The following is a 231,685-nucleotide window of genomic DNA, read 5'->3' on the forward strand; positions in this document are numbered from 1 at the left end:
TGTTAGAGGCTGAGGCAAAAAGACAAACTAGTAATACTGGGTTTCTCAGATCCGCTTCTATAGGCCGGTAGTTGCCTGAGAAAGTACTGGAGGATGTAGATACTGTAAATTTAGAAATGTTTTAGAGACAATGTCTAATTAACTCATCTGTAGTAGCCTGTGTTAATTGTACATGTGTATGGGATGATATCTGGATTCACAGGCTATAAAACAATAGGGTTGGCATTTGGGTTTACATATCTCCAGCCCTAACCAAAGGTGGGAAAACCACTATTTTGGGGAAAATGTTAACTAGCTCAAAAGATACCCTGATCAAAGAAGAGAGAATTAAAATCTCTCTCAAACATCCAAACCTCTAGCTCTCTAGTCTGCCCAGTTAATAAAGCCCAAAAAGCAACATATTTCTGTTTAACACAAGGCTGTGTGAAATGGAACAAGTTGACTCCATTCTCTGAAACTTCCTTTTTTTTTTTTTTAAGTTTATTTATTTTTGAGAGAGGGCATGTGCATGTGCGTGTGCGTGTACATTAGCAGTGGAGGTGAGAGAAAGGAAGAGAATCCCAGACAGGCTTCTTGCTCTCAGGGCAGAGAGAGGCCCGAAGGGGGTGCAAAACTTGACCTCACAAACCAGGAGATCCTGACCTGAGCTGAAATCAAGAGACGTTTAACTGACTGAGCCACCCAGGCACCCCAATTCTCTAAACCTCCTTAATTCCCTTTTCAATAAATCTTTTCCTTCCTTCAAATGTCTGTTGGATGTCTGCCCTCTGCCAGACACGGTGCTAGGTGCTGACCACAGAATGATGAACAAGCCTGGGAAGGGACAGATGATGAATTAATCAATAAATGAATGCAACATGACCTAAAATACTTATTCAAGTTATAAAAGGATCTCCTGGGCTTCCAGAGATAGGCTCCTAGAATTGCAGCCATTCAGGCCAGGAAAATACTGGATTGGGGAGGGCCAGTAGCAGTGGAGACAATGGGCTCTGGGGCTCCGTAGGAGCCTGGCAAAAGGTGCGTTTCCCCTTTAAGAATCGCGGCCGTAGGGGCGGGGCAGAGGGCTGCTGTGGCCAGGCCTAGGCTGGAGGCCTGACGCGGGAAGAGCCGCCCCTAGGATTGCGCGCGCGCCGCGCGTGGGCGGGACTTGAGTGAGCCCGCATGGCTGGCTCGGGCCCCGGATGAGGAAGTGCGGGGTGGGGGGGCGAGGAGGAAGAAGACCATAGAGACGAAGAGGCGGCGGTGGCTGGAGCGGCCCCGGGCTCTCTCTGCTCGGTAGGCTCAGGTAGCTTTGGCGGCGACCGGGCTGCAGCTGCAAAGGCCGGGCTGGCGGGGCGAGCGCGGGCCGCGGAGCAGGCCTCAGGGTAAGAGGCCGGGGGCGGGAAGGCTTCGGGCGTAGCCGCCCCGCCCCACACCACCCTGAGGGGACCCTCCGCCGGGTGTTGCAGGCTGAGGGGGAGCCCGGGCCCCCCTCCCTCTTGGGGCGCCGGAGGGAACGGAGGCTGCTCTGCGGGCGGCGGAACGACCCGGGGAGAGGGAGGAGACCAGGCCCCGCGTCGCGAGGGGGAAACGGCTTCTCCGAGTCATGGCTCCGACGGGGGAAAGATACTCCTCTTCAACCTCGATACGGCGGGGGACCCCCAACTTCTCGAGGAGGGCGACGCCCCTTGTCGTGGGCGTACGCTCTTCCCCAGCTCCTGTGCGTTTGTCAGCGGTGCGAGACCCGCTCCTGGGGTGCGAGAGGGCGATTCTAAACTTATTTTAATAAGGAGGGGTAGTACGTAACCCCGAACAAGACCTTTCCCTCGATTTTGTCAGCGCTCCCCAGGTGAAGAAGGAGACTCAAGTTGCCTAAAAGTGTTAGAGGGAGGGGGGTCTTCCTTTCCTGTAAAAGAGAGACTTACCTTCCTTTTATTTTTCACCTCTACCCCTAGATATAAAGATGAAGACCCTGAGTTTATTTATGGTATTAGAAATCAGTCTTTCTCCCCTCCCCCAGTAATGTCCACAAGACTCTTCCCTGAAGTCTCTTGGTGTGCAATGAGCTTTCCCTTGCACAGTTAAGAGCATGGCGTCTGGAATGTGGTAGTTGTTAGTCTGTCTCCCACTTCCCATCCTTGTGACCTTGACTAATTGCTTAACCTTTCGGAGTCTCAGTTAGCCTATCTCTAATTTGGGTCCTCTTTGTAAAGCATTGTCTTGAAGGCTAAGGGAGAATTTGTATAAGCGCTTAGTACATAGTAAGCTTTTGGTAAATTGTTGCTATTTACTCTTACTAAAGAAAACTAGTATCTTTTATAGAGACCCAGATTTTTCCATGCATGCCTCCTCCCGTTCCCACCCCCACATCACAGGTGTTAACTCATCCTTTCTCACTGGAAAGGAGACTTTTCCCCACCCTGGGGTGGAGAAAGAGGCACTTCTCCCTTTAAATCCTTCCATGCTCCCCAAATTAACAAAGAGGGTCTCAGAATAATCAGGAGAAAAGACTTTTTGGAAACAGGTCTGTACTGAAAGAAGGAGAGAGAATTGATACCAAAAGCCAGCCTTCCCTTTGTCCACAGAAGCTATCACTTCTTCCTGACTGGTTAGCGATGTCGTCTCCCACTCCCCCTACCTGCTGTAGTGATTAAAATGCTTCCTGCTATATGCACACCTCCCCCTCCTCAAAGAGGGAGCGTCCAACTTCTTTTCTCTTGCTCTCCCAAGAAAAATAAGACTACCTTTGAGAGGAGGACTCTTTCCTGCAGTGTATTTAGAATGGCACAGATGGTTTCCTTCTCCTCTTCCTTTGAAAAAGAAATGAAAATTTTTTATGCAGAAAGTCTTTGTCAGAAATCAGGAGCATTTTCGCTGTTTCACTCCCCATGTGGAGACAGAGGGATCCTTTTTGTGCATGCTAATAAAGGAAGGAAAAAGGAAACAGTGCTTGATGCTTTTGAGATTTCCTGCACACTCCATGTTGTAGAGCTGGGCCCTGTTTAGTATATAGACTTCCCTACCCCACTTTCTGTTTGTCTAGAGATCTCGTTAAAAGATTCTTCTTTCTCTGTCCCTCAAGAAGAGGCCCCTTCTCCGAATGCCCTCATGGAGGCATTGGCTACAGTGTCCGAATCTTGGAAAAGAAAGCCCCTTTCTCAAGGTGAAAGGAGTGTTGTGAACTTCTGAGGGACTGATCGATATTGTGAGTATTGTCCCTTGACACGAGTGTGGCAGCGCCCAGTGTTACTAACTGTTCTTCATTTTGAGCAGCCCTTTTACATTGGAATTAAAGGGAGGGGAGACCTTCAGACTCGGGATTATTGGGCACACGGTTTTCTGTTCTGTTGTTTTCTTTGTTTGATTCTTTTTTCTATGTTTCACTTATTGCTGTAAACTTTGTGCTCCCAGAACTTTTGTATTAGGGAGTGTTTGAACTACTAAAGTGGAAGGGCCACTTTGTCAGGTTTTTAGTGTTATGAAATGTATTCTAATGAGATTGAGAGCCGCGGGGTTAATTTTTCACTGGTAGTTTCTTTTTTTTCATGTTTTTGTTGTTTGGTGGGATAGGAATTAACACTACTGCTGCCACTAAAGAAGAAAAAGTGTTCCATCTTTTTGTGTGTGTAAAGTGTTTTTAAATTACCTCTTATGCCCTGAGTACGTGCAGTGGGGCTTAGTCAGAACTCTACCACCATTGTTGGTATCTGTAGATCTGTGAAACAGAAAAGTTATTTAGACTCATGGGATTTTTATGGGCTGCAGGACCCTTTGAGGTTATTTTGTTTGACTTGTTCATTTTACGTGTGAAAAACAAGCCCAGGAGAGTTAAGTGATACATTCAAGGTCGTGCAGCTAGCAGGATAGAGACCCAGGTCTCCCAATGTGGAGACCAACAACTAGACTGCTTCCGGGCTTCACTATTGCATTTGACATTGAAAGGTTTTGAGAGGATTGTTCTCAATTCAAAAACAAAAGAATTTCTAATTTTATTAGGATAACGTTACTGCATACTCCTTATAATTATTGGTCTTTTTTCAGGGATAAATCCATTCCTTAAACAATCGAATTCTCATTTGTGTCACAGTAAAGATGACAAGCCAGTAGCAGCTGGCATGAGTTGTTTGTGAATCTGTGGTTTGTTTTTTGCTTCTGCCTCAAACTAGATAATTACCTAGTGTCCTCACCCAGTAGGTTGGTTATAAGTTGTTAGTAAGGATTAAGCTATAAATCCCTGCCTTCATTTTACAAGTCTGTGTTAGTGTTTCCTCTTACTTCAAGTTTACTTAACACTTTAATGTGAAAACTTTTATAGTTGAGGCAGAGAGCTGACGTTTGGAAAGATAAAGGGATAATACATTTACCAGTTATTTTTTATTCCTATTTGGATCTTGGGAAATAATGTTTAAAATTAAAAAAAAAAATTTTAATGTTTATATTTATTTAGTTAGTTTTTGAGAGAGTGGGAGAGACAGAGCATGAGCAGGGGAGGGGCAGAGAAAGCGGGAGACAAAGAATCTGAAGCAGGCTCCAGGTTCTGAGCTGTCAGCATAGAGCCCCACTAAGGAACGGTGAGATCATGACCTGGACCGAAATCGGACGCTTAACTGACTGAGCCACCTAGGCACCCCTAAAAATTTTTTTTAACTTACCGTTAAAAAAAAAAAGTACATTTAAGTCAGTTTGATCTCGTCACCCAGGGTAATACTGTTAACATTTGGATTATATTCTTTCAGTTTTCCTATGTGCATATTTTATCAAAATAAGAGAATTCTAATGTTTAGTTTGATAAACTGTCCCAGGCAACTTTCTGTGTAATTTTCTACGCCATCATTTTTAATTGTTTCAATGTATTTAGAAATTTAATTTTAAAAAACATGAATGTCTTCTTAAAATATGTCCTTCTGTTTCTGCAGTCTTGTGACATTACCAGTATTTTGATAAATGGCTAGAATGAGAGTTTGATGATGCAAGCTAGTGAGCTGAGAATAATTTTAATCTGCTACTCTAGGCTTGCATCAAAATATTACTTCAACTTTGAGAGTTCCAGCCAAGGCACTCACCTCTTCTGGGTGTCTCAATTGCAGATACTGCTCAGAAACTCAAGGACCCAGGATGGGCCTAGGAGAAAAAGAAAGAAAGTCTGTAAATGCCTGTAAAACAGCCAATGTGTTTAGTTGTTTTACAGGTTGAAAATTTTTAGAATAATATCTCTACCAAACAGAAGTTTCAAGTGATGATGGCATTGTGGTGTTTGGCTTTTGTAAATTGGAAGGTTTTTTGGAGGGGGGTGGGGGGGAACCAAAGCTTTAAAATACTGTTTTGGCCAAAGCCAGTTTACAGTATAGATGCATGCATAGGAAACATAATAGCATTGTTTTCCTTGAAGAATATCTTGGAGCATTCTGTGTGATTATCAATATTGCCTCTTCATGATACACTGTGTTTATTAGTAAGTGTGTATTTGTGCGTCTTTAATTAGGACCATGGGTATGGAAAGGAGTGGTTATTTGTTGGAGACACTGCAGGAGTGGAGTCTGTGGGCTCCAAGTGCTAATTGAACAAAAGTGGAAGGTCAGATATAGTTGTGTCTGGTGGTTCAAGTGTGAGCTCTAGGATAGTGGGGGTGTTATTACTGAGAAAGGCAACAGTGTAAAAAATAAGCATGTAAGTTTACTGAGAACATTTTATTCATCTTTGTTTCTCGTAGCTGTTTGTGTGTAGTAAGACTCGATTATTCACTGGGTTGAATGGGTTCTATCTTGGACATGTTAAGTTTGGGAGGGTTGCCATCCCTTTTTTTTTTTTTTAATTCTTTTAAAATGTTTATTTTTAAGAGAGAGAGAGAGAGAGAGAGAGAGAGAGCATGAGCAGGGGAGGAGCAGAAAGAGAGGGAGACACAGAATCTGAAGCAGGCTCCAGGCCCTGTCAGCACAGAGCCTTATGCAGGGCTCGAACTCACAAACTGAAATCATGAGCCAAAGTTGGACATTTAACCCAGTGAGCCACTCTGGTACCCCTAGAGGGGTGCCATCCTTATAAATGAAACATAGGTTAGGAATTTGAGAGATGATGGGGTTGGGGACAGGTATTTTTATTTATTTTTTGTTTAAATTAGCTTTTAGATGTAATTTGCATATCATATAATTCACTAACTTAAATTGTACAGTTTAGTGGTTTTTAGCATAGTCACAGAGGTGTGTAACTATCACTACAATCAATTTCAGAATATTTTTATTGCCCCTGAAAGAAATTTTATTAGCAGTCACTCCCAGTTTTTCCAACTCTCACTAAGCAATTTACTTTCCAACTCCATAGATTTGCCTACTTTGGACATTTCATATATATGGGATCTTGTAATATACGGTCCTTTGTGGCTGGATTCTTTTACTTATAATGTTTTCAAGGTTCATCCATGTTGTATCACAAATCAGTACTTCCATTTCTTTTTATGGCCGAGTAATACCCAGGTGTACAGATTTACCACATTTTGTTTATCCATTCATCAGTTGATGGACGTGAAAGCTATTTCCACTTTTTGGCTATTGTGAATAGTGCTGCTGTGAACATTTGTGTGCTAGTTTTTGTGTGGACTTTTTTTTGCATGTATACCTAGGAGTGGAATTGTTGGGTCATGTGGTCACCTATACTTAAAGTGACAGTTTTGAGTCATCGGCATAGCAGAAGGGCTGCAAGAAAAGGTGAGGTCATCAAAAAAGTGAAGCCTGGAATGGGAGGCATGTCAAGGATTAAACTTTTGAGAACACTCACACCTCAGTGGCAGGCAAGGGCAAGGAGCTCTTGAGCACATGGTAGCAGAGAGATCTATGGAGCTGATCTCCACCAACAAACCTGCTCTTTTACAGTATCCTTTCCTACACTTATTTTTCCAGTCTGTATGTGTTGTGACAGTCAAAACTCGGAGTGTTTGTTGTTGGGAAAGAGAAACTGAACCAAATGAAAATTGAACACCTCCTCTCTTTTTTTAGCATCAAATAGCAATTCTGCTTTAGCTGTTAACCCCCAATACATACACCAGAATCTAAAGTGCCCCTAGAGGGGTGCCTGGGTGACTCAGTCGGTTGAACATCCGACTTTGGCTCAGGTCATGATCTCGTGGTCTGTGAGTTCGAGCCCTGCGTCAGGCTCTATGCTGACAGCTCAGAGCCTGGAGCCTGCTTTGGATTCTGTGACTCCCTCTCTGCCCCTCCCCTGCTCATGCTCTGGTCTCTCTCTGTCTCTCAAAAAAAAAAAAAAAAAAAGTAAATGTTGAAAAAAAAATTTTTTTAAGTGCCCCTAGAAATATCCAGGAGCTAGAGGAGAAAGGGGAAGGTTGGAGGTCCAAAAATGATTTGTTTTTGTCAGTACCATTTATGAAAGAGTCTCATTTGATTCTCACCATACTCTGGACACAACTGTTTATCTCTCTTTGCTGCCTTTTTGGATTCAAGTTTTTTCATCAGCCCTCCTGTGTTATCTAAACTTGATGGACCAGCAGTCTGATTTCCTGTAATTTCTAGTATTTAAATTAGTAGTATAATGTTGTCTACTTTGATTTGTGGAGAGGATTCCTTCAAAACATTAAGGACACCCAGTGCATGAAAGTGTAGGAATGTAAGTAAACTATCGAACATAGATTGGAAAACCAGGAAAGACAAAATGGTCCAAAATGAAAGGACCTATCATCTGTCCTACCTAAGCCCCCAGCTTCAGTCTTCATAGCACGGGTCAGTGGGCAGGAGGGACCTTCTGTGCAAGGAGGGAGGGTTATATATACCTAGGAATATTCAAGGACCACCAGGTGGGTGCTTCTTGACCTGGAGGCAGAGCAAGTGCCTTTTGTGTAAGCGACATGTGTGGGCTCCCCTGGAAAATCAGGACAGGAATAGAGACAGGGTAAGGAAACTGAGTTGTAAAGATTTACATGGTGTATAGGAGAGTTCCTCCTGCTCAGAAATCTGAATGTGGTCCGTAGAGAGAAGGTGAGACAGTTCGATATTCAAAACAGTCTGGTAGCCTGCAGTGAGTTTTGCTTGTATGTAATATGTGTATTTTGGGAAAAGATGGATGTTAGAAAGTGGTAGGAGTAGAAATCTGTTGTCTTTCTGAAATATCATTTCTTATGGGCCTTTTAGCCAAAGGGATTTGCCACCAATACCTCAGATAAATCCTTGTTCTGAGCTCTTGCTAGAGATTTCTCACCTTTTGTTAGGATTAAGGAGAGCATCAAAAATGAGAGCATGTGGTATCTTACTTGGTTAACCAGTTTCCACCTTGGTTGGGTCAAAGTGGGTTTTGTTGTGGAAACTGCACACATTTGGTAAACTAAAATGGAAAAGTTACTAGCCAGGAAACCCTGGTTCCAAGTGTACTGTTCCTTAGCTCTCTCTGTGTGTGTGTGTGTGTGTGTGTGTGTGTGTGTACACCTGCATGCACGTGTGTGTCGACAACTTTAATGATGTACTACACAAATATACATATTTTAGCAAATAACCCATGTTTCGACTACCCAGTGCAAGAAGTGAAACATTCCCAACACCATGGAAGTCCCTTGAGCATCCCCCACTTTCCTCAGATAATCCTGTAATATTTTAGGCAGGTCACTTTTACCTTATAAGTGTGATGTTAGGCTCTGTAACAGGATGGTGATAGCTGCTCGACTTTGCTCATAGGGTTGGGAGAATCTAAGTGGTGTTTGTGAAAGCACATGGAAAATCTCAAGATGCTGAATAAAAGTCAGGATTCTTCTAAAGAGCTGGTTTAGTGGTATCTTGTGCCAGTCTGGGTAGATCAGCTCAAGTTTGGTAAGCAGTAAAGGAATGGAATTCTGTTGTCTCTATATCTTCTTTCATACACAATTCTTTTGAGGAAAAGTCAGTATACCAAATTGCTCAGAATCCTGCAGTATATATTCATTCAGCAAATATTTACTGAGTACCTTCTGTGTGCCAAGCACCTCTTCCAGGCAGTGGGGATATAGCAATGAACAAAACAGGCAAGGTTCATACCCTGAAAACAAGTAGAAAATCGTCTTTATCTTCTTTACATGAGGTCTGTCCTTGGATGCTTAGACATGTCTTATTCTCATCTACATTCACTGGTCCTCCAGATTTACACTGAGAATTGTTTATAAGGCAGTATTTGAATTGAGGCTAGGTAGATGTCTATTAAAGATTTAAGACATTTATTTTTCTACTAATTCACAGCCTTTAAGGAGGATGTTTTGGTGTCAGATGTCGCCAGCATTTGAGGTAGAATTTTTTTTGTCCTTATTTTAGCCAGTTTTAGCTGAAACAACTTTCTTCTACCCTGCAAGGTTTTAAACTTTTATCCCTTCCTTTGATTTGTGTCAGGGTGAACCGTTTGATGTAAAAGACTTGACTCCATAATCTTCCATCTGCCCTAATGCTGTCATCCGGAGTAGAGACTCAGCCAGTTCCACTTGATTCCTCCATGTCTGCCGTGGTACAGGAATTATACTCTGAACTCCCAGTGAGTGTCTCCAAAGAGCTTCATGCTGACCCTGAGCCAAGTGTGATTCCAGATGTAAAACCCGCAGCCTCAAGCTCTCTTATAAGTCAGAGTAGGGCAGTGCCCTTGGAGCTGCAGAGGACTTGTGCAGAAAGTTGTTGTGAAGAAACTTCTGGCACCTTGGATCATGGGGGTGAGCCTGGGCGGTGTGGGCTGGTGGACACCACAGCAGGAGGTTCTGTGGCTTCTGGGATCTTGGATAGGGAAGAGAAAACCAAGAGCATGGAGCTAAAGGTCTTCAGAAATCAAGGGGACCAGGCGGAAATTATAAGAGACCCCTGTGAGGGAGCAAAGGAAGACCCACATCAACATTCCACAGCTGCTGAAGAAAAGATCAGCCCAAGTCAGGTAAGACATGACATCTAAATTCAGAAGAGTTGAGTTTTAATGACAGCTTTCCAGAATAATACTTCACATAATAAAGGACAGATGCTGACAGGTAGCTTATGATTTGTTCTGGAAACACTTCCAAAATGTTGATTTTGATGTTAACTTTCTTTCGATAATTTTTAAAAACATTTGTGTCACAGCAGACACTTGAAGAGAGGAGGAAGTGCTTACCTAAAGAAAAAATGTCACTTCTCTGAAGCAGCCATCATATGTGGAATGTTGAGTCTCTGTGATAGTCATGTGATATTTCTGCATTTGATTTTAAGAAATGATGGATACTCATTCCTTAAGTTTTGGTCGTATCATGAATAGGGTGGAGTGACATGTCACAGAGAGATCTCTGAGGGAGTCTGCTTCATAGGATGGATACCCTAGAGGAATCTCCGTATTTCAGGAGCTGGTGCTTAGCTTTGAAGGTCTAGAAACTTGACTTTTGTTTTTTGGTATATTAGAGGTGATGGTCTCCAAAGGACTGACCCATGTCAATCTACTTCATGAGAGACTAAAGTATAAATCACAAAGTCAGTTGTTTAATTCACAGTGAAAAGGGGAATCATTACTTGGTAGGAATGGTCACACTGGCTGGTCAGTATGTCTTCTCCCTGTAGGCAAGATCAAATTTCTTTCTGTAAGTGTGAAATTAGAGTAACAGGGGTTAGGTAGGTAAGACTAATGATTAGCAAGCTGTGATAGTCTGAGGAACCCAGGTTCCTGTAAGACTATACCTGTCAAGTACACTAGAAAGTTTACTTTCTCTTCTGGATGGTGCCTTAGACCAGGGTTCAGACAACTTTTTTTCTGTACGGGGCCGTATAGTAAATATTTTAGACTTTGCAGGTCATAAGGGCTCTGTCAAAACTACTCAACTCTGCCCTTGTGGCATGAAAGCAGACATAGACAATATAAAAATGAATGAGTATCTGTATTTCAGTAAACCTTTTTTATGAGCACAGAATCTGGCCCATGAGCTGTAGTTTGCCAGCCCTTGCTGTAGACCCACAAGTAAATTCATATTCTTTGGGTTTTCTGGGCTAGGCTCCATTTCCCACCTTATAAATACGTCATTTCTTTACACAGGTTACAGAGCAATTGATTGTTGTTAGTAGGCTTCATATATTGACCAAAGTTAGGAACAGATTAATCTTTTCAGGTAGCAATAATTAAGTACATCGGATTTTATGCTATGATGTCCTAACCTTAAAAATAGAAGTGAGGTAACAGATTGAGGATCTAAAAGTTTCTTGATCTGGTGGGCTCAGTCTAACAAGGTAAAAATTTTTTGTAATTTACTGAAAATTTCATGTAATATTTGGTGTAAAATAAAAATAGGTATACATATGTGCCTTCCAATCTAAGAAAATTACTGTCCTTTCTCCTTCCCAGCTCCACCAGAGATAAATACAATTTTGATTTACATAAACCAAAATGAAACTTAATAGATATAAATGTAAGATTTTCTACTTTGTTCCAAAAAGTGAGCTTCACAAGTCGGGGGAAAAAAGCAGAAGTGTCTTTGGAGAAACAAAAGACCTTTAGGTTTTAGCTAGTTCATTACAATTGACTTTGTGGAATGGCCATCCAGAAAAGCCAGTTTGCTCTTAATTTAGCACATTAACAGAAATGTGTTACCTGGACTTGAGAGGTAGCAGTTGTATGCTGTTGTGTGCTAGCTAGCCTGTAGCTAGAGTATCATACTTAGAGTCCCCTCTCCTCCCAGCACTCAGATGACCTCAAGATGCCTCTGGGGTTAGGGAGGCCAGAGGGGAAGGAAGGAATTATCAGTATTGGCATCACTGGCTGAAGTGGGGTCCTATCTCCTCATCCCCATGCTGAGCCTGGTGTCATATGTCTCATGTGTAGGAGTATAGAAAACCAGGAATGCATTCCTGATAAAGAATTCACACTAATGACAAAACCTGAAAATACAACATTGGAAGCCAGTTGCTTGGGTATGTCCTATGAAAAAAGAATCAAGAGAAGCCTTCAAGAATTTGGAGAACTGTTGGGGCGCCTGGGTGGCCCAGTTGGTTAAGCATCCGACTTCGGCTCAGGTCATGATCTTGCGGTTTGTGGGTTTGAGCACCATGTTGGGCTCTGTGCTGACAGCTTAGAGCCTGGAGCCTGCTTCAGATTCTGTGTCTCCCTCTCTCTTTGCTCCTCTCCTGCTCGCTCGCTCTCTCTCTCTCTCTCTCTCTCACACACAAAAATAAACATTAAAAAAAAAATTTTTTTTTTTAAAAGAAAGTCTGAATGAATGCTGTGGACCTCTCAGGAAAGCAGACTACTGTTTGAGAAAGTTTGCAGAGAACAGACATCCTTGGACCTCAAGAATTCTTGGTAGATTGGCAAAACACCACAAACAGAACACAACTGGTGAATTGGGAGAACATATTTGCAACATGTATCACAGATAAAGGGCTTATCTAATATATAAAGAATTCCTTTTTCCTTTTTAAGATTTTTTTATTCTTTTTTTAAAATTCATTTATTTATTTTGAGAGAGAGCACAAGTGGGGAAGGGGAAGGAACGGGGGTGGTGGTAGAGAGTCCCAAGCAGGCTCTGCACCACCAACACAGTCTAGTGTGGGGCAAACCCACAAACCGCGAGATCATGACCTGAGCCGAAGTCAGATGCATACCCGAGTAAGCCACCCAGGTGCCTCTTAAGATTAAAAAAATTTTTTTTAAATGTTTATTTATATTTGAGAGAGAGAGAGCGCGCGTGTGCTCATGCGAGCAGGGGAGGGGCAGAGAGAGAGGGAGACAATCTGAAGCAGGCTCCAGACTCTGAGCTGTCAGCACAGAGCCCGACATGGGGCTCGAACTCACAAGCTCTGAGATCATGATCATGACCTGAGCCAAAGTCGACGCTTAAATGACTGAGCCACTCAGGCGCCCCAAGATTTTATTTTTAATTAATCTCTACACCCACGTGGGATTCAAACTTAGAACCCCAAGATCAAGAGTCCTGTACTCTGCTCACTGAGCCAGCTAGGTACCCTACTAATGTATAAAGAACTTGGTAGATTGAGGAATGGAAAACCCAATAGAAAAATGAAGGAAAGACTTGAATAGATGATTCATTGTGTGTGTGCATGCATGTATGTGTTCTGAAACACATGAAGAGTTGGTCAACCTCACTTATAATTAGAGAAATGCAAATTTAAGCAATCAAAATACCACTTTTTACCTATCAGAGAAGATGAAAAATTGTGGAAACATATCTGGTTGGCAAGGTTGTGAGGGAATAGTGTTCTCACATATTTGCTGGTGGGAATGCATACTGATTACAACCTTTCAGAAGAGGAATTTGGCTGCACCTAACCAGAATGTATATGCTCTGACCTGTTGACCCAGCACTCTTATTTCTAGGAATCTACCCCAAATATACACCTCCAAAACTGCAGAAATATATATACCAAAAGTTATTTTTTACAGTATTGTTTATTACTGCAAAATGTTTGAAGCAACTTAAATGTCCACATAGAGGAGAGACGTTGAATAAACTGTAGCATGTGTATTTTATGTCCATATATGCAGTACATGCACCTGTGATAAGGAGTTGAGGAGGATCTCCATGTACTGATATGGAGTGCTTTCCAGGTGTGTCAGGGCTCCCTAAAACCACCTCCAGGTTTGGTGATTCTCTGGAACTTGCAGGATTCAGCACATGGTCATATTTGTAGCTAAGATTAATTGCAACGAAAGGATATAAAGCGATCAGCAAAGGGGAAGCATGGCGCAAAGTCCAGAAGATACCAGGTGCTAGTTTCCAAGAATCCTCTCCCAGTGTAGTCACATACACACAGCCTCCTCCAGGAACAAATTGTAACAACACATGTGAAATGTGGTCTACCATGGAAGCTTGTTAGAGCCCAGGGTTTTTACTGGAGGCTGGTCACATGGGCATCCTCCCCTGGCACAAACCAAAATTCCAGACTTACAGAAGGAAAGCAGGTGTTTCAACATAAACCCCATTGTTGTATGGGTGCTCTGAGCCACTCTTATCATTAAGGAATGTTGGAAACTCTCCCAAAATCTAAGTTCCCAGATGAGCCAAGGCCACCCTTGCAAGCAGGCCTTTCTAAGGATAACAGCACTGCTCTGTTAATTCTTTTCTGCAAAGTAGGATATACTGTTAAGTAAAAAAAAGCAGAGGGCAAGTAAATATCTATTGTATCCTCCCTGCCATTCAAGAAAGAAGGTGAGATAAGTATACAAGTATCTGCTCATTTGTATAAAACACACGTACACCCAGGAAGGATAAACCAGAAACGAATGGGTTTACTTACCTATAGGAAGCCATTGGGAGCAGGGGAGAAAGAGTGGGAATGAGATAGAAGGAACAGGAGGAAGTAGACTTCCCTGAGTAGATCTTTTTGTAGAGTTCTGAGGCCATACTTGAAAAATAACTAATTAGAGAGCCAGGATGGGAGGGGAACCCAAAATTGAATAAAACCTGGCAAATGACTCTTAACTATATTACAAATGAATAATGAAACTACACTGAGGGAGGAAGGGGATGAAGAAATAAAGTAACCCAAGTATCTTTGGGAAATAGTGTTTTGACTATACCTTCCTAAGTGTAAATCCAAAAAAACGCAAAACATTTTAATAAAATTATTTTTCACAGGTGTGTGGCCTAGCAATTCCTAAACTTCATGTGTGTTCTATGATTGAGTGAATGAGTAAATATTGTGGATGAGAGCCAGGCTTCTCACTAACAGAACAGAACTACAGATAGGGGGATAAGGGCTAGAATGAACCCTGGGTGGTATGGAACTAGAATTGGAATTAGCAGTATGAACTTAGGGTTTTTAATATACACAGGTAGTTAACAGAAATACTCTATGTGTATGGGTATTTGAGGTGGGGTCTAGAAGCAGCAACACATAGCAGTGAGCACACCTAGCATTCAGTTCTTGGTTTCTAAATAAGATCTTCCAATTAAAGGAACCAAGACTTTTTGGAGAAATGTTTTGGGGGCTGGCCCAGGAAAAAATACAAGATGATCCTGGAACAGTTTGTGGTGAATTGCTCAGAAAATTATGGAGACATATCAAAAGGACTCAAAAGGAGCCAACTTGAAAGGACTCCCAGTGGCTAAGATTGGGACAATTTGAGCTTAAATAATGGTAGTAATGAATTATAACCTATAGAATAAAACGTATCGTGAACCCATGCTGATATGAAATAAATAACTTGAAAAAAGAAAGCTCTTGAAGAATTCGAATTAATAAATGTAAAAGGAATTGTGGAAATAAATTGCCATTTGGCAGTCATCATGGTAATAATCATCTCAGGCAAGAATCCTCAGTGCATGTTAAAACTAGTGGCTAAGGGGCAGCTGGGTGGCTCAGTTGTTTAAGCATCTGACTTGGTGTCAGCTAAGGTCATGATCTCGTGAGATCGAGCCCTGAGTCAGACTCTGTGATGACAGTATGGAGACTGCTTGGGATTCTCTCTCTCCCTCTCTGCTTGCACTATCTGTATCTCTCTCAAAATAAATAAACATTAAAAAAAAAAAACAAAAACTAGTGGCTAAAAGTGTAGATGAGAAACACATATTTACACTGTCTCCAAATATCTCCCCCATAAGATTACAGAGTAACAGATTCATTACAAGGTATACAAAGAGGAAAATAGTAACTCCACAGTAGGGAAACCTGGCAGACCCACTTGAACCAAATGATGGAAGTTCACCCCCACAGCAATGAGACACTCCATTCAAAGCCATGTGCCTCCTGGGAGGGTGCACCAAGAACCAGCATCACTTCTGTGAGATTCCTGCCCCCAGAATGCATAATCAGAATCTAATCTTGAAGAAACATCAAACCTGAGTCAAGGGACTTTCATTTCAAAAGTGTCAAAGTCACAAAAGATGAATACTTGAGGAACTATCTCTCCATTTAAGGGAGAACATAAGGAGACATGACAGCTAACACATGGACTAACTAAGACATGGGAGCCTGGATCGGATCCAGGTCCTGAAAAAGGACTTAAGGAAGCCATTAAGATTTGAATAAATTCTAGAGTTAATAGTATTATATTAATTTTTGGCCTTAATAACTATACTGTGGTTATATGTAAGATGTTAACACTAAGGAAAGCTGGATAAAGATGACAGGAAATTTTTTGAACCATATTTGCAAACTTTTGTACATCAAACATCTCTAAATTGTTTAAAAAACTTTTAAAGTTTCAAAATATAATGATAAAAAAAAAACCCTCTTGGTTGAGGGAGACAAAATTTAAGTCCATTGGAAAGGTACATTTTATTTTAACATCTAGACTAGTCTAGATCAGCCTAGAAATGGATTAGGTTGTGCGGGAAAGTCATGTTTATGAAGAGGCTGAGTGACTGTCAGAAATATAGCAGAGGAGATTCTAGTTTAGACAAGCAACCTCAGAACTGTTCTTTTCCCATCCCAAGATTCTGTGATTTTTCTTTGATTTGCCTTTAGCAACATTCCATAAAGTTCTTTTCCTTCAAAGTTTTATTCCTTCAGCTGTTCCTCATGTCAAACCAGCAGGGGGCCCACAGTTGGGCACTGACTCGGGTTTGGGAAAGAGTACTCAAAGATTACAACTTACCCACTCCTCTCTGTTCCCTATGGACCAAAATCTGTCACAACGGAAAAGGTAGTGACTTCAACAGAGCCCGACTCCAGCAATAAGAACTTGGCTGTAATTTTGAAAGACAGCCACCTAGGCTTCTAGGGCATTTGTTGTATGAACCAAATGAATTTGACTAAGTTCAGTCAGCTTGGTGAATTTCCCAGTTCAAGGAGGACTACATTGGTTTTTAGGAATAAAAGCGCTTTTCTACATCGTGGTTTCTGATGAACTATAATATTAAATATCCATTCACTTGTCTAATGTCTTTAATATATTTTTTAAGTTTATTTGAGAGAGGGAGAGTGAGCACACAAGTTGGCGGAAGGGCAGAGAGAGAGGGGGACAGAGAATACAGAGCAGGCTTTGTGCTGACAGCAGAGAGGCTGATGCAGGGCTCGAACTCCTGAACCGTGAGATCATGACCTGAGCTGAAGTCAGACATTTAACCAACTGAGCCACCCAGGCACCCTTCATCTAATCTCTTAAACTCATCATTGTGGCACCTGGGTGGCTCAGTCGGTTGAGCTTCTGACTTCAGCTCAGGTCATGATTTCATGGTTCGTGAGTTTGAGCCCTGCATCAATCAGGCTCTCTGCTGTCAGAGCAGAGCCTGCTTTGTTTGGATCTTCGTTCCTATTTCTCTCTGCTCCTCCCCTGCTCACCCTCTCTCTCTCAAAAATAAATAAACTTTAAAAAAAAAATCGTTTTTTGTTGTTAAAAGAAAAATCAACAAAATATGTGTTATTTTATGAAGCAACTTATTTTAATGTTTAAACAATTTTTAAAAATATTTTTGAGAGTTTTTAAAAATATTTTTGAGAAAGAAATCACATTTCTTACTTTATGCAATTAATAACGTGTTATAAACTATAGTGGTTATTTCACTTGATATTGAAAGAAGGATCCATGAAAACTTTAGGAAATAAATATTTTTGAGAGAGAAAGAGAGAGCACAATTGGAGGAGGGGCAGAGAGAGAAAGGGAGACACAGAAGCAAAGCAGGCTCCAGGCTCTGAGCTGTTAGCACAGAGCCTGATGCGGGGCTCGAACTCACAAACCATGAGATCATGACCTGAGCTGAAGTCAGATGTTTAACTGACTGAGCCACACAGGCACTCCGGAAAATTCCTTTTTTAAGCTCTGTGAAGATGTTTTAAAATTACTGTTCCACAGCTGTTCCTTTCTAAATATGCAAGGGTAGGAAAGGGAAAGATCTATCTAGAGATATAAAAGTTTCTTTTATTTTCAGAGTGTTCTTCAGTATGAACTTAATCATGGCTGTTTCCACAAATGCCAGGTGGTAGGGAGTATCTCCTTTGCTCTATACTGTTGCCCCCATCATTGCACACTTCAGTGTATGGGCAGTCCCATCTGAAGATGGGGCAGTCACTGCCCTTCCTTATTCATCTGCTTCTGCCTCCAGCTTAGGAAGCTCAAGTTTAGAGAAGCTCAGCAGAGTTCGGTTACAAGCAGGGCTCACAGCTCAGAGATGAATCAGGCCCTGAGGAGCTTGTAACTACCCTGTTTAGAAAAGCTGAAGAATCTGATGTATATTTGTTTTCTTCCTTTAGACATTTGTGTTTCCTACACTAAGTAAACGAGTCTTACAGGAATGAATCAGAGAATTGCATCTTTTCTAGGACATAAAACTTTTAATGGGAAATAAGATTACAGATGAATAGTAAGAATGGTTTTTCAAGACCTTTCTAAAATCTGCCAAAACTTGGAAGTATCAGAAGTTGGTTTTGATTCCAAGCAGTGGGTAGAAGGATGACCTGTTGGATGTGCAAGGCAGAGAATTTGTTTGCTGGCAGTTTGGAAAATGACTTTGTACTGTCCTGTGGCATTTCTTATTTTATACAGTTAATAACGTGTTATAAACTATAGTGGTTATTTCACTTGATGTTGAAAGAAGGATCCATGTAAACTTTCATCTTGGAAGTTGATTCATTCAAAATAGATTTTGCAGAATTTAGGTGGAAGAGAAAATGTTTAGGACTCTACATCTAGAAATCCTGAAAGTTCAAATATTTAGCAGGTAAAATATTATAGGAAAAAAATTGATAAATTTCTACAAGTGTTTATTATATTATTAGCTGACCTTGAGGGCACGGGGGAGTCACAGGATCATTATGTCCACTGCTTGCAGGTGGGCTGCTCTGTTCCTCTTATCCACACTTGAGGCCCAGACTTGGTAGAGTTCCCACCTAATATGGAGATCACCCACCATTGTGTTGGTGGTGGTTAGGAGGCGTCTCTCACTTCTGACCTCAGCTTCACACTCTGTTTTCTTTGTCAACCTAGTCAATCTCTGATCATATTTGAGACTTTAAACTTTATAGGGTCTCCAACCATCTGAGGGTTCTTAACTCAGAATTTTTTAAAAGAAGTCAGCAAGGCAGAGGAAAAAGGAAATTACCTACTCTTAGCTTCCGCTTCTCTCCTTCCCTATTATAAGTTGTAACTAACCAAGAAGAAAGGGACATGGCTGAAGCAATTGGCTTGGCACTCCACCAGGGTATTTTGGGTCCTCCAGCTAAGAACCTTAGAGCAGCAGGTGGAGCAAAACTAAAATCCCAGCAGCCGCTCCAGGAGCTGGATTAGCTGATAGGGTTAGTTATACAAACTCATCACAGTTCAATCTGAGGGAACTGTATGGAACCTGTACATTGCTGACCTGAGCTCAGCTCTCACTTTGCAGAGGTCCTTTTAGGCCCAGAAAAGCTTAGTCACTCCACATGACATATACTAGGATCTACTGGTGATAGTCCTATTTGGCTTTTCCCACAGAAAGGGATAACAAGTGTCTAAGGTCTAACAGATGATCAGTGCTTCTGTTCTTGGAGCATCCAGTCCTGACGGGATGTCTTACTAGGTGTTATATGGCCCCCATTTATTCTTAAAGCCACCTTTGCTTGTACTTAGTACTATATAGCTAGTCTGTAGGAGTCCTGAAGTTGGAACAGAGCCTTGTCTGATTCCTCATCCCGTAATATTTTACTCCAGCACTCTGTCTTTTCCATAAGGTATTAGCCTGAAAAAATATTCTAAATACATCTAATGTCACACCAAAACATTCAGCCTGAGAACTGGAAGAGCCAGGAGAAGTGTCATTTTGGAAAAAGGATCAAATGTAACTACAAATAAAGATATTTCCTTAACCTCTTATTGTGAAATAATTTGAGACTTACAGAAAAGTTGCAGATAATACACAGAATTCCCATATACCCTTCATGCAGATTCCTCACATGTTAACATTTTACCACATTTGCTTTTTTTATTCTGAGCAATTTGATAGCATAGTTGCAGATATGATGCCTAAATACTTCAGTGTGTATTTCCTTAGCAAACAAAGACATTCTGTTATGTGACCACAGTATGGTGATCAAAATCAAGCAGTTAACACTGATCCAAGTACTTTTATTTAATCTACAAACCATATTCAGATTTGACCAATTGTTGCACTGATATAGCAAAAGAAAAGAAAATGGTTTTTTTGGTCTAGGAAAAATCCTTAGAACTTGTTACATTCAATTGTCATGTCTCAAATCTCCTATAATATGTAACAGTTTTTCAAACTAACCTTGACACTTTTGAAGAGTACGGGCCATTTATTTTGTAGAATTTCCCTTAATTTAGGCTTGTGTGGTGTTTCCTCATGATTAGATTCTGATTTTGCATTTTGGCAGCAGGATTCCCACAGAAGTGATGCTGGTTCTTCTTGGTATATCCTCTCAGGAGGCACATGGCTTTGGGGTGCTTCATTCCTGGGTAGATGAAGTCCATCACTTTGTTCAAGTGGGGTCTGCCAGCTTTCTCCACTGTGAATTTACTATTTTCCCCAATGGAATTATTAACTATCTTGTGGGGAGGTATTTTGAAACTGTATAAATATTTGTTTCTCATTCAAACTTTTAGCCACTAGTTTTAACAGCCATTGATGATTCTTGGTTGAGGTAATTATTACTATGATGGTCGCCCAGTGGTGATTTTCTAATTCCATCATTCCTTCTGTGGTAAGTAATTGCTTTCCGTTCTCTTTTACAAATAAGTTGGGTCTGACATCATGCTAGAACTCATACTTCTTTGTCAAACATGGTAGTGTTACCATAAGTTATCCGGGAGATACTTGTTTTTAAGTTCATGCTTTGCAAAAGTATTCCACACTAAGGAAATGAAAGAATAGTCCAGCTTCACATTATAATAGTCTATGCTCTCAGTTGCAATGATAATGTTTTATTTCTTCCTGTATCTACCTGTGCTTACCATTGCTTTTATCTTTCCTCTCAGTCCTGGGTTCTGTTTCCACCATGGAACTTTGCTCAGGCTCCAAATGGCTTTTGCTTGCTTTGGGTTGGTTTGAAGTGCTGTAAAAATGATGAGAAGTTGGGGCGCCTGGGTGGCGCAGTCGGTTAAGCGTCCGACTTCAGCCAGGTCACGATCTCGCGGTCCGTGAGTTCGAGCCCCGCGTCAGGCTCTGGGCTGATGGCTCAGAGCCTGGAGCCTGCTTCCGATTCTGTGTCTCCCTCTCTCTCTGCCCCTCCCGCATTCATGCTCTGTCTCTCTCTGTCCCAAAGATAAATAAACGTTGAAAAAAAAAAAATGATGAGAAGTAGTAATAATACCAGTGTCTGTAGATTTAGATACATAGCATGTCAGTATCTTGTACTTACCAATTAAATCAGCGTGAAAAAAATTTAATCTTAAGGCAGGGGAAAAGAGGTGACTCAGGAGAGCTTAGTGTAACAGCCATCTTAGGTCTGTCAGTGTCTCCTAGCTGGTCAACCCTTACCTCATAGGCCTTGAGGCCATTTGCTGTCGCAACCTGCACTTTCTGCCACTACCCCCTCCCGTTTTCCTGAATTCCTTCTGTAAGAGAAAACTGGTTATCAGTGATGGTGTCCTCTTTTGGATGTTCTCCCTTAAATGAAGGGGGATGAAAAGAAAAAATAGCCCTTTTAAGAAGTTTGGAAAGAAAATGAGTACATGATCTTTAGAATGGTTAAGGACTGACATACATCCAATTTGTTGCTATTTTCCTTTCAGATGAAATTAAAATTATGTTGCAGCAATTTGTTTCTTGATTCAGAAGGTATTAATGGGGTTTTGTTTGGACCTGCAGGTCAACATATTAATAAGCCTCTATTATTGTCCAGACCTTAGGAAACTTGCTGTTTCGAGCTCAAATTCTAGAGAAGTGGAAGGTTTCTGTTGTTGTTGTTGTTGATTATTTATTTATTTATTTATTTATTATTTTAGTGTGTGAATGGGGGAGAGGGGCAGATGGGTAGCAAGCTCCACACTCAGAGTGGAGCACGATGCGGGGTTCAATCTCACCATGGTGAGATCATGACCTGAGCCATAATCAAGAGTCAGACGCTTAACTGACTGAACCTCACAGGTGCTCCCAAAAGTGGAAGTTTTTATTGATTTTATTTCTTTAAATCTTGCTCTTTTTTTTTTTTTAACGTTTATTTATTTTTGAGACAGGGAGGGACAGCATGAACGGGGGAGAGTCAGAGAGAGAGGGAGACACAGAATCTGAAACAGGCTCCAGGCTCTGAGCTGTCAGCACAGAGCCTGACGTGGGGCTCAAACTCACGGAGTGTGAGATCATGACCTGAGCTGAAGTCGGCCACCTAACCGACTGAGCCACCCAGACGCCCCTTGATTTTATTTCTTTAAACTTGAGGTTTCTTTTAGTTGCCAATCTTTGTGACTGCTAGCAGATTTCCAGGAATCATAAAGAAATTTCTCAGATGGTAATTTGCATTCATGAGTTCAGGCATCTCTGAATCCTCCCTGACCACTGGATTTTCTTCCTGCAGGAAGACCTCCTGATGCAGTCAAGCAAAGAACATTTATGCACAGGGCTCCCTGAAGACTGTTTGAGGAACAAAGGTATTTATCTCTCTCCACTCTTTTCCTTTTTCCACTTATTACACACACTGTTTTAGTTCACATTTTCTGTTGTGCATTGGGAATGCAAGTCCCTGGCTTGCAAGATGGACCTAACTGTAGAAATTCTTGATACTACCCATGGACATACTTGAAGACACCTAGCAATGTCTTAGGTTTTGGGGGGTTTGTTTGTTTTTAATGTTTGTTTATTTTGAGAGAAACATGCGTGAATGGGGGAGGGTGAAAGAGAGAATCCCAAGCAGGTTTGATGAAGCGGGGCTCGATCCCACAAACCATGAGATCATGACTTGAGCCGAGATCATGACTTGATCCGAAATCAAGAGTTGGACACTTAACCAGCTGAGCCACCCAGGTGCCCCTGTTTGTTTGTTTAAGTAAACTCTGCCCCCAGTGTGGGACTTGCAACAGAGACAGAGTCACATGCTCTACGTATGAGCCAGCCAGCCACCCAAAGCGGTGCCTTCGTTTTGACAGCAGTTTGCCTCGCACTTTTTTTTATGAGTCCTTATTGATGGGGGGTTGAACCTTAATTGCTGATGTGAAATCTTTTATTTGATTTTATAAAACTGAACTGCCTCCTCGGAAGGGTTAACATGGATGGGGAGGAATTGACCCTGCCCAGTTCAGCGCTGTGGAGTGCATTCTGTTCTTCCCCTAGGCAGGGATGGGAGAAAGGGTTCACTCCAGGCCACCTTGAGAATTGTCAAAGCAACTTATTTCCAATATTGTTTTGCTCCTCAAAACAATGAATAGATATAGGCATCTGAGATACCACTTTTAGTTTGATTGATTGATTGATTGATTGATTAAAAGTGATTAGATTGACTAATTGAGGAGGAAGCCGAGACACAGAGTACTGAGCCAAAATTCTTCTCCCCAGTCCCCAGCTGAAAGTAATCTTGGGTAACTTTAGAGAGGACTATGTGTATATATTATGCAATTAAGGTTAAAAATGTAATCAAAACCACCGAAAAAAAGAGAAAATATATTAAGTATGTTTGATTATATGAACATGTTGTTACTGTGATAAAACATCAGATTTGACTACTCTGCTTCTTGGCAGCCCAGACAGAAAAGGAAGCACAAATCGTCCTTATGAGAAAGGGCACTTGTCCCAGTTTATTACCCTGCTTCCTGCTGCTGGACATTTCCTTTGTGGCTTAAAGGCTTGGCTGTCCAATATAGGTTAAAATTCTGAAGATGAGAAATGTTCTTTTTACATGTCTCCCCCAGTTCTTAGGGCTTTATTTGGGACCGTTTTTAGCACTACGACCCCCAAATATCTTTTCAATGGGGCTTCAGTATTGCTATATTGAGTCTTCAGTATATTGGTATATTTTCACTCACATCTTAGCACAAAATTTAGTGTCTGTTGAACTACACTTTCATTTAACAACTGAACTGGCCTTTAAACAGGAGAATCAGGGGGCACCTGGCTGGCTCAGTTGGTAGAGCACGCAACTCTTGATCTCGGGGCTGTGAGTTCACGTCCCATGTTGGGCACATAGATTACTTAATTAAAAAAAAAAGAAACTGGAGTGCCTGGGTGGCTCAGTCGGTTAAGTGTCTGACTTTGGCTCAGGTCATTACCTCATAGTTTGTGGGTTTGGGCCCTATGTTGGGCTCTGTGCTGACAGCTCGGAGCCTAGAGCCTGCAGCCTGCTTTGGATTCTGGGTCTCCCTCTCTCTCTGCATTTCCCTCACGTACACTTTGTCTCTTTTTCCCTCAAAAATGAATAAATGCTTAAAAAAAGGTGGAGAGGAGACAGAAGAATCAGTTATTTTCTGAGGAATACTTTTCTGAGGAAATCTGCCTTCCCAGACTTACCTGGTTTCTGTCCACCTAAAAGTCTGGTCCACAATGGATGTGGGTAAGATGAGCTCATCTGAAAAGTATCCTCAGATAAACTACTTTGTGGCACTTTTCTTCCTGTCCTGATAACTATTCTTCTTTAATGACTTAAATTGGGAAAATGAATTGTTTTTCCCCCCAAAGTCATGTGCAGTATTCTCAGTTTGATATGGAGGAACTTGAAAACAGCACCTCTACTAGAGTTTTCAGCAGCAGTGACCCAGTGCCTGACTATGATATATTCTTCCATTCAATCCCCAAAGAGCCTTCCAAGGTGTCCCTTTGTTACACATGAGGAAACAAGGTCTGCTGTGCAGAGACCTAGCCAGTCATAGCAAGGCAGAAAGGAAGGTTCTATGAAGGTAGGCTTCTGAAACAATTGAACACACAGGCTGCCACTGTGGATTTCAGTCAAACAGACGCACGTACTTTGCTGTAGTGTGGCCAGCATCTCAGCTCACTTTGCCAGGGTTAAGGTCAAGCATCTGTCAACCTATCATTGACTACAGACTTGAGAAATAAATGATGTTTCTTGGAAACTTGGTTGTACATTCCCTCTGGGGACCCCAGCTGCCAGAATTTTCACTTTGCCCACACATATCCTGGTCCTGCACATATTAGATATAAGTTTTCCTGATGAAAACTGGTATATCCTTGATACCTTTATTTTAAGTGCCTGCTCTGTGGTACACTGTAAATTGTTTACGTAGTTTTATTTATATTTGGTTTTGCTTTCTCTGAGTGGGGGGGTACCTCAAAGGTCAGCACTATGCAGTAATTTATAAATTTGCTGAGGTATGAATTTGGGTCCCCTGCACTGAGGTGTTCAGCAGGTGAACCTAAGGCTACCACATTCTCCCTATGCTGTGTTGTTTTTTCTTCTCTAAATAAATGTCCCATTCACGATACTTCCAAGTTAGCATGGTATTCAGAATTTTGAGGTTCTTTACAGTCATGTCTGCTGTGGCTCAATTAGGTGAAATTAGAACAAATTTAACCCTTTAAAAGAACATTTGTGTTAACCAAAAGTCATCTTTAATTGGTAGGATGCTATTTCACAGATTGTTGCTCCTTTCTTCCTTCCATCGTTCCTTCCTTTCTTTTTTTTTAAGTTTTACTTATTTAATTAAGTAATCTCTATACCCAGCATGGGGCTTGAACTCACAGCCCTGAGATCTAGAGTCTCGTGCTCTTCTGATGGAGCCAGCCGGGCACCCCAATTGTTCCTTATTATTTGATTGCTGTAGGGCAGACTTGTGAGAAGAGGGAATGGGGGAGTAGTGATGGGTGTTGGTAGTTGAGGGGCCATTTCACAAAGGGAGAGTGTCCTCCTGTCAGACACTGACTGGTGCCTCTCCTTTCCACTGTTCCGAGTTTTAGTATGACTGTTTCCTCGTAATTCTGTGTAATATTTTATAGAACTGACATTATCAGGGGTTTTTTGTTGTGTTTTCTTTCTAAGAGTTCCTTGGAAGTGGGTTGATATGGGACTTACTTCCCACAGTAGCAATCTCTGTGAAAGCCTATTTGGAAATTCTTTGAAATCAGGAGGGTCACAAGAAATTGGAAGAGCATTTGAGGGAATAGATACATTTTTTAATGTTTTTCTTTATTTTGAGAGAGAGAGAGAGAGAGAGAGAGAGGGAGAGCAAGCAGGGGATGGGCAGAGAGAAAGGGAGAGAGAGAATCCCAAGATTCAGTGCAGGGGACCCAAATTCATTCCCAAGAGAATTCTCTCTCTCCCTCTCTCTCTGCCCCTCCCCTGCTGGAGTGCACACTCGCTTCTCTCTCTCTCTCTCTCTCTCCCCCTTTTCTCTCTCAAAGTAAATAAATAAATTTTAAAAGGAAAAAAAGAGGGGTGCCTGGGTGGCTCCGTTGGTTAAGTGTCCAACTTCAGCTCAGGTCATGATCTCACTGCTTGTGAGTTCGAGCCCTGCATCAGGCTCTGTGCTGACAGCTCAGAGTCTGGAGTCTGCTTCAGATTCTATCTCCATATCTCTGCCCCTCCCCTGCTTGTGCTTGCTCTCCCTCTCTCTCTCAAATATAAAATAAAACATTAAAACAATTTTTTTAAGAAAAAAGAAACTACCAATCTGTTTTCCAGAGTGGTTATACCATTTGGGATTCCTACCAGCAATATATGAGTTCCAGATAAGCAGTTGGATCCTTTTTCAACTCCTTTATTAATTCATTTGTAATTTAGAAATCACATGTTCAGTGGTCAGAAGAAGCTAAGGAAGTGACAAAAGTTTGTAGGGTTGTCTTCCACTGTCCTCCTACCTACCACTGTGAGCCTCCCCACAGGAGAGCTTAATTTTATAAGATATGACAATATTGCTAACCCTTGGCACATCTTTTTGAGAACAAGATGTAGGATATGCCAAAATGAATGTCATATTTAGTGCCCCAGTCTCACCACTTGATTTTTTGATCCAGGAAAAAGGCTTTGACAGAAATGCTGTTAAATCCTTGTCAACCTCCAGCATGTCTGTCCCTAATTATGGTTATATGGAGATAACACCAAAAAAAGTCTAAGTTTTTTTATGTTACTTGTATTACGATCAGGGAGTAAGTGCTCTTTTAAAAACAGTTGTATTGAGGTATAATTTTTACATACTATAAAGTTCTTTTGTTTGAAATAGACAATTCAGTGGTTTTCTTAAATATAGAGCACAGCCATCACCACAGTTCTTCATCATTCGCTAAAGAAACATGTTTGTACCCCTTAACATTCATTCTTCATTCCCCATTCTTCCTTACCCCCAATCTCTTCCCGCTACTAATTTGCTCTTGTCTCTATAGATTTGCCTGTTCTGGATATTTTATATAAATGAGACCTTACAATGTGCAGTCTTTTGTGACTGCTTTCACTTGGCATAAAGATTTTTTTTTTTTTAATTTTTTTAACATTTATTTATTTTTGAGAGACAGAGACAGAGCACAAGCAGGGGAGGGGCAGAGAGAAAGGGATGCAGAATCAGAAGCAGGCTCCGGGCTCTGAGCCGTAGCACAGACCCTGACGCAAGGCTCAAACCCATGAACCCAGATTACGACCTGAGCCAAAGTCAGATGCTCAACCAACCAAGCCATCCAGCCACCCCTTGGCATAAAGATTTTTAAGGTTCATCCATGATCTAGCATTTTAAAGTACTTCATTAATTTTTATGGCTGAATAATATTTAATCATATCCATTTATTTGATGGATATTTGGGTTGTTTCCACTCTTTGGCTATTATGAATAATGCTGTTGTCAGCATTTATGTACAGGTTTTGTGTGAATATAAGGTGTCAGTTCTCTTGAGTAGATACCTAGGAGTAGAATTGGTGGGTTATTGGAAACTCTGTTCAGCATTTTGAAGAATTGCCAAACTATTTTCCAAAATGGTTGCACTGTTTTCCAATCCCACCAGCAACACATGAAGGTTCTAGTTTTTCTGCATCCTGTCCAACACTTGTTATTTTCTGATTTGTTTTAAATTATATCCATTTCAATGCATGTGGAGTGGTATTGTGGTTTTGATTTTCATTTCTCTGATGACTAATGATGAGCATTTTTCGATGTGCTTATTGACCATTTGTATATTTTTGGGAAAATGTCTAAAGCCTTTGCTTTTTTTTTAACCTTTCAAAAATTAATAATTTATTTTTGGAGGAATTTTGGATTTACAGAGAATCTGAGCAGATAATATAGAGTTTCCATTAACCACACCTCCACCCCTAATATGCACAATTTCCTTTATTGTTAATGTATTAGTAAACACATTTGTTATTGTACAATGTTGATACATTATTATTAACTGAAGTTTAATCAAGTGTCCTTAGTTTTTACCTAATATCCTTTTCCTGTTCTAGAATCCCATCCAGGATACCATATTGCATTCAGTCCTCAGGTCTCCTTTGGCTCTTCTTGACTGTGACAGTTTCTCACACTTTCCTTGTTTTGGGAAGACCTTAAGAGTTTTGAAGGTTACTGGTCAGGTATATTGTAGAATGGCTCACCATTGGGATTATCTTATGTTTTTATCATAAGAGTGGAGTTACAGGTTTGGGGGAGGAAAATTACACAGGTAAAGTGCCATTTTCATCACATCATATAAAGGGCACATACTATAAACATGAAGTAGTGTTTGTGTTGTTCTCCACTGTCAGGTTACTTCCCTCACCCCATTTCCATACTGTTCTGTTTGTAAGGAAGTCACTCTGTACAGCCTGTACCTAAGGAATGGGGAGTTATACTCGCTCTGCCCATTTTTATTATTGAGTTATGAGAATTCTTTATATATTCTAAATATAGATCCTTTATCAGATAGATGATTTACAGATATTTTCCCCCACCAGTGGGTTGCCTGCCTTTTCACTTCTTGGTTTTCCTTTGAAGCACAAAAGATTTTAGTTTTGATGAAGTTCAATTTATCAGTCTTCTTTTTATCACTTGTATTTCAGCATCTTAGCTAAGAACTCTTTACCAATATCATTAAGAAATACTCTTGTGTTTACTTCTAAGAGTTTTATAGTTTCAGCTCTTACATTTACGCCTCTGATCTACATTGAGTTAATTTTTGTGTATGATATAAGACAGGATCCAAATTTATTCATTTGCATGTGGGTATCCAGTTACCCCAGCACCATTCACCATTTGTTGAAAAGCTGCTTTGTCAAAAATCTGTTGACTAACTATATGTGTTAGAGTTTATTTCTGGGCATTCAGTTCTAATTCTCTTGCTCTTTATGTCTGTCCTGTGCCAGGACTGGACTGTTTCCATTACTGCAACTTTGTTTTTGAAATCAGGAAGCATGAGGGGCGCCTGGGTGGCTCAGTTGGTTAAGCGACCAACTGCAGCTCAGGTCATGATCTCGCAGTTTGTGAGTTCGAGCCCCGCTTTGGGCTCTGTGCTGACAGCTCAGAGCCTGGAGCCTGCTTCAGATTCTGTGTCTCCCTCTCTCTCTACCCCTCCCCTGCTCATGCTCTGTGTCTCTCCATCTCTCAATAATAAATAAACGTTAAAAAAATTTAGAAAAAAAAAGGAAGCATGAGTCTCCCATCTTTGTTCTTTTTCAAGATCATTTTGGCTATTATGTGTCCCTTGGCATTTAAAAAAAAAAATTTTTTTTTAATGTTTATTTTTGAGAGAGACAGAGAGACAGAGTGAGAGAGGGGAGGGGCAGAGAGAGAGGGAGACACAATCCGAAGCAGGCTCCAGGCTCCGAGCTGTCAACACAGAGCCCAACATGGTGCTGGAACTCACAAACCGCAAGATAATGACTTGAGCCGAAGTCGGAGGCTTAACTGATTGAGCCATCCAAGTGCCCTTCCCTTGCATTTTTATTTGAGTTTCAGGATTAGTTTGTCAAATTCTGCAAACATAAACACTTTTTCAATGGTTATAAAACTACAAATCTAAGGACCTTCAGCTGAGGTAATGAAATGCCTGTGATTCTAAAATGGGCACATACCTCACAGAATACATGTTTCACCCTCCAATATATATATGTACTTTTTTTTTTTTTTATTAGCATTTTCTTTATCCATTCATTCATCAGTGGATATTTAGGGTTGTTTCCATGTCTCACTCTGTAAATAATGCTGCAGTAAACACGGGGGTACACATATCTTTTTAGAATAGTGATTTCATTTCTTTTCAATATATACCCAGAAGTGAAGTTTCTGGATGGGAGTATACCTAATACTTTCAACAACTTTCCTAACTTCATTCAGACAACATCTATCATTTACCTGATATGTGCCGAGGTCAGTGTTGGGTATTAGGTCCTCAGTGATTATTAAGCTCCTGCTTCTTTGGGAGCCTGGGTGGCTCAGTCAGTTAAGCATCTGACACTGGATTTTAGCTCAGGTCATGATCTCATGGCTTGTGAGATCAAGCCCCACGTCAGGCTCTGCACTGACAACGTGGAACCTGCTTGGGATTCTCTCTCCCTCTCTCTCTGCCCCTCTCCTGCATTCTCTCTCTCTCTGTCAATAAATAAACATGTAAAATAAAATGAAATGAAATTCTTTGAGATTTCAAAGTCAATGTGGTTAATTAAAAAGTAAAAGAGGGTACCTGAGTGGCTCAGTCGGTTAAGTGTCCAACTTCAGCTCAGGTCATGATCGTGCAGTTCATGAGTTCGAGACCTGCATCAGGTTCTGTGGTGACAGCACAGAGCCTGCTTGGGATTCTCTTTCTCCCTTTATCTCTGCCCCTGTCCCACTGTCTGTCTCTCTCCCTCTCCCCCTCTCCCCCTCTCCCTCTCTCCCCCTCTCCCCCTCTCCCCCTCTCCCTCTCCCTCTCTCCCTCTCTCCCTCTCTCCCTCTCTCCCTCTCTCCCTCTCTCCCTCTCTCCCTCTCTCCCTCTCTCAAAATAAATAAACTTAAAAAAAAAGTCTCTACATGAAAAAAAAAACCACAAGTAAAAGAGGGGTACATGGGTGGCTCAGTTGGTTGAGCGTCCGACTTCAGCTCAGGTCATGATCTCACAGTTTGTTAGTTCAAGTCCCACATCCTCTGCCTGGGACTGTCTACTCTCTCTGCCTGCTCCCCCAGTCAGTCAATCAGTCAAGTAAAGGAGTAAGCAGAGTATCATTTTGTTTTCAAGCAGTACACAACCCCTGTTCCCCAACCAGCCTTCAGCATTATACCACCTGGGAAATGAGTGTTCCCCTACCTCCTCCCTAAGATTCTCAACTAAGTTGAGAACAGGTATTCTTCCAGCAGGTAAGGGCTCTGAGGGAGAATCTTGCCTTAAGGGCTTTGCACAGTGAACAGTTTGGAGAGGGGAAGAGTTTTACAGTTTCCCTGAGAAGTTATAATGAAGGATTCAACTAAGATGGTGCTGGAACAGAGTAGAAAAGCCCAGAATTTACACAAATGGTTTAATGAATGCCATAGTGTCTGAAGAAGAGATACACTAAACCATTTGGGGTAAATGCAGTTAGGAATTTATAAATAGGATAGAATCGTCTGCTATGATGTAGAAAGTAGGCTGGTTTCAAAAAGATAAATACCATGTAGGGCATTAGGATTTTGAGGCTACCTTATGTTTTTGGAATCTGTACAAACTTGTGGAATCCAATATGCATTTATCCATCAAGTATTTGCTGACTCCAAACATTTTTAAACATTGTGTCCTATCCTAGCATAGTTATTAAGTTTATCATTTTAACTATTCTCAGGTCCAGTAAGATAAGAAAGAAAGCAGAGCAAAGGAAAAGCAGTTTTTCTTTAAATGGCAGGCACTGTACCAGGTGGTGGTTTACATGTGTTATTTAATTTAATCCTCAAAGTAGCACTGAGGTAAGTGTACTTCTCCTCTTTTTCAAAGGAGGAAACAGACTCAGTGAGGTAAGTAAGATCACAGAGCCCACCTGCCTTCAGAGTTGCTGTTCTTTCTCTCAGAATTGCTGCTGTCAGTATCTGTTGAGAAATGGATAAGGAAGTTCTAGGAAGACACTAGTGATAGCATTTGTTGGTTTGACCTAACTGTATTCATTTATTAATTCCACAGATTTATTGAGTGCTATTATGCTGGGCAATAAGGAAAGGGAGAGACCAAGATAAACATGACCCTTAGCCTTCATGGAGTTTATATTCTAGTGAGAATTAGTTCTTTAGGTTGAAGATTGATTTGCATTTAGCTTTATCTGTTTACTGCAGGTATTTTGTTAACATATGTGTATGCATGCAAATATGTACATAATTTACATGTATATGTATAACTTTGTGCTAGTTTTCTAAAAAGAGCAAGGAAGAAAATTTTTTTTGTAGTTTAACAAGTTCAGGGAACTTCATACTGCATCTTATACCTAGGATTTCAGAGAAATTCTGAACAATAAAACTTCTTTACGAATTGCATTTACATTCTTAGAAAGTTTTTTGTTTGTTTTTTAATGTTTCATAGTAGAAAGTTTTTAATTTATTGAGAAGTGGAGAGTATACTAAACCCACATGTATCTGTCACTCAGCTTCAATAATTACCAGCTCATGACCAGCCTTGTAGGGAAGCAGTTACTGTAAGTAATTTGGTTCAAAACTAATGTTCAACTTATACATTAATCTCTTTAACATAGGTTTTGTGTGTAACTGTTCTTTTTCAAAGAGGTAATTTATTTATGATTAATTTAGTATTATTCAGGTAATAAGATGGTCATTGAATAATATAAGCTATTATTGTGGGTCTTCTTTATTAGTGTTTTAGAATGGAAGCTTCTTAAGACTCTGGATTACGTATAAGTCTCCGTATTGTAGTTAATTATCTAGGTACGTAAGTACGTTTAAATAACTAATACCAAGAGAAGGGTGTTAGTTCAAAATTATCTATTTTCTGCCAAGTACACTTTTAGCCCTCTGTCATATTTTGCATAAAAGAACAAAACCAATGGTACAGTGTACTAACTTTGTAATTTGCTTTTTGAGTTGGATCTTTTTTGTCACTGTTGGTTGCATGATTAAATTCATGAAAGTATAGCACACAGTTTTGTTTTTTTTTATGATTGCATACTTATTTGGATTTATTTCTCTTGGGCAGAAGGAAATGTACAAATTACAACTGGAACTCTGCTTATATCTACTGAAGAAGTACAAGGTATGAAGGTCAATGGGACTAAGACGGATTATAATGAAGGACACAAGAATGGCAATGTGAGTAAAGGTCTCTCAGCTGGGTGCAGCGAATACCCAGAAGTAGACAAAACCATGACCAGTGGTGAGGTTTCAGAAACCAGCACATTAGTTTCCCTAGAGCCTTTAACCTTTGTGGACCCTGGATTAACAGAAGCATCTTCTAAAGAAAAAGAATGTGAAGAATTAAAAACTTGTCCTTCTTGGTTGTCATTATTACCAGGGAACAGTGCCATTTCCAAAGTGGACAGTGAGAAGGAAGAGTTGTCTAAGTTAAACCTTGTCTGTGAAGCAGATGACAATCACCAACAGATTCTTGGCCACCATAATGAAAACCACAGTTTTGCCCCTGGCAGTCCCAGGGCCACAAGAAATGTAGTTTGTGTAGAACCCTTAGAAGAAAATTCTGACATTTCATATTTCTCATCAAGTTTGTCTGGTCCAGAATCCAGAACAACATCCTTAGAAACATGTGGTTTTGATGGCTTGCTGAAGGGATCTGCTAAGAAGACAGACAATTCCTGTTTTGATGGGGGTGATCAAAGCAAGAACTTGGCTACTAGAAGAGAAAATGAACAGTTTTTGAACCTTAGGAGTGAAAGAGGGGAACTCTTTCTTGTTAATGCCAGGCAACCAGAAGAGGATGCTAATGGTCATTGTCCTGGTGAAAAAGAGACTGTTACCTCCCCAAAAGTGAATATTCATGGTAACTGTTGCATTCAAGACAGTATCCATACAGACAGCCCTGTTTCTTTAGTGCCCAATTCTTTCACCGAAGCCACGGAAGTAACGCTAAAAAAAAATGACTTAAAAATCACTTTAGACACTCAAGGTAGCTTGACAAACCATGAGGACCATAGAGGAACTTCTACGGATATGAGCCATCCAGGTAGACACTCTGAAGAGAACAGTTTTTCCTCCTTAATGCAGATTGAAGAGCCAGAACAGACAACCACTATAGAGCCCAATATGGTAACTGAAAAGATTTACAGTAAAGACTCTAACTCCTTAGTCTGCACCCAGAAAAATCTGGAAGGCAACACCCAGTTAAATGAAGCATCATGTAATGAATTTCTGAATGAAAGAAAATCCCTTGTGAGTTTAATGCCAGAGGACCAGATAAGTCCTATGAATGAGGTGTCAAAACCCAAGAAAGATAGTGCTCAGTTACCACTATCCCTAGAATTTGATTACACACCTGAGTCAGAGCAAGCTGTACAGACCTCACTGGACGGTAGTTCACATTTAGATGAGCAGAGCACTGCCTGTGAGATGAATGAACTTCCTCATACCAATGAACTGGTTATAAACAAAATAGAAAGTGAATGTGCTTTAAATCAAGTGCCCCTTAATTCTCAAGACCATGCAAAGTTGTCAGCTAACAAAGAGATGCCTTTAGCAACAAGCGAGGATTCCCAACAGAGCCATCACCCTCCATTAGAGGATGGAGCAGATGTCACTGCTGATACCCAGACCATTCCCATCAAAACAAAAATGAAAGACATCTCTCCATCAGGTGACAAAACCTGTGGTGCCTCTTCAAACAGTCCCACCTTAAACATCAAACCAGGAAGCCTAGAAAGACAAGACAAGATGGCTGATTCAGGAATAGTACATCTACATTCCAGCCTTCTCTCAAGAAAGAAAGAATCGGCAGTCTTGCCTCAAGAGGTCTCTGCTATGGAATGTCACAGTGTTCAATCTCAGGATCTCTCTAGCTGTCATTGTGTAAATAAAAATGCACGAGAAAAGAGCATGTGTTCTGTTTGTGCTGCGTGTGAGTCCAGCAGAATCATCCTAGAAGTTGAAAACTCTTTAATAACCAAGTGTGAAGATGCATTTCAGCACAGCAATGACCACTCCCAAAGAAGAGAAGTCTGCACAGAAAGTAGCACCCATAAAGTGGGTTACACATCAGAAGAAAGTGAACTTGCTAGGGGAGAAACTAAAGGCAGCCTCCCAGGAAATAAGATCAGAAACGATACACCAGTAGGCATGTTAAGTAGTGAAGCTTTAGACAAAACCATTCCCACCACTAGTCACACCCAGCCCCGTGAGGAAGGTCTGAAAGCAAAGGAATGGGATGTACCTAAAGAGACCGTGTTTTGTGAGTATAACATCTCTGACTGTTCCACACCAGAACTAAATTTATCTGCAAACATTCCAAGCCCTGAAAAATTTTTGGACCAGTCTCCTACTATTATGTTCTCCAGTTTCAAAACCATGAGCCAAGCAGTTGAAACTCTTGAGCAAAAAGGAGATAAAGTTCTTGACTGCCAGAATAACCAAAACAGACCAGATGAATGCAGAAGTGAAGATAAACCAACTAAGCAGACACTACATGGTGATGAGAGGGAGACTGTTACAGAACCTAACAGAGAGGTAAGCAACAATCAAAAGGATCTGTTAGTTGGTTCAGGCAGTAACAACCCTTTGTCTGGTGGTAGTTCAAAGAAAGGCAATTTGAAAGGAGACGATGGACATATTTCTGGTTGTGAGGAGTCCACAGATGGCATGGTAGACACTGTCTACACAGACTGTGGTAGTAAGTCTACAGAAAGCATGTTGGACTTACAAACATCTAGTACCCTTGATGGTGGTGCAGGACAAGATGGGCTGACGTTACAGGATACCTCAGTGAGTACTCTGCCTCAGAGAGGAGAACAGAATGCTGCATTTATCAGAATGATTGACCAGGACTCAGATTTTCCAGATGCTACTTCCTCTAAAGTGGAGCCTCTGGAAATGAAAAAATCATGTGAAGAGAAAGTATGCAGATCATTAAAAGATTGTGAAGTGGAAGTGTGTCCATGTCCAGACTCTTGTGCCAGTGAGATAGAGTCTACTGCAGATCATGAATCAAATACAAAAATATTGGATGGTATAAATGTGTCCTTAGATGATACTTATCATGAAGAGCAAGTTAAAGAAGCATCCCTGAGAGAAACACAAGGAATGATTGAAGGATCAAGACTGGAAATAAATTCTGAGTTTGACAAGGAAAATACCTTTGGAATTTCCTCAGAAGAGTTACTGTCTTCTGGATGCCCAGATGAGAGCCCTGTTCCCATAGGGAGACTGAAATCCATTGAGACAATGCCTTTGTATCTGTTTTCTCAAGAAAATTCAGAAAGTAATGTTAATAGTGGAGAAACTGAGCTGAAAAAACCTTTTAAACCAAAAAATGGTAAAATCCTTTGTGAAAACATAGAGCACCGCACAGTCCTGCTTGAGACGAAGGAAGGAGCGCCAGGGGATGGGAGTAATTCTAGTGAAGGACTCAGAATAGACAGCAGTATGCAAAATTTGCCTTTGACAATGGAAACAGAAACTAAGTTGAAAGGAGAAGAAACTGAAGCACATCAGAGGGGACCCCTGGGTTACTTAACTGTCAGTGAAGAGTCTGAGAAGATGATCACCAGAGAAGCTGGTAATAATAAAGGGAGAGAGAGTTCTCAGACCCACTCTAAATCCCAGAGGATGCTTGGTGATACTGAAGAGCTACAAAGCCAGAGGGCTTTGGACTACATGTTGCAGAATGAAGAGGAATATCTACATCAAAAAGACGCACACAGGATATTGGAACAATGTGCATCATCTAATGTGTTGTCAGATGAAGTGCAAGATAAGAACCAAACTAAGGATTGCAAAGGTGAGTCCACCATGATGAAGGAAATCACTCTAGCAAAGCTAGCCAAGGGCGGCACTGCTGCACAGTTTCAGAAGCTGGAAAATCCAAAGGAGGAAAGCTTGTGCCATCCATTAAAAACAGACATGGTGTCATACACAGATCCTTGCCTTCGTGGTGCCCCTCAGAAAGCACAAAACCCCAACTTTGCTGGATGTGATGAAATACACGGTGCCTTTGGGAACACTTCATATCAGAAAAGAGTGCTTCCCTTAAAGAAGCAGCCCCATCGAACATGTAAGAAAGTTTCCTATCAGGAGCAAGTCAACATTGGGAAAAAAATAAGTAAAATCAGAAGTTCTGCCTTTTTAAAGAGTTCCTCTGAAACCATCCCCACAAAAGCACACAGATTTCTCAGTTCATGTGCTATGTCTGCACCCGCACAATTGGAACCTGAAACAGTACCAACCAGGAGCTTAATGAGCCACATACCAAAGCAGAAGGTGACTCCGTGCCATTCCTTGAGGAGCCTGAATGTTAGGAAGCCTACCAAAGAATCAGCCTTACTAAACAAGCTGTCCATTCTTGCCTCCAGACTGGTCCCCGCCACAAAGACCCAGAAACTAAGATATCGGCGATGTTCCTCTGAACTTCTTCCAGTGGCTAAAAGCTACAAGCGGCTCAGATACAAAAGGTTTCTGGATGGATTTTCATACAATACAATGCAGCTGAATCCATATTTGGCAGCTAGTGGATGGGATAAGAGACCTAACAGTAAGCCCTTGACACTTTATTCGCTCGAAGCCATCAAAATGAGCTTCATAGATTTGAGCAACAAGGTGCCATCACTGCTATTTGGTTCCGAAATTTTCCCGATATCTTTTCACATGAAATCGGGCTCTGAGTGCATGACTGAGTCCCCAAGGACTTTTCCTGAGCACTGTGCTCCAGCCAGGCTCGCCTTAGGAGAGGCCCCTAGGTGCCTGTCTCAACCTCCCAAATGGACCTTTTCTTTCTTCTTATCCCACAGTTGCCCTGGGATGGCCACATTCAGGGAAGACACTGGCCCCCATGGTCAGGCATATGCCCAGGCTCCTTCACAGCCTCCAGGTCCTCTCCAAGACTATGGAGGCACCGCCATAGTCCAGACCAGAGCAGGCTGCTCTGTCCTTGGCCTTCACACACTTCTAGCACTTTGTTCTCCTGGATGTTACCGAATCTGGACAAAAAAACGGAGCTTCTCCAGTCACATGCCTACAATGCAGAGGCTCTTCATGACCCAGTTTACACAAGGCTTAAAGGGGTTAAGATCTCCAGCCTCCATAGCAGACAAGGTCTTCTGTTCTCTGCCCTACTCGGTGGGCCGAGTGCTATCCATTTGGAGCCAGCGTGGGCCTTCTACCTGCCCCTTTGAAATCTCTACTTTTCATTCCACTCAAAGCAAGAGGCAGCCAACTCTGAGCACCACAAACAGGTAAAATCCATCTCCTGTTCTTTGCAAATGTCCCATGTTTGCTTTCCAACCTCTGAGGAAAGTTGAGGGCTGGAAATGCAAGGCTATTTAGAGTCTTCGTGCCTATATTTTCTGTTTTCTGTGCCAAATCTATGCTGAGAAAATGTAGCCATAGTTCTTAAGCATAGACCCCTCTAGTTTTCCTGCAGGATCTACCCCTGTATTTTTACCATTCTTTGTTCTGTCCAATTCATTCTGCAAACTATCAAATCTTTTGACTCTCTGCTTTTCTACCCTTGCCCCCACCTTGCAAAAAACAAATACCATTACAAGTTAGAAGACTTGCAAGTAGTGACAAATAATGGCTTATGATACCTTGTTCATAAAATATACAGTCAGCACCTAATTGAGTATTTTGTGTATAAGTAGGGCACAGAATAAGTACTTTTTAAGTAAATAAAGTAATTATGTAGGTATCACCAAATCTAGTTTCTGAACCTCTGAATTTCTCTTTAGAGCAGAAAGGCTTCAAAGATTGGCATTTACATACTATAGTTGTACAATTTGTAGAATTTTAAGTGAACGGGAAAAGAGTGGTTTGACAACTTAGAATAGTTGAAAATGATTTCAATATCATTTTACCTTCTTATTAGAAATAATAGGAAAAAAATTATTGAATTATCCCTAAAAATCTGCTTTAGACATAATAGATAAATCTTCCTGTTTGTAATCCCTCGAATAAACAGAAACTTAATTTTTTTTTTAAATTGGCCCTTATCATTGCTATAGTTTAAAAATTCAACACCCACCAAGCCTCAAAATTCCAAACAGCCTGAGAGAAGCCTTGTTCTTTGTATATCTGTGCAGTCTCTTATGTAGAGTCATTCTGTGTCACTATAAAGCTGTCTGGCACATACTGGAAAGTTCCTTGAGCATCTTAGCAGAAACCTAAATAAATAAAAAGTGTTTCAGAAAAACACCCCAGAACCTCAACATGGCTGATTGAAATTGAAAGACTAATGCTACTATAAGTACTTATCTTATAGTTAATAGAAAAATGTTCTTATAATGCAGCCACAAAAAAATACATTAGAATGAAGCAAATTGTTTTAAATGATGGTATACTGCTTTTATTTTGTCTAGTTTGTCAGTATGCCTCTATACCCTCATAAACACTCTCTGGTCAGTGTGTGACATGCAGCTTTAAATCATGTTACCTTCTTTAAACTATGTTCATGCCAGGGGCGCCTGGGTGGCTCAGTCGGTTGAGCATCCTACTTCGGCTCAGGTCATGATCTCACAGCTTGTGAGTTCAAGCCCCATGTCGGGCTCTGTGCTGACAGCTCAGAGCCTGGAGGCTGCTTCAGATTCTGTGTCTCCCTCTCTCTCTGCCCCTGACCCATTTGCAGCCTGTCTCTGTCTCTCTCAAAAATAAATAAACATTAAAAAAATTTTTTTTAACTATGTTCATGTCTGAGGTTGGAGTACAGACTAGTTCTTCATTTCACCCTGTGAAAATGTGTGGCCCTTTGGCTCTTTCTTCCTTGAGAACTCTTTCCCTCCTGACTTTTGTGTATTCCAGTGTGGAATATATTCTCTCCCCCTTCCTATCTCTAGTATTTTTATTTTTTTATTTTTATTTATTTATTTATTTATTTATTTTAATTTTTATCTTAATTTTTATTTTAATGGAAGCGTTTGTAGGGACTTTTTCTTCTTGTTGGCTCTAGAAGTGCCTTAACATTATATACCTTGGCTTTGAGTTTAGAACTTTGCTGCTTTTAAACACATTTAGAAATGTTACACATGATATGGGCACCTGCGTGTCTCAGTCGGTTAAGCATCCAACTCTTGACTTAAGCTCAGATCATGATCTCACGGTTCATGAGTTCAAGCTCCACATCGGGCTCTGTGCTAATTTATGTTTCCATAGATTTGGAGGGGGGGGGGTGTTGGGGAACAAGTGAACGAGAGAAAGGATCCTAGGAGGGGCAGAGGGAAGAACGGAGGGGGAGAAAGAGAGAGGAATGGAGCTCACCCAAAGCGGGCTCTTTTTTTTTTTAATTTTTTTTTTTCAACATTTATTTTGGGGACAGAGAGAGACAGAGCATGAACAGGGGAGGGGCAGAGAGAGAGGGAGACACAGAATTGGAAACAGGCTCCAGGCTCTGAGCCATCAGCCCAGAGCCTGACGTGGGGCTCGAACTCACGGACCGCTAGATCGTGACCTGGCTGAAGTCGGCCGCTTAACCGACTGCGCCACCCAGGCGCCCCAAAGCGGGCTCTTATTTTACGTGAAGCAGGGCTCGTGCTCACCAAATTGGGGCCTGGATTCACCCAAAGCAGGGCTCAAGCTTACCCGATGTGGGACTCGAACTCACGAACCATGAAATCATGACCTGAGCCGAAATCAGATGCTTAATGGCTGAGCCACCCAGGTGCCCTCCATAGAATTTTTTTTAAGGTTTTATATATTTAAGTAACCTATACCCAACATGGGGCTCCAACTCAAGGACCCTAAGATCAAGAGTCACATGCTCTACCAACAAAGGCAGCCAAGCGCCCCCCCCCCCCCCAATAGAATTTTCTTATTTGGACCTTCAGCACTCTATAATATAGGTTGAACTGGCCTCCTTTTTTGCTGCTTTTATAGATGAGGAGCCTAAGACACGTGGCTTTTTCTAACCCGGATCACTCAACTGGTTAGTATTTCAGCTGAGCTTGATCTAGACCCAGGGTCTCCTGATTGCTGATTTGGTCAGCTGCTTTTTCAGTGTACCATCCTGCCTCTTTCCTTTTATCAGTAGCCCTCAAGGAATCCTGAGTTGGTGCTAAACATCCTAAAAATCTGAATTATTTGTGTTTCCTAGACCTTGAACAAATCTACTTCTAAGAGGAGATGGATTGTATTATGGTCATCATACCAATGCCTCACTGATTAAACCTATACTGAGTTCCAAATTCAATAGAAACTGATGCAGGTTTTACTTTGAGAGGCACAAAAAGCTCTCCAACATCACGTATTGATGTAGCTATGAGTGATGAATACCATTGCTTCAATAATAAAAATAAAAGTTTGATTACAAAGGAGCTAATAACCCTGTTAACAGTTTTCTTCTACATAACCATGTTTTACGTGGAACTTGGCTTTAAAGAAAAGAGTTTTGGGCTCCTGGGTGGCTCAGTCGGCTAAGCGTCTGACTCTTGATTTCAGTTCAGATCATAATCTCACTGTTCATGAGTTTGAATCCCACATCAGCCTCTGCCCTGACAGCACAGATCCTGTTTGGGATTGTCTCCCTCTCTCTCTGCTCCTCCCCCACCCCCGCTTACTCCTGCGCTCTCAAAATAAACTTAAAAAAAAAAAAAAGTTTCTTCCGTAAGGATATAGAAATTAGACTTTATGTTAATGGCATTAACATAGAAATGAATAATATAAGAATTTTTTAGCTGTAAATTATTTTTTTAAATCTCTAATTTATGTATTCAACAACTTCATTAGAAGATACAAGACTCCAAGTCATTCTTATTCCCTCCTGTTACAGTCCTTTCTTTATTTCTCTCTCTACCTTCTTTTCAAGTTAGAAAATAATTAAGGTAAGTTAGAAAATAATCTTCCTGTCAGCCTGCCTCCATTCCAGTGATGGGCATGTAAATGTAATTCTCATCACTGGGATGGGGGTGGGGGGTGGGCTTCTTTCTGAGTGAGTGACATTTCTTATCTTCCTAGGGCCTAATCAAGCATCATGTGCCGTCAATGGCATCAAAACCTTTTGAGTACCCCCAGTGGCATCAAAACTTTCCTGTTGTTCTACTGCCCTAATTGCTTCTGTACTTTTGCTTCACTTCAGCCACACCATGTTACCGTATGTGCCTCTTCCAGGCATGGAAGCTACTTATGACACCAATGGCAGTCAGATGAGGTAAGCCTGCAGCAGTGCCTGGAACATAAGGGCTTGCAGTGTGTGTGTGTGAGAGAGAGAGAGAGAGAGAGAGAGAGGAAAGTGAATGTGCAAGCGAGCACAGCACCTGAGAGAGCACACTAGCTGATGGCATGGGTCTGGTGTAACATGATTCTGATGTCTTATTCTCCTAAACCTGGTCCAGGATTCAGGCATGTTTTATAAGTATTAACTAAGAATATGTAATCAACACTAGCTAGAAAAAAAAAGACAAACTAGTCAGCTCATTGTACTACAAGTTGCCTCTCAAGCTATTGCTTAATCATGCAACCGACTTCATTGTCTGGATGGGATTGATTTCATCTGAGCACAGTTCATTGTTCAGTTCACTAAATGTCTTTTTCTTCCAAAAAGTCTGTCCTTTTATATTTTTCCTTATAAAACTGCTCCATACCAATGAAATTGATTGCATTCTTGGAAGTTTTTACATATGTACACATAGGAGGTGTCCAGAAGGAACTAGAAAACAGGTTGACTGGAAATGTCATTGCTGAAAGAGGGAAGATCTTCAACCTTAGTCTGATGTTAAGAAGTTGAATGTGCCAAGATAGAAAGTGAAACCCATCTCATATTTTCTTCTCTGTTTTTCTGTCCATGGTGCTAGACTAGAGCCTCCGTTCCCTGCCTTGGTACCAAAGCCTTGCTTAGTAACAGACTCAGCTGTCACCAAGCTCCTGCTTTCAGCCTCCGAGTTCCCGGTTCCTGGATTTGATGAGCTAGATGATGTGGCAGCAGCATGCCCCCATCCACAGAGCAGCCCTCCAGAACAGAAGGAGGTAAATGTAAAGTGCTGGTGGAATTGTGACTGCTACTGGGCATGTCCACTGAGGACTACAGATCACATGATTCGTACACAGGCCTCTGAGTGTCTTTCCTTATCACCGTTAGCTTCAGCTGAGTGCTGAAGATTACCAAGGCAGGAGTTTTTCTCCTTAGCCACCAAAGCTACACTGGGTCTCTTAATCTGCATTGTTTTCCAGATCCTTTTTTCTTGATGATAACATTTAACAGGGTTTAGAGAGTGAGTTGGACCAACGAGGTGCTTCATGCATTCAAAGATGAGTGAACAATGATGTTCTTCAATTTTGCAAACTGTCTCTGTCTCCAGCAGTTGATAGACTTTCATATTGCTAATCTCAATATCTGAGCTGAATGGGTGCTTCTCTTCCAATAGTATAAAGGGAGCGGTTGTTGAAAACACTGTTAGCGGGAGTAAGGGGAGCTTTGTCATAAACTACTTACTAGAGCCATCTATAAACTGAGGAAGTAAAATCTTGAGTGTCAAAAGAGACTTCATGTATTTTAAATGTCTTATAACTTGACCGTCTTTCTTCTTAACCCTTAAAAATAGGCTGAGCCAGAGAAGAGGCCAAAGAAAGTCTCACAGATTCGTATCCGGAAAACCATTCCTAAACCAGACCCTAATCTTACCCCCATGGGCCTTCCTCGACCCAAAAGGTGAGTTCCTTCTCTAATACACATAGGTTCACATTTTTGGAAAATTGTTTGGCACAATATAATGAGCTTTTAAATAATTATATACTCTGAGCTATTTATCATACTTCTAGGAAGTTATCCAAAATAATTAATTGGTAATGTGGCCAGAGGTTTATGTGCCAGGGATTTTGTAATGCATTCTTAATCATTTTTATCAAGCTCACTATGCCAGATATTATGCTGTCCCTTTGCATACATAGTCTGGTCATCCCCCAGTGGTGTTGGGAGGTAAGCACTATTGTCACCCCCACGTTTTGATGAGGGTGCTGAGGCTGAGTGGTTATGACACCTGTGTTAGGCCATGTATCAGTCATGGTACAGGTGGTTTCCGTCTCACACAGGTTTTACCTGACCCCACAGCCCAAGCTCACAGCATTCTATATGCAAAGTTGAGGAGGGACCTAAAGGTCATGAGGGAAAGAAGTTAAATTCCTTTCTTTCTTCCTTCCTTCCTTTCTTCCTTCCTTCCTTCCTTCCTTCTCTTTTCTTTTCTTTTCTTTTCTTTTCTTTTCTTTTCTTTTCTTTTCTTTTCTTTTCTTTTCTTTTCTTTTCTTTTCTTTCAGAAAATGCCAAATCCATGCTATGGTCTATATCATGACCTTTAAAAACTTGGCTTCTAAAGATTTTTTTTTTTAATTTTTTTAGTATTTGTTTATTTTTGACAGAGACAGAGCATGAGTGGGGGAGGGGCAGAGAGAGAGGGAGACACAGAATCCGAAGCAGGCTCCGGGCTCCAAGCTGTCAGCACAGAGTCCGACACGAGGCTCTAACTCACAGACCGCGAGATCATGACCTGAGCCGAAGTCGGACGCTCAACCGACTGAGCCACTCAGGCGCCCCAAGATTTATTTTTTATGACAGAGATAATTTGCTAATCCTATAAAGAGAAGTGGAAAGAAAAAATTACCAACTTATGTATTTGTTGTAATATGTACTATTTATAAGTATTTTAAAAAGATCTCCCGAGTTATATTCTCTAGTGGTGGTTTTCACTCCATTTCTCATTGGCAAATGGAAGCCTAACACTGGTTCCTTAGTAACCCCAGGGTAAATTATTGAAATTTCCTGAGTGTCAAGAACACATCTGTAAAATGTGGGTAAGAATTCCCAACACTTAAGATTACTATGCAGTCCAATTGAGTAAAAAATGTGGGGGCACCTGACTGGCTCAGTTGGTAGAGCCTACAGCTCTTCAAGGGTTCAAGTTGAAGCCTCCCCATTGGGCATGGAGCCTACTTTTAAAAAGAAAAAGGAAAAAAATGTGTACTGGTACCTATTGTATTGCTTCACACAACACATGCAATAGTTACTGTTACTATGATCATAATTGACGTTCCACTTTTCCCAAGTGGTCTTGTCTTAATATATTTTTATCTCACACTGCTTTTATTGATCATCCTATCAAGTCTTTATAAGAGAAATGTTTAAAATATTTCAGATATCCTAGGTTGAATAGTACTTACTACTAGTGAATGAAATAGGATTCAGAATCAGATGTATTCTATCTTGCATGTATATGTAGATAGAAGTTCTAAAAAATCTTTTATGTATAAGTAAGTAGTTGGGAGTGGAGAAAGTTTTAATATAGTAATGACATTCAGTCCTTTGAACTTCTTTCAAGTAAGTGCCAAAAAATCACACAGTGATCTATCATCAAATTATATTTAATGATTTATCACCTATTTTTTTGAAAGCGAAGGATTGAAAAGTGCTGATTTACATAGGTTCTGTTACTAGGCATTGAAGGAGCAAGTATCTCATTGTATGGGCAGTACACCAAAAAGATCTGACCAGTTAAGTGTCAAATGCCTAGTAATTTGTATGTTGGTCTTTCACTTAGAGATAACTTTAATCTAATATAGTGAAAGGGGTTGAAAAAATAAGATTTTTAATAAACCTTTGCCTAAGATATCTTTTGATGAGCTATTCAGATACTCTTTTGTCAAAAAATCTTCAAGTTATAGATTTAATGCATTATATTTATCAAAAAACCTTGACATGTAACTTTTTTTCTTTTTCTTTCTTTCTTTTTTTAATATACTTGACAATGAGAGCGCCTGGGTGGCTCTGTTGGTTAAGCATCTGATTCATGATTTCAGCTCAGGTCATGGTCTCATGGTTCATGAGTTTGAGCCCTGAGTCAGGCTTCGCACTAGCAGTGTGGAGCCTGTTTGGGATTCTCTCTCCTCTCTCTGCTCCTGCCCCACTCACACTCTGTCTCTCAAAATAAATAAAAACTTTGGGGCGCCTGGGTGGCTCAGTCGGTTAAGCGGCCGACTTCAGCTCAGGTCATGATCTCGCGGTCCGTGAGTTTGAGCCCCGCGTCGGGCTCTGTGCTGACAGCTCAGAGCCTGGAGCCTGTTTCAGATTCTGTGTCTCCCTCTCTCTCTGACCCTCCCCCGTTCATGCTCTGTCTCAAAAATAAATAAACGTTAAAAATAAATAAATAAATAAATAAATACTTTTAAAATAGATATACTTGACACAATGTTACATTAGTTTCAGGTGTACAACATAGTGATTCAGTAGGTCTATACAATATATGGTGCTACCCACAAGTGTAGCTACCATCTGTCACAGTACAGTACTATTACACTTGATCTCAGCCAAAAGGCCGAGAAGCGATAGTACAGTACTATTATAATGCCATTGACTGTATTCCCTGTGCTCTACCTTTTATCCTTGTGACTTATTCCATAACTGGAGGCCTGTATCTCCCACTCCCCTTCACCCATTTTCCACATCCCCCTACCCCTTGACATATTAACTTAATTGGCAAAAGCAGTTTTTGTTACTCAAGCCCATCTGCCAAATTATTCTTCCTAACTTTTGTTTTCCAACTCAGGTAAATGTGTTGATCTGCACCTTTAAGAAAACCATATAAACCATTGAGAAATAAACTATGGAACACATCTTACTCCTTATTATATGGAACACATCCTTATAACTTATTGTAAGGTAGATTTGTGAAAGCCATAAGTCAAAATTAAAATCATATGCAACAAATATAATTAATTTATTCATTTTAATAATTCATTATTAAAACAACATGATAATGCTATTTCTCATCCTGAATTTGTAACAAACTAATGTGTAGCTAGAATAATAAATTACAAAGTGAGGAATATGGTAGAAAGCATGATGTTGCTTCGGTAAATGTGTATTCATGCATGAAACAAACTCTGTTATTGGACTTCTGGAATAATTGAGTCATAAAAAATCAGAAATAAAGCTATTATTTATGTAAATCTTAGGATTGCTTAGTGTTTAATGTAGGAGAATAGTGTATTATGAAACCAACTGACATGGCAGTATCATAATTTTTGCTGTTAACAGTAGAGGTTATAACATTTTATAAGATGAAATAATGTAAGGATTAAATAATTGGATTAAATATTTCTTTATATAATTTGTTAAAAGTTTATCCCTTAACTGAGTGAAATTACTTAAAATTTTTCATCTGTGGGTTTTACACACTTCATCTTCAAATGTTTGATAGTCCTAGTAAACATTTCAGTTATATGTGTGTTGTTTTTTAAATTTTTTCAAGTGGGGGAGGGGCAGAGAGAGAGGGAGACACAGAATCCAAAGCCGACTTCAGTCTCCGAGCTGTCAGCACAGAGCCCTACATGGGGCGAGGTCATGACCTGAGCCTAAGTCGACGCTTAACCAGCTGAGCCTCCCTGGCACCCTTCAGTTATATGTTTTAAAAAGGAAGGAAAGGATTGGCTGTTGAGTGGAACTTTTCTTTCTAAGTGATAACAGACTGTCAATGAGAATTGAGAATAGTTTGGAAAAAACATAGGGTACAATTAAATACATAAGCAGGCTGTATTGATATTTGAAGCTCTCTTTCATAAGTAGGGCCAGGAGGCATTGTTTGATGATAATCGGGAGATAAATGAGGCAAAGTCACTCTGACAAACCCATTCCACAACATACTTGAAATCTGAATATTCTGACACCACCCAAAGTATCCTATTTCTGAGGCCACTCCTCTCTTGTATGTGATGGGAACTATACCGAATGGGGAAAGACAAGTCTAATACAGGTTTACAGTAATTTCATTACTTACTAAGCGAGCTTAGCAAGATTAGTTATTTGTTTCATATACCAAAGCAGAGTTCAGGGTGTATAGGTGCTGTTCTGAAAGAATTTGTGCAAGGGGCACCTGGGTGGTTCAGTTGATTAGGCATCCGACTCTTGGTCTCAGTTCAGGTTTAATCTCAGGGTCGTGAGTTCAAGCCCTGCTTTGGGCTCCGTGCCGGGTGTGAAGCCTACTTTTAAAATAATACAACATCTCTCCCAAGAATTTGTGGAAATGGAGAAATCTGCATGAATGTTCAAACATATGACTTCTAGGAAATTAAAGATTGGGAGATTGATTCCCCTAAAAGTGGGATTTCATGTATTCTGGCATGTCTTGGTACCCTAGTGTGAATACCACTGGTCTAGGGTATTTAGTAGCAACCTTATTTAGCTCTGGGGAGTTCATGTGTCAGTCAGGGTCCAATCAGGAGACAAACTACACGGTATTTTATTTTATTTGTCAATTTTATCTTAGCTTGAACAAGGGAGAGGGGCAGAGGGAGAAAGAGAGAGAATCTTAATCAAGCAGGCTCCACACTCAGCACAGAGCCTGACATGGGATTCAGTCCCACAACCCTGGGATCATGACCTGAGCCGAAATGAAGAGTTGGATGCTCAACCAATTGAGCCACCCAAGTCCCCCCGCAAACTACATAGTATTTTAAATAGGGGAACTTTTTTTTTTTTAATAATTTAAAAAAAATTTTTTTTAAATGTTTCTTTATTCTCAGAGAGAGAGAGAGAGAACAAGCAGGGGAGAAGCAGAGAGAGGGGAGACAGAGGATCCCAAGTGAGCTCTGTGCTGACAGCAGAGAACCCAGTGTGGGTCTCAAACTCACGAACTGTGAGATCATGACCTGAGCTGGTTAGACACTTAACCAATTGAGCCACTCAGGCACCCCTTACTAATTTTTTTTTAAGTTTGTTTATTTATTTTGAGGGGAGGGAAGGGCAGAGAGAGAAGGAGAGAGAGAGAATCCCAAGTACACTCTGCATTGCCAGCGTGGAGCCTGATGCGGAGCTCAAACCCACAAACCATGAGATCATGACCTAAGCTGAAACCAAGAGTCAGACACTTAACCAGTTGAGCCAACCAGGATCCCCAAATAAGGGAACTTTAATATAATAGAGTAACCGTAAAGATATACAGAGTATTCTGAAGGGCACCCTAAGACTGAGGGAAAGTACTCAAGGTAGGACAAACTTGGAAGGGGGCCACCTTCTCTATGTTGGCATTTTGACTTTGTTCGTGAGGGTATGGGTGCAGCCCATTGGATGGCTGGGTTGCTAAGGCCAGATCTAGGCAAGCAGGAAATAGCAAACAACTTCTAGGGTGCAGATATGCTGAGTCAGGCAAGCATGCAAAGGGACTAGGGGTGCCTCTGTGGATGTAATGCCTGGAGCATGTGGTGTTTCCTTCAGGAGGGCCACAGGAAACAGCCCTCAGGAAGTTGGGGTATAAGCTTATGGCCCAGAGTGCCCCACATGTGTCAGGAAGCATGTGGCATGATCACCAGGCTAGGGTTGCCAGAGCACTGAGGGACTACGTACTCTGGCCACACAGCTAGGGCAGAGCCCCCTCCAAATGACCCCCTCCTGACACGCCAACAAACATACACCAGTGATGGGGGGGAAAAGTTCACCAGAACCAGGAAAAGAAGCTCCTTTCCTCTTAGCAGTGTTCCCCCAATGCCTTCTTTTGCCGGAGCTTTTAACATCACACTTACTGTAAAGAAGAAATGCTTCAAGAGTCCAGGATTCCATTTTCACAGAGCAGGTTCTGGAGGGTACATTTTGAGCTAAGAAGTTATAATATAACTGGCGCATGCCAGTAAACAAAACTTTGAATATATTCACTCGACCAAGAGCTGAAGAGATTTGAATAAATGGAAAGGTTTATGTTTCACACAGTCAGAGTTAACATGGAAAAATAAAGAAGCAAGAATAGCCAGGAAAATTCAGAAAAGGAGTGAAATGAGAGAGGTGTTAATCCTAAGAGACGTTAAAACATATTGTAAACTCGGATGCCTGTGTGGCTCAGTTGGTTAAGCTTCTGACTCCAGCTCAGGTCATAGTCACATGGTTCGTGGGTTCGGATCCCACACTGAGCCCTGCACTGACAGCTCAGAGCCTGGAGCCTGCTTAAGACTCTGTGTCTGTTTGTCTCTCTCTCTCAAAAATAAACAAACATTTAAAAAAAAAAATAAAAAAATATATATATATATATATATGTATATTATAACTAAGTAAATAGAAGTGTGATGCCACAGCAGAAACATACAAATTGGTAAAACAAAATAGAAAGTCCAGAAGTAGACATGACTACATAGAGAAATATAGAATGTGACAAAGGTGTCCCCTCAAATTAGTGGTAAAAAGATGGACTGACTGTTCAGTAAAGTGCTATTGGGGCAACTGGGTAGCCATTTTAAGAGTAATAAAGTTGGATCTGTACCTTAGACCTTTCACCAGAAAAAATCCCAAATGAATCAAATTTAAGTAGAAACAAATCAGAGTGTAAGAATACTTGATGAAACCATAGGAATTTTGTTTTTTTATGTAAACTCCAACTTCAACGTGGGGCTCGAACTCGGCCCTGAGATCAAGAGTTGCATGCTCCAGTGACTAAGCTAGCCAGCCACCCCGCCCACAGGAAATTTCATTGTTTTTGTTTTTGTTTTTTTTAATGCTTATTTATTTATTCTGAGAGAGTGAGAATGCACAAGAGGATGAGGAGCAGAGAGAGAGGGAGAGAAAGTCCCAGGCAGACTCTTGATTTCGGCTCAAGTCATGATCCTAGGGTTGTGGGATTGAGCCCTGTGTTGGGCTCTGCACTGAGTGTGGATCCTGCTTAAGATTCTTTCCTGCTCGCACATGCTCTCTTTCTCTGAAATTAAAAAACACACACAACACACACAAAACAAGATGCACTGCTTTATATATTTGTATAATCAGTATCTTAAGATAATGTTATGCTAGAGCCAAAATTGTCTATGGAGTGCTGTCATTTGTGTAAAATAGTGGAAGTTTCAGGGAAATAGAAATTCCCTAAGACTTCTATTTTATATAGACCACTTCTGTAGCCATAACTTCTATAAACATTTGTAAATGAGAGAGATGGTTGCTCAAAATCAGAATTTGAACCCACCCCCAAATGCCTGATGTTTTCTCTTTGGCCATATTTATAGATTTGTTCTCTCTACCTGAGAGTATAAAAGCCATTGTTACTCAAGAGCAGTTGGTCATCTTAGGTATTAAGTGTCTTCTGGTCATTTTCTAGGCCAGAAAACAGATACCTTCAAAAATTGTTGCTATATTCTGCTTAGGGTATATATCAGCATATCTCTGGCTCAAGACCACACCTTATGCAAAGAGTTTTTGATGTTAGCTCTGAAACTGCCTTTCTTATGATGGAAATCGTAAAAACAGATCAAGTCATGAGGGAGAGAGGACCCAGCAGATGGAAGACACTCAAATGTAGACTTTCTCCAAAACCACCCTGGGCAAGATGGGCTTCCACGGAAAGTGTCTGTACTTTTGAGGCAGCCTGTGCCATTCCAGTGAATGTAGTCTTGCTGAAGAAGCCAGTTTGTTGAGAGGCCAGAAATTCCAGAATCTGAGCTCTGCTCACAGACCTTCACCTCAGTCCAGAAACAATGTGGATACATACTACCCTGATTTGCAAGTCAGAATGACTGGGAGGCTCATCTTTCACTCTCGGACTGCCCATCCAACATCTTTAATGTAGCAGTTGCTACTGCTCAGAAGCAAAGTAGTTGTCCTCTTTTGGAACGCCAGTGCTAAGTCACTATGAAACTTTGTATACATATTATTATTTATGTATATTTTCCACAAGCATGTTCTTTGCTGAATTGGAATTGAACCAAACCGAATCTCAGTTAAGATTCTCATAAAGAAACTAAAACATGACGCCAAAAAGTTAATTAACATGCTCTTCAGACTCTGCTTTTCTTATCTGAATGAAACAGGTTTAAAATACGGAAACTCTGTGGTGATAAGTTAACACTATTAATGGTTAATATAAAAGTTACCACAGTAAGTTTCTACTGATATAAGTGTGGTGACCTGAGGGATGAAGCTATTATCTTCCACATCGTAGCAACGATGAATAATAAATGAATTGAGTATACTCATAAACAAATGAGTAAATAAAAGGGTAAGTTTTATGGTATGTCAACCAAAACTCTTTGAGGACTGATCAAAGGTCTACAGCAGGAAATGTACAAGATGAGTGTAGACTATCTTGTCCTACCAGAAAGTGATGAAGTTCTCAAAGACTACTAAAGTCATGTCAAAGAGACTCAGAAACCAATTTGGAACTCCCACTGGCCACAGATGAAACAGAGCATCAAAAAGAATAATAACTGCAACAGATTGGAGCATAAGAAATATGTTTAAATGGAATAGTTTATAATGACACTTTTTAAAAATTTTTTTTTAATGTTTTTATTTATTTTTGAGACAAAGACAGAGCATGAGCAGGGGAGGGGCAGAGAGAGAGGGAGACACAGAATCTGAAGCAGGCTCCAGGCTCTGAGCTTTCAGCACAGAGCCCAACACGGGGCTCGAACTCACGGACTGTGAGATCATGACCTGGGCTGAAGTTGGATGCTTAACCGACTGAACCACCCAGGCGCCCCTATAATGACACTTTTAAAACAATCCATTGGCCATATTTTGATGAGATTAGAGAACCAAGTAATTGTTTGGAAATCAGTAAATAAAGGGAAAGAACCAAGCATGAGCTGTTTTTCCTGTGCAAAGTGTACTACAGGGTTACTAAGTAATGGATGAAACATGAAGTTTCAATTTAGACAGAAGAATTCTACCAAATGAATTGAGAAGGAGTGCTAGACTATCATTAAGTATGGCCCTAAAGAAGTAATAAATACAGTCAGTGTTCTTCAGTGGCTAGTAATATTTTAAAAAGATCAACAACAGTTATCCTTTCCCTCGGGATGAAAGTATACACCACCATCTAAAAATCTTCCTATCGGGGTGCCTGGGTGGCTCAGTCAATTAAGCATCCAACTTTGTCTCAGGTCATGATCTCATAGTTCATGGGTTAGGGCCCCACATCAGGCTCTGTGCTGACAGCTCAGAGCCTGGAGCTTGTTTTAGATTGTGTCTCCCTCTTTCTCTGCCCCTCCCCTGCCCATGCTCTGTCTCTCTCTCTCAAAAATAAGTAAACATTAAACAAGAAGAAGAAGAAGAAAATAAAAATCTTCCTATCAAAACACCTAAATCTGATTATGCCTCTTATATCTAATTGTCAATCTATAGGAAATACCTGTAATATTTTCCATATGTTTGGTTTAGAGGAACGGGTTAAATAATATTTCGTGGGTGTAATCATAATATAGACTGGGGAAGCCACAGGTCAGACAATCTGGTTTCTTCAAAGACAAAATAGAACACTAGTAATGTATAAATTGAGATGGTATTGATTGGAATTAAAAGTTCCAGGGACTGGTGTTTGGGAGAAGGGTAAAAATATTGATGCACTCCAGTTTCCAAGTTAAGAAAACTTCTTAAAATTCTTGCCAACCACTGAAAGAGAAGTGTATAATTTCCAAGCCAGGAAAGGGGGATAAAAGAGAAGTGAACAGCAGTCAGTTAAGGAGAAGAAAAGAAATATTGAAAAGGTAAAAGAAGCTATAAAATATGAATAGTAGATACAAATACAGCTATATCATTGCCAGTAAGTATAAATGGACTAAATTTCATAAAGCTGAAGATTGGCAGCCTAGAAAAGAAAATCTGGTACATGTTGTGCACGTGAGACACATCCAAAATTCATTGCAGGGGCACCTGGGTGGCTCAATCAGTTAAAGGTCCAGCTTCGGCTCAAGTTACGATCTCGTGGTTTGTGGGTTCTAGCCCCATGTAAGGCTTTCTGCTGTCAGTGCAGAGCCTACTTGGGATCCTCTGTCTGCCTCTCTTTCTGCACCTCTCCTGCTTGTGCATGCTCGCACTGTCTTGCTGTTTCTGAAAAATAAACATTAAAAAAAAAAAAAATCAATCGATCAATCTCAATCCAGAGGGCCTGTAAGAAAATGACTCATCAAGTTGGGAAGCCAATTTTATTTCTCTTAAGAGAACATGAAGAATTTATTTTATTCTCTTTTCAGATTAAAGAAAAAGGAGTTTAGTTTAGAAGAAATATATACCAACAAGAATTATAAGTCTCCTCCTGCAAACAGGTGGGTACATGAGTAGGAGTGAATAGACTGGGAGGGCTTCTGAAATGATCGATGCAAATCTCCAATCCATTCACTTTAGAAAGGAAGTTACTGGAAATAACTAGAATTGGTATTTTTAGTTCCCAGCGCTTGAACTGGGGTTGGTGGTAGGATGGGACAGAAATGTGTGATGAGTTAGGTAGGTACAGAAAACACCACTTCCTTTCAGTTTGTACTTGTGTTTTTAGCAAAAAACTGGCTGTCCTTTTCAGGACTAGTAATCATTGATCTTCAGATATGATTACAAATCCAAACACAGACAGTGTTTCACATGGCTACCTTTGAGTGTGAATTCAGTTCAAGTCAGGGAACATTTATTAAATTCCTGTTGTGTCCAGGTTGTAGCAGGAGAGTTCTAGGATTTTATCCTGTAAAGTGAACATTTGCTCTAAGACCTTTGTACGAGGTTATTCATTGCAGCATTGCTAAATAATAGGAAACAACTTAAAATTGAATTATGATTCAGCCTTATAATGGAATACACTGTAGCCATTAAAAGGAATGAATCAGATACCTGTTTACTGAATTAGAATAATCTTAAAAGTTATTGACAGATCAGAGAGGCACAGTGTATAGGGCAGTGTATGTGGTTTGCTACCATTTGAACACAAGAAGAAAACCAAAGTGGAGGATATATGCTGTGGGTTAGCAGACTATAGGCCACATTCAGCGAGTGGCCCATTTCCTTTCTTTTTTTGTTACCGTCTGTGAGAAAGAAAAAAAAAAGGTTTCTATATTCTTAAAGGGTTGTTTAAAAACAAAAAATATAATCGAGTCCTATGTGCTCATTAATTTAAAAATGTTTCCTACCTGTCCCTTTACACAAAAGGGCTGATCTCTGGTAATATATGCTTATTTATGCATGTCTCTGATTGAATGACTTTGTGAATACATAAAAAAGTGGCTGGTGTTACCTACAGGGTCTGGTCTTTATTCCTTACCCTTTTGCTCAGTGTCAGTTTTTTCACTGGGTGTTCATATATTACATATCCATAAATACATATTTTTTTTTTGTACATAAAAAGATACTGGCCAGAGAAAGCAGTCAAGTAAGTAGTCATTAGTTGTTTTAGCCCCAGTTGACCAGAAGGGTTGGTGACCCAGGAGATGGGCCACGTGAGTCATTGTATTGGTGATTCTTTTTTTGTGCTCCACCCTTAGGTGTTTGGAGACCATCTTTGAGGAACCTAAGGAACGAAATGGTACGCTAATCTCAATCAGCCAACAGAAGAGAAAACGAGTTCTAGAATTTCAGGATTTTACAGTCCCACGAAAGAGGAGAGCTCGTGGTAAAGTCAAGGTGGCAGGCAGCTTTACCAGGGCCCAGAAGGCAGCTCTGCAGAGTCGAGAGCTGGATGCTCTGTTGATACAGAAACTAATGGAATTGGAGACCTTTTTTGCCAAGGAAGAGGAGGAGCAGGAGCGATCATCTGGTTGTTGAGAAGCAGTTTGGTTTAGGGGTCTCAATTTTAGATTTTCCAGGCTCCTTGGAAGAAGTTGCCTAATTTTGCCCTACCGCCCAAAATACTCAAAATGCAGTCCGTGGATTTTACCTATTTTAAGGTGCAACCTTTTTAGGAAACGGTGAAGGAGGGTCCTCTACTTCTCCTGCTGAGTATTGAACCTCAGGAATGTTCCCTTTCTCCTGGAAATGGTCCTGAAAACCATCTGGTCCCCTCCTCCTCACACTCGCCATCCACAGGAGGAGGACTCAGCATACCTTCAGTAACACTAGAATTCCAAGGACTCATAGCATTTGCACGTCCGTGTGAAAGTTCTGCGTTGTTTACGGTGGTGCTAGACCAAGATTATCTAGAGACGTGGCCTAGGGAGGGGGACCTGGCGTCCTGTTCTTTGTGGTCTCACCAGCTCATTTCAGTAGTTGAGGAAAGATGAGCTGTTGTGTTTCCTAATCCTTTTGAGTCTGTCTGCCCAGAATCGTGTGTGTGGGTGTGCGTGTGCGTGTGTGTGGGTGTGGTTGTGTGGGTGTGTGTGTGGCTTTTCCCCATCATTTTCTCCCCTCTGTGACTATGGGTCACTAGTGCCAGAGGAGCCCGTCCAGGCCCCATTCAAAGTAAGTTGCACTTTTTAATGTTGTGGTGTTATTTTCATTTGTTTTTATTTCTTTCTTTTCTTTTCTTTTCTTTTCTTTTCTTTTCTTTTCTTTTCTTTCTTTTTTTTTTTTTTTTTTTTGTATTATTGCTGCATGTTTGGAGCCTTTAAATGTGATTTTAAAACAAAATTTTAAGACATCAAGGAGAAAGACAATAATGTCTTCAGAATATATGACAGGCATTTGACCCAGTGTATCAGTGCATGGTATGGGACAATGGTGAGACATTTTCCCATTATGTGTTTCAAGCAGTCCCTTCCCCATTTCCACCTTCCAGTGTAACTCATTAGAAGGAGTACTTTTTCATCTGTGTTCTCATTCTTGCCCACTAAGTAGATGTGTTTATTTTAATGATAGAAGTAAGAGTAAGTTTTCCTCCCAATCATTTAAAAAAATGTGAAGGTTGGGTGTGGTCTTAATGGGTTTTATCTGAAGTGGTAGTCTATAACAAAATTGGGTACGGCAGCTCAGGTGGTGATAAAAGGCCGACCCAGAGTGTTTGCAGCTGTCAGAGCAACTTGCTCCAAGAGTGGGGAGTGAGATGGCACGTGGTTCAGACCCAGTGATGCATCCTTGCAGGGGGATCATGAAATTCCACGGCCAGCCCTCTCAGAACACCATCGTACTCTGGGCTCCTATGTCAAACCTACTGGAAATTTTGCAGAGTGCCAGAGTTGGCAGTTCCTTCATCTGTGCCTGCTTGAGTCTGTGGGCAGAAGGATGCTGTGTGGGTCGGCCAGGCCCAGAGGTGTCATTTGTTTTCCACTTAACTCCTATGTGCCCTTGCCCTGCTTGCCTCCCCCCGCCCCCCCGCCACCACCATCCCCTGTGTTTTATCTTTCTTTCTCTCTTGCTTTCATTACAAAAGTTCAGAGAATTAACATTCCTTGGCTGGTGAGTGGGATGCTACACCCAGCCTCAGGACACTGGTCACCTCTTCCCATGCTCCTAGGAGCCACTGCTAGGAAGCAGCCACCCAAGGAGACTGTCAGAGCTCCAGAGATATTTTCAAAGTCAGTCTGTTAGAGAAGAGTGAGTGGTGCCGTCCTGGTGTGTCTCCTAGGGTTCCTTTGTCTCCCCATTTGTGAGTGGGTGGGAAGATGGGGTGGGGGTAGGGGGTCTCTATGTGCCTTTCCTTTGCAGGTTGACAGTCTGCGCCACACTGGAGCAGAAGAACTGACATGAGCAAGAAAATAAAAGTGCCACATCTGTCTTCTAGGCCCACTGCCTCAGACATAGCATTTAGTAAGTGAAATACACATCTGGTAACCCATAGAGGCTTCTAAGGCCATGGCCAAATAGCATTGAAGAGAGCCGCATTTCCACACTGGCTTGGAATGTGAACCAGATTCTGCTGTTCTACATCTGCTTTGCCCAGACTGTATAGACACAACCTGTGTTTCACCTCAGTACCTCTCCCATCCTGGGACAGGGTCCTTAGACACTAAATGCTTTTCTCTGTCTTTTTGCCTAAGGGAGTGGGGATTAGTATTCCATTTTACCCTCTGACAAACATTTTTAGGGAGTGCTGCTGGACAGCTTGCAAACTCCCAGCAACTCAGCAGAGCCCTGTTTGCCAGGTCCGTTGCTGGTGTAGACGAGTCAGCAATGTGGCAACAACCCATGTCATCCAGCAGACTGAAGTTGAACGGGCACAGCTGTGGCATCACCACCATTACAGAGATATAATTTCAAGTTTGCCCTTATACATAGGCACGGTATTTGCAAGAGCCAGGAAGAATGCTTTGGAACATTGGAGGCATGGAGTAAGTGGAGGCTTGGGCTCCCTCCTTGTCCTGGCAATGTGGAAGAGAAGCAGCTCTGAGGCATCTCTGCCTATCGTTGAAATTCTTGGCCTGCCCTCTGGCTCGGGGCCTTCCCCTGCTCCAAAGTTAAAAAGGGGCCCCCATTGCAAACTTGAAATTGCTTTCCTAAAACCGATACATCAAGTTCTAGTTGTGCTCAGCCACACCTGTCTTTGCATCTGTTTTCACCATTGGCCTGGCCAGCTGCAAGGCTAGATCTGTGGTCCTCGGAGCCTGTGGAACCTGCCCACGATTGGGGGTGGGGGGGGGTCGTTAGTCGGCTGCTGGCACACCAGTTGCCCAGAGCTACAGGAGGTCTCTTTCTGGGGTGGGGGTTGGTAGTTTCTGAGTATGGGGACTTCCCACCCCAAATGGTGCGAAGTTACAGTTAACTATGATTTACTCAACTATAATTCAACTCCAGAGGCTTAGCGCTTTTAATATGGGAAAGAGAGGAGAAATCTCAGGTCCAATCAGGGTTCTGCCTATCAGCTTTTCACTGAAACTTCAACTATGTTTTTTTTTTTTCCATCTTTCAGTTATAGCTATATTTGCCCCCATCTGCTTCCTGCCCCCTTTCTCCTCTTTTGGTCACCTTTCCAGTTTCATTTCTTCATTAGTTTAAATGTACCTCATCACACCTATTAAAACAGATTATGTCCACTTTTTCTTACTGACCTTACTCTAAGAGCTACAGCTGAGGGAGGTACAGTGGAAAGACATGTAGCATTTGCCTTACGTGGAGCCTGAAGAGCTTAGAAACTCATGCTGTGAATCCCAAAACTCAGCGCTCCTTTAAGAGCTGTGAAAATCATGACATTTTGTCACAGTTTTGCCTGAAAGGGTCTTTTGCGCGGGTGCCAGAGCCAACCTGAGGTAAATTCCAGATCCTACCATCTGGGCACGATCCCTCCCCCAGCAGGGCTCACTCCCTGCCCACCAGACCAAGAGCAGCATAGGGTGTGCAGTACTGGGGCGGCAGCACCAAGGCTCTGGTGCAGCCTGATGGAAAGCACAGTCGGCACTTGGTACCCAGGCTGGGATTCCATCTCCTAATACCACGTACATGGAGATCCGTGAAAGACCAACTTTTAGTCAGTGATGCTTTTCTCCCATTACCTGAGGGAGAAGTATGCAGTTGGTGCTTTCTTTTAATTCCCTTGTTTTGTTTTTGTTTTGTTTTGGAAGCTTTTCCCCTGGTATCATGGAAAGGACCTCTTAAGCACCACATTGTTGGGTGGCTGTATCCAAAGTCTAGATAATTGGCCAGAGGTAGGAAGTAGCCTTTCCTGGATTGATGCAAAAGAAGGGCTCCTTACCACAACTGCACTTCTTGATACAAAAAGCTGGCTGCAGAGGAAGAGTTAATTTTACAAAAATCAAAGTTTGATATCATCTAGCCACAAATTGAGCAGCAGACGCTAATTTGATTATAAAGTAAGGGTCCCCATATAGTCCACCATCTAGCACAGCATATTCTCAGATTTGATGCTTATTCATTGTGTGTCTTCACGAGCCCCTCCCTGGTGCTGAGTTGGATTTGAATTCTTGGTGAGCGGCCTCAGCATCTCCTTGGGCTGGTCTGGGCCAGTAAATAGCTGCCTGAAGTGTTTATATATTATCATGGTCAATATAGTTCAGTGAAATTTGTACATTTTTGGTAACATTGGCATACATGATGCCCCTGCAGTTCTTTTTCTGTTTGGTAGTTTGTGACTCTAAATTCCCACTGTTATGTGTGTTAATTTATGAAAATAAATTTTTTTTGGGAAAACCTTTCAAATAACTGTCAAGGCTGTTACTTTATTCTCTTTTTTTTATGATTTTATTTTTAAGTAAGCTCTACACCCAACATAGAGCTTGAACTTACAACCCCAAGATCAAGAGTAGCAGGCCCTTCCAACTGAGCCAGCTAGGTGCCCCTGTTATTTTACGTTAAAAGTTTACCTATAACGTTATGAGGTTTCACCATTTTCTGAGGACTGTCCTGTGCTCAAAACATGTATAGGCCTCCACCTTTGGGTGACCTTCTGAGCTTTCGATGAATCTTTTTAAATTTACTCAGTGGCAGCAAATCATCTCTTTGAGGGAATTTGGTATTTGGAAACAGTCAATACTCATTCAGATCTGAGTCCTACCCACTTAAGTGCAGTAGGTTTTTTTAAATAGTGCAACTTTCTCATTTGGCGAAGGGGGAAGAAGCAGTTATAAATTCAAGTCATAAGATGTTTCAAATATTAGCAACCTATTTGGAGTAAGAGCTTCACTTGCTAATGAGACTACTAAGGAGAGTGTAAATGTGGTGGAGTACATTCATTTGCTGTAAAAAAAAAAAAAAAAAGTCTTGCCTTTTATCACATATCCTCCCAGCTGTACACAAGGTTAGGCTATGAGTCTTCTATTCTCAGTTCTCTAGTGAGATGATGGCAACTAGTGAAAGAATGACTGAAAACGTAGCTCTCAAACACCATACTGACATGTCCCAGGAAGAAGCATGATTTCTGAGGATGTTTTTCCTTTGTCCAGAGGAAAAGCAGTGTACAGTATCCCTGCTTGGCCTTTTCCAATTCATGGCTTCTACAACAGAATTTGGGGAGCATTCTGCCTCGCAGCTATGTTTCTGCTTTTTAGATTTCACAGTTCTTTGAGAAGAGCACATTTTCTTTGTTTAGAAGGGAAAGCGCTAATCATCTATTACGTGTTATTTCTCTAGCATCTCCCATTATAGAGTCTCAGCGTTGGTAAGGCTTCCTGAGAATAAGAGGACTGATCCAAGCTGATTTAAGAGTCCTCTGTTGTGGGACACCTGGGTGGCTCAGTCCATTAAGTATCTGACTTTGGCTCAGGCCACAGTCTCACGATTTGTGCGTTCAAGCCCCTCATCAGGCTCTGCTGACAGCTCAGACCCTGGAGCGTGCTTGCAACTGTCTTTCTCTTTCTCTCTGCCCCTCCGCTGCTTGTGTGCTCTCTCTATATATATCAAAAATAAAAATTTTTTTTAATGTTTATTTATTTTTGAGACAGAGCATGAACGGGGGAGGGTCAGAGAGAGAGGAGACACAGAATCCGAAGCAGGCTCCAGGCTCTGAGCTGTCAGCACAGACCGGGGCTCGAGTCACGAGCCGTGAGATCACGACCTGAGCTGGAGTCGGACACCCAACCGACTGAGCCACCCAGGCACCCCCTGTTTTGCATTTTTAATGTCAGACTCTTGAAGGTGGTGAAATGGTCCCTGAAATAGTGCGAACATACCCCAAAGAATGGGATGAGTCTGGCTGCCCCTCATGTCCTTCCCCTACTGCTGCCTGCCTAAGTTATCCTGGTAAAACACAATTTCACACTTCTCAGAACCACCTCTTAAAATCTCCCTGTTGCTTTCTCCTCGCCCCCAAATAAAGATAGTAACTACCATTTATTGAGCCCTGACCAAGGGCCAAGCATTTTGTGCTTATTACCTCCATGAATTCTCACAGCAACCTAAAGTAGGTTTTGGGGTTTTTTTTTAATGTTTATTTATTTTTGAGACAGAGAGTACAAGTGGGGAAGGGGCAGACGGAGACACAGAATCCAAAGCAGGTTCCAGGCTCTGAGCTGTCAGCGCAGAGCCTGATGTGGGGCTCAAACTCACAGCGAGATCATGTCCTGAGCCAAAGTCAGGTGCTTAACAGACTAAGCCACCCAGGCACCTCTGAAGTAGGTATTTTTAATCCCCACTTTGTAGATGAGGAAACAGGCTTAAAGCTCACATCTACTCCTGACCGTGGTACTACCAAACCCAACGTTTCTGCCCACACCTTTCTTTCTATTTCATTTCCCTTTGATGCTCCACCACCCTGAATTTTTTCTAGTTTCTCAGATCCTCCATGCTGTCGCTTGCCTTGAAGATTTTACACAAAAGCTGTGACCTTGGCCAGGAGTGTTCTTTCTCCCACCCCTTCATTGGACTGCCTCTACTTCAGATTTCTGGGGGCTTTCCCCTAGCCCCTTCCCACTCTGCCCCCCGCCACTGCCCTGATAGTCACCCCTCTTAGATGTTTCCTCAGCCCATGCACTCTCCACCCTCTGAATTGTCTGCTCACTCCTCAGGTTCCCCCTTTTGCCAGTGAGCTTCAAAAGAGTGAAGTCTTGTTTGCCATCCCTAGCCCCTTGCACATCCCTGGCACACAGGTGCTCAGTCACTGCTTATTGAACAGATCAATGTATCATGGGCACAAAACTATCAAGCCAGTCCTCTGGAAGGGCATGGACAGGTAGGGGAGACAGACACGGGTCAGGAACTGAGAGGAGCCCAACTGGAGAGTTTTAGAATACAGAGAGAAGTGCTGTGGGGATAGATTTTTTTAAATGCTTATCTAGTTTGAGAGAGAAAGTAGGGGGCAGAGAAAGAGGAGAGAGTCCCAAGCAGGCTCTGCTCTGTTGGCACAGACTCAGATGTGGGGCTTGATCCCCGGAATCATGAGATCATGACCCAAGCCAAAATCAAGAGTCGGACGCTTAACTGAGCCACCCAGGTGCCCCCAAGCATCCGGGTTATGATCTCACAATTGATGAGTTCATGCCCCATGTTGGGCTTGGCGCTGGCAGTGCAGAGCCTGCTTAGGATTCTCTCTCTCCCTCTCTCTCTCTCTCTCTCTCTCTCTGCCCCTCCCCCACTTTCTCTCTCTAAAATAAATAAGTTAAAAAAAAAAAAAGACAACCAACTGAGCTACTCAGGCACCCCAAGACAGATTTTTTTAATTAAGAAATGTAAAACTTGCAGAAAAGAGAAAAGAACAACATAACAAGCACCCATATTTCTGTCATTCAGAATTAACAAGGGTTAATATTTTCCAAATTGCTTCCAGTCATGCTTAAAAGAAATAAAACATTACATGGGGCACCTGAGTGGCTCGGTCAGTTAGGCATCTGACTTCAGCTCAGGTCAAATTCACAATTTGTGAATTTGAGCCCCACATCAGGCTCTGTGCTGACAGGCCAGAGCCTGGAGACTGCTTCAGATTCTGTGTCTCTCTCTCTGCCCCTCCCTTGCTCACGTTCTGTCTCAAAAATAAATAACCATTAAAATTTTTTTTAAAGAAATAAAACATTACAGATCACTGAAGTCCCAAAACTATCAGTCCCTCTTATATCCCCTCTCCACTCCCTAGAGACAGCCACTATCAAAAGGTTAGTATTTGTCCCTCAGTGCCCTACCTCCTCTCTGTCTCTGTCTCTGTCTCTCTCCATCAGCAACTTAACAATATTTTTACATTGTTTATTTGTTTTGTGTTTTGTTTTGTTTTGTTTTGTAAACTCTACTCCCAATGTGGAGCTTGAACTCACGGCCCAAGATCAGTATTTGCATGCTTTACCAACTGATCCATCTAGGCACCCCTATATTGGTTTTTGGGGTTTTTTAAAGACACATTTATTTAACATCATTACCAGACTATTAACATTTAGCAATCAACAGTATGGGTGCAAGAAAACAAAACAAAGCATCCGTATTAAGACCCTTTGTTGGAATACTTCAACTCTATACAGAACAGAAACCAAAATAATCTATTATACAGTTAGTAACAAATACAATCCTTGTGTTTTTTGCCCATACACATGAATGTTATCTAAAACGTATCTTCTTTGTAGCAGCTAGGCTCTGCCACAGTGGTGCTTAGCTGAGTTCACAAATCTATTGTATCTTCCCTGTTACTTCTCTGACTCTCCTCTCCTGCTAAGCTTTATTTACTGACAGAAATTGAAACCTTCTGTCACTGCCATAGCTACTGCCAGAACCGCCACAGCCACCTTGGTTTTGTGGTTTGGCAGAGTATGGTCCTCCACCACCAAAGGGCCCAAAGCTTCTGCCTCCAAAGTGGTTTTCTTTCATGGGTCCAGAATTTGAAGATTGATTATTGTAATTGCCAAAATCATTATAACTTCTGCCACCTCCAAAGTGACTACCATCTTTACCAAATCCAATGCAGCCATCCCCACTGCCACCATATCCAACCACCACCATGGCTGCCACCAAAGTCACCCCATGACCAAAGTTGTCATTCCCACCAAAACCACTTCCATGATCACCACCAAAGTTTCCAGAATCATTTCAACCTCTTTGGCTTGACAAAGCACTAGCCATCTCTTGCTTATATAGGGCTTTCCTCACTTCACAGTTGTAGCCATTCATAGTATGGTATTTCTAAATGACAGTCTAGTCAGTCACAATCATGAAAGGTCACAAAAGCAAAGCCTCTCTTCCTGCCACTGTCTCAGTCAGCCATGATTTCAATCACTCCAGTTTTCCCATATTGTTCAAAATAATCTCTTAGGTGATATTCTTCAGCATCTTCTTTAATGCCACCGACAAAAAAATCCTTTTCACAGTTAAGTGAGCACAAGTCTTTGACAATCTTCTCTTTAGTTCCACAACTCTTAAATCCACCTCCCCCTGAAGCACTTGGTGTTTGGATCTCTCATTACCATTACCACACAGTCTATGAGCATTCTCCGTTGCTCAAAATGGCTCCTCAGACCCATTGGTTGTTTCAAAGTTTCCATGAAGAGCTTCTGCAGCTGCTCAGAATCTTTGGAAGACTGACTTAGACATGAGCACAGGAGGAGGAGAAACTTGAACAATGCCTACTTGCTGGCATCCAAGGGCAGAAAGGATAGGTATTTTGTTTTTAAAGTACACCAATCATGGGTGCCCGGGTGGCTGAGTTCGTTAAGTGTCTGACTCTTGATTTCGGCTCTGGTCATGGGCTCAGGTCATGATCTCATGGTACATGGGATTGAGCCCCAGGTCAGGCTCTGTGCAGATAGCTCCCAGCCATCTTGGGATTCTCTCCCTCTATGTCCCTCCCCCACTCATACACATTCATTCTCTCTCTCTCTCTCTCTCTCTCTCTCTCTCTCTCACCACCTCTCTCTCTCTCAAAATAAATAAAAATAAACAGGGGGGGAGAGAGAGAGAGAGAGAGAGAGTCCCAAGCAGGCTCCATCCACCTTGTTAGCACAGAGCATGACATGGAGCTCCATTCCACAAACCAGGAAGTTGGTTGCTTAACCAACTGAGCCAACCCAGGTGCCCCTAAATAAAAATAAACTTAAAAAATAAAATGCACCAATCATATACTTAGTATGTGTCAATTAGCATCTTGGTTATTTTCAACTGACATTTCATTTTTGAGACCTACTCAGGTTGGTAACATAGATCTAGGTCATTGGTTTCCATTGCTGTAGAGTAGAGCATCATAGAAATGTAATTGGGGAATTCCTGCACCAATAGGGATTCAGAGAGATGGTGCAGTCTACTGAAGGAGAGCAGGAATTGTCTGGGGACTTCTGCTTTAGAAAGGCAATGGGTTTTCCAATTAAGGATTATGAATATATGCACATAGAGGTCAAAGTCTTGATACCTCTTCTTGGCCTTGGAAGAAAAAGAACTTTCAAAGTAAGAGAATACCTCCTCATTTAGCAAATTGACTCATTTCTCTGTGACGCTCCAGGTGGGTGTGATGAAATGTAATACATCTGTCATCTCCAAAACTCAGAGGAAACTTTCTTTTAAAGAACTGGCCCAGGTGGCTCAACTGGTTAAGCATCTAACCCTCGATTTTGGCTCAGGTCACAATCTCACAGTTTGTGACATTGAGCATTGAGGCCCGCTTTGGGCTCTGCGCTGACATTACTGAGACTGCTTGGGAGTCTCTGTCTCCCTCTCCCTGCCCCTCCCTCACCACGTGCATGCACACTTTCTGTATCTCTCTCAAAAATAAATCCCCATCAAAACTCAAAACAAAACAAACCGGCCATTCCAGAATGTTAAGATTTTTGGCAAGATTAAGGCTGAAATAAAAATGAGCAAGATAAAAAGTTACAGGTTTTGAAAGAACTTCTTTGGAAAGAAAAATCGTAAAAATACTATATAAACTTGAATACATTGTACGAAATCTAAATTAGACATGCATTCCTAGGGTGTATTAGTGAACCATTGTTGCGATATTGCTGCATAACAAACCACCCTAAATTTAGTGGATAGCAACAGTGAGCATTTACTATCATGCTCATGGGGCTGTTGATTAACTGTGGTTTGGCTGATCTAGAATGGGCTCAGTTCAGTGGTTCTGCTTCAAACTTCAGGTCAGGTGGGCTTCGCCATAGTTTAGGTTCTAGTTTAGTTTCGTTTAGGATCTCTCACACTCCTTGCACCAATAGCTCCCCAAAGCAAGAAAGCCTAGCCAGACCACACAAACACATTTAAGGCCTCTGCTCTCCTCATGTCATTCCTTGCTCTGTGGAGCAACCGCAACATCATATGGCCAACCTCAACATCAGCAGAACAGAAGAAAATATTCTACCCATAATAGGAAGAATCACAAAGCCATATAGGAAAGAACATGAATATTTTAATACAGGGAGGTGTGAAGAACTGGGACAAATGGTCAACAATTCAATCTACCAGAGTGTAAATAAGAAAACAAAATTGATAGCAATTATGGACAGAAGTAGCCAAACACTTGCTCTACCTGAGATACAATCTTATGAACAGCAAAAATGTCTGCTTTGCCAAACAAGTTTCTGCCAGGTTTTTTTGTTTGTTTGTTTGTTTTGGGGGGGGGGGTGGTTTGCCCCAACTTCAAAGTCACAGAAATGAAAATCTTAGCAGGGAGGGACCCTTGGAATTTCTTCCTGGGACTGTGTGCTGCAAATGACTCAGATGTTAAAACTCTCACAACAATGTAACAAAACTTGTGTTTGATGAATGGGGTTAAATGCCTTTGGCATTCCTCACACACTACCCCTCCTCCACCTTAGCTCTGGATTTGGTTACCAGCAACAGTTCCTTTGTTACCCTTCGGAACCCACACTGTCCCAGTGTTCTTTGGAAGGCAGAAATCGTAAAAAGTCATCCCGAAAAATTGCTGGATAATCTGGGTGTAATAGCCCAGCCATTTCACTTACTGACCCTATGAATCTTAGAAAGTCACATGACCTCTTTAAAATGAAAGACTTGATCAACCACTCTTGCTCTCCCTCAGTCCAACTGTACAAAGCAGTCAGAATGAGATTTTTTTTAATGCATCAAAGAAAGGGTTTATTCCAGAGGCAGCTGAATGAAAGCACAGAAGGTTGACTCAAATCTGTCCAGAATGATAAATTTTTTTAATCTTTACTTTTATTATTTATTTAAAAATGTTTTTAAATATTTATTTTTGAGAGAGAGAGAGAGAATGTGCACAAGCAGGAAGGGGCAGAGAGAGAGGGAGACACAGAAGTGAAGCAGGGTCCAGACTCCGAGCTATAAGCACAGAGCCCCATGCAGGGCTTCAACTGACAAACCTCGAGATCACGACCTGAGTGGAAATCAGACGCTTAACTGACTGAGCCACCCAGGCACCCCTTTATTATTTGTTTTTTAAGTTAAGTCCATGCCCAACATGCGGCTCAAATTCATTACCCCTAGATCAAGAGTTGCACACTCTACAGACTGAGCCAACCAGGTGCCTATGGAATGAGATATTTATTTATTTATTTATTTATTTATTTATTTATTATTTGTTTGTTTGTTTAAAGTAGGCTTCACAACCAGCGCAGAGCCCAACACAGTGCATGAACTCACAACTCTGAGATCAAGACCTGAGCTAAGATCAAGAGTTGGTCACTTAAAAATTTTTTTGAAGAGAAAATTTATTTTTGAGAGAGAGAGACACAGAGCACAAGTGGGGGAAGGGCAGAGAGAGAAGGAGACACAGAATTCGAAGCAGGCTCCAGGCTCTGCACTGTCAGCACAGAGCCTGACACGAGGCTCGAACTCACAACCTCAATGACTGTGGAATCGTGACCTGAGCCAAAGTTGGACGCTCAAGTGACTGAGCCACCCAGGCACCCCCCAAATTTTTTTTTTAAGTTTATTTATTTTTGAGGTAGAGAGGAAGAGAGCACACGCAAGCAGGGGAGGAGGAGAGGGAGAAAGAGAATCCCAAATAGGCTCTGCACTGTCAGCACAGAGCCCCACGAAAGGTGAGATCATGACCTGAGCTGAGATCAACAAGAGCTGGCTGCTTAACCAACTGAGCCACCCAGGAGCCCCATCTGAGATTTTTTTTGAATAAAACATTTTGAAGGGTGCCTGGGTGGCTCAGTCAGTTAAACATCCAACTTTGGCTCAGGTCATAATCTTGCCATTCATGAGTTTGAGCCCTACATCAGACTGTGCTGACAGCTCAGAGCCTGGAGCCTGCTTTGGATTCTGTGTCTCCCTCTCTCTGCCCATCCCTGGCTCGTTCTTTCTCTCTCTCTCTCTCTCTCTCTCTCAAAAATAAAACATTTTAAAAAATTATTTTAAGTAAAATATTTTGATTTTAGGGGCACCTGGGTGGCTCAGTCAGTTGAGCATCTGACTTCAGCTCAGGCCACAATCTCATGGTTCATGGATTCCAGCCCCGCATCGGGTTCTGCGCTTTACAACTCGGAGCCTGGAGCCAGCTTCCGATGCTTTGTTTCCCTCTCTCTTTCTGTCCCTCCCCCACTTGTGTGTACACTCATGCCCTATCTCTCTCTCAAAAATAAACGTTAAAAAAAAAAACATTTTGATTTTAAGATAACTGTAGATCCACATGCACATTCTGCAAGAAATAATACAGAGTAGCCAGTTTCCGCCAATGGTAACATCTTGCCGAACTATACAGTATCACAACATATTGACATTGATACAGTCAAGATAACAGTACATTTCTGCTATGGACTGAATGTGTCCCCCACCCCCACCCCCCCAAATTCATATGTTGAAGTAACTAACCCTAAAGATAGCGATATTAGGAGGTGGGGCTTTGGAAAGCTGCTTAAATTATGAAGGTAGACTTCATGAATGGGATTAGTGCCTTATAAAAGAGGCTCCAGAGAGATCCCTAGCCCCTTCCACCATGTGAGGATACAACTGGAAGTGTGAACCCCAGAAGAAGACCTTCACTTGACCTTGACCAAGCTGGCATCTTGATCTTGGACTTACCAGCACCCGGAACTATAGGAAATAAATTTATGTTGTTTATAAATTACCCAATCTGTGGTATTTTGCTATAGCCACTTGAACAGACAAGACAATTTCTATCAGGATACAGTATATTTCTTTCAGATTGGGTAATTTCTATTGTTCTATCTTCAAGTTCACTGATTGTTGCCTCTGTCCCTCCATTCTGCTGTTGAGCCCATGCACTGAGTGTTTTTTGTTTTTTTCAGTTAGTGTATTTTTTTGTTCTAAAATGTTTATTTGGTTCTTTGTATTTTCTTTTTTTTAATTTTTTTTAATGTTTATTTATTTTTGAGAGAGAGAGAAAGAGAGCATGAACAGGGGAGGGCCAGAGAGAGAGAAGGAGACACAGAATGTGAGGCAGGCTCCAGGCTCTGAGCTGTCATCACAGCTCACAGACCATGAGATCATGACCTGAGCTGAAGTTGGGCACTTAACTGACTGAGCCACCCAGATGCCCCAGTTCTTTGTATTTTCTGTGTCTCTGCTAGGACTTTCTATTTTGTTTTGAGGAGAAGTTACTATTTTCTTCATTTGTTTCAAATGTGTTTGTTCACTGAAACATTTTTATGATGATAGCTTTTAAAATATTTTAATGTTTGGGGCACATGGGTGGCTCAGTTGGTTAAGCGTCCAACTTCAGCTTGGGTCATGATCTCACAACCAGTGAGTTTGAGCCCCGTGTCAGGCTCTGTGCTGACAGCTCAGAGCCCAGAGCCTGCTTCGGATTCTGTGTCTCCCTCTCTCTCTGCCCCTCCCCCGCTCATGCTCTCTCACTCCTTCAAAAATAAATAAACATTTAAATACATATATTTTAGGGGTGCCTGGGTGGCTTGGTCGGTTAAGCGTCCGACTTCGGCTCAGGTCATGATCTCACGGTCCGTGAGTTCGAGCCCCGCGTCGGGCTCTGTGCTGACAGCTCAGAGCCTGGAGCCTGTTTCAGATTCTGTGTCTCCCTCTCTCTCTGCTCCTCCCCTGTTCATGCTCTGTGTCTCTCTCTGTCCCAAAAATAAATAAACGTTAAAAAAAAAATTAAATACATATATTTTAATACAATTTCTTTTTTCAATTTTTTAAAAATCTTTATTCATTTTTGAGAGACAGAACATGAGCAGGGGAGGAGCAGAGAGAGAGGGAGACACAGAATCTGAAGTAGGTTCTAGGCTCTGAGCTGTCAGCACAGAGCCTGATGTGGGGCTTGAATTCATGAACCATGAAATCATGACCTGAGCCAAAGTTTGATGCTCAACCAACTGAGCCACCCAGATGCCCCTTTCTTTCTTGTTTTTACTTTTGTGTGTGTGTGTGTGTGTGTGTGTGTGTGTGTGTGTAGGTTATTTATTAATAAGAGAGAGAGAAAGCACAGGCAGGGGAAGGGTAAAGAGAGAGAGAGAGAGAGCAAGAGAATTCCAAGCAGGCTCCGCACTGTCAGCACAGAGCCTGATGTGAGACTCGAACCCACAAATGGCGAGATCATGCCCTGAGCCGAAGTCAGACGCTTAATCGTCTGAGCCACCCAGGTGATCTTAGCTAATTTCTAGTGATACCCCTAAGGCAGGTGAAGTGGTGGTGCTGTCTCATTACTGCCAGTTAAGGGTAGGCCAGGTTTCCCACTCACCTACCTCTGTTACTACCTGGGGTGGTCTTCGTCCCACTAGTGGGTTGAGGTGAGAATTCTGGCTCCCCACGGGGCCTCCAATGACACCACAGAGTTTGGGCGAGGGGGTTGCCTTGTTATTGCTGGTCAGTGGTGTGAGTTCTGACTCTTCATCAAGTCTCATCTGACACCACCCCAGTGGGACACCTTAGTCCTGTCAGGTAGGTGAAAATTAGGTTCCCCAGTGTGGTCTGCACTGATACTGTGGAGGTGAAGAGAGTGAGCTTGGTCACCTATGGATGCAAATGGAAGTCCCGGCTCCCCACTTGGCCTTCTCTGACACCACCCCAGGTGGGAAGGTTGAGGGGCTTCATTACAGTCTGCTAAAGATGGAAGTCTAGGCACCCCATTCAGCCTTTGCTGGTGGGGGTGTAGCCACAGTTCTTTTATGGTGTTTGGCTGGAGTAGAATGGCTATTATCTATTCTGTTCTGAAAGTCTACCCCTTTCCTGGTACTTTGGCTAGAGATTGCAGGCTTTTGTTGGGGCTTTGTTTTTTTGGGGGGGAGGTGTCTATGCTCACTGGCATTTTCTGGTTGCCAACATTTCAGCTCCAAGTCTGGGGTATATGAGAAAAAAAGAAAACCCAGGGAAATTACCACTATGTTGTTACTTGTACTCTGAGTTACCTAGTCAGGCTGCCTCTGTCTACCTTTCAGTCTTTTTGTATTATATCTATGCCCAGATATGGTTTGAAGAACTATCCTTGTTGGGGAGGAATCAATATAGGTGAGACGGGTGGGCTGCTCATTGGGGTGCCTGCTGCAGTGGGTGAGAGTAGAGGGTATCCAGGGAAGCCTTCTCGATCCAACAGTCCTGGGTTTCTGAAGAAGCTGTCTTTGAATGAACGAAGGGGCATCAGCTTCTCCAGTCCTTCCCTTGACCTCAGGAGCTGTCTTAAGTGAGGGTAGTGTCAGGAGACCTTAAAGAAAGACTGCTAGGAAGCCAAGTAGCAGCAGAAATGGGATGAATTCCTCGTGTTCAATGGACTAATATCCAAAAGCATGGCTCTTTCTAAGAAGTTGTTTAGCCTTTCCCAGCACCTGGGCCCCAGTTTAGAATCACTTGGTTCTGCACATTGCAGTGACGTCCAAACTGCTTTGAATCATTCATTCTACAAGTATTTGTTCAGCATGTCCCACGTCCCGTGTCTCATTGCAGCAGGTGCTATGGACTTAATGAGCAAATAGAGGTGTGAATTCTGCCTTCTGGAGGAAAGAGACAGAGATAAGTAGTAATTTTTACATTGTAATAAGTAGATATACAATGACAAACTGATGAGTGCTAGGAAGGAAACTACAGGGAGTTGATAAAGCCTCTCACAAGCTGCCAAGTTACTGTAGTAAGTGTTGAATGTGATGTCGAAAAACAGAAGTTTGCTCATAGAGTTAGACAGTTAAACTCGGGTTACTCAAACATGCTTAAAATTGGTTTTTGGCTCTTCATCACAGCTAGCAATTGATATAGTTTCAATCTAAATAGCTTCTGCTTGGGGCGCCTGGGTGGCTCAGTCGGTTAATTAAGCATCCGACTCCTGATGTCAGCTTAGGTCATTATCTTATGGTTCGTAAATTTGAGCCCGGCATGGGGCTCTGTGCTGACAGAACAGAACCTGCTTAAGATTCTCTCTCCTTCTCACTCTGCCCTTCCCCCACTTGCTCTCTCTCTCTCTTCCCCCCATCTCAAAATAAATATTCAAAAAAAAAATTAAATGGCCTTTGCTTTTGAACCAAAAAGTCTACTGAACTCAAATTATACATGCTGATTACCCTTGTTGATTTGAATTAATTTTTCTCTCCCCAGTATCTAATATGGTTTCTGACTCTTAAAAAAAATTGTTTTAATGTTTATTTATTTATGAGAGAGAGGGAGTGACAGTGTGCGAGCAGAGGAAGGGCAGAGAGAGAGGGAGACACAGAATTCGAAGCAGGCTCCAGGTTCTGAGAGGTTAGCACAGAGCCTGACATAGGGCTGGAACTCAGGAATGGCGAGATCATGACCTGAGCCAAAGTTGGACACATAACCAACTGAGCCACTCAGGCGCCCCTACTGTGGGTTCTGACTCTTAAGTGCTTCCTTCCCTTATTACATAAAAAAGAAAATATATGCAGGTGCTTGGGTGGCTCAGTCAATTGAGCCTCTGACTTCAGCTCAGGTCATGATCTCACAGTTCGTGAGTTGGAACACCACATCAGGCTTGCTGCTCTCAGCTCGGAACCTGCTTCAGATTTTCTGTCCCCCTCTCTGTCCCTCCCCTGCTTGCACTCTCTTTCTCAAAAATAAAATTAAGCATTTAAAAAATCGAAAAAGAATATATATATATATGTATGTACATACATGTGTGTGTGTATATATATATATATATACATGTATATATATATATGTGTGTGTATATATATATATATATATATATATATATATATACATGTATATATAAATATATACTGATTGTGAGGCCAAATATCTGAATAGGCCAGAATTTTCAGACCTAAACAGAAGGTTGCATTTGACTGCAGCCCTGGCCCTTAAGTATGCCACATATGGAGACAAGAAATCTTGGCATCCACTTAATAAATGTCTTTTCCTGTTATAGAATTTATTTTCTAGTCGGAAATATACATAATAAGCAGATGATCTACCTGATGTCATGTCAGGTAGTGAGGGGGCCTATGAAGAATGATAAAACAGAAGAAGGAATAAAGTGACATCAGAGGTGCCATTAGAACATAGTGTCATTGAAAACAGGCAGGGAGGTGTGATTCCAAACAGGTAGCTTCTCCAACACCTATGAGCTGCAGCATGCCCACCCAGATCAAGCTGAAAGGTTAGTGTTAGGGTTACTGTTAGAGTAAGGGTACAAGTACCTGTTCGAGTTCCTGCTTTCAGTTACTTTGGGTAGATGCCTAGGAGGGAAACGAATCAAAAGGTAATTCTGTGTTTGAGCTCTTTGAAGAACTGCCAAACTAGTTTCCACAGCAGCTACATCATTTTACATTTCCATCGGCATGGTACAGGTGTTCCAATTTCTCTTCATTCTCTCTAACACTTGTTATTTTCTGTTTATTTGGTTTTTAAAAATTATAGCCATCCTAATGGTTATGAAGTGGTGTTCAAGTCCTTTGCCAATCTTGAAATTGGGTTGTTTGTTTTTTTGGTTGTTAAAACCAACCATTTCAAAGTGAAGAATTCAGTGGCATTTAATACATTCACAGTGTTGTGCAACCATCATCTCTACTTAATTCGGGAACATTTTCATCACCCCAAAATACAATAATGTGCATAAGCAGTCACCGGTGTTGCCCCATGTTAACAGATGGAGGGGCAGACTTTGAAGACATTAACCAACTGCTCAAGATGACAATGTATTATGGGCTGAATTGTGTCCCCCCAGGACCTTCAGAATGTGACTACCTTTAGAGATAGGGTGATTAAAGAGGTGACTCAGTTAAAATGAAACTGTTAGGGCTGCCTGTCTGGCTCAGTTGGAAGAGCATGTGACTCTTAATCTCGGGTCATCAGTCCAAGCCCCACACTGAGTGTAGAGATTGTTAGGGTGGGCTCTAATCCATTCTGAGGGGTGTTTTTATAAGAAGAAGAAATTTTTGGGCGCCTAGGTAGCTCAGTTAGTTAAGATCTGACTTCGGCTCAGGTCATGATCACCATTTGTGAGTTCGAGCCCCGTGTCCGGCTCTGTGCTGACAGCTCAGAGCCTGGAGCCTGGTTCGGAATCTGTGTCTCCATCTCTCTTTCTGCCCCTCCCTGGCTCATGCTCTTTCTCTCTCTCTCAAAAATGAATAAGTGTTTGAAAAATGTTTTTAAATTAAAATAAGGAGAAAAAGAATATAATTATAGCAACAAACAAGGCATGGATTCCATTGATTTTATATCAACACAGTTATATATTGCAATTTTTAATATTTTTTTACAAGGAAGGGGTCCATTAAGGCAACAAAAGCTATAAGGTAGCCTAGCTACCACCATGCACAGTTTGCAAAACAGCTTTAAAAATTGAAAATTGTTGGGGCGCCTGGGTGGCTCAGTCGGTTAAGTATCCAACTTTGGGCTCAGGTCGTGATCTCATGGTCCGTGAGTTTGAGCCCCACATCGGGCTCTGTGCTGACATCTCAGGGCCTGGAGCCTACTTCAGATTCTGTGTCTCCCTCTCTCTCTGCCCCTCTCCCACTCATGTTCTGTCTCTGTCTCAGAAATAAAATTTAAAAAATTTAAAAAAAAATTAAAAAAAAGAGAAAATTGAATATCAGGGAATTGCAAATTTGTTCTTAAATCCTAGGTCAGCTCTGCCACCTAGTGGTGGTAGGGAAATTTTGGAAGAAACAAATGCCCAGTAGCTGCTGGGCACCCCACCAGGAGCTTTGAAATTGTGCTATATGGTTTCATCCTCACAATCCCATGTAGTAAATGATATCCAGTGTCCAGATAAGTCAATGAGATTCAGGGTACTTAAAGCATTTAGCTAGGGTCACATGACCCTATGGAGCGTTGGTCTCCAGCTGTGGCACAACACTATGGAGAACCCGGTTTATCTGGATTTCCCATTGTTGAGATGAGCTCTTCTGGTGGTAAGAATTACAGTAGTGCTCCAGGTTTTCCAGTTTGGAGACAGAGCAGAATATTTGGAGAGTTTTACGTGGTCAACATCTTTCATGCTGTCTGCATTTATTTGGAGCCAGACACTGTGCTTAGGGCTATGATGGGGATTGTCTCTAAATGCAGTCTTCTAATGAGGTTGCATTTTCAAATTAGAGAAGGGATTTGACTGGGCTGCCTTATTCACAGCTCTTTGGAATCACATCTACTCACACACCACCAGCCTCTCTGAAATTAAGGCACTGGGTGCCTCACCCCTCCTAGATATAGGAGCCTTTCCCTACTGAGGGAGGAACAGTGAGGGCAAGCACTGATTGACAGGGAGTGTGTTTCAGAGTTTGGGATTGCCTCTTACTTAAACCATTCTGTTAGCCATTTCTTTCTTTCCCTCAAGCTTGAAAAAGTAGGCTCTCTCTCACTCACCCACATTACAGTAGAGATGATGCTTTCAGGAGTTATCAATGGCAACTTGGAAGGACTAGAATTGGGTTACTGTTGTCCAAGAGTCCCCCAGAAGCTACTTTCGGGGTAATTCCTTCATTTTGGTTGCAGCATGCAATCTGCACATACCCTATTTCAGGTAAATAAGCTACTGCCATCTATTATTTGCTCCTCTGCACCTACTGCATGAAGACAGCTTTTTCTGGGACAGTGAAGATGGCCTGCAGTAAACTCGGCTCCACTGACCTGCCGGCAGGTCACGCTCCATGTTTAGGTCGGCAACACGGCTTTGAAAGAACTGTAATAATGTTCCCTAGGAGGCCAGGAGGTGGAGGAGAGGTCCGGGCACCTGACTGCCCTCCTCTAGTCCCCTTTTCCTATTCGCAGCTCATTATGGGCCTGTTTGTTTCTAATGCCACATCTGCCTTGTTCTCTCTACATCTCTTCCCTCTCTGTCCTGCGTCCAGTCCCTTTCTCTTCTCCCCATTAAAGAGACACAATCTAGAACTTGTTCATTATTTGAAAATTTTATGGAACAGGATCCCAAATCATGCAAATTTGCCTTAAAATCATAGAACTTCATAGGTGGAAGGAGGCCTTAAAGATTTTACACGTAAAGATTTCACACACACACGTTTATATATGCTTAGCTATATATATACACATATATAAACATATATGTGTACTTAAAACTTAGGAGGGCTGGAATTTGTGTGTGTGTGTGTGTGTGTGTGTGCATTCTTAAAATGGAAGAGGTCATATATTGGTGTCTTTCAATTTTGTTGTCATTGTTACTCACTCCGGAAAAGTGTTGTAATAATTACCCTCACCTGAAAAATTGTGCCAGGATTTCTGTTTCTTTTTAAGTTTATTTATTTATTTTTAGTAATCTCTACACTCAATGTGGGGCTCAAACTCATGACCCCAAGATCAAGAGTCACATGCTTTTCTGACTGAGCCAGCTGGGCGCCCCTGTACTGGGATTATTTATTTATTTATTTATTTAGGACAGAGAGAGGGCACGAGTGAGCAATGGACAGAGAGAGATGGAAACAGAAAGAGAATCCCACACAGGCTCCACACTGTCAGTACAGAGCTAGAAGCGGGGCTCCCTCTCCCTCAGGGGTACCTGGGTGGCTCAGTCAGTTGAGCATCTGACTTCAGCTCAGGTCATGATCTTGCAGTTTGTGGGTTTGAGCCCCACGCATCTGGCTGGCTCTCTTTGTCAGCGTGGAGCCCACTTTGGATCCTCTGTCCCCACTTCTCTTCGCTTCTCCCCCACTCTCTCTCAAAAATAAACATTTTAAAAAATAATAAAAATTCAAACAACCTAATTTTTTAAATGGGAAAAAGACTTGAGCAGACATTTTACAAATGAAGATATATGAATGGTCAGTAAGCACATAAAAAAAGTGTTCAAGATTATTAATCTCCTGAAAAATACAAAATAAACCATAATGAGATATCACATCACATCCATTAGAATGGCTGAAATTAATGTTGGTGAAAATGTGGAGCAACCAGAACTGACACACTGATGGTAGGAATGTAAAGTGATACAACCACTTTGGAAAACTTTTTGGCAAGTTTTTTTTTTTAAGTTTATTTATTAAAAAAAATTTTTTAATGTTTATATATTTTTGAGAGAGAGAGGGACAGAGTGCGAGTGGGGGAGGGGAAGAAAGAGAGGAAGACACAGAATCCGAAGCAGTCTCCAGGCTCTGAGCTGTCAGCACAGAGCCTGATGGGGGGCTCAAACTCATGAACCATGACATTACGACTTGAGCTGAAGTCCAACGCTTAACCGACTGAGCCACCCAGGCGCCCCTTTTTTGGCAAGTTCTTATAAAATTAAGCACAATGCAGGAATTCCAGCCCCAAGAAAAACAAAAACTTCTGTTCACAAAAATACTTGTACAAGTAAGTTTACAGCAGTCTTATTCATAATAACTCCAAACCAGAACTCAAATGCCTATCAATAGGAGAAGGGGCAAACTGTGGTGTGTTTATATAATCGAATATTACTTGGTGGTAAAAATGACAGAACCAGTACAACAACATGCTCGAATCTCAAAAACACTATTCTAAGCAGAGGAGACCAAATGCACAGAATGATTGATTCCATTTGTTTAAATTTTAAAAAATTTATGGGGTGCCTGGGTATCTCAGTCAGTTGAGTGTCGGACTTTTGATTTCAGCTCAGGCCATGATCCCAGGATGGTGGGATCAAGTCCTGCATGGGGCTCTGCACTGAGCCAGATGTTGCACTGAGCCAAAATTCTCTCTCTCTCCCACTCTGTCCCTCTCCCCCACTCGCATGCTCTCTCTCTCTCTCTCTCTGTCTAAAATAATTTTTTTTAATTTAAGTTAAAAAAATGTTTAAGATTTTATTTTTTTGAGGGTGGGGGAGGGACAGAGAGAGAGGCTCCATGCCAGTGCAAAGCCCGATGTGGGGCTTGATCACACGACCATGAGATCATGACCTGAGCCAAAATCAAGAATTGGATGCTCAACTGACTGAGCAACCCAGGCACCCCTAAAGACTTTATTTTTTTAAGTCATCTCTACCCACAACATGGGGCTTGAACTCACTACCTGGAGATCAAGAGTTACATATTCTACTGACTGAGCCAGCCAGGCACCTCAGAATGATCCCATTTTTATGTGAAGTTCAAGAACAGGCTACAGTAATATAGTGCTAGAAGTCAGAACCGTAATTGCCTACAGGTAGCAGAGATTGTGTGGAAGAGATTGAAGGAACATTCTGAGATAATGGTAATGTTCTATATCCTGACTGGGTTAGTGGTTGTGTGGCTTGAGTTGTATTGAAGATTTTTGCATTTCTGTGTATGTAAATTTTACGTAAATAAAAAAAGGCAAATATACATGTTTTAATCTCTTGTGTAATCATTGAAAGACTAGTACAGAAATGATAACTATCAGTTAACACAAGGGAAAGAGTGGAGTAACTAAGAAAGAAACAATGTATCCACAAGTAGGTGAGGAAAAAAAGAGAAAAGAGAATAGAGATCATTTGGCCCAATAGAAACTAGAGTCTATTTAAATCCAAACGTATTGATAATTTAATTGATGGACTAAAAACCCCAATTGAAAGATAAATATTGTCAGACTAAATTAAAAAACAAGAGCTAATAATATGCTGCTTACAAGAGACACACTATATAAGGACACAGAGTTTGAAGACGTAATGATGGATAAAGATGTACTATGCAAACACTAAACCAAAAGCAAAAAGCATGGCAAAGGTGATTAATATCAGCTAGGGCTAGACTTCAAGACAAATAGCATTACTAGAGACAAGTAGGGATGTTCCTAATGGTTAAAAAAAGGGGGGGGGAATTCAGCAGGAAGACATACCAATCTAAAAAAAATTTTTTTTAATGTTTATGTTTGAGAGAGAGAGAGATACAGCGTGATCAGGGGAGGGGCAGAGAGAGGGGGAGACACAGAATCTGAAGCAGGCTTCAGGCTCTGAGCTGCCAGTACTGAGCCTGACACAGGGCTCGAACTCACGAGCTGTGAGATCATTACCTGAGCCACCCAGGTGCCCCCCAATCTAAAATTTGTATAAACATTGAAATAATGGGTTTTTAATTTCTTTTTCATTTTATTTGTTTTAGAGAGGGGGGAGGGGCAGAGAGAGAGAGAGAGAGAGAGAGAGAGAGAATCTCAAGTAGGCTCCATGCTCAAGGCAGAGCCTGAAGCAGGGCTCCATCTCACGACACTGGGATCATGACCTGAGCCGAAATCAAGAGTTGGACGCTCAACCGACTGAGCCACCCAAACACCCCAGAAATAATGTTAAATAAAAATAGAACTAAAAGGAAAAATAGACAAATTTGTATTACAGTTTGAAGATATGAACATGTGTCTCTCAACTGATAGAACAAGTAAATAAAAATTAGTAGGTTATAGAAGATCTGAAAACCTGATTAATCAGTTTAACTTAATTGAAATATATCTTAAAATTAACCTTATTTGAGCCACCAAAATGATCTCAACAAATACAAAGGATCGAAATTCCAAGTGTGTTTTCTGAACACAGTGGAGTTATGTTAAATATCAATTACAAATAAAAACAAAACTAGATAGGGACACCTGGGTGGCTCAGTCGGTTAAGCGTTCCATTGTAGCCCGGGTCATGATCTCACGGTTCATGGGTTGAGACCATATTGGGCTCTGTGCTGACACCTCAGAGCCTAGAGCTTGCTTGGGATTCTGGGTCTCCTTCTCTCTCTGCCCCTCCCCCTTTCACACTCTGTCTTTCTCTGTCTCTCAAAAATAAATAAAAAACGTTAAGTTAAAAAAATTTTTTTAAAAACCACGACAAATCCAAAGGCTTTTTAAATTAAGCAATACGGGGTGCCTGGGTGGCTCAGTCAGTTGAGCGTCCGACTTCGGCTCAGGTCATGACCTCACGGTCTGTGAGTTCGAGCCCCGCATCGGGCTCTGTGCTGACAGCTCAGAGCCTGGAGCCTGCTTCAGATTCTGTGTCTCCCTCTCTCTCTGACCCTCCCCTGTTCATGCTCTGTCTCTCTCTGTCTCAAAAATAAATAAACATTTAAAAAAAATTAAAAAAAAATAAATTAAGCAATACATATTTATCCTAAGGGTCAAAGAAGAAATCACAGCGTACCTTATTTGTTTTGTTTCAGATTTTATTGTTAAGTAATCTTTATATCCAATGTAGGGCTCGAGCTCACAACCTTGAGATCAAGAGTTGCATTCTCCACCAACTGAGCCAGCCAAGTGCCCACACAACGTACTTTAATATATTGAGATGAATACATATAGACTTGTTGAATTACTGTGTTGTATACCTGAAACTAATGTAATGTGTGAACCATGCTTCAAATAAAAATAAATAAAATCTGGGGTACCTGGGTGGCTCAGTAGGTTAAGTGTCCGACTTTGGCTCAGGTCATGATCTTAGCGATTTGTGGGTTTGAGCCCCACATCGGTCTCTGCACCGATGGTGTGGAGCCTGATTGGGATTCTCTCTCTCTGCCCCTCTCCCACTTGTGTGCACGCACTCGCTCTCTCAAAATAAATAAATAAATAAAATAATTAAAAACTTTTAAAAAAAGGTATTTGGGAGACACCTGGCTGGCTCAGTGGGTAGTGTGCAAGTCTTGATCTCAGGGTTGTGAGTTCCAGCCCCACGTTGGGTTGTAGAGATTGCTTAAAAATAAAATCTTAAAAAAATGCATTTTGAGCTGAATAATATTGAAAATGTGATAGCTCAAAAGAGAAGGTATAGCTAAGCCTGTACTTAGAAATAACTGGGTTTTTGTTGGTTTGTTTTGTTTTAGAGGAGATAGAAGTTTACTGAATAGACCACAACAGAGTGGTGTGCAGGACAGCAGAGATGAGGCTCTCTGCCTGTACTCAGAAAGAAGTTATAGGGGCACCTATTATACTGGGTGGCTCTGTCAGTTAAACGCTTGACTTCAGCTCTGGTCATGATCTCACCGTCTGTGAGTTTGAGTCCCACATCTGGCTCTGTACTGACAGCTCAGAGCCTGGATCCTGCTTCCGATTCTGTGTCTCCTTCCCTCTCTGCCCCTCCCCTGCTCATATTCTGTCTCTCTCTCTCTCTTAAAAATAAACATTAAAAAAAGAAAGAAGTTATAGACTAAAATGTATATATTAGAAAAGAATCCTGAAAGACAAATGCTCAAAGTACTCTCAGAAATTGTCCATCGATGGATGAATAGATAAAGAAGATGTGGTACATATATACAATGGACTATTACTTGGCAATCAAAAAGAATGAAATCTTGCCATTTGCAACTATGTGGATGGAACTAGAAGGTATTATGCTAAGTGAAATTAGTCAGAGAAAGACAAATATCATATGACTTCACTCATATGAGGAATTTAAGATACATACAGAATAAGGGAAGGGAAGCAAAAATAATATAAAAACAGGGAGGGGGACAAAACATGAGACTCTTAAATATAGAGAACAAACAGAGGGTTACTGGAGGGGTTGTGGGAGGGGGGATGGGCTAAATGGGTAAGGGGCATTAAGGAATCTACTCCTGAAATCATTGTTGCACTGTATGCTAACTCGGATGTAAATTAAAAAAAAATAATAATAATAATAAAAAAGTTTTCTCAGACAGCATAGGGTGGCTTAGTCAGTTAAGGATCCAACGCTCGGTTTCAGCTCGGTTCATGATCTCACAGTTTGTGGAATTGAGCCCCAAGTCGGGCTCTGCACTGACAGCAAGGAGCCTGCTTGGGATTCTCTCTGTGCCTCTCTCGCATGTGCTCTCTTTCTCTCTCTCAGAATAAATAAATATTTAAAAAAAAGACGGGCACCTGGGTGACTCAGTCAGTTGAGCATCTGACTTCAGCTTAGGTCATGATCTCACAGGTCGTGAATTCAAGCCTCACATCGGGCTCACTGCTGTCAGCCTGTCAGCACAGAACCTGCTTTGGATCCTCTGTTCCCCTCTCTCTGCCCCTTCCTCGCTTGTGCTCTCCCCCCCAAAATAAATAATTAAAAACAAAGAAAGAAAAGGACAGCACAATGAACCCAAAGAAAGTAGTAAGAAGTAACATAGCTAAGCTGTTATTAATAAAATAAAATAAAAAAACAAATGTACAATAGAGCAAATAACCAAAGTTAAAATGTGTCCTTTGAGAAAATAATAACATTAATAAACTTTTAGCAAGACTGATCATGAGGAGGAAAAAAAAGGAAGAAACTTCATAAATTCACCAATGTCAGGAAAGAACATAAGTACCTCACTAAAAATCCTATAGACATCAAAAAGAATATAAAAGAATGTTAAGTTTATGCCAATTAACTGAAATTTTATTTTATTTTATTTTATTTTATTATTTTTTAATGTTTATTTATTTCTGAGACAGAGACTGAGCATGAGTGGGGGAGGGGCAGAGAGAGAGAGGCAGACACAGAATCCGAAGCAGGCTCCAGGCCCTGAGCTGTCAGCACAGAGCCTGATGCGGGGCTCGAACTCACAAACTATGAGATCATGACTTGAGCCAAAGTCGGTTGCTCAACCGACTGAGCCACCCAGGTGCCCCCAATTAACTGAAATTTTAGATAAAATGAATAAATTCCTAGGAAAAAAGACAATTTACCAAACCGACACAAGAATAGAAAATCTGAACAAATACCCATCTATTAAAGTTTTTAAAAAAATTTTATTTATATTTGAGAAAGGTACAAAGAGCAAGCAGAGGAGAGGCAGATAGAGAAGGAGACAGAATCCTAAGCAGGCTCCACACCATCAGTGCAGAGCCCGATGTGGGGTTCGAACCTACAAACTACAAGGTCATGATCTGAGCCAAAATTAAGAGTCAACGCTAAACCGACTGAGCCACCCAAGCATCCCATAAAGGTTTTTTGTTTTTGTTTTTTTAAAAGTTTTTTAAAATTTATTTATTTATTTATTTATATTATTTTTTTTAAGATTTTATTTTTAACTAATCTCTACACCCAATGTGGGGCTTGAACTCATGACCCGGAGATCAAGAGTCTTGTGCTTCTCCGACTGAACCAGCCAGACACTCCACATCTTGAAACTTATTCAATCTGTAATTGAGTCTGCCCTCCATACCCACATAGTTTTGCTAATGAATTCTTCCAAATTTTAAGGAGGATGTAACACCAATCTTATACTTTCCAGAGAATTGAAAAAGAGAAGTGTACATTCATTTATGATAACAAAAACATGACAAGGGTATAAGAAAGAAAGAAAGAAAGAAAGAAAGAAAGAAAGAAAGAAAGAAAGAAAGAGTGAGAGAGAGGGAGGAAGGGAGGAAGAAAGAAAGAAAGGAAGGAGGAAAGGAAGAGGAAAGAAAGAAAGAAAATAACAGTCCATTCTCTCTCACAAAGTAGATGCAAAAAACCTAAACAAAATATTAGCAAATTGAATCTAGTGATATATAAAAGATGATAATACACCATGACCAGCAATGCAAGGTTGATTTAACTATGAAAATCAATAGACAAATGAATAACCACAGGCAAAAGAATGAAGTTGCATCTTTACCTCACACCATGTACAAAACTTAACTCGTAAAAAAATTATTTTAAAAAGTTGGGGGGGGTGCCTGGGTGGCTCAGTCAGTTAAGCATTTGACTTTGGCTCAGGTCATGATCTCATGGTTCGTGGGTTTGAGCCCTGCATCGGGCTCTGTGCTGACAGCTCTGCTTTGGATTCTGTGTCTCCCTGTCTCTCTGCCCCTCCCCTGCTTGTGCTCTGTCTCTTTCTCTCAAAAAAGAAATAAACATTAAAAATATATATACAAAAAAACCTTAACTTAAAATGAATCAAAGTCTTGGGGTGCCTGGGTAGCTCAGTCAGTTAGGTGTCCAACTCTTGTTTTTGGCTCAGATCATGATCTCTCGGTTTGTGGATTTGAGCCGTATGTTAGGCTCTGCACTGACAGCTCGGAGCCTGCTTGTGATTCTCTCTCTCTCCCTCTCTCTGCACCTCCCCTGCTCACTTGCTCTCTCTCTCAAAATAAAGAAAAACATAAAAAAAAAAAAGAACCAAAGTCTTAAATGTGAGAGCTTAAACTATAAAACTCTTAGGGGCACCTGGGTGGCTTAGTCGGTTAAACATCTAACTTCGGCTCAGGCCATGATCTCACGGTCCATGAGTTCAAGCCCCACATGGGGCTCTGTGCTGACAGCTCAGAGCCTGGAGACTGCTTTGGATTCTTTGTCTCCCTCTCTCTTGGCCTCTCCCCTGCTTGTACTCTGTCTCTCTCTCTCTCTCTCTCCCCTCCCCCCTCGCACTCTGTCACTCTCTCTCAAAAATAAATAACACTAAAAAAAAAAAACTCAGAAGAAAACATAGGTGTAAATCTTCATGAGCTTGGTTTTGGCAAATGTTTCTTAGATATGACGTCAAAAACATAAGCAACAAAAGAAAAAGTAGATAAATCGGACTTCTTCAAAATTAAAAACTTTCATGCTTCAAAGGACACCACCAAGAAATGAAGATACAACCCATAGAATGGGAGAAAACATCATATATCTGATAAAGGATTTGTATCTAGAATGTATAAAGAACTCTTACAACTCAGTAATAAAAAGGCAACCCAATTTAAAAATGGAAAAGGATCTAAATAGACATTTCTCCAAGGGAGATATGTAAATAGCTAATAAACACATGAAAAGATGCTCAACATCATTAGTCACCAGGGAAATGCAAATCAAAACCATAATGAGATACCACTTCATACTCATTAAGATGGACATGATAATAATTTTAAAAAGACAAAATAGCAAGTGTTGTCGAGGTTGTGGAGAAATTGAAACCTTCATACACTGCTTGTGGGTATGTAAAATGCAACCGTCTTGGCAAACAATCTGGCAGTTCCTCATGCAATTAACAATAGAGTTAACGTACAAGCCAGCAATTCTACTCCTAGGTATATACACAAGAGAAAACACTGAAAATATTTAAAATATTTGAAAATATATGTTCATACAATAAATTATATATGAATGTTTATAGCAGCATTATTCACGATTTCCAAAAGATAGAAATGGCCCAAATGTCCATCAACAATGAATGGATAAACAAATGTGGTATATCCATACAATGGATTATTGTTTGGCAATAAAAAGAAATGAAGTACTGACAGATGTTACAACATGGATGAACCTAGAAAACATTGTGCTATGGGGTGCCTGGGTAACCTCCTATCAAGTTAGGCATTCTACTCCTGATTTTGGCTCAGGTCATGATTCACAATTTGTGAGGTTGAGCCCTGAGTTGAGCTCTGTGCTGACATCCGGGAGCATGCTTGGGATTCTCTCTCTCCCTCTCTTTCTCTCTCTCTTTCTCTCCTGCGCTCGCTGTCTCTCTCAAAATAAACTTGAAAGAAAGAAAGAAAGAAAGAAAGAAAGAAAGAAAGAAAGAAAACATTATGCTAAGTGAAAGAAGCCAGTTACAAAAGTTCAAATATTATTTGATTCCATTCATATGAAAATCCAAAATAGGAAAATCTATAGAGACAAAAAGTAGATTTCTTATTGCTTAGGTCTGGGGAGGTGAGAATGGGGGCATGACAATGATAGCTAAAAAGTGGGCTTTCTTTTTGGGGTGATGAAAGTGTAATTCATTATGGTGAACCACACTATACCTGTGAATATACTAGAAACCATTGAGTTATACACTTAAAATGGGTGAATTGTAACATGTGAATTTATATTTTGATACATTTGTTTTAAAAAATAAAAGAAAATCAATCTAATTTACCACATTAACAGAATTTAGTAGCAAAAGAGCCCAACAATATATGGTAATCCTAAAAAATGCCCAAATGTACATTTGTATACACTCATAATAAGCATTTTGCACGTGCTAAGAATAAAAGGGAAGGCCTTTTTTTTTTTTTTTTTAGTGTTTATTTATTTTCGAGAGAGAGAGAGACAGAGTGCAGAGAGGCAGAGAGAGAGAGAGGGAGACACAGAATCTGAAGTGGTCTCCAGGCTCTGAGCTGTCAGCATAGAGCCCGACATGGGGCTCACACTCACAAATGGTGAGATCATAATCTGAGCCGAAGTTGGACGCTTAACCAACTGAGCCACCCAGGTGCCCCTAAAAGGGAAGACTTTTTTTTTTAAAGTTTATTTATTTATTTATTTTGAGAGAGAGTGTGTGCACATGTGCGGGGGAAGAGCAGAGAGAGAGAGAGAGAGAGAGAGAGAGAGAGAATCTCAAGTAGGCTCAGCACTGTCAGCACAGAGCCCAACATGGGGCTCTAACTCAGAAACTGTGAGATCATGACCTGAGTTGAAGAAATCAAGAGTCAGACGCTTAACCAGCTGAGCCACCCACGCACCCCAGAAGGGAAGACTTTTAATCAGAAAAATATCTATTATAAACACCTACACCAAACATCTTATTAGATATAAGATTAGATATAATCAAGTATATTTCTGTATTCCAGCAATAAATAGAAATAAAAAATTTTAAGCATCTTTATTGAGATGTAGTCCACATACCATATAATTCACCCATTTTAAGTTGACAATTCAATGGTTTTTAGCATATTCACACTTACGTATATCATCACCACAGTCAATTTTAGAACATTTTCATCTACCCCTTAAAAATCTCATACTCTTCGTTATCCCTCATCCTCTCAGTCCCTTTTCCCCAGCCCTAGGCAATCACTATTCTGCTTTCTGTCTCTGTAGATTTCTCCATTCTGGATATTTCATATGAATGGAATAATACAATATGTGGTCTTTGTGCATGGCTTCTTTCACTTAGCATCATATTTTCAAGGTTCACCAATGTTATGACATGTATTGGTTCCTCATTCCTTCTTACAGCCAAATAAATAATATTCCATTGTATGAATGTACCATATTTTGTTAATCTGTTCCATATCTATGTCAGTTTGATGGACATTTGTGCTGTTTCTACACAGCACAAAAACCTTTGTGGACAGGTTTTTACATTTTCATTTCTCTTGGGTATATTCCTACAAATGGAATTGCTGGGACATACTGCAGCGACTCTATATTTAATCGAGGAACTGCTAGATTGTCTTCCAAAGAGGCTGCATCTTTTTACATTCCTACCAGTGGAGGATGAAGTTTGTGATTTCTCTGCATTATATCCTTATCAACATTTGTTATCAGCTGATTTAAACAAACTGTGATAAAGTATACATAATATTTTTAAGTGTGTAATTCAGTGATATTAAGTATATTCACAATGTTAGTCAACAATTGCCACTATTTCCAGAACTTTTCCATCATCCCAAACAGAAACTCTGTATCCATTAACTCCCTAATCTCCCCTCCTCTCAACCTCTTGGGTAACCTCTATTCTACTTTCTGTTTATAAATTTGCCTATTCTAGGTATTTCATGTGGCATCATACAATATTTGTTTCTTTGTGTCTGACTAATTTTACTTACCATAATGTAATTAAAGTTTATATATTTCATTATATGGATATATCACGTTTTGTTTATCCATTCATTTATTAATCTGCTTTCTGGCTCTTGTGATAATGCTGCTATGAATGTTGGTGTACAGTATTTGAGTCCCTGCTTTCAATTCTTTTGAGTATATATATATATAGGAGTGAAATTGCTGGATCATATGATAATTCTATGTTTAACTTTTTGAGGAATCACCAAATTGTTTTCCATAGCAGCTGTACCATTTTACCTTATCACCTGCAATGCACAAGGATACTAATTTTTCCACATCCTTACCAACACTTGTTATTTTCCATTTAAAAAAATTATAATAGCCATTCTATTGGATGTGAAGTTGGTATCTTATTGGGGCTTTGATGTGCATTTCCCTAATGACTAGTGATGTTGAGGTTCTTATTAGCCATTTGTATAACGTCTTTGGAGAAATATCTGTTCAAGTTTTTTGTCCATTTTTGATCTGAGTCGTTTTGTTTTTTATTATTATTTTTTCAAGTTTATTTATTTATTTTGAGAGAGAGAGAGAGAGAGAGAGAACGCACATGGGGGAGGGGCAGAGAGAGAAAGAGAGAGAGAAAGAGAGAGAATCCCAAGCAGGCTCCTTGAAGAGCCTGACCGGGCTCAATCTAACTAACTGTGAGATCATGACTTGAGCTGAAATCAAGAGTCAGACACTTAACCAACTGAGCCACCCAGGCACCATGTTTGTTTTTTATTATCGAGTTTTAGGAGTTCTTTATATATTCTGGATACTAGATGCTTATCAGATAGATACAGGATTTACAAATATTTTCTTGAATTCTGTGGGTTGTCTTTGATTTCTCTTGATAGTGTTCTTTGGTGCACAAAAGTTTTTAATTTTGATGAAGTCCAATTGATTTATTTTGTTGTTGTTGCCTGCGTTTTGGTGTTATATTCAAGAAATCACTGCCGAATCCAATATCATGAAGATTTCCTTTATGTTTTCTTTTAAGAGGTTTATAGTTTTAGTTCTTAAGTTTAGGTCTTCAAATCATTTTGAGTTACTTTTTGTATATGTTATAAGGTAAGGGTCCACTTCATTTGCATGTGGATATTTGTTGTCCTAAATGTGCTTCATTTTGAAACAACCCCGCCCCCTCCTTCTGAGTTACTACTCTTTTTTTTTTTAATTTTTAAAAAATTTTTTCTCAACGTTTATTTATTTTTGGGACAGAGAGAGACAGAGCATGAACGGGGGGGGTGCAGAGAGAGAGGGAGACACAGAATCGGAAACAGGCTCCAGGCTCTGAGCTATCAGCCCAGAGCCCGACGCGGGGCTCAAACTCACGGACCGCGAGATCGTGACCTGGCTGAAGTCGGCCGCTTAACCGACTGCGCCACCCAGGCGCCCCCTGAGTTACTACTCTCAATTGAATAGTAAAACCAATTATATACTTCTTTTTTTCTCAGTCTTTTAAGGCTCATAGAGGGAGGTGTCTCCCCTCCAACAGGAAATCTGATGCCTGTTAGGCTCCATGGAAGGGTTGGTTGTGTTCTAGTTGAGCTTAAATAACCACACAGAAATAATTGCAGGCACCAGGCAATACATTCCTCTTGTGTCAAATGTCTGAAAGCAACTGTAATTAGCAGAATAGGGGAGGAAAAAGTGGAGGTGTATTTCTCCAGTTTGGGAAAAAAGGAGACAGTGGGCACGCAAAGTGCTCAGAACAGACCCTGGCACTTAGGAAGCGCGGAATAAATGGTAACTGAGCGGTGGACCCTCTTAACTTCCCCGTCTGTAAATAAGGGAATTGGCTAAGTTGATACATTCTCGGACCTTGGGCGATTCATTTTCCAGGCGCACGGGGAAACGGAAGCCAGAGGAAAGAAAGAAGCCTGGCGACTCTGCGCCCAGGCCCGGATTTAGCACAGCAGGTAACTACCCACCTGGCTCTGGAGGCGACCCAAGAGCCAGGCTGATGGGGCGGGCAGCGGCCAAGGGGAGGGGCTTACCCGTCTCCGCCCACACCCCACCGTTTTCCTTATTGGCCCCGTGAGCTCTATAACTCGTGACGTCACACGTGTGCGCCACGAGTGTGGGAAAGGGGGCGTGGCCCACCGAGAAGGAGGAGACAAGATGGCGACGTCCGTGGGGCCGCGGTCCCTGAGGTTGCTGCGCGGTGTCACGTCGTGGCAAAGCAGGTATAGCTGCTTGGGGAGGCTGCCTCAGGGCCGGAGGCAGCTTAGACCGAACCGGAGTCGGGAGGGAGGAGTCGTTTCCCTATTACGGGCTCGACCTGAGGAGGGGTCGGGTGGAGACGGCGCCATCCACCTTCACCTCAATCAGGTGGGACTCCCGGCGTGTAGGGAGGTCCGGGTTTAGTTAGGGGCTGGCCTGAGCGCTCTCGCTTTGCCTTTTACAGCTAAGTGGAAGTGCAGAAGGGAGAAAAACAAGAAAACCAAACAAAACAGATGGTTGCCTGCCCGCCACTAGAGTCGAGGCTGGACTGAACGCTTCTTTCGGGATTTGTGTTCCTGGAAGGGCGACAAGATGTGGGAAGAGCTTTGGACTGGAAGTTGGGGTCTTTACTTTGGATTCTTGGTGTTTGAAGCGAAGAGGTTGGATTCAGTAATCGCAAATAGTCTGTTAAGAAATTAGGTCTTGGTTACTCTGGTTGACTCCCAACTGTTAAGTTCTTAGAGTTGGAAGAGACGTGAGAGGTCATCTAAATCCAGCTGTTTTTGGAATTGTGGAAATTGAGGCCTTGAGAGAGGGAGGGACTTGCTCAGTTTTACCCAGCCAGTTAGTAGCAGAGTCCGGACCCCGACCAGGCTACCTCTGTTTCTCACTCAAGGACCTTTCCCTTAGGCTGTCCACCATGAGGGCATTTATTATCCACAAATAGCTAGGGACCATTTGGACTCTCAGAAAATGGATTAAAATGTGGGTAGCTATGACTCAGAGTCGGCTGCTTGGTGTCATTTCAAAGTGAGAAGGTTTGGAGACGCATAGTGATTTTTGTTTTTCTGGCAGGGTTAATTTTGTCAGCATTGACCAAAACTTGCTCTGTGACCAGAGGTGATCTATCACTGTGATTTGGGGAAGTAAAAGGATACTGGATTTGGACTGAAAGTGAGCAGAAACTGATTGTCCTTACCATCAAAGCTTTACTCTCCTATCATGGACTATTTCAGAAATGGTGTAGTTCTCTCAGGAGGGGGCTCTGCAACGTGTGGTAACAGTTGGGATTTGGAAAGGAGGGTCTCTGCTTTCGATATTAATACCAGATGAGCTGTTTATCAGTCAGCCGTGAATTCACCTAAACTGTGTCATGAGTTAGAATGACTAAAAAATGGCATTCCTAAAATATTTTTTTAGATGAGGAGGAAGATTTACTCGCTCACCATCATTAAAAAAAAAAGGGTTGGAGGTGGGGAGTCCTACTTTAGTATCAATATAGATAAATGAGATTGGATTTAGGTGCAGTGGTTGGAAAGGATGAGGATTTGGGTACAATAAGAGCTTTTAATTTTCAAAGGTATTATATATTGTTGATAACAAATACCAAAACAGCATTTTCATAGGCTTTAAGTAAAGCATGGCTGTGAGACATACAGATGAAAACCTCATATTGCAGGGGAGTTTTACAGTTACTGGGTGACGTGTGGCAGATGATAGAACAAAGAGAAAACAACGTCTTGGGTAATTAAGGGCCATGTTTCCCAAATTTGTTTGATAAAATAATAGGGTAGGTATTTATTAGAAATTGAGATTCCCAGATATATCCCCATCCTGCTGCCAAATTCAGATTTACTAGGTGTAGTAGCTTGGGACTGCAAGTGTCTTAGATGAGTCTTAGGTTCAGGCAAGCATACACTGACTCCTTAGTACTTAAGGAGTGGTTGGCTTGTACAAGGCTTTCATTCAGAAATATTGACATTCCTACCACTGCAAACCATAGTGCCAGGGACCATGGGGGAAAGGAACAACGAAGACAGGAATTAAAAGATACAGCATTCGGAATGGGCTTTTTGTTTAAAGAATTTTGCAGTCTAGTAGAAGAGAGAGAAAACACTCAACTAAACACTAACACAAGATAGAATGGGGAATAAGGCCTTCAGGAGGTCTGCCAGTTCATTTTTAGAAAAGCTTCGTATGTTCAGAAAGCAGGAGTGATTCTCCCTCTCTCTGCTCCTCCCCCACTCATGTTATGTCTCTCTCTGTCTCTCAAGAATGAATAAATGCTAAAAAAATTTTTTAAAAAAAAACGGGGGCGCCTGGGTGGCTCAGTTGGTTAAGCTCCTACTCAGCTCAGGTCATGATCTCATGGTCCGAGAGTTCAAGCCTGCGTCAGGCTCTGAGCTGTCAGCACTCATGCCCTGTCTCTTTCTGTCTCTCAAAAATGAATAAATGTTAAAAAAAAAAAGGGGGGGGCAGGAGAGATAGAAGGATTATAGTTAAAATGTCACCACCAGGGATGATGTTAAAAGATTTTAAGTTTACATGACTTTAATTCTATTTTTTTAATTATTGTTTTTTTTATTTTGGAGAGAGAAAGAGAGCACATGAGGGATGGGCACAGAGAGGGAGACAGGATCTGAAGCAGGCTCCATGGTCCCAGAGCAGAGCCTGATTTGGGGCTTGAACTCACAAACCATGAGATCATGACCTCAGCTGAAGCTGGATGCTTAATCGACTGAGCCACCCAGGTGCCCCAAAAGTGTTTTTTAACCATGACAGTATGGCCATAGACCAGTCAGTGTGGATACTCGTCATAGGCAGTTTTTTTTTTTAAAGTAATCTCTACTCCCGCAACGTGGGGCTTAAACTCATGACCCCAAGACCAAGAGTTGCTTGCTCCACTGACTGAGCTAGCCATGGGCCCCTGGTCATAGACAGTTGATATAGCCATCTCAGTGTGTGTGCCAGCTGAACATAAACTCTGTTACTTTAAAAAATAGTAATAGGGGTGCACCTGGGTGTCTCAGTGGGTTAAGCGTCCAGCTCTTGATTTTGGCTCAGGTCATGCATCTCTTGGTTCGTGAGATTGTGCTCCTGCTGTCAGTGTGAAGCCTGCTTGGGATTCTCTCTCTCCCTCTCTGCCTCTCCCCTGCTCATGCTCGGGCTCCTTCCCTCTCTCTCTCTCTCAAACATAAATAAACATTTAAAAAGTAGTAATATGTAGCTAGGTGCTGGTTTTTTATGATTGTCTCATGTAGTGTCAATGGGATCCTGTTTTTACAGGTGGGGAAATTGAGGCGTAGAATTAATTGAGTTTCCTAAAGTCACATTGCTAATGAGTGGCAGTAAGTCATGCATTCAGACTTATGTGCTCACTCATGGGCTTTAATCACCTGCTTGCAGCATGCCCACTTGAGTCACCACCTAGAAGAGTCAGCTGGTTGAATTTATCCATTCATCCTTCTGGGGTTTAATCTCACCATTGAGATTGGAGTTCAGTGGGAAGGCAGGCAAAGTAAACAAATAGGTGATATATATATATACACACACACACACACACACATACATACACATACATATACATACACACACACACACACACAATCTTTTCATTTCAGGTAGTGAGAAGTGCCATGAAAAAAATAAAGGAAGGTGATTAAAGGGCACATGGTAGTCAGGTAAGACAAACTGAGAAGGGAACATTTCACAGAGAACTGAATGATGAGGGAGTGGGCCACATAGAAGGGTGTGCCCATTAGAACAAACAGCAAATGCAAGGGTGTGGAAAGAGGCAAAGGTGTGGTGAGTACTAGGAGTGGCAACTGGAATGAGTAAGGAGGAGACAGAAAGCAGTAGGATATCTGAGAATCCAGCAAGGACCAAGTACATGGGGTCTGGTCTTTTCTGTTTTGAAAAGGTCACTCTGGCTGTTTTGTGGTGAATAGGATATAGAGGGCCAAGAGTGGAAAGTGGAGAACAGACTTTCTCAATCACTTGTTAAGAGAATCAGGTGTCTTGGGTTAGGGTGTGACTAGTGGTGGCAATGAGAAATAGATACATTTATATACATCTGTGTATCTTTATATCTATGCGCGCGCGTGTGTGTGTGTGTGTGTGTGTGTGTGTATAATTTTTTTTTACATTTTTTTTTTTTTTTTTAGTAATCTCTACACCCAGCATGGGGCTCGAATTCATGACCCCGAGAACAAGTCGCATGCTCTTCCAGCTAAGCCAGCCAGGTGCTCCTAGACAGATAAATATATTTTAAAGGTAGAGTCTTCCTGTCTTGCCAGTGGATTGAATGTGGATAATGAGAGAGAAACGTCTTCTATATGAATGAGTCTCAGGGTTTTGACTTGTGTAGCTGTGTAAAGGGTGCCTTTTGCTGAAATGGTATATTATAGTAATGCTGCTATGGTAACAGTAAACCCCAGCATCTCAGTGACTTAACACAGTGAAAGTTTATGTCTTGGGGCACCTGGGTAGCTCAGTTGGTTAAGCATCTTACTCTTGATTTTGGCTCAGGTCATGATCTCATGGTCTGTGAGTTCAAGCCCCACATGGGGTTTTGTGCTGACAGCATGGAGCCTGCTTGGAATTCTTTCTCCCTCTCTTTCTGCCCCTCCCCTGCTTGCTCTCTGGCTCTCTCTCTCAAAAATAAAAGTTTGAAAAAAAAAATCTTAAAAAAAGTTCTCATCACAAGAAAAAAATTTTGTTAACTGTATGGTGACAGATGTTAACCAGACTTATTGTGGTGATCTTTTCACAGTATATATACATATTGATTTATGTTGTACACCTGAAACTAACAATGTTATATGTCGATTATACCTCAGTAAAAAAGAGAGAAAGGGGTCAGTTGTGCCAGATGCTCTGTGAGAGGTCAAATAACACGAGACTCAAGAAATATGCATTGGTGTTGGCAACCTGGAAGTTGTTGGTGACCTTGACAAGAGGTGACATGATTGAAACAAAAGCTTGGTTGAGCAGGATTAAGAGAGGGTTAGAGGTGAGGAAGTAGTGCCAGTGAACATAGCTCTTTTTTTTTCTTTACTTTTAATTCCAGTTAATGTACAATGTTGTATTAGTTTCAGATGTACAGTGATTCAACACTTCCATACAACACATGCTGCTCATCATGTGACTGTTTTTTTTCTCTTTTTAATTTTTTAAATATTTATTTTTTGAGAGAGGGGGAGGGACAGAGAGAGAGGGAGAGAGAGAATCTCAAGCAGGCTCTGCATTGTCAGCACAGCCTGACACGAGGCTCAAATCCACAAACTGTGAGATCATGCATCACCTGAGCTGAAACCAAGAGTCAGATGCTTAACTGACTGAGCCACCCAGGTGCCCCCTCTTTTTTTTTTTAAGTTTGCCTATTAATTTTTGAGAGAGAGTGTGCGGGTGAGTCGGGAAGGAGCAGAGAGAGAGAGCAAGAGAGAGGATCCCAAGGATCCCAAACAGAGGATCTCCCAGGGCAGGGCCTGATGTGGGGCTCGAACTCACAGACCTTGGGATCATGAACCAAAATCGAGTTGGACACTCAACCAATTGAGCCACCCAGGTGCTTCATGACAAGTGCACTCCTTAATCCCCATCACCCGTTTAATCTGTCCCCTACACACCTCCCTCTGGTAACAACCTGTTCTCTTAATGTTTTGTTTCTTAAATTCCATATATAAGTGAAATCATTTGTTATTTGTCTTCCTCTGACTTAATTCGCTTAGCATTATACTCTCTCGCTCCGTTCGTGTCATTGTAAATGGGAAGATTTCATTCCCTCTGAGGGCCAAATACTATTCCATTGTATATGTATACCATATATTCCTTAACCATTCATCAGTCAGTGGACATTTGGTCTGCTTCCATATCTTGGCTATTGTAAATAATGTTACTATAAACATAGGGCTGCATGTATCCCTTTGAATTAGTGTTTTTGTATTCTTTGGGTAAATACCTAGTAGTGTAATTCTTGGATTGTAAGTTCTATTTTTAACTTTTTGAGGAACCTCCATACTGTTTTCTACAGTTGCTGTAGCAGTTTGCATTCCCACCAGCAGTACAAGACAGTTTCATTTTCTTCACAGCCTTGCCAACACCTGTTGTTTCTTGTGTTTTTGATTTTAGCCATTCTGACAGGTGTGAGGCGATATTGCTTTGTAGTTTTGATTTGCCTGATGATGAGTGATGATGAGTGCCTTTTCACGTGACTGTTAGCCATCTGTATATCTTCTTTGGAGAAACGTCTGCTCCTGTCTTCTGCCCATTTTTATTTGGATTATTGGTTTTTTTGGGTGTTGAGTTTTTAAGTTCTTTAATATTTTTTGGATACTAACACTTTATTGGATATATCATCTTCTTCCATTCCATAGGTTGCCTTTTAGTTTTGTTTCCTTTGCTGTGCAGCTTTTTATTTTGATGTAGTCCCAATAGTTTATTTTTGCTTTTGTTTCCCTTGCCTCAGGGGTCCTATCTAGAACCAAGTTGCTACAGCCAATGTCAGAGAAGTTACTGCCTGTGTTCTAGGATTTTTTACAGTTGACAGTGCACATAGCTCTTTTTAAGAGCTTGTTATGAAGGAGAGAAGAAAAGTGGGGTGGAAGCTAGAGAAGGGCCCATGGTAGACAGTGTTTATGTAAGATTGGAGAACATACAGCATTTATCTCAGGATACGAATGATCCAGTTATAAAAGACTAACTAGTGTAATGGGGTATTTGCCAGGCATTTTTTTCCAGGAGCCGGGGTTACAGAGGTGTATGAGAGAACTGAGCTCTGTGTTCTTGGGCAGGCGTGCTGAGGTGAAGGCCCATATGCAAGACAAACCACCTGAGTGCTGTGTGTCTGGTTACAGTGGATAGACCATTATCTCCCATTTGTACCTCCCCAGCCAAGGGAAGAAAAGCCTTATTCAGCAGTCTGCAAACATTCTTTTAGTTTGGGGGGTTCAGCATTCATTCTGGAACACAATACAGCAGTGTACAGAACACAACAATGTACCTTTAGTCAGTTTTTACACTTCTTGTTCTAATTCTGTTTGGAAAGCAGGGTTTGAGGCTTTTAGCTTTTGTAGTGGGAGTTTCCAGTCTTAGAGACGAGCATTGTTCACTGCTGAAAGAACATTCATATACTGAAACATACCCTTTGTGTTAATAGCTGTACATCTCTCTGGCCTTAGTGGTGATGATTATCATGATTCCATACTTTTTCTCTATACGAACCTGACTTGCCTGTGGGAGAATCAGATTCTCCCACATATTAGCACCATGCTGTGATGGTGTTTTTAAGTCAATTTCAAGTAAAAGAAAAAAAAAGGTGCCTAAATCTGATCATGTTTGCAGGCTATCTATATAAGACATAACTACTAAATATCCATGAAAATGTATATTACTGTATGAAGGTCATAAATGTAGTTTTATTTTCCATAAAAGTAGCAATGTAGACATTTGTAATAAATTATTACATCTCACATAAAAGGCCTCAGCAGAAAAAGAAGTGCTTACTGACAAGGACTATTTTCTTTATTTTACTATTTTTTTACTAATTTCTTTACTTTAGATTTCAGGTCAAGATTTGGGGAAACCGAAGTGCTATCTGAATTGACAATGAGATGTTGTGCTCTTTGATTAGGGGAAATGAAAATTCACAAATGCTTTCCTTGCTGGCAGTCATTTATTGCCACTGGGAAAATGTCCAGTTTCCTTGGGTGAAGGTGAAAGAGAAACAAACTGAGTCAAAAATAATGTTTTCTTAGGGGCACCTGGGTGGCTTAGTCGGTTAAGCGTCCGACTTCAGCTAGGTCATGATCTCGCGGTTTGGGAGTTCGAGACCCGTGTTGGGCTCTGTGCTGACAGCTCAGAGCCTGGAACCTGCTTCAGATTCTGTGTCTCCCTCTGCCCCTCCCCTGCTCACTCTGTCTCTCTATGTCTCTCAATAATAAATAAACATTAAAAAAAAAAAAAAGAAATAATGTTTTCTTAGAGTGGAAAGCTATCCTTGGTAATTTTTTTTCTCAGGAGGCCTGAAACGTGTTCAGTCTGTCAGCATAGCTTGACAAAGTAGCCACAAAAGATAATCCAGAAATTCTAAATTAATTGAGCTTTCTAGACTTGAAGTAGATTAGAATAGTTACACATGGTTTGTGTCATTTTTTTTCCAGGACAGATTTTTAAAATTTAAAATGTGTTAGATTCTTTAATGCGTAGGGGTTAGATGTTTTAAAAACAAATTTTTTTTAATGTTTATTTATTTTTGACAGAGAGAGAGAGACAGAGCATGAGTGGGGGAGGGGCAGAGAGAGAGGGAGACACAGAATCCGAAGCAGGCTCCAGGCTCTGAACTGACAGCACAGAGCCTGATGTAGGGCTCGAACTCACGGACCGTGAGATCATGACCTGAGCCGAAGTCAGATGCCCAACCGACTGAGCCACCTGGCCTCCCCTGGGGGTTAGATGTTTACAAGGCTGTGTAGAGTTCTTTTGTGGTACAGAAACATACGGCTTTGTGGAAGAGTGCTGGCTTTACTGCCTGTTATGATATTATGCTTAATTAAGAAAATAACTTTATTGTGAAATAGTTTCAGAAGTTAAAATACAATTCCCAAATACTGTTTACCCAGATTCCCCAGATGTCGACTGTATTTGCTTTACTATTCTCCCTCCCTGTACCCTCTTCAGGTGTATGTGTGTGTGTATATATATATTTTTCCAAAACACTTGAGAGAAAATTACAGATTTGATATTCCTTTACTTTGAACCATTTCAGCCTTTTTCCTACAAGAACATTTTTCTCACACAACCACAGTGGTGGTCAAAACCAGGAAATTAACATTCATATAAGATTGTTAGTGAATCTATAGATTGTATTCAAGTTTTGCCAGTTGCTCCACTAATTTTTTAAAAATTTTAAGGTAAATGTTTAACAGTTCATTTCTGTTTGCTTATAGCCTCCTCCACCATGAGAACACTGTTCTGAGCCATTTCCTACAGTCCTTAAGGAAGCTGCCTGTCAGAGCCTTTTATACAAGTAAGTAGCAATTATAGGTAGTGCTGGCCTCTCTGTGCTTCAGTTTGCTTATCAGTATACTGGGATAAACAGGTCCTATTTCATGGGAAATTACTAGAATTAAATTAAAATTAAATGACCTTGTATCTGTGGAGTGCTTAGAGTACCAGGCATATAGTTATTACTGAAGCACTAGTGATTGTAACCTGATCATTTTTACTGGCTGCATAGTATTCCATTGAATGACTGTACCATTTGGTGTTAGACATTTAAATTGTTTCTAGGCTTTTTCTACTATATACTTATTCTTTTCTCCTTAATGTTTATTATTAAGAGAGAGCACGAGCAGGGGAGGGTCAGAGAGTGGGGACAGAGGATCTGAAGTGGGCTTTGCACTAACAGCAATAAGCTGGATGTGGGGCTCGAGCCCACAAACTGTGAGATCACGGCCTGAGCTGAAATCAGACACTCAACTGACTGAGCCACCCAAGGACCTCTCTAATATATATTTCTGTGGTAATATATCTTTGTGCAGCTTCAGGATAAATTTGTAGAGTTAGACTTGCTGAATCAGAAGATTTATGTGTTTTGCAAGTTGGTATTTAGGCCAAATTGCTCTTCAAAGAGGATTGTTCCACTTTATATGCGTTTGAGTAGGAGGTGCTCGTGAATGTGTCAGTTCCCCACACCCTCATCAAAACTGTGGATTGTGAACTTTTTGATATTGTAAGCAGCCATTTGAACTTGTACAAGAATGTGTCTTGTCTTTACTATTTAGATACCATTTTTTTAAGTTTACTTATTTTGAGAGAGAGAGAATGTGTGAGCAGGGGAGGAGCAGAGAGAGAGAGAGGGAGGGAGGGAGAGAGAGAGAGAGAGAGAGAATGAGAGAGAGAAAGAGAGAGAGAATCCTAAGCAGGCTCTGTGCTGTTAGTGCAGAGCCTGATGTGGGGCTCCATCTCACAAACTGTGAGATTATGACCTGAGCCAAAATTGAGAGTTGGGTGTTTAACCAGCTGAGCCACCCAGGCACCACCTAGATATCCTTTTTATTCTATCATATCAGAAGCCATTTTGAACTGTCCAGTGAGAATATCTTGGGGATAAAATGAGATGGTTGATGAGAGCGAAAGCAAAACATTTATTTATTTATTTATTTATTTATTTATTTATTTATTTAAAATGTTTGTTTATTTTTGAGAAAGAGAGACAGAGTGTGAGCAGGAAAGGGATAAAGAGAGAGACATAGAATCCAAGCAGGCTCCAGGCCCCGAGCTGTCAGCACAGAGCCTGATGTGGGGCTTGAACTCACAGACCATGAGGTCATGACCTGAGCTGAGGTCAGCCACTCAACCAACTAAGTCACTCAGGCGCTCCTATTTATTTAAAAAAAAAAATTTTTTTTAAGTTTATTTATTTATTTTGAGAGAGAGAGAGAGAGAGCGCGCGAGCGCAGAAGCGGGAGAAGGGCAGAGGTGCCCCTCCACTATTTAACTTTAGAACATTTTCATTCCCTCCTCACTGTGCCTCAACACCCCCCTGACCCCGCCCCAAACCTGCAGTCCCTTGCAGCCACTAATCTACTTTATGTCTCTGTAGTATGTTTCCTATACTGGACGGTTCATGTGAAAGAAATTCTACAGTATGCAGCCTTTTGTGGCTGGCGTCTTTCATGTATTGTTTTCAAGGTTCATGTTATATCATGTGTCAATACTTCATTCCTTTTTTATTATCAAATATTCTATTATATGGTTATACCTCATTTTGTTTATTCATCCACCAATTGAAAGCCATTTGGATTGTTTCTGTTTTTTGGCTGGTGTTGGACATTCTTGCACAAATTTTTGTGTAGATGTATCTTTCTTTTCTCTCAGGAATATCCCTAAGAACAGAATTGCTGGGTTGTATGGTAATTTTATGTTTAACATTTTGAGGAACTGACAAACTCTTTTTCAAAGTGGCTGCCCCACTTTATAAAATCCCACCAGCAGTGTACGGGGGTTCAAGTTTCTCCACATCCTTGCCAATACTGAGTTGTCTTTTTTTTTTTTTTTTTAAACTAAAAACTTTTTTTGAGAGAGAGTGTGCACGAGAGGGGCAGAGGGAGAGGAAGAGAGAGCATCCCAAGCAGCCTCCGCGCTGGGCTTGATCTCACAACCCTGACATCATGACCTGAGCCAAAATCAAGGGTCAGGCACTTAACCGACTAAGCCACCCAGGTGTCCCTGAATTGTCTTTGATTATAACCATCCTAGTGGGTGTGAAGTTGTAGCTCAGTTTGGTTTTGATTTGCATTTCCCTGATCACTAATGATGTTGTATTGGTTTGTTACAGCTGTTGTAACAAAGTACCATAAACTGAGTGGCTTACACAGTAGAAAACTTACTCAAGTTCTGAGACTAGAGGTTTGAGATCAAGGTGTCACAGGATTGCTTCCTTCTGATGGTCATGAGAGAGAATCTGTTCCATGCCTCGTGTCTAGCTTCTAATGGTTTGCCGGTGGTCTTTGGCTTGTAGAAGCATCATCCTGGTCTCTGCCTTCATCTTCACATAGCATTCTCCCTATAAGCGTGTCTGTCTCCAGATTTTACCTTTTTATAAGGACACCAGTCATATTGGATTATGGCCCACCATGATGACCTTATTTCATCTTGTTTACCTCTCTAGAGACCCTGTATCCAAGTAAAGTCACATTCTGGGGTACTGGGAATTAGGACTCAGCATACGAATTTTGGGGGGACACAGTTCAACCCATAATAGATGTTTAGCATCTTTTCATGTGCTTATTGGTCATATGTATATCTTCTTTGGAGAAATGTTTATTCAAATCCTTTGTACATTTTTTAATTGGGTTGTCTTTTTTATTATCAAATTGTAAGAATTTATGAGAGTTTGCATTGTAGTATACTAGTGTCCAGTCAGAATTGGGCCTGGATTGTAAAAAGTAAGGTCAGAGAGTGCTGGATGAGAAGTGATACCTGACTCCCAGTTGTGGACCTGGTGGTGTCTTGCCAGGCAACTTTGATTAGTTTTGTTTCTTGATCTCTTTTGTGATTCAGTGTTTTCATGTTAAATTCTCTGGCTATGGTGGCAGTTGAGGTGCATTGTAGTTTCACAGGAAAGATGCTTGTCCCTTACTTATTGGTAAGATTTGGAGACAGAAGGGTCTTACTAGTGACTCAAGGTTGCACCTGCTTATCATACCCCTTTAGGGTTCTGTAACCTTTACTGAAGGCTTCTTTTTTTTTTTTTTTTTTTTTTAATGTTTTTATTTATTTTTGAGAGAGAGAGAGACAGAGTACAAATGGGGGAGGGACAGAGAGAGAAGGAGACACAGAATTGGAAGCAGGCTCCGGGCTCTGAGCTGTCAGCACAGAGTCCAATGTGGGGCTCGAACCCACAAACTGTGAGGTCATGACCTGAGCCAAAGTCAGATGCTTAACTGACTGAGCCACCCAGGCACCCCTACTGAAGGCTTCTAAGATGCGTGACTTTTCCTGGGCCTCCTTTTGGTGCTGTTTGCATGACTCATCCCTGTCCCTTCTCCCAATCTCAGAATTTTCTATTTTTTTGTTAACAGATGCCAGAAGAGTCCACACTGCCCCGGTTCGAACCTTGTTCCTGCTGCGCCCCCTGCCCATTCTGTTGGTGACAGGCAGCGGGTATGCAGGTTACCGGCAGTATGAGAAGTACAGGGAGCGAGAGCTGGAGAAGCTGGGCTTGGAGATTCCACCCAAACTTGCTGGTCCCTGGGAGGTAGGACTAAGGTGCAGTCACCGTGAATTCTCATTTAACACAACTATCTGACACTTTTTAGATTGCCCCAAAGTTGAAATGTTTGAAAAAGTGCAGTGTTCTTTTTTGGAGCTCATGTCTCCAGTGGGTTTTTGGCCAGACACAGACATTATACCTTTGGTGTCATGTTGGGCTTCCCTTCTGTGTCCACACTTACTCCTAATCTCCCCAACAGCTCTGAGGAGAAATTCATTACCTGCTGTTGAAATCCTCAGAGTTCATGCCCTTCTCTGAGGATAAGCTGAAACAGTTGGACTTTTGGGATGTGGATAAGTTCTCACCAGGAACCAGACTGAAATAATAAAATTTCCTTTATTTTTATTGCTCAAAATGCTTCCCCGACAATAGGACCTTTCAGTAGGGGCAGGCTTCAATGTTGTTGAACCATGAATGATGTACAATAGAACTGTCTTATTCATCTGTGCTCCAGTGGCCCAGAATGATTGGTAACTTAGAGTAGACAGTCAGTAAATTTGGAACTGAGTATTAAGATGCAAGCTTAAAAATGTCTTCTCAGCCATAATTTAGCAAATAAAAAATCTGAAATATTAGTAGAGCCAGTGGGTAAAAGCGGGGGTGGGGGGGTGAGAGTAGGGACTTTATGGTATTTAGATGATGCTCTTGGGTTTCCTCATGAGCCGTTCCCTATCAGTAATCCAGCTCTGCTGAATCCACTGACCAAGGCATGTGGGTCTTAAAGGCGAGTTCCAGCCATGTTCCTCAGTAGCTGTGTGAACGTGAACATGTCACTTGTCATTTGGTTCTCTGTGTGACAATGTCATAAACAACTATAAAATAGGTTGGATTGGAACCCAACTGAGATTTCTTCCAGCTCTAGCATAGTTTATCTAGGAATATTTGTTGGCATTGGCATTACATGCTACATTATAGGCTTCCTCCTAAAATCCTGTTTTGAATTTTGGTTTTGACCCTCTTCCTCCAGTAGAATCTAGTATAAAGATTTCACCTGATTTTCACCAGTCCTATAAAACTGTGACTTATTCAGCTGGTCATACAGATCCAGATGTGGCTGTTACCCAAGGAGATACCTGCTTGCCCGTGTGTCTGTCCTTTTTCTGGCCTATTCATACACCTTGGGCTTCATAATAGCCTATCTCAGACCAAGAAAAAAAAAGGCTTTCTGTTTTCTGGTAGTATATGACAAAGTCCTTTTGGCGAAGGGTAATTGTGTAGTATGTGAGTCACACTTTGAAATTTTGCTGTACTCTATTTCCCATGACATTGATGGTTTCCTCTGTAAACGTACCTTCTTGTTTAGGCTGATACTTGTTAAGACTGGGATCAATGACCCCACTCAAGATGGTTTCTCTCTGACCCCAAGCATTTGTCAGGCTGAGTCACCCTGCGATGAGCTCGAGACCCATTTCAAAGGTCTTCCAAGAGAATCTACATTTGGAAGAAATCTGTGACTTCTAAAATCATAAAAGACTAATGTCAGTCGTATTTTTTAGCATTCACCATTTGTATAATTGGAACTACTGCCATATGTGAGTCAATGTCTGAAAGATGACCGTTTGTAAAGAGGACAGGGTTGATTGGCTTATAAGTTCTAGGGCCTGGACGGTAACAGAATACTGGATCAGAGTGGCTCAGTGCTGCACAAGGTCTGAAGCCCCTATTGGTTCAGAGCTGGGTTTAAGTTAGATACTGTTAGATTCTTTTGACTGAGTAAAATGGCCATAGGACTGCTGGATTTACAGGCAGGACTCCAGCATTTCACTTTATGAAAGGGAAATGGTCTGGACTCTGACCAGATATTGTAGGATTTCCGGAGAGGCAGCAGGTCGTGAGAAGGGAGAGTGCTGACTAGGAGTCATGGGCTGGATCCTAGTCCTACCCCTGCCCCACCTAATCCCTGTCATCTCATGAAAAATGAGAGTACCCCAATCTGGTCAATCATCAGGATTGTTGGGGAGCTTTGAAACTATGAATTCTTTGTTCTTATCCCTGGAGATTTAGAAAGTTTGAGCAAGACTCAAGATCTTTGTTTTTAAAAAGCCCCTTTGAGGATTCTGATGATAATGTAGGAACCATGGGCAGATGAGCTGTAAGGTTCCCTTCAGGGCTCTGTTTTTAAGTGGCAAATGAAAATTTCTGTGGGTGATTTTGCTGGAATATAATCTCTTCATATCCTTGGGTCAAGTCAGGCATCTCCAGAGCTTAAGAGAAGACAGGCTGGTAGTTAGGCTGAGATGAGCTCCTGGGGTCAGTGGCACAGTTGAGGTGACTGGGTGATTTTGTTTTACCAATAGCATTTTCTGGATTTCCAGGAGATAGACATGGGTCTAGGGGCAATGTAGCCTTCCCCACACATGAAGCAGTCCTGCTAGCTCTGTTGGTCAGTGTGCCAGCAGGAAGCTTTTGTTCCCCTTTCCCATCCTGTAAGTTTCTCTTGTGTTGAAGAAATATCTGGGCATCCCTCTCTATCAAAACTTTAAAATATTTTTAAAATGTTTGTTTTGGGCCTCCTGGGTGGCTCAGTCGGTTAAGCGTCTGTCTTCAGCTCAGGTCATGATCTCACAGTTCGTCAGTTCAAGCCCCGCATAGGGCTCTGTGCTGACAGCTCAGAGCCTGGAGCCTGCTTCAGATTCTGTGTCTTCCTCTCTCTTTGCCCCTCCCAGCTCACACTCTGTCTCTCTCAACAATAAATAAACATTAAAAAAAAAAGTAAAAAAAAATTAAAATGTTTGTTTATTTTTCGGAGAGAGAGAACAAGAAAGATAATGCGTGCATGAGCAGGGAAGGGGCAGAGAGAGAGAAATCCCAAACAGGCTCCACACTGACAGTGCAGAGCCCTGTGAGGGGCTCAAACTCATGAACCTGTGAGATCATGACCTGAGCCAAGATCAGGGGTTGGACGCTCAACCGACTGAGCCATCCTAATACCCCAAAACTTTTGTAATTTGGTAATTTTTTATTTTTTAAGTAAGTTCTGTGCCCAACATGGGGCTTGAACTCATGACCCCAAGATCCAGAGTCACATGCTCTAGGGGTGCTAGGGTGACTCAGTTGGTTGAGTGTCTGACTTTGGCTCAGGTCATGATCTTGCAGTTGTGGGTTCGAGCCCTCCATCGGGCTTGCTGCTGTCAGCCTGTCAGCTCGAAGCTGGCCTTGGATCCTCTGTTCCCCTCTCTCTCTGCCCCTCCCTTGCTTGTGCTCTCTCTCAAAAAATAAATCAAAAAAAAAAAAAAAAGAATCACAAGCTCTACTGGCAGAGCCAGCCAGGTACCCCCCTGTATCAAAACTCTTAAGAGCATGTTTGTAATGCTTTAGGTTGAATAGCACCTCACAGTTTTTCTTTCTTTCTGTTTTTAAAGTTTATTTATTTTGAGAGTGAGAGAGCGTACCGTGAGCGTGTGTGCATGCATGAGCAGGGGAGGGGCAGAAAGAGGAGGAGAGAGGGAATCTCAAGCAGGCTCTACAATAAGCATGGAGCCCAATATGGGGATCCATGCCATGACCGTGAAATCACGACCTCAGCTGATGTCAAGAGTCAGACACTCAACTGACTGAGACACCCACGTACCCCAGCACCTCACATTTTTTCTGAATCCATTTATTTATAACAGCTCACTGAGGTGGCAAAGGCCGGTGTTAGAGCCATTTTACAAAAACAAAGACCATTTGGTAGCAGAGTGGGTTCTAGAACAGAGATCTTTCGATGCCCAATCCCATACTCTTTAAAACAATACCATGTTGCCAATAAAAGGTGCTGTTAGTACAGAATTTAGACAGTGATAGCAAGAGATGGAGGTGAGGTTGAACCTGCCCACTGGGGCTTGCTGTGTACTCAAGGTACCTCCATTCTGTGAGGGCTCCGCCTGTATAAATTATGAGGTGAATTGAGTATACTGACTTGAAAAGTTGTCTGTAGTTACATAGGTGAGAATTCATATTATGCCACCCATCCCCCATCATAATACTCTTGAAGAATTTATATACATATCTTTCCTTTATTTCAGTTCTTCCTGTCCACCCCCCTGCCCTTTCTCCTCCCTAACAGTACAGAAGAAACCATTGCTCCAAAATGTGTGCCATCTCACTCACTGCAAGCTCTACTCTGGGGTGCGGGGAGAGGGCATGGCTCTTGCAGAGGGGAGGTGGGTGTTGGATGTGATTTAAGGAGACTTGAACTCAGCTGTGGGTCTTGAGTGTGTTTCATTTTCATGTGTTCTGTTTTTCACATTTAAGAAAATGTTTCTAGCCTCTTTGCCTGCTCTGAGAGTCCTATTCTTTTCATGGTAGGAAAAGAAGCACATGTAGTTGGCTGAGTAGAAATGAAACCTGTGTGTTTGTTTTATGTGATTAAGGGAATTCTGCAACTAGCAGCAAAGTAAGTAGCCTGTTGAGACCAAATAATTTGGTCATTTACCTGCTTGTAAAGGTAAATGTTCATTTTTTAAAAAATCAGAAAACATTACAAAATATGAAAATGAAAACAGTAGTGACCCACGATCCCACAATGCACAGGAAACCACAGTTCACATTTTGGGGAACTTAGCCCTTCCGGGCTTTTAGATGTTTAGGAATATGTATTTTAATTTTAATTTTTAAAAAATGTTTATTTATTCTAAGGGTGGGGGCAGAGAGAGGGAGATAGAGAATCCCAAGCAGGCTCTGTACCACCATCACAGAGCCTGATGTGGGACTCGAGCTCACTAACCGAGAGATTATGACCTGAGCTGAAATCAAGAATTGGACGCTCAACTGACTGAGCCACCCAGGCACCCGAGTTAATTTTTAATGAGATAGTTTAAAAATTTTTTTAAGTTTATTTATTTCGAGAGAGTACATGAGTAGGGGAGGGGCAGGGGGGGAGGGAGAGAGAGAAAGAGAAAGAATCCCAAGCAGGCCCCACACCATCAGTTCAGAGCCTGACATGGGGCTTGAACTCACAAACTGTGAGATCATGACAGCCAAAGTTGGACATTTAACCAATTGAGCCATCCAGGAGCCCCGAAATGTTTAAAAATTTTTAAATAAAACATGATTATATAAAAATTCAAATACTACCGAAGGGTTTACATAAAAATATCTTCCGTTTTCTGCCCCATCTACTAATCCCATCCCTACTCTCCAGAAGCATGCAAGCTTTTTTTTTTTTTAAATTTATTTTTGAGATAGAGTGCGAGAGAGTGCACGGGGGAGGGGCAGAGAATGGAGACACAGAATCGGAAGCAGGCTCCAGGCTCTGAGCTGTGAGCACCGAACATGGGGATCGAACTCACGAGCTGTGAGATCACGACCTGAGCCAAAGTCAGACGCTTAACTGACTGGGCCACCCAGGCGCCCCTAAGCATGCAAGCGTTTTTAACGTTACTGTATCTTTCCAGAATGTCTCTCCCTACTTACATATATTTTGGCTACTCAAAGGTGACTTAATTTTTTTCTGCTTAATTGAGAAATAATCGACATACATCACTTATGTAAGTTTAAGGTATACAGCATGATGGTTTGATTTACATATATCGTGAAATGATTGCCAGAATAACAGCTAACATCCATCATCTCTATAGAAAACATTTTTAAAAAAGAAAAAAGGAAAAAAGAAAACATTTTTTCCTGTGATGAGAACTCTTAGGATTAATTCTCTTTACTTTCCTATGTGATGTACAGGCAGTGTTAGCTATAGGCATCATTTTGTATATTACATCCCTAGTCCTTATCTCTCTTATAACTGGAAATTTATACCTTTTGACCTTCTTCCAATTCCCTGTCTCCCTCTGCTCCACCCCCTATAGTCTGATCCCTTTTCCTCTTGAGTTTGGTTTTTCTTTTTTTTTTTTTTTCCCTTTTATTCATTTTTTAGATTCCACTTATATATAAGTGAGATCATGCAGTATTTGTCTTTCTCTGGCTCACTTAATGAACTTAGCATAATGCCTTCAGGGTTCATCCATGTTGTTGCAGGTGGTAGGATTTCTTCATTTTTTTTCTGGCTGAAAAAGATTCCAATGTATGTATGTATGATGTATGTACGTACACACGCACAGACATACATATACACCACAACTTGTTTATCCATTGGACACTAGGTTGTTTTCATGTCTTGGCCATTGTAAATAATGCTGCCATGATGATTTCATTTTTAAGTCACTTTTACTCATGTATGGTCATTTACTTGCAATAAAACATACCCTTTTTAAGTATACAGTTCATTGTTGCTTTTTTATTTTTATTTTTTAAAATTTTTTAACGTTTATTCATTCTTGAGAGAGATACAGAGTGTGAGCAGGGTAGGGGCGGAGAGAGAGACATACACAGAATCGGAAGCAGGCTCCAGGCTCTGAGCTGTCAGCACAGAGCCTGACGCGGGGCTTGAACTCACGAGTGGTGAGATCATGACCTGAGCTGAAGTCGGACGCTCAACCGACTGAACCGCTCAGGCGCCCCTTTTATTTTTTATTAAAAAAGTTTTTTGAATGTTTTATTTTATTTTATTGAGATAGAGACAGAGCACGAATGGGGGAGGGGCAGAGAGAGAGGGAGAGAGAATCTGAAGCAGGCTCCAAGCTCTGAGCTGTCAGCACAGAGCCCGATGTGGGGCTTGAATTCCCGGACCATGAGATCATGTCCTGAGCTGAAGTCCGATAATTAACCGACTGAGGCCCCCCAGGTGCCCGTATATATCTTCTTTGAAGGAATGTCTATTCAAGACCTTTGTCCATTTTACATTGGGTGGTTTGTATTTTGTTGTTGGGTTGCAGGAGTTCTTTATATATTCTGGATACTAGACCCTTACCAGATACATGTATTTACAAATACTCTATTCTGTGGATTGTATTTTCACTCTCTTGATAACATGTTTTGATACACAAAAATTTTTAATTTTGATTAAGTCTAGTTTATCTATTTTTACCTTTATTGCTTATGTTTTTGTTGTCCTATCCAAGAAGTCATTCTGAATCCAGTATTGTGAAGATTCTCTTCTAAGAAAAATTAGGCCTTTCTCTCTTTTTTTTTTTTTTTTAAGAAAAATTGTAGGTCTTCTGTTTAGGTTTTTGGTACATTTTGTGCTACTTTGAGGATGCCCTTGGCCTTAGAGCAGGAGCCGAGAGTTGAGGAGCTGCTTTCAGGAGTTTCTTCTCAGGAACCCATGATGTCATGGACAAGTTCTGGGTTTGTGGTCAAACTGCCTGTTCAGTTAGGCTGCTCAAGGCCTGGTGTTTGGCCTTAGAAAGGAGGGTGCTTGACACTGGCATCTCTCTGTAGAGAGCTGGCTTTGCATGAATAGCACAGGGGATAGAAGACAACCAGGTGTGCCTGCAGCTGTCACATGTTCTGGGTTTGTGTGGCAGTTGTGATTCCAGATATGCTGTCCTTGTGTCCTCATTGTCCTTTTGTCCTCATTGTCAAAAAGGGAACCAAAACCTTCATAGGCATTTCTTAACAAGAGGGGTCGAAGTGTGTCGCATCTGTAAACCTAAAGTGTACAGTGCACACCTGTGCAGCATAGTGACTCCAAGGCTTCCTGTGAACACCTAGGTGATTTGAGTTCCATCCAGGATGACATCTGGTGGCAGACTCCTTTGGTCTCTGGCATTTCCAGGGTGTCCTTTTTTTCTTGACTGCTGGACCTGAGAACAGAGATGCATCTGGTAGGAAAGCTGGCCTGCTGGAAATGGTGGACTCTTTGGGGAGGAAGCAGTCCTCCTGTCTCTCTTCCTGCCAGCCTCCAGAGGTGATCCACAGACAGAGGTGGGCCTATGACTGCAGAGCAAGTGGGGATTGGCAGCTGGCCTTTCTTATCAGGTGCAAAGGGCTCTCACTTGAACACCTGCACCTAGCCTGGAGGCACCCAGCCTGGAGTCAGGCACTTCGGGTGCTGAACATATCTGGCTGAGTGGACAGCATATAAAAAGTTCAGCCCTGAGTCCCTCCATGTGAAGCAGCAGCAGCGGGTGCTGAGAACAGGCCTGACTTGTTCTGCCTCACCTATCAGCAGGAGATGCTCTGTATGTGGAATCTGGTCTTGGGTTTTTCCCCCCACCCAGTAATAGAATTTAGGGAATTTTCTGTGGTTTAAAGCAAACTTCCAACTCTTAAATTGTGAATAGAGTAGAAAAGTCAAGAGAATAGAGTTACACACCTCTTGATTGAACAGTTAATGTTTTATTATACCTGCTTTATCTCCGTGTGTATATATATCTTTTATTCTCTGAATCATTTGAAAGTATGTTGCAGTCATTACAAAACTTCACCTCTAAAAACTTTAATACGCATCTGAGTATAATAACTTGGTTTTGTTGTTCGTTTCTGGCCTAGCCATGGGGTCCTGTGGCAAGGTGTGAGGTGTTCAGGGACCAGTGGCGTAGACAGTAGGCCTCAGTCAAGAGCAGCTGGGCCCACATCCATGTTCACTCCCTGCATTAGCAACACTTTATTTCCAGCCTCAGTTTAGAACTTAAAAAATGTATGGTGCAACATTCCAATTCATTAAAAGGAATGAGGGAGGACAGATCAGCCTGTGCCCACATATCACCCTATGTCCTTTTTCCTGCCCACCCGCCTGGAGCTCCATTTGCCTGCATTCAGCATACCCCTCTGTGCTGTGGTGCCTATGACGCTGGACAGTATTGAACATGTTCTGCACTTTTTTTTACAACTTTATATAATTACTATAGCTTTCTTCTTCTTATCTGTAAACAGGCTACTATAAACTCCCTCATAAGGTTGTTAAATGAGAATGATGTATGTGTAAATACCTCGCTCTCTGCTGGCAGGGTGTAGAAATTCAGTAAATACAGGCACACTTCATTTTATTGTGCTTTTGCTTTATTGTGCTTTGAAGGTAATTGCATTTTTTTGTTTTTTATTTTATTTTTTACAAATTGAAGGTTGGTGACAACCTTGCATCTAGTGAGTCTGTCAGCACCATTTTTCTAACAGTGTTTACTCACTTTGTGTCTCTGTGTCATATTTTGGTAATTCTTGCAGTATTTCAACGTTTTCATTATTCTGTTTGTCATGGTGATCTGTGATTAGTGACTACGACTTGCTGAAAGCTCAGATGATGGTTAACATTTTTTAGCAATAAAGTGTGTTTTAATTACATACATTGCTTTTTTTAAAAAGGTTTTTTAAAAAAGTTTTATTTTGAGAGAGCATGAGTGGGGAAAGGGCACTGGGAAATCAAAAAAATTCATTTGACTTGCATTTTTTAAAAGTTTATTTCTTTAGAGAGAGAGAGAATGCACGGGTAGGGACAGAGAGAGAGAGAGGGGGAGAGAGAGAGAGAGAGAGAACCCCAAGCAGGCTCCCTATTATTTGTGCAGAGCATGATGTGGGGCTCAAGTTCAAGGACCGTGAGATAATGACCTGAGCTGAAATCAAGAGTTGGATGCTTAACTGATTGAACCCCCCAGGCATACTGCTTTATTGCAGTATGCTGGAACCAAACCAGCAATATCTTTGAGGTATGCCTGTACTGTTTTACTTCCTACCTAATAGGTGTTAGGAAAGGTGGATGTTAAAGTGAGCAGTCAAGTTGGCAGGGAAGTAGATCCCACTTGTCTGCTCAGGTGTCGTTTACTAACTGCCCAGCTCTATCCTCAGAGAATCTTGGGTTCATTCAAGGTCAAGAGGGCGTCTCAGGGGCCTCAGGGCCCCTATCTGGGAGGAACTGTGGCGGCCACACCCCCAGGTCTCTCAGGCTGTGCTTTGCCTCTTCCCTGCTTGCCCCAGCCCAGGGACAACGCTGAGTGGTGTGTCGAAGAGCTGAGGACTGCCTGAAGAAGACGAGAACAAGATAAAGCTGAGCTCTGGGTCTGGAAGGAGTCCAGGGTGGCTGACTCAGAAACCTTTAGGGACCTGTGTGGAGCTTTCTGCCAGGCTGTTCTGCCACAAATCACGGTTTCCTTTATTGTGCTGCAGACCACCCCTGCTCCGTGCCCCCTCCTCCAGGAGCTGCTGGTGGGATTGCTGAGAAACGCTGGCAAATGCAAGGGGGTAGGGCTGGGAGAAGGTTTCAGATGAAGAAATAGCCTGAGGGCACGTTTGTGAGGCTGCTAACTTGCCCGTGGCTTCTTGCACCAGCCACCAGCCACCAGCCCTGAGACACCAGCCATCACTGGTCTTCCTCAGGAGGCTTCTGCCAGCCCCCAGGGAATGAGAATTAGCAGAAAGCACCTGCCACCCCTGCCCTACTGCTACCTTCATCCCCTTGTACAGTAGTGCATGAAATTCACTAGGCAGGGAACTACAGTGGCATGAGTGACGTGGGACACCTGTCCACGGGTGCTGGAGGCCAAGAGGCCTGGGGCCTGCAGAGCCTTGCGGTGGCGCTAGGTGGCACTCCCACCCAGGGGAGTACCAACAAGGTAGGAGGACGCAGTGTGGCTGGAAGGGACCTCATTCAGGGTGGGAACATAAACTTTTGTTTTTCCCAGAAATCATTTGTTAACTATTATCTGGAATCTAGAAGGCATTTCCTTACTGAAACATACGTGGTAGAAGTCAGGTTAGAAGGCTAATTTCAGGACAGACCTGTGGGCTGGTTTATGAGTTTTCTAAACACCAGTCTTCCTGAGAGGCTTAAAATGATTACAAAGGAACCCTGGTAGACCTGGAGTGTCCCTGTTGTTCATTTTACTGGGAGAGCATTGGTGTTTCAGAGGCTGCTCAGCAAATGAGAACCTGGGCTTTTGTTTTCCTCCCCTAAGTGTAACTTGGACAAGGCCTGGTCTGGAAGTACTGGAGGCTTTGGGGAAGTCAGAATGGTCCTCTAGGATCTTTCTGGTTCTGGAATTTAGTGTTGCCAGGATTCTGTTATCTTCCTGTGCTTTCACTACTTTTTATCCCATTTCACGGTGTGTTTGCTTAGAGCTCTGGGGTGAGAAGGGGTCTTAAGTCTCACTGAGGCTCAGAGAATGCTGTGGGCCTAGGCTGGGAGACTGCAAGGTGCAGCCCCTGTGCTGGAACCTGAGCCCTAGAGGACTGGAACTCTACATAGTGCACCCCTGCTGCCCTATTCCTGCTGTGCATTGGAAGTATCCAGCATTATGGAAGTCCACAAGGAGGGACCCTGCCCGTCTTCTGCCCCTATCCCTGCTGTGGCATCCCAGGTCTGTAGCTTGTCACAGAGCACTTGCAGAGTGGATCCAGATGAGAACAGGTGTTTGGGGCTTTGTATGCCACCATGTCCTGCTCCAGGCTGCCTGGGCTCAGCTGCCCATCTCTTCGAAAGCCGAAAGGCTCTTTCTTCCTGTTCCAAATGTTGCTTTAGAAATCAAATTCTCAGGGCGCCTGGGTGGCTTATTCGGTTGAGTGATTTCAGCTCGGGTACTATCTCACGGTTTGTGAGTTTGAGCCCCACATCAGGCTTGCTGCCTTTGGATCCTCTGTCCCTCTCTCTCTGACCCTCCCCGACTCATGCCTGCTCGCTCTCAAAAATAAATAGATATTAAAAAAAAAATTAAATTTTCAGTGATCAGAAGGAGCTAGGGTTGTACCCTTGTTCAGTGGCCTAGAGCATGAAGACTGAGCCTTCTGAGGCAGTCTGACCGCTGAATTTCACCGTTTGTTTGTTTTTTTGGGTTTTTTTTGGTGTTCCCCGTTCACTCTATCTCACCTAGAAAATGTCTCTTCATCCTATGTGGAGCGAGTGCTTGCAGGCATGGGGTGTAAGGTGCTGCCATCTACTGGGGTAGAAGGACACTGCATGAATCACTTCACAGCCTGGGGCCAGAGGGGAACTTTGCTTTTACTGAGTCTGGTCTCTTTGGGGGTCTATCCCAGATTTTGTGTGGCAGGGGATTTGTATGGTAGGAGTGTGTCTGCCTGGAGGAGGGGGGGGGTGTGTGGAGGTGGGGGCATCCTGTGCCTTCCAGGTGGGGTGTGGGAAAGAGCCAAGGACTTAGATGCCTTTTTGAGGGCTAGAAAAGGTAGCTGGCTTTCTGTTCAGTCCCAGGAAGCTGGCCCTGGGTGAGGTCAGCCACACGTTGAAGCCTGGGACTGCCCAGTTTGGAGTGAGGAGGAAGAATGGCCCCCAGGCCCCGGAGGTGTCGCCGGGAAATCCCGTGACTGGGCGGGGCTGGTTCCCTGGCCACAGCCCCTCCTCTTAAAGGGGCCCTGGGCCCAGTGGCTGGGTCTGGCCCGAGGGCGGAGCGTGACTGCTTCTGGTGTTCCCCGCCCTGGGTGGTCCGAGTGGCCAGAGCCAAGCCCCCGCCTGCCTGCCGGGGCTTCCTTTCCGAGTGGCGCCTCCTTGGGCGTCGGCGCCTGACACCCAGCGAGACCGGACTACCTGCTGGTGAGTGAGCGGAGCCCGTAGCGGGGCCGCCCTGGGTGCCGGTCGCCCCTTGGAGCTGCGGGGCCCTGGGCTGGAGAGCCCACCCCACAGTCTTCATCCCTTCACGGGCTTCTCCTGCCCACATGGTGGGTCACGGGCTGTCCTGGATGAGCTCACTTCCGCCAGGCCGGGCAGCATCTCCTGGCCCTCAGCCGGCCGGGAAAGGGAAAATGCTGGGGCTCCAAGTCCCCTCTTGCTCCGAAAGATTTCCTCAGTGACTGGCGCCAGTTAGGGAAGAAAGCTGCCCTGTTCTCAGTGGGACCTGTAGGTGTCCTCAGGGTCTCACCTGAGGGGCAGAGAGGGGGGTGACAAGCTGCCCTTCACAGAGCCCTATCCCCAAAGGAAGGTTCTTTTCCTTTCTGGGATTCTTAAATTTCTTAGAAGTCCCGTGCTGCGGGGAGGACTGTCCCCACCTCCAACCACCCTTCCCTGGCTGCTGGCTTGAAAGAAGTATCTCTGGGTCCTTCTCTTTCCTTCCTCTTCTCTTGCCCAAGGCTTCCCCAAGATGGCTCACCCATTTCACCTGGGGAGAATCCATTTTCCCTGTTCTCTGTTTTTGAAGTTTTGTCTGCTTCTAGTCCTGGAACACAGGGAGGAAGGGTTGGTGGTCCCACCTGGACACAGCTGTTTGTGTCATGGTTCAGGTGAGCTGGGTGGGGGGCTGGGGGTGTCGGGTAGTGGCCCTGCCTTCCAAGGTGGAAGCAGGCCCAGAAAGTCAAGCAGATGGACACAGAATTTGGGGAAACGGGGACACTGAGGCTTTGCTGCTGCGGCTTCAGGGGGAGTGACCCTGGCACCCAGTGAGAGTTCCGCTCAGGGAGCAAGAACAAATTTCTTAGGTTGTCTCTGGCAGGTTGTGTGCCTGGCTGCAAGGCCCTTGGTGCTCAGGGAGAGCTTATTGGGGGGCAGGGGACAGACAGTCTGACTCCGTCCCTGCCTTCCTGACCTTGTCCAGACTCAAACCTGAATCCATCAAAGTCCAAGGGAACCAGTCAGGAGCATGGCTCCCTGCCCCCACACCTGTAGTAACTGGTAACTGGCCTGGGTTCGTCCATCTGACTTCAGTTGGAACGTTCCATTCCACTGAGGGGGTTATTGTTGCCTTCATTACAGGTTGTGAGGGGACATGGCAGCACTGGTGGGGTGTAAATACCCAGAATAGCACGTCCAGACAAAGGTGACCCTCTACCTGGTCCTGTTGGGCCGTCAAATCTTCTCATAGGGACAGCAAGTGTCCGTGTGATTTGGGCTCTTTCAGAACTACTGACTCCACCCTGTCCCTGCTCTCTTGCCAGTGGGAGCATACCTCGGTGCTCCCAGAGTTTGGGTTTGGAAACGGAGGTGGGGTGTTGGGAGTCAGGTCTAGGGGATGAGACGACACCAGGTCTCGGGTGAAAGTGAGGCATGGTGTTTCTGAGCAGAGCAGAGTTCTGGGCCAGTGTTGCTACTATGATCTGAGCCTCGAGGGGGTGAGCAGGAGGAGTGACCCTTCCCATTTCCAGATAGCCAAACTGATAGCCACAGAGCACCTGTGACTTGCAAGGCCTCTCCCAGCTCTCAGGGTAGGGCAGCCAGGATTGCAGTAACTGGATTGTCCCCCTCCCCCACCAAAGCCTAGCTTCTGAGTTCCCCTGTTCAGTATGGCTGGTCCTTAGGCCTTGTGATAACTTTAAACTCCTACTGGTCACAGCTCACAACTCTTCTCCACAGAGTGTCCTTGAGATGGAGGAGAGAGGGAATGTAACTGTACTTCCCTTGCTTCAGGGAGTCCTGCTTTTGGGTTCCTCATCTGGGCCTGGCTCCAAGGAGCCAGAGAGTAAGAAAATTTTGGCTTGGGCTCCAAGGGTCATCGCAGGAATGGAGGGCAAGTGGGGCACCATAATGGGGAGGCCAGGAGCACTGTTGGCCTAGGAAGTGGCTCTGCCTTTGGGAAGAAGAAAGGAATGGGCCTTAGGGGAGCCCCTTTCCTCCATCCTGCAGCTTTGAGCTAGACAGAGGGTGCCAAGCCTGTTTTCTGGGGACAGGTGAATTCATGTCTGCTCCCTGGGGACCTTTTGGGGCCCATGCATGTTGATATGGAAGAAACTTGACAGTCTGGTCCCTGACCCATTTCAGAAGAGGAGGTAAGAGTGGTGGTGGAGGTAGGACTGAGGGCTCAGGACATCCTCCTGGCCCTGTGGGGGCAGTTTCTTAGAGTCTAGGATAGCAGCAACTTGAACTGGGCCCCCTTGAGCACCCTGCACTGCAGGAGGAAGGGTGAAGGCCCAGTTTACTGTGGTGGGCCATGAGGCCTGGCCAAGTCCCTGCACTGGGGGCCCTGGGGTAAATGAAATGGCAGAGGCATACACAGGAATCTGTTTTTGAGGACCTGAGGTTTTGGGTCTAGCTAGGTTTGTCTGTGGGCTCCAGCATGTGCCTTTCTGGCAGCATGCTGCAGTGGTCACTGCCCCATCTGGTAACATAGTGGGGGAAATAGGCAGGTTGAGACTGGGGTCCCCATCCTCTTGCACAAGGCCTCACTGGCCTCACCGGAAATCCCAGGTGTGCACTCAGTCTGAGTTTTCTCGAGTGGGGGCAAGAGCCTTGTCCTAGAAGTCAAGCACTTCAAGCACTGTGCCTAGTCCTGACTGCCTGTCACCCCTTTGGGCCTGGGGAGCTGACAGGAGGCCATTGTGGGGCCCCATTGCCTGGTGGGCCATGGAGGGGTGGGGTGTGTGCTCAGTACATGGGTGATATAGTTGAAGTGACCTGTCACAGATGGGAAAGTTAGGAGGCTCAGCATGGGTGAGGGACAGACACAGTGGTGTCCATGGGTCCCGGGGCCTGGCCCTTAGGTCAGAGGAGGCTCCTGTGCGTATCCGCTTCTGGCTGAGACCAGGTGCCCACCCATAGTGAGCTGTCCTTCCTGCCACTCAGGTGAGTGGCCTGGGGATGATCTCTGCTGGAGGGGTCTGGGTCCAGGGTGGCCAGGCCTTGCCACTTCCTTGGTCAGGGCTGGAAATCCATGCTTACTTTCGGATGTTACTCAACCTGTGCTGGCTCCCACTGCACACTACACTCCCAGGGATTTGACTCGCCAGGGACTGGCATTTTCACCTCTGGCTGAGGTGCCTTTGCCAGGGCATCAGACATTCACCCTTGTGTGGGTGGAGCCGGGTCTGAGTGGGGCCTCTTGTTCTGTTGTGAGTCAGTTGGCTGTGCGGGGGTCAGCATTTGGCCTGGGACTGCTCTGGAGCAGGCAGGTGGCCCAGCTTGGGGACAGAGTGGGTGGAGGGCAGGGGCCTGTGTCCGAAGCCTCAGGCCCCCACTGCTTCCCAAGCAGGTGTGACCAGTGCCTATCTTCACGATAGCCGCAACCTCTAAGCTGCGCCCAGTGAGCCACAGGACCCAACTGAGCTGGGAAGCGGCCCACCAGCCACCAGCTGACCTCTGCTGGGTCAGCTTTCTGCCTTGGGAGCTTCTGCATCTCTGCGTCTAAAGATGGTGGCAAGTGCCTGTCCTCTGTAGCCTGCAGTTGGGATTGGAGGCCAGGCTGGTTGGGTCCTTGACTATCCCTGGGCTCAGACAGCAACAACTGTGGAATGTTTGCTCTCCTTTCCTATTATCTGTGAGGGCCTGTGGGCGTGTCCTCCCAGATCACCAGGCAGGGCCAGAGTGCTGTCCACAGCAAAGATCGGAGTGAGGGGCTGGTTTAGGCTTCAGTCCTGGTTGGTATTCCCTCAGATCACGTCATGAGTGTGCTAATCTGCTGAGGAGGCCTTGGGGGGTCTGTGCCGGGATGGGAGGCTCTGACGCCTTGCTGTGGGGGGCTGGTGAGAGAGCTGGAGCAGGTCAGGTTTCCAGCGTCTGACCCCCACCCACCGTGTCTCTCTTGTCTTCCCGCTCCCTCATTCCTCAGATGCTGTTTTGTCACCTGAATGGAAAATGGGTCAGGTCCTGGTGAGGGAGGGGCCGCTCGAGCTGCAGACAGGCTGACGCTGGGTGCCCGCCTGGAGCACAGGGCTCAGATTCCAAGCTTGTGCTTCTTGCGCCCACAGGCGCCTGGTCCCTTCTCTGGCATTAGCTCGCTGCGCTGGAGGGGGCAGGTGGCCCAGCCTGGGGACAGAGTGGGTGGAGGGCAGGGGCTTGTGTCCAAGGCCTCAGGCCCCCACTGCTTCCCAAGCAGGTGTGACCAGTGCCTGTCTTCACGATAGCCCCAACCTCTAAGCTGCGCCCAGTGAGCCACAGGACCCAACTGAGCTGGGAAGCGGCCCACCAGCCACGAGGCGGCCAGCCTGAGGAGTGGTGACAGCGCAGGAGCTCCTGGCTGGGGGGAAGGGAGGAAGGAGGAGAAACAAAGGCGAGTGTGCCTGGCGCCGCCCACCATGTGTCAGTCAGAGGCTCGGCGAGGACCGGAGCTACCAGCAGCGAAATGGTGAGATGCTGCCGGCCGCGTCCTAACCTCACTGTGCCCCGCCACGACCTCCGGAAGGTCAGAGTTCACGTCCAGCGGCCCCGAGGTGGAGGTGGCGGCAGGGGGCAGGGGGATCAGCCCCCGAGGCTGGAGGGGCCCGGCCCGGGGGGCCTGAGTCGGAGAGCCCGCTTCAGGTACCTGGGGAGGCGGAGCGGGCTGGTGGCCTAGTGTCTGCTGCTCCCTAATTGCTGCTCCCAGGCCCCCACCCCCAGGCGCTCCCCACCCTGCTCTGGAGAGGTGCCACTCTTCTAGGATTGGTCCCTGGGCTTCTGCAGTGATCAGGGCGGGTGGGGGAAGCCCTGGGGACAGCAGGAGTTTGTTCAGCTTTGTTTGGCCCCTACTACCTTCCTGAACCTTTTGAAAACACAGTGGGGTGGGGTGGGTTGGGAGAGAATGAACGCAGGGAGTCTGGTGAGCTGTGGAAAGAGGCATCTTCCATTGCCATCATTGAATAGCAGGTGCCCAGCCATCAGCTTGGCTCTCCATTTTTTTCTTTTTGGTATCAGCTGAGATGCCTCTTTGTTCCTTGGTTTGTTCAGCAACTGGGGGCAGAGGACATGGCTTCTCTGAGAGTGGATGGGAGCCTCAGATTATCCAGTTGAATGCAGTCTTTTTGCAAATGAGGAAACTTAGGCCTGGGGACATTCTCAGAGCGGGTGGGAAGGTGGTCTTCTGATGGCTGCACTGGGGCTTCAGGAACATTTTCTAGTGCTTAGGCATGAGACCAGGGGACTTGGGTGTCCCTGTTGTGTCTCAGGAGGCCAGGGTTCTGGTGAAAAGGCCCACCCAGCCTCAGATCCCCGCAAGGCTGAGCCTGTGCTGAATGCACTGAATTTGGGCTTTGTTGAAAGGAGGGGTTTGGCTGAGGTGTGTGACCCCGGCAGACCTGGGAGGCGGTCTCAGGGTTTCTGGGGAGGTTCCCCCCACCAACCTCTGGGTCTGTTTTGGAGAACCTGATGTGATGTAGAAAGACCAGGCAGGTGGATGGAGCTGTAGCTGTTAGGGGTGTGCGTGTGTGCAGGTACACGTTCATGGGTGTTTTCTTTTGGGGTCTTGCCAGGCCCAATCCCTTAATTTATCTGATGAGGAAACAAGAAGCCCAGAGCCTTGAAGAGATTTTCCCAGATCCTGCAGTGCAATGGTAGCCGTAGCTCCCTGCTGCTCTGTGCTTCTGCACTGTTGGGGCTCCAGATCAGACTGTCTTCCTGGCGCCTCTGTGGGCAGAGCTGGCCCCAGGAGTTGGGGGCTGTGAGGCAGGCTGTGCACCCCGTCTTCCCCATGCTGCCCCTGATTCCTAGTCCTCCTAAGCTGGTAGGCAGGTGGGTGAGACTGGGATGTGAGTCTGCTGACCAGAGGCAGCTGAGCCCCCAACTCAGAATGGGCTTGTGTTGAGGGGCCATGGCAGTGCTGCTGGACTCCATAGAGAGGCAAACTTGCTGAGGGTGGGGTGGGGCCTCCCAGACCCTGACTGCTGACCTGGCTGTGCGCGGACATCTGCTCTGCAGGTTGCACTTCCCCCAGCTGGCACTGAGGCGGAGGCTGGGACAGTTGAGCTGTATGTCCAGACCTGCCCTGAAACTGCGCTCCTGGCCCCTGACGGTCCTCTACTACCTCCTGCCCTTCGGTGCCCTCAGACCGCTCAGCCGGGTGGGATGGAGGCCCGTGAGCAGGGTAAGTGTGCACAGACTGCTGGCCCGGCCGTCCTGGGCGCAGGCCTGAGGTTGGGACCCAGGACACGGAAACAGAGAAAGAAACAGTTGTCAGATTAGAGGTGATGATGTGGGTGCTGAGCCCCCTGGTTGGTCATCTTGACAGGCGAGTTGGTTGGGAAGGCCAGGCTGGTTGGTGGCCCTGAGGGCTTGCTGTGCACCGCCTGTTTTCCTTGCCTGCATTTGTGCCATTTAGGGGCTCTGTTTCTGAGAGGAACCCACACTGGGCATTCAGAAAATGGTGTCTGATTCCCTGGGTTCAGGTAGAAGAGAGCTCAGAGGTGATTTTGAGAAGAATGTGAATCAATTCCAGGATGCCAGAGGGTGATTCAGGAAGGCTGGTGCCTGTCTGGGCCCCTTAGGGTCTGGATGCCTTTGAGGATGTAGGAGCCCAGGCAGAGCTGGATGAGGGAGCGACCTGGCCACCATTCCCTAGAGGGCCGGCTCCCTTGCCCTGGGCTCTCTGGGCAGGCTGACCCCAAGTAGGGCACCCTATGCTGAGACGGGCACGTCAGCTGTGAGGAGTTTGGGGAGCCATTAGCTCAGTGCACTGTAGAGGTGTTTAAAGTTGGAATGAAATTATACTTACACCGCCGGGACTTGGTGTCTAGGTCGGGCTGACAGGCAGCAGCTGCCAATTAGAGGCAGGTCCCACTGTGGCAGCGGCACCTGGGGTTTAAGAGGCGCTCCCCCTCCAGGTCGCCTGGCCCTGGGAGTTTGGCCCGCGGTGCCAACAGAGACAGCTGGGGCCGATTCCCCTGTGCCTCGGGGCAGCAGCCCCAGGTGCAGACAGCTTTGTGGACCAGTCTCTCACAGTAGAGTGCCTCGGAGCTCAGGCAGGCTGGGTAGGGCGCAGCTGTGTCCAGGGGTGCTTGCCGGCTGGGGTGGGGGTGACAGTGATACAGTGCATCCTCATATGAAAGTCCCCGACCTTGTGCGGGCCATATTCCCTCCGCTTTCTGTTTGGACCAGAATGTGTGCTTTGGGCTGTGAACTTTCGCCTGCACCCAGGGTCCTGCCCCTTTCTGCCACAGCGTCTCTGTGCAGGTATCAGAGCCATTTATGCTCCTCCTTTCCTTAAGAAGTGAGACTGTGCTGGCCAGTTTCTCCTGGGGACCAGGGCAGTTGCTGTTAGACCTGTGTATAAAATGACTGAAATACTGAGTTTAGGTCACTGTGTCACAGTCTCGGCCAGTATTTGGTCTGTGAGAATATTTGGGAAGCTCAGTCTGGTTCCTAGTAGGAAACAACCACATCACAAAGCCATCGCGGGTGCCCAGGTGGCCAGAGGTGGTGGCTGACTGGGGGGTGGCAGGGGGCACGCAGGGCGGCCCACTCATCTGCCTGTCTGTGGCCTGCAGGTGGCCCTGTACAAGTCAGTGCCGACGCGCCTGCTGTCGCGGGCCTGGGGCCGCCTCAACCAGGTGGAGCTGCCGCACTGGCTGCGCAGGCCTGTGTACAGCCTGTATATCTGGACCTTCGGGGTAAACATGAAGGAGGCCGCCGTGGAGGACCTGCACCACTATCGCAACCTCAGCGAGTTCTTCCGGCGCAAGCTGAAGCCGCAGGCCCGGCCCGTGTGTGGCCTGCACAGCGTGGTGAGGCCCAATCCTGCCCTCCACTCCTCCCTCCAGAAACGGGATTGTCACCTGTGTCTTTGGGAACCAGTCCCGGCAGCCTCCACTGGTGGCCCATGGGTACTCCTCTCAGGCTGGGGGAGTCCCCCTGCCTCCCTTAGTGGCAAGCCTTTCTCTGCCCTTTCAGATCAGCCCATCGGATGGGAAGATCCTGAACTTTGGGCAGGTGAAGAACTGCGAAGTGGAGCAGGTGAAGGGGGTCACCTACTCGCTGGAGTCGTTCCTGGGTCCACGCATCTCCACAGAGGACCTGCCCTTCCCTCCAGGTGGGTTGGTGCCTGGTGGTGGCCCCCACGGCCCTGCTGCAGCAGTGCTGGGCTGGGTGTCCGGGAGAAGGACGTGAATGGGTTGGGGAGGGAAGGGCCAGGAATCACTGTGTGGAGCTTCATGGCGTCCCTGGAGCCCACGTCCAGACTACACAGGCTCAGGTGCTTGTCTGAGAGCCTGGCCCTCGTGTCTGCCCCCCACAGCTACCCCCTGCGGCTCCTTCAGGAACCAGCTGGTCACTCGAGAAGGCAATGAGCTCTACCACTGTGTCATCTACCTGGCCCCCGGGGACTACCACTGCTTCCATTCTCCCACTGACTGGACCGTTTCCCACCGGCGCCACTTCCCAGGTTGGCCAGAGCCTCCCGCTTTTTGGTGTCAAGGGACCGGGGCTCCACATTTGGGGTGCTGAGGTGGGGAGGTGACTGCTTTAGTCCGGCTGGATGTGGGCAGCAAGGTGCAGCCTGGGGTCTAGCCCACTCTGCATTTGGAATGATATGGGTGGACATGGGACTCTGGGAGGCTGGTCTTCTTGCTGGGTGGGGAATAACAGTGTCCCTACCCCCACAGGCTCCCTGATGTCCGTGAACCCCGGCATGGCCCGCTGGATCAAAGAGCTCTTTTGCCACAATGAACGGGTGGTCCTCACCGGGGACTGGAAACACGGCTTCTTCTCGCTGACGGCCGTGGGGGCCACCAATGTGGGCTCTATACGCATCTACTTTGACCGGGTAAGCAGAGCCAGGCCCAAGGGCTGGGCCACTTGGAGTTCCCTCACCTCCTCTTCCATGCAGCCAGATCTATTGGGACTGTAAGTTCTAGATGGGCCCCTGCTAGGCCTGGCTCTGCTGAGCAGCTGCCCTGAGGAAGGGCTGGGTCCTGGGCTCCTGCTCTGCCAGCCCCAACCCCAGATGTGCTGCCACTGGCTCATCTGGAGGTGGTTAGAGAGGGAGGGGGTTAACCTCCCAGCCTGCACTTTGCCTCTGCTGGGAACCCAGCAAGAACATTGAGCTCAGGGTGAGGCGTGCTGCTTGGAGGCTGAGCGTGTGAGAGGGTGGCCACTGCCTGTCCTTCCCCGGGAGCTGCCTTTCTTGGTGTCAGCTTGTGACTGCGCCTCACCCACCCTGGATGCTGGAGGAGAGTTGGGTCTGATTCCTCTGTCTTTCTGGGTCCCAGTTCACAGCTGATACTGGGGACTGTGGTTAGACCTGGCCCATCAAGTCACTGTCCCTAGCTCCCTTTCCAGTCTGGGTTGGGGACAGGCAGCAGAGGTATGTTCCGAGTCCAGGAGCAGACTCCACATGCTGTGCCTCTGGCCTCCCACAGGACCTGCACACAAATAGCCCGCGCTACAGCAAGGGTTCCTACAATGACTTCAGCTTCGTGACGCATGCCAACAAGGAGGGCATCCCCATGCGCAAGGGAGAGCACCTGGGCGAGTTCAACCTGGGCTCTACCATCGTGCTCATCTTCGAGGCCCCCAAGGACTTCAACTTTAAGCTGAAAGCTGGACAGAAGATTCGGTTTGGGGAGGCTCTGGGCTCCCTCTAGAGCCTCTCTCCTGGTGGTGGCTACTGTGGGAGCTTTTTCAAACAGAAACAGGAGGGTCTTTTAGAGGGGAGCCTCCGCGGCTGGTCAGGGAGGGGTCTCAGGGCTGTGGAGTCTGACCAGGCAGGACCTGGGTGACTAGTTTCTGCTGTCCCAGAGATGTAGATGAGGTCAGAGCCCCTGTTGACCCTGGACCTATGTGGTCCCCCCTTCCCACTCTAAAGAGAAAGAACATGTAGGCCAAGATGATCTCAAATTCCCTTTTGGAGATTTTTTTAATCTGTATAAACTGGAGACCCTGTGTCTCCTGGCTGGGTGTTCAGTTGGTCTTGATTTCTGTTGTAAGACAGAAGTGGTTATGTATCCCCAGCACTGCTTTTTGGCCTCCCCTTCTGCCTTTCCTGCACTGACTGGGCTGTGCTGCCCCCAGAGCAGGGCCATGTGGCCTTTAACACAACTGCTTTCTGTTCCCAATTCATCCCACCCTGCTTGTTTGGGAAAAGCTGTCTCTCTGCACTTGTGGCTGAATGCATCATCCTGGACTCTGCCAGTGTCTTCTGAGGGGGTCTAATGGCATGGCGCTTAGCAGGTCCCATTGAGTGACCTTCCGGAGCTGGCAAGTCCTCTTTCCAGTAAGCAAGACCAGTTACTGAATCCCCTGAACGGTGTCCAAAGTGAATGGACAGGCAGGCAGGGGTGACCTATGGGGGCCAGGGGAGAGCTTGTCCCCCACTCATATCCAGACCCACATAAAACATGGTAAGTTGCTGCTGTTGATTCAGGGGCTTGTGTTGGAAGCAGAGGAGGAGCCTTGGTGTATTGGGAGGGGGCGGGTCCGTGCCTACCACACCTGTCCCCAGGTAACAGGTACACAATCCTTAGGGAGCCACCGACAGTGGGACCAGGGTTCAGGTTTCCTGGGGACGCTGTGAATTTCTCCTGCAGGAGAAGCCATTTGAACTCTTTCAACTGTATCAGTAGCACAGTATTTTTGTATGAAAAGTGGGAGACTTCTGAACAGTAATTCATTTAATCGCAACATTTTGAAATAAAAAATAAAACTCATTGCAGCTTTGCGTTCTGTTCCTGGAGGTGGGCTGAGGCCTCCCTGGGGCAATGACTAGCACAGAGCCCGCCGCAGGACCTGGACGCGGGCGATGCAGGAACGAATGGGTTGGCGTTGGGCCTGGAGCTCAGAGGCCAGCTGCTGGATCTGCAACTCCACCTGGGGGACGGGAGGCTGAGCTGAGACAAAGCACAGCCAAGGGAGCTGTCCCAGGGCTGCCTGGGGTCTCACCTCCTGCAGTTCTTCCTGCACCTGCTGCTCTGCTTCATGGTCCTCAGGCCTGGGCTCCTCCTGGCTCAGTTCCAGCCACCGGCGCAGGCTTCTGGCTTGCCGCTGGCAGGACCTGAGGGAGTGAGACATCTGCTGCCAGCCTGGCCAGGCCCTTGGCAGTGCCTCCAGCTAGGGAAGCAGCACATCTGCTACTTCTGGTTGGGACAGGGAGGGTTCTGTTCCTCTGTCAGCTTCCACCACCAGCTCAGGCAACTCAGGTGGGCCCTGGTGGAACTCCTCCCCATCCCTGCTCCTGGGCGTGGGGGGAGACAGGCTCTGGACCTGGATCACAGACAAGACAGGACAGCCCCCTGTGCACAGGCCTGTCTTTTCTGCACCTTCATCGTGCACAGTCACTGGACCGCTGGCCTCGCACTTGACTTAGGTGGAAAGTTTTGCTCCCCTTTATCCTCTGTCCCACAGGTGAGGCAGACCTGAGCTGGACTGAGGGACAAAGGTGCCACGTGTGGGGGGTGGGCACAGGCAAAACACCCCAAGGAACCTGGCAGCCAGTTCTGGGGACACGGCTGGGGTTTTTCTGGGTCTTACGAGAGGTTCTGCTTCATGGTCTGGTAGTCCTGCAGTTGCTGCTGGATGCCCTCAAGCTCGGCCTCCAGGTCAGTATGGCCCATGGTAACAGGAGAATAAGCTTGATCTTGGTCACCCTCCCGGCTACGCCACGGCTGGATGGAGGGATTCCGGGCAGGGGCCTGAGCGCTCACAGTGTGGACAGGCCTTAGGCACACACCTGTGCCTGCAGAGCCTGGCCCGGGCCCAGTGCCTGTGAAGTCCCCAGGAAGCAGCAGGTGGGGGTGGGGGACACTGGCTGCAGATGGAGAGGCCTGGGGCACAAGCCCAGGGGTGATGGGCTGTGTAGATGCCTGTAAAGGGAGGACAGATGAGCAGGAAGGAAGGCTGGGGAGGGGCACCCAGGCTACCCACTGCAGGGGTATGGGGAGGTGAGGCCACAGGACTTGACCTAGCCAGCTCACCTAGTCTGGCCCTGGCTCTGCCCCTTTCTTAGGACCTGATAGGAGGACGTCCCACAAGCAGCTCAAGGAACACTCCACACCTGTGCAGGCCAGTCCCGCCCCTTCCCCAGAGCCTGGCTCTTTACCTCCCCAAGCAGCTGTTTTACCCTCCCCTCACTCTGAGCGGCGATCCTGCGCTTCAGGGAGAAAAGTGGTCAAAGGCAACTATCCTCGTCAAACCCCACACCTTCCGTTCCTTTCTGGTGACGACTGACCAGCTCTCTTCGGGCACCAACTCTGGGGGTGTCCCAACCCTGCTGCCGTCTCCTCCGTTACCAAGCACTGGGACCTTCTCTACCACCTGGCCATCCCTGCCCAGACTCTTCACTTGTATGTCACATGCCCTCAGGAGCCTCTGCCCCTTTCCTCCCAGGTGACCTCTTTAGGTCCCAAGGGTTTACCTTCACCTTATGTGGACTGAGTTTTGCTCTCCAGCCCTGACCACACCCAGAATCTTGTTGCTTTATCTCAGATTTGACAGGTTTAAGATAAACTCTTCAGGCTTTACCCCAAATGGGCTCCCTACCCCCATTTCCCTCTTTCAGTAAAAGAACTCGTTTTTCCTGGAGTTACTCAAGCCAGAAACCCAGGAGCCATCCTGGATTCCCTCCTCACCCTTATCAAACCCATCGGAGCATCAGAGCAGGTCCTGCCTAGTCTGCCTCCCACGATGGGCTCTGCCCACAGCCACCACCTGATCTTGGCTCCCAGCACCTTCCGCTGGGCCACGGGAACACAGCAGCCAACAGGCCCCCACCATTTCCTACTTTCCTTAAAATCCAGACATTCCCCCAGGGCCTGCAGGACCCTCCATGATCTGCAGTGTCTTCATCTATGTCTGGGGCTCTTTGGTCTCTACCTCTAGGATAGAAGCTTCACAAGGGGGGCCTTAGCAGCCTTTCCATACTGTGTCCCTAGGACAGGGACACCTATACTTGGTGAATGCATGAGTGGCCTCGCTGCATCCTCCTGAGCTGGCAGTGCTCTGGAAGCAGTGAGTACAGCTCCGGCTACAGCACCGAGCACATGAGGAAGAGCACTGAAGGCCAGACCAAAGAATGAGACCCCAGGTGACCAGGAGGACTTACCCTGGCAGGTGCTTCCACCCCACATGGCATGAAGGAGGAAGGGGGCAGCAGTTCTGGGCCCATATTCAATGTGGGGGGCAACTTTGGGCCAGGGTGACTTGGTAGGGTCTTGGGCTGGGGCAGGGGGCTGCCTGGGACCAGTGCTGTCCAGGCCTCTGGCAGGCAAGGCGTCATCAGGGAAGGGCCCGCTGGCTGGGTCACACCTGGGTTACACTCCCACGGTGCCTCAGGCCTACGCAGAGGGAGGGGCAGGAGGTGGTCAGGCCACAGTACCCTCCTGAGGACCAGGAGGGAAAGGGGGCCACTCACCCTAGGACCATAAAACATACCCTGGTCTCCCAAGGGTGCGACACCCCAGGGGCCCCTGGCTCTGCACGGGCTCCAGCAGGAAATGTGGGCGTCGAGGCTGCTTTCTTGCCAAGCGGGCAGCATTGCTGGGAAGAAACACAGGCCTGTTCCTCTACGCTGCTTGGGGCACCCAGTCTGACCCCTCCAATCTTACAGGGAGACTGAGGGCCAGAGAAGGAGAGGCTCTTGCCCAAGGTAAGCGGTGAACCGGAAGTGATCCTGGGCCATATAGTACTTCCAGTAATTCCAATGAAGTGAGCCTGACGACGTGGGGATGCCTCACCCACATCATCTCACTTGACCTCTATAGCAACCTGGTGCTCCTCCCACATCAGAGTGGGAGCAGGCTCATCATGGTCAGACCCTATCAGGGCTGGGGGTAAGGGAGGCAGAAAGGACTGAGGCCCAGTCCAGTACCCAAAACCCCCCCCTCGCCCCCACCACAGGTAACCTCTCTGCCAGGCTCAGGTAGTGCTGGTCACTTGGAGCCGGTGTGCAGGAATGGGCCAGGTCACAAGCAGTAGGGTTTCCGAGAGGGAGCCCATTTCTCAGCTGTACGTGGAGAAGCAGGGAGACTGGAAGGTCTGGGGGCACAAGGGCGGGGCTGCCCTACAGCCTATATTCCTTTTCCTAAAACTACATGTTCTCTCCCCCATGCTCTGCAGGAACAGAGGATGCGGTCCTGTCAGTTGGGACCCAATGGGAATGGGAGGGATGTGACAGGATTCTACTGGAGAGGGGTCCAAGCAGCTCAGCCATGACCTCCCTCCTGTACAGTCCAAGCCTCTGCCCAGACAGGAAGAAAGGAGGACGAGGTGAGGGTTGGGCTACTCACAGCTCTAGAAGTTGGGAGTCTCCAGCAGCCAGGGCCAAGCTGCCCAGAGCTCCCCGTGACTGAGGATCTCGTGTCCTCTTGGCCTCCAGGGCGGCATCCCCAGCCCCAGCAGCAACACAGGTGGAAAGGGGACTGTCAAATGTCACTCTCCTGCTGGGCATGGTGGATGTCAGGGGCTGAGGCTCCCTGCCCTGGCCCAGAACCTTCTGTTTCCACAGCATGGCACAGCGATGGACCACACGGTGGAGACTGTGGGCCGCCTGCAACAGGCCTCTGGTCAGGTCATGCCTGGTCCTGCCTGTTCCCCAGGAGAAGGGGTGGAGGACCCAGGGCTCACCTGCACCTGCTGCTGGGCATGCAGCTGCTGCCGGAAGGCCTGCATGCTGGCTGCAAACCGTAAGAGGCGTGTGGCACCTTCCTGAAGGAGCTGCTGGTGGTAGGCCTGAACAGCTCGCTCCAGTCGCGCCTTCTTTCTCCTCCTTTCCAGTACCAAGCCCAGCCACGCGGCCCACACCTCCAGGGAAAGGAGATGAGGCCCAGTTCACCTTGCTTAAGCCTCCCCCTGGAGGTGTGCCCTCCTTTGAGGCATGGCCCTCTCCTGGAGAGGCAGGGGCAGTGGGGTGTGGAGCCCCCCTTACCTTTGCCTGTAGTGAGAAGGACCAGAACCACAAGGCCCGGGCCGTGCCCCGCTGCTCTCGCTTCCTGTTCGCCAGCTAGGGGTCAAAAAGAGGACTATGGAAGTTTAGCCTTTAAGGAGGCTGCCCTGACCACAGCGTCCTGGTCACTCTGAGACCCTTTTCTCGCTGCCCTCCTTCCATTAGAAAGGGCCCAGTGCTGGTGGGCCAAGGAGTGATCCTTTGGGAAGAACAAAGGCAAAAGCTCCTAGGGAAGGGAGCAGCTTGGGACGGTGTGCTGGGCTCACCAGACACCTGCACATGAAGGTTTGCTGGGCATGATGCAATCCTGCCTGGTGTTTTATCAAGTCCTTGGGAAAGACATGCATTTCATGTTAATTTTTTGGATATTACCCCTGAAATATTTTCTAATGTGACACTGTAGAAATCAGGCCCTGAAGTGACTTGAGCTTGTACAGGTCACAGGTAGAAGAAGTGGCAGTGCTAGGAAATGATTAAGGTTGGGGGGGCCCTAGGATGAGGATGGAATTAAAAATGTTAAATGTGGGGGTGCCCAGCTGGCTCCAGTCAGTAGAGTGTGAGACTCTTTTTTAATTTTTTTAATGCTATTAATATTTTTTTTGAGAGAGAAACAGAGTGCAAGTGGGAGAGGGGCAGACAGAGAGGGAGACAGAATCTGAAGCAGGTCCCAGGCTCTGAGCTGTCAACACAGAGCCCGATGCGGGGCTCAAACTCACGAAATGCAAGATCAAGACCTGAGCCGAAGTCGGATGCTTAACCGAGGCACCCAGGCACCTCGGAGCATGCAATTCTTGATCTCAGGGTCATGAGTTCAAGCCCCACATTGGGTGTACAGATTACTTAAAAGAAATGAAAATAATAATTTAAAAAAAGTTAAACATGGGCTTGGGAGGCAGTGGGAAGGGGAAGGGGCTTCTTGCTGGCTCCCACCTGTTGTTTCCATTGGCGGAAGTAGGCCCGGCTAAGAGTCTGGGCCAGGAGCTGGGCACCCTGCCTCTGCAGGAGCTGGGAAGAGAGCAGACAAAAGCAATCAGGGCCCTGTATCACAAACACCTGGGTGCAGCCAGAGGGTGAAAGGCTCTGGGCCCAAGTGAATTGTCCTCCCATCCCCAGGAAGAGGAGTTCTGGAGGAAGCCAAGGGCCTCCCATACCAGGCATGGGTGTCTACGGGACTCTGGAGGTCTCCCAGGTCTGATATCCCATGTTTCAGAATGAATCAGATCTCTCTGCTGGGCTATCTTCTGCCTGGGGGAGACCCGACCCTGAAACTGGTTTCCCTCAGTCTTCTCAGAAAGGCTCCGGTAATCTTGTGCCTACAGGATCCCAACTACCCAGCACCCATCCTGGTGGTCGTGGGTTCTACAGAAAGGCCCTCCTTTTCCCCAGATGGTCGTCTCCCAGCCTGGAGCACCCCCTCTGTACAGCGGCACGTGGGGAGCTGCCGCCTGCCTCACCCGCTTCCTGACACAGCCCAGATGGTGCACCTTCCACTGGGCCATGGCCTGCAGCAGCAGCCACCGGTGGTGATGCCCAGCTGCCCTCTCGAGCTGGGCTCTCCGCTGGGCTGCCCTCTGGCCTCGGTCCCGCCAGCGCTGAAACCAGGTCCTGAGACATCCTAAGGCAGATCTGAGTCAGAGTTTGCTCTTTTGGAGGGTTTCTACGGACAACTCTGCAATGGTGGAAATTCAGAGAGCAGAAAAGGTCGTGTGGGGGTGGAACTGGGGCGTCAGCTGCACTCAGTAAAACCTCCACATGCAGACAGTGGCCACTCTGAGGACAGCTCTGGCCACCTTCAGTGGCTGTGAGCACCCTGGAGGACGGAACCAGGTCTGCTGTTTACTGCAAGGGCCTTCCAGAGCCACCAGCCTGTCCACAGCAGCCACGGGTCTGCAGCACCCCTGCAGAGTGTCCTCAGGATGCTGCCGGGGGTGTGGATAAGACCTTTGCCTCGGTCTGAGGGAGTGGGGCGCCATGACTCGATTTTGCCCGGGAGGAAACAAAGGCTTGGTCCAGGCAGCTCAAGCCAGGCACAGTGTCTGCTGGGCCATGTCCTCTGCCACTGTGGGCACTGCAGGCAGGCAGAGGCTACATAATGCATTCTGTTTATGTCACCAGATTCTCCCTTGAGGGAGCAAGCACTTTCTTCTGTTTTTTGTTTTTATTTTTTTCTTTCAGGTTTTTCCCTTTTCTTAGGCCCTGAGAGAAGTTTCTTTTAGAGACAACAGAAGAGGGTTGGTACCAGGGAACTGATGCCAAGATGGGGTGTCCTCTGGGACTTGCTGGAGAGGGCAGGGAAGGAGGATTCACACGCCTGGAGGTGAGCATTAGTACCAAGTGCTGATACGTGCTGGGTACTGCTTCAAGTGTGCCTACTGTGTCTCACTGAACCCACAGGACCACCCCAAGAGGCAGGTACTATTACTCCCATTTTACAGATGGAGAAACTGAGGCTCAAAGAATACTTGGCGAGGTCACACAGCCAGCATCTGACCCCGCCTGTACTAGGCATTCTGTTGAATGTGTTTTATGACGCCTTGCCCTGAGTTCATCCTCCCCCAGCACTGGGCCCCATCCTTGGGCTTCCAAGGTGTGCCTGAGACCCGAGGCCTTAACTAAGCCCAAAAATGGTTCCACAGGTACTGTGTGCATCTGCAGTTTGCTGAGAGCACAGCGTCTTGTCACGTGGCCTCCCAAATCCTTTGTATCACCTGTAATGGCCCCACGCAGGGCCCACCACACGGTGTCACTCCCTTCTACGGAAACTGCCTGCCCCTTGGCCCTGCAGAGAAGCAGCTTCAGGCTGCACCCCACGCCTGTCACCTCTAACACCCACCGTGACCACCTGGGCCGAGTGTGGATGCCTGACCCACACTGGCACTGACAAGGCCTCTGCAGCCCTTGATGCCAAAGCTCTGTCCAAATAGAGGCCAAGGGATGAGCTGAGCCCCTCAGCTTCTTTTTTGGAGTGAACTGGAAACGCAGCACTGGTTTCTGGGGTGAAGGGCAGCGTGAGGACATAGAGAAGCACATTAGGGGTGGAGCAGGTGTGGGATGTTTGACCCCAGGGTTCTGGCCAGAGGAAAGCAAAGATCTGTGTTTATCAACACAACCAAAGCCAGAACCCAACCAAAGTTGATCAATTTTTGTCCTGGAGCAAACTAACAACTTGATCTGTTTTCCCTATGGTCTGATTTAAACCATTTCCATTTGTTTTCACTTCCAGTTGTATCTTTATTTACTCTAAGCACTGGTTTTCCCCTCAGAGTGCTGGATACCCCACTTCAGGGACAGGGATCTCAGTTTCCCTGCATCTCATCTCTGCTCCTGTCTGGACCATCTACTCCAGGCTTTTTATAGAAGTATTCAGACTGCCCAAGGCCACTGCTCCCTAAACATACAAGGAAGCAGGATCCTATGTGATGGGGCTGACCTGAGAAGCAGCCAGCCCCTGGAATGACTTTCCAATTGAAACCACCCCACCTTTGACCCCTCTTTAAGAATTAGATTTTTGGGTACCTGGATGGCTCAGTCAGTTAAGCATCCAACTCTTGATTTCAGCTCAGGTCAGGAGCTCATGCTTCGTGAGTTTGAGCCCTGCGTTGGGCTCTGTACTGACAATGTGGAGCCTGTTTGGGATTCTCTCACTCTCCCTCTTTCTCTGCTCCTCCTCCCCCCCCCTCTCAAAATAAATAATAAACTTAAAAAAAAAAGAATTAGATTTTAAGCCTTGGTCTTGCATTTGAACATAAACTGGTTGGGACACCAGAGTGGCTCAGTTAGTTAAGCATCTGATCTTGGTTTATGATCTCATGGTTTGTGAGTTCGACTCCTGTGTCAGGCTCTTCGCTGACAGCTCAGAGCTTCCTTGGGATTCCCTCTCTCCCTCTCTGCCCACCCCCACAAACACTCTCTTTCTCTCAAAAATAAACATTAAAAAAAATGAACACGAAGTGTTTGGCTGGGATTGGTTGGGAACAGAATGCTATGATGTACTAGGTTGAACAGTTACCCCTTCCCACGTTTATGTTCATCCTGGAACCTCAGGGTTGGTGTATTATTTAGCAAGGGGGTCAGCACAATTAACTGACCCCATCCTGTAGTAGAGTGGACCTCTTGATACAGTAGGACTGGTGTCCTTCTAAGAAGAGACACAGGGGAGAGAGCCTTGTGCACACAGAGGCTGAGGCTGGAGTAATGAGTCTATAAGCCACAAACACCAAGGACCACTGGGGCTATCAGAGGCTAGAAGAGGCCAGGAAGGACTTTCCCTTCCAGCCTTCACAGGAATCATGGCCCTGCCAATACCCTGATTTCGGATCAGGCCTCCAGAACACTGAGAGAACAATTTTCTGATGTTTTAAACTTCCTAGCCTAAGGTACTTTAGCATCCGGAAACACACCTACAGGAGAAGAATACAAAGACTGAGGGGAAGCAAATGGAACACAAGACAGTTCTGTGTCCTTCACAATCCTCTCCCCAGCTTCCAGGAACTCTGCTCACCCCTATCCAGCACCTTCTGGGCCTCCTTAATGGCATAGTCCTCCTGCTGTCGGTAGTATATCTGCACTGATGCAGCCTCCCGCCACTGGACCAGGACCTAAGGGGCAGATGAAGAGCAGACATGTAATCATGGCACATCCTGACTTCCCAGGACACCCCAGCCGTGCTGGCAGCTCCTCATGGAATAAGCCCAGTTGGGAACATGGCACACATGCACGTTTTGGGAAACGCCAGCCAGCCACACAGGCAATGACCAAACCCCCAGTCCCCACAGGAAGCCCAGTATCTCAGGTGATGGGACTATTCTATAGAAGAACTTAAACTTCCTACCGGCCATCAAAAAGTCATTATGTGGGTTTTTGTTCTATTATTACTTGTTAAATGAAGCTATATGTTATATGCATGCAAGTTTTTTTAAGTTTAGTTATTTATTTTGAATTTTTTTTAATGCTTATTTATTTTTGAGAGACAGAGCATGAGCAGGGAAGGGGCAGAGAGAGAGGGGGAGACACAGAATCCGAAGCAGGCTCCAGGCTCTGAGCTGTCAGCACAGAGCCCACGCAGGGCTTGAGCTCACAAACCGTGAGATCGTGACCTGAGCCAAAGTCGGATGCTTAACCAACTGAGCCACCCAGGCACCCCTAGTTATTTGAGAGACAGAGAGGGAGAGAGAGAGAGCACGAGCGAGTGCACAACCAGGGGAGGGGCAGAGAGAGAGGGAGAGAAAGAGAATCCCAAGTGGGCTCTGCACTGTCAGTGCAGAGCCCGATGTGGGGCTTGAACCCACAAACAGTGAGATCATGACTTGAGCCAAAATCGAGTCAGACGATTAACCAACTGAGCCACCCAGGTGCCCTAAGTTTATTTTTGAAAGAGAGAGCATGCACCAGAGCACGAATGGGGGAGGGGTAAGAGAGAGAGAGAGCGCGCGCAAGAGAGCATCCCAAGCAGGCTCCATGCTGTCAGCACAGAAGCCAACATGGGGCTCAATCTCATGAACTGTGACCTATGCCAAAATCAAAAGTCAGACACTCAACCAACTGAGCCACCCAGGTGCCCCTGCATGCAAATCTTTCACACTGAGACACACACGAAATCACACTAACAGAACACTTTACAAAGAAGTCAAGCAGCCAGGGGACACTTGCTGCCCAGGCATGAATGCCATTCCCCGCAAAAAGGCCTTCTCCCTTCCATGCGAGTCCTGACCCTCCTTCCAGGGCTGGCCCTGGAGCTTTTCTGACAACAGATTGGGCCTTGACTTTGTGTTACTCTTCATCCTCTGGGGGCTTCAGAGTTGTCAGGGCCAGTACCAGTGCCTCCTAGCCTTCAAGCAGGTGAACCACTGCTGTTCTGGGTTCCTGGCAAACTGCTTTTTTCTAAAACATCCCCAAGTCCAGGGACCACTTCTGTCATTCCTCCCCATCTGTAACATGCCTTCTTCCTACAGCTGCATCCTGGCATGCCCTCCCTCCTCTAGCACGGGGGACAGGCCCCACACATAGCATTTGGGGGCCACTTCCCACGGATGATGACCAACAATCTCACATTCCTGGGGTGCTCTATGCTTTCCAGAAAGCCTCTGCAGCCACGAAACCAGCCACAATGAGTGAGCAACCTCTTCTGATAAAAAGACAGAAGCATGCTTAGTTTGTCCCAGTGGAAAATTCCACATGTGTAGGAAATACTGGTTCTGGTAAGAACCAGTTTGCTCACTATGTTTTTGTTTTAATGGATATTAGTTATTAATTCAGTAAAAAAAAAATTAATAAATAAAACCCAACTAAATGCTCACACAGCTGTTATGTATGCATAGAGGAGGGTGTTAGCCCATTTCCCAGGTTCCACGTTCAGTGCAAATCTTTGGTGCCACCCCCTCGCAGAAGCACAGTTCCAAACCCTCCTGGGTGACCAGCTGGTCTCCTCATGCCTCACCTTGGAACACAAGGTCCGCCTATAGTGAGCACTTGCTTGGGAGGTTTTCTTTGCTTCATTCACACGGGCCATGGTGTTCTCTCTCCAATGATGGAACACATTCCTGTAGGACACAGGCCGGGGAGATGGGGGTGACACCAGTGTGGAGACAGTACAAGGTTTCTGTGAGCCGTTTCTGGTTCTTCCACTCATTCCTCAGTCGAGGTACAAGGTACCTCGGACTCCTTGTCCCTAACAATATTGGTCTCACTGGCAGCCATGTTTATGCTGACACACTCAACACATGGCCGGTGAGCACCTGCCCTGTGCCAGGCACTGGGGGAGCACTGGGGGCACCATGGTGAACAAGACCAAATACGACATCCACACACGTTAATGTGCTGCAGGGCACACAGAACGGTGACAGTGTAGGTGAGTCATGCCATAAGAGAGGCACAGATAGAGATGGCATAAGGGCACTGGAGCCCCATCACCATGCATGCTGCTGAGTTAGTTCAGGGACTCCCTCTTCCTCAGTCTGTCTAAAGAGCTGGACGGGCACTTCCCTGGAGGGTGGAGATGTTAAGTCCACAAGACCCACCACCAACAAGCAGTCTGGAATATGATATGCTGAACAAATCCAGAGGAAGGAAAATAAAGAGCAGAATGAGGGAGGTCTGCCAGGAAGCAGTGAGTATACAGCCTGGTTTAGCAAGAGCTGGAGGGTGGTATTCATGACAGAGCTGGAGCTGAGAGAGCAAGTGACTGAAGGGTGTGAGAGATGCCTCTGGAATCAGTGAAAGGCCTGGAGGACCAAGCGGGAAGGCAGGTGAGGCGGGGCTGAGGCCAAGGGAGCCACTGCAGCCCTGGAGCAGGAGGTGCTCAATCTTGCAGGGGAGGGAGCCATGTTGAGAGGAGCAAGACAAGTGGGAGTTCTCGCAAATGTCCAAGTGACGGCTGCCTCCTCGAGACCCCACTCTGCACATAGCAGGAATTCGAGACAGGAGATGAACCAATGAATGGGGTGCTTACTGTGGAAACGCCAAAGCCACGCTGTGAGCGTCCGGCCCGGCTCTGGAGTCTGCGCCCCATTCCTCGGGCTGGGCCCAGAGATGCCGAGAGACTCACCATAGCAGCTGCCTCTTGTGCTGGCTCTCCCTGGCTGCCACCTCCCGTAGGATGCTCTGCACCTGGCTCTGGTAAGTCTGTGGGAGACCAAGAGGACTAGGAGCCAGCTGTGGGCCCACACCACTCCCTATATCTAGGCAGGCCTCACAGGTGCTGTGATGCCCAGAGCACTCACCACAGAGGGGGCAGAGGCCAAGAGCCCAGAGTCCCAAGGTCAGAAGAGTGCCCGGACAATAGGCCACTTGGACGATAAGGCTGGTACCTCCAGCAGCACTTGTTTTTACTTTGCTGAGGGAGGATCAAAGAGCTCAGCCCTGTGGTTGTAAGACCCACAGCCCAGGTACCTTGCTCTTTGTGAGGCTTGTGGAATTACTCGCTCCAGCAGGGGCAGGGAGAACAAGGAAGGGAAGCCAAGTCTCTGGCAACCCCCACCCCCTCGGCGAGGCGGGACATGGAGGAAAGCAGCAGCCCCTACCCCCCAGGCGTGCAGCGCCCTGTGCAGCAACGTGTGCCGGTGATGCAGGTTGGCGCGCATCAGCTCCCGCTGCTCGGCATCGTGCAGGGTCAGGCACTGTGGACAGAAAGAAGGGCCAGGGGCCCAGCTGTGGCTCAGTTGTGCCTCTGTCTTACACCCAGCCTGGGTACTCGGGCCTGAGTCCTCATCTCTGAATAGATATCTTTTGGGGGCTTTGTGAGGATCAGGTGGGGCAAGTGCCTGACTCAGGGTAAATGCTCAAGCAATGGTGATGGTCTAAACACTTTTTACCCCAAGTAGGATGCTTATAAATGGTTAGACCAGGAATTTTATGTTCAGTGGGTTCAGGCAAGAACCTAAAAGAATATTAGGGACTTTGAGCCAATCATCTCACGAAACCAGGTTAGCATTTCCTCCTCTGCTGCCCGGCCTCTCCCCCATGCTCAGAGGCAGGTGGCTTGCTGAGAGGCTGTAGAGAAGCCATATGTCCGCTCTGAGTCACGCTGACACACAGCTCTGCCTGGCCACAACCACATGCAGGGGCGTCTATGCCAAAGCCTTACCTCCCTCCACCTGTTCCAGGCCCAGTGGAGGAGCTGTACCGAGTGGAATTCTGCAGCCAGCATTAGGCCCATCTTCCTATGGGGAGGGTTGGAGTCAGCATGGCAGCCTGGACCTGGGCACCCCTCACGGTCCCTGGCCCCTACCTAGTGGTTCTTAAATCGGAGGAGAAGGGGACCAAGACCTTCTCTGAAGAGCTGCCAAAGGATGTGGGCTCTCACCTCAGGAAAGTGAGCACCTAGTCAAAATTTTGCATACAACTAAAGGGCTCAAGTACCAGTGAAGCACGTTCATGTGCAGGCAACTTAGGAGGTTAAATGTGGCCAGAATTTGAGAGTGGGGGAGATCCTCACAGCACAAAGTGGGTGCAGAAAGGCATCAAAGCAGGACAGTGTCTGCAGTATCCATGTGGGCTGTCTGCCCCAGCTCTCTCTGACCACACAGTGTGGTAAAAACTGCCACAACCTGTCCCCAGGCTGTAGCCGCTGGTCCTGGGGGAGGTCAGCTACCCTGAAATGGGCTCATCAGTCTAGTCCCTGGCCACGGTCACTTTGAATGGACCCCAACCAGTGAGTAGGATGCATCCAATGGATAGGACCTCAGATCCACGGAGCATGTCTGTCCCTAGTTGAGTTCCTGAGGCTGGGAGCCCCAGGAGGTACCCCAGGATACTTTCACTTGAGCCCTGGTTTTGCATAGACTGTATCAGGTAGAATTTCTGGAACTTAAAACCAGAGTCTAGGCTAACAGGACTCTCCGATGGGCATTCAGAGCTGATGGCACTGCCACTATGGTCAAAGCTGGCCTGAGATGGCAGAGCGTCTGGGCCAGAAGCAGCCCCTCACTCTGTTCTCAGCCCTCGGGCACTCTCCCTCCAGATGCAGAAAGCCTTCCTGAGCTGTCTGTGGTGGTGGTGGGCACAGGCCACTGCTTGCTGCTGCCGCTCCTGGTGACAAGCTGCTGCCTGTTGGTGCCACGTGGACCAGGACCTTCGCAGAAGCTGCCGCTCTGAATGAAGGATGGCCTGGGGCAGGACAGCAGGGAAAGAACAGAGCGGGTCAGGTAGCATGGGTACCGGAGCCAAGAAGAATCTACAGGCCAAAAATAATGACCAAGGCCAAAGAAATGGGCTTTAACAAGCTGCCCTGGCCTAGAAGCCACATATAGACTCTGCTGACAAAGTCAATAGGCACCCCACGCCGTGCCCTGTCTCGTGAGTCCTGGTCACAGGCAGAACACCCCTCAGTGTGGGTCTGGGTTCCAGGCAACATCCAGAGCAGAAGAGGCAGCAAGTGCAAAGACTTGAAACAGGTCCTGCCTCCTCAGGGATGGCCACTTACCATTCTCTCTGCCAGGCGGTTTTCTCGATGCTGAAACATCTTCTGCCACCACACAGCAAATACTTTCCTCTCCAACATTTCCCTAAAAATGGCAAACATCATCATCATAATAATGGACTTAAAACAAAGCAACTACAAAAAAGAATGAGAAGTTCCAAATAATTGGATTTTTCCTCTTATGCTATTGAATAAGTTGATGGCACACCTGGGTGGCTCAGTTGGTTGAGCATCTGACTTTGGCTCAGGTCATGATCTCATGGTTCGTGGGTTCGAGCCCCAAGTCAGGCTCTGTGCTGACAGCTTGGAGCCTGGAGCCTACTTCAGATTCTGTGTCTCCCTTTCTCTCTGCCCTTCCCCTGCTCGTGCTCTGTCTCTCTCTCTCTCTCAAAAATAAATAAATAAACATTAAAAAAAAAGATGAATAAGTTGATATGGGGGGGAAGGAAAGAGAAAGACCAGGAAAGCAAACAACAGTAACCAAAAAGCCCCACAGACAACCCAGTACTCTCCAAGTGATTTCTGGTGTCAGCGAAGCATTCACAGTACGAAAAAGACTGACTTTGAGACCCTGTCTCTTCATCAGTTCAGTTCCACACTGCATTACTAACAGTGCTCAATGATCATGAGTGAAAGCCTTTCTAGTTCATTCTGACCAGCCAGGTTAGTGCTACATAAATCCCTGTGGGAAGTGGTTGAAAACAGATTCCAGGCCTCCGGGAATTACTGTGGCCCCAGGAAATGGTAGGTCTGAAGTGGGCCCCTAGAAATGATGTTTAAAACAAGTGTTCAAAGTGAGACAGACAAGGAGACAGGTTTGAGAACCACTGCTTCGTCACCTCTGCCTAGGACTCCCTACTCACCATAATGACGTCAAATCCTGCAAAAGCAGCACTGGGACAACTGGTCAATGGCCACTAGGAGCTGTGCATTGGTAAAACCATGGAACAAAATATATAATGCAACTGTTTTCAGCCCTGGACAGCAGGCAACACAGACTGTGATACTTAGAGACCAGAAACAAGTAAGGTGAGCTCTCTGGCTGCCCAGACTTTCTGCCTGAGGGCATGTTCTGAACCATGGGGGCAGGGGGAGGGAATCCAAGCAGAGGACAGTTTCACAGAGTTGAGGCAGAGACTAGAGTTCAAAACTGCAGGTGAAAGACTGTATGGACACATGTGGCCTTCCTGAACCTGGGCAGGTAGAGAACTCGCCCTGCCCCAGAGGCATGCTCACAGACACCTTGCACACTCCATAAGGGGAACACCCAAACTTCCATGTGAGTCTGCTCCATCTACATATAACACTGTACAGGCAGGCTCTGTGAGGCTGATAGCTGATATCAGGGCTGACAGCTGGATGGAGATGACCAGAGGTTGGAAAGGGCTGGGAGATGGAGTTCTGACCCAGCCTGAACGGAGAGACTTTGCTGAGAACATCAGAATTCAGAAAGGCTAAGCCTCAGTAACAAGAGCTATGCTCTAACACTGAAGACAACATTTAAAGAGCTTCCACATGAGGTGCCTGGCTGGCTCGGTTGATAGAACATGCAACTCTTGATCTCAGTGTGGTAAGTTCAAGTACCATGCTGGGTATAGACATTACTTAAAAAATAAAATCTTGGGGCGCCTGGGTGGCTCAGTTGGTTGGACGTCCGACTTCGGCTCAGGTCATGATCTCGCGGTCCGTGAGTTTGAGCCCCGCGTCGGGCTCTGTGCTGACAGCTCAGAGCCTGGAGCCTGTTTCAGATTCTGTGTCTCCCTCTCTCTGACCCTCCCCCGTTCATGCTCTGTCTCTCTCTGTCTCAAAAATAAATAAACGTTAACAAAAAAAATTAAAAAAAATAAATAAAATCTTACACACACACACACACACACACACACACACACACACACCCACACAAATGAAGAACAGAATCATACTTTATACGATCAACAGGAACCACCAGAAGAAACAGCAACTATTGCCTGCCAGAATAAAATGCAAAACCCTTTAAAGGAAAAATAGCTGTCAACAAGACAATGACCCAAATGTTGGTATCAGCAAACACTTAAAAAGTTATTATAAATAAGTTTGTGTACTTTTTTAAAAAAGTTTTATTTATTTATTTTGAGAGAGAAAGAATGAGAGCAGGAGAGGGGCAGAGAGAGAAGGAAAGAGAGAATCCCAAGCCGGCTCCGCACTGTCAGCACAGAGCCCAATGCGGGGCTTGAACTCACGAACTGGGAGATCATGACCTGAGCCAAAATCAAGAGTCTGAAACCCAAATGACTGAGCCACCCAGGTGCCCCAAGTTTGTGTACTTAAGAGATGAACAAAATTAGTTAACAGACAAGGAATCTTGACAGAAAAATAGAAAGTACAAAAAAGAACCAAATGCTGTGGTGGCTCCTCAAAAAGTAAATGCAGAATTACCATATGATTTGGTGCATTCCACTTCCAGGTGTATAAAACCAAAAGAACTAAAAGCAGGGACCCAAACATATGTATGTACAACAATGCTCACAGCAGCATTATCCACAATAGCTAAAAGGTAGAAATAATCCAACTGTCTATGAACATACGGATGCATACACAAACTGTGGTATATACAATGGAACATTATTCAACCATAAAAAGGAATGAAATTTTTATACATGTTACAACACGGATAAACCTTGAAAACATTATGCTAAGTAAAGTAAGCCAGACACAAAAGGTTTACTATTACACAATTCCATGTAAATGAGATACTTAGAATAGGCAAATTCAGAGACAGAAAGTAGATGAGAGGTTCCCAGGGGCTAGGAGTAGATGGAAATGGGAAGTTAAGTTTTAATGGATACAGAATTTGTCTGGGATGATGAAAATGCTCTGGAAATGGATAGTGGTGATGGCTACATAATATTGCAAATGTGCTTAATGCCACTGAATTGTGTACTTAAAAATTACCAAAATGGTAAGTTTTATGTTATGTTTTACCAGAATTGGGAAAAAAGAAAGGAAGAAAGAAAATTCTAGACCTGAAAAGTACCATATCTGAAGGAGAAAAACCACTGGATGAGCTACAAATGAGAAAGTGAAGGAAAGAGACCACTAAAGACTTTCTATTGGAAGATCAATAGAAAGTACCCAATCTGAAAAAGAGAGAAAAAGAAAAAAAAACAAACAGAGCCTCAGTGACCTGTGGGACAACATCACATAGTCTAACATTGTGTAATTATAGAGTCATAGAAAGAGGGAAGAAAGGATATAGGATAGATAAATTATTTAAAGAAATAATGGTAAAAGACTTCCCAAATTTGGTGGTGGTGGTGGTGGAGGGGGAAACACCTCAGATTCAAGTTAGCTCAACTAACCCCAAGCAGGATAAACACAAGAAAACTACACTTAAAACATATCACACTCCAAACTGTTGAAAACCAAAGCTTAATAAAAACATCTTAAAGGCAAAGGAAGAGAGACAGATTACATCCAGGGGAAAAACAATACAAATGATGGGTGACTTTACAACATAAATAATGGAGGCCAGAAGACAAGGGAAGATGTCTTTAAAAGACTTGGGGGGCTCCTGGGTGGCTCAATCGATTGAGCGACCGACTTCAGCTCAGGTCATGATCTCATGGTTTGTGAGTTCAAGCCCCGCGTCGGGCTCTGTGCTGACAGCTCAGAGCCTGGAGCCTGCCTCTGATTCTGTGTCTCCCTCTCTCTCTGCCCCTCCCCCACTCATGCTCTGTCTCTGTCTCAGAAATAAATAAACATTAAAAAAAAATTTTTTAAGTAAATAAATAACTCAGGAGTGAGGGGTGGAGAAATCAACTCATTGTTCCATATCTAGGAAAAGGTCCTTTTTTGTTTTTTTTTAAGTTTATTTATTTTGAGACAGAGTGAGTAAGCAAGAGAGAGCATGAGCAGGGGAGGGGCAAAGAGAGAGAATCCAAGCAGGCTCTGTATTGTTAGCATGGAGCCTGACACGGGGCTCAAACCCAGGAACTGGGACACCGTGGCCTGAGCTGAAACTAAGAGTTGGACACTTAATGGACTGAGCCACCCAGGCACTGCCAGGAAAAGGTCCTTTAAAAATGAGAGTGAGAGTGAAAGAACCATCAACAAAAGCAGAGATAATTCATCTCCAGCTGACTTCTACTATAAAAATGCTAAAGGATCTTCTTCAGGCTGAAAAGATGAAAGCATACAGATGAAAACTCAGATTTATAGGAAGAAACAAAGAATATTAAATATGGAAAATATGTGAGTACGTATAAAAGACTGTCTTTTTTCTCCTGTTAATTTTTAAAAAGAATTCTGTTTAAAGCAAAAATAGTAACATTACATGGGTAAAATGTAGGACAACAAATACCATCAAGGATAGAGAGGAAAGGAATTCTACTGTTTTTATATTCTTACACTTAACATGAAGTGGTATGATAGAACTAAATAGGTAATAAATTAACGATGCATATTATAATTCCTGGAATGACAATTTTATTTTTTATTTTTTTTTAAGTTTATTTATTTTGAGAGAGAGAGAGAGCGCATGCGGGAGGATGTTATGAGCAAGAGAGGGGCAGAGAGAAAAAGAGGATCCCAAGCAGGCTCTGTGCTGTCAGCACGGAGCCCACCACAAGGCCCAAACCCATAAAACTGTGAGATCATGACCTGAACCAATATCAAGAGTCAGCCACTCAACCAATTGAGCCACCCAGGCATCCCTAGAAAGACAATTTTAAAAATACAAAAGGTATAGAGCTAAAGAGTCAATATAGGAAAGAAAATGTAAATTTTAATTTACTTTTAATGTAAATTAAAATTTAAATGAACAATTAAAATTGTCCACTTAAATGAACAATTAAAATTTTTCATTTAAATGAACAATTAAATTTTTTTTTTAAATGAATAAGGGAGAAAAGAGGGAACAGAGAAACAAAAACCGGACATAGGCTCCAGCCCAACCATATCAACAATTACATTAAATATAAATGAACCACACACTAATTAAAAAGCAGAAATTGTCAGACTGGATAAAAAATTAACTTCAACTATATGCTGTTTACAGGAGACATGCTTTATTAAATAGGAAGACAAACAGATAAACTGAAAGTAAGAGTAGGAAGGGTAAACCATGTAAACTGTAAATATAAAAAAAGCTGGTGAGAATATTTTAAGTCAAAGTAGACTTTGAGAAAAGAACTAGTACCAAAAATAAGGAGGTTCATTGCAAAATGATACAAGGGCAATTCATGAGGAAAACATAACAATCATAACTATACATGGACCAAATAACAGAGCTTCCAAAAACATGAAGCAAAACTGTTAGTATTACCAGGAGAAATAGACAAATCCATAATCATAACTAGAGATTTTTTTTTTCTTTAGAGAAAGAGAGAGAGAGAGAGAGAGAGCATGCTCACACAAGTGGGAGAGGGGCAGAAGGAGAGGGAGAGACAGAATCCCAAGGAGGCTCCATGCCCAGCACAAAGCCTGACACGGGGCTTGATCGTATATGACCGTGAGATCACGACCTGAGCTGAAATCAAGAGTCAGATGCTTAACCAGCTGAGCCACCCAGACATCCCATAGCTAGAGATGTTTAACACTCCTCTGTAGTAATTGAGAGAATAAGTAGACAAACAAAACACCTGTAAGGATATAAAAATTTGAAGATGATTACCAACCAAATCATCCTAATAGATATTTATAGAATACTATACCCAACAACTGTAGTATAAACATTCTTTTAAAGTGCACATGGGAAAAAACAAAAGTTCACCAAAAGAGACCACATATATGCGACCATAAAACATGTCAAAACAGTCAAAAACTGAAGTTATACAAGGTATGTTCTCTACCACAATGGAATTAAATTAATAATTAAAAACAATAGTATATTGGGGTACCTGGGTGGCTTAGTTGGTTAAGCGTCCAACTGTGACTCAGGTCATGATCTCGGGGTTTGTGGGTTCAAGCCCCACATTGGGCTCTGATCCTGCTTTGGATTCTGAGTCTCCCTCTCTGTGCCCCTCTCCCACTTGTGCTTCCCCCCCTCAAAAATAAATAAAAACAAAAACAAAAAAACCACAATATATCAAGAAAATTCCTATTTGAACATTCCTATTGAAATTGAAAATTCCTATTTGAACATTTAAAATGGATAATCGAACAACAACAAAAAGAAAAGGTGGGGGTGAATGGCTGGCTCACGTTGACGGAGCATGCGATTCTTGATCTTGGGGCTATAAGTTCGAGCCCTCATGCTGGTGTAGAGATTGCTAAAAAATAAATAAAATTAAAAAAAAAAACAAAACCCAAAACCGTGATTTGTGCTTCCATCTTAAGGTTAAGAAAAAAAAAAAAGAGGGCAAATTAAATCTGAAGTAAGTAGAAAGAGAAGCAAAATGAAGAGCTGGAATCAACGTAAGAAAAATATACAATAAGAAAATCAGTAAAGCAAAAGTTAAAAAAAAAAAAAAAACACAACCTGATAATTCCTAGTGAGACTAATCAAGAAAAAAAGAGAAAAAACACAAATTACCCAAATCAGGAATGAACAGGATAGTATCATCATTAATTCTACAGACATTAAAAGAGTCAAAAGACACTTTTATGAACAGCTTTCTGCCACTAAATGTGACACCTTGGATAGAACGAAAAATTCCTTGAAAAACAGAGCTCATCAAAACTAACACGAAAAGAAACTTAGTAGCTCTGTATCTATTTTCAAAATTAAATCTGTAACCAAAAACATATCCATAAAGGAAACTCTAGGTCCAGATAATTTCACTATTAAATTCTACAAAAATTTGAAAGAAATAAGAAAGACAAACATTACAAGAAAACTACAGACCAATATCCCTCATGAAAGTACATGTAAAATTTTCAAATAAAACATTAACAGACCAAAATCAACAGCATGTGAGGGACACCTGGGTGGCTCAATTGGTTAAGCATGTGACACCTGATTTCGGCTCAGGTCATGATCTCATGGCTTGTGAGTTCGAGCCCTGCATGCGGAGCCTGCTTGGGATGCGGAGCCTGCTTAGGATGTGGAGCCTGCTTGGGATTCTCTCTCTCTCTCTCTCTCTCTCTCTCTCTCTCTCTCTCTCTCTCTCCCTGTGCCCCCTCCCCCTAACTCTCTCTTTTACAATATTTTTTTTAATTTTTTTTTTCAACGTTTATTTATTTTTGGGACAGAGAGAGACAGAGCATGAACGGGGGAGGGGCAGAGAGAGAGGGAGACACAGCATCGGAAACAGGCTCCAGGCTCCGAGCCAGCAGCCCAGAGCCTGACGCGGGGCTCGAACTCACGGACCGCAAGATCGTGACCTGGCTGAAGTCGGACGCTTAACCGACTGCGCCACCCAGGCACCCCTACAATATTTTTAAAAAATCAACAGCATGTGGAAAAGATAATATATCATGGCTAAGGGGGTTCTATATCTCAGGAATATGGGTTGATTTAATATAGAAATCAGGAAAACCATATGATCATCTCAATAAATAAAGAAAAAGCATCTGGAAAAATTTAACCACCATTCATAATAAAAACTCTCAACAAACAAAAGGGAACACTGTCAATCTAATAAAGGGTATCTATAAAAATACTCAATGGTGAAAACTGTTTTTGTTTTCCCAAGGTAGGAAAAAGACAATTATGTATCCTCTCATTACCTCTGCTCAAGACTTTACTGGAGATGCTAGTTAGTGCAATAAGACAAGACTTTATATAATGGGATCATACAGTATGTGTTCTGTTGTATCTGGCTTTTATTTATTTTTTAGAGAGAAAGAGAGAAGAAGAGAGGGGCAGAGGGAGAAAGAGGGAGACAGAGAGAATCTTAAGCAGGCTCCATGCCCAGCACAGAGCTGACATGGGGCTTCATCTCACGACAGACTCAAATCAGTAAATGAATCTAGAAAGGTCACAAAGCACAAGGTATCAGTTGTATTTCTATACTGTAGGACAAACAATTGGAAATGAATTTTTAAAATTATTCTATTCACAGTATCATAAAAAAGGCATTTAGGAATAAATTTTATAATATACATACAAAACTCCTATGCAAAGTTACAAAACATTGAGAAAACAAAGCTATATAAATAGAGACGTTCATGTTCACTTATTGGAAGTATCAATATGTTTAAGACGTCCAATCTCTCCTAAACTGATCTATATAGATTCAGTGCAATCCCCCCCAAAAAAAAATCACAGGAAAAATAAAATTGAAGAACTGATTTCAAAACTTGCTATAAAGATACAATAATCAAGACAGTATGGTAACAGCATAAGGATAAATGAGTAAATAAATGGAACAGAAGAGAAAGTCCAGAAATAGATGCAAACTGATTTTCAACAAAGGTGTCAAGGTAATTCAATTCAGGAATGAAAAGTCTTTTCAACAGATAGTACTGGAAAAACCTGAAAAACAGAAAAAAGTTAATTCTTGGCTCCTACCTCAGACCATATACAGAAAAAAGTTCAAGATGATCACAGACCTACATGAAATGCTAAAACTATAAACCTTCCAGGGGAAATGTAGGAAAATATCTTTTAAGATCTTGGGTATAGGTAAATATTTTTTTAGAGAAAACCCAAAAATCAGTAATTATAAAAGAAAAAATTTGATGAACTGGACTGTAACAAAATTAAACAGGCTTGCTCATCAAAAAAATACTGTTAATTCATAAAGCCAGCTGCAAGGAAATGGTTTCTCCCAAGGTATGCAGCAGTTAGTTGTAAAATGCCGCAAGGGCTTCTTTACTCTGAGTGGTGATTTCTTCCTTACCAATGATGCTCCAGACAAGCTTTGCTGTTTTCATTTATTCCTGAGGGCACACATAACAGTACTCCCTAGTGAACCCCACTGCTCATCCCTCCTAATTTTGCCTCAGAAACAGCAAACAATCCAGGGCACCTGAGTGGCTCAGTTGAGTGTCCTACTTCGGCTCAGGTCATGATCTCACAGTTCGTGAGCTCGGGCCCCACATCAAGTATCCGCTCTTAGCACAGAGCCTGCTTAGGATCCTCTGTCTCCCTCTGTCTCTGCCCCTCTCCTGCTTGCTCTCTTTCAAAAATAAACATAAAAAAAAAAAAAAAAAACAAGAAAGAAAGAAATAGTAAACAATCCAAAACTAACCCCTGTTTCTCTTTTCCCTCTTCAGAATCCTTTAGTGGGAACACAAACCTTACAAATTCCTTTCCCTCAGAAACAGCACCATTCCAGAATTCCTCTGGAATTCCCTCCTTCAAAGGCAATCAATCTGACTTGATAAAACTACAGACTTTTGATCCTGGCTGATGAGGCTTTAAAAAGATGCTCAGCATTATTAGTCGACAGGGAAATAAGACAGCACTCCACATCAACCAGAGTGGCTCAATTAAAAACACTGTCAAAACCAAATGTTGATGAGGATGTGGAACAACCAGGCTGGTGGGTGTATAATGACACGACTCCCTGTAGGATTAAGATTAAGCATATCTCTACCCTGTGATTCAGAAGTCGGCTTCTAGTATCTACTCAAGAGAAATGACAACACCATCCACCTAAAGGTTCACAGCAGATTTATTCATAATGGCCTCAAACTGGCAACAACTCATATGTTTAAATGGATCAAAATATTGTCTTATATTCATACAATACTACTCAGTAAACAAGAAACATGGCTCAACCTCAAAAACATTACATTGAACTTTATTTTTTTTTATTTATTTATTTTTTATTTTTTTTTTAAAGGTTTATTTTTTTTAACATTTATTTATTTTTGGGACAGAGAGAGACAGAGCATGAACGGGGGAGGGGCAGAGAGAGAGGGAGACACAGAATTGGAAACAGGCTCCAGGCTCTGAGCCATCAGCCCAGAGCCCGACGCGGGGCTCGAACTCACAGACCGCGAGATCGGAGTCGGACGCTTAACCGACTGCGCCACCCAGGCGCCCCTACATTGAACTTTAAAACAAGTCAGACACTGGGGCGCCTGGGTGGCTCAATGGATTAAGCATCTGACTCTTGATTTCAGCTCAGGGGATGATCTCACTATTGTGAGATCAAGCCCCATGTCAGCTCTGTGCTGGGCATGGAGGCTGCTTAAGATTCTCTCTCTCTCCCTCTGTCCTTCCCTTCTCTCTCTCTCTCTCTCTCTCTCTCTCTCTCTCTCTCTCTCTCAAAAGATAAATAATAAAAGCCAGAAACAACAGAACATACACTGTATGATCCCATTATATAAAGTTCAAAAACATGCAAAATTAACCTGGGATGATAGTTACATGTGAGGGTTAGGAATTAACTGGAAGGAAATGAGGGAACTTTCTGAGGTGATGGAAATGTTGTGGATCTTGACTGGGTTGTTGATTATCCAGGTATACAATTTGTGAAAACTCATCGAACTATTTACTTAACATATGTGCCTTTCACTATTAATTTTAGCTCAATTAAAAAAAAAAAAAAGACAAACAAGTCTTGTCTCATTCTCAGAATAGTATTTCACTGGTAGGTTAAGAAACGACAATTTTTAGTTGCCATTCATGAGCTCCCACTATAAATTCTGTCCATATTCCTAAGATATTTAAAAAATACCCTAAGAATTATGGAAAAATAGAACATACATATTTTGGGGGAACTCTGATTTGCTAAACTCCGTACGAAACCTACGAATATTCATTTGCTGTAGGAATCACAAATCAATTCTAGGGGTTAGGAGGAAGATTGATATTTTGTGCTGACATTCTGCTTGTATTCCACATGGATTATCTCACTACTTTTCATGACAACCCTATAAGATAGGGTCTGAACTCGGGCCTGTCTAGCTTCCAAGCCAGGCTCTCCATCACTTTGCTCCCTCATGACCAGAAAGGCAGGAACCTAAAAAACTAAGTTTTCTAAAAAGATCCAACTAAACTAAAACAAGATAAAATCCAGATAAGGCTAAATCCACATCAGGCCTTGGTTATCTTCCAAGCCTTCTGGCTACTTCCCTGTCTCCAATTCACCCTCCACCTTTTTGTCTCAAGAATGATAACTGTAAAATCACCCAAGACTGATCCCCAACAAAAATCCTTTAATTAAAAATTTTTTTTAAAACTTCTACTTTTTTTTTAAGTTTATTTATTTATTTTGAGAGAGACAGAGACAGTACAAGTGGGGAAGGGGCAAAGAGAGAGAGAGAGAGAGGAAGACAGAGAATCCCAAGCAGGTTCCACATGGTCAGCATGGAGCCCAATGTGGGGCTCGAACCCATGAAACTCTGAGATCAGGACCTGAGCTGAAACCAAGAGTCAGATGCTTAACCGAGTGAGCCACCCAGGTGCCTCAACAAAAATTCTTTTAGAAACTCCTCTTGGCTATTGTGTGTGTGTGTGTGTGTGTGTGTGTGTGTGTGTGTGTGTGTCTGTGTTTAATGTTTATTTGTTTTTGAGAGAGACAGAGTATGAGCGGGGGAGGGGCAGAGAGAGAGGGAGACACAGAATTCAAAGCAGGCTCCAGGCTCTGAACTGTCAGCACAGAGCCCAATTTGGGGCTCGAACTCATGAGCTGTGAGATCATGACATGAGCTGAAGTTGGACACTTAACTGACTGAGCCACCTAGGTACCCCTCCTCTTGGCTATTTTGAAAGTACTCTCAAAATGTGAAAGTCTCTGCAGCATGCCAAAATACAAAAAAGCAACAGAATAAATCATGACTTTGTAAAAGAAACAAAGGGTGTGTGTGTGTGTGTGTGTGTGTGTTAAGTATTAATGACATTTTTCAAAGGAATCTTATATCAGACATCAATACAGGAACTAGGTAAAGGTGAAGCCATGGTCTGCAGAAGGGGAAAAGGTAAGTGCTGTCCCCTTGTCAGCCTCTAATTTCTCAGGGCTTCCCCCTAATAATCTTCTCCTTGAACTTTGTGCTAAGGACTCAGATTTCTGGCTGATCCCCTCAGACTAGCATTCAGAGTCCTTCAAAGTCAAAATCATTGTAACTTCTCCTATATCCCTGCCTCTTGGTCTCTCTGTCCTAAATTGATATACACTTTTCTCAGGGCAATCTCCACAACTATCACTTTACTAGTGACATGCACCTGCTTAAATATCTGTTATCTTTCTATGGGCCTGGGTGATCCCCTGGGTCTGGTCCTCCTCATCTTGCCCACTCCTGCCATCCATCCTCACCCCTCAGCTCATAGCATGCTTCCCCCAGGGACTTCCCTCAGCACCAGCTCTGAGCTCTAGAAGAACTCGGGGCTGACATAATTGAGGACACGTGAATCTATTCTCTGCAATGGTTCTTCAATTGTTTCTTGTGTATCAGTCTTACCTCCTCACAAAGATTGAAAGTTTCTACAAAGTCATCAAAAAGATGTTCCTTTTGATCTAGCACAAAGTCCCTGGAGTCAAGGAGACCTGAACTGAAACCTGGCTCTGCCACTTACTGGTTGTTTTACATGGGGGAGTCATTTGTCATTTTGAGCCTGTTCTCTTAGGACTGCTGTGAGAAGGAAAATTATTAATGAAGTTGGTGATGTCATAGGTGAATGAGCTTATATATCTGTTTCCTTTCTCCCATCACACCACACCCACCACAGTGGTAGACACACAGTCAGTGATTATTAAGTTCTTTGTTATATTCTGCCAGAATGCAGCAAGGATCTGCTATGGGCAAATTTTACCTCTGTGGGAGCTAAAAAGACATAGCTCTCTGCTCTTTGCCCATCCTAATTTTGTTGACGACTATATTTCAAACTTCAGAAAGTCAGGTCTAGCAGAACAGGAAGCAAGCATTTCAGGGAAATCACACTCAAGAATGCCTGCCAAGGCAAAGCAAGGTCCAACCACACTCTGATCCAGAAAGCTAATGGGCAGCTCTAATGGAGCTCACACTGGCTTGCAATGAGGAAAGGGGCATAAAACTCGGGCTGTTTTGAAAGCATTTGCAATAAAGATGAGCAAAAGCTTTCCCAGGAGAAATAGTGGCCTGGCCGTCTTTTCCTGCTCCATGAAATCAATGAGCCCACCTAATTGAAAAACCAGGAAGAACCAGGGCCTAGGGGCCTAGGAAGCAGAAAAACAACACAAATGGCAGTGGGGGCAGCAGAATTAGACCTGAGAAGCCTGCACAGACAGGAGCTGCACAGCATACCTGTGAAAGAGTGCTGCTCTTGCATTGAGGACACTTTCCTGCTGGTGCCATCGCCAGAGTTTTCTCCATGCGTGAAAGGCCACAGGCAGGGCTCTCTGCTGGAAGTGACTGTCTGCTCTGGACTGCAGCCGCTACAGTAAAACAATGAATGGCCTTTATTTGTATTTTATATTATTAAAAAAAATGACCTTTCAGGGTCACACTCTAGAGGGACGGTTGCTTTCTACACAAAATTGAGAAAAAGATTAAGATAATTATTTTTAATCTTTGTCAACACAATAGGTGAAGAATGAAATATGAGAAGGAAGAGATTTTTACTTTAAAAACAGGTTGAGCATCTCTTTACACATTTGTGTGTGTGTGCATATATACATGCATATATCTAAATGTTTTGTCCTATGTACTAAGTGTTCATACCATTGCCTGTTTTACATCTGCCAGTGCTTACCTCAGTGATATAAATGGGCTTTTTGAACCTTATGAAATTTATCAGTTCTTTGTCATGTGTGTTAACAACACTGTTCCCACCCTGTAATATATCTTTTGATTCTATGATGTTTATTTGCAATACAGATTCTTTAAATTTTTATGTAATTATGAAAGGCTACTACTGTATCACTAAATATCAGTAGGAAGACAGAAAACCAACATAAAAAAATACATATGCCTTCATGATCTAAAATTTTGGGATAAAACATGTGGTAGATTTTAAAACAGGACCTCAAATTCTTGGGTCTTCCTTTACTGAAAAGTCCCATCCCCTTGAATCTGGGCAGGATAGTGACTGTTTGATCAACAGAGAATGGTGACAATATCAACATGTGACTTCGGAGGCTAGGTCATGAAAGGCCACACAGCTTGTGTCTGGTTCACTGTGACACTTTTGGAGTGAGCAGCGACACAGGAAGTCTGACCGCCCTGAGGTCACCATCATCATGCGTGAGGCAATCCAAGCCTCTCAGAGAGGCCTGATGTAGGTGCTCTGGTTAACAATCCCAGATGAGCTCAGTCTTCGAGTTATTCCAGTCCAGGAACCAGCCATGTGAGAAGAAACTTCTAGATGATCCTAATGCCCTGCCATCAGACTTCCCAGCTGAGGCCCCAGTAATCATGGAGCAAAGACCAACCATCTTTGTTATGTCTTCTTTCAATTTTTGACCCACAGAATCCATAGGCATAATAAAATGGTTGGTTTTTTTTTAATTTTTTTTAATGTTTATTTATTTTTGAGACAGAGAGAGACAGAGAATGAATGGGGGAGGGTCAGAGAGAGAGGGAAACACAGAATCTGAAACAGGCTCCAGGCTCTGAGCAGTTAGCACAGGGCCCGACACGGGGCTCAAACTCACGGACCGCGAGATCGTGGCCTGAGCCGAAATCAGACGCTTAACCGACTGAGCCACCCAGGCGCCCCAAAATGGTTGTTTTTTTAAGCCACTGGGTTTGGGGTGATTTTTCACATAGCAACAGATAACTGAACAGTAAACATATGTGTGTGTGTGTGAATATATGGTATACACACTCCCACACACACAGAGGAAAAAAGATACCAGACTTACTCACCAAATGTTATCTTAAGACTATGGGTGTTTTATTATTTTTTTTCTTTTATGTATTCCTACACTTCTCAAATTATAATGTCTATATATTGCTTAAGGGCATTTACATTTTCAAATGTAAACAGAAGTAGAAGCAATACTATAATGAATCCCCATGAACTTACCATCTAGCACCAACAATCAGCAAACATTTTGCCATTCTTTACGTATTACTTTTTAAAAAGAAAGAAACCCACAATGAATAATATTTTTATCTTTGCCTGAAATAGAAAGAACTGATGTTCTCCGTAAAGAACTTGATGTTCTCTGATGTCATCTCCTTAGATGACGTTCAGATTGTTAGCTAAAGATTTGAAAAAAAAAAAAAAATCCAACAGCAACTAAGCAAGGGCTCTTACTATTTTTCAGACCTTCTATATTATGCAGGCCATGTAAGAGCAGTGTGAGAGATAAGAACACTGACACTTGCCTTGACCTTTCCACCAATGCTGGGTCCCAGTGTCCAGGGGCTCTCTTTTTCCAGGAGGAAAATAGGAGACTCTGTTTCTTTTCCACCTTAAATAAACACTTTTCAACCCTAGCAAGCAGATTCTTTTTCTAAAAGGTCTCTATCTTCTGGTGAGCCTGCATTAAATGAGCTTAAGAGACCAAGTGGCAACATCCTTTCAGAAACAGCCACATCATCCAAAGGAATGTCAAATAATGCAGCAACTCTAAGCATTTTCCAGGTGTGGAAGGCAAACGATGCCCTAGGCTGGTACCACCCAAAGAGCAAGAATTGGGATGATCTTCAGGAAAAACTCCAAAGCAACCAATGGCAGTCTGTCTGTTCACTTGTTTGTTCATTCGTTTGTCTAAACATTAGTTGGCACCTTCCCTTTGTCAACACTGTCGAGCTGAGAAGAAAGAGACAGAGTCTACCCTCAAGTAGCTCACAGTCTGGCAGGAGAGAGGCATGTAGACACCTACATAATGATATGATGAATATGCTGGTAAAACCACACATGGTGTGGCGCTGGGGAAAGAGGTAGCACCTGAGCTGAACAAGTAGGAGGGACAGGGAAGTGCAGGTACAGAGATGCCTGGGTGGCTCAGCTGGTTAAGTGACCAGCTCTTGATTTTGGCTCAGGTCATGATCTCATGGTTTGTGAGATCAAGCCCCACACTGAGCTCTGTGCTGACAACACGGAGCCTGCTTGTGATTCTCTCTCCCTGTCTCTGCCACTCCCCTGCCATCTCTCTCTCTCAAAATAAATAAGTAAACTTAAGAAAAAAAGTGCAGGTACAGTGAGAAGCACATTCAGGGAAGGACTTGCAGCTTAGCTGTTATGAGGAACAGAGTGGTAATAGGAAAGGGCAGAGAAACAGCCAGAGACCAGCTCCCAAAGGAGTTTGTACACCTTGTTAGAAAATTCAGATTCTATCTCAACACTATGAGGAAACAGCCAAATTCTTCAGATTCATGTGTTAGACTTTAGAAGCAGACGGTGGTGGGGGTGGAGAAGGCAGCAGAAAAACAACTGGCAGGAGTTTGGTTTGTGTCTTCCTCCATTTCACCATGGATGGCCAAAAAGAGCCATGGGCAGCACCACTGCAATGCCCATGCAGACATTACCAGTTGAACACAAATTCCCCCAAGCCTAAAGGTGGCCTTGAAATCCTTGGTTCAGCACTCTCAACAGCTGCTCCCATCATTACAGCTAATTTGCCACCCTGGTGCTAAATTACAAGGCCTGAGGGAGCAGGAATTTTAGTTGGTTTGTATCACAACTGTATTCTCAGTGCTTAGCAGTGTCTGAGGTACAGCAGATGCTAAATGAGTCTTTCTTCAATGGAACTGATTAGAGGGTGCCTGGCTGGCTCAGTTAGAAGAGCATGCAACTCTTCATCTCGGGGTTGTGAGTTTGAGCCCCACGTCAGGTGTAGAGATTACTTAAATAAAACTTTAAAAAAATGGAACTGAATCCTTTCTCAATCTACCTTTACTAATTTGCCAGCCTGACCCTCACATCCTCCCACCTGCTGTGGGTACTGGTCTCACACTGTTTAGTGCTCAGACACAGCACTTACGTTCTGTACCTTTTCCAGTACTTCCTGAAGGTTGGCCACCTAATATAATAAGTGAGTAATGATGTGAATGGAATGGCTGGTTAAGAGCTCATCACTCTCAGCATGTGCGTTTTCCCAGCAGATGAAGGAATGGGGCTTAAGCAAACTTTCCAATGTCACTAGAGGGATCTGGGGGAAATACCTTTGAGCTTTTTACAGCAACCCCTCTTCCAAATCAGAACACTAAGACCCCTTAGTATAGGTCTTTTCCAAGAATCTTTCCAAAGCAAATGGATCCAAGAATGTAACCCAGTGGAATTATCTACTATGAAGTACTCCATACCTGCTTGTATCGTCTCTTCTGAGTATACCGTAACCACAATTTGATACACTTGCATAGCAACGTTATTCTGAAATAAAACACATAACACCAAGGTATTGCCTATTGCACTTTCAGGCTTTGGGTCTTAAAAATGCTGTTTGGGGGCACCTGAGTGGCTCAGTTGGTTAAGCATCTGACTCTTGATTTCAGCTCAGATCACGATCTCACAGTTATGAGATCAAGTCCTGCATCGGGCTCCGTGCTGAGCATGGAGCCTGCTTAAGAATCTTTTTCTCCCTCTGCTCTGCCCCTGCTCCCATGCACACTCACTCTCGTAAGGAAAGGAAAGGAAAGGAGAGGAGAGGAGAGGGGAGGGGAGGGGAGGGGAGGGGAGGGGAGGGGAGGGGAGGGGAGGGGAGGGGAGGGAAGGAAATGAAATGAAATGAAACATTAAAATAAAATTAAAATAAAATTAAAATAAAAATGTTGCTTGTTTTTTTAAGACTGGAAAGTCTGGGTGTGGTTACATCTTAGCATTAAAGGCACCCCATGGGTTTCACTCTGGGAGAGAGAGAAATAAGAACCTATTATTCAACATGAAATCTGTCAACCCGATTTTGAGCTGTGGCTTGTCCCCAAATTTTGACAACTTTCTTACAAACCTAAGTAGATCACCAAGCACAGTGTCTCTGGAACTTGAGTAATACATATGAAATCCCCTAACTATCCTGAACTTTCTGGTTTTATGACTAGTCTGGGGCTTGTAGGACCACCTGGGTCTGTGACAAGCTCCTTTCACAAAAGTGATACTAAGAGTGAGAACCACATTCAGTTCTGTAAACCAGGATTTAGAGCAATGACAGACCCTGATAACTCCAAGTTTAGTTAAATAATGAGATTCTCAACAACCCATTAAAAAAATGCTCCAAAATGGGACCCACAACTATGTGAATCAAGTTGATTATACTACTGGGGAGAAGGGCACGTTGAACATTTCTGGCAGCAAGAAAGTGAACAGTGGTTCCCTCTGAAGAACCTAATGAATTGGACTTAGGAATTGGAGGGATTCAGAGAGCTTTCAGTTTTCACTTTATACCTGCCTTCCTCACTGACATGTAGTGCTTATTTATTTTAATTGAATAATTAACTCCAAAAAACTCAAGACACTCTGCATTCTTCAAGACCAAGCCACAAATACTCACTCGCCTAAGCCTTCTCTTTAACACTATCAATGCATGAATTCTAAGATGTGAACGTCACTGCAGCCTGAAGGATTGAGGCAGAGAACCAGCAGGTACATACTTTAAACTATGGTGACCAAGAACCAACACAAACATCTTCACTCCACCTCTCATCTGATGAGCTAAAAGGAAAATGCAAGCTCAGGAACTGCTGGTTTATAGCAGGGCCTTTCTGAATCTGCCTAGTCATGCAGGGACAGTAAGTGCTCACTTCTGGAGTGCAGCGAGTCAGTCCCCAGAGAGCCCCAGGAGAAGGCCAGAGTTCCTACCTGCAGTGGTCCCAGGCAGCACGCAGTGAGGGGAGCTGCTCCCTCTCTTCCCTCTGCTCAATTCGAGACTGCCAGAGGTTCCAGAACCTGTGCAGCAGCTGAAGTAAAACAGGAAGCAAACAGAGGTTTATTAAGCCAAAAGGTAAAATGATCTCTCTTAATCTATTAGCAAATCCTTACCCCAAAAGACTACAAGTTCCCCCAAAGCAGGAATTACCTTAGCCGGGAGTACCCAACATATAACAAGTTTACAAAATATTTACAGCTAAGCTATACAGAGCTATTGTGGGCCAACATAAAAGGCAAAAAGATGGATTTTCCAGTTTATGGAAATCAGAATGAAGAAGCTGAAGCTATTCCTCATCTGGGCCTCATAGAAGACAATGGCATTTTATCTTTTTTTGTTTGTTTTATTTTTGAGAGAGAGAGAGAAGAGGGGCACACAGGCAGAGAGAGAGATAGGGAGAGGGAGACACAGAATCCGAAGCAGGCTCCAGGCTCTGAGCTGTCAGCACAGAGCCTGATGCGGGGCTCAAACTCATGAACCATGGGATCATGACCTGAGCTGAAGTCGGATGCTTAACTGAGCCACCCAGGTGCCCCAACAATGCCATTTTAAAAGTTAAAACTGATCTTATCAGATATTACTGCCTATGAAATAGGCTTGCCAAAAAAAAAAAGAAAAAAAGTTTAACTTCAATCTAATCAAGCCCTTAAATCTAACCGTTAGTTTACACGAACAATATTTTAAAAAAAGAAAGATGAAATGGCATCAAAAGGAAACCGATAAATCGAGAGTATGGAATATTGTACAAAATAGTTGGCCCTTCTTTTCCAAAAATCAGTGTGATTGGAAAAAAAAAAGTACACCTTATGCTAAGTGAACTAAGTCAGTCACAAAAGGGTATGTACTGGGGGCACCTGAGTGGCTCAGCTAAGCATCTGACTTTGGCTCATGTCATAATCTCAGCTGTGCTGACCGCTCAGAGCTTGGAGCCTGCTTCTTCAGATTCTGTGTCTCCCTCTCTCTCTGCCCCTCCCCTGCTCATGCTCAGTCTCCAATTCTCAAAAATAAACGCTAAAACAAACAAACAAAGGGCATGTACTGTAAATATGAGGTTCCTACAGTAGTCAAATTCATAGAGACAGAAAGGAGAAAGGTGGTTGTCAGGTGCTGGGGGTGGAGGGGGGGAGGAGAATGGGAAGTTAGTGTTTGATGGAGACAGAATTTTAGTTTTTCAAGATGAAAAAAGTTCTGGAGATGGATGGCAGTGATGGTTGCACAATAATGGGAATGTGCTCAATGTCACTGAATTGTACTCTTGACAGTGGTTAAGATGATAAATTTTGTTATTTTTTTTTTACTACAATTACAAGATAAACATGTTAAACAAAAGAAGTAGAAGGAGGAGGGCTGTTATTAAGAGGCTTAAAGATATAACCAAATGTAGTGAGTCACCAACCCTTTATTGGATCCTGGTTTGAAAAAAACATCTATAAAGACATTTTGAGGGCAACTGTGAAGATCTGAATATGGGCTGAACATTGGATCAAATTAGGGAATTACTGTTCATTTTATTAAGGATGACAATGATATTGTGGTTATGAAGGAAAATGTTATTTTTGGGCGATGCATGCCGAAAAGTTTAGGCGTAATGTTTCATGTTGTCTGTAATTTACTTTAAAATGATTCAGCAAAAAAATGTAAATATTAATAATCAGCTAATATTTGAATTTAGATTGTAAGTATATAAATGTTCATTATACTGTTCTTTATATTTTTCTGTATGTTTGAACATTTTCATAATGAAAAACAAAACCAAAAAACCCCATCCTCCTAAACCCAGAAACACGATCTATAAGTAGAGATAGGATGTTTGTTGCCCTCAGGTAAACCAACCACTGAAGACAACAGATTCCCAGTGCAAACACCACCTGGAATGCAAGACTCAAAGTGTATTCCCTAGATCAGGAGCCTGACCTCTGAGTCTGCTATCAAGTTTCTGAGCAAACAGATAAAAAATGAGATTAGAGAAAACCAAGAGTTAGCCAGTATGGCTAACTAGAGAAAATGGACACTAAGGTTTTGGAGTCTAAAAAGTCTGGACAAAACTCTACAATGGCCATCAGAGGTCCCTTCATACAGATGACCCTCACCATTATGTCATGCTGCTGGTGAGCGAGGTTCCTTTTTATTTGCTGGAGACGCGCGTGGGTCACATTGTCTTTTAGGGCTCGAAAACAGAAGTGCTGTGAATAGAAGGAAGGACACAACTAGTTACAAATCAGCAGCATCTGTAAAAGTAAGAGTAGCTAAGCCAGAGGCTCAGTCGTGGATATTCACAGCTGCTCCCATGTCCCTGGGATCCTTTCTGCTTTGAGATTCAGTTGGGAGTCTGATACAAGCCAGCCCACACAGTAGGCACTTAATAAATAGCTGTCTAACTGATCCTCTGCTATCCACTGTTACTGCACAAGAACAAACACACCCTCACCTCTGACCAGGAGAGATACCATGGCCCAGAGGGAACACTACAGACAAAGGTTAAAAACATCAACTTTGCCTCTCAGAAAAAGAGACAGACTTTTAGCTTATGGTGTGTTTTTTTCAAGCCATGTGTGTGTGGAGGGGGTGTCAACATGCACACTTATACAATTAGAAAGTAGTTTTGTAGAATAGAATCAAAGGAGGAGAGGGAAGCCTTGGTGAGTAGGGGGGTTGGGGTAGGGGCAAGACGCGAGACTGGCTCCAGCTCCAGCAATACTGCCTCACATGTCACCTAAGCAAAGCCTATTCTCCAGTGCCCTGGGCTCCAGTTTTCTGAGACAGAAGTGAAGCATTTAGGGGTTTTCATATTGTGGTCTGTGGAACCCCAGAGGCTCCTGAAAGTGTCTGAAGATCTCCTTATGTGGTGAGGGTTGGGGAGAGCAGCAGAAGAGGGACTACTCCCCAGACCCTGCTTCATCCGCAGAATTTCTGCGTTGATTGATTTCACAGACTAGGTTCCCACAATTAAAAAGAGGGCCCGCCCTTGGGGTCGTGAGTTCAAGTCACATATTGGGTGTAGTAGAGAGTACTTAAAAACAAAAGAAGAAAAAGAGGGCCCACCATGTAAAAAAGTGCAGTACTAGATCACCTCCAAGTTTCCCTTACAGCTCCAGACCCTCTGACCCCACACCATTACCATTTCTTATCCAAAATGGAAACAGGGACACGTACAATGGAACAGAGCTTCTTGAGTGAAGCTAATCCCACAACCAGATATACTTGAAGAGCATTATGTGGGCCTGGGTTCCCCAAAAGTGGATGGTTAAGCAGGGTTGGTAACTATGGTTTTGAAGCAACTCCTATGTGTAGATAGGCTTTCTATTATAAAGTGTGCTTTCTTCTTATCACATACTATATAATTAGTTTATAGTTTTTATAATTAGTTTATAGAGTTTTTTAAACATGGTAATGTCACATCTTGGACCTTGGTCAGTTGTGCTGTTAAACATTAAACACTAAAACTTTGGCAGTTCCTGAAGAAGAAAAAAAAAAAAAGGCCTTGAGAGGCTTCCGTGTTCTCACCAGCAAGCTGTGTCTGCTGTGATCTTCTGCCGCCTTCCACTGGGCCGCTTCTTCAGTGCACAGCAGCACATCCGCCAGGGAGTTAAGGCCTTTCATCTCAAAAGTGTTCCCACCCCAGCACACTGCAACCCAGTGACCCATCGGGAGGGTCCTGGCTTGAGGGAAAACAGGCATGCCAGGTGGCCTACGTCCACCTCTGCCTCCTCCTGATGATCCCAGGAAGAGGAGGAGGCAAAGGGAAACTGTGTGAGTTGCTTATCAAACAGTTGGCCTTGCCTTTCTCCCTTCTGATGCCCATTTGATGACAGGCAAGAACAGTTGAGATAAATTGCCACGAATTACAGTAAACATTTGCAAGTAACCTTATCTAAAGCTCTCCTGTCTTCCTGCATCCTTTGTTTTGGCACCAAAACCCCAGTCAGATTTTCAGCTAAAAACCTTGGAGTTATTTTCAAACCTTCTCCTCCCACTCTCTCCATCTACTGGGCTGCCAAGTCCATCTGGTCTCCTCTGAAATCTCTCCTGTTTTTCTGTTCCCACCCCTGATGCCCTGCAGTGCATCTGACTTGCTCCTCACACAGACTGGCGAGAGTCTCATGTAACTGCTCTCCTCGTGCCAGCTTTGCCCTGTAATCCAGACCTCTCAAGTACAAACCTGCTCCATCACTTCTCTTCTTAAACACCTCCAGAGGATCCCCAGTGCCATCAGGAGAAAGCCCAAATTCCTGACCGATGCATCCAGGGCTCTACAAGCTGTTCCCTAGCCTGCATCTACCTGCACTGCCCTACTGCCATCCATACCCCCACAGCTCTGTAACAGATCCCTGTCACTGCCCTTGGATCTTTTCTTCATCTATGTGTAAACGCCATTCCTTCCACCTGAAACACTCTTCCCGACTTTGCTAGGTGACCTTGTGATCCTTTAAGGACAAAGTCAGCTCAAGCCCCACCTCCTTGACTGAATCTGCACATCTGGGCACATACTGTAATGAGGGCAGTGATTACAGACATGTGCACAGGAGTCAAAGCACCGGAGTCAAATGCCTGGGTTAAAAGCTCCTGGCTCTGCCCAATGATATGCTGTGACTTTGACAATAATTGAGCCCCCTTGAATCTCGGTTTCCTCATCTATAAAATGGAAATACTGACATCTACTCCACAGGGTTGCTATGAGGGTTAAACAGATAATGCATAGTCTGTACATGGTAAAGCCCAATAAATGGAAACTATGATCATAATGTTAGGGCTGCCAAGAAACACACAGCCATGGCTATTTCCACCACCTAGTGGGTAAAGAAAAGCAATGAAATGGCAACATAAAATTCAGGATAGTGGGATTACCATTGAGGGGGAGGAAAGGGAATGCAATCAAGGATGAACAGTGTTAGCAAATTGGCAGGGTTCTAATTTCTTTTTTTCATGTTTTTTTATTATTTATTTTTGAGAGAGAGAGAAAGAGAGAGAGACAGACCACGAGTGGGGGAAGGGCAGAGAGAGACGGAGACACAGAATCCAAAGCAGGCTCCAGGCTGTCAGCACAGAGTCTGATGCGGGGCTCAAACTCACAAACCGTGAGATCATGACCTGAGCCGAAGTCGGACAATTAACTGACCGAGCCACCCAGGTGCCCCAGCAAGGTTCTAATTTTTAAGTTGGGTAGTGGGTACATAGGTATTTTAATACCATTCATTAAACTGTTAATGTGTACTACACATACTCTTTTGTAAGCACATGTCCAGTGAAAAATTTTTTAAAAAGAAAACAGAGATCAGGACCACCTTATATTGTCAGTAATTGTTTTCCAAATATCTCCTGCCCTTTGTCTCAAAGGCTGCTGAGCTCATGATGCCCTGGCTGTGGTGATGGATAGGGCTGGGTGACTGAAAAGGATACAGTGTTTCCAATGAGTAAAGGCCCGCCGCATTGCCATCTTCCCGGCCAGCCCTTCCACGCGTGCGTGCACGGCATACAAACTCTCCTTCCGCTCCCAGGCCCACTGCCAATCACAGAAGTGTGTCTGGAGCACAGTGACCCTGTGGAATCGCTCAGCCATGTCTGCAACAAAGAAAGTAACTACGTGCTGCCCCCTGCAAGGTTGAGAGATGAGCTGGAAGCATCTTTAAGATAAGCTGCACCCTACTACTGGCAGACAGCAGGGATTCGAGGATGTTCTTACAAAGAATTCTAAAATAAAAGTTTTTTTAGGCAGGGGAGGGTAATTTGGAAGCCCTTAGCTACACTTCTTTTCTCCAAGGAAAGAGAAAAGGTCTGTAATTTTAGGGAGGAGGATGTTACAAAATCAGTTCTATTAAAGAGTTGAGGCTTCCACTTAACTACTGATGACCAGGAATGGTGGCGGCTGCTTTCAAAGAAGACTCTTTCACATTTGCCTCTTTACTGATGTCTCCTGGGTGGGACTTCAGGGATTGACTCAATGACACAACTTGGTCACCATGCTGGCAAAGGTGTTTTTCGAGCTTTTAGCCAGACTGATCCTGGCTGCCAGTCACCTGCTTTTAATACTAATTAGCTAATGGCCTGATGAACTAAAGTCCAGGAAGTGGAAGGGAATTGGTCCTGGAATTCAAATGCTGTAAAGAGGGGCACATTAGTCAGTGCCTAAATAACAGCTTATCATGCTAAATAGCTTCATGCCTTCACCTTCCAGGCTTGGGCAACCAGACAGTGGGTCTCCTTCATTATCCTCAGACAGACACATTCAAACTCTCCCAAAAGGCAGTGCTGGCCTGGCAGCCCAGGAGGGAGGCCTGGGTGAAAGCCAGCCACGTCTAGCATGCTGCTTGACTCACTTCTGTGTGGGCTCCAGAAACCAAAGTACAGAAAGTACCAACGATCATGATCAGTGTGTTATTACTTCTGAACTCTAATTGGGAAACTAAACCATGAGAATAGTGGTTAAAAAAACCCTCAATATCCTGTATCACATGGGTTGCATATTGGGGAGAAGTAGAAACAATCCAAATATCTATAGATACAAGAGTGGCTAAATAGATTAAGGAAAGCCATCCTACAAAATGCAGACAATCATTAAAAAAATAACATTTATGAAGAATACTGAAAGACATAGGAAAATGTTTAGTTGTGTAGAAAAAGATACAAAGTTGTATGTATCCTATTAATCATAAATAATCACAGTATTTATGTAATAATTAAACCCTGTTGAAAAAAAAAATATTTTTAGTGGAAAAGGCCAGAAGGAAATAACTTAAATGTGAATTGAAGATGATGTATGTTCCTCCTCAATCTCTTTTTTCCAAAATTTGTGGCATAATGTGGTTATCTCTATTTTTTTTTTCCTTTGGTTATATCTCTCCTAATAAAGAGCAGCACCACTGGCAGAAGACTGTAAATTGTGACATGATCCTCTGTCTCTGGAGCCTGGGACTTCCTGCTCACCCTTCTGCTGTCTCTTCACTCTGCGGACCTGCAGGTATCCAAGCCAGGCCTTCAGGGATTTCCACTTTTGCCAGTGCTGATGGTGTTTCACTGCGGAGACCATCTTCTGTCTCTCCTTCTGGACATACAGGAGCTGTTCCCGCCACTGTGACCAAGCCTGAAAACCAGAGAAAAGGCAACAATCAAAGGAGAGGCAGGAAAACAGAGGTGAAGCACTGGTGAGGGAAAAGAGAAACTGAGATACAAAGCTAAAACTAGAAACAAGGAAGTAACAACTCCCAAGCAGGATCATGAGCTACAGAAATTTGCAGTGAAAGGCTCTTTAAGAAGGACATTCTACTTCCAGAAAGTAATTTATTTTCTGGATTAAGAACAAGGAGGGGTGCCTGGGTGGCTCAGTGGGTTAAGGGTCCGACTATGGCTCAGGTCATGATCTCACAGTTGTGGGTTCGAGCCCCATGTCAGTCTCTGTGCTGACAGCTCAGAATCAGAACCTGAAGCCTGGTTCAGATTCTGTGTCTCCCTCTCTCTCTGCCCCTCCCCCACTCATGCTCTGTCTCTCTCTCTCTCTCAAAAATAAACATTAAAAAAATTGTTTTTTAAAGAACAACAAGGAAAAAGAGGAACAATAAAATCAACGAACAGACAAGAAGCTGTGACAATCCAAGGGGTGATATATTTAATTCAGATTTGGGATAGGCGAGGGTCTGCCTTTCTCTCCCAAGTAGGAGGAAGCCTATCGTCTCAGGCACATTAGCTTCTGGGAAGTGTGACCTGCAGAAGTTGAGGGTCTACAAAAGGATTCCCTCAAGACTATCCATAATTGTGCACCCTTAGCAAAGTCTTCATGTGTGCCTAGCTATATGCATGCCCTAGTTTGAAGATGACAGTCTCAGATAACAACTTCATACCTTCTTTTCTTAAACCTGTAACACCTATTCTCCTTTCCTTCCTCTCAGCTGAATACCATTCTTCCTCTTTCACCAAGAAAATAAAAGCTACCAAAAGAGAATTTTCTCAAGCTTCTCTCACATCTACCTACCCACCTACCCACAGGCTCTGCCTTCTCTCTGGCTACTCTGAATAAAGTATCCATACTCCCTTCCATCAGAAGTTCACCCCCCACTATGGATACATCCCATGTCTCTCACCTTCTCAGGTTCATCCTAGCAATTTCCCCTCCTTCTGCATCATTGGTTTTCACCCTCTACTAGGTTTTTAAAATCAGTGTATGAATGTGCTATTATTTCTCCAATCCTAAAACGCAAATCCTTTCAGGGATATGACAATCGAAAACAACAGATGACCTCTGATTGGACCCTGGACCTGACACTAAAATAGCAATAATCTATGGTTTAAATATGAATTGTACTGTAGATATTACCATATTAACATTGAATGTCTTAGATATGATAATGATATTGTGATTATATAGAAGAACATCCTTATTTTTAGGAGATAGAAGCTGAAGTATTTAGGGTAAACTTTTATGTCTGTAACTTTAAGCGACTCAGAAAATATAAAGAAATATATTGATATACTTAGAGAAAGCAAATGTAGGAAGATGTTAGCAATAGGATAAACCAGTGAAGAGAATACAGTATCTGTCATTTGGTGTTTGTCAAAAATAAAAAGCTGTGGGGAAAAGATTACTGTCACAAAAAACACTACCCGAAAGGAATAAATCAGATTCCTAAGCAAACCACCGCTTTGCCATCCAGCTAACACTGGAGTTCTTTTCTTTCCAAACTCCTCAAAAGAAGGGTCTATTTTCTAATTTCTCTTTTCCCAGGAAGGCCTTCATGAATCCTCTCCCCATCAGGCTCACTGAAACTGCTCTTACCAAGAGCATCAATGATCTCCGCGTTGCTCAATCCAAAGGTCAAATTCCACTCCTCACCTTCCCTGACCTGCCAGAAGCATCTGACATGGCCAATCAGGCCTGCAGATTCTCCAGGCTACCTTCGCCTTTATTCCTCCCAGGCTCAGTCCTGGGACTAATCGCCCTCCCCCCACGACCCCCCAAGCTATACTCACTCCCTTTGTCCTTTGATGCAGTTTCATGACTAAATACCAACTGCATGCCAAGAACTCCCAAATTTACATCTCAGGTCTGGACCTGTCCTCCATACTCCACATATATTCAACTGCTTCCTTCACATTTCCTTGAGGATGTTCAAAAGGCCTATAATATAGGCTGAAGACACAAAGCTCAGAATGGAGCTAACTCCCCTCCATCTTCCCCATTTTACTAAATGGCAACTCCACTGTTCCAGTTACTTACGCCAGAAACCTGGGAGTCACCTTGGACTCTTTCTCTGAAGCTTTACGTCTTAACCATCTATTAGCGAGTCTTGTCAGCATTACCTTCAAGGTATACCCAGAATCCAACACCATCTTGCTATCATCCTTGTCTAGAATCCCACCTGGGATTTTGTAATAGCTTCTTAACTGCTCTCCCTGCTTTCATTCTTGATCTTTTATGGTCTATTCCTAACACAACAGCTGAAACCAGGGATGCAAGCCTCCCTGGAACCCACAATTTAGACATATGGCTTCTAGCTGCCTCTGACCAGAGTCACGTAGCCCCTACTTACTATTTAAAAAAACCTGTAAAGATGCCTCAGGGAGTAACATAAACTTGCCTCTCAACAACTCTGTGGGATGCTGTTCTGCCTGAGATAACAAAAACAATGTGCTGTGTTTGCCAGAAAAAAAATAATAATTTGCAGCTTAGTGATAGTCACAGGATGTAGAACTTTTGCCTTTGTACTCTAGAGATGACATTGCTAATGCAATCCCTAAGAATGTTTTGCAGTTCCAGGCCCATAATGCAGAACAACCGGGTCCCTGAAGCAGAACGACCATCTCACTACAATCACACTGAAACCAGACTGGGAGATGCCAAAAGGGACAAGATGATCAAGGAAGGAAATGTGATAGCTGACCTAACTCTAATCAAGTGTGATCCAAGACCCTGAGACCCTTACCCTGAATTTTCACCCTTTAAAAACCCCTGCTTGTAAAGCCATTAGAGAGTTTGGGACTTTTGTTTCATTTATTTATTTTTAATGTTTATTTTTGAGAGAGAGAGCAAGTGAGCACAGGCAGGGGAGGGTCAGAGAGGGGGGACAGAGGATCCAAAGTGGGCTCTGCACGGACGGCAGAGAGCCCAGAGAGCTGAAGTCGGATGCTTAACCAACTGAGCCACTCAGGTGCCCAAAACAGTTTGGGACTTTTGAACATTACCTTCTCGTTCTCCTGGGTGGTGCCACGCTAATAAGTAGCCTATCTTTCTTCACAGCAAAAGTTTGGTATCAGTTTTTATTGGCTTGCTGTGCATTGGATGGATGGACACTTGTGTGGTTTGGTTACATAGCCAGAGCGATCCTTTTTGGTTTATTTTGGTTATGTCACTTAAATCTCTCCTTTTTATGTGACAGTTTTCTTCCCTGCCTCTTTTCCTCTTTCATGCCACCAATTTTTCAGAGACACTAAACATGTCCCACATTTTAGATTTGGCTGATTGTCTCAGCAAGGGTCTTTGACTTTTCTCCTTGATCCCTATATTTCCTGGGAACTGATAGTTAGATTCATGTTAGACTTGGTTGGAGTCATGTTCAAATTTTTAGGCAAGAACATTTCTCAAGTGGTGCTGGGGCCTCCCACTACCTCGCATCATGAGGCACATCATGGCTGGCTGCCCCAGTTTTAGCCATGTCAAGACTGTCAGTGGCTTCAGATGAAGTTAGCCTGATCCCTCCATTACTTTTCCTCATGGTCTTCTCAGTCAGTGGTTGCTGCTTAGATCCATTTTCTCATTAGGGGTGGCAAAACTGATTTTCTGATTCTAGTAATCCTTCTGCATCTACTAACTGGAATTTTGTAAAGAGGCCTACCCTCTGGTTTTGCAAAGATATAGTTTATACAGGGAAGGCAGGGAAAATGCTTGATTTTTTGCTTTCATTAATTTTATTTTATTTTATTTTTTTTGAGAGAGAGAGAGAAAGAGAGAATGAATATATCCCAAGCAGGCTAGATGCCCAGTGCTCGGCCTAACATGGGACTCACTCATGATCTGAGTTGAAATCAAGACTCGGATGCTTAACCAACTGAGCCACCTAGGCTTTCATTAATTTTCTAATTGAGTAAATGCTCTAACAACCCAAATATGTGACCAGTGAGTTCCTCCTCCCCCATTATACATGCATGGATTTTTATATATTTGATGTGTTTTCATTCACTGCAGTCATTACTTTCTGAGGTCCCAATTGTTCTATTGTAAGTCTATGAGTCTTTTGGCTGAGTTCTGACACAATTCCATTAGCCTTTGCTAATTTCCTCACTTTCCAGCAGACTATATCCTGGGCTTATGATGTCCATATCCTGCTCTAGACCTGGAATCAGCCATTTCTCCAAAAAGCCTCAGTTCCTTTCAGCCAGGACATAACAGAGACCATAACTTGGGCACTGGGAATGCTAAATGCCGTACATTCTCGCTACTCATTGCTTCTAATTTTTCAGTAAATAGAACTAGAAATACATTTTTTAAGTTAAAAAACATCTTAAGTCCATATTGATATTTACATTTCCAATCTCAGATGACAGGGCTTTTTATTTAATTTCTTTTATATTTGTAATCTTTTCTTTTAAACTGAAAATCATGATTCCCAATGCCACTGCCATAGTCATTTGCTCTATTTCACAATGTAGCTATAATAGTTTCTAAACCTGCCATGAACAATAAGACTACTGAATGCAGGTTTTGGATTTCCTAGAAGTTCTTTGTGTCCTTAGAATGCATCCCACTAGGGATGAACAGTCAAAATATCCTATTTTAAAGTTATTTGAAGTAATTATTTTCTCTGTATAGTCATGGCTACAAATTTAAGTTTGTTTTAGTGTGCCTCAAAATTCTAGGGATTGCTTTTTTTCCTTTTTGATTCACTTGAGTGTTTTTTTTTTTTAATTATATAAAATATCTACACGGTTCAAAGTTAAAATTGTATAAGAAAGTAAAATCACAGAAATATTTTGTTTCCACACTATTCCCTGCAACCCCCTACCACTAACAAACCACTTTTTGTTAGTTTTGGGCTTATTTTTCCCTTAGTTCTTCTCAAAAATATAAACACACGTGTGTACACACACACACACACACCTCTCTTTCTTCCCAAAAGGCAGCACATGATGAACCAAAGGGATCCCATTAAGAAGTAAGTGTGATCATATCACCCTCGCTCAAAGACAGCAGCTTCTTACCTCCACTGGAATAAGAACCAAAGCCTTCATGGGCGTAGCCTGCAAGACCTTACCTACAGTCTCTGCCTCCTTATGTACTTCATGACCTAATCCTTCTTACTCTCCCTCTCATGCTCATCAACATATCACAAGACGGATCAAGTTCATGGACGGGATGACTCAGTATCATAAACATGACAATTTTCCCCAATCTAATGTAAAAAGTCAGTGCGTTATAGTAAAAATCCTAGTAGGCTTAGAGGTGGAACTTGACAGTTAATCCTAAAATTAGTAAGAAAGAGTAAAAAGAATAGGTAAGGTGATTTTACAAAGATCGAGAATAAAACAGGTCATCCTTTTTCATGTATAAAGACAAGAGATAGCTCGTAAAAGTAGAAACAGTAATAAACAGCTAACACTTACTGAGCTTTCCATATTCTAGGTATTGCTCTAAGCCTAGTACATGTATCATCACACTTAATCTTCAACAAACCTATGAGGTAGGCACTATTATTATCTACTTACAGATAAAAAAAAAAATCTAAGGTACAGGGAGGGTAGGTAACTCATTAAAAGGTACAAGGCAAATAGGTGATTGAGGTGGAAACCTAGGTAGTCTTTTTTACCTGCTTTATTCAATCACAATTAATTGTGTGGTATTGGCTCAGAGAGAGAAATACAGACCAATGGAATGAAGAGCCCAGAACAGACCCATGAATAACTGGGACTTTACTCTATAGTGAAAGTAGATTAATAATCATATAAAAAAGATAAAGGACAGGGGCACCTAGGTGGCTTAGTCAGTTAAGCATCTGACTCTTGATTTTGGTTCAGGTCATGATCTCACAATTTGTGAGATCAAGCCCCATGCAGAGCCTGCTTGGGAGTCTCTCTCTCTCCCTCTCTCTCTCTCTGCCCCTCCCCGCCTCAAAATAAATAAGTAAACTTTAAAAAAAAAAAAAGATAAAGGATGGATGAATCAGCAAATAGTGCTGCAGCAATTAATTATCCATATGGAAAATGACAAATTAAGACCCTTTTCACACAATTTATAAAATTAAACCCAAAATATATTAAAGACCAAACCATAAGATACAAGAATAAATTAGGCTACGGTGAAATTAATAATATCTGTATGGAAAAAAAGGCATCATAAGCAAAGCAAAAAAATTTTTTTAAAAAGCTATAGACTGGAAAAAAGTACGTGTAAAGTATATAACACTCAAAAGATTAGCTTTTGGTTTTTATTGTTTTAAATTTATTTATTTATTCTTGAGGGGGGAGGGAGAAAGAAGAGGAGAGGGAGGGAGGGAGACAGAGAGAGAGAGAGAGAGAATATGAATGAATGAACCCCAAGCAGGCTCCACACTTTCAGCACAGAGCCTGACACGGGGATCAAACTCACAAATCGTGAGATCATGACCTGAGCCGAAATCAAGAGTCAGACATTTAACCAACTGAGCCACCCAGGCACCCCTAACATCAAAAGATTAGTAAGCAGAATCTAAAACAATGTCCACAAATCAGTATTTAAAAAAAAGGGGGGTGGTGCCTGGGTGGCTTAGTTAAGCATCAGACTTCGGCTTAGGTCATGATCTCACAGCTCATGAGTTTGAGCCCCGCGTTGAGCAGCCTGGAGCCTGCTTAGGATTCTGTGTCTCCCTCTCTCTCTGTCCCTCCTCTGCTCATGCTTTATCTATCTCCTTCTCTCTCTCTTAAAAATAAACATTAAAAAATTTAAAAAAAAAAGGTCAAATAACCCAACATAATAAAGAGTGAGGAATGTAAACAAGCTCAAAAGCAGAAACCCAAATGCAAACAAGCATCTGAAAAGATTCTGTGCCTCACCAGGAATCAGTGAAACACAAATTAAAGCAACAGTGAATTACTGTTCCATACCTATCAAATTGGTGAAGATGACCAAGTCTGGCAATGCACAGTGCTAAGGAGGCAGAAAGAAATGAGAACTGAAACATTAGCACTTAAATCGGCACAACACTGGAAAGCAACTAGGCAATCCTTAATAAAGACAGAGAGATGAATACCCAATGAACCAACAAGGTCATTTCCAGGAACCAGAATACAGAATCTTTCAGACTCTTGCACAATAATATATGTTTAAAAATGCTCTCTGCAGAACCATTTGTAATTGAAAATATGTAGAAGTCATCAATAGTCCATCATTAGCATAAATACTGACTACTATTGAAGCAGATAAACTGTACCTTATTCATACAATGGCATAGTGTACGGTTAATAGATCTCTACATACCTACAAGGATACACCTCAAAAATATACTGTTGCATAAAAAAGGCAAGCTGCATAGTAATGCCCAGTATGACACCATTCATCAATTTCCTAACTACAAAACCAGAACATTTCTTCTTTGTGGTATGTATGCACACATTTCTACAAGTGAAAAAGAACACAAGGGAATGATAACCTTGTATCAGTGCAGGGGACATCTCTGAGGACGGATGGTGGCAGAATGGAGGAAGAGCAGGGCTTGAGCAGTGTTTGAACAAGTATGGAAAATGCGAACACCTTCTAAATCTGGGTAGTGGTTACTTGGGTATCTGCTCATGTTTTTATAAAGGTTTTATATTCAGTGTTTCTATGTTTGAGGTACACAAATTGATAAAAAACATTTTTTTAATTTCACATATCTCATGATGTCTATGCTGCCTAGTTCAGAGATGTCATGAGGCTTAAAAGAAATGACTTAAGTATAAATTCTTGGTAAACCATATGCTACTTACCAGATATAATGCACTATTACTCATAATCTGCATAATAAAATCTGGTCTTAGAGTTTCACACAGCTTTTGGTCCATATCAATATCTTTTTTTTTAAGTTCATTTATTTATTTAGAAAGAGAGAATCCCAAGCAAGCTGTACAGTATCAGTGCAGAGCCTGTTAAACTGTGGAATCATGACCCAAACTGAAATCAAGAGTTAGATGCTCAACTGACTGAGCCACCCAGACACCCCGTGCCCCGTATATACTAATAAGATCTTGATGATTCATAATTTTCACTGAATTTGACTCTGAATGACCTTGGGTTGTTTTATATGTTAAATCCAACCACTAACCATGAAAACCTGCTCTCACTAAAATTATTCAGTCAAATCTGTCGTTGCAAGCTTTGAAGACAACAATCAAAAGGGAATTCTGAAGTGTTCTGAGCAATAGCACCAGCAGAATGGGTTTATAGGCTCTCGGAGTGGCTCTTTGGGAGAAAGGTGAGAGGAGGAGGGGCAGAGAGAGTGGGGGACACAGAGGCTCTGTGCTGTCAGCACAGAGCCCAACATGGGGCTCAAACTCACGATCCAAGAGATCATGACCTGAGCCGAAGTTGGACACTTAACCAACTGAGCCAACCAGGTGCCCTGAGCAAATTTTTTCTTCAAAGTCAATTAATAACTATTTTAGACTTGCATGACACACAGTTCTCTGTGGGAACTACTCAACTCTGCCCTTGTAGCCTGAAAGCAACCTTGGACAATGCAGGTATAACTGCATCCCAATAAAACTTTATTTACAACAGACTGTAGGCCAAATATGACATGTGGGCCACTCTGTGGACCCCTGACCTAGATGATTGTATATGCTATTTGCATGTGATTTCCATATACTGCACACCTTTGCACTGACGATGCAACATGTTGTCAGATTAAAAAGAGATTTACTCCTATATATAGTAAAGGTCACTTCTTTTTTTTCCCTATTCCCTGTTCTATTCTCTATAACTGACATGGCAGCCCCAGAAGTACTCAGCAGACCAAAGAACTGAGAGAAACTCAGAGTCTATCAAAGGTCATAAGAAAGCTTCACCACAGCATAGTCTTAGTACAGATGTTAGGCCTTTATTACTGACCAAAAGCTAGTGGCATCCTCAAAAGAAACCTCAATATAAGCAAAATTGTATTTAGAAGCCAGGTTTTCTTTACAGTCTCAGTTTCTTTTCTGCCCTCATTATTTTCTAACTTGCTATAGGAAAACAGCAATAAAGAAATAAAGAATATACTGTTGTTTCTTTAATCATATTTGTAACTAATTCATAAATGCCCTTCCAGCTCCATGATTAGCAAATGCACCATACAAACCATTGGTAATCACATTTAAGCATATTTTTTAAATGTTTTTTATTTTATTTTTGAAAGAGGGAGAGAGTGCATGTGTGCCTGTGCACCTGAGTGGGAGGGTGGGGGTAGAGATGGAAGACAGGATTGAAGCAGCTCCAGGCTCCGTGCTGTCAGCACATAGCCTGGTGTGCAGCTTGAACTCACCAACTACAAGATCATGACCTGAGCCAAAGTCGGATGTTTAACTGACTGAGCCACCCAGATGACCCTAGCATATTCCTAATAGCAGCCTCTATCCATTGAACCCAGCCTTCCATGTTGCTTCTGCCCTCCACCCCCGCCCACCGCCCCTGACCCCCTTAGCTGAAGGGAGGGCCTAGGAGAGAGGGAGCAGCATGATGGCCAGCCTTCTTGGGAATCCAACCCTGCCCTCTGTGGCTGTGGGGTTTGACAACATGGACAGAAGACACCTATGCCAAAGTCTGCTGCGCTCACCTGCAGCTGGAGGCTCAGGGCCCTGTGCTTCACAGCTGATGCATGGAGGGCATGGCCCACACGGACCCATCCCAGCTGCTGCCTCCAGTGGCTCCACCACACCCTGTCAAAGAACAAACCAAAGATAGAACCAGTCAAAAAAAAGCCACCCAGAAAAGAGAAGGTCAATGAGGGCTGGGCCTTGGACCCTCGTCTCAAGTCTCTATTCCCTCACTGTGCCATCTCGACTGACATCTGTTGGAGCCACTGCTGAAAAAAATAAAAAAATAAAAAAACAAACAAACAAACAAAAAAAACGAGAAGCAGTCCTAGAACAGCTAATTTAGGGCTGGAAACTGATGGTTCCTAAGATCAGCTCCAGTCTTAGAAACTCTAGACATGCTCTATTTGGAACTACACACGTTTAAAAATATGAATTATTGCCAACATACAAAAAAATCAGGAGATTTCACAAAACAAATTAAAAAAACATGGCTTTTAGATCTCCAGTCTTGGCGTCCTTTCTGCTTACTTTCTAATTAGCTGTAGGAAAACAGTAATGAGGAAATGAGAGTTTGCAACCTCTGCTTTTTACAGAAGCACTCACTTTGGTCACTCTAACCTAGCAAAATCTTTATGTTGTCCTAACCTGGGCCATGCTTAGCAGCATCACTCACTTCAAACTCTCAAGCTATCTTACATTACTACTTACCTTTATAAGCACTTAGGGGATTACAAGTTGCCTGAATTCAGTCCCAGCAGCCAGTACAGGACTAGGAACATTTTAAGCCCCGTAAATAAGTAAAATTATGTAAAAACATCCCCCATAGACTCTGATAGAAATGTACACTTATTAAGCATTCAAAAATATTTGCCAAATAAATTTTAAATAACTTAAAGAGGTTATTTAAAACAAAAAAGAATTTTTAGGTGTACTGATGTTCTGGATACCATGTTAAATACTTCGGATGTCATCATATTTATCTCCCATGACAACCCTGAAAGACACTTCAAGGTGTACCTATTTCACAAATGAGGAAAGTGAAATGTGGAGGTGAAAGGACACAACTATACATGTGGGAACATGGAATTGAGCTCAAGTCAGTCTAGCTGCAAAGCTTCTGCTCTTATCTATATCAGAAGGTCCACCTCTTTTGAGCTTTTAATATGCTGCCATTCAGGACACCTAAAGGACCAACCAGAGACAACATTCAGTGGGATCAGTCCCACTATAAAAGCAGCTCATTGTTACACATGTCTGGTTTTCAAAGTCAACTAATTCACGTCCCTCCAAGGTGTGGACAATGCTGATGAAATGCTGTATAGGGCAGTTACGAAAATGGGCTTTAGCATCAGAAAGATGGGTAGCTGAGCCCTATTTTACCAATTACAACTTATATGGGCTCGGGCAAATTACTCAACCTTTCTGAGACCCTTTGTGTTATATATTTTTTTTTTTAAAGTTTATGTATTTACTTTGAGAGAGAATGCAGGTGTGCACACAAGTGGAGAAAGAGAAGAGAGAGGGACAGAGAGAATCCCAAGTAGGTTCCATGCTGTCAGTGCAGAGCCCGACGTGGAATTCAAACCCACAAACTGTGATATCATGACCTGAGCCAAAATCAAGAGTCAGACACTCAAATGACTGAGCCACCCAGGTGCCCTTGGACTCTGTGTATCTTAATATTTACAAAAACAGTACTTATTTTCGTTTATGGTGATGATGAAATGAGACTTTACATTAAAATATTAACACACACAAACAACAGTGTTTACTCAAACACAGTAAGTACTCAATTACTGTTACTGCTGATTATGTGAAAACCTGATAGTGTAGTTGAACAAGTTGTCAATAAATATTTATTTAAGGATCAACTATGTTTGAAACACTGTTTTAAGGTGGTTTTTTAAAAAAATTAATTTATTTTTGAGAAAGAGAAAGCATGAGTTGAGAGGGGGCAGAGAGAGAGGGAGAAAGAGAGAACCCCAAGCAATCTCCACACCACCAGCGTGGAGCCCAATGCAGGGCCCAAACCCTTGAACTGTGAGATCATGACCTGAGCTGAATTCAGACACTTAACTGAATGGGCCACCCAGACACCCTGCAGTGGGTTTTTAGAAAAATGTTTTTTTTTTATTCTGAGAAAGACAGAGAGCGAGCAAGGGAGGGGCGGAGAGACAGGGAAAGAGAGAATCCCAAGCAGGCATCATGCTGTTAGCGCAGAGCCCAACAGGGGGCTGGATCTCACAAACGGTGAGATCATGACCTGAGCTGAAAAAATTGAGAGTCAGATGCTTAACCACCTGAGCCACCCAGGCACCCCTAAGGTGGGTATTTATGTGCATAATACAAAACAGAGGTCAAATGATAGCTGATTTGCAGAGCAATTGAACACACTCACCATAAAATACTCCACTGCCTAAACTCCAGGGCAGTGGTCTGCATCTGAAGTTTGGTTCTACGAAAAACCACGTAGATCATCCAGGACTTCCAGGCCTGCCGCATCTTTTGCTTTGCATCTAGATGCATCAAAAAGATTTTCAAAAAGGAGTAGGGAAAGATAACAGAGTACTTCTGGGTTATCGAGAAGCTCATGGGCTCTCTGTATTCACCCTCCTTTTGAATATCTAAATTCATCCAGCCTTCAAGTGCCCCCTGGTGGAAAAGTTGTGAAAATCTACAAAATGAATAAAGACAAAAGGACAGGTGAAGAATGGCTATACAAATGATGACATTTACAAACCACTTAAAGGAAAATAAATATACTACACTGTTCAGAAATCTTCTGTTTTAAACGACATTCTTTCTAGATATATATTCTGTGATATTTACAGATGAAACAATGTGAATAACACAAAAGAGCAGAGAAGTGAGACTGGTATGAGTTGGTAACTGATGAAGCTGAGTGACAGGTACATGGAGGTTCATTATTTCATCTTCCAATTTTGTAGACATTTAAAACTTCCCACAGCATAAAGTTAAAGGAGAAAAAATTATGTTCTAAAACTTGCTGCTTGAAATAATAATTGTAAAGTAGAATAAGCAAGACAAAAGAAAAGGATACTATCTGTATCTGCTTGGAAAACAGAATAAAAAGGACCAGTAGTGTTCCTGGAAGAAAGAGAATTTACTAAATACGGGAAGTGTAAAGGTCCATAGGTCTCCCTTTGAAGTAATGCCATTTTCATTATGAAAGCCACCACTAATGAAGTTAATTTCTGTTCTTTTCAGAACACAAAGGAGAAAACAAAATTATGTCAACCGTGTTCAAGACTTTCTCAAAATGTGGTAAGACAAGAGCTTTATTTCTATTTCATAGCAATTAACCAATCAAGTCAAGACACAGAGAATACAACATGTAGCTTCCTTAGGCCCCTCGGGCAATGCTGCTGTGGTTTAGAGTTTGGGTTCCTGAGTAAGACATACCAGGTGTGAATACTGAGCTTATCACTGGGCTGAGTAACATCATACAAGTTCCTCATCTATAAAATGGCGCCTTCTTTAAAGGTATGTTTGCCAAGGGTAAATGAGATCATCTATGAAAAGTGTCTCCAATAAATGCAAGCTGTTATTTTCCTGAGGGTGGTATACAAGAATCTGCATTAATGGTCTCTGCCATGATTCTAGACAATTTAGAGAACCACACTTCCCAAAGGCCTAAAAGTACTTGTTACTTTTTTACTTAACAGTATGAGAGTGAAAAGATACTCCCTGAGGTCTGTGGGCATAGCCTGAGACAACTGTCATAGGTCAGAAACAACTCTTTTTATCTGAAGAATTCAAGTGACTTTTCTTTCTACCCCATAATATAGCTGTATTCATTATAATTTTAAATAATATGAGACAGAAGAATGCACATTCCTCAAAGATAGACTATTCACAAGACAAAGCACGTTCTGAAACAAAATAAAACAAACCTGAACAAATGTAACAGAACTGAAGTCATACTAAGTTCTCTGATCATAATGAAGTAAATTAGAACATCAATAAAGATATTTTGAATATTTCTTTATATTTTTCATTTTATTTAAATCCAAGTTAGTTAACATATAGTGTAATAATGTTTGCAGGAACAGAATTTGGTGATTCATCACTTACATCCATACATTTATTTATTTATATAATTTATTGTCAAACTGGCTTACATACAACACCCAGTGCTCATCCCAACAAGTGCCCTCCTTAATGTCCATCACCCATTTAGCCCATCCCCCTACCCAACACCCCTCCAACAACCCTCAGTTTATTCTCTGTATTTAAGAGTCTCTTATTGGGGGGCCTGGGTGGCTCAGTTGGTTAAGTGTCTAACTCATGATCTCACAGTTCATGGGTTCAAGCCCTGCTTTGCCAGTGTTGAGCCTACTTGGGATTCTCTCTCTCCTCTGCCCCTCCCCCCACCCATTTCCCCCCCCCTCTCCTCTTCCCTCCCTCCCTCTCCCTCTCTCAAAATAAACAAGTAAACCTAAAAAAATGTTTTTTTTTTTTAAAAAGAGTCTCTTATGGTTTGCCTCCCTGTTTTTGTCTTATTTTCCCTTCCCTTCCCCTATGTTCATTTGTTTCTTAAATTCCACATATGAGTGAAATCATATATTTGTCTGACTTACTTCACTCAGCATAATACATTCTAGTTCCATCCACGTTGTTGCAAATGGCAAGATTTCATTCTTTTTGATCACTAATATTCCATCGTATAAAATATACCACATCGTCTTTATCCATTCATCCATCAATGTACATTTGGGCTCTTTCCATACTCAGGCTACTATTAATAGTACTGCTATAAACATTAGGGTGCATGTACCCCTTCAAATCAGCATTTTTGTATCCTTCAGATAAATACCTAGGTAGTGTAATTGCTGAATCACAGGGTAGCTCTATTTTTGATTTTTTGAGGAACCTCCATACTGTTTTCCAAAGTGGCTGCACCAGTTTGCATTCCCACCAACAGTGCCAAAGTGTTCCCCTTTCTCTGCATCCTCGCCAACATTTGTTGTTTCCAGAGTTGTTAATTTTAGCCATTCTGATAGGTATGAGGTATTTATCTCATTGTGGTTTTGATTTGTATTTCCCTGATGATGAGTGATGTTGAGCATCTTTTCATGTGTCTGTTAGCCATCTGGATGTCTTCTTTGGAAAAGTGTTCATGTCTTTTGCCCATTTCTTCCCTGGATTATTTGGTTTTTGGGGTGTTGAGTTTGAGAAGTTCTTTATAGATTTTGAATACTTACCCTTTATCCGATATTTCATTTGCAAATATCTTCTCCCATTCTGTTGGTTGCCTTTTAGTTACATTGACTGTTTCTTTCACTGTGTAGAAGCTTTTTATCTTGATGAGGTCCCAATAGTTCAGTTTTGCTTTTGTTTCCCTTGCCTCTGGAGCTATGTCTAGTAAAAAGTTGCTGTGAATGAGGTCAAAGAGGTTGTTGCCTGTGTTCTCCTCTAGGATTTTCATGGTTTCCTGTGTTTCATTTTGGTCTTTCATCCATTTTGAGTTTATTTTTATGTATGGTGTAAAAAAGTGGTCCAGGTTCATTCTTCTGCATGTCACTCCAGTTTTCCCAACACCATTTGCTAAGGAGACTGTCTTTCTTCCATTGGATATTCTTTCCTGTTTTGTCAAAGATTAGTTTCCCATACATTTGTGGGTCCATTTCTGGGTTCTCTATTCTGTTCTACTGACCTATATGTCTGGTTTTGTGCCAGTACCATACTGTCTTGATGATAACAGCTTTGTAATATAGCATGAAGTCTGGAATTGTGATGCCTCCAGCTTTGGTTTTCTTTTTCATCATTATTTTGGCTATTTGGGGTCTTTTCTGGTTCCATAAAAATTTTAGGATTGTTTGTTCTAGCTCTGTGAAGAATACTGGTGTTATTTTGCTAGGGATTGCATTGAATGTGTAGAGTGCTTTGGGTAGTGTAGGTACTTTAACAATAACTGTTCTTCTAATCCATGAGCATGGAATGTTTTTCCATTTCTTTGTGTCTTCTTCAACTTCTTAAGCTTTCTATAGTTTTTAGCATACAGATCTTTTACCTCTTTGGTTAGGTTCACTCCTAGGTATCTTATGGGTTTTGGTGCAATTGTAAATAGAATCGATTCCTTGATTTCTGTTTCTGCTGCTTCATTATTGGCATATAGAAATGCAACTGATTTCTGTATGTTGATTTTGTACTCTGTGACTTTGCTGAACTCATGTTATCAGTTCTAGGAGTTTTCTGGTGGAGTCTTTTGGGTTTTCCACATAGAGTATCATGTCATCTGCAAGAGTGCAAGTTTGACTTCTTCCTTGCCAATTTGGATGCCTTTTATTTCTTTGTGTTGTCTGATTGTTGAGGCTAGGACTTCCAGTACTATGTTGAACAACAGTGGTGAGAGTGGCGATCCCTGTCATGGGTCCTGACCTTAGAGAGAAAGCTCTCAATTTTTACCCATTGAGGATGATATTAGCGGTGAGTCTTTCATATATGGTCTTTATGATGTTGAGGTATGTTCCCTCTACTCCTACTTTCTTAAGGGTTTTTATCAATAAAGTAGGCTATTTTTTGTTAAGTGCTTTTTCTGCATCTATCGAGAGGATCATGTTGTTCTTATCCTTTCTTTTATTAATGTGATGAATCATATTGATTGATTGTGGACACTGAACCACCCCTGCAGCCCAGGAATAAATCCCACTTGATCGTGGTGAATAATTCTTTTAATATATTGTTGGATTTGGTTTGCTAGCATCTTGCTGAGAATTTTTGCATCCATGTCCATTAGGGAAATTGGTCTGTAATTCTCCTTCTTAGTGAGGTCTGTCTGGTTTTGGAATCAAGGTAAAGTTGACCTCATAGAATAAGTTTGGAAGTTTTCTTTCCATTTCTATTTTTTGGAACAGCTTCAAAAGAATAGGTATTAACTGTTCTTTAAATGTCTGGTAGAATTCCCCTGGGAAGCCATCCAGCCCTGGACTCGTTTGTTGAGAGATTTTTGATTACTGATTCAATTTCTTTCTGGTTATGGGTCTGTTCAAATTTTCTATTTCTTCCTGTTTCAGTTTTGGTAGTTTATATGTTTCTAGGAATTTATCCATTTCTTCCAGATTCCCCAATTTGTTGGCATGTAATTGTTCATAATATTCGCTTATTAGTGTTTGTATTTCTGTGGTGCTGGTTGTGATCTCTCCTCTTTCATTCGTGATTTTATTTATTTGGGTCCTTTCCTTTTTCTCTTTGATAAATCTGGCTGGGGGGGGGTTATCAATTTTGTTAATTCTTTCAAAGAACCAGCTCCTGCCTGGTTTTGTGGATCTGTTCTGTTGTTTGGTTTTTTTTTTTTACTATATCATTGATTTCTGCTCTAATCTTTATATTTCCCATTTTCTGCTGGTTTTGGGCTTTATTTGCTGTTCTTTTTCCAGCTCCTTTAGGTATAAGGTTAGGTTGTGTATTTGAGACATTTCTTCCTTCTTTAGGAAGGCCTGGATTGCTATGTATTTCCCTCTTATGACTGCCTTTGCTGCATCCCAAAGGTTTTGGACTGTCGTGTTTTCATTTTCATTGGCTTCCATGTACTTTTTAATTTCCTCTTTAATTTCCTGGTTAGCACGTTCATTCTTTAATAAGATATTCTTTAACCTCCAAGTATTTGTGGTCTTTCTATATTTTTTCTTGTGGTTGATTTCAAGTTTCATAGTACTGTGGTCTGAAAATATGCATGGTATGATATCAATCTTTTTGTACTTCTTGAGGGCTGATTTTGTGACTCAGTATGTGATTTATTCTGGATAATGTTCCATGTGCACTCGAGAAGAATGGGTATTTGCTGCTTTAGGATGAAATGTTCTGAATATATCTGTTAAGTCCATACAGTCCAATTTATCATTCAAAGCCACTGTTTCTGTGTTGATTTTCTACTGAGATGATCTGTCCATTGCTGTAAGTGGGGTGTTAAAGTCTCCTACTATTGTATTTTATTAATGAGTTTATATTTATGATTAATTGGTTTATATATTTGGGTGATTTCGAGTTGGGGGCATAAGTATTTACGATTGTTAGCTCTTCTTTAATTATGATATTATGTCCTTCAACTCGTTACAGTCTGTTTTAATATCTAGTTTTTCTGATAGATGTACAGCTACTCCAGCTCTCTTCTGATGTCCATTAGCAGATAGATGGTTCTCCATCCCCCTACTTTCAATCTGCACGTGTCTTTAGGTCTAAAATGAGTCTCCTATAGGCAGCATTTAGATGGGTCTTATTTTTTTTTAATCCATTCTGATATCCTGTCTTGATTGGAACATTTAATTCATTTACATTTAGAGTGATTATTGAAAGATATGAATTTAGTGCCATTGTGTGGCTTGTAGAGTTGATGTTTCTGGTGATGTCCTCTGGTCCTTTCTAGTCTTTGTTGCTTTTGGTCTGTTTTGTTTTGTTTTGGTGTTTTGTTTTGTTTGTTTCTCCACTCAGAGTCCCCCTTAAGATTTCTGGCAGGGCTGGTTTAGTGGTCACAAACTCCTTTAGATTTTGTTTGTCTGGGAAACTTTATCTCTCCTTCTATTTTGAATGACAGCCTTGCTGGATAAAGAATTCTTGGCTGCATATTTTTCCCACTGGGCACACTGAATATATCCCACCACTCCTTTCTGGCCTGCCATGTATTTGTGGGCAAACCTGCTGTGCACCTGATCTGTCTTCCCTTGTAGGCTAAGGACTTTTTTCCCCCTGCTGCTTTCATGATTCTTTCCCTGTCTGTGTATGTTGTGAATTTGAGTATGATATGCCTTGGTGATGGTCGGTTTTTGTTGAATCTAATGGCAGTTCTCTGTGCTTCATGGATTTTGATGTCTGTGTCCTTCCTCAGATCAGGAAAGTTTTTCAGCTATAATTTGCTCACATAAATCTTCTGCCCCTTTTTCTCTCTCTTCATCTTCTGGGACTCCTATGATACACATGTTATTCCTCTTTAATAAGTCACTGAGTTCTGTAAGTCTGGTATTGTGATTGGGGCACCTGGGTGGCTCAGTCTGACTTCAGTTCAGGTAATGATCTTGCAGTTCATGAGTTCGAGCCCCATGTTAGGCTCTGTGCTAACACCTGCTTTGGATTCTGTGTCTCCTTCTCTCTGCTCTTCCCCCACTCATGCTCTGTCTCTCTCTCAAAAATAAACGACAAAAAAAAGTCTTGTATTGTGACCTTTTGCCTTTCTTTCCCTCTTTTTTCCTGCTTTATTATTTTCCATAATTTTATCTTCTGTATCACTGATTCACTGCTCTGCTTCATCCATCCTTACCATCATGGCATCCATCAGAGATTGCATCTCGGTTACAGCATTTTTAATTTCAGCCTGACTAGATTTTATTTATTTTATCTCTGCAGAAAGAGATTCTCTGGTGTCTTCTATGCTTTTTTTTTTTCAACCCCAGCTAGTATTCTTATAATCATGGTTTTAAATTCTAGCTCAGATATTTTACTTATATCTGTGTTGGTTAAATTTCTGTCCATCATTTCTTCCTGTTCTTTCTTTTGGGATGAATTCCTCTATCTTGTCATTTTGGGGAAGAAAAAAATTAATAAAAAATAAAAATTTTTAAATAAAAAACAAAGCAGAAAATCAAATAAAGGAATCTAGATCCTAGATGTGTTTGCGTCTGATTGTTGAAAGAAGCTTGATAAAAAAGAGAAAAAATAGACCAAAAAAAAGTTTAAATAAATTAAAAAAAAATTTTTTTAATGTTTATTTATTTTTGAGACTGAGAGAGACAGAGCATGAATGGGGGAGGGGCAGAGAGAGAGGGAGGCATAGAATCAGAAGCACGCTCCAGGCTCTGAGCCATCAGCCCAGAGCCCGACGCGGGGCTTGAACTCACGGACCGTGAGATCATGACCTGAGCTGAAGTCGGACGCTTAACCGACTGAGCCACCCAGGCGCCCCAATAAATTTTTAAATAAAATGGAGTAAAATAAACTAGAATAAAAAACCAAAAAATTAATTTGCTCTTTCTGTATCCAAGAAAGAGAAAGAAAAAAGCAAACAACATAAGCAGAAACAGAAGCAACAAAAACGAACAAGCCAACAGAATGAAATCTGGATGAAATTACATCCAGTTTCCCCTAGAATTGAAACTCTGCACATTATAGTATAGATTAAGAAGGTGGAAGGGATTTGTGCTTCTATTCTGGGGGATGTGCCTGGAGGGCACAAGTGGGTGGGGCTTGGTGTGATGGCTCTGTTCTCCACTTGGTGGTGCTGCTTAGCTCACTGGGATTGATCTGTGTGTGTGCTAGAGGTGAAAATGGCTTCACCCAGCTCTCTAGTCTCTGGTGCAGGAATTTCGTGCCCTCACAAACACATGATCAATCACTTCTCCTTTGTCTCAGGCAACTGTCTTCCCCCCTCCTTTACCCTGTCTGTGTCCAAGCTGTCTGCCAGCCAGGTGGCACCTCCCTTCAGAGTTTTATCTCAAATGGGGATGTGTTTCAAAATCCCATACTTCAGAGACCCCATGGCTTGGACCCACGGTGATTCTCTGGGGGAGTGTCTCGTGGAGCAATGGCCAGGTATTGACTTGCCCCAGAAAACGTTTGCATGATTGGACGGTGGCAGAGACTCAGAGTTTATAGTAAATAACAACACACAGCCACCACCAGGTCTTGCCGCACTCTGGTGTTTTTGTTCCAATATCAGTAAGCTTTGCAGCTCTCTGGGGTCTGCTGGATTTTTGCCCACAGGGAAGGCTATATAGCCTCTACCAAATGCTTTCCAAGTAGGGGAACTACTTTTCTCCATGTGGTACATGGACCCCTCAGATCACACTGCCTCCTCCTGGGGATTGGCCCATCTTCCTCACTGGAGCTCTGAAACTTCAAACTCTGTGCTCGACTGTTTATAGAGTCCTGGAGATATTGAAACCCTGTCCTTTCTCTTCATCAATGGTTTTGGGGAACAGATTTCTTGTCCAGTCCCCCGTGAGTGTTTTCACCCTTTCTCTCTCTCCAGCTACTTTAGGGTAGAGTGCTTTTTTGTGTGTGATCTTGATACACTGCACTTTCCTCCTTTCTCTTTCTCTGTCCTCTCTCCGTCAAAATGGCTCCCAACCCTCAGCAGCCCCACGGCTTTTCTCTCCCCCAATTCACTTCTCCACACTGCATACCTGCCAAGTTCTCTGGCTCAAATCATGCAGATTGTTGCATTAATCCTCAGATCAATTTCCTAGGTGTTCAAAATGGCTTGATGCTGATCTAGCTGCATTTCAGGGATGAGACAAGCTCAGGGTCCCCATACTACTCTGCCATCTTAACTCCTCTCCTATTTTTAACTATCTCTATAAATATAGAAAGGTATTAGAAAATCTCCAATATAGGACTAAACCCACTTTTAGATAACCTGTGGGTCAAAAAGGAAGTCATCACAGAAGTTAGAAAACATTTCTCATTGAATGAAAACAGAACTGCAAATATTAAAATCGGGGGGGGGGGGGTGCAGTTAAAACGATGCTTAAGGGAAGCTTTATTACCATAAATGCTTGTGTTAGAAAAAAGGAAAAGCCTCAAATCAGTAATCTCAGCTTACATCTTAAGAAACTGGGGGGGGGAAGCAAATTGAAACCAAACCTTACAGAAGTGAGGTAATAATAAAGACAGGAGCAGAAATCAAGGAACTTGAAAACAGAAAAACAGAATGAATGTAAAAGCTGGTTATTTGAAAGATGGATAAAACTGATAAATCTCTAGTCACACTAACCAAGAATAAAAGGTTAAAGATATAAATGATCAATATTAGGAATGAGAGAGGAGCTATCACTACAGACCCTGCAGACATTAACATTATAATAATGGAGTACTTCAAATGACTCTATGCCCATAAATTAAACAACATATTTAAAATGGACTAATTCCTTGAAAGACAAATTACCAAAACTGCTTCATAGGTAACCTAAATAGTCTTCCATCTAATCAAAAACTTGAATTCAAACTTCAAAATTCTCCAACAAGGAAAACTCCAGGCCCGGATGAGTTCACTAAAGAATTTTACCAAATATTGAAGGAAGAAATAATACCAATTCTACAAATCCTTTTTAGAAAGTAGAAGATGAGGAAACACTTCCCAACTCATTTTATGAGGCCAGGATTACCGCTTAACTAAAACCAGACAAAGACATTACAACAAGAGAAAACTATAGACCAATATCATCATGAACATAGATGTAAAAATCTTCAATAAAACAGTTGGTAAACTGAACCCAGGAATATATAAAGAATGGCATTAATCTCAGGAATGTAAGAATGGTTCAAAATTAGAAAATTGCTCTATGTGGTGTTTCACCATATTAGAGGACTAAAAAAGAAAAGCGTGAATCATCTCAATAGATACAGAAAAATCATCCAACAAAATTCAATACCTCTTAATGATAAAAGTGTTCAGAAAACTAGGAATAAAAAATAACTTCCTTAATTGATAAAGGACATCTACCAAAAAAAAAACCCTACAGCTAACGTCATATTTAATGGTTAAAGACTGAATGCTTTTCCCTTAAAATCAAGAACAAGGCAAGGGTGTCCACTCTCACCACTCCTATGTCATATCTTACTGGAAGCTCTAGCCAGTGTAATAAAAATAATTTGGAAAGGAAGGAATAAAACGGTCTCTGTTCACAAACGGCTTAACTATCTACATAGAAAATCCCATAGAATCTACATTAGCACCCCCAAAAATCAAATAGGTATAAATCTAACAAAATATATACAATGTCAGTGTGAGGAAAACTGAAAAACTCTGATGAACGAAATCAATGAACTAAATAAATGGAGGGATATCCCATTATCATGGATAGGGAGACTCAATATTGTCAAGATGTCAGATCTTCCCAACTTGATCTACATACTCAGTGCAATTCCAACCAAAATCAACAAACAGATTCTAAAGTTTATAGGCGGCAAAAGACCTAGAACAGCCAACACAATATTAAAGAAGAAGAATAAAGTTGGAGGAATGACACTACCTGACTTCAAGACTTAACTATAAAGTTACAGTAGTCAAAACAAAGTGATATTGGTAAAAGAACTGACAAATACTTCAATGGAACAGAAGATCCAGAAACAGACCCATGTAAATACAACCAACTTATCTTTGACAAAGTAGCAGGGCATTACAATGGAGTAAAGACAGTCTTTTCAACAAATGGTGCAGAAACAATTCAATTTAAAAATGCAAAAAAAACAAAAAACAAAAAAAGAATCTAGACACAGACCTTACATTCTTCATAAACATTAACTCAAAGTGGACTACAGACCTAAATGTAAAACACAAAACTAGAAAACCCCTAGACAATAACATAGGAGAAATCTCAGATAACCTTGGGTATGATACAACACTAAAAGCATCTTCCATGAAAGAAAAATTTGATGAGCTGGACTTCATTAAAATTAAAAACTTTTGCTTTGCAAAAGACAATGTAAAGAGAATGAGGAAACAAGTCACAGACTGGGAGAAAATATTTACGAACGACACATCTGATAAAAAAAAAATTGTTATCCCAAATATACAACGAACTCTTAAAACTCAACAAGAAAACAGACAATCCAATTTTAACAATGGGCGAAAGACCTTAACAGATACCTCAACAAAAATACACAAATGGCAAATAAGCATATGAAAAGATGTTCCACATCATATGTTATCAGGGAATACAAATTAAAACAAGATACCACTACACGAACCTATTAGAACGGCCAAAATCCAAAACACTGACAACACCAAATGCTGGTGAGGATGTGGAACAACAGATATTCTCATTCATTGCTGGTGGGAATGCAAAACAGTACAGACACTCTGGAAGACAGTTTGGCAGTTTCTTACAAAATTAAACATACTCTTACCATATGATCAGCAACTGCAATCCTTGGTATTTACCCAACGGAGTTGAAAACTTATATCTACACAAAAACTTGCACATGGAGATTTACAGAAGCTTTATTCATAATTGCCAAACTTTGGAAGCAACCAGGATGTCCTTCTTAGAAATGGATAAATTGTGGTACATCCAGACATTGGAATATTATTCAGCACTAAAAAGAAATGAGCTATCAAGACATAAAAGATATGGAGGAAACTTAAGTGCATATTACGAAGTAAAAGAAGCCAATCTGAAAAGGCTACATCCATACTAGATGATTTCAATTATATGACATTTTGGAAGAGGCAAAACTATGAAGACAGTTAAAAGTTGCAAGGGGGAGGAGATGAACTAAATAGGCAGAGCACAGAAGATTTTCAGACCAGTGACAATATTCTGTTTGATGCCGTAATGAGATACATGTCCATAGAATGTGTAACACCAAGAGTGAACCCTGAGGTCTATGGACTTTGAGTGATAACGATGTGTGGATGCAGATTCATTGTAACAAATGTACCACCCTGGTGAGTGATGATGATAGTGGGAGACTATGTATGTGGGAGGAAGGGGATAAACAGGTAATCACTGTAATCTTCCTCTCAATTTTGTTATGAACCTAACTAAAATTGCTCTAAAAAATTAAGTCTTCATTAAAAAAAATCAAATAAATGAAGGAATTTTTTTAGACATGTACTTCCTTTTCTCACCATGAGTCTCAGCTCTCATGTACTTGTTCCTCATCTCTTGCCGCTGATGCACATAGGTCCTCCAGGTCTGGAACATCAGATTGTACAAGTAATATCTGAGGAGGTGAAAAAAAGCAAATGGTATTTCTTTAAACCAAAAAAACTCCTAACTCAATATACCAAATCCGTTCTGTACTCAGGAGATATTAACATGGATGATTCTGATATAAAAAAGTCTTACCTATCTCTTAAGCTAAAAATTTCATTTCCCACAATCAAAGTGAAACCTATTCTCCTTAATGCAGAGTCATTCTCCTCACCACATAGAATCATTAAGGAAAAATAGGCTGGAATTATCCAAGAATAACTTCACCTTCAGCATTCACAAAGCTGTGAATGACAGTAATATTATCACCTTAATCATCCACATTATATAAAACATTATACCTTTCCTCTGCACTAAAACATGGTCAATGACACTTTTCCTTTGTCTTTTCCTTCTCAAGACATACACTGTACCCATTAAGACTGTCAGTCCTGGGACACCTGGGTGGCTCATTTGGTGGTCTCTGACTCTTGATTTTGGTTCAGGTCATGATCTCACAATTCAGCAGACTGAGTCCCACATACGGCTCTGCACTGACAGCTTGGAGCCTCCTTGGGATTCCCTCTCTTCTTCTCTCTCTGCCCTTTTCCTGCTCATGCCTGCATTCTCTCTCTCAAAATGAATAAACATTTTTTTTTAAAAGAAAGACTGTCAGCCCTTCCATATTTTCACTATCTCATGTCCTAAGATTTGATTTTTTTTTAAGTTTATTTATTTATTTTTTTGAGAGAGACAGAGACAGCATGAGCAGGGAGGGGCGCAGAGAGAGAGAGAGAGAGAGAGAGAGAAAATCCCAAGCAGGCTCTGTGCTGTCAGCACAGAGCTCAACGTGGGGCTTGAACTCACAAAACCTTGAGTTCATGATCTGAGCTGAAACCAAGAGTTGGACACTTAACTGACTGAGCCACCCAGGCGCCCCGACTAAGACTTGATTTCATACTCTACCACCTTATTAGAATGATTCAACATTGTCTATATTTTATCTGAAATATCTATAAATCAGAAACTCTGACCCAAAGAACCTAAATAAAGAAGATTATGAGAGTGAATAGTATTTTAAGAAGATATGATGTATAAGGTACATTAATCTTTTATTAGAAAAGGTATGATAAAAAGGGTGCCTAGGTGGCTCAGTTGGTTGAGTGTCTGACTTCAGTTCAGGTAATGACCTCAAGTTTTGTGAGTTTTGGCCCTGCATCTGGCTCTGTACTGACAGCTTGGAGCCTGAAGCATGCTTCAGATTCTGTGTCTCCTTCTCTCTCTACCCCTTCCCCACTCATGCTCTGTCTCTCTCTCAAAACTAAATAAACATTAAAAAAAATAAATTAAAAAAGTATAAAAATGTGTATTTAATATAATTCCCATTTTTACATTTTCCTCTACTTATCCCTTGACCAACGTCAAGATTTAGAGTTTTTTTTCCTTCCCATTTCTATTTTTTTACTGTCTGCTATTGGGCATATATTTTCTCCCATAATCAATAAAAATTAAATCAACTTATTAGTTTAAAAAACAGAATACTCTCAGAATTAGAAATTATACAGAAGTGTCAGTGAGAAAACACTATTGAAATCATGAACATTACCAACACATAATGGTAACTTACATTAAAAAGGTGTCTGTGTGTGTGTGTGTTTGTGTGTGCCCACATGCACATGTGCTTGGGTTTAATTTAGGAATTTGATCTTACTTACTCTAAAAATATTTTGAAGCAAAACAGAATATGATTCAAAACTTTTCTCCAAATCAATGTGATATATCACATTAACAGAATAAAAGAAAAGAATTACAGGATCATCTCAGTAGACACAGAAAAAGCATTTGACAAAATTCAACAACCACTCATCATAAAGACATTTAACAAATTAGGCATAGACCAAACATATCTCAATATAATAAAGGCCATACATGACAAGTCCACAGTTAACATCATACCCAATGGAGAAAGCCTGAGAGCTTTTCCCCTAAGATGAGGAACAAGACAAAAGTGTCCACTCTCACCACTCCTATTCAACATAGTACTGGAAGTCCTAGTCAGAGCAAGCAGTCAAGAAAAAGTAAAAGGCATCAGAATTGGAAAGGAAGCAGTAAAACTGCCTATTTGCAGTTTCTATGTATTTTATACATAGAAAATCCTAGAGACTCAGCCTCAAAACTATTATATTTAATAAATAAATTCATTAAACTTTGCAGACTACAAAATCAACACACACATCAGTAGCATTTCTGTACACTAACAGTGAATTATCTAAAAAAGAAATAAATCAATTCCACTTACAATACATCAAAAACAATAAAATACTTTGTAATAAATTTAAGCAAGGAAATGACAGATCTCTATTCTGAAAACTACAAAACATTGACAAAAGAAATCAAAAAAGACACAAAGAAATGGAAAGGTAGGGACACCTGGGTAACTCAGTCAGTTAAGTGTCTGACTCTTGATTTTGGCTCAGGTGAAAATCTCACAGTTCGTGAGACTGAACCCCATGTAGGGCTCTGCACTGACAATGCAGAGCTTACTTGGGACTCTCTCTCCCTCCTTCTCTCTCTACCTCTCCCCTTTGTGTGAATACACATGTGCACACTCTCTCTCTCAAAATAATAAACATTAAAAAAGAGAAATGTAAAGGTATCCATTCCATTCGCGGATTAAAAGAATTAATATTATTAAAATTATATTACATTATGTAATTTAATTAATTATGTAATTAAGTGTTAACTAATAAAATATTATTAAAATTATTAAAGTAATACTACCAAAAGCCATCTATAGATTCAATGTAAGCCTATCAAGATTCCAATGGCATTTTCTACAGAAGCAGAACAATCCTAAAATTTCTGTGGAATCACAAAAGACTCCACATATCCAAAGCAATTCTGAGAAAGAAGAACAAAGCAGGAGGCATCACACTTCCTGATTTAAAGCTATGTTGTAAAGCTATAGTAATCAAAGCATATGGTACTGGCATGAAAACAAACAGACCAATGGAACAGAATCAAAAGCCCAGAAATAAACCCAAGTATATATGGTCAACTAATATTTGAAAAAGGAGCCAAGACTACTCAGTGGAGAAAAGACAATCTCTTCAATAAATGGTGTTGGGAAAACTGGATATTCACATGTAAAGGAATGATACCAGACACATATCTTAAACCACTCACAAAAAATTAACTTGCAGTGGATTAAAGACTTAAATATAAGATCTGAAACCATGAAACTTCTAAAGGAAAATATAGGGAAAAAGCACCTTCACATCTTAGAAATGATTTTTTTGGTATGACACCTAAAGCACAAGCAATGAAATAAACATAAACAAGTAGGACTACATCAAACTAAAAAACTTCTATACAGCAAAAGAAACAATCAAGAAAGTGAAAAAGATAACCTGTGGAATGGGAAAAAATACTTGCAAACCATAATTCTGATAAAGGGTTAATATCCAAAATATATATAGAACTTATACAACTTAATAGCAAACCCCCCAAATAATCTAATTTAAAAATAGGCAAAGGGGTACCTGGCTGGCTCAGTTGGTAGAGCCTGCAACTCTTGATCTTGAAGTCATGAGTAAAAGGCCTACGCTGGGCATGGAGCCCATTTAAAAAAAATAGGCAAAGATCCTGAATAGACATTTTTCCAAAGAAGGTCTATGTAAGGCCAACAGGTTCATGAAAAGATGCTCAACATCACTAGTCATCAGGGAAATGAAAAACCACAATGAGCTATCACCTCATACTTGTTAGAATGACCATTATCAAAAAGACAAAAGATAACAAATGCTGGTGTGAATGTGGAGACTGTAAATTGCTACAGCCACTATGAAAAACAATATGGAGGATCCTAAAAAATTAAAAGTAGAACTACCATATGATCCAGCAATTTCACTTCTGGGAATATATCTAATGTAAACAAAAACACTAACTTGCAAAGATATTTTCACCCTCATGTTCATAGCAGTATTATTTACAATAGCTAAGATATGGAAACGACCTAATTGTCCATGATGGATGAATGGATAAAGTTGTGGTCTATATATACAATGGAATAAAAAACAAAGAAATTCTGCCATTTGTGACAACATGGATGAACCTTGAGGGCATTATATTGAATGATTAAGTCGGACAAAGACAAATACTATATGATCTCACTTACCTGTGGAATCTAAAAACGAACCAAAAAAACTCATAGAAAAAGATCAGATTTGTGGTTACCAGAGGTGGGGGTGGGAGAGTACGGGGAGAAGGAATTGGAGGAAAGTAGTCAAAAGGCACAAACTTCCAATTATAAAATAGATAAGTCCTCAGGATGAAATGTACAACATAATAACTATAGTTACCACTACTGTATGATATATGTAAAAGTTAAGAGAATAAATCCTAAGACTTCTCATTATAACTAAAAGAAGCTTTTTTCTTTTTTTTTCCATTTCTTTTTATTGTATCTTTATGAGACAATGGATGTTAACTACACTTATTGTGGTAATCATTTCACAATATATGTAAGTCAAACCTTTATGCTGTATACCTGAAACTCATACAGTTATATGTCAGTTATATCTCAATAAAACTGGGGGACAAAAAAACTTTCTCCTTTTGACCAGAAATATGCCAACAGATAACTATTTCATAATGTGAATCAGCAAAATTAAAGTAATATAACATGAAACCTGACCTATAGTGGCAGTCTGCTCGAACACAGAGTTTCCACTCTCGCTGGAAAACCCACCACTCTTCTTTCCATTCTTCAAAGACCTTCCGTAGTATTCTTTGCTCATAGTAACACCTTTGGCAATGAACAAAAATCAGAGAAAAATCTATGATGATGTGGGAGCTGGTATTTGTTCCCAAATTAGTTTCATATTGCTGTTACATTCTCATAGAAAAGCATGGCTCATTATTTGATAACACCAGAATAGAATAAAAACATATTTTCAGATCATATATTTAGAAGTATTTAAACTAGGAAAAAAAAGTACTTAAACTAGGAAAAAAGCTAAAAATGTTATACTACAGATCTTACCAATTGAGGAGGTTAAAGTAAAATAAAAATCTGACTTTTCAAATACCATGAGTTGAAAATTATTCTTCATTTTTTCTTCATCAGACTAAAAAATGTTTTTATTATTATTATTTTTTTTTAATATTTATTTATTTTGGGGAGAGCACAACCAGGGGAGGGGCAAAGAGAGCAGGACAGAGGATCCAAAGCGGGCTCTGTCAGCAGCGAGCCCTATGTGGGGCTCAAACTCACAAACCACAAGATCATGACCTGAGCCAAAGTCAGATGCTCAACTGAGCCACCCAGGTGGCCCTAAAAAATATTTTTAAAGTAGTAACTACACTTCACATTTATGTATAGAGGAGATTAAAAGTTATAAAATAAGCAAATACTTAATGTTATTCCTAGTACTTAATAAGAACAGAGCATATTAGTTTCACTGGAATCTGTCCAGGAGAGTTATAAAAACATTAGAAGATACGTAGAGGCTATAAAGAGGGGACAAAGGTAATAAGAAAGAAAACAAAAGCAATGGCAGATTGTGTTGATGCTAACAGGCACTGTGGAGGTGACTGATAATGTCCCTCAAAGGGATGGATAGGTTAAATTCAACTAACTTCACCTAGTCATTTTTTGTGAAGTGGAGCTAAAGATACTGAAATGAGATGTTCCAGAGAAGTAGTTAGGTGAAAAAATAAAGCTACCTCATAGTATGTATGACACCATTTTCTAAAGTTAATTTTTTTCATGTTTATTTATTTTTGAGAGACAGCACGAACAAATGGGGGAGGGGCAGAGAGAGAAGGAGACAGAGGATCAGAAGCAGCCTCTGCGCTGACACCAGAGAGCCCAATGTGGGGCTTGAACTCACAAACCATGAGATCCTGACCCGAACCAAAATCGGACACTTAACCGACTAAGCCACTCAGGCACCTCTAAAGTTACATTTTTTTTGTATTTCCACTACTATGTTAGAATGCATACAAATTTGTATATATTTACACATATATAATGTATGCACACACATACATATTTGTAGACATACATAAAAACATATACATCTATATGCATGTACTCTGCATACATAAAAATAATTATATTATACATACTAAAAGCCTGAAAACATCTCCACAATACCAAACTATTACCAGTGGTTTTCTCTCAGGAAGATTATAGAAGACTAGTGTTTCCTATTACATGTGTCTATAGTAAAACATTTTTTTTAATGTTTGTTTATTTTGAGAGAGAGAAAGCATGACTGGGGGAAGGGCAGAGAAAGAATCCCAAGCTCACAGCACAGAGCCTGATGCAAGGCTTAGTCTCACAAACGGTGAGATGATGACCTGAGCTGAAATCAAGAGTCGATCGCTTAACTGACTGAGCCACCCAGGTGCCCCTGAAGAATTTTTAAACAACTTTGATCACAATTTTTTAAAAATTTCATGGAAAAGAACCACTTCCATGTGCACATGTACTTCCTTCCATCATCTACTACTATCCATCAACATCCTTCTCTTCCTAAACCCCACTAAAATAACAGCACATACATTTCAAAAGGTGTAAACTCACAAAGACAAAGAGAATAGGAGCAACAATGATAGATTAGAGATGTCAACAAATTTTTTTTTTAATTTTTTTTTTAATGTTTATTCATTTCTGAGACAGAGAGAGACAGAGCATGAGTGGGGGAGGGGCAGAGAGAGAGGGAGACACAGAATCGGAAGCAGGCTCCAGGCTCTGAGCCATCAGCCCAGAGCCCGACGCGGGGCTCGAACCCACGAACCGTGAGATCGTGACCTGAGCCGATGTCGGACGCTCAACCGACTGAGCCACCCAGGCGCCCCAAGATGTCAACAAATTTTAAATGATAGCGCAGGCAACTGAATCACCATATCAGAGAACTGAATCAACATATCATACCATATCAGAGAAAGCCAAGAGAGTACTAAGTATCTTGTCCTGTGGGAGTCAAGAAGCAACCAGCTGGTGGCACAGACCTCAGAGAGGCATGGGAACATGAGGCATCAGGAATGAAGGAGCCCTGGGTGGAGATGAAAACACAGGATTGTTTGCAAGCCTGGGCATAAGCAGCAATTAGGCCCCTCCATCCTTTTATTCACCCAAGCAGAGACTTGGGTTTATCTCTGGAGAAGCTCAACAGAGGAACACTGGACTGCAGAATATCAGCAGAGATCTGGAGAGGGTCTTAAATGGAAAGTCCACATACTCAACAGTGAGATCCACATTCCAAGTGTATAATCACTACCACCCACCTCCAAGCCACTCCAGCCCAGAAAGAATTTGGAGGATTCCTCTCCTCTGGGGAACATGATCAACCACCTAACAGAAAAGGCTTCTGGATAGTGACAGCTGAAGGTTCCTCAGTGAAACTGTCCAGTCTCTACCTCAAAAGCCTAAAGTGAAGCCTTCAGTTTATAAGTCCTTATGCATACATAGAAAGGATTCCAAAATTAGCATTTTAGTGCCTAACTCTTAAATATGAATAGACAATGAAAGGACGTTTTGATATTTGAGGAAAGGCTCCAATATGAGACAATGACCAAAAGCACAGAGAAAAAAAGGGCTCAGAAGAAACAGACAATATAAGCAAAAATCCTAAAAACAAATAGCTACATTAACTTCAAAAGATTATGAACCTACAGGATGCTATTTCTTAAAAAAAAAGGAATATTCAGAGAACAAAAAAGAGATGTTGGGAATTTTAAATATGACAGCAGAAATTTTTAAAAAATCCATAGATAGATAACAAAAAAGTCAATTGGCTTTATAGGCCATCATAAGGACTATGGCTTTTACTCTTGGCCAGAAGGGAAGCCATCTGAGCAGAGGAGGGACATGACTTGATTTACTCAGAATACCAGTTGTGAAAAGACTGACTGGGGCTAGGGCTGGAAATAGGAGACCAGTGAAGTTACTGCAGTCATTCAGGGGGAGACATGATGACGGCTTGGACCAGGGTGGTACTGGAAGTGCTGAAGAGAGGTGGAGTCTGAATATATCTTGAAAGTTATGTCAACACAATTTGGGCATTTGGCATTGTAAACTGGGGTATGAGAGAGAGATGTCAAAGGTGACTCCCGGGTTTCTGACCCAAGTCCCTGGAAATATGGGAGTTTCCATTAACGGAGAGGGAGAAGGCTCAGCAGAGAGGTTTGTGGGGATGCTCTAGATTTCAGGTTTGGACATAGTTAAGTTGTGACATCTATTAGACACACAGTGGAATTGTCACATACATAGCATCTGGACAAGAGAGAGGTCTGGGCGGGATGTATATATTTGGGAATCATCCTAAGAGTTGATGAGATTATCACGATTGTGAGGTACACAGAAGCAGCACAAAGATGTGGCACTGGGTATTTAGGTGAGGAGGAATCCACAAAAGAAAGATGGAGCAGTCAAAGAAGGAAAAGGGAAATCATGAGAGGATGGTAACCCGGAAGGTGCAAGAAGAAAGGGCTTCTCAGAGAAGGGAATGACAGACTGTCTCGCTTCCTGGTAGGCCAAGTAAGAGGAAGTTTCAGAATTTACCACTAATTTTGGCAAATGCAATGACCTTAACAAATATAGTTTTGGTGGAGGAGTAGAATCTAAAGCCTAGTGGGATAGATTTAAGGGTAGATTACAAGACATGTTGGACACACCGAGTCTGGCCAGGGGAGTTGATGTAAAGGGGAGCAAAGATACAGAGTGCTAGCTGCAGGAGGACCTACAGCCAAAGAGATTTTATTTTTTTCAGGATAAGAGAAATAAAGGGTATTATATGCTGGTGCAAATGATCCAGTAGAGAGCAAAACATTGATAATGCAGAAAAGAGAAAAAAAAAATTGCTAGGGTGATGGCCTTGAGTAGGCACAAAGGCAACCGAATGCAGAAGCCAAAAATTTTGCCGCAGATGAGAGCAAGGACAGGTCACTGGCCTAACAGTAGGGAAAGCAAGTTGCATGGTGATAGATGCTCACGGTGAGTGGGTGGATGTGGTGGAGGGAGCTTGTGCAAGTCTCTTCTGTTGTTTCTATCAAGAAAATAGGAAGCAAGGCCATTAGCTAAGAATGAGAAAGAAATATTGATGAATTAAATATTGTAAATAAAAATAAATAAATACTATAGGGGCGCTGGGGTGGTTCAGTTGGTTAAGTGTCCAACTCGGTTTTGGCTCAGGTCATGATCTCACAGTTTGTGACTTCAAGCCCTGTGTTGGGCTCTGCACTGACACTGCAATGCCTGCTTGAGATTCTCTCTCTCTCCCTCTCTCTCTGCTCCTCACCCACTTGTTCTCTCTCAAAATAAATAAATAAACTTAGAAAATAAATAAATACTATAAATAGACAAGAGCATTTTACCTACTTCCCAAGTTAGCCAAAAATTTTTATTTAGATCTCCTCTTCAGAAAAATAGCTAACTACCTCATATTTATGACTACCTTATAAATGGACATATACTGCATTATTTTCACCCTACTAATTCAATGATCATTTTGATTCAGTTTATTAATGATAAAACAATGCCAGTTTATAAAAGTTAAAAAAATTTCCAAGAATATAAAGGCATTATTCTGCATTTTCTGGTATGAAATAATTCTCTAATATTCCTAAAAGTGAGGAATAAATAACATGGAAAAAGACCAAAACAATAACAAAAAAAGCAAAGATCAGTATGTAAAATTTTCCCCCAAATAACAACCCACTTGATTTAAAGAGAGATTACAACTTGAAAAAAAAAAAAAAAAACATCACAAATTTCTAAGTCAATGGAAACACAGTATCAGAATACTAACTCTGATAGATGCTTAGACAACAAATAGCATTCTCACTCTCTCTTTTTACAATTTCAGAAGGCCCAGAGCCATAACTTATCCTAGACCAAACAATTACCTGGGATCTGGGCTAGGACCAAAACTTGGGTCTCCCCAATTCCAGTCCAGTATTCTTTCCTCCATACCCTTACTATTCAAGAGCAAAGAAAGTAAAGAGTATAATAATGTGATCATTTCAAAGCAGTATGGCCAACATCTGTCACTGGCTAACCCAACATCCAGAGTCAAGCCTTTGCTTCCTCACAGGCATCCAACTGCAGAGGCTGGAAAGGTTTCTTTCCCAGCCTGCTTTGCAGCAAAAGGTAGCCAGCTCTTTTGCTGGCCAATGAGGCAGAAGCAGAATGCAGCTGAGGGCTTTCAGGAAAGTTTTGTTTTCCTGCGTAAGAGACAGATCTAGCTGACACCACCCTTCCCTTACTCCTTCCTGTGTAAAATAGAACACTCATTTTGCAACTATGCAGTGTCATCTCTGAGAACAAAGGGGCAATATATTAAGAATGGTGAACTTGAAAGGTACTAAAAGCCTGAGTCTCTGATGGCATCACTGAACAGCTAAACCAACACCATCCTCCAGACTGCTTATGAGAAAAAGCAAATCCCAATTTGTTAAAGCTATTGCCAGAGTTTCTCTTATTTAGAATCAAATACATTTCTTTTTTTTAATGTTTATTTTTTTGAGAGAGAGAGAGAGAGAGACAGCGTGAGTAGAGGGAGCGGCAGAGAGAGAGGGAGACACAGAATCTGAAGTAGGGTCCACGCTCTGAGCTGTCAGCACAGAGCCCAACTCCAGGATCAAATTCTCAACCCGCGAGATCATGACCTGAGCCAAAGTCCGATGTTTAACAGACTGAGCCACCCAGGCGCCCTAAATGCATTCCTAACTGATATAATCAGCATTTCCCAAGTATTTGGAATATAAATGAGTATTACTTGAAAAAAAAGGTTTCCAGTTAAATATGGGTCAAATATTAAGTAAAGTAAAATTAAGTAGGAAAAGAATTTGGTGAAGATAGCAGAGGGCGCAACATAGTTTTCCTGTCTCTGAATCCCTGTAAAACACATACGGCAACCACGTAGCAAAACCAAAAATTCATGTATCAGTTACAACAAAACCAGGTGACAAGGTATTGCCATAAATCCAAAATGCAAGCAGACAGGGACAAACCATCCACAGTCAAAAGACCTGCATAGTATTAATATTTCTACAGGAGGAAGAAAGAACAATGAGGGTGGCATCTAAGGAGCTGGAGAATGGGAAAACCTCCAAACAGCCAATAAGCAGTCACTGCAAAGTGCAGAGGCCCAATTTGAGACTAGCAGCTGAACCTGACAGGAACTCTGTCCCCTCAGTTACCACGGCTCATGTAGAAAGAACCGAAACAGCTGGAGCAGTCCAGTGCCTATAGTCTCAGACCCAACATGCCAGGCTCCCTTTTAGGACAGAGCTTCATACTGAGAAAAAGCTGCAGGGAGTAGAATAGAAATTGAGGAGAGGGACAATCGAGAAGAGGAAAGAGAGGATCAGACCAAGTATTTTAGGAGAACAGAACCAGGATATCCTATAGAGCAAGACAGCATGATTTTTTTTAATACTACAAATGAGACAGCTCTGTGAAATCAGGAAAGTTAACTGACCTTGCCTTGCTCTAAAAGTTCAGAGAGATTAATTCCACATAAAAAGCAATGGGGGGGGGGGGGGGCGGGGCGCCTGGGTGGCTCAGTCGGTTAAGCAGCCGACTTCGGCTCAGGTCATGATCTTGCGGTCCGTGGGCTCGAGCCCCGCATCGGGCTCTGTGCTGACAGCTCAGAGCCTGGAGCCTGTTTCAGATTCTGTGTCTCCCTCTCTCTGACCCTCCCCGTTAATGCTCTGTCTCTCTCTGTCTCAAAAATAAATAAACATTAAAAAAAAAAATTTAAAAAAATTTAAAAAGCAACAGGGGCCCCTGGGTGGCTCAGTCAGTTAAGCGTCCAACCCTTGGTTTCAAGCCCTGCACCAGGCTCTGTGCTCATTGTGCTGAGCCTGCTTCTGATTCTCTGTCTTCCCTTTCTGGCCCTCTCCCACTCTCATGCTCTCTCTCTCTCTCTCTCTCTCGCGCTCTCGCTCTCGCTCTCACTCTCTCTCACTCTCTTGGTCTCAAAAATAAACGTTAAAAAAATACGAAAAATAAAAAAAGCAACAAAGTATCTGAGGTCAAATCTCATGCAAGTGATTGTAAGAGAAAGGAAAAGGAGAATAACATGACTTTGGACAAAGAAAGTATGCCAGGAAGATGTGTACATAAAACAAAGCAAAAAACCAAAACCCTGTGACTTATTATGTCAGCATGAGCTAAGACTTTAAGAAAATGAATCCATACCTAGTCATATCATATTAAAACTTTGAAAAATAAGATAATGAATCTTCAAAACAGCAATAATTAGACTAACAACTTACAAATGGAAGCCATAAGACAATGAAATATCTTCAAAATGCTGGAGGGAAAACTGGCAACCTAGATTTCTCTATGGAGTGAAATATCCTTCAAAAATGAAAGTGAAATAAAAAAAGTGAAAAAAAAAAAGATTTCAGAGAACACCCACAGGCCAAATTTGCTTAAAGGAGTTTGAATCAAAAAATTTGGATGAAGTTTCATATTAGTAAAGTGACAATGTCAGAAAAATGAAACGAAAGGTTGTAACAAGGGAAGAATAGAGAGGTTAAGAACCCACAACATTCCAGTTTAAAAAAAAAAAAAATGCTTACATCTCAACGGCTGCCAATTCTTCCTCTGAAATATACCATACACTGGCCCCTTCTCTCCAACCCCACTACCTCTTGCATGTGTCCCTGATGCTGGTGTCTCCCCCTAGCAATCCATTCTGGGTACTGCAGTTAAAGCAATTTTAACCAAAACCTGTAGCAGGGGGCAGTGGCCCATACAGAGGGAAGGTGTGGCACAGGGACATTCTCTTGACTAAAATTTCACTCCCCTTGCCAATGCAACTTTTCCCCCAGGTCCTGTGCTAGATCATGTCAATGTGGTCAGTCTCAACAGTGTCCTGAAGGAAATTGCTTATTTCTGGGCAAATACTCAGAATACCTTTTCACAGAGGGTCTTAGCTATCTTGGTTTATTTCCGATTGCTTCACACATGCATTCAAACTACTCTCTGCTAGGTCACCATTATATCAGATGCCTGCTGGACACTGGAGGGCAGCAGGAGAAGAATGTAACACATGCCATAACAAAGGTTACACATGAGCTTAATATAAAATAAAACCTAGAACAAACTCAGAGAAGTTTGGTGTTCTGAGCTAATACTACCTGGCTTTAGAGGGAAATACTCTTCCAAAAGTTACTCGAATCCACAAATATAAGAACTTTCTGGCCACGCATCTGAAAGAAGCAAAGAAAGGATATACACATTTTAAAACTCCATTTGACTTATGTTATCAACTTTCTGGAAAGCAGAAGGAAACTAAGGTCCCAGGGGGAGAGATGCTAGCATGAATCAAAAGGTGAATCATAGCTGATCTTGTAGCAAATAGAGCATAGGATGGGACAGACTTATAAAACCAAGATCAAGCAGTTTTTTTAAGTAGTCTCTACCTCCACTGTGGGGCTCGAATTCACAACCCTGAGATCAAGAGTTGCATGCTCCACCTACTGAGCCAGCCAGGCACCCCAAGCAGATTATTTTCAAAAAATATTTTCAATACAAAGTATTTTGTCAATGAAACTTCAGAGTTGAGGAAAAGGAAGTACATGATAATACTTTTATTCGTGTTTTTCTTATTGCCTAAAATACCTAGCAAATGCCCACTTACCTATCAAGGCTCATCTTCAATGCTTGCTCCTATGTGAAGCCTTCCTGGACCTTCCCCAAACCAAACATAGTGAATAGCTTTACACCCTCAAAACTCTGTTTCAACCCTTAGTATAATGTAAAGTTATGACACCAAATCATAGTAATGGGCTCACAGGGTGCCTGTTGTTGGCTCTGGACTGTGAGTCCCTGAGAGCAGGGACCATGTCTTATAGCATCCCAAGTACCCAGCACAGTACCTGTTATACACAAAAAAAGTTGGCTTGTCTTGGCCAGTTGGTCTCCAGGTTTGGCTTGGAACACTCTTTTTCCTTCTGCCCTTTATCCAGCTTATTCTTACATTATCCTTTAGGACTTGACTTAAACTCCACTTCCCCTGGGAAGTTCCTGCTGGCTACACCAGTGGAACTGTTATAACCACATGGCCCACAGTGCCACATCCTCTTATGGCACTTATCATGCTTTGTTGTGACTTGTTTAACAGTCTGTCAAGCCCACATGATTTTAAGCTTTCATGAGGTCATGGACCGGGAATGTCTTATTCATCTTGTATGCTCAGCATGTAGCCCACCACCTGGCTAAATAGGTACCTGACAAATCTTTTTTGTAGTTTTATGGTTTTATTAACCCAAATATGATGTGCACATAAGCTGTCTATTCATTTTTTTCACCGTGCAGCCTGGCATTGGGATTGGTGACTCTGAGGGCCAGCTGGGCTGCTCTTTCCACAACGGCTTTGCAGTTCTTGGAGAAGACACTGTGAGCAATTTCTGCACAGTAAGATTTACTGTACATCAGCAGCACTTCAAGCTCCTTGACACCGTGGACTAGGAACTTCTGGGAGCCACTGGGCAGCATGTGCTTTGTTTTCTTGTTGCTCTTGTAACCAATTCTGGGCATCAAGATCTGGCCCTTGAATCTCCTGCACACCCTATTGTCAATGACTCTAGGTTTCTGCCAGTTGCACTTAATTTTGACATACTGGTCTAACTGGTGCCAGATAAACTTCTTGGTCCTCTTTTTAATGACCTTGGGCTTCACCAGAGGTCCGAGGGCAGCTATGATGCCAACAGGAAATGGCTGTCACAGGCAGCGCCAAGGAAGAGAAGGCCTGATAAATTTTTGTTAAATGAATAAATGAATGCCTTTGGTAGACCTAATCAAGAGTAGTGGAAAACACTAATTTCTCTCAGACTATGTTTAGACTTTTTCTGGAGACTCCTTATAGCTTAACACATTGTGGGGCCCAACTAGAGAATGTGAATGAAAACACAGAATGACAGATTTTAAGTCTGCAGATTCCTAAATGTCCTTTTCTTCTGAACATTCTGCCACAAAGAGCAGGCATCAAAGTCCCCACCTAAATAACTGAGATACGAAAAGAAGAATCATTCCCTCATTTTAACCAAGAAGGGAGAACAATGGAAACATCATTGCAGGCAGATGACCACTCGCAAGCTCACCTGATGCGCAATTCTCGTAACTGGTTCCTTCGGGTCCAACCATGTGAGGCATGATACTGCACTGGATGACCAGCACTAGGTAGCTCTCTCTGGATCCCAGAGAAGGCAGACGACTTCTTGTTGGCCAGTATCTTTGGAGGATAAGGTTTCTTAACTGCACCATCCCTAAAAGACCTTAAATTTGAGGAGTAACGGGGAAAAGGGAGAATCAAATTATCTCTGTATGTGATGCAAATCTCTTTTAATGCACAAGTGAAATTAAATAGATAAGCTCAATGAGACAGACTGATAAATATGGACAATAAGTAGCCCAATCTCAGATAGAAATACCTGCCATTCACAATGGTGTGTCAAACATCCCCAAGGCTACCCTAGGTTCAGTGATGATTAGAAAGAAGGACTCAGAGGGGGAACCTGAGTGGCTCAGTCAGTTAAGCATCCGACTTCAGTCATGATCTCTCAGTTTGTGAATTCGAGCCCCGCATTGGGCTCTGTGCTGACAGCTCAGAGCCTGGAGCTTACTTTGGATTCTGTCTCCCTCTCTCTCTCTGGCTTCCCCCCATCACGCTCTGTCTCTCTCCTTCAAAGATTAACAAACATTAAAAAAAAAAAGGACTCAGTACTTGCATATAGTTATACTCATAGCTATGATTTATTACAGCAAGAGGACACAAAGCAAAATCAGAAAAGAGAAAAGGGGAATGGGGCAAAGGCTGCTAGAAATCAAATGCATGCTTCCAAGAGTCCTCTGCCAGGGTAGTCACATAGGATACCCTTAATTCCCCCAGCATCGAACTGTGTGAACATGTGTGAAGTATTGTCTATCAGGGAAGCTTTTTAGAGACTCAATGCCCAAAGTTTTTACTGGGTGCTGGTCCTACAGGCACCCTCTACTGATCACATACCAAAATTCTAGACTCCTGGAAGGAGAGCAGGTATTCAGCATATACCACATTGTTTGCACAAACAGTTCAGGCACAGTTAACTATCCTTATCAGTTGGGGATTGGTGAGAACCCTCTTCAAATCTAAGTTCCTAGACACATCAGGGGCCAACCTTGTAAGCAGGACATTCTTTTCTTTTTTCTTTTTTTTTAATGTTTATATTGTTTGGAGAGAGAAAGAGCACAGAGAGAGGGAGGCAGTGGATCTGAAGTGGGCTCCACACTGACAGCAGGGAGCCTGATGTGAGACTTGAACCCCTGAACCACAAGATCATAACCTGAAGAGAAGTCAGACCCTCAACTGACTGAGTCACCCAGGCTCCCCTCTTTTATCTTACGTTTTTTTTTAAATATAGGACTTGAACTCACAACCCTGAGATCATGACCCGAGCTGAGATCAAGAGTCAGATGCTTAACTGACTGAGCCACCCAGGTACCCCTGCAACCAGGACTTTCTTTTTTTTTTTCTTTTAATTTTTTTTTTCAACGTTTATTTATTTTTGGGAGAGAGACAGAGCATGAACGGGGGAGGGGCAGAGAGAGAGGGAGACACAGAATCGGAAACAGGCTCCAGGCTCTGAGCCATCAGCCCAGAGCCTGACGCGGGGCTCGAACTCACGGACCGCGAGGTCGTGACCTGGCTGAAGTCGGACGCTTAACCGACTGCGCCACCCAGGCGCCCCAGGACTTTCTAAGAATAGTAGTCTCCAGCCTGCAATGTTAATTCTTTTTTGCATAGATAGAAAACAAAAATAGAGAAGATCAAAAAGAAAAGTTAGTTCTTTAAAAACACTAATAAAATTGACAAATAGTCAATTAAACTGGTCAAGAAGAGAGAGAAAAAGCCAAATAAATCAATATTAGGGGGAAAAAGGAAACATCATTACAGATCCTAAGAATACACTTGTAAACAACTTGATACAAATAATACGAAGATGCAGGTAAAATGGATAGACGGCTACAAAAAAAAAGTTATCAAAACCACACAAGAAGTATAAAATATGAACAGTCCAATAACCATTAGCAACAATAAACAGTAATAAAAACCTTCCCACAAAGAAAACTCTAGGCCTAGATGATTTGTTGTCAAAATTTAAGGAAAAATTCACGCCAATCTCACATAAACTACTCTGAGAACTCTTTTTTAAAAAAGGAACACTACCCACCCAAAATCTATATAAAATTAGGTGGTTTTAGAAGACTAGCCATAACCTTAACACAAAACCTAACAAGGACATTTGAAGAAAGAAAAATTTATATCAATCTCATTAATGAATATATACATAAAAATCTAAACAAAATAGCAGCCAACTTAAGTCAGCAACATAGAAAAAGGATAATATAATATGAGGGAGGATTAATTCCAGAAACAGAGAAGGTTAATTAATATTAGAAAATTCAACCATGAAGGGGAGCCTGGCTGGCTCAGTGGGTGGAGAGTGCAACTCTTGCTCTCAGGGTTGTGAGGTCAAGCCCCACACTGGGTGTGGAGACTGCTTAAAAATAAAACCTTAAAAAAAAGAAAAGAAAAGAAAAGTCAACCATTAAGATAATCATATAGGGGACAATCATATAGGGTGGCTCAGTTGGTTAAGCATCCATCTCTTGGTTTCAGCTCAGGTCATGATCTCATGGTTCATGGTTCATGAGTTTGAGCCCTGTGTCAGTCTCTTTGGTGACAGCACATAGCCTGTTTGGGATCTCCCTCTCTCTCTGCCCCTCCACTGCTTGCACACATACTCTCCCTCTCAAAATAAATATTAAATACACATTAAATAAAGATTTAAAAAAGAAAAGACAATCATATAGTCATTTCAATAGATGCAGAAAACAGAATTGACTAAAAAATTTTCAATATCCATTCATGACAAAAATCTTACACTAGCCTTAATCTACTGAGGGCTATCTAAGAAAAACTTATGCAGATACCATACTTAAGGTGAAACACTGACAGCTTTCCCTTGGAGATTATGAATATGACAAGTAAGACCAATACCATTTCTGTACAACATTGTACTGGAGGTCCTGGCTGGCAGACTAAGGCACAAAAGAGAAACTATAGTCATAAAGATTAAAGAGGGGGCAATAAAGTGTCATTTTGCATATGACATGATTATGCATGTAGAAAACCCCAAAAAACCTACAGGTATATTACTAAAATTTATAAGAATCTATCAAGACTATTTGATACAAAGTCAATATCAAAAATGTATATACAGTCGATTCTTGTTACTTGCAGTATTCTATCAAGTCACCTCAAACGCTCCGTGACATGGGTCAGAAGAATCAATACTGTTAAAATATCTTTACTACCCAAAGCCATCTACAGATTCAATGCAATCCTTATGAAAATTCCTGTGGCATTTTTCACAGAAATAGAACAAATAATCCTAAAATGTGTATGGAACCAAGAAAGACCTTGTAGTCAAAGCAATCCTGAGAAAAAAGAACAAAGCTGGAGACCCCCTGGTCCCTGATTTCAAACTATATTACAAACCTATAGTTATCAAAACAGTATGGCATTGGCATAAAAACAGACATACAGAACAATGAAACAGAATAGAGAGCCCAGAAATAAACTCATGCATATATAGTCAATTAATTTATGACAAAGGAACCAAGAATATATACAGTGGAGGAAAGTTTCTTTAATAAATGATGTTGGGAAAACTGGACAGCTACATGCAAAAGAATAAAGCTGGACCACTATCTTACACCATACACAAAAATTTACTCAAAATGAATTAAAGACGTGAACATAAGACATGGAACTATAAAACTCCTAAAAGAAAACATAAATGGTAAGCTCCTTGACACTGGTCTCAGTACTGATTTTTTTGGATTTGACACCAAAAGCAAAAGCAACAAAAGCAAAAATCAACACATGGGACTAAATCAAACTAAAAACCTTCTTCACAGCAACTGAAATAATCAAAATGCAAAAACAATCTACTGAATGAAAAAAAATATTTGCAAATCATATGTCTGATAAGGGGTTAATACCCAAAGTATATAAAGAACTCCTACAACTCAACAGCAAAAAATAAAAATAAAAAAACAAAACAATCCAATTTACAAATGGGCAGATGTGGGGAAACAGGTTCAAGAATTCCTTATATTTACATAAATGAGTTAAAAAAGCTTAAGGGTGAAAGTCGCCACCACAGGGTGAAAGTGCCCAAGGTTAGTTAGCAAGATATTATAATGGGATCACAAGTAACTCGTTATAGTAAACTACTTTCCGTCTGGCACCAATATACTATTGTGCTCTGATCACAAATGCCACTTGCCACCCAGGCCCTTGCTTTTTACACACACAAGTTAATGATTACTACCTGACTATTTTCTTCATGTCACCACATGTGTAAGATCATGAGAGCTCAATAAATACAGAGACAAAATCCCATTCGGGGCTCTTGTCTCCTCCCAGACATTAGCCTTTCTCTTATTCAATTCTGCATCCACTCTCTTGCTGGACAAGAGAGAACTCCAGACTCATAGTTTGCAACAGGCAGAGAATCTCAATAGACATGTGTCCAAAGAAGACATGCAAATGGTGGACAGGTACATGAAAAGATGCTCAACATACCTAATCATCAGGGTAATGCACACCAAAACCACAATGAGTGGTGCCTGGGTGGCTCAGTATGTTAAGTGATTGACTCTTAGTTTCATCTCAGCTCATGATCTCATAGTTGTGAAACTGAGACCCACATTGGGCTCTGCACTGAGTGCAGCGCCTGCTCTCAGTGCAGAGCCTTCTTAGGACTCTCCCTCTCTTTTGCCCTTCCCTTGCACTCGTGCACACTTTCTCTCTCTCTCTCTCTCTAAATAAATAAACTTTTTAAAAACCCACAATGAGATACCACCTCACACTTGTGAGAACAGCTGTATCAAAAATATAAGAAATAATAACCGTTGGTGAGGATGTGGAGAAAACAACACCCTTGTACACTATTGGTGGAAATGCAAACTCCAGGAGCCACTGTGGAACACAATATGGAAGTTCCTCAAAAAATTTAAGATAGACTGCTCCTGACTCATCGCTGTTTGTCTTATTGAGGAACAAGTCGTTCAGGAAGCCATGATACAGCCATGGCTTCTAAAGACACCAGGAAGACACCCATGGAACAAGAGGTGGCAATTCTCCAAATTAGAATTACTATAACCAGCCACAATGTAAAATCTTTGGAGAAGGTATGTGCTGACTTGATCAGAGGCACAAAAGAAAAGTGAAAGGACCAGTTTGGATGCCCACCAAGACTCTCAGAATCATTACAAGAGAAACTCCTTGTGGTGACGGTTCTAAGACTTGAGATCGTTTTCATATGAGGATCCATAAGCGACTCATTGATTTGCACAATCCTTCTGAGATTTTTAAACAGATTACTTTCATCAGTATTGAGCCAGGAATTGAGGTTGACATCACCATTACAGATGCTTAAATCAACCTTTTTAATAAATTGATTATAAGGTAAAAGAAAAATTAAAAATAGACCTACCATATGATCTAGCAATTCCACTTCTGAGGATTTATCTGAAGTAACTCTAAAAGATACACACACGGGGCGCCTGGGTGGCTCAGTTGGTTAAGCGTCCGACCTCGGCTCAGGTCATGATCTCACGGTCCGTGAGTTCGAGCCCCGCGTCAGGCTCTGGGCTGACCGCTCAGAGCCTGGAGCCTGTTTCAGATCCTGTGTCTCCCTCTCTCTCTGACCCTCCCCTGCTCATGCTCTGTCTCTCTCTGTCTCAAAAATAAATAAACGTTAAAAAAAAAATTTAAAAGATATACACAACCCCATGTTCACTATAGCATATACATATGTATATATATATAGCATGTATTATAAAGGAATAAGACGGAAATAACTTGTGTCCACTGGCAGGTAAATGACCAAAGAAATTGTGGTAATAATATATACAATAGGATATTCTTCAGTCATAAAAAAGGATGGAATCCTGCCGTTTGCAATATCAGTGGCCTTGAGGGCACTGTGCTAAGTGAAACAAGTCACACAGAGAAAGACAAATGCCATATGATTTTGCTTATATGTGGAATCTTAAAACAAAACAAAAAACAAAATAACAAGCTCACAGATACACAGAACAGATTGGTGGTTGCCAGAGGTGGGGTGGGTGGTCAAAACAGGTGCCGGGAGTCAAAAGCTACAAACTGCTAGTTATAAAATAAATAAGTCATGGGGATATAATGTACAGCATGGTGACTATGGTTAATAACACTAGACTGCATATTTGAAAGTTGCTAAGAGAGTAAATCTTAAAAGTTCTCATCACAAAAAAATTCTGTAATTACGTATGATGAAAGATGTTAACTAGACACTGTAGTGAGCATTTTACAATATATACAAACACAGAAATCATTATGCTGTATACCTGAAACTAACATAATGTTGTACATCAATTATACCTCAATAAAAACAAAGGACAAGAAAGGGCAAAGCGTTCCTTGTACCATCTCAGTAGAGAATGTGCCTGTTGAGCAAGTCAAATTTTATAAGGGTCTACACATGTCTCAATAACTCTGAGAGTGCTGAGAAAACACCAAGAGATTTAGGGGAAAAGAAATTTTGGAGATTATGTGAATTCAGAAATTCAGAATCTGTGTATTTCTATAAACTAACAAAAATAAAACTATTTATATACTGTTTTCAGTATATAAATGTTTTCAAACCATAAACACCAAGCACAGGAGTAAATCTAACGAAAGTTGTAAACATTTGGGGCACCTGGCTGGTTCAGTCGGTAGAGCACGTGACTCTTGATCTTGGGGTTATGATTTTAAGCCCCATGTTGGGTGTAGTGATTACTGGGGGGGGGGGGGTAAGGTTGTAAACATTCTTACAGGGAAAATTTTAGGACTCACCAAAATACAATTATTTTTCCCAATCTGATCTATATCTTCAAAGTAATCCCAATTAAAACCCCAACAGTTTTTGTTTTGTGTGAAGGGGAAAAGACTTGAAAGTTGATTCTGAAGCTTATATATAATTGCAAAGATCAAGAATAGCTTACAGACAGTCTTTTAAAAATACTAGGTTAGGAGGGCACCTGGGTGACTCAGTCGGTTAAACATCTGACTTCGGCTCAGGTCATGACCTCATGGTTTATGAGTTCAAGCCCCACATGGGGCTCTCTGCTGTCAGCGCAGAGTCCACTTTAGATCCTCTGTCTCCCTCTCTCTCTCTCTCTCTTCCCCCCCCCCACTCATGCATGCACCCTCTCTCAAAAATAAATAAACATACCACAAACCAGCAGAAGACAGGATATAATAAAGATAAGAGCAAAAATCAATGCTATCGAAACCAAAAAAATAAAAACAAACAAAAAAACAACAATAGAACAGATCAATGAAACCAGAAACTGGTCCTTTAAGAGAATTAACAAAATTGATAAATCACTAGGCAGTCTGATCAAAAAGAAAAAGGAAGGACCCAAATAAATAAAATCAAGAATGAAAGAGGAGAGATCACAACGAACACAGCAGAAATAAAAACAATAATAAGAGAATATTATGAGCAATTATATGCCAATAAAATGGGCAATCTGGAAGAAATGGACAACTTCCTAGAAACATACACAACACCAAAACTAAAACAGGGAGAAATAGAAAATTTGAACAGACCCATAATCAGTAAGGAAATCGAATTAGTAATCAAAAATCTCCCAAAAAACAAGAGACCAGGGCCAGATGACTTTCCAGGGGAATTCTACCAAACATCTAAGAAAGAATTAACACCTATTCTCTTGAAGCTGTCCCAAAAAATAGAAATGGAAGGAAAAAACTTCCAAACTCATTCTACAAAGCCAGCATTACCTTGATTCCAAAACCAGACAGAGACCCCACAAAAAGGAGAACTATAGACCAATTTCCCTGATGAACATGGAGGCAAAAACCCTCAACAAGATATTAGCCAACTGGCTCCAACATCACATTAAAACAATTATTCACCACAACCAAATGGGATTTATACCTGGGATACAAATCCCAGGGTTGGTTCAATATCCACAAAACAATGTGATTCATCATATCAATAAAAGAAAGGACAAGAACCATATGATCCTCTAAACAGATGCAGAGAAAGCATTTGACAAAATACGGCATCCTTTCTTGATAAAAACCCTCAAGAAAGTAGGGATAAAAGGATCATACCTCGAGATCATAAAAGCCATATATGAACGACCCAATGCTAATATCATTCTCAATGGAGAAAAACTGAGAGCTTTCCCCCTAAGGTCAGGAACAAGACAGGGATGTCCACTCTCACCACTGTTATTCAACATAGTATTGGAAGTCTTAGCCTGTGCAATCAGACAACACAAAGAAATAAAAGGCATCCAAATTGGCTAGGAGGAGGTCAAACTTTCACTCTTCGCAGATGACATGATACTCTGTACGGAAAACCCTAAAAATTCCACCAAAAGACTGCCAGAACTGATTCATGAATTCAGCAAAGTGACAGGATATGAAATCAATGCACAGAAATCGGTTGCATTCCTATATACCAACGATGAAGCAACAGAAAGAGAAATCAAGGAATCGATCCCATTTACAATTGCACCAAAAACTATAAAGTACTTAGGAATAAATCTAACCAAAGAGGTGAAAAATCTATATGCTGAAAACTATAGAAAGCTTATGAAAGAAATTCAAGAAGACACAAAAAAATGGAAGAAGATTCCATCCTCATGGATTGGAAGAACAAATATTGTTAAAATGTCAATACTACCCAAAGCAATCTACATATTCAATGCAATCCCTATCAAAATAACACCAGCATTCTTCACAGAGCTATAACAAACAATCCTAAAATTTGTATGGAATCAGAAAAGACCCCAAATAGCCAAAGCAATCTTGAAAAAGAAAACCAAAGCAGGAGGTAACCACAATCCCAGACTTCAAACTATACTACAAAGCTGTAATCATCAAGACACTATGGTACTGGCACAAGAACAGACACTCAGATCAATGGAACAGAATAGAGAACCCAGAAATGGACCCACAAACGTGTAGCCAACTAATCTTTGACAAAGCATGAAAAAATATCCAATGGAATAAAGACAGTCTCTTCAGCAAGTGGTGCTGGGAAAACTGGACAGCGACATGCAGAAGAATGAACCTGGACCACTTTCTTACACCATCACAAAAATACACTCAAAATGGATGAAAGACCTAAATGTAAGACAGGAAGCCATCAAAATCCTTGAGGGGAAAGTAGGCAAAAACCTCTTTGATCTTCGCCGCAGCAACTTCTTACTCAACATGTCTCCAGAGGCAAGGGAAACAAAAGCAAAAATGAACTACTGGGACCTCATCAAAATAAAAAGCTTCTGCCTAGTGAAGGAAACAATCAGCAAAAATAAAAGGCAACCGTCAGAATGGGAGAAGATATTTGCAAATGACATATCAGATAAAGGGTTAATATCCAAAGTCTATAAAGAACTTATCAAACTCAACATCCAAAAAATAAATAATCCAGTGAAGAAATGGGCAAAAGGCATGAACAGACATTTCTCCATAGAAGACATCCAGATGGCCAACTGACACATGAAAAAATGCTCAACTTCACTCATCATCAGGAAAATACAAATCAAAACCACAATGAGATACGACCTTACACCTGTCAGAATGGCTAACATTAACAACTCAGGCAACAACAGATGTTGGTGAAGATGCGGAGAAAGAGGATCTCTTTTGCATTGTTGGTGGCAATGCAGGCTGGTACAGCCACTGTGGAAAACAGTATGGAGGCTCCTCAAAAAACTAAAAATAGAACTACCTTATGACCCAGCAATTGCACTACTAGGTATTTATCCAAGGGATACAGGGGTGCTGTTTCGAAGGGACACATGCACCCCCATGTTTATAGCAACACTACAGACAATAGCCAAAGTATGGAAAGAGCCCAAATGTCCACTGATGGATGAATGGATAAAGAAGATGTGGTATATATATATACAATGGAGTATTACTCAGCAATCAAAAAGAATGAAATCTTGCCATCTGCAACTACGTGGATGGAACTGGAGGGTATTATACTAAGGGAAATTAGAGAAAGACAAATATCATATGACTTCACTCATATGAGAACTTTAAGAGACACAACAAATGAACATAAGGGAAGGGAAACAAAAATAATATAAAAACAGGGAGGGGGACAAAACATAAGAGACTCATAAATATGGAGAACAAACAGAGGGTTACAGGAGGAGGTGTGGGAGGGCGGATGGGCTAAATGGGTAAGGGGCACCAAGGAATCTACTCCTGAAATCATTGTTGCACTATATGCTAACTAATTTGGATGTAAATTAAAAATAAATAAAGTTAAAACTTAAAAATAAACAAACGAACAAACATTTAAAAAAACTGAAAAATACAAAAAGGTTCAGGGTGCCTGGTAGCTGTTGGTTAAGCTTCCAACTCAGGTCATGATCTCATGGTTTGTAAATCCGAGCCCCATGTCAGGCTCTGTGCTGACAGTGTGGAGCCTGCTTTGGATTCTCTCTCTCCTTCTCTCTCTACCCCTCCCCTGCTTGCTCTCTCTCAAAAATAAATAAATAAACTTAAAAAAAAAAAAAAGGCTCTGGTCCTGGTCTCATGGTCTCACAATCAATGAGACTGACCCCCACATCAGGCTCCACACCCAGTGTGGAGAGCTTAGGATTCTCTCTCTTCCTCTGCCCCTCCTTTGCTCAGGCATGCTCTCTCTCAGGAAAAAAAAAAAAAAATTAAAAAAATTACTAGGTGAGACCTTACTTAAATTTAAATCTCAGGCTTTACTGTCAAGCTATATAATCAGGACACAGTGATTTTGTAGCAGAGACAAATCAACCACAGGTACAAAGTAGAAGCCCAGAAACAGACCTTAGCTTAAATGGACCTTTGATGAATGATAAAGGTGAGGATACAGAGAAGTCCTTCCAGTAAACTGTGCTGGCACAACTGGATATCCACATGGAAAAAAAAGAAACTCACATGACACACAAAAATCACTTTCAAATGGTCTAGAGAAAGAAGTATGAATGGCAAAATAATAAAGCAGTGAAGGCAATACAGAGTATCTTCATGACCTCAGGAAATGAAAAGATCCCTTAAAACACGACAGAAAAGATATATAAAAAAGACTGATCATTTTTACTAAGTTTAAAACACTGTAATTCATCAAAAGATACCAGAGTGAAAAAAGTGAGCCACAAAGAGGGAGAAGATACAGATGCCTCAAAATAGGTCCTAAACAGCAACAGGAATTAGGAAATATAAATATAAAGCACAGTGAGCTATGACTACACCCCCACCACAAAGCACAGTGTTGGTGAGATGTGGGGTAACAAATCCAAACATGGTCAGTGAGAGCACAAACTAGTACAACCAATTTACAAAGCCATTACCTCGCAAAATGGAAGATTCTCTTATCTTTTGACCAGCAACCTGTTCCCAATTATATACCTAAAATAATGGTTATCAGAGTGTGACCCCTGGACCAACAGCATCAACCGAGAACTTACTTGAAATACAAATTGAGCATGACTCCAGACCTACTGAATCAGAAACTGATGGTAGAATCTGGCAATCCTGTTTACCAAGCCCACCATGGCATTTTGATGCAGGCTCAAACTTGAGAACCACTGTGTGCTAAACTATGCATATGAGAGTGTTCATCACGTTCAAAAACTGGAAACAGCCCAAATGCCCATCAACAGAATGGATAAATTGTGGAATATTCTTATAATGTGGTATTATAGAACAAGAAAAATGAGCAAGCTACAACTATAGACAATAACATGAAGGAATCTTGAAACCTTGAGAGAGGTACCTGGGTGGGTGGCTCAGTCGATTAAGGGTGTGACTCAATTTCAGCTCAGGTCATGGTTTCATGGTTTGTGAGTTCAAGCCCAACACTGGGCTCTGCACTGTCAGGGCAGAGCCTGCTTGGGATTCTCCCTCTGCCCCTCCCCTGCTCCCCTTACTCTCTCTCTCTCAAAATAAATAAATCAACATTAAAAAAAAATCTTGAGAGAAAAAATTCGAGACACAAAAGAATACATACAATTTCATTTATATAAAGGCAGAGGCCAAACTAAACTATATTATTTGGTAATGCAACTTAACTGGTAAAAATGTAAACAAATTTGAGAAAATGATTACTATTAAGGTAGAACAGTGGTTTACTCTAGGAAAGAAGGAGTGGGTGTGATTAGGAAAGGATATGTAAAAAAAAAAAAAAATCACTACTTATGTTTTTTTAAAAAAAAAAAAAAAGGAAAGGATACGTAAAAGTGACTTCTGAGGTATTGACAATATGCTATTTCTTTACCCGGGGTGGGGGATGATGATTACATGTTTATTTCAAAATTATATAATTAACAGCACACTTTATGCACCTTTCTGCACCTGTGGTATATCTAACAGTTTAATTTTTTTTTTTTAAGCAAACATATTCCCTTCTCAAGGTCCCACATCTAAAGCAGTACAGTAATTAGCGAAACTAAACAAGAGTTAGAGGTCACAGAACTTCATTTTAAGCCATGGTTAACTTGCTTCAGAGGATGAAATAAGGCAGGCCTGCAGAGTACTCTACAGATTATACAGTAAACACAGTCAGGGTGCTGGATCCCTTTTCTGTGGGATCAGGAAGGGCAGACCTCAGCAGCTATGCTGGAACTCTTGTGACCCTCCTCCAAGTCCCAGTGGATTAGGACAGAAGAAGAAACCTGAGTCACACCGGACCAACCAGATTCATTCTCCCAGGACTGAATTTTAAGCTGAGATACAGACTGAACAGGCTTTGGAGGCTGAAGTACCAATAAGGACCACTCAGAGGAAGGGTCCAAACCATTGCTGAATAGGTTTCTTCCATTATACCCTGGCTTCTACCTTGCCCCCAAGGCCTAATAGATTCTATAAAAAATTTCTACAGGTTAGTTAGCAACATCGGCTACAAGCAGTAAAAACCCAGTTCAAATTAGCTTAAGGAAAAAAGAGTATAACCGTAACAACCCTTCAACAAAATTGACAAGCTAGGGAAAAAAAGAGAGAGAGAGAAGATATAGGTCACTAAAAGTAGGAATAAAAGAGAGGGCATTACCACTGACTTCTCATAAATTAAAAGAATTATAAAGGAGGAGACCCTGGGCGGCTCAGCTTGGTTAGTAAACCGCAGTCTTTCTCGTAAATTCCTTCCTTTCGTCAAGGTTAGCCAGAGCTGATTCTGCTACCTGGAATCAAAAGAACCTTAATATAGGCTATAAGCAACCATGGTAAGAAGTAGGAGAAAGATACAACAGCCAGTGAGCCTTGATGTTAGAACTTCTAACCTCAGGATTCCCCAAACACCAAAAAAGGAATGTTAAGAGAAATCAAAACTCCTGGGGAAAGGGAAGGCCCAGAGCACCATCCAGCATCCAGACCACAGCTGCTCCGTCTTGCACCACAAACAGCAATTCCCAGCCCTTCTTCCCTGGCACTCACACCAGTGTCCCCACAACATATGAGATGTTCAAGACGAAGCATAAGGTGGCTGTACTCAGGGTGCCCCAGAGCTCAGGTCCTGTGGCAACTACTGTGATTCACATCAAGACATAGGTGCCCGTCCACATTGTCTGGTCCCTGTTCAACACAATCTTCATGAACTTGTGCTGCCTGGCCTTCATGGCATTCACCTACTTCATGAAGTCTAAGTACCGAAAGATGGCGGGTGATGCTGGGGCCCAGGTCTACACCTCCACCACCAAGTGCCTGAACATCTGGGTCCTGGGCTTGGGCCTCCTTCTGACCATTACAATACATTATTACTTTCGCCACTGGCTCACTGACAATTTTCGAAGCAATTTCAGAGATCATAAAACATTACAGAAGCTATTAGCAGCTGCCAATAGCCTGAGGCTCTCACTCCTTCCACAGCATTTTATATACATGTCAGTCTACAATTGAATTCAATAAAGCACTTGTGTGTGGGGGGGAGGGGTGGATAACTTCCACGGGAAAATCGTCATTCTTGCTCAAAATAAAAATTTTAATGACAGATATTTTCACACACTCAAAATGGTTTTGAACTGTAACATAAAGTATGAAATGTGCATTATACTCTACATTCTAGATGAGAAACCTAAAACAACAAAAAAATCCTTACCTGAAGTTCCTTTCTCACCATTCATGATTTAGGAAAAAAAAACTACTTATTTATTATTTATTATTTTTATAGACAAAATGTTTACAGGTTTTTATACGGGCCATAATTTCAGTTATCTTTTTTTTTTTTTTTTTTTTTTGTCAAGTCCTATTACTCACCTAGAGTCCACCTTCCTCTGCATTCTCTGCTTAATTCCTTTTGTATGGAAATTTGACCAGCGGCTTGATATATGCTTCTTAGTGAGCAGATTCTTCATGAATCAAAAAAGTCTTTTATCTTCCCCTTTTAAGAAAAAGAAGGAAAAGGAGAGTAAATTACCTGAAGCCTATTAGCAGCCACATTTCTGAACAGGTACATGCCAGCTTCTAAACTCCTGCCTTCCCTTAACTCAACAACAGATGAACATAGCAAGTCTGAATTTTTTTTACTTGCATTTTTGAAAAGTTATAAGAAAGGAAACTGGGAGGAGAGAAAATGACACCAAAAGGCTATAACTGGCAGCACCCCTGGATGGCTCAGCCAGTTAAGCATCCAACTCTTGATTTTGGCTCAGGTCATAATCTCATGGCTCCTGAGATCAAGCCCAGGGTAGAGCTCCATGCTGTCAGTGCAGAGCCTGCTTGGGATTCTCTCACCCTCCCTCTCTGCCCCTCCCCAACTCATGCTTGCTCTCTCTAAATAAACAAACATTAAAAAAAAAAAAAAAAAGGCTATAAGTGGCTCATTCTTCCTATCCAGGTGATGTTACAAGACCTCCAACTTCCCTTCATAAGAACACCAGCAGAAGACAAGATTTCTTATTTTTTGCCTAGACTAATTCTTTTGGTTGTTACGTATAAGAATCTCCAAGCCGGAAGGGCATCTAGGTGGCTCAGTTTGTTAAGTGTCCGACTTTGGCTCAGGTCATGATCTCGTGGTTCGTGAGTTTGAGCCCTATGTCAGGCTCTGTAATGACAGCTTAGAGCCGGGAGCCTACTTCAGATTCTGTGTCTCCCTCTCTCTCTGCCCCTCCCCTATTCACACTCTGTTTCTCTCTCTCAAAAATAAATAAACATTAAAAAAATTTTTTTAAGAATCTCCAGGCTGGGAATGCAAGCTGGTGCAGCCACTGTGGAAAACAGTATGGAGGTTCCTCAAAAAACTAAAAATAGAACTACCTTATGACCCAGCAATTGCACTACTAAGTATTTATCCAAGGGATACAGGGGTGCTGTTTTGAAGGAACACATGCACCCCCATGTTTATAGCAGCACTATCAAAAATAGCCAAAGTATGGAAAGAGCCCAAATGCCCATCGATGGATGAATGGATAAAGAAAATGTGGTATATATATATATATACAATGGAGTATCACTCAGCAATCAAAAAGAATGAAATCTTGCCATTTGCAACTAGGTGGATGGAACTGGAAGGTATTATGCTAAGTGAAATTAGTCAGTCAGAGAAAGACAAAAATCATATGACTTCACTCATGAGGACTTTAAGAGACACAACAGATGAATGTAAGGGAAGGGAAACAAAAATAATATAAAAACAGGGAGGGGGACAAAACATAAGAGACTCATAAATATGGAAAACAAACTGAGGGTTATGGGGGGGGTTGTGGGATGGCAGATGGGCTAAATGGGTGAGGGGCACCAAGGAATCTACTCCTGAAATCATTGTTGCACTATATGCTAACTAATTTGGATGTAAATTTAAAAAAATAATAAAAAATAAAACAAGTTAAAATAAAAAATAAATTTAAATAAATTAAAAAAAAAAAAGAATCTCCAGGCAGTTTTTGGTCAACAGTAAATTACTATATACAGTCCCCATTTTCAGTGGGTGATAATTTCTACTAGTTATATTCATTACAAACTAAATAACATGTTTTTATTTATTTCTTTTTTTCTTTAATGTTTATTTATAGGAGAGAGAGAGAGAGAGCAGAGGAGGGGCAGAGGGAAAAAGACGGAGGCAGAATGTGAAGCAGGCTCCAGGCTCTGAGCTGTCAGCACAGAGCCCGACATGGGGCTTGAACTCACAAACCACGAGATCATGACCTGAGTCTAAGTCAGCCGCTCAACCGACTGAGCCACCCAGGCACCCCTTATTTATTTCTTGATGCAAAGAATAGCCATGTTGTGGGTTGGATTGCGTCCTCCCCAAAGATATGCTAGAGTCCCAACCCCTAGTACCTATGAATGTGACCTGATTTGGAAATAGAATCTTTGCAGATGTAATTCAGATGAGATCACACTGGAATAAGGTGGGCCCTTAATCCAATATGATTGGCATCCTTATAAACAAAGATGAGAAACAGGGACAGATATACACAAAAGGAGAATGCCATGTGAATACAGACACACAGGGAGAACAGCATGTGATGATGAAAGCAGAGACTGGAATGATGTGTCCATAAGCCAAGGAACACCAAGGGCTGCTGGCAAGGAACACCAAGGGCTAAGAAAAGCACATGGAACAGACCCTCTTCCAGAGCCTTCAGAAAGAGGATGGCCTTATTGACATCTTGATTTCAGATTTCTGGCTTCCAGAACTAGGAGACAATACATTTCTGTTGTTTTTAAGCCACCCAGTGTATACCATTTTGTCACAGCAGCCTTTGGAAACTAATTCAAGTAGTAAGACAAAGGAGTAAGATTTAAGTACATGGTGGAGGAAAGCTAATAGGGCGGACTTGTCCTATGTCGAGTAATTGTGAGGCTTTCGTAAAAAGACATTCATTCTAAAAGAATAAAATCACCCTTATAATCAAGGTCATATATTTCAATGACAATCAGAAAAGGAATTAGCTAGAGAAGAGAGTTAATCTGTACAAAAAATAGTCCTTACTGACATCAAACATTTGTCCTCCTACTCTTTCTAGTATCACATTCCAAGTAACAAAGGTCACCATTAGCGACTATTTCTGTAAATTAAAGGATAATCAAATAGGGATTTTTGGCTAAATACTGTTATAATAAATGGGTCATTGCCTTGGGTATATGTCTTGTTATAATGATTCCATGGAATATTATCTGCGGCCAAAGATTCCCTTTTGTTATATACTCTGTGCCAACATTCCAACTACTTGTGACTATCTGCTTTCCCTACTAGAATATAAATCCCATGAAAACAGGAAAACAGAAACATATCTGACCTTCTTACCACTATATCTCCAATATCTAAAGCAATGTCTGGAACTTGACAGATGAGATATATAAATACCGGAAAGACCCAGACAGATCTCAGTAAGGGTATGTATGAATATGAACTTGCTCCTGAGTTGGAATACACATAATAACCAAATACAAAAGATAATCCAAGAAAAACAAGATTAGTAGGTGTGGACTCCCAGTTAAACCTATATATTGACATCCTAAGATGATAGTAAAGGATAAAAGGGTATAAACCCTAAGGTCCAAGAGATAGAAGAAGAGATCATAGAAAAGATTTCCACAAATCTTTGCAAGAAAAAGGAGGAAAATTAACTGGCCTAACATTTTGAGAAGTGAATATCTACAGTGTGGGATACAAAAGACAGCAGGCCCATAGAATCCCAGAAGAGCTGAGAACTAGAAGGAATAAGGAATGGCTCCCACAATCATAGCTATAGGCCACAAATGAGGGGACTGAATGAAAGTCTATATGGTGAGCATTTGGAGGCCCTGGTCTCCTCCCAACCCCTGCCAGACAGGGTATCCAACTCCTTCTCCACACTCTGCTTCCAGAATTCTGGCAGCTAGACTGGTACCTCCCAATCAGGGAGGAGATGGGAACATGGGAAGGAGTCAGGAGAGATGGGAGATGGGAAGAATTTTTGCAGAAGATGCTAAGAACGAACAGCCCTGAAGATTCTCATACCCGTGCCCACCTCCCTCAGTGAAAACGTAGGCTTGCCCTTAGAGAAAAGCTCACAAACCTACAAGTCCTGCTCAGACACTAGGAGCTTCCAAATCATTTCTCAGTTGCTGACACTTAAGTACGAATGGACAATTAAGAATCACAAGACATGTAGATGTGACCTCCAATAAGATGTGACCTCCAATTCCAAAAACAGGAATCTGAGGAAGTGCCACAACCTATGACGTATTCCTGCCAAGAACTTGAATCTAAATATCAACAAGCCTCACCTACAATGAAGTACCAACTCATAAAAAATGGAGGGAACAAGTAAAAATGATTCTGCAATCTGCAAAATCAATGATGTAGGAAACCGCAAGACTAACAACCAGTTCCTTCAATAAGTGAACAGCAAAGGAAAGAGAGGGAAACTTCTACATTAAAAGACACTAAAGGGGTGCCTCGCTGGCTCAGTCAGGGGAACATGTGACTCAATCTTGGATTGTGAGTTCAAGCCCCACGTTGGGTGTAGAGATTACTTTAAAAATTAGGGGCGCCTGGGTGGCGCAGTCGGTTAAGCGTCCGACTTCAGCCAGGTCACGATCTCGCGGTCCGTGAGTTCGAGCCCCGCATCAGGCTCTGGGCTAATGGCTCAGAGCCTGGAGCCTGTTTCCAATTCTGTGTCTCCCTCTCTCTCTGCCCCTCCCCCGTTCATGCTCTGTCTCTCTCTGTCCCAAAAATAAATAAACGTTGAAAAAAAATTTTTTTTTAATAAAAAAAAAAAAGACACTTAAGATGCATAGCAACCAAATGCAACATATGGACTTTGACTTTGGATCTTGATTTTCGACCTTGATTTTAACAATCTAACTACAAACCAACTGTCAGACAAAAAACATGAAACAGGGATGCCTGGCTGGCTCAGTTGGAAGAGTGTGTGATCCTTGATCCTGGGGTTGTGAGTCCAAGCCCGACGCTGGTGTAGAGATTACTAAAAATAAATAAATAAACTTTGGGGGCACCTGAGTGGGTCCACTGGTTAAGCATCCAACTCTTAATTCGGCTCAGGTCTTGAACTCAGGGTTATGAGTTCAAGCCCCACTTTGGGCTCCACACTGGGCAAGAAGCCTACTTTAAAAAAGAAAAAAGAAAAAAGAAAAATAAACTTAAAAAAACATGGAACAATCAGGGACATTTAAACTTTTTTTTTTTTTTTTGAGAGAGAGAGAGAACACATGAGCAGGGGAGGGGCAGAGACAGAGGGGAACAGAGGATTTGAAGCAGGCTCTGTGCTGACAGCTGAGAGCCTGATGCAGGGCCCGAACTCACTAACCATAAGATCATAGCCTGAACCAAAGTTAGAAGGTTAACTGACTGAGCCAACCAGGCACCCCTAAACTTTTTCTACACTAAAAAATATTTTAATAAGTTATTAAGGAATTACCATTAAGGTTTTTACTGTGATAGCAGTGTTGGTTGTTTTTTAAAACAGCACCTCATCTTTTACAGAATATACCAAAAAAATTACAGATAAGATAGGATAAATTTGAGCACTAAAATTGTTAAGGACAGTAATAAAACCCATAGAATAAAACGGCTATTCATGAGTCAGGGCTGAAAATAAACAAATGAAGAGACAGATACATGTGGGAGAAGGGAGCGCTCATCCATACACAGAATGTTCACTGAGAAATGTGGAAGAGGTAGGGTTGAAAAAACCCCATCTTGCAACCATCATGAAGGAAAAGACTTTTTAAAATGGGAGGGAAAGTAGTAAACGTGGATAAAGGTATATGGGGGGGGTTCTCTGTGATGGGTACATATTATAAGTGCTTGAAACATTTCATAACAAAATGTTTCTTAAAATTCTGGATGAAACAAAGACAATATGGGGAACACAAGAAAAAACCAACAACAACAAAAAGACAACTCTTATAGTTAATATCCTCAAAAACAAAGAGTACATACTATAGAATAATATAATCCATTGAATAAAATAAGGGTTTTTTTTTTGGGGGGGGGGGGGACAGAGAGAGACAGAGCATGAACGGGGGAGGGGCAGAGAGAGAGGGAGACACAGAATCGGAAACAGGCTCCAGGATCTGAGCCATCAGCCCAGAGCCTGACGCGGGGCTCGGACTCACGGACCGCGAGATTGTGACCTGGCTGAAGTCGGACGCTTAACCGACTGCGCCACCCAGGTGCCCCTAAAATAAGGGTTATTTAAAAGAAAACAAAAGAAGAACAAGAAACAGGAGAGCTAAAACATTAGAAGGTGGCTGATAACATTGAAGAAATGTCCCAGAAAGAGAAAGGGAGGGGGGAATGACAAAAGGAAAAAAAAAGTTAGAAAATCAGAGGCTCAATCCAGGGGATCAGATATGCAACTAGCAGGTATTCCAGAGAGAGATGAGAGTGAAAGAGGAAGAAATGATCAAAGAAATAAGAAGAAAGTCTCTCAAAATTGAAATAAATCCTCAGATGAGAGGTCCTGCACAGAGGCTAAATGTCAGAGTAGATCAAACACTTTTTCCCACGTGCAGGGAGAAAAAGCTTAGGCTACCCGGTTCTTGAGAAGTTACAGGAAAACTAGACATTGTCAAAATTAAAAACAGTTGTGTTTCAAAGGACACCATCAAGGAAGTGAAAACACCACTCACTGAATGGGAGAAAATATTTGCAAATCTGCTAAGAGACACATCTAGTTTATATTTTTAAAAATTCCTGCAACTCCATAAAAAAAAAACCCAATTTAAAAATGGACAAGGGATATGAATAGACATTTCTCCAAAGAAAATACATAAATGGCCAATAAGCACATCACAGATGTTCAACATTATTAGCCATCAGGAAAATGCAAATCAAATAAGATAACCATTAGGATGGCTGTAATCAAAAAGACAAAGATTAGGGCACCTGGCTGGCTCAGTTGGAGGGAGCAATGTGATCTCAGGGTCTTGAATTCAAGTCCCATGTTGGGTGTAGAGATTAAACTTCAAAATAAAAAGACAAAAAGATAATAAGTGTTGGTGAGGATGTAGAGAAAGTGAAACCCTCATACACTGATGGTGATAATATAAAAAGGTGCAAGCCACTTTGGAAAACTGGCAGTTCCTCTAAAAGATAAATACAGTTACTATTCGATCCAGCAGTTCCATTCCTATGTACATAGCCAAAAGAACTCAAAACAAACATCTATACAAAAACTTGCACATGAATGTTCACGGCGACATTAATAATAGCCAAAAAAGTGAAAACCCAAATGTCCATCAACTCATGGATGGGCAAACAAAATACGGTATAACCATACCATGAAATATTATGCAACCATAAAAAGAAACACAGTACTGTTACATGTTAAAATATGGTTGCATGCTAAAACATGCTAAGTGAAAGAAGCCAATTACAAAGACCTATAACATCATACAATTCCACTTATATGAAATGTCCAGAACAGATAAATCTATGAGTCATAAAGTAAATTCCTGGCTGTCTAGGGCCGGGAGGATTGAAGGGAAAAGGGAATTACTACGAGCAAATAAGGGTTTCTTTTTTGGATGGTGAAAATGTTCTAAAATTGAGTATGGTGAGATGGTTGCATAACAGTAGATTTAAAAAATACTGAACACTTTCAATTAGTGAATTGTATCATATGTGACTTACATCACAATAAAGCTGTTTAAGGAAGAAAAAGAGAAGGAGGAAGTAGAAGTAGCAGTTATTACAGGAAAAGGTATCCCAAAAACCAAGGAAGCAAATTAAGGGGGAAAAAACGGGAATACAGGCAAGAATGAATTCAATACAATATCAAAAAGAAGAAAATCCCAGGATAGATGTGAAAAGAAGTCTCCAGATTAGAACTGAGTACAGCAGGCGCAGAGCAACCAGTTCAGATTAGAGAAGAGGAGGATCTCCAAGAAAGAGAGGAAATTGACCATTTTTAGAGTAATTTTGCAGAAAATTACTGATAGGCATAAAAGAAATGCTGAATCACTCAGAAAAAAAAAATTAGTGATCTGTGTATGGAATACCAGGCAAATGAGAAAAGAAGATAATTATTAATTCTCAGAAAAAATAATGGGATGGACAAGAAAGAGTTGTAGTACTCTACTTGATTTAGCTATGAAATGTTATAGAACATTGATCATTAATTTAAAAAAAATTTTTTGCTAGGTTTATTTATTTATTGAGAGAGAGAAAGAGAGCGTGTGCGTGCACACCTGAGCGGGGGAGGGGCAGAGAGAGAGAGGGAGATAAAGAGAATCCCAAGCAGGCTCCTCACCATCAGTGCAGAGCCTGATGCGGGGCTCAAACTCACCAACCATGAGATCAGACCTGAGTCCAAAACCAAGAGTCAGATGCTTAACCAACTGAGCCACCCGGGAGCCCCGACCATTAATTTAACATTAAATTAACACATAACCACAATGGCGATACGATGGAAGGAAAACTGAGCTAAGCACTTATCTTCCACAAGAAGCAGTCAATACTTTATGTGTAAAACTAAAAAATCAGGAAATATCACCCATAACGATATTTACTTCCAACTTCTAGAAGAGCCAGAGAAAGAGCTAGCAGAATGGATATTATAACTGGGGAATAGGGTATTTTCTATTACAAACTTTTAATATTAGTTTTTAAAAATCACGTATATTTGCCCACTGCCGGCGGGTCTTCTCGAGGCGCGAGGCCTGAGGGCTCGGCCTCCTCGGTTGAGCGGCGAGAGCATGTCCTTCCGACGAAGTTAACTTCTTAAAGAAGTTTCTACAGTATTTTGTGGCTGCTAACAATGAGAAATGAGTGATCCTACGAAAGAAAAGAGACGAAAGGCCTATATTTATATCTTAAGCCCCAGAATAAGTTTCAACTACTTCTTCCAGGAAGGCTTCTCTGACATTAGAAGTCTCATACCTTCAACGCACTTAGTTAGGCGGGTACCACCAAATCTAAAACGAATAGACCAAAAACAAAACAAAACAAAACACCACTAATGAAGCGGGTACTCTGTGCCAAGTATAGATGGTACTAAGCATTTTTCATTAATTACCTGCTTTTTAACAACCACCTGAACGGGCGGTAGCCATTTCATTTTACCAACGAAGTATCTAATTGAGGTAACTAGCTAAGCTGTAGGGCTGGTACTCAGGTCCCTAACACCATCCGTTCAACATTGACTGCATCTACACAGAGGTTGACAGGAAACCTGACTAGCCTCTTATGAAATAAAAACGAAGCATTGGTCTCCCACTGCTGGAGAGGCTTCACTGTTTTTGCTCTGTTGGGCCCTTCGGGGATCAGACGGGGACCCGAGGTCTGTGCACAGAAGTCCCTGGCCCGGCCACGCAGCAGGGAACCGCGCAAGCTAAAGAGCCTTACCCGGACGCACGCACCCAAACCCGCCTTCAGCGCACCAGAATCGCGGGAGGATGCGGCGCCCCGGGGCCTGAGCAACAAGTCGCTGACCGGAAGCAGCCCCGGACCAGAAGGACGCGAGCTCCGCGCTGGGCGAGAAAGGCGGATTCCGCGAGTCCTACGCGCTCTCTTCACACCTCTTCCACACCCGAATCACAGTCAGTGGGTAGGCAGCACCGCTTGCACTTACTTCTAGGGAAGGAAGCGGAGGCTCAGAGAGGAGAGTAGGTTACTGGGCCCAACTCGGAGGGACATGCTCTCGCCGCCCAACCGAGGAGGCCGAGCCACTCACAAGCTGGGGACGATTCGATCCAGCCTCATACCTGGACAAGCCGAGCCCTCAGGCCTCGCGCCTCCAGAAGCCCCGGCGGGAGTGGGCAGACGTAGCTGGCGCTGCTCTAGCCCCCCCGCGGCCACCGCCTGCCTCGGCGCTTCCCGCGCCTCTGCTCTGGAGTCTTGCGCCGGCCCCGCCTCCGTCTCCATGGTGACGCGGCAAGCGTGTGAGACGCCCCATCTGGGACCCTGTAGTTCGCGCAGCCTCCTTCCGGTAGATGACACGCCTCCCTCTGGCAGTCGAGGGGCACCTGCAATGCCGAGCTGGTCCCAAGGTGTGGGGGGGAATGCATCGTTTGGGCAACCCCAAGGAGAGTTTTCGGCCTCCTGGCCCATTCGCTTCTTTCACAGCTCAGCTTCCTACAGCTACTTTTAGACAAGGGTAGGAGCTGTTTCGAAGCGGATCTCGGAGCTACGCCTCGTGCGGCAAGCACATGGTATGAGGTTCCCGTCTGGTGGCCCACGGTGACGAAGGTTCTCCTCCCCCCACCCCCCACCTTCAGGCTACCGCGTGAGCCTCTCTGGCTCTTGGTTCTCCACGGTGCGTTCCCAGGGAGTGCGAGCCAGCTCCCAAGGACTAGGGTGCGCACGCGTGGACCAGGGACGTAGTCAATCTGGAAGGGTGAGGGAGGGAGATGTCTTTCCGCAGCCCCCGAATTTAATTTATCCCCAGCTGGTATCTTCTCTTAACTCTTCCTTTAAAATTGTAATTAGCAATCACTAATTGTTAGTAAACAGTCAAATTTTTTTAAGTGAGTCTATTCCGATCTTTTAAAAATAGGGGTGAGAGAAAGTAGGTGGGGCATCTTTGTATGCTTTTCTCCTATGCTTTATAAAACATTTGAAAGCACATGAGATTTCTGGTGGAGAGAGCAAAGGCTAGCATTTTGTACTTAAATGCTTGGAAGATTATATATTACAAACATGAGGTAAAATAACTTGTTGAATATCCCTGGATTAGAATCACGCAGGTAATTTGCATTTCTGCTCTGCTTTTTACGTGTGCTAATTTTTGTTGCCAAAAACAAGTTTAAAAGACGTTCCACTTTAGCTGGAGACGTGAAACCAATCTTTTAGGGATGACTAATTGAGTGAGTTTCAAAGTCCTAATTAACACTAACATTTACTAGAATTAGTCCTATGAGTACTTTATACTTTCTAGATGATTTGTGGATACTTTATTCCTGTCATGTGCCTTTACTACCAACAACTCTAACTTAGGAAGGGTTATTTTCATTTGAGTTATTATGATGCATATAATTACTCCTGCCAGGAAAGATTAGAACATAACTGTATAGAATAATAGTGCGGTAGCACTTGCATGATTTCATCCGTTTCGTTTTAAGTACTTCCCATAAATAAAAGCAAAGATATAAAGTTCCAGAAAGGGTAGAGGCTCTGCAAAGAATTTGTTGTGTGGTCTTTTTTCTTTTTTTTAATGTTTATTTTTGAGAGAGAGACAGAATGTGAGTGGGGGAGAGAGAGAGGGAGGCACAGAATCTGAAGCAGACTCCAGGCTTTGAGTTGCCAACACAGAGTCAGTCACGGAGCTCGAACTCAGAACTGTGAGGTCATGACCTGAGCCTATGTTGGATGCTCAACCAACTGAGCCATGCAGGTGCCCCTGTTGTGTGGTCTTCTAAAAGTCCCTTAATTTCTTTATGGTCTTTAACCTGACTGAGTACATGATGCCACATACCTGTGAAACTTGAAATTTTATTTACTTGGAACCAGGGATTACCCTTGGAGCAGGAAAAAATGAACAAGAAAAAGCCCACTTAGAGAGGTGCTGGGTAGTTGAGGTGTAATCCCAACTGAGATGAGGCTGCTCTCAAAATTACCAGGGTTTTAGTATTTTCATGTGCTTCTCTACTGCCCTTGGACTGCTAATTTCCCCAACAGTCTGAACTTTTGAGTCCCCTTATGCCAAACTTTGAGCCAACAATTGAACCTAAACTAAGACCTTACAAATATGTATTAAAGAACAAGAGTAATTTCTCTTTTTCTCTCAAAAAGGCTTCTCATACTGATATTTGAAAATTCATTATTAACTGCAAAGAGGGGCATTGTAGAATTACAAACTATCATTCTTACCAAGGAGAATGATACTCGAAAGCTACAATGAAACAAGGACTTGCAAGCATCTAGCTTTTGCGTGGCACAGGTGAAAGACATTTATAGATGCCCTCCTTTATTTATTACCTTTATTCCCAGGTACTAATTTGCTTCTCTTTTCACAAGGACAAATTGAGTCTCTGAAAGATAAGGGAGTTAAGACCAAGGTTCTACAAGGTACTGAAGAAGAGCCTGGTGGAAGACTGCATCCCAACTAGACCAGAGGGCCCAGAAAATTAGCACCAGGCCTCTATCATGGTAGCTACATTGCCTTGAGCAGATTTTGTGTGTATTTGTGGTAATTTGAAAATATGCCCACTAATTCTTTGACACTTCTCCCATATAAAAGTAGTCTAAGTCCCCTCCCCTTGGTGACTTCTATCTAAGGAGCAGATAGTTTCTTGTGGCAGAACAGCGAGTGGCTCTAAGGCTAGATTAGGAAAGACAATTCAGCAACCGGCTGCCCTCGGAATCCTGGCACTATGTTGTAAGAAAAGCTCAGGTCACAGAGAGAAGCCATGTGTAAACTTCCATCCAACTGCTCCAGTAGTCCCAGCTGACAGCCACCATCAAACACCAAATATGTGAGTAAGCGAGCCACTAAATGATCCTAGCCCCAAGCTTTCCACCTATTAAATGGAGCAGAGACCATTTAGTTCTAGCTGTCCCCAGTAGAACTGGCCTAAATTGAAGGTTTGGGTACAAAATAAATATTGAGCTAAGCCACTGGAGTTTGGGGATGGTTGATTATACAACCATACTTGACTAGAGCAATTTTTTTAATGTTATCTCTAATTCCCACTATAGGCCTGAAAAATAGGTACTGCTGTCCCTTTTTGACAGAGGAGTAAACAGGTCCAGGAAGGTGAAATGACTGGCTTAGGTTTCACACTAAGTGGCAGAGCCAGGATTTAAGAGCTTGAAAGAATAGGCCTTCTTCACTACTCCTGATAGCAATGGGATTAGACCAGTTCCTCAGTCTTCTGAAGAACCTGGATTCCAAAAGCAGCTTGATTTCTAAAATATTAAGACGAACAATGTTTCATTACTTACAATGTGTCTCTCAATAGGCTTAAAACACACATACACATACAAAACCAGTATAAGGCTTTTTAACCACCTTAACCTTTTTAATCTTGACAACAGCCCCTGTGAGTGGATTATCTTTCCAATTTTACAGACTACAAAACCAAGGCTAAGGATAAATAAATGGCCCAATTCTCCCCAGCCTGTAGTGTGTGGTAGAGCTGGGATGTGAACTCAGGCCTAATTTGCAAACGTTTCCCTCTGCCTCTTGCCTGCAAAGATAGTATACACTTTATTCCGTGTTCCAGATGAAAAACGTTTTCATAATCTTCTCGGTTGGCAAGACTCCTAGGAAGGGAATTTAGTGATCACTCAATGCCCAATCCCAATCTACGCCCACACATCATTTCACATCAACCCCAGGCGGTCGCAAGGGACAGAGACTGGGGCTCGTGATATTACCGCAGATCAGGCTCACAGGTGATCACCGTCATACCTTTATTGATCGCTCCTCCCAAGCACGGC

The 231,685-nt window shown here is 42.6% G+C and overlaps 4 protein-coding genes, 1 long non-coding RNA gene and 1 pseudogene across 29 annotated transcripts; 3 read left to right on the plus strand and 3 right to left on the minus strand.

Annotated features, from left to right (window-relative positions):
• The first annotated feature begins 1,179 nt into the window (after positions 1-1,179).
• On the plus strand, positions 1,180-59,504 carry PRR14L (proline rich 14 like). Of its 13 annotated transcripts, none has more exons than XM_053206501.1 (11): positions 1,185-1,364; positions 3,062-3,184; positions 9,333-9,858; positions 22,347-22,419; positions 32,816-32,872; positions 33,131-38,009; positions 41,840-41,911; positions 42,555-42,726; positions 43,302-43,408; positions 53,689-53,760; positions 54,961-59,504. In XM_053206501.1, exons 3-11 carry the CDS (start codon positions 9,385-9,387, stop codon positions 55,238-55,240), a joined length of 6,186 nt encoding a protein of 2,061 aa, XP_053062476.1. In that variant the 5' UTR covers positions 1,185-1,364; positions 3,062-3,184; positions 9,333-9,384; the 3' UTR covers positions 55,241-59,504. The 13 variants fall into 13 exon arrangements, 11 of the variants coding, with proteins under 11 accessions (XP_026906676.2, XP_053062476.1, XP_026906677.2 ...); XR_008291854.1 differs by having other exon boundaries at positions 1,186-1,364; positions 32,816-38,009; positions 54,961-57,157; positions 57,493-59,504; XM_027050875.2 differs by having other exon boundaries at positions 1,180-1,364; positions 32,816-38,009.
• A 29,986-nt stretch (positions 59,505-89,490) lies between these two features.
• On the plus strand, positions 89,491-125,109 carry PISD (phosphatidylserine decarboxylase). 13 transcript variants are annotated; one of them, XM_053206033.1, is made up of 10 exons: positions 89,491-89,566; positions 93,488-93,565; positions 98,270-98,349; positions 101,909-102,095; positions 120,389-120,554; positions 121,954-122,190; positions 122,357-122,495; positions 122,700-122,846; positions 123,067-123,227; positions 123,823-125,109. In XM_053206033.1, exons 1-10 carry the CDS (start codon positions 89,502-89,504, stop codon positions 124,045-124,047), a joined length of 1,485 nt encoding a protein of 494 aa, XP_053062008.1. In that variant the 5' UTR covers positions 89,491-89,501; the 3' UTR covers positions 124,048-125,109. The 13 variants fall into 13 exon arrangements, with proteins under 13 accessions (XP_053062008.1, XP_053062010.1, XP_026906534.1 ...); XM_027050735.2 differs by having other exon boundaries at positions 89,495-89,566; positions 93,488-93,596; positions 101,909-102,084; XM_053206034.1 differs by lacking the exon at positions 89,491-89,566 and adding an exon at positions 92,979-93,004.
• LOC113596645 (uncharacterized) lies at positions 113,828-115,459 on the minus strand. Its single transcript, XR_003417451.2, has 3 exons — positions 115,377-115,459; positions 114,945-115,010; positions 113,828-114,716 (listed from the first exon to the last, which is right to left on the minus strand). It is a non-coding gene; the product is annotated as an uncharacterized LOC113596645 (long non-coding RNA).
• Positions 125,056-228,404, minus strand: SFI1 (SFI1 centrin binding protein). Its single transcript, XM_015081480.3, has 33 exons — positions 228,010-228,404; positions 227,651-227,878; positions 218,608-218,731; positions 204,359-204,532; positions 202,394-202,465; positions 193,929-194,039; positions 189,169-189,263; positions 176,983-177,100; positions 174,602-174,704; positions 164,778-164,934; positions 163,254-163,415; positions 161,361-161,431; positions 159,947-160,039; positions 157,790-157,887; positions 156,301-156,367; positions 152,350-152,480; positions 139,258-139,339; positions 138,763-138,941; positions 137,920-137,995; positions 137,357-137,452; positions 136,882-136,958; positions 135,775-135,877; positions 133,840-133,936; positions 130,793-130,953; positions 130,269-130,343; positions 129,321-129,395; positions 129,020-129,196; positions 128,683-128,942; positions 127,829-127,933; positions 127,500-127,731; positions 125,930-126,261; positions 125,342-125,453; positions 125,056-125,269 (listed from the first exon to the last, which is right to left on the minus strand). Exons 3-33 carry the CDS (start codon positions 218,703-218,705, stop codon positions 125,165-125,167), a joined length of 3,894 nt encoding a protein of 1,297 aa, XP_014936966.2. The 5' UTR covers positions 218,706-218,731; positions 227,651-227,878; positions 228,010-228,404; the 3' UTR covers positions 125,056-125,164.
• On the minus strand, positions 202,472-204,287 carry LOC106983272 (60S ribosomal protein L32-like). Its single transcript, XM_053206453.1, has 2 exons — positions 204,273-204,287; positions 202,472-203,975 (listed from the first exon to the last, which is right to left on the minus strand). The coding sequence occupies exons 1-2, from the start codon at positions 204,285-204,287 to the stop codon at positions 203,550-203,552; spliced, it is 441 nt and encodes a 146-aa protein (XP_053062428.1). The 3' UTR covers positions 202,472-203,549.
• Positions 209,397-210,074, plus strand: LOC106983302 (40S ribosomal protein S20-like; annotated as a pseudogene).
• Positions 228,405-231,685: the final 3,281 nt, after the last annotated feature.

This window comes from Acinonyx jubatus, chromosome D3, assembly GCF_027475565.1.
Source record: "Acinonyx jubatus isolate Ajub_Pintada_27869175 chromosome D3, VMU_Ajub_asm_v1.0, whole genome shotgun sequence".
Lineage (NCBI taxonomy): Eukaryota > Metazoa > Chordata > Mammalia > Carnivora > Felidae > Acinonyx > Acinonyx jubatus.

Excerpts from the sequence above, each read along its gene's own strand:
- PRR14L (XM_027050875.2), top strand. The coding sequence starts at position 9,385 with ATGCTGTCATCCGGAGTAGAGACTCAGCCAGTTCCACTTGATTCCTCC. Across the intron at positions 22,420-32,815 it reads AGACTGTTTGAGGAACAAAG|AAGGAAATGTACAAATTACA; the intron begins GTATTTATCTCT and ends TCTCTTGGGCAG. Across the intron at positions 41,912-42,554 it reads ACCAATGGCAGTCAGATGAG|ACTAGAGCCTCCGTTCCCTG; the intron begins GTAAGCCTGCAG and ends CCATGGTGCTAG.
- PISD (XM_053206033.1), top strand. The coding sequence starts at position 89,502 with ATGGCGACGTCCGTGGGGCCGCGGTCCCTGAGGTTGCTGCGCGGTGTC. Across the intron at positions 98,350-101,908 it reads TGTCAGAGCCTTTTATACAA|ATGCCAGAAGAGTCCACACT; the intron begins GTAAGTAGCAAT and ends TTTTGTTAACAG. Across the intron at positions 122,191-122,356 it reads TGTGTGGCCTGCACAGCGTG|ATCAGCCCATCGGATGGGAA; the intron begins GTGAGGCCCAAT and ends CTGCCCTTTCAG.
- SFI1 (XM_015081480.3), bottom strand. The coding sequence starts at position 218,705 with ATGAAGAATCTGCTCACTAAGAAGCATATATCAAGCCGCTGGTCAAAT. Across the intron at positions 138,942-139,257 it reads ACCGCCTGGCAGAGAGAATG|GCCATCCTTCATTCAGAGCG; the intron begins GTAAGTGGCCAT and ends GTCCTGCCCCAG. Across the intron at positions 135,878-136,881 it reads CACAAGAGGCAGCTGCTATG|GAATGTGTTCCATCATTGGA; the intron begins GTGAGTCTCTCG and ends TGTGTCCTACAG.